This window comes from Ischnura elegans, chromosome 7, assembly GCF_921293095.1.
Source record: "Ischnura elegans chromosome 7, ioIscEleg1.1, whole genome shotgun sequence".
NCBI lineage: Eukaryota > Metazoa > Arthropoda > Insecta > Odonata > Coenagrionidae > Ischnura > Ischnura elegans.
In genome coordinates this window covers 2,283,370-2,571,727 of record NC_060252.1, presented here as the reverse complement: position 1 = coordinate 2,571,727, position 288,358 = coordinate 2,283,370, and the positions used below count along the sequence as shown (strand labels likewise).

Here is a 288,358-nt window from a genome sequence, read left to right as displayed (position 1 = left end):
CCTGAGGTAATTTAGATTTATTCCTGTCAGTGTAGCTCTTGGGGTCATAGGAGCGCGCAAGTAACGGAAAGGTTTTAGCCCATTGGAAAGGACGCTGTGTATACTGAAGGCTACATATGGAAATAGTATACGGACAGAGTAACCTTTAAAGGGCACATATTATTTACTAATGGCTACACAGTAGCGGATACAGAAAAAAAACTCTAGAGGGGGGCGCAAAAGATATCTTGACCAACCTTTACTTTTATCCTAAAAAAATAATCAAGTCAGATGCAAAGTTTAAGAAAGTGTTATTTGAACTGATTATACGCACATGAAATACAAAGCCATCTTATGACATAAAAAAGTTAAAATTGTAGTCCTGCAATGTTTGGTTATGCGGGCGGCCAGGAAAGGGTTGGGGGCGTGCCTCCCATATGCATCCGCCACTGAGATTACATATGGAAACAGTATATGAAAGGTATACATATACCTCTCAGATACTGTTTCCATATGTAGCACATACGTATACAGTATATGAAAGGTATACAGATACCTTTCGTATACTGTATACGTATACGCTTCAGGATACTGTTTATGTATACTTAGAATCTAAAACATGTATACAGTTTCTCAAGGAAACAGTATACACCTGGTATACTTACGGTATATGTATACCGTTACCAGTGTGCTGTCTGGGAAATAAGGATAATTGTACCCTATCAAACGAAGGAAACTTTCCGACCTTAGGCAGTTTGAACAGGTGATTATTAAGATATGTTTCCCTGAGCTCTATGCCTCATGCATGCATTGGTGATCTCAGACGATGTAAAACTCCTATCTTCTCGTATAGAAACTAAGTACCTGTGACGTCACGTGGAGTGGCATCGCATGGGCGCCAATCTGGTATTTTTCAAATGAGGTTGAAATTGACCACTAACATATGTTAGTAGTCAATTTTAACGAATATTCGTCTAAACTGGGATTTCTAAAACCAAATAATTTGTATATTATGAATACACTAACTGTGGGTAACGAATCACAATCAATGTCTTTCGATTTCTTTGATGAAGGAAACTACCCTATTACCATTGTGGTAAATATAATTTCCTTTTTAGGATGTACAAGTGCTTCATTTTTTTAAATTAAAAATTTCCTCTCAAGTGTTTATACCATGCAACATGATTTAATTTATATTGATTTAATAACACATGTTTAATAAGTTATATAAGTCACACCATTTTTAGATTGTTGAATCTTTCAGAGAACAAAAGGACTTGAATGTGATCTTCCCTATTTAGATTATTAATGTGAAACATACTTACATTAGTCACTGAAAGCCATTGAATTTAAAGTCCCCATTGTGATTCAGTGACAGAATTTAAAAATATTAATTTCGTTAACCTCTTTCCAGTCAGTCGGTTCCTCTTTTCAGCTATTACATTCCCTGCCTTTGAAAATAACCAATAAATCATGGATGCTATGTTTTTAATAGCCTGAGAGCATAGAAGTGGGTCCTTGAAATTAAGTGTTTTGAAGCGAGGGTCTAGTAAGGTGGCGGCAGCTAAGATGGCTACCCCCTGGATCTTGCTGAATCTCTTATGGACTTCTTCCTGCAGTTTTCTCTTTAGGTTAATACTGATCTCAAAGGTGGGGTTTGCTGCGTCAATGTGGGACTCCAAGCAGTGGATAAGTGGAATGATTTTGCTGCATGTAATATATTTGGAGCCAGAAGTTTCGATTGTGGATTGGTCTCAGCAGTGAAAATATAAATATATATATATATCACAATGTTTTGGAAAATATGAAATGCACGTAGCACGTAAAGCCGATGTCCCACGGTCAAATTTGCGTCAAAATATTTGCATCAAAATGTTTGTCCAAATATTTTGATGCAAATATTTTGATACAACTGGACTGGGGGTGTCCCACGATGCATCTCATTTTGATCAAAAACAAACGAAAGACGATATTTATGTAAACAATTAGGAAACTTGTGGAGGTGGAGGATTCTTTCTTTTTTAGCAGGCGAAATTGTCTGAACAGGCTTCTTGAACATTAAAGATGCGAAAAAAAGAAAACAGAAGGAATGCTGAACTTGGCCTTGGCTGGAAAGGGGGTATGAAAGCGTTGGAATAAGCATGCTAAACATGTTGGAGAAGGAGTTGGTCGCCGATGTTCCCGTATATTATCGATAATAATTGACGATAAGTGAGGATATTTTCATGTCCCTTATCAGCAAGGTTGAGGGCAGAATAAAACGCCAGGATACAAACGTGAGGCAGTTTATTCCCGCGAGGAAAATGTTATTAATAAATGATGGACATTGTGGTTGAGGAGATGTTATGAATAGTGCTGTAAGCGTGCATTTAAATCACATTTTTCTCTCCTAATCTAGCAGTTTCTAAAATAAGGTCCTTATCCGATAATCATAGTAATAGAAACGGGCAGCTGTAGTGTTCCACAGGTACAATCGTCAGTTCATATCAGTCATTTCTCCAGCTGCTCGCTCGCATTGTATATGCCTTCCACAAAGCGTAAAATTCGGCCTCGATACCTAAAGTAAATCTTTTATTATTTCCAAAACATCCCTCCTGGTATTGCGATTCTAAATATCGCTTCCTTTCTATTAAAAATCAACTAATTATTACGGATTTCCTAGTTGAGAGCTTCCATCGCCTATCACTAAGACAAATTTTTGCTCATATTTACCTTTAGGGCCACACCAGGCGATGAAATAGACAATCACGAACGTATATATATATTTGAAATAATGTTTTTTGAATTCACTTCGTGGTATGTTGATATTATAAATTTAAAACTAAGCCTTTTAGTATTCCATACAATACTAATGAAAAAACTCAACCGGTTTCGATCTTTTCAGGTCCTTATCTAGAGGTTTACGATTAAGATAACGACCTGAAAAGGTGGAAACCGGATGGGTTTTTAATGCATACTGTGTGGAATACAACAAATTTTATTTTTGTGTCCATAATATACATAATTATTAATTAAAATACTCATGCAGACGATAAATAAGTTTAACCTATTTGGCCTGTGTGTCAGCGCTTGGCGATGCTTTTTTGTCAAAGGCCCTGTGATTGGTCGGTTTCATCCAATTGGATGAAAATTTAGAACCTGTCCTATCCATTTGTACAAATCGGTGATTTGTACAAACGGTAGGACCAAAGGCCAGTTGGACAAAATTTTGACCGTGGGACAGGGTGCGCGTCAGTTGCATCAAATTTTGATGCAAATATTTTGACGCAAATTTGACCGTGGGACATCGGCTTAATATAAATAGTTCAAGTCAATATCAATAAACACAGAGACACAAAAAAGAAACACACTGGAAAATAAACGCGGAAGCTTTCGAAGAACTGTCTTCTTTCTCAACTTAGCTAAGAATGGGGAGGAAAGGAGAGCGTTGGAAAAGGGATAAGAGGGGAGAGGTGTATGGGGAGAGGGGGTTAGAAAAATAAGTTAGGAAGCGACGTTCAAACCCGGAAAGGTGTTGGCTTGTAAGTGCCAAATGCACGCCAATTCGAGGGTGTGAAGATTGAGGGCGGAGTCAGTGGGAGGGAGGGAGGCAATGACTTAAACTTTGAAACATTGATTAGAGACGGAGTTGTGCGATAAACAATGTGTAGGAGCTGATAGAGATGCGTGGGGGGATGGCGGACAGCAGGAGGCGCGGTGATCATTTATTCTGTGATTGAGGGGGGTGGTGCACTGGCCTACATAGAAAGCGGGGCAGAAATTACAGTGAAGGAGGTAAATGATGTTGGTAGACGTACAAGTAGTGGAGGGGAAAATCGGAAGGCATTTAAGTTTGGGGAGAAAAGAGGCAGGGGGTGGAGAGAAAATCTTGCTGGTTTTACACCTGGGTCGATTGCAAGGTGAGGGTGTGGAGATAGTGACTGACTGAAGAGGGCGGGTGGCTTTAAATATGGTATTTAAATTCGGTGGTCTCTTAAATGTGATCCGAGGAGTGGAGGGGAAAATCTGAGAGGTGGACTTGTGTTTAGACAGAATGGGATACAAGTCCTTCAAAATGTTCTGTAGAACGTGAGCACCAGGAAAGTAGGAGGTGAGCAGAGAAGGAGAGCAATGTTTGTCCGTTCGGGGTTTATTAGAAATACCCGATTTTTTCTTATTTTATTCATCAAGAGTTTTTCGGGGTAGCCGCGGCGAAGAAGAGAGGTGTGAAGTTCGGAGAGGAATTTTTGAAGGTCTTCAGGATTATTGCAAATTCTGTCCCCGGACAGAGAGGGAATAAGGGATGGAACGCTTGGTGTGTGGTGGATGGCAGCTGCTGTAGTGGAGGTATTGCTGTTTGTTTGTGGCTTTGATGTGAACCGATGTCTTAAATTTGTTGTTGTCCGAAAGGTGTATGTCCACGTCTAAGAAAGTGATGTTAGTTATGGACATGGAAGAGGTGAAAGAAACTGAGGCAGAAGAGTTGAGTGAAGAAACAAAGGTGTTAAGAGAGTCGAATAATTTAATAAAACCGGACCGGTCGTCTCACCAGTGTTTCCTTGTGGACACCGGGTCCGACCTATGTGTATTCCCCCGGAGACTAGTAAAGGGCCCCCGCATAAGAACGACTTATGAATTGTGCGCTGCCAACAATTCCACCATACATACGTATGGCTGGGTCTCTTTGACCCTGAAAATAGGACTCGGCCGCGACTTTACATGGCGATTCGTCGTCGCCGGCGTGTCTAAACAGATTTTTTTAAAAGCATTACGGGACGTTGGTGGACGTGCGGAACAGGTGTTTGGTGGATCCCCTCACGACGCTATCCGCCCGTGGTCGCGTGATGGCATCTTTTGGCGAAAATGTGGAAGCAATCAAAGGTGGCGGCCTGTATTACACTCTCCTACGGGAGTACCTACCCCGAGATCACATGACCCGCAGGATACCCCAAACCCAGTGCTCACCACGTGGTACACTTTATACACATCTCCCCTGGTCCACCGGTGACATGTAAGCCTCGATGGCTCGCCCTGGAAAAGTTGGCCGCCGCCAAGCGCGAGTTCGACGAAATGCTAAGACTGGGGATAGTGCGGCCATCCAAAAGTGCTTGGTCTTCTCCACTTCACCTCGTGACGAAGAAAACCGGTGAGTGGCGACCATGCGGGGATTATCGTGCCCTCAATGCACGTGCTACCAGTGACCGCTACCTCGTCCTGCATATCCAGGACTTCTCGCAGGCCTGCAGGGTAAGAAGATCTTCTCTACAATCGATCCAGTTTGTTATATCATCAAATCCCTATCAATCCCCCCGACGTCCCGAAAACAGCTGTGACAACACCCTTCGGGTTGTGTGAGTTCCCCAAATTGTCGTTTGGGCTCAAAAACGCCGCTCAGACTTTTCAGCGATTCGTGGACGAGGTAGTGAGAGGTCTGGATTTGTGTTATGTATACAGTAATGAGATCCCTCGTCGAGAGGAACCTATAATATGAGCAGGACGTGTATGCCTGCTTCGTGGATTTTGAAAAAGCTTTTGTTAGAGTGAACTGGGTAAAGTTATTGGATATTATCAAGAAAATAAGTGTAGATTGGAGGGATAGGCGACTGATTCGTAATCTGTATATGGCCCAGACTCAGCAAGTGAGGGTAGTGGACGGAGAATCTGGGTGGGCAAGAATGGGACGAGGAGTAAGGCAAAGCTGTTCTCTATCGCCGCTGCTCTTTAACATGTACTCTGAAGAGATGGTAAGGGAAGCGTGGGATGAGTTGGAAGCTGAAATAAAAGTGGGAGGAATGATGTTCAAATCAGTGAGATTCGCGGATGAGCAGGCGTTGATTAACCAACCAGCGAAGGTGCTGCAGGCTCTAGTGAATGCGTCATACGAGCCTTGCAAAGAGTATGGGATGAAGATTAATCACAAGAAAACTAAGGTTGTGCGATTTTGTAAAGCATCACGAGCGAGGAATGTAAGACTTAAGATAAAAGTGGGTGGTGAAAAACTTGAACAGGTTGAGCAGTTCAACTATTTAGGCAGTACGTTAGAGGAAAACGGATACAGTAGCAAGGACATAAGGAAGACAATTGCATTAGCAAAGGAGGCGTTAATGAACAGGAAGGAACATATGAGAGGATCGTTATGTGAGAGTTTAAAGAAAATGTCAGTGAAGAGTTTGATCTGGAGTGTAGCGGTCTACGGTGCGGAAACGTGGACATTGAGGAAAGAAGACGAGAGAAGATTGGAGGCATTCGAGATGTGGATATGGAAAAGAATGGAGAGGGTGAAATGGACGAAGAGGAAAAGGAACGACGAAGTGCTGGATATGGTTGGCGAGGAGAGGCATCTCTTAGATGAGATACGGAGGAGACAGAAGGTATGGATGGCGCTGGTGCTTTGCGGTGAGGGGACTTTGAAAATGGTGTTAGAGGGTAGAATGTTGGGGAAACGAGGGAGGGGACGGAAAAGAATGGGATTTTTAGATAGATTGAAAGGGATTAGGCCTTACAGTGAATTGAAGAAGGTAGCGCTAAAAGGAAAGGGAGGCTCCCAGATCACTTCTTTAGTACTCCATGGAAACCTCCCTTAATCGGTAGAATACTGTAATAATAATGTATTGACGATGTGCTAGTTGCATCTGCGACCGAGGAGGAACATGCCATATATCTCCGTGTGCTTTTCACTCGATGCGAGAAGTACGGCATACTAATCAACCCCTCGAAATGTGTCTTAGGTGTCCCTGAAGTGGAATTTTTAGGCCACTTAGACACGGCAAATGGAATCCGCCCGCTGGAAGATAAGGTTTCAGCTATCCATAGTTTCCCCGAACCATACTCAGTGAAGGAGCTTCGACGATTCTTAGGCATGGTAAACTTCTACCGCAGGTTTATTCCCAACACAGCCACCTTGCAAGCTCCCCTCCATAGCGCGCTCACGGAGAAAGTGAAAGGTAAACACCCCGTCGAGTGGAACCCCGAGAGGCGGAAGGCGTTCACCGACTGCAAGGAGAGCCTTTCACAAGCAGCTGTTTTACCTTTCCCGGATCCCACTGCACCCCTCGCCATTGTATCTGACGCCTCCGACATCGCCATCGGCGCCGTATCTCAACTACGCCTTGGTGGTTGGTGGCAGCAGTTGGGGTTCTTCTCATCCAAGCTTTCCTCCGCTGAAAGAAACTGCAGCGCATACGACCGTGAGTTGATGGCTATTTACAGAGCTATCCGCCACTTTCGGCATATGGTCAGGGGCAGTGGGAATGAAACCCTTAGGACGGGCTCGCGGAATACACTCCTGGAGCAGGGACTATAAGCGATCAGCTTTTTTCCTCTGCCACCAGAAGGGGAAGGACGGGAAGGAACAAGTAAAGGAGGCGCCGCCGCGATGAGAGCCCGACGACGCCTCCAGGGGAAGGACGGGGAAGGAAGGGAGGGGACGAGGAATCCTGCACCGTCACAAGGCGGGCAGGTCCTACCATCTGCGAAACCAAGCTTACGCAATTAATATGCTACGAATTTTAGTAGATTTTCCTATGAGGAAGAAAAATCTATCGATCAAATCGGTAGATATGGTCAGGGGCAGATCATTTATAGTGATGACGGACCATAACCGTTAGTTTATGCACTCCGTCAAAAAAGTGACAAGAGCACCCCCTAAAGCAGTTCCGCTACTTACATTAGACTTCATTTCCCAGTTCACGACGGACATTCGTCATGTGGCCGGGGCTGAAAACGTCGTCGCGGACGCCTTGTCGCGGGTGGAGGAAGTATCCGCCGCGGTGCCCCATTCTACCCTCGCTTCTGCTCAGGAGGATGATGCCGAGTTAAAAAACCTCTTAGACGACAACAACTCCTCCCTTGTGTTTCGGAAAATTTCTCTCCTCGATACTGGAATGGATCTATATTGTGACGTTTCGACCTCTACTGCACGCTCGTCCGTGCCGCGTGCTCTGCGGAGGCAAGTGTGTGAATCATTACACTCCCTCAGCCATCCCGGCATTAAGGCATCGACCAAGCTTGTTTCGGAACGCTTTGTGTGGCCATCCATAAAGAAAGGCTATCGCAATTGGGCGCGTGAGTGTGACGCTTGCCAACGTTAGAAGGTGACGCGTCACGCGACGTCACCAGACCGCTTTACGCGGTGGCCGGAGGCCATTCTACTGCCGGACATCACAGCCGAAACTGTGGCCAGGGCCTTCTTCCTGGGGTGGATCGCCCGCTATGGAACTCCGTCTCACATAACCACGGACCAGGGGCGGCAGTTTGAGAGCAGGTTGTTTAATCAGCTGTCGCGCATATGCGGCGCCACCCATTTCCGTACGGAAGCGTACAACCCGGCGGCCAACGGAATGGTGTAACGCTTCCACAGGCAATTAAAGGCAGCCATCCGTTGCCACAGCACCCTCAGCTGGGTCGACGTTCTACCCGGCATCCTCCTCGGAATCCGCGCCACTTGGAAGGACGACATCGCCTGCACTGCAGCCGAAATGGTCTCCGACGAGCCGCTGAGACTCCCTGGGGAGTTTCTGTGCCCGTCCCCACACACTACCATGGAGGATCAACGGATTTCCTGGTCTAGCTTCGAGCCCAAATCCGGAAGCTCAGCCCAACGCCAGTCACACAGCACAGGAGCAGGAAAATATTTATTTTTAAAGATCTCCCTTCCTCTCCTAGCGTCTTTGTGAGGAGCGACGGCGCGCACAAGTCGCTGCTTCTCCCCTATGACGGTCCTTTTCAGGTTTTGCAACGCCGGGTGAAAGACTACCTTGTTCCCACCAGGGGGCGCAACGTTTGGGTGGCCACCAATCGCCTCAAGCCGGCGTTCGTTGTCAACAAGAATGCCAACAGCGGAGGCGACGCACAGTGGGCTAGAATCGAAAAAAGCTGGCCAAAACCTCAAAATCGATTTTTTTGAGCTAGGAAGTTGAAACTTCGCATACACATTCGCAAATAAATTGTGCATAACTACCCAGATTATTTTGGCCATGTGTTTTCACTTGAACAATATATGTGAGGTCAAAGTTGAGCAAATTTAGCGAAAAACGACCACCCTCGATTTTTTCTGAAAATTGCCGACTTTATCCTCGTGCAGTGGTTTTAGAAATAGTTTTATCGACAAAACTGTTATACCATCTTAATTGACACTTCTTATTCTTTCATTTGAAAGGTTTTTAAAGATTTTGTTTCATCAATAACCATAGATACATAACAAAATGGCGGAGCCTGTTTTCAACCCATTTTTTTACATAAACGTAGAAAAAAAGTAGACATTGTCACCGGCTTACACTAAGTAACTTATATAATGTCGTTCTTTGAAGCTTCTACATTGTGAATCTAAAGTCACACCTTGCACCAATTTGCAACCCCGAATTTTAAATCGTTTTTTCGAACGCACGGACGACTCCGGTTCTGGCCGGCGGCGGCGGAGAGTACGGCGACGCGGCAAGCGGGTGGATGCAATATGGTCTCATTCACTTTTATGTGTGGATAACAGATATATTAGTGACAGAAAATAATCACCAGAAAGTAAAATTTATAAATATTGCTACGAATGACACTCATTATGCAATCGCTGGGCACTGCAAGAGGTGCACTGAAAGGTTTCTTTCTTTAAGTGCATTCCATGGAGAATGGACTTAAATCGCGTTCTTAAAGTGGGGAAACGGACTCTTTTATTAACTAACAAGCTCTATTTCTAGGCAAGAGCCCTCGATGATCCATGGCCTCCACTTCCTAACCTGTCATACATATTTAAAGGCCTTCGGACAACGGTCGTTTTATAGTATTGTTGTAGTGCCGAGTCCTTCGAACTTGTTTTTGGTTTGAACTCCTTTTAGCTTTTAAAGCTTCGGAAGGCATATTACTCTCATCGAATAATGTATTTTTTCTAAAAATAACAGTTCATTTTAATCTATGTCTTATGCTCAATATAAAGTATTGATTTAAATCTCTTACGTATATATCAACGTCATTATTCTTAATGAACTGCGCTGCTGACAAAATGGTTATTTTGCAGGAATATTTTACCATACAAACATAACATAAACAAAAGCAACACAATTTACGCTTTTCCCAACTAACATTCTGCAATTAGCACTGTCAGCAATAAAAAGTTTCTGTTTTTCATTCACTATCTGACGAGTTTTTATCACTTTCACTGTCTGAGCTAAAGCATTGTTTTCCTTTTTCAAAAACAGATCCATTACATTGTTCGGTAAGCTGTGTGTTTCCTCCAGTTTAATTGGCATAATTTTTGTCATTATCAGTTATGACCACGGTCTTAGAATATGAGAAGGTCTGGACACTCTCCGTTTAGGTATGGTCATTTAATGAAGCCGTTTCCCGTTGAGGCCGGTAGGGGCGCCACCTATCCTGAAGGGCAAGTTTCCTACGTATCTGTATACGATACTTCAGTAATTATGAACTAATTTGTGGCAAAAATGAATATAAACACATCGACAGTGGTTACTAGTTAACAAGTTAATATGCACTTAACATCTTATAGCGAAAAATACCTAGAAATCGTTCTCATACGTGAGTATTAATAAAATGGAAGGCGTTGGATTTCAGCTTCTTCTGCTTCCATACCTTTGTAAAATCAGTTACAGCCATAACGAAAGATTGTCAGCAGTTAAAACCTTATGTAGTGAGGAAAGGTATTTTTAAGGAAATAATTATTTATAGCTATCTTGTTGAAAACCTTAATATAAGTTGTCATAGAAGCTACCCAGACGGCACAGAACCCTCCGTATCTAATTCGTATGTACATAGTACCCATTGACTAAGGGGATACTGTGCCGCTCCGTCGCTTTTCGTCAATGGATAATTTCCATTCGCGGCCTGTCGACGAAGCGCGTACGCAGCATGTGAATGTCCGCTACTAAGCACGTACGATTGGATACGAAGCGCGCAGGAACACGGCACTCAGGCTAATCTCAATCGATTAGGTCGAAATTAGATATATCGTAACTCGCACGATCGAAAAATGTATCGAACGCAACACAATCGATAGCTACCGACCGTAACGAGAACCTTGATACGAATCATTATGAATTGTAAGTTCTCAATAGGTAAATAACACCATATCATGAATTCTAATTACCATGAAAGACTCACGACCGACAAAGTTTTTGTCGGTTGTGAGTTTTTCACGGTAATTAGAATTCATGACATAGTATTATTTACCCATTGAGAACTTACAAAACTTATTCGGCCCCTTAAATAACTGCGAAAAATGAGATTCTCAAGGCTAATTCACGTATCCCCAGCATCCAGCATTCTTAAGTGGCTCGTACTTACTTGGAAACCTTGAGATGTTAATTTGAGTAAATTCTTATTAATTTTGACACTAAATAAGACATCACATAGCCCACGAGCATTAAAAAGCTTACCCTAAAGCCTGACGAAATAATTTTTTTAAATAAAAATTGCCGATGAAACAGGATTGCTGACACATCTGCTATTAGTATGATCGAATTCATCAAAATGCAAGCAAAAATTTACGTATAGTTCAGTCTCAGCTACTAAAACTTACCCATATTAGGCGCTAAAGTATTTGAAAAAATATTTGGGATGAGTAAAAGTCTCTAGGTCACTGCAGTAAAGGTATCAACCTATTAAAAATTTGAAAGTCCTGCCAAATCACCTGCATAAACACTTGTAAAATAAAACATGGTATCTCTTAGATCACACCTCCGATTTTATACTTACTTTGCATGAAGTCACCACCACAAGAAATTTTAAAGAGGCAGGAAAGAAAAAACCCACGGAAATACAATACATATATTATGTATTTTCTATTGTCAACCACAATAATATTTCCAATTTTCTCTTCTATGCCACATCTAATTTAGCGAAACAATTACTCTTATTCTCTTTCGAATAGAAAATTATTTAAAAGAGGACTGGTCGATACATAAAAACTATCTTCAATACTTTCTCCGATGAACGTCCACTATCACAGCATCAACTTGCACAAATCAAATCCACATCCACAAATATGTCACTTCTGCCACAATGTCCGTATTATGTATTTTCTATTGTCAACCACAATAATATTTCCAATTTTCTCTTCTATCCCACATCTAATTTAGCGAAACAATTACTCTTATTCTATTTCGAATAAAAATTTATTTGAAAGAGGACTGGTCGATACATAAAAACTATCTTCAATACTTTCTCCGATGAACGTCCACTATCACAGCATCAACTTGCACAAATCAAATCCACATCCACAAATATGTCACTTCTGCCACAATGTCTGTCTTCTTGGCGACAGGTAACAGTGAAGCAATGGTACCTTCCTCCAATCTGGGCACCTTCAATTCAGCAAGAATTTTCTCCTCGTCTTCTCGTCCAAGGCCACAGATTACTTTCTGATATCACAATGGTGCGATGTGAAGCTCACACACCTAAAATTAATAAATAATAAAATACCATGTAACTTATTAGGTCAAATAATTTCCAATTTTTGGTATTTCTGCATGAGAAATCAAATTACTAGGCTCGTAAATATAGTAAATATTTGTATGCCTGATATTTTTATTGTTTTACACTATAGCATAAGATAATTTGAAATGATAAAAGCCGACGTGTAATACACCATAGGGCAAGCTAAGAAGCAATATTCGATCCTATAAACTTGGCAGCTTATTCCTAGTTTCTCCTTTTAACCACACGTTCACCGAATGAATTAATACAAAAAAGACAGCTAAAATGCAAGAATTTTCAAAAGAATTGCTGCTACAATATTTTCAATCACCATTTTTAGTACTGAATAGTACTATAGTACTGAATAGTTCGGGATGTTGATGCATCAACATCCCGAAGCCACTTCTAACTTAAAATTACATCCAAATAATTACAGCGAGAAAGAGTACATACCTCACAGCTTTTCGTAGGGGTGAAATGTTTTCTTCTTATCGCCCAAATGCACTTCTTCTTCAACTCAGGATCTTTTGGAAAGCTAAAACCTTGAACCATGTCCCGGAGTTTCCATTACGTCATCCCGACAATAAACACACGAAAGGCATTTTTAACAAAAATATCTCACAAACACGTTTCTGAAGCCCAGTGAATGAAATTAAAGAATAAGGGAAACTTCACTATTACCAGACACTCTATTTTTCACAAACTTAACCACAAAAATCCCTGAAATGTGGTAAGACGTTACGTAAACGACGCGATCTCCAACGGCTTGTGCTAGCTTGTGAAGACATGTGATCTTTCTAGGAGGATATGGCACGATGGCACCAGATGGCACCACCCGCGAAAGAAAATAGTCCCAGACCGAATACAGTTTTATCGATGAGATACAATTTTATCGATGCATATGAATTTGCCAGTCCTCTTGTATCTCTTTTCGTCATTATAGGAAATAAAGAAACAAAACCTTTTTAGTAACTTCCTAAGCGCGATTTTTGTATCTTGATGGTCCACCCTCGTATTCAGGTACGAAAACTTCCTGTGCCGTCTGGGTACGTACGCACCATTGCCTCTGAGCCCATCGGCATGTTTCCACGGCCTTATAAGAATATAGATGTTATTCCTTGCTTTCAAACACTATTAACAAATATAATATCAGAAACGCAAACGGCTTCTTATCAAGGCCGAAGTGAAACACTTCTTATGAAGTGACGTATGTTAATGTTTTTAATCTCCTGAGTCTCGATCATGTGATAAAAATGATGGCAGGGCACAGCAAACCTAAAAAAATGATTCTATCCTAGGGACATTTTGCGGGTATAGAATAGGGTAGTTTCCTTCATCAAAGAAAACAAAAGGCAATAATTGCGATTCGTTACCCACCATTAGTGTTTTCATAATATACAAATTAATTTCGTTTTAGAAATGCCGGTTTAGACGAATGGCAATGGTCCATTTTTATCCTCATTTGAAAAGGGCCAGATTGGCGCCCATGCGATGCCACTCCACGTGACGTCACAGGGACCTAGTTTCTACATGAGAGGATAGGAGTTTTACATCGTCTGAGATTACCGATGTATGCATGAGTCACAGAGCTCAGGGAAACATGTCTTCATAATCACTTATTAAAACTGGCTAAGGTCGGAAAGTTTTCTTCATTTGATAAGGTATTAATTATCCTTATTTAAGCCAAGCGCTACCACCCAGCAGGGTACTCAGCTACCCGCTAGCAGCCTGCGACGTATCAGCGCTAAGCCTCGCCTCAAGGTCACCTCACCGGGCGGGAGGGGGAACCAGAAATACGACGTACGGAGAGATTTCCCGGCACTCATACTTACGCGTCGCGTTTTCGCGCGCTTGAAAATTTTCACTTTTCATTTAATCGCGAAAAATAGATATTGTCATTAAAAAATCTAAAAGCGTGAAATACGTACTCCAGGAGTAATAATCTTTCGATTTAGGCAATAAAGAAATGATCGGAAACCACCCTATAGGCATATTTAATCGTTGAACAGGGTGAATAATTTCCGGAAGTACCATTATTACCGTTAAAGGCTATTTTATAACGATGCTTGCCTTCTCACCAAAGGAATAATTTGAGATTTAAGGAAGTAAAATACCATATGAAAGATAATAACGAAAGAGATTTTGCAAATAATTTCCGAATAAACTTCCACGAAAACAGTGCAATGGATATAATCCAAGGGATTTGCGGATGTCTGATCACTTTCAGGTGCTGGCAAATCTGAAATATTATCCCTCGCCCAAAAATAAGATGAGTAGTACGACAGAAACCACAGGCTAATACTGCTAATACGCGGTAAATGTACTTTTCATGAGAGTTGCACGCACCATCAGGGGCGGATCCAGGATTTTTTTCTGGGAGGGGCACAATCAAGGCCGTATCCAGGATTTTGTTCTGGGTGGGGCACAAGGATACCTCGTAATACAAAACGAACGCAATGATAATGGGACCGTATTAAAAATCTTGCATATTTTTGAGGGTCTGGCGGGGGCACGTGCCCCCATGCCCCCCCCCTGGATCCGCCTATGCGCACCATCGATAACAGCTGCATTAAAAGAAATCATCGAAAGAGGTATTAAGAATGAAAACGGTTCACATTTTTCCAACTTATATAATGTACACACACATCAAATCTACATTTCCAGAATGATTACACAATGCTATTGAAACTGAGATTATTTATACAATCAATGCAAGGTAATGTCATGAAAAATAAATTTTCAGTACTCACAATTTAACATTTCTATTAATTCTTTCTATTACTAATTTCTATTTCTAATTACTAATCATTCTAAGAGATTCAATTTAGTAGGAGAGAATGATGAATAGTTGATGAAAGCCGTCGCACATCTTGCATTTTCTCAGTGTTACTTCATTCCTCCACTGTGAATGACATTGAACATTGGAACAGCAGAACCTGTAATTTAAAATATGTATAAATTTTGCAGCTTTAGCACACCAAAAAAAGGAATCGTACAGCTATTTCATCGCTTCTCTGGGTCCTCGGGGACTCTAAAAAGCGAAATCCCCGAAGTCTTGTGGCCATAACCAGTGGTGCAACGCGGTACCACACATGTCCACGGCATTTTCCTTTTTTCAGTAAATCCGCGATATATATCCACGAAATATTAATGTAGAACAATAAAGAAATAATGCAGAAGACTAACATTCGAAAATAAATGAAAAATAAATCTTAATTAATTACAAAAATGACTATTTCCACTCACCTGTAGTATGCGCTCAACAATACGGAAATTAACTTACCCGCTAACTATTAACTTGCCCTCCAGAATACGTGGCGCCGCCCCGGCAAACGTGCGGCAGGTTGAGGAAACGACTTCAATAAAAGACCATGGGTTCCCAATGGAGTGGGATAGGAAGTGTCATGGGGCTGGTTATGACATTAGGAGTTATGACATTAGGTCTTCGAAATAAATCCCTATTTGTGGCCACTCGTGCCATTTTTCTAGTCAACCGTTCACGGAACTTTCTCACGTCCTTATATCGTGCCTATATTGCTTCCCCTGTCAGTTGTCGCAATTAAGAATGGACTATGTTGCAATGTCAGCTCCTTGAATGAAGACCTTATGCACGGTTGGTGGCATACCATAATTGTATTTAAAGCGTCAGTGAGAGAGAGAGAGAGAGAGAGAAAATTAAATTATTTGGAGAGGAAATCTAGAATAATTGTGATGACTTTTGAATACTCGTGCCTGTTTCATGCTTCGCCTAACGAACGGCACAAAGGTGCTCACGAGCAATAATTCATGAGACATAGGCCCTCGTTCCCACGTGCAATTATATTTCGCATGTCCTCACTGCTATCAAAGCCGTGTTTGCAAATTAAAGTGCACTTTATACGCGACGCGAAACTAGGATCTGTGGAAATGCACGTTAAGATTCGAGTCGCAGTAAGAGAATAGAACCATTTTTGGAAACTTCTTATATAACCTCTGCTACAATAATTTTATTCGGGTAAATGAAATCATATGCTCGCGTCACTCTCTCATCGCTGGGGTTAATATTATATCCCTGGCATTTCAGATTTTCGAAGATTCTTGTACCGAAATTTGGTGAGCTGCATGGACACAATTACTTATTGAGAGGGCCTCTTAATCTGACATAACATAATATTCGGGGTTGCATTTTATCCACTTGGCAAGAGTTCTTCTTGCCTCCGAGGATGGTCACTGTATCTTCCTTTTGCATTCGTTTTCCTCCTATTCGTTCTTTCGATACAACCCTGAAAACATGAATTGACGTCCATCTGCACTGGCTAAACTAGAGCAACATGTAAATTGTGCTGCATAAGGAATAGTTATTAATTGCTTTAAATCAAGAATATAAACTAAATAAGAATAATGAACTCTTCAAGCACCAAGACAGTACTTGATTTGTCAAAATTCGGCAAAATCAAGTACTGTATTGAGCCATTTACCATCACGTTTAAGGAATATATTAACTGTTATTTTTAAAAAGTTTATTAGTCAGTAAAAGAGTTCGATTCCCCTCTTTAAGAACGCGATTTAAGTCCATTCTCCATGGAATGCACTTAAAGAAAGAAACCTTTCAGTGCACCTCTTGCAGTGCCCAGCGATTGCATAATGAGTGTCATTCGTAGCAATATTTATAAATTTTACTTTCTGGTGATTATTTTCTGTCACTAATATATCTGTTATCCACACATAAAAGTGAATGAGACCATATTGCATCCACCCGCTTGCCGCGTCGCCGTACTCTCCGCCGCCGCCGGCCAGAACCGGAGTCGTCCGTGCGTTCGAAAAAACGATTTAAAATTCGGGGTTGCAAATTGGTGCAAGGTGTGACTTTAGATTCACAATGTAGAAGCTTCAAAGAACGACATTATATAAGTTACTTAGTGTAAGCCGGTGACAATGTCTACTTTTTTTCTACGTTTATGTAAAAAAATGGGTTGAAAACAGGCTCCGCCATTTTGTTATGTATCTATGGTTATTGATGAAACAAAATCTTTAAAAACCTTTCAAATGAAAGAATAAGAAGTGTCAATTAAGATGGTATAACAGTTTTGTCGATAAAACTATTTCTAAAACCACTGCACGAGGATAAAGTCGGCAATTTTCAGAAAAAATCGAGGGTGGTCGTTTTTCGCTAAATTTGCTCAACTTTGACCTCACATATATTGTTCAAGTGAAAACACATGGCCAAAATAATCTGGGTAGTTATGCACAATTTATTTGAGAATGTGTATGCGAAGTTTCAACTTCCTAGCTCAAAAAAATCGATTTTGAGGTTTTGGCCAGCTTTTTTCGATTCTAGCCCACTGTGCGACGCGACGATCGAGCACAGCGATCTCTTCGTTCTTCCAGAGCCTTCCCGCGGACGACCCGAGGCCGCCGGTCGGACACCCCGACCGACAACAGAGGACCTCGTTATTCTGCACCAGCCGGCACCTGTACGACGCGATGCCGCCGCTCAGCCACCACCGCTTCCCGCGCCGAGGACTACCAGGGCTGGAAGGCGCGTTCGTTTTCCAGCGCACGTGGCGGATTACATAACATAATTGTTTTTCGTAATTTTTTTCTCTCGTTTATTTCTCTACGCAGTACAGTGGTCTGAAATCGGAAAAAGCTTACAAAATGTTAGAACGTAGGTTTCCGCGGCGATGGTTTGATATCTGCATTTCTTCCGGGTTTCCTTCCGCGTCAGCTTGTTTGTAGACAACAGTTTCGCTGGCTATACTGCCAGCGTCTTCAGGTCGAAGGTGTGTGCTGTCGGTTTCTGCCTCGCTTATATACCGTAGGCTGGATGGGAGCTGCAATGTGATTGGCTGTTTGACTGGGCGCTTCTATCTGATTGGCTCTCTCTTTGATTACTCTTTTCCTATTTTCTCTATTGAAATTCGAAGGTGTTTTTTGAATTTCTTTTGCTTCCCTGATTTGTCTTGGGAAGTATCGGCACTCCTTAACTAAAAGTTTCTTTTCTTCAAATTTGATGTCGTGGCCAGGTTCCGACCATGTATGTTTGGCGATGGCAGAGAGCTGAAATTGTTTGTTCTTGGCCGCCCTTTGATGTTCTTTTATCCTAACATGCATGGAGCGGCAAGTTTCCCCTATGTAAGATTTCCCGCAGGAGCAAGGCACCTTGTATACCCCCTCATATAGTTCTTGTGGAATGATGTCCTTGGGCCCGGGGAGGAAGTCACTTATCTTGGTCACACAATAGGGTGGTTTCCTTCATCAAAGAAAACGAAAGGCATTGATTGCGATTCGTTACCCACCATTAGTGTATTCATAATATACAAATTATTTTGTTTTAGAAATACCGGGTTAGACGAATGGCAATGGTCCATTTTTATCCTCATTTGAAAAGGGCCAGATTGGCGCCCATGCGATGCCACTCCACGTGACGTCACAGGGACCTAGTTTCTATACGAGAAGATAGGAGTTATACGTAGTCTGAGGTTACCATTGCATGCATGAGGCGCAGAGCTCAGGGAAACATGTCTTAACAATCACTTATTAAAACTGACTAAGGTCGGAAAGTTTTCCTCGTTTGATAAGTTATTAATAATCCTTATTTAAGCCAAGCGCTACCAGTCAGCAGGGTACTAGGCTAGCCGCTAGCAGCCTGCGTCGTATCAGCGCTAAGCCTCGCCTCAAGGTCACCTCGCAGGGCGGGAGGGGGAGCCAGAAATACGTCACGCGGAGAGACTTCCCGACATTCATACTTAAGCGTCGCGTTTTCGCGCGCTTGCAAATTTTCACTTTTCATTTAATCGCGAAAAATAGATATCGTCATTTAAAAATCTAAAAGCGTGAAATACGTACTCCAGGAGTAATAATCTTTCGATTTAGGCAATAAAAAATAATAGGAAACCACCCTATTGTATCTAGTGACCACATCATGGTTTTTTAATATTCCAGCGATCCTTTCTGACGTTCCAGCGATGAATGGGGTGGTGACCTATAGCTTCCTTGACGATTCTGCCTCTCCATCATCATCGCTGTGGTTTTCTATGAGGGCCTTCTATCGCTTTTCCTCTTCCTTCGTGTTTCTTCTAAGGACCAATTCTCTCCGATATCCATTTTTCTGAAGTGCCGTAGTGAGGTGCTTTATCTCCGTGGAGAGGGAGTTATCATCGGAGATATTATACGCTCTGTTGACCAACGTAGCCACTAGTGAGGCCTTCTGACTGGGATGATGGTGAGATGCTGCATTTAGATATCGGTCGGTGTGCGTAAGCTTTCTGTAGACAGCATGGCCGAGTCCCCCGTTGTCTTTTTTGGTCACGAGGACATCCAGAAAATTTAATGACTGCTCCTTCTCCATGTCCATAGTAAATTGGATTCCATGAAGTTGTGAGTTCAGGTGTCGAAGGAACACTTGTAATTCCTGTACACCATGGGGCCAGATGACGAACGTGTCGTCCACATATCTCAGCCACAACTTCGGCTTCTTTTCGCAGGATTCGAGTGCCTCCTTTTCGAATTTCTCCACGAAGAGATTGGCCTCTACTGGCGATAGTGGTGAACCCATCGCCGCGCCCTCCGTCTGTTCGTAGTAGCAACCATTCCATAGAAAAAACGAGTTCCTTAGGCAGTGCTCGACGAGTTCCGGGAAGTCCTTTGGAATACCATCAGATGTGAGCGATCTTACAACTTCACTGCATCTGGAATCGGAATGTTGGTGAAAAGCGACACCACGTCGAAGCTCAGTAAAATGTCGCTTTTTTCGATGGAGACATTTTTTATGATGTCTATGAAGTGAGCAGAGTTCTTCACATAAGATGAAGTTTTTCCAACATGTGGGATTGAGCAGGGATTGAGCCATGTATTTCGCAAGATGGTATGTCGGCGCGTCGATTTGGCTGACTATAGGTCTGAGCGGGTTGTGTAACTTGGGGAGTCCGTATAACCTCGGTGGCTTGGAGGCACGCGGCAAAAGTCCTCGTTGTTCTTCAGTTGGAATTGAAGACTTCTTTATGATGGCCTTGTTGCTGCGTTCCGTTTTGGCCGTCGGATCGGTCTTCAGTTTTTTGTAGGTGGTATCCTTGACGATGTCACATATCTTCTGCTCGTACTCTTCCTTTGTAATCAGGACTGTAGCGTTGCCTTTGTCCGTCGGTAAAATGAGAATATACTTATTCTCACGTAGCCTCTTTAAGGCTTTCCTCTCCTCGGCAGTGGTGGTCGGCTTTGGTGGCTTGGCGGCGCGAAGGACGCGAGCAACGCCTTCTCTGATATCGTCTGCGTCCGTTTTAGGAAGCCTCCGGACGACCGACTAAATTTCACTGACGAATTTTTCTTGAGGTATCGCTCTATCACAGTGCAGCTCCCATCCAGCCTACGGTATATAAGCGAGGCAGAAACCGACAGCCGACACCTTCGACCTGAAGACGCTGGCAGGATAGCCAGCGAAACTGTTGTCTACAAACAAGGTGACGCGGAAAGAAACCCGGAAGAAATGCAGAGATCAAGCCGGACAAAAGTCCAAAATGTTTTTTTTTTGAGATAGAGGCTTTAGCTTTAATACTCAATAATGCTTAGCATTTAACTCATTATATAACTTAGCATTAATACTCATTAATGATGGCTGATTATGGGTATGTATGCCATTTTACATACATTTGATCCGTTGCTGAGATACAGCAGCTCAAACATGACCAATGTTTCAAAAACGCGCGCGATCTCGTTTTTCTACGAAAATCTTTGAACTTAAGCAGGTTGTGTTGTAGTTGTTTGATGTTTATGGAATAAAAAACACAATATTCCTTTGAACAGATTATTTGGCTATATTTTTCATGATTTTTGAAGATTTTGGTTGACATCTGTATGGTTTTACAGCACAAAATGGCGTACACATTTTTCGCGTGAAATTTTAACTAAAGTAGACATTATCTTTCGTTTACGAAATATGGTAATCGGGAAATTTACATCACAGTGTGAAGTAGACATTTCTTAAGAATACTGCGAAGAAATCTTGGAAAAAAGTTTGTGACCAAGGAAATGAGAGCGATTTTTCGATCGCGCGTCAAGTCTGAGCTACTCAACGCGGGACCCAGAGGCTCGGTAACTGAGGTCGATTTATCAAGTTATTTCGGAATTAATTCTCAAAAATCGTCATTTGAAGCATGACACATAGTCAGTATTGACTTGAAACACTATTATCAGGATAATGGATCGATCGCCTTGACCATTTATCGCATTACTCTAGTGAAGATGGTAAGGATTAGATTGTTATCGTAACCATTCTATATGCAAGAAGTATGTTTCGGCTATTGAAGTATTGTTAAGAGATTAAGTCGGCATGCGAAAGAGGGAGAGAAATAAACAGTTTCTGGGAAAGGTAACAACCTATACTCTTTGTCCCTACCCTCCCTTTTCAATCGCGCGGAAGGGGCGTTTAATGACCACGCAAGCTCTCTAACGGTATTTAACGGGTCCTTCCACCAGTGTTTTTCCTTTTGAATGTCACTATACACTGAGAGAATGTTGAAGGGAAAAGGAACCGATAATGTTTTATCCTTGAATTCATAATTTAAATAGCACGTTTAAACTGGTAAATATATATTTAACTTGATTTTGAAAAATTTCACCTTCCATTTTCCGTTTTATGCAGTTTGAAAACTGTTTTTTCCAAATCCTTAATGGAATATTTCATTTAAAAAACAAAATAGCATTAATTAAATACCAATCGTTAGCTGAAAATTACAAATTAAATCAATGAGCAGTCATAAAAACAATATAAAGGGAATCATATTTCGGGATTCAGCTTTTGCTTCGCTTTTTCTTGAGGTCTTTTTTCATTAACGTTATTTCAAGTATCAATCCTCGGATGAACTTATTTCGTCAGTGGTATCTAATTTCTTTTCTTCAATATCATCAAAAATCAGCAGATCCCTTTGCATCTAATCTTTTGGCATTTCCTTTGGTCTCCTCCGAGTTCATGGCAGGGTAGAGGGAAGAATTGAAGCAGACGTTAAAAGCAGTGTTTTGAATAAATTATTATTATTATCGTAATCAGTTACAATTTGGCAACTGACCAGGTGGTAACATTTACATCCAAAAAAGAAAATACAAAATATCCACAAAGTCACATATAAACTAGACAGTGTACTAATGTTAAAAATTCAATTAAAATTTCTAAAAAAACCAAGTCACTTTTTCAGCTTTTCTGAAATATTTTTACATTACTAGGAAAGGGCTCACATAACTCTGCAGGCAATCTGTTCCAATCTAAAATTGTTTTCTTAAGGTAGGAAACTTTTTTAACATTAGTCCTCTGCGACCGGCGAACTTTGAACTTATGATCGTTCCTACCAATGATATTAGGTTTTCCCACTTTATTGCTTTGTTCTCTCCATGCTTTATCCACTTGTATATTTTATCCATAGGTACCGCAGAGTCGATTTCTCTTTATCCTACTTTCCAAAGATTCCCAACCCAGTATTTTTAACATTTCTGATTCGCTCTCTGTCCTCCCATGCCTACCCAAAACGTATCGAGCCGCTTTTCTTTGAACTCTCGCCATTGCCCTTATATGTCCCACACAGTGGCGCCGACTCCATGGGGCTTGAAGGGGCCCGAGCCCCCCCAAAAATCTTTGCAGATGTGAGGAAAAAATGTGTAAGGCTTGCCAATTTTCCCCGGAGTGTCCATATATCGAGATTCGAGTGATCAGGGTTCTAATGTTGGTCATATAACTCTTCGAAAATGCTTAAAAACTTCAAATTCACTACTTATAAAATTTACCGGGGCCAGGTCCCCGGTTTGGGCCCCCCAATATTTTTTGTAAGTCGGCACCCTTGGTCCCACATCATAAGGATCCAAAACCATAGAGGCATACTCTAGGATAGGCCTAAATAGTGTTTTATATGCCATTTCCTTCGTACGAAACTAGCTTCCCTTTACATTCCTCATCACCCAATGCAGTTTCTTGAAGGCTTTCTTAGCAGTATATTGAACGTTCAGCCCCCAATTAAAATCTTTAGACAGGTGGGCGCCTAAGTATTTACAGTTGTTTACATAAGAACTCATGGTCTCTTTTGGTAGAATGTATCTTGTTGCTGAATGATATAGGCCTACATTTACTTACGTTTATGTCCATCCCGTTCTGAGTCACCCAATCTGCCATTTTATTAATGTCGCAGAGCTTCATGATCGCTCTCTCCTCCGATCTGTTTATATATAATGCAATCGTCGGCAAAAAGTCTAAAATGCGAGTTAATTTTGTTTGGGAGGTCATTTATACAAATTAAAAACAAGAGTGGCCCAAGAACACTACTTTGAGGCACTCCCGATGTGTAAATCGTCGTTTGTGACCTCTCTGGAGTGCTTCCTGCTGAATCTCAGGCGGCATGTACGGTAGGGCGGATCGCAAAAATCGATTTTTTTCAAATCCATCTGGCCCAATGAAAAAAAGTTGTGGGACCGATCAAAAATAAGGCCTGAAAAATTTGAGACCTGTACGTGAACCCCTGACCCTCGCTCAAATGCAATTTAGGGGGGGAGGGTCAAAATTCGAAAAATATAATATTTTATGGTCATTCCCTATGGATTTTGCCGAGTTACTGCCCTTTTAGGGCAAATATTTCGTGCATTTTGACGTATCTGCTACCGTTTAGCCACAAAATGCCTACTTTGAGTCCGCGTCCGCGAAGAAAATATTCCAACGCCCACACAGCGTCGCGGATACCAGAGCCGTAAGCCGATCCCTTCCCCTCCACGCTCGCTTCTTCCCCTCCCACGCCTCTAATACAGCAAAATTCATCCTGCGCATACTGCTAGGAGGTCGTTTATCTTTGATAATATAAATCAGAAGATGGTAGAAGGTAAAAAACGATGCGTAGTTAGACGACTTGTCCCTTATTTTTCGCCTCGTCTGCGTTAAACAAATCGATGTTACCAACTTTCAGAGAAGTGATGAAATATTTTTAGATCTGCGCACGCAGGAAAGGAGACTACGGCCTATGAAGACGCCTCTCGAGTGGCTATGAAAGTTTGGGAACTTAGGTTATGCACTTCTATTCCGGTATTGTCCGACAGCTGTGACTAAATGGATGAATAAGGGTGAAGGCCGGCGGCGTACCCTCCCCCCCCCCCCTCTCGGACGCCCCAGATGCACCAAAATTCACACCAAGTGCGTCTTTCTTCGTTAGTCTTACTAATATTTGATGTATCAGCATCGTCCAGTGAGGAACAATCACGAAAGAATTACTCAATTACCTGCTTTCCAGTCTGTATTTCTTATGTAAGTGTCATTCCTCGTCTATTGCTGCTGTCAACAAAGTTTTGGTAAATTTTTTCGCGAATCTCTCGTCCGTATGTATAATAAAAGGAATATTGAAATTCAAATTTGAACTTTCATCAATAGAGTTTTTAATTCCACAGCGCTAAGCTCAGATATAGCCGAAGGAACCGGAGTCTCTCTCTAGTATATCATCAGCAGGTAGTCCTTTACGACGATATTAAAATCCAGGAATTAAAAAAATCTCGGATTGGTCGCCAAACGCATCCTTGAAGAAACGCAAATTGGGTCCCTAGATTACCCTCCCAACGTTTATGTCGCAAATCCAAGTCAACATAGTGCAATTAGCAAATAGACCACTGTAAGGGATGAAATAAGACTTGATGCTTTCCCGGTGAATGATGTGGGTAAACTCTTTTCGGGTTCAACAAAATTTATCCCTTAGGATGAGCCCCCAGTCGGAGCTTGAAATGTTGGCCATTATGGAAAAATTAACCCGGTGGGAATCCCGAGAAGAGTCCACCCACACTGCAAGGGTGTTGGAATTATGCTTATAGCAAAGGTATGATGCCTCCTTTTTGGGCGGTATTCGCTTGGTACCATCATAATCAAATCCTTTTTAATTCTGTGTATCTAATTTTCACTCGGAAAGGAATCGATAATAGCATATTTTATAACTTTTGCTAATCCTCCGACGGGGGAGGCAAACCTCCAAAAGTGGGACCCTGTTTCTTCAACTAACACCACACATTCCCCTCTAAACTTGTATTGATAAGTCCTCTTCCCTTTTTTCATCAGACAAGAGTATTGTCTTTCATTCCAATAAAATAAGGCCCTTTGATGACACCTCTCTTTCTTATTCACAGTAATTAGAATCTTTTTCTGTCTACGTAAGTAATTCTGGTACACTAGCTTTGATATATCTTACGAAGTTATGACTTTTGCATCAGCTAAAGTTGCGGGAAAGGTCATTGCTGTTTCTTTGTTCTTGCATATACCTCTATCACAGTTGGCAGACGCATTTTCCTCGAAGAAGTTCCAATTTGAGTTTATATTCCTTAATGTTTATTTCAAGCGGAAAGTAGAGATACAAATCGGCTAATTTCTCGCCAGTTTAATTTTCTTCGGATGAATTGATGAAGAAAATTTTTGATACTATTTTCCCGTAAGAGTTTTGACGATGATGACTCAACGCTCTCCTACGATTCCCTTTTTTCCTCAGTTGTCGAGTTTCTTTAGGGTTCAATCCAACAGCCATCATCTTTCTTTTCGTCAGATTATTTCTCAAAATATTTCTTCATTGGGGGAACCTTATGCTCCTCCATGCACTTAAAAAAATGCACGCAAAAATATCGCATAATTTAAAATGATCCTTTAAAATTGTTTGAGTCTTATACTTCAATACGTAAAACCCTACTTTTGGCCTATTACGATTTACCGTAAGTTTTAGTACTTCCTGTGGTACCGCTAAATCCATTTAGTCACATTCATTAATGGAAGAGAAGCGCGTCACCATAGTTCGCTAACCTTCATAGCCACTTGAGAGGCGTCTTCATAGGCCGTAGTCTCCTTTCCTGCGTGCGCAGATCTAAAAATATTTCATCACTTCTCTGAAAGTTGGTAACATCGATTTGTTTAACGCAGACGAGGCGAAAAATAAGGGACAAGTCGTCTAACTACGCATCGTTTTTTACCTTCTACCATCTTCTGATTTATATTATCAAAGATAAACGACCTCCTAGCAGCATGCGCAGGATGAATTTTGCTGTATTAGAGGCGTGGGAGGGGAAGAAGCGAGCGTGGAGGGGAAGGGATCGGCTTACGGCTCTGGTATCCGCGACGCTGCGTGGGCGTTGGAATATTTTCTTCGCGGACGCGGACTCAAAGTAGGCATTTTGTGGCTAAGCGGTAGCAGATACGTCAAAATGCACGAAATATTTGCCCTTAAAGGACAGTAACTCGGCAAAATCTATAGGGAATGACCATAAAATATTATATTTTTCGAATTTTGACCCTCCCCCCCTAAATTGCATTTGAGCGAGGGTCAGGGGTTCACGTACAGGTCTCAAATTTTTCAGGCCTTATTTTTGATCGGTCCCACAACTGTTTTTCATTGGGCCAGATGGATTTGAAAAAAATCGATTTTTGCGATCCGCCCTAATGTACGGGTGACCTTATCCCGAGAATTCAGTGTCTCTTCTGAAAGTTGTCCCAAGGGAAGAATCGCCTCTTATGCAATAGAATGAATTGCATTTAGAATAAGTATGTATATTCAGAAATTAAATTTTCTTTAATAGTTTAAAACATACGTAAATATAACACATACCTGTTGCCTTTGAGGAGCCAAGAAAGTATTGACGAAAACTTCAAGGATAATTATTGGCTCTGCGAGCCATTCTTCACATCGCACTTAAAATCGTTTATTATTACGGAAACATTTGTTCCACAATTTTTCGTAATATAGCAAAAATTCCAACCGAAGAAATTAACGGAGACCATCAACAGCATCCTCATAGCTCTCGACATTTATTCTCCGCGACAATAAATCCAGTAAGAGCATTTTTTTCTCGTCTGATGTTTTCCCCTACATTTCTAATATTTTATTATGCAACTCAACTATTTATTTGGTTGAATCCTTAACTACCCTAGAAAACGTATCAAAATAATAATAATTTCTATGATTTATGGAAGGCGAAAAGAGCAATAATAATCTACAAGTAATTTAACACATCGTTCAAGTAGTAGCCAAACACACGTATATTTGGTATGGATATTGTAACAACTTAACTTGAAAATATTCAAACTGGAAAATAACTGCTCCGTCAAACTCCGGGAATGGTAATTATTAGTGGCAATTCAATAAAGGTTGAACCAAATCACTGGGAAAGACGAATTTGAGAATTACACTAGAGCAACAAGCCAGACTTTTCTTCACCGATGCCAAAATAAAACTGCAAGTAGACATTCATCTTCGCTAGGGAAAGGAAAACAGCCCTTGGGGAAGAACCCATCATAAAATGCCCCTTTCTGCGCGGCCCTACTCGGCGAGGATTGAAAAGGGAGGGTAGGGACAAAGAGTATTGGTTGTTACCTTTCCCAGAAACTGTTTATTTCTCACTGTCTCTTTCGCATGCCGACTTAATCTCTTAACAATACTTCAATATCCGAAGCATACTTCTTACACGTAGAATGGTTACGACAAAAATCTAATCCTTACCATCTTCACGAGATTAATGCGATAAATGGTCAAGGCGATCGATCCATTATCCTGATAATAGTGTTTTAGGTCAATGCTATGTGCCATGCTTCAAATGACGATTTTTAAGAATTAGTTCTGAAAAAATCTTGATAAATCAACCTCAGTTACCGTGTAATGAATGTGTGTCATATTGTGTGTGACGAGGGGTTGGATGTTTCCAGTGTGCATTGTATATCTTTGTCCCGGGGTTGCGAGACGATCCTTTGAGCACGGTGCTGTCGTCTCGTCACCAAGTTTGTCGAAGGCAAGGGTTCCCGCTCATAAATTTGGGTCATCGGTCGTCGAGGCCTTTGGGGCCAGCGTCTCCTCGACCAGTTATAAACGTCTGGATTTTCTGGACATAAGGTTATTGTCTGGCTGACGGGGATGGGTTGCTCATTTCCCGGGGTGGGTCGAGTGAAGCGACCCTTCCCTTGGTCTTGGAGGCGTTGACCTGTGCCCTGACGACACGAGCGCGGGAATTCGGGGGAGTCTGTGGGTAGACACGAGAGCGACGCGGTGTGCTGCCCGTCGCAGAAAATTGTTAACTCATAACCAACCTCAGTAATTAAACTCTCTGTGATTGATTCGCGTGAATTTCAATTCTTTGGGGCCCTAAACCCGATTCCGGGAGACGCAGCCACTCGAGTCTCCCTCCTTGATCGTGGCGATCACGACATAGGAAATTAATTGGTGTCAGGCGTGTGGGGTGCGGGCGCAGCGAAGTAGATCTAGTACCGGCAGACCGGACGGAGAAGCGAGTGACGAGGAAGGTGGTTGAGAGGCTGCGTGGAGGAGCCAAGCAGCGGGGTCGCGAGAGGAAGTCCCAGTGGAAGGAGCCGCTGCCTTGTAGACCGACCCAGGGAAGGACGAGAGGGACGAGACGGCAGGGCGCCGAGAGATAGAGAGAACGAAGAGAGCCGCTAAGTGGTAAGTCGCACTCAAATCCTCTTATCCCTCTCCCATTATTCATTATACTGTAAAAATGGCCCCTCCCGACGGGAGTCATGTGAGCGCTATTGCAGAATAGTATTGCACCAGAATGGAAGCGATGAAATTAATCGCGCAGCCTTATGATGGCGAGAAGACGAGATTGAGAGATTTTATAGAGAATGTAGATGTTGCTTTTGAATTAGTTAATCCCACAGATTATGCGAAACTTTTAAAATTTGTTAAAGCCAAGATTACGGGTGATGCTCGCTCCAAGCTTATGATAAGAGAGGAAACTGATGCGTGGGAGCAAGTTCGAGCCATATTAAAAGAAAATTACGCTACGCGGAGAACACTCGATTTTTATGCTTGTGCCATATTCGGAGCTAGGCAAAATTCTCAAGAGAGTATTACAAGTTGGGCCAGTAGAATAGACGACATGCACACTAATCTACGGAGTTTGAGCGCGAAAGTAGTTGGGGAGAAGCATTTAGCGGGAGCACTTTCGCTTGTGAGTCATTTGGCCAAAGCTTGTTTTGTTCAGGGACTTGAAAATGAACGAATACAAACGATTGTAATGAGTAAGGGGGAAAGTATTCATTTGTCTGAGGCTGTTGAAGTGGCCCTGGAGGAAGAAAGTGCTATACTTTCGAGTGCAGGAAGGAGGAAAAATATATACAAGGGAGCAATTGAATGTGAGAATTGCGGGAAGCAAGGGCACCCGACTAATAAATGCTACCTGAAGTCAAGAAGGGAAGAAGCGGCACATGTTAGAATTGTTAAAGAAATGAAATGTTTTAATTGCAATCGTATGGGGCATCTAGCAAAAGATTGTAAAATGGGAATGAAATGTTACAATTGCAGCTGTTTGGGGCATGCATCAAAAGATTGCAGGGCCCCCAGGAGACCTAAGGAAGATTTAGGTTCAGATAAAGGGAACAGATTGAAGGAACGAGGCACGGGGCCTCCGAAAAGCATTGCCGAAATACGGGGAGTGAATCTAGTGAGGTATAAGAAGGCAAATACCGTAACTTTCGAGGTATTAGAAAGCCGAAGGGGTAGGCTTACATTGTTGATTGACACTGGGGCAGACGTAAGTCTAGTAAAGGCATCCTCGCTGAAAAGAGGAACTAAGTATTTCGCGGATAATAGGATGACTCTTTAAGGAGTCACTGATAAAAGTTTTGAAACTTTGGGGCACATTAAGATAAAATTGATAACGCATGACAAAATGAAGGATCATTTGTTTCACTTGGTGGATGATCAATTGGCAGTAGATTGTGATGGCATATTGGGAAATGATTTCTTCAGAGCTACCGGGGCTCAAATCAACTACTCCCAAAGAATAGTTAAAATGAGGAACGCAGAAATAGCGTTTGATTTGGGTGAGAATAAAATTGAATCGGGAGCATGGCTTAAAAGCCTGCGATTGCCCCCACGAAGTGAGGTAATAGTAAAATGTGCAACGGAAAACGAGGGAGAAGGAGTAATTGAAAACCGAGAGGTATACCCTGGGATTTATTTGGCGGAATCGCTCACCATAAGTAAAAATGGAGAGTGCATCACCAGCATAGTGAACACCACAGAAGTTGAGACTGAAATTCCTACCCCAGTTGTCGCATTAGCTAGAGTAGATTCGAGGGGAGATGTAAATTCTTCTGTCCCCTGTGATGTCTTCTACCTCCCAGGAGATTCTCTCTCATGCACGAAGGCGGTGGAACATGCAGTTCCCACTCCACGCCTAGGGCCCACACTAGCCAATCGAAGTAGGCCCTACCGTAATCCTGAGGATCTAAGCGGCGAAATGGAGAATCATCAGCAGGATAAAGGAGACGAAAAGGGAGAAGAAAGAAGAGCAGTGCAGCAGAGGGGCAGCCTAAGCGAAGAAAAGAAAAAGGGAAATCTTCAAGAATTCCACGACTCGTCTTTAAGAGGTCATCAAGGAGTAGCGAGAACTTACGAGCGAATGAAGACCTATTTTGATTGGCCAGGGATGAAGCCAGACCTGAAGAACTACTTAAAGAAATGTGAAACTTGCCAGTTGAACAAAGGAAGTGATAGGAAAACGAGAATGCCAATGGAGATAACGAGCACGCCGGAGACCGTCATGAAAAAGTGCGACCTGGATGTAAGCGGTCCGTATCCTGTAACTCAGAGGGGCAACAGATATCTACTCACCTTCCAAGATCAGCTCTCCAAGTACACGTTGGCGTTTCCTATAGAAAAACAGGATGCCGAAACAATAGCTAAAGTATTCGTGGAGAATATTGTGTTGAAATTTGGAATACCGCAGGTGGTATTAACAGATCAAGGCACCAATTTTCTAAGTCAATTGTTCAAAGGAGTGTGTCGCCTATTGAGAATAAATAAGATTCAAACTACAGCCTTTCGGCCTCAGAGTAACGGTAGCTTGGAAAGGACCCATAAAACGCTTACCGAGTACTTGAGGCATTTCATCGCTGAAGATCAAAGTAACTGGGATGAATGGATTTCGTATGCCACCTTTGTGTTCAATACGACCCCGCACACGGCCACGAGGTTCACCCCCACCGAGTTGATGTTTGGACGGCAAGCCAACCTACCCAGCCAGCTGAGAATGAGATTGCCGACATCCCAATACACGTATGATGACTACGTAGCTGAGATGAAAAACAGACTACAATCATTTTATCAGAAAGCGAGAGAGAATCTTCTTGGAGCGAAGGAGAAAAATAAAGTTCAATACGATAAAAGGACCAACATAGAGTTATTCAAAGCGGGTGATCGAGTTCTCTTGTTCGATGAATCGGTGAGAAGAGGGAGATCAAGGAAATTATCTGCTCAATGGATAGGACCATATGTGATAGAAAAAGTAGAAGGGGTTAACGTAGTCATAAGCCGAAAAAGAAAACAAGTGAAAGTACAGGCTAATAGGTTAAAATTATTTTTTTTCGATGGGAATGACTGGACCTGCCTGTTTGTAACACTATGAATGTCTACTTTAGTATTAGGAAACGAATCACTTCAAGCGAACTGACTGCATTGTAATCAAGTTGTTCAGGGGCGAAGGGTGACTAGATAATTTAGAGAGATGACAATAAAATCCGGTGGGGAGGGCATTCCCTAAGAACCTTTCCCTACCCTTTCCCTACCCTTTCCCTACCCTTTCCCTACCCTTTCCCTACCCTTTCCCTACCCTTTCCCTTGAGTGCGACCTACTCGAGTGTGCCTCTTTGATTGTTGTGTTCTTCTTTGGTGTGTTCATTAAAGACAATGTGTTGGCATGATCAATTAGAATATCCTTGATAGTGCAGTGCATAAAAATTATATTGAAAGAGCATTAAGTGATCCCCTTTACAGTGGTGACAAATGTGAAGGGTATTTATGTGCAACATTTAAAAAAAGCCTTATTGTTTTTGTTTATTACTAAGAAACACTATAGCAGACTAATTAATTATGAATTTAATAATTGTGAAAGAGTGACCAATTTTTGGTGGTTGTGTGAGATGAATTTTGTGGTTCAGTCCTCCCATTTTAAGGAGGATTGTGAATAGCGAATGTCACAATGAGACAAAACTAATATTACTGACTGTGCTTTAGACTTGTGGAATTAAATGAGACGTTGCGGACTGAATTGGACGAAAATGAGTAATTGTTGTGGCCCTTAACGCCGATCTAATGACCATAATTTGCATGGAATGTTTGACTGTCGATGTAACTGTAGTAGCATCAAGGAAATGACATTCAAAAGTTATTTTTAAGGTAACAGTAACAAAGGTAAAGATTTCTAGTGACCAGTTATCCAACCTAGCGGAGGAGATTGAATTAACCTCCACGTTAGATCAATACTTACAGAGGACCTCGAGGCGAGCCGCTTCCTGAATGAGCAGGTTCCTGACGCTGAGTCGCAAGAGAAAGAACCAAAAGATAGGAGGTCCTTTCTCTTTCATATGGGAGGAGATGTAATGAATGTGTGTCATATTGTGTGTTTATTTTTTTGTAATGTGTGTGACGAGGGGTTGGATGTTTCCAGTGTCCATTGTATATCTTTGTCCCGGGGTTGCGAGACGATCCTTTGAGCACGGTGCTGTCGTCTCGTCGCCAAGTTTGTCGAAGGCAAGGGTTCCCGCTTATAAATTTGGGTCATCGGTCGTCGAGGCCTTTGGGGCCAGCGTCTCCTCGACCAGTTATAAACGTCTGGATTTTCTGGACATAAGGTTATTGTCTGGCTGACGGGGATGGGTTGCTCATTTCCCGGGGTGGGTCGAGTGAAGCGACCCTTCCCTTGGTCTTGAAGGCGTTGACCTGTGCCCTGACGACACGAGCGCGGGAATTCGGGGGAGTCTGTGGGTAGACACGAGAGCGACGCGGTGTGCTGCCCGTCGCAGAAAATTGTAAACTCATAACCAACCTCAGTAATTCAACTCTCTGTGATTGATTCGCGTGAATTTCAATTCTTTGGTGCCCTAAACCCGATTCCGGGAGACGCAGCCACTCGAGTCTCCCTCCTTGATCGTGGCGATCACGACAACCGAGCCTCTGGGTCCCGCGTCTCGTAGCTCAGACTTGACGCGCGATTGAAAAATCGCTCTCATTTCCTTGGTCACAAACTTTTTTCCAAGATTTCTTCGCAGTATTCTTAAGAAATGTCTACTTCACACTGTGATGTAAATTTCCCGATTACCATATTTCGTAAACGAAAGATAATGTCTACTTTAGTTAAAATTTCATGCGAAAAATGTGTACGCCATTTTGTGCTATAAAACCATGCAGATGTCAACCAAATCTTCAAAAATCATGAATTATATAGCCAAATAATATGTTCAAAGGAATATTGTGTTTTTTATTCCATAAAAATCAAACAACTACAACACAACCTGCTTAAGTACAGAGATTTTCGTAGAAAAACGAGATCGCGCGCGTTTTTTGAAACATTGGTCATGTTTGAGCTGCTGCATCTCAGCAACGAATCAAATGTTTGTAAAATGGCATATATACCCATAATCAGCCATCATCAATGAGTGTTTATGCTAAGTTATGAGCCTCTATCTAAAAAAGAAACATTTTGGACTTTTGTCCGGCTCTTGCCGATTTCAGACCACGGTGCGCAGGGTTTAATACTGGAAGGTAGGTGATGTGGCGGTCTTGCATTGCACGGCATAATAGTGGAGGTGTTCCGTCTAACAGCGGCGCACCGCGCGCCCTCTGCGGCCGTTCAAGAAACTCCCCGAAAAAAGTGGCGAACAGATACGCGCAAGTTCCCGGGGAGTTGCTCGAAAAGAAGTTGTGAGACCAGTCTTGCCCATTCATCGACACACCGCTTGTTACGCCCGTCAGTGTTACATCTGTGCGCTTATCTCTTTGTACCGTCTATACCGAGCAAATAAAATATACTAAATCGTTTCTACGTGTATTCCATCACCTCCGAGCGTGTACGAAAGTACATATTCTACACATGGTTATAGGTTAACCTGTAAATAGAGAAAAAACTGGTATAGGATAGAATATCCGATATCATTTGCTAAATAGAAAATTGTAAGACACAGAAACAGCATACTCAACTTCCGTTCCCATCCTTTCCACGCCCCCAACCCATCACCTACACTCTCCTTCATATTCCTTCGCGAGTCATGAGTTTCTGTCTCTGCAAAGAGTCGGGTCGCTTTACTCCCTCGATTCCTGTGGCGATTCTCCATCCTCCCGTGGGAAACTGCAGAGCTGGGTGGAAGGCGATGACTGAGTATGGGGAAGGGGGAGGAGGGGAGGGTTAGCAGAGGGGGCCGTTGGGAGACGGACGTCGGGGAGTCAGAGTGAGGAGTGTGACGGCGAATAATGTAAACGGGTGAATAAAGTCATCTCTGCGGAGTATATGGGTTTCCTTCCAAAAATCCCTGCCAATTGATCGGCGACACCCCTTCGATCATCGGGGGTCTTACAACATCAGAAAAAACTTTCCCCTTAAGTAAACTTTCCCCGGCGACATTCCTTCGAGCAATGGGGGTCTTATGGTGGTGTCAGAAATGGCACAATTGGCATATTTTTGGAATAACTCATAGATTACGATGGCGGCGAGAGTGAGCCTGGGAGGCCAAGAAATGGATTTGCAGCAGGCCATCACAGAGATGAGCGAGAAATTACTCGAGCTCTATGCGGACAACGAGAGACTTCGGCGGGGCGGCTGCTGGGGAGGAAGGCGGGTGGAAAAACTTCGGCCTGCTTTCGGCGACTGAAGCGTTCTCGGGAAGACCGGGAGAGTCCGTAACGGCCTTTTTAGACAAATCCGAACGCGCAGCCGATTTGTGGGGCCTCTCTGACGCCGACAGACTGAATCCAAGATCCTGACGTTGAACGGGGAGCGGCTCAATTTTATCATAGCAAGGAAGAGTGCCCAGGGGCCGCGAAATTCGAGGAACTAAAAGCGCAGCTTTTGCGGCGGTACCGAACGAAACGGAGTACCCGTTTTATTCGGGAGCTGTTGACCAACATAAGAAGGGGCGCAGGAGAAGACCTGGAAGCCTTCGCTGACAGGGTGAGAAAAATCAACAGCCAGACGTATGACGTGGCCGGGCCCGCGGAGCATGCCGCCGCGACGCGTTATGAGGCAGATCAGCGCGCCCTTGACGCCTTCCTTAATGGTCTCTCAGGGGAAGTTGGCAGACAATGCCGGCTGACGTCGCCTCAAAATTTTGACGAGGCGGTCGAGGCCGCCATTAGGATCGAGAAGGTGGAGAGGCGCCCCTTGAGAGAGGAGCCTGCGAGCCGCCATGTCTTCCGGGCTCCAAGGGAAGGTAAATGCTTCAACTGTGTCGAGTTGGGGCACATGGCGAGGGAGTGCCGAAATCGAAGGCGCTGCTTCAACTGCTGAGTTGAGGGCCACATCGCCCGGGAATGCAGACGGAGGCAGCAGACTACGGAGTTAAACGACGGCGGGGCCGGCAACGCCGCCAATTCCGGCCCCTGCTAGATGTCTTCCTTCCGAGGGTGGAGAAAAGAGGCGGACCTATGGATTTGGTGGCGGTGGTGAGCATCGGGGGAAGAAGGGCCAGGTTCCTGTGTGACACCGGCGCTCAGGTATCTCTCGTGTGCAGTTATGTGTGTGGGAATGAGGGTATTAAACGGTCCCCTTATCGCGTGAAGGGTATTACTGGTGACGTGGTGAAAAGTTTTGGGGAAAAGGTTGTTGAACTTTTTGTAAACGGGGTTCAATATAAGTGTTGCATGCAAGTTGTGAGTTAACTAGGGGATTACGAGGGGATTTTAGGTTTAGATGCCCTAGAAAATTAGGTTGCTGTATAAACATTAAACAGGGGAGACTCTCCGTAGGGACTGAGACCTGGGGTTTGAGGTACAACCAATGTAAGAACATTTAAAGAAATCCGAAAGAGGAGGGACGCGGGGTTTTTAATCCGGTCAATAGAAACATAAAAATTGTCAGGTAGATGTGAAAAACTAATAAGTGTCAAGGTACCTGATCCAAAAATCCCTATCGGCGCTGATATCCTTATTGAACCAAACTATGAGGATCTGGAGGGCTGTGCAGTGGCTAGAAGTATGTCAAGAGTGAATGGAAACCGTGAATGGGAACCGTGAAGTAATTGTTCAAATAGGTAACTTCAACGAAGGAGAGGTAACGCTAAGGAAAGTAACGATTTTAGCTTCCGCTACACAATGGGAAGATAGAGAGGCGGAAGAGGGTGCTGATTGGGGTCCGCGAGTGCATGCGGAGCGGCGTCGCGAGGGCAAAGTCTGTTTTGCGGATAAACTTGTGCATTTAAACTGCGGGGAACGGGGCGCTCTATTGCCAATTCTCGAGGAATATAAGGATATGTTTTCCGGTAAGGGTCTTCCACCGCCGACAAAAATGGTGGCACATCGTATTCCAACGGCTAGCGACAGGCCAATCTCTAGGAAGCCATTCCGCACTCCATTCCACCAGAAGGAAATATTCGATAGGTTAGTGAGGGAGCAGTTAGAGGCGGGTGTCATAGTGCCTAGTACCAGCCCCTGGGCCGCCCCAATTGTTGTTGTCCCTAAGAAATCGACTGATGGGAAAGATTCGTATAGGTTTTGCGTAGATTATAGGGCATTAAACGCCATTACGACTCCTGATGTTTATCCCCTGCCGAAAATAGTCAGGACCTTAGACTATTTAGGGAATTGCCGTTACTTTACTACGATGGACCACGACTGAGGGGCGTTTTGGAGAGACTGAGAATCGCAGGTTTGACTCTGAAATTTGATAAATGCCACTTTTCCCATGACAAGGTGAATTACTTGGGTCAAGTGATAACGAAGGACGGAGTTTTTCCCGATCCATCGTAGCTTTCGTCAGTCAATGAATATCCCACGCCCAGTTGCACGAAGGAACCACACTCCTTCCTAGGTTTAGCCAATTACTACCGGAGGTTCGTGAATGACTATGCCATTATAGCAAAGCCCATGACGAGACTGCTGAAAAAGGGGCTTTTTAGCTTTTAGCTGGTTAGACGATTACGAAGTGGTGATGGGAGAGCTTAAGTCAGCGCTTACTAAAAGCCCTATTCTAGTGTACCCAGATTTCAGAAAATCTCTCATCCTTTCTACGGATGCCTCAAATTATGCCTTAGGCGCGGTTCTATCGCAGGAGAAAAACGGAGAAGAGCATCCCGTCGCTTATGCCTCTGGACACAGCGGCGAATTAAATTATTCAGCCACGGAGAAGGAACTCCTTGGGGCCGTATGAGCTACGGGAAATTTCAAATGTTATTTATTTGGTCGAAAATTTAAAATCATTACAGACCACGCGGCCCTCAAATGGCTATTGAGTCTTAAGGATCCTAACAGCCGCTTGGTTAGGTGGACGTAAAAATTGAGCGAGTTCGACAATGAAATTATGCACAAACCAGGGAAGCTTCATTGAAACGCCGACGCACTCAGCCGGAAGGTACGAACGGTTGAACGAGGGCTATGTGACGAAATAATTTACTCTCAGAACTACGACGCCGAATGCAAACGGTTGCGAACGCAGATAGGATTCCTTGTGAAAGGAGGTGTTCTCTATAAGAAAACCAAAGATGGGGAGAAAATAGTGGCCCCCAAGATATTGAGGAAAGACGCAATTAAAAACTTCCATGATAATCCATTGTCCATCCATCTATGCCATCCATTGTCAATCCATCTATGGGTCCGGCCTAGAGTCGAGAGAATGCGGGCATCATATTGGTGGCGAAATTTAGCGAAAGACATTAAAGAAGCTCTTAGAGACTGCGTCGCATGCCACCGTCGAAGCCCTTACGGGAGAACAAGGGCAACCATTCAGGAATTACCCTCTTCCGATAGACCAATCGATTTCGTTTCTTTGGACACCGTCGGGCCCCTTCCATGTAGTGAGTATGGTAACAAATACATTCTATCTATTATTGATAATTTTTCCCGTTACCTAGAAATAATTCCTTTACCGAACCAAAACGCGGAGACGATCGCCTCGGCATTCGTAAGAAGGTGGATTCTAAGGTTTGTGGTACCGGTCAAGGTTCTCACGGATCAGGGCGCAAACTATATGTCCGATTTCTTTAGAAAAGTGTGCGAACTAATGAAATTTCCAGACTCCGCTCTTCTCCTAACCATCCAGAATCGAACGGGAAAGTGGAGAGGGTGCAAAGAACAATTGCTGGTATACTTAGCCACTACGTTAACGACAAAAACACGGACTGGGATACCTCCTGGCCGTGGATACGGCCTGGGTACCTTACCCTGGTGTCTGCTATAATGCAAGCATTCGTCGCAGTACAGGCTTCTCGCCTCATGAAATCGTTTTTGGGCACGTCATGCGATCTCCCTTTGAGTACTTTGAACCGACATTGGGACAGTTTGACAATAAGTATTTTCAGGGATGGTAAGAGAAATTGGAGACATTACGGAGTGGATGTGAGATCAATGACGCGCGAGCTCTCCGGGAGAGGGCGGCGGTTTTTAACATGGGGACGAAGGACGTGGCATATGAGTGTGGTCAATACGTCTACCTGAGTGACCCGTACACGAAGACAGGTGGAGCGAAAAAATTCCATTACCCATGGAAAGGGCCCTACCTAGTGACGGAAGTGATTTCTCCGTGAAACGTGCGAATTCAACTCCCCTACAGATCTCTTTTGGTGCACAAAAATCGCTTAAAGTTGCATTTAGGTAATTTGCCAACTCTAGGTTTTCCCCCGTGTGGAGAACGTCGTCGAGGAAGACCACGGAAACACCCCCCACCAACACCACCCCAAGCACAATCAGTGGAAATTGTGCTTGGCCCAGCAAGCCCAATAGGAGACACTCCCTGTCCCCATATTCCCCCTCGCCCTGATGTTGTGCCCCCCAGATCCCATATATTGGCCGGATCGGAGAACGAAGAACAGTGGGAGGAACTGAGTCAGGTGTCGTCATCGTCATCGGAGGACGGAGAGAGTCAGGAAGTGGCGACCCAAGAGCCCGGATCGCCAATAGCCGAGAGAGAACGGCCGGTCGACGGACAAGCAGAAGGGGCCTCCCCGCCGGAGAGCACGGAGGAGCCGAGGTACCCGTCGACGAGTGAGTCGCAAGCAGCTGCGCGGCAAAGGAGCCCTTATCTCCTGAGGCCCTGACCTCCAGAGCCGCGGGGTGTACGAGAGGGCACTCCCCGTAGAACCCCATCGATCTCCCCACCCAGCGAGAGCAGTACTCTGGGAGAGTACGCACATTCCAGTGAAAGCCGTGAATAAGACGCCATTGCCCTTGCTTCTCCCATTTCCCCATCCCGTACATTCCGTGGAAGGCCGCGGAGACAGCAGGAGTACCGACGCAGGTGACAGCATCCTTATCTCTCCAACCCATCCCGCCCGTTCCCCCTATCTTTTAAGGTCGCAAGCCGGACCGTCCTCAGAAGGGAAGACGTAAGTGTTAGTGCTTCGGCAGAGAGAATTGTAAGAGAAGAGAAAGCGTAGAGTTCGCGACGCTTAATAATTAAATAATCGACGACCCCAATAATCGAAAAAATATGGGGCATAATCCTGTGTGTTGTTATCGTGTGTTGGTTAAGTGGGGCCGCTGTGTAATTTTTGAACAGCTGGTTGAGAGAGACCTTTAAGATTTGTGAGTAAATTATGTCTTTTCATGGAACGAACAGTTTTTTAGTATGTTACGGAATTTTGAGTTTGTGATGGTATCCTCTTTGCCCAGTTGAGTACATGGAAAGTACGCTGTTTATGTTTATTCATGGGGAGTTATTGGGTTTACTACGAAGCACGCATATTGTTTAAATTTCTTTCTAAGTAACTTGTGCTGACTTTGAAGGGGTTAAAATAATCATGTGTTGTGGGATTGTGTATTTTCTTAATAAAGTTATATTGGGTGTCGGGTTCATTGTGGTGTTGCATTCTTGTCTTGTTGATTCAACATTTTATCCCGTTCTCCTATCGATTGAAACTAATGTTTTTTTTTAAATTGTCCATTGAAGTCCATTTTTTGTTGTTCGATTCAAAAGATGAATGCATTTTTTCAATGAGTGGGAAGTGTGTCATTTAAAGGACATTTTATTTTGAGTTTTCAGTATAATCTATTGTTTGTGATTTTTATGGAGTGGTGCAATGTTAAGTGGTACAAATCTCTGGTTATGAGATGAATATTCTAAGTAGTGGGAGAGAAGCACGATATTTTTATGCTTCTGATTATGTTCGGGTAGAATTTCAGTGAATGAACATTAACGAATGGATGCATTTGCAATGCAGTGTTTTGCAATCATACCTATAAAACCTTATTTCTCTTTCTTTCTCTTTATATTTGCTATTTTAATGTTTTTCTGGAGAATTTTGTTATGACTAATCAGTGCCTTGGGTACATATATTGTATTTTTTCTCTGTGTCAATATGTAGCATCACCGAGTCCACCCATTCCAAGGCTCCTTGTATTTTCCATATTCTTTTTGTTCTCCATTTCCATGTACGGCATCTCCACCGGATCCAATGCGTGAAGCAGGCTAGGCCTATAATCAATTAGATTGAAGGTAGTTTGAGGGGAAGGTGATGTAAGAGACAGAAGCAGCAGACTCAAATTCCGTTCCCATCATTTCCACGGCCCAACCCATCACCTACACTCTCCTTCATATTCCTTCCCGAGTCATTAGTTTCTGTCTCTGCGAAGAGTCGGGTCGCTGTACTCTCGCTTCCTGTGGCGATTATCCATCCTCCCGTGGGAAGCTGCAGAGCAGGCTGGAAGACGATAACTGAGGATGGGGAAGGGGGAGGAGGGGAGGGTGAGCAGAGGGGGCCGTTGGGAGACGGACGTCGGGAAGTCAGAGGTGTGACGGCGAATAATGTAAACGGGTGAATGAAGTCATCTCTGTGGAGTCCATGGGTTTCTTTCCAAAAATCCCTGCCAATTGATCGGCGACACCCCTTCGATCATCGGGGGTCTTACAACATCAGAAAAAACTTTCCCCTTAAGTCATTCCATTACCTGCTCAATAATGTCTTCAATCGTTGCCAAATATATTTGATATACTAGAGTTATTTATGAAATTTAATTATCGTATCAAGATTGCAACGGCGCGAAAGAACCGTATATCCATCGATCTTCATTTCTTGACTCTTTTTTCTTGGCGCACTAGCGCTAGCCATGGTAAGTTCTGCAGTGCTAGGTACTAAGGCCTACGATGGTAACTCTGCGCGTTTACACGACGTTTTGAGGTTACGCGCGTACGGATCAACGTCGATACGATTGTAGTGTAAACGGGGTACCTGTCGCCAGACACATGTAAACAAGTACGCAATTAATATCGTTTGTCAACTTTTTCTTCACTTTTTCGCAGCGTTCATCGGCAACACTCAAAATTTCAATGGTCGCGTTCAGCAGATACTCACCAGGATCAAGGGATCCCTCACCGGTGGGCGACCGGTCGCTGCGATCTGCTGAACGGTTGCTGAGCAGTGTTCAGTCACGTGACCAAATAGCAGAAACATTCAAAATGGGCGGTAATGCGATTCCTGTAGAAGCGCTGGCGATTTTAATTACAGGAGACGATGATATTGTGAGCAATTTATTCGCATCAATTCAACGCGAGACGGGATTCTTTAAAAGAAATCCCTTTGCCGTACGCCTCAGAAGAAATAGGCCGCGGAATGTAAACTAAGTATTATGAAGGGACAGTCCCTCGACAGGACGATAGCTTACATAGCCGATGACAAACCTGAAGCCAGTTTTACTTGTTTGTCATTAGTACCCTGAATTTCACACGTCATTCCTCCGTATGCATATCTTTTTGCGACTATAGCACCAGAAGACGTGCTGGTACTGGGCGCAGCCATATTGATTCTCAGTCAGTTCCAGTTCAGCTCTCGAGCTGAAAGGTTGTCTCCTCAGAGCTCCTGCTTTGCTTTCGCTATGCCTACCTGTTGTGTGTGTAATCAAGGCTCTCGACGTGGTCAAAAGGGCGTAAACTGTGGCGAGTGCAAGTCATTTTTCCATCCGTCTTGTGTTGCTATGTCCGACGGGGACATGCCAGTTATGGATGACCTGCAGAAAACCTGGGTGTGTGATTCCTGTACATCTCGGCAACGTGCTTCTCGCTCTGACTCCACGCCCTTAAAACCTGGCATAGGGAAATCTTCCGAAGAGCCTCTTGCTGACCTGGTTAAGGAGCTACTTGATAGAGTAAAGCAACTTCAAGAGGGTTACTCGGACATAAAATCGTCTCTCTCCGACATCCAAAAGTGCATCACTGATCATGCGGACGCCCTTAAAGGTATTTCGGCTTCTCTCACTAGCCTTAACCAACGCCTTGACAACCTATCTGAAGACAATATCCAAATTTCAAATCGTGTTTCGAGTCTTCAAGTTCAGTTCAATAGGGCTGAGCAAGAGTGGCTACGAAATGTTGTTGAATTTCGTGGTGTTCCCTTCGTCGATGGTGAAACCCTTGACTCTATCGTCTGTAACGTAGGGCAAGCGCTTGGTGTGGACATCAGTGTGTCTGACCTTGATTATTGCTATCGCCTTAAACTGCATGGCAAAGGGTCTGATTCACCTAACCCAGTAATAGTCCGTTTTCTTCGGCATTCACTCGCCTCTAAGGTTGTCGCCGCCCGTAGTGGTAAGAGAAATTTCACTACCAAAGATATAGGCTTCAACCTCTCTCCAGCGGCCCCAGTGTATGTAAATGAATCCCTTACGCCTTTCAATCGTAAACTGTACTCAGTGGCTCGCGACTTGAAGAAAAATGGCAAAATCAAGTATGTTTGGGTGCGCAATGGAAGGATTTACGCTCGCAAAGAAGACGGTTCCGAGCGCCTTACCATTTCTTCGACGGAGGATACTGATAAACTTTCTTCATTGGTGGATTAGCAACCAACTTGTCAACCTAATGGCCGCCATCTGGTTCAAAGAGTTCTTCAATCTAACTGCATTAAGATATGTTGTGTTAATTGCCAATCTTTGTACGCCCATATCGACGAATTCAGACTTCACTTTTCCCAAAGTTCTTTTGATATCATATGCCTCACTGAAACTTGGCTTAAACCCGACATCCCTGATGTCCTAGTGTCTTTGCCCAACTTCAATCTTTTGAGGCATGATCGTCTCGGTAAAGTGGGAGGTGGTGTTGGACTATTTATTCGCCAGGATCTTCAGGTCTCAGTCATTGCCTCTTCTCCCTCAACTTACTGTTCCCGACCGGAGTATCTTTTTGTCGACATCATCAGCCCAAATACTCTAAAGCTATTATTATGTGTTGTTTATCGTCCTCCCAAAATTGGGTTCATGAGTGTTTTCGAAAACGACCTTCTTCGTTTTCTTCCCACCTACAACAACGTTGTGATAACTGGAGATTTTAACTCTGATCTCCTCCAAGCCAAATCTGATAGTCAGTATATTAGGAATTTTACCTTGTGTAACAATCTTCATTTAGTTCCGTTTACTGCAACTCATCATACAGCAACCAGTCATACTTTACTCGATCTGTTTATTGTTGATGACCCTGACAAGGTGATCTCATACTCTCAAATGCCTGTCCCTTTTTTGTCAGCTCATGATCTCATTCACATTTCCTATCGATTTAAGCTCTATACTACACCCCCAAAGCCTTTTAAATTCCGTAAACTTAAAAACTTAGATGAATGTATTTTCCAGAATGAACTTGCGGCTTTGGATTGGAGCGATATCTTTAAGTCCGACTGTATTGACCTTAAGGTTGATTGCTTTAATTCTCATTTACTGAAATGTATCAATGCTCTGGCACCTCTAGTGACGTGCTATCCTAAGCGCGTTCACGCACCGTGGTTTAATGAAGAAATCCGTAATCTAATAAGCGAACGTAATCATATTCGTAGAATATATATTCGCACCAGAAAGCCTGCAGACTTCCAATCATTTAAGGATTATCGCAATATGGTCAAAGCCCGCATAACGGAAGTTAAACACCATTACTATACATCAAAACTCTCGAAACTCGGTGACCAAAAGTCCATATGGCGTGAATTGAGGAACCTCGGATTAGTACGTCAGCGTTCCAATGCCCTGCCAGGTCATATTGACATTGATCAAATAAATCAATTTTTTACCTCTCTGTCGAGTAGTACCAGCGACACTGCAACAGATGCACCGACCATTGACGACCTTCATGTTCCGTTTGATGCCAATTATTTCTTTTTTCAACACATCACTCCGGATGTTGCCCTGAAGTACTTTAAGAAGACGAAATCTAATTCCCCAGGTCACGATAATATTTCTATTATGTTTGTTCATAAAGCCACTCAGTTCCTACTTCCAATTATCCTTGAAATCTTTAATTATTCCTTATCCTACGCTCGATTTCCAGCTGCCTGGAAAAAAGGACTTATCACGCCCGTCAGAAAGGTTATCAAGCCCGAAAACCCATCTGATTTCAGGCCCATTTCTATTCTCTGTGCCCTCTCTAAAACACTGGAGAGGATTGTGCACTCTCAAGTCATGAAATTTCTAACATCATCTGGTAAACTAGACCCTTTCCAATCTGGCTTCCGCAAGGGTTTTAGCACACAGACTGCCCTGCTTAAAGTCACTAACGATATTCGTCTCGCCACCGACAAGAAATTGGTAACCATTATGGTTCTATTCGATTTTAGTAAGGCCTTTGATCGAGTTAATCACGTAGTTCTCTTACGCAAATTAAAGTCCCTCGATTTTTCCAGCTCTGCCCTAAACTGGTTTAACTCCTACTTGACGGGCAGAAGTCAAGCAGTCAAGGGCTCAGGTGACGAGATATCCCCATGGCTCCCGATTTCATGCGGCGTACCTCAAGGATCCGTCCTTGGACCTCTCCTCTTTACTTTGTACACCCTGGACCTGGCTAAGTCCATTAGTCACGCCAACTATATGCTCTATGCAGATGATCTGCAAATCTACATTCACTGCTCTCGTGACGAACTTCCGTTTTTTATCGAAACAATTAACAGTGATATTAGCTCCATCATCTCTTGGGCCAATATCAACTGCCTACAATTAAACCCCTTAAAAACTCAAGCAATCATTTTCGGAAATTCAAGACTTTTAAATAGCAACCATCATGACAGTCTTCCACCTATTCGTGTTCACACGAGCATTGTTAAATTCAAAAAAACTGTTCGATACATTGGCATCACTCTTTCCACTACTTTAAATTGGGATCAGCATGTATTGGAAATGTGCAATAAGGGAAATCAAATTCTCTATGTATTGAAACTTCAAAAGAAAAATTTACCTGTCCACACGAGAATAGCACTTGTAACCTCTTTGATTTTTCCTATTATGGATTATTGTATACTAGTGTATTGTGATTTAACAAATGTTCTTGAAATACGTGTCCAGCGACTAATTAACAGCTGCATTAGATTTATATTTGACCATCGCAGAGACGATCACGTTTCTGAGCACTTTGTTGCCTTGAAATGGCTGCCTATTGGCTCCCGAAGGAAGTACTTCCTGGGGTCTCTTCTGTTCTCCCTATTTCGTACTCAAACGCCTGAATACCTGTATAACTTATTCACTTACAGGACTAGTGTCTCCCTCCGAAGAACCCGGTCAGACCTTAACCTTCTCCATATACCCCAAGCCCGTACCAACCTATACCGAAATTCCTTCCAGATCACTGCCTCTAAGTTTTGGAATTCATTACCCCCCTTAATAAAACGCTCCTCCACCCCGGAATCTTTCAAGAGTAAACTGTATGAATATTTAAAACCATAAATGTATTGTTCTTAGTTGTACAAATCTTTGAGTTGATTAATTTTGTTTATGTTGTGCTATTTCATATTTATTGTATTCTTGAGCAGAATGTTTAATTGTATTTAGGTTTTTTGCTCTTATGGGTTTCCCAGAGCATCAATGAAGCATTCATTCATTCATTCATCCAACATGTTCCATCCGTTCCAACCAGTGATCGGTGATTTTCTCCGGTGGAAAAAATGGCGTCTGATCAGTAACACCGGTGAGCTACCAGAGGGCGTTCAGCAGAAATTATCTTACCGGTTCCGCAACTGTTGAGTGTGCTGAACGCGACTAATGCCTGATCGAGACTTTAGAAGCTAAAGTGCCACTTTACAAAGTGAGATCCTTGCAACGACTATGAAACGAACTTTAGCTAAGTCTCACTTTACCGTAAAGAGAGACTTTGTAAAGTGGACAATTTCAGTGTCGTTTATGAATCGCACCCTTGCACGTACTTGCGCCATCAGACGTATGTGCGAAGGCGCAGTCAAAATTGCATCGTGTAAAGCGGTGAATTGCTAGAACATATGCGAGAGTGCGTGGACGTGAGATGGCAAAATAGTTCTAATCTCTATTGGTGGTGGCTTTCGGGTATTGCTGTGTATAAAACATTTTCACTCATTTTCACAGAGTGAAAATGTTTTCTACACAGCAATACCCGAAAGCCACCACCAATATAGATAAAAGAAGCTGTGAAAATCTTCAGACGATAGTTCTAATCTCGTTCATCCATTCTCGCTATTCCACGCCATTTTAGAAATTAATGCAGTTCTAACCTACGCAATTCCGTGCCCCGTGTAAAACAGCCTTTTGAATATGTTCCTAGGTATGTGAAGTCCTTCTGTTCTCATCAGCTAGCAAGGTGTTTATGATACAATGAACTACGTGTGCATTGGAGAACGTTGGTGGATCTGATCTGTGTAAAGGGAAATACGTTTAAGTGCATATCATGGAATCAGGTTTCGTGAAGATTTATTCAAATAATATCCTGAAGTTGGATGATTGGCCATGCTGATTATGTTGGACTATGCCTACATGCCACGGCACGAAGTTTTAATGTTGCACTGAAGTTTTTTTTTCAGTTGCCTCATTCATGATAAAGAGAAACCGACGGGAAACCTTACCAGAAATGGGCTCAAAGTGAATTAAGCAAGAGTGTTTGTAACAATAGGTAATTGGCCAAAAGATTTGTAAGCACGATTCGAAGGTTTACGGAAGTATAAGTACCGGTGCGTAGATAGATAACTATCCATGTTTGTATCGTCATTTCATTCAAAATCTCCGAATGGTCAAAATCTGAGTGAATGATGACATTCATTTGGAGCATTTGGTCAAGATAATCACAAAGGTCCTTGTTACTGACTTCGTTTTTAAGGGAAACATAAGACTTATTGTTGTGACTGATGGTCGCTAGAGAAGAAGATATAACTCTCCCATCGATCACCATTTATTACTATTATATTTCTTAAATATAATCAACAAAACAACGACACTTATCACCAGGGGCACAGCTAGGAATTAAGGCTAGGGGGGATTTTAGACACAACTAATATTGAGGGAGAAGGATTTGGTGCTTTCCCGGCGAATGCTGTTGATATGAAACGTTGGCAGCAATGTCCATCCTTACCCGGCTGATTTCCCGTGAAGATTTTATCGACTAATACTGGGGAGTTAGGCGGTATTGCATACCCGACAGGGGAAGCGGAAGTTGCGGGGGCCCTCCCCGAGAACATTTTTAAGATAATTGATGAATTTTACGGTCTTATAGGGATATTTTTATACCCTTTACATTATTCTGCGAGTAATATAAATCCAATTAAGTAAAATGGATTAAACTTAAAAATTTCTCTGAGCTCTGGGGGGTTTTTATCCCCCAACCCCCCCCCTCGCTGCGCCACTGCTTATCAGCATCTAAAAATAGAAATGTAAACATCCATAACATAGTCATGTAATCAAGCTACTCTCCCCCACTTATTTAAAGAGAACATCAGTGGTGCAGCGAGGGGGTGTGAGGATTAATAAAAATATCCCTCAGAAGGCAGTAAAACTCAGCATTTTGAACCATTTATCTTAATCTTTTCCTGGCGGAGGGCGCCCGCACTTCCCGCTTACCCTGGCGGGTATGCCACATCTCCAGGCCCCCTAATATTAGTTGCGCCTGAAACCTCCCTGGCTGCGCCCCTGCTTGACATAGGGTGCAGGATGAGGCTACTGGCCGAAGGAGACATGTTTGCGACCGATTTGCATGAACGTTTCAGGGTATCACCTTGGCCTTATTTATTTTTCAATTGCCACATCAAGTATTTGGTCGAAATCGAATAACAGTCGATTTATAAGGACTTTTTTTACATTACGCACACAGTAATATCAAGCAATCATTCATTCAACCCGAAGGTTATTTTGGATAGGTGAGGATAGAGCTCGTCGCGGACTAAGCCAAAGGCGTGTTTACCTTACACATTGAGGACTTGGGTGCGAATTCCTGTCCATCGCACTCGAAGGATGTTTGGGGTGGCTGGCCCCTGGATCAGCCCCGAAGCGCTCTCTCTGGCCTCCATCAAGCAATAACACTCGGAATTCTTCATTGCGGCTTTCGCGGTTCAAGGTTGATAAAATAAGCTTTTCCGGGTCTTACCGCGTAGTTCAGGTTGTCTGCCGACGTTTCGCCACCTCTGCTGATCGCTCCTTCGAAGGTGATCGGGCTGCTTCCGGGTGTGTGGGTTTAAATATGTACCTACGTACTTTTCAAGTCGGTGGGTTGGTTGTAGTAGTGGTTGAGGGGGGAAGGGGGTTGAGGTGAGGGTGGAGGGTCTGTTCAAGACGGGTCCAAATCAAATCTAGGAATCTGTCATCATCTGCAGTTTGAGGGCGCCATCCCAGTTCACATCGTGTGTTTGTTTTCGAATTTCTAACGCTCTCGAAACATTTCCGAGCAAGGGCGGCGGCCAACGGGTGAAGTGGGCCCTCCCCAGTGGGTGGGTGGAAAAATTTTAGGAAATTGCCTGCCCCGAAATGGATTTTAACGCTATTTTGGTTCTTTAAAAGTGAATTGAATTTAATAATATTCGCATTTTCGATAAAAAATACTGTAAAACGTGAAAATGTCACATCTTTTAAAATTGAATAATACAAATCGAAAAAAGCATTTAAAATCAGCTTTTCGAATAATCCTTTTTAAAATAATCAGGTTCTCTCTCCTTTAAAGGAGTCAGAATAGGAAGGAGAACCTGAATAATTATTTTATTTATTTTTATGTGATCTTTCTACACTGAGTATGTATGTGTGTTTAATGAAAACAATTTTTTTAATGGCAAAAAACCTCGGTTAAAGTACTCTGAGTGTTTCTTACATATATCCCTATTATCCCTTTCGTATACACTTACAATTAGCTGTGGGCCCTGGGCGACCGACCGCGCCCCTGCAGCCCAGGTTTAAATCTGAGGACCCTGGATAAAATTATAGTAATCTCAAAACCAATAAGGGCCGCTCGTTCAGCTAGCAGGACAGCAAGGGAATTTAAATGATACCTTGGCCACTATCGTTGTGAGGTTGGTGAGCTGGAAAGATTTGAGAACCGCAGAATCCAAGCAAGGTGGAGAAAGTGGAAAAAAGTACCAGGGTGATCGCAGGATTTGGAGCAGGATCAAGGGAAGAGCCGTTGCGCGGCCAGCACTGATATCATTGGTCAACAATCCTAAGATTGGTGCATTGTCGCAGCCCTCCATTTCTCTCTCCCATCCGCTAGCCTTTTCCTAGAGACGTATTTCTTCTCTTTTAAATCCTTTATTACCCTTTGTCCTATTTTAATTCATTCGGGGCCGTCCCTTGCCCTTCTTCCCTTCTACCTGTCCTTCGACGATTGTTTTATCAGGCACTAAGCATGCACTAAGTTGTCCCGTCTTCTGCTTAAGGTTTTTAGAACACTTCTCTTTTCTCCCACTCTTCTTAGCACTTCCTGGTTACTCACACGGTCAATCCATTTTATTTTAATCATTCTTCGGTAGCACCACATTTCCAATGCTTCCTTTTCTTGACTTCTCTGCTGCTTTCAACGTCCAAGCCTCGCTTCCATAGAAAAACATGCTCCATGTATAGCATCTGATGCGTTGTTTCATTACTTCTATGCTTCTATTCTCGGCTGTAAGAAGATTCTTCTTTTTGTAGAAAGCCGTCTCCGTCTGCGATATTCTACTGACTATATTTCTTTCTTGCTTCGCCCATCGTTGGTAATTCGGCTTCCCAGGAAAGAAAACTCTTTCGCGTCTTCAATGTTATGCTTTCCTAGGTTAATCTTTGTCTTAGCCTCTTCTCTTTTGCTGCATAGTTATATCATAGTCTTTATCTCTCTATTTTTAGCTGATATATGGCCATTTACTCCGTGGGTATTGACACCCAATGCCTTCCCCTTGATTTCATTGATGGCTTTCTCTATGTAAGCAATAAGAATTAATGGGGAAAGTGCACACCCTTGTATCACCCCTTTTCTTATTCATGCTTCTTCGCCGTTGGGTCCACATTTGGTCAAAGCTAATTGGTTTTTATACAGACTATGAACAATTCTACGATCATCGTGGAGCACTCCGATTTTTTCAGAAATCTTAATATTAAATTCCATTCCACGTTATGAAATGCCTTCCCTAAATTAACAAATGCTACGGAAGTCGGTTTGTTATTGTCCATTCTCTTCTTTGTAAGCAGCATAAGAGCCAAAATTGCTTGTGCCCCTGCTTTTCCTGAATCCGAATAAGGCGGTTTCCTATTATTTTTGCATTGCTAAAATCGAAAGATTATTACTCTTGGAGTACGCATTTCACGCTTTTAGATTTTTATATAACGATATTTATTTTTTGGCAATTAAATGAAAAGTGAAAAATTTCAAGCGCGCGAAAACGCGACTGCTAAGTATGAATGCTTAGAAAAGCCCGTGTGACGCATGGCTGTTGCTGCGTGAGGCCACCTGGGTGCGAGGCTATGAACGCCGCTACCCTGCTTGCTTCCGAGCATGGCGGTAGCGACGAGTACCCTGCTAGCAGATAGCGCTTGCCTTAAATAAGGATTATAATACCCTATCAAACGAAGGAAACTTTCCGACCTTAGCCAGTTTTAATAGGTGATTATTAAGAGATGTTTCCCTGAGCTATGTGCCTCATGCATGCATTGGTAATCTCAGACGATGTAAAACTCCTGACTACTCGCATAGCATCTAGGTCCCTGTGACATCGCATGGGCGCCAATCCGGCCTTTTTCAAATGAGGTTAAAATTGACCACTGACATTCGTCTAAACTGGGATTTCTTAAGCCAAATAATTTGTATATTATGAATACACTAGTGGCGGGTAACGAATCGCAATCGATGCCTTTCGTTTTCTTTGATGAAGGAAACTACCATATTGGTCCTTATCCAGGAATTCTTCTGCTCCTCGTTCTGTAGATGATTCTTGTTAGCATCTTCAACGCAGGCCCGTCGCGAGGGCGGGGCAACCAGGGCATTTTGCCCCGGGCGCAGCAAGTTGGGAGCGCACCCTGTTCGCCGACTAAATTTTTTTCTAATTTTGACTAATAACGTTATCCGCTGTGTGGCGCTCTCAGCTCTCTTCAACACAATGAAAGAGGTACGGAGGTACGAGTCTCCTTCACATCGCAAAACCAGACACACGTACTACATAACCTCGGCTCGTGTCTTACGCGGTCGGCAAAAGGTTTTTAACCGATAATTTGCATCCTGCATAAATGGTAATATCCCCCAGAAGTGAGAAACGAGAAGTTGACGAATTTTAGGTGAAAGTGTCCGAGCTTTTACAAACTTTGTGATTTCGTTAAACAAAATTTCGCGAGAAATTGTCTCAAAAACTTTCGGGAGCTATGGGACGAAAACCAAGACTGGAACTTGAGAAATCTCGTGAAAAAGTGATGGTGAAAGTGCCGAAATTGTCGCAAATTTTCAACAAAATACAGGCTCCTTTTCAGACTCACGAGGCAGTAGTTATCGGAGGTGATCATGATACAAATAATCCTACAGACAACCAGGATCTAATCGACAACCAGCACAACCGCAATCCTAACAAAAACAGCGCAAGTTTGGTCACAGCAGAAAGAACGGCAGACGAGATAATAGGTTCCGACCATGACATTGTAAATTCTCTTTTCTCACATGATCCATCAACATGGCCTGAATTTTGAACAGTGCCCGATCGTGATCAATGAGTATTAGCAGGGCCCTATTATGGATTTTTTCAATCTGATAAAGATTACCCACGGAATTCTCAATCTCGGAATTTTTTTAATGAATACCAGTTCTGTCGCCCAGTAAGCGGCGTGAGGGTTCACCGTCGTTGGCTTATGTGTTCTCAAACTGGTGGCTCAATTTTCTGTTTCTGCTGTCGCTTGTATGACATCAACTTTAAGTCTCAGCTTGTTAAAAAATCGGGATTCGACGATTGGAAAAATGTCCAAGAACAATTGATTTCGCATGAAACTTCACCGGAGCATTTTAAATGCAAGGCCCAATGGACTGAGGCTCACTCTCAGCTCAACAGAAATTCAGCAATCGATCAAGAGCTGATTGATCATCTTATGAGAACATGGGAACGTTGGCAAGAAATATTAAAACGCATTGCTGAAATAATCTTCTACTTGGCGGAGCACAACATCGCTCACAGGTTCTTCGCGCAAGTTATTTACGCCAAACATTGGGAATATTCTCGGCCTAGTCCAGCTCTTGGGGAAATTGGATAGCGTAATGATGAAAGACCTTCGACCATTCATGCGTTTGGAGAGGAAACACTCCGGTCACATGTTAAGAATCCCTTCACTTGAGAATGAGTTTATATGTCTTATGGGAAGACATGTAAAACTCAACATTGCCAAGAAAATAAAACGAGCCAAGTATTTCTCCGTTATTATGGACTGCATACTCGATGCAAGTCATGAAGAACAAACCTCCTTGACCATTCGTTAAGTAGGTGAAGACCCAGCTCAAGATGGAACGATTAGGGGAGAAGAAAGTTTCAGCAATTATAGAATAATCAAACAGTCGACTGGTGAGTCTCTAAGTAACTTGCTAATTGATGAAATAACTGACTGTGGTCTAAATATGGAAGATTTCAGAGGTCAAGGTTATGATAACGGCGCAAATACGAAAGGAATTCATTAGGGAGTTCAAGCTCGCATACTAGAAGAATACCCATTAGCAACGTTTGTTCCTTGTGCTTGCCATTGCCTCAATTTAGTTATATCCGATGGAGCCAAGTCCTCAGTCAAGTCAGTTTCACTTTTTGGCATTCTCCAACGATTATTTGTCATGTTCTCCGCATCGACAAAGCTTTGGTTTATCATAAGTGATCATGTTAAGGGTCTCACTTTAAAGCAAGTTTGTGAAACACGATGGGAAGCTCGTATCAATTCAATAACCGCTGTACCGTATCAGTACAGTGAGATTCTGGAGGCGCTACTCGTGCTTTCAGAGACTGTTGACGATCCCAAGATCTCGTCCGAGGCCCAGTCCTTAATCACGCATTTCGAAGATTCTTCATTTCTGGTCTGCTTGAAAATTTGGCATACCTTATTACTCCAGGTCAATCTCGCCAGTAAAAATCTCCAAGGCAAAATCTCAGATGTTTCATTAGCAGTAACTGAAATTGAAAAATGTATCCAATTTGTTGATACTTATCGAGCGAACGGATTCAGTCAATCCATTATAGTTTTTAAAGATATAGCTGAAAATTCGGGAATCGTATGTGATTTCCCGAAAAAACGACGAGCTAAGAGAAAATGTTAATTTCTACCGTGGTATTCCCTTCCTTTGATTTATTTTAGTCTTTAGATATGTAATTAATTTAAGAAAGGATGATGTATCGCAGTACAGAATCAGCCTAGGTTGGCTAAATCTTTGTAACCGAAGAAAATATCTACTAGAAGCTCTTCTTTTTAAGATTATCAGAGAGAGAATCCCTAATTATTTCCGGGAATTTTTTTATGAGCAGATCAGTAACACTCAGATGACATCTCGCAAAAAGGACTATGTACGTTATCCTACTCCACGTACAACTACCTACCAGAAATCATTTCTAGTTACAGCATCTAAATTTTGGAATTCTCCCCCTGAGGATCTAAAACAGAAAGGCTCCAACCATGAATTTAAACGTAAATTATGCATGGCTTTACTCAATGGAGAGCGAAAATAAACTCCTGCATAAAATACAACCTACATATTACTTGTGTTGTTAAATTTAAGTCCTTGTTTACGTGTCATTTCTTTATTATTATGTACCATACTGATTAATTGTTATTACTTTTTTTTATGTACTTTGAGCTTTTTGGTGAGCCAATTACTGTAAATTGTGTTTTGCTCCAAGGGTATACCCAGAGCATGAATAAACACATATTCTGTTCTATTCCATACTCAGAGGCTGACCCGCGATCTTAAAGCTCAGCCGGGAGAACATTGATATATGGAAGGGAAGCCTGGCCTGCTAAAAAATCCCACGCGAGAAAATGGATGTGGCTGAGATGGATGACGGGAAAAGGGATAAGATAAGGAGGAAGACGATAGGGGCAATCGCAGGAGAGATCTCGAGGTGAGAAGGCGCAAGAGGGAAGGATGCAATCAATGGGTCGGACATATTGTCGAAAGGCCGCTTTACACGGTGAATTTTCAATCGAAAGATCCTTCGAATGAAAATTTAAGAAGGGAGGAGGAGTGTGCGGGGAAAAGTATTCGAAAATAGCCAGTCGAAGAAGGGAAGACCAAAGAGAAGATTGCGTTGGGGTTTCGAGTGGAAGCCAAGGGTCTTGGAGTGACTGGGAGGCGACTAGTTGGAAACAGCGACCCCTGACGTGGATCGATATAGAGAAAGAATATACTCGCAAGAATATATGTCCCAGACGGCACAGAACCCTCCGTATCTAATTCGTATGTACATAGTACCCATTGACTAAGGGGATACTGTGCCGCTCCGTCGCTTTTCGTCAATGGATACATACCATTCGCGGCCTGTCGACGAAGCGCGTACGCAGCATGTGAATGTCCGCTACTAAGCACGTACGATTGGATACATAGCGCGCAGGAACACGGCACTCAGGCTAATCTCAATCGATTAGGTCGAAATTAGTTATATCGTAACTCGCACGATCGAAAAATGTATCGAACGCAACACAATCGATAACTACCGACCGTAGCGAGAACCTTGATACGAATGAATTGTAAGTTCTCAATAGGTAAATAACACCATATCATGAATTCTAATTACCATGAAAGACTCACGACCGACAAAGTTTTTGTCGGTTGTGAGTTTTTCATGGTAATTAGAATTCATGATATAGTATTATTTACCCATTGAGAACTTACAAAACTTACTCGGCCACTTAAATAACTCTGCGAAAAATGAGATTCTCACGGCTAATTCACGCACCACCAGCATCCAGCATTGTTAAGTGGCTCGTACTTACTTGGAAACCTTGAGATGTTAATGAGAGTAAATTCTTATTAATTTTGACACAAAATAAGACATCACATAGCCCACGAGCATTAAAAAGCTTACCCTAAAGCCTGACGAAATAAGATTTTTAAATAAAAATTGCCGATGAAACAGGATTGCTGACACATCTGCTATTAGTATGATCGAACTCGCTGCGCTCCGCGCGCTCGTTAAGGGGCTCCGCCCCTTAAAAACCCCGGTTCCGGCTTCGCCGTCTACTTTTGTGGTCATTCGAATACTTTTGAAGTTCGAATAATTACACCTCAGCTAGGGGCCGGCTTCGCCAGCCAGGGGGTAGGGAGGCGCCCCACTCATTCCTCGGAACGGCTACGCCGTTCTACGCTAAGGGCGGCTTCGCCGCCGAGGGGTTGAGTGTGCCCTCCCGGGGCTACCCCGCTTAATACTCGGAACGGCTTCGCCGTTCCTCGTCTAAGGTCGCCATAGCCGCCCAGAGGGCGAAGGCATTTCGGAACTGTTTCACCGTTTTTCGTTTGAGGGGCGGCTTCGCCGCCCAGAGATGGGGGGAGTCCACAGCGGCTACGCCGCTAGAACATCGGGGCGGCTTCGCCACCCGAGGGTTACTGAAGCTCCTCCTCGCCTACGCCAGTTACTACTCGGAACGTCTTCGCCGTTCCTCGTTCTGGGGCGGCTTCGCCGCCTTGGGATTGAGGAGCCCCCCGCGGCTGCTCCGCTTAGTCCTCATTAATGCTCTTCTCCACCGAGAGGGGTGCCCTGGGGGATTCGGGGGTTTTAATTTGTTATGCATGCGGTCACCAATCGTCCACAGTGATCACGTAGCGATGATTGTAATGGGTAGTGCAATGCGGAGTAATAGTGGCGACAAGTACCCATAAAAGAAGACTTAATGGCAAGTTTTTCATTTTTTTGCCGGGGGCTCCAACGGAATACCTGGGGTTTTATACTTAAGTTATACCAGTGGGCAGAAATCGTTCTCATAAATTCCGTGCCGATATGTCCTAGGGGTGGTAAACAGTGGTCTGACGATTCTATTACCGGAGAGGCGATTTATTAGCAAATGGTTTTGGGAGGGTTCACGGGCTTATCAGGGGTTTTAATAAGTGGTGGGGGCACTGGTTAAATTGTGACGAAAACTACTCGGAAAGGCGACTTTAAATTTTTTAATTTTTTTTGGCGACGTTCCAGGAGGTGATCGGGGGTTTTCTGGTATTTTTCCCGTATGGTTTACGGTGGCTCGCCCTCACCAAATATTCCGGATCTAGAGCTCAGAGGGGACGGGAAGTGCGGCGTAATGTTTGAGAGAAGTTCCCAAATAGGAGACTTAATGGCACATTTTACATTTGGGGGGTATTTCAGGGGGATTCCGGGGGTTTATATGTGTGTAATCCAGGTGGTCACCATCCGTTCAAATAATTTCCGTGGGGATGAGTCGTTGGGGGCGGTGGTATAGTCACGAAAAGTACCCAAAAAGTAGATTAATATGCAAAATTTTATTTTTAGGGGGTGTATGTGGGTTTACCGGGGGTTTATAGGTTTGTCCTACCAGGGGTCATCAGTCGTCCACATCAATACCGTAGTGATGAGTGGCAAGGCTTGGGAAAGTGGCGGAATCGTGACGATAAATGCCCGAAAAGGCTACTTATGTGCAAATTTTAATTTTTTAGGGGGTTTCGGGGGGTTAAAAGATAACGATACCATATGGTCACATTCATTTACTGTCATATCTAACAGTAGTGTGCCCTATGACCTCCATATTTCAGGAGTAATACAAAAAAAAGGAAACCAGTCCCCGAAAAAAGTGAGTAGTGCCCGCCATTTTTATTTTTTCGCGGTTAAATCCATTAAATCATTTATTGGATGTTTATGTTTTCTAAAAGACAATGCATAGTCGTATGTAACTTAAAAGTTTGAAAGAAATCAGTCGGGTAAAAAATGACAAAACCTTGTGTTAATCTTTTGGAAATCGTAATTTTCGGTGATTTTCGGAATACTTTAATTTTTTTCTGAGTATCCAAGAACGAAGAAAGAAAATTGTTACCTACATTTCGTAGACGAAGTGATGAGCATATATGATAATCATTTTCGTTATCCAACACCTTAAATTAACCCTTTCACTGCTGTGGACGTACCTAGTACGTCCGCACGGCAGACTGCGGTGGACGTACTTTTTCTTCCTCCTCGCCATGCGGTCAGCACTTTCGCCGAAGCACTTCGAAGGGACCCACTAATCCGCGACCCTTTCCTCGACGAACTCACCCACGCAGGACCGTCTCATCGGCCCTACCAGCGGGGGCCCTACCTCCGGAAAAGTGACCGCTCTGACTGCAATTTGAAAATAAAGCAATCAATCCGATCATCACAATATGATTGTTTTCATCGCACTCCAGCCAATCAAGCAATCAAGTACGTCTTTGAAACGTGTTTCTGCGATGAAAAATAATGATTTTGTTAACTTTGATATAATGGCTCTTTTCCGGTGGTCCGCAGCCACGTTTTGTTCCAAGGTTAACAAAATCGTTATTTTTTATCGCAGAGACACGGTTCAAAGACGTACTTGATTGCTTGATTGGCAGGAGTGCGATGAAAACAATCATATTGTGATGATCGGATTGATTGATTGATTTTCAAATTGCAGTCAGAGCGGTCATTTTCCGGAGGTAGGGCCCCCGCTGGTAGGGCCGATGAGACGGTCCTGCGTGGGTGAGTTCGTCGAGGATAGGGTCAGGGATTAGCGACCCTTCGGAGGGTGTACCACACCCATCCTGGAAGTACCTGCTCCATGGGCCCAGGAAACGCTTTTTAACATTTTCGCCGCATGTGAGGAGAAGGTTTCCGGAGATTGAACAGCAGTGAAAGGGTTAAGTCGAGGGGAGGGGAAAGTTTGAAATTTTTTTCGAAAAATCAATTTTTGGACGCCATTTTGGCTGTAATTTTCTCAAATGGAAACTAATAAATTTACTTTATTACGTGCCTACGTCATCAGCTTTCAAAAAATGCATTAACGACTCGTGTGGCACGCACGATTCGCGAGCAATGAAATAAAAACCGAAAGACGGTCACCGGAAAAAGCCCGAATTCGGCCATTTTGTCGTCCTAGCGACGACACGTGGTGGAAACTTCCGGTTTTCGGATTTTTCCTCCGGATCATTTCGGGATCCCCGCACGCCTGCCAAATTTCAGCTCTCCAGCACTTCTAGAAGTGGTCGGGAATTTGTATCCATCAGTCAGTCAGTCACCACAAGGGCTGTATATAGATAGGACTCGCTGCGCTGCGCGCGCTCGTTAAGGGGCTCCGCCCCTTAAAACCCCGGTTCCGGCTTCGCCGTCTACATATGTGGTCGTTGGAAGACTTTTGAAGTTCGAATAATCTCAACTCGACTAGGGGCCGGCTTCGCCGGCCAAGGGGTAGGGAGGCGCCCCACTCATTCCTCGGAACGGCTTCGCCGTTCCTCGCTGAAGGGCGGCTTCGCCGCCCGAGGGTTTAGTGTGCCAGGGGGCGAGGGCATTTCGGAACTGTTTCACCGTTATTCGTTTAAGGGGCGGCTTCGCCGCCCAGAGGTGGGGGGAGTCCACAGCGGCTGCGCCGCTTGAAAATCGGGGCGGCTTCGCCGCCCGGGGGTTACTGAAGCTCCCCCTCGCCTACGCCAGTTCCTCGTTGTGGGGCGGCTTCGCCGCCTTGAGGCGGAGGAGCCCCCCGCGGCTGCTCCGCCTAGTCCTCATAAATGGTCTTCCCCACCGAGAGGGGTGCCCAGGGGGATTTTAATGTGTTATGCATGCGGTCACCAAAAGTCCACAGTGATCATGTAGCGATGATTGTATTAATAGTGGCGACAAGTACCCATAAAAGAAGACTTAATGGCAAGTTTTTCATTTTTTTTCGGGGGTTTCCTACGGAATACCGGGGGTTTTATACTTGTGTTAAACCAGTGGACACAAATCGTTCTCATAAATTCCGTGCCGATAAGTCCTAGGGGACCGGAAGAGTGGTCTGACGATTCTTTTACCTGGAGAGGCTATGTATTAGAAATCTTTTGGGAGGTTTCACGGGGTTATCGGGGGTTTTAATAAGTGGTAGGGGCACTGGTTAAATTGTGTCGAAAACTATTCGAAAAGGCGAGTTTAAATTTGTTTTATTTTTTTTCGGCGATGTTCCATGAGGTAATCGGGGGTTTTCTGGTATTTTTTCCCGTATGGTTTACGGTGGCTCGCCCTCACCAAATATTCCGGATCTTGAGCTCAGAGGGGACGGGTAGTGCGGTGTAATGTTTGCGAGAAGTACCCAAATAGGAGACTAAATGACACATTTTACATTTGGGGGGGATTTCACGGGGATACCGGGGGTTTAAATGTGTGTACTCCTGGCGGTCACCATCCATTCGCATAAATTTCGGGGGGATGAGTCGTTGGGGGCGGTGGAATAGTCACGAAAAGTACCGAAAAAGTAGACTTATTTGAAAATTTTATTTTGGGGGGGGGGTGTATGTGGGTTAACCGGGGGTTTATAGGTTTTTACTGCCAGCGGTCATTAATCGTCCACATCAATTCCGTAGCGATGAGTGGTAAGGATTGGATTGGGTTTCGGGGGGTTAAAAGATGACGGTACTATATGGTCACATTCATTTACTGTCATGTCTAAAAGAATTGTGCCCTATGACATCCATATTTCGAAAGTAATACAATAAAAAGCAAACCAGTCCCTGAAAAAAGTGAGCAGTGCCCGCCATTTTTATTTTTTTCGCTGTTAAACCCATTAAATAAATAATAAAATGTTTATGTTTTCTAAAAGACAATGCATAGATGTATGTAACTACAAAGTTTGAAAGAAATCGGTTGAGTTAAAATTGACAAAACCTTGTGTTAATCTTTTGAAAATCGTAATTTTCCGTGATTTTCGGAATACTTTAATTTTTTCTGAGTAACCAAGAATTATGAAAGAAAATTGTTACCTACATTTCGTAGACGATGTTATGAGCATATATAATAATCATTTTCGTTATCCAACACCTTAAATTAAGTCGAGGGGAGGGGAAGGTATGAAATTTATTTCGAAAAATCAATTTTTGGACGCCATTTTGGCTGCAATTTTCTCAAATGGAAACTAATAAATTTACTTAATTACGTGCCCACGTTCATCAGCTTTCAAAAAAAGCATTAACGACCCGTGTGGCACGCACAGTTTGCGCGCAGTAAAATTAAAACCGAAAGAGGGTCCCCGGAAAAAGCGCGATTTCGGCCATTTTGTCGTCCTAGCGACGACACGTGGCGGAAACTTCCTGTTTTCGAATTTTTCCTCCGGATCATTTCCGGTTCCCCGCAAGCGTGCCAAATTTCAGCTCTCCAGCACTTCTAGAAGTGGCCGGGAATTTGTATCCATGAGTCAGTCACCACAAGGGCTGTATATAATAGGGACTCGCACGCTCCGCGCGCTCGTTAAGGGGCTACGCCCCTTAAAAACCCCGGTTCCGGCTTCGCCGTCAACATTTGTGGTCGTTCGAGGACTTTGGCTGTTCCAATAATCTCACCTCAGCTAGGGGCCGGCTTCGCCGGCCAGGGGGTAGGGAGGCGCTCCGCTCATTCCTCGGAACGGCTTCGCCGTTCCTCGCTGAAGGGCGGCTTCGCCGCCCAGGGGTAGAGTGTGCCCCCCCGGGGCTACCCCGCTTAATACTCGGAATGGCTTCGCCGTTCCCCGTCTGGGGTCGCCACAGCCGCCCAGAGGGCGAGGGCATTTCGGAACTGTTTCACCGTTATCCGTTTAAGGGGCCGTTATCCGTTCACTGCCCAGAGATGGGGGAACCCACAGCGGCTGCGCCGCTTGAACGTCGGGGCGGCTTGGCCGCCCGGGGGTTACTGAAGCTCCCCCTCGCCTACGCCGGTTACTCCTCGGAACGGCTTCGCCGTTCCTGGTTGTGGGGTTGAGGAGCCCCCCTGCGGCTGCTCCGCTTAGTCATCATGAATGCTCTTCTTTACCGAGAGGGGTGCCCAAGGTGATTCGGGGGTTTTCATGTGTTATGCATTCGGTCACCAATCATCCACTGTGATCACGTAGCGATGATTGTAAAGGGTAGTGCAATGCGGAGTAGTAGTGGCCACAAGTACCCATAAAAGAAGACTTAATGGCAAGTTTTTCATTTTTTTTGCGGGGGGTTCCAACGGAATACCGGGGGTTTTATACTTGTGTTAAACCAGTGGTCACATTGTTCTCATAAATTCCGTGTAAATAAGTCCTAGGGGCCGGGACAGTGGTCTGATGATTCTTTTACCTGGAGAGGCGCTTTATTAGAAATTTTTTGGGAGGTTTCACTGGGTTATCTGGGGTTTTAATAAGTGGTAGGGGCACCGGTTAAATTGTGACGAAAACTATTCGGAAAGGCGACTTTAAAATTTTTTAATTTTTTTTTCGGCGATGTTCCAGGAGGTGATCGGGGGTTTTCTGGTATTTTTTTTCCGTATGGTTTACGGTGGCTCGCCCTCACCAAATATTCCGGATCTAGAGCTCAGAGGGGACGGGTAGTGCGGCGTAATGTTTGCGAGAAGTTGCCAAATAGGAGACAAAATGACACATTTTACATTTTAGGGGGATTTCAGGGGGATACCGGGGGTTAAAATGTGTGTACTCCTTGCGGTCACCATCCATTCAAATAAATTCCGTGGGGATGAGTCGTTGGGGGCGGTGGAATAGTCACGAAAAGTACCCAAAAAGTAGACTTATAAGCAAAAATTTTTTTGGGGGGGTGTATGTGGGTTTACCGGGGGTTTAAAGGTTTGTACTGCCAGGGGTCATCAATCGTCCACATCAATTCCGTAGCGATGAGTGGTAAGGATTGGAAAAGCGCCGGAATTGTGACGAAAAGTACCCGAAAAGGCTACTTATATGCTAATTTTAATTTTTAGGGGGTTTCGGGGGGTTTAATGATGACGATACAATATGGTTACATTCATTTACTATGATATCTGACAGTAGTGTGCCCTATGACATCCATATTTCAGGAGTAATACAATAAAAAGCAAACCAGTTCCTGAAAAAAGTGAGTAGTGCCCGCCATTTTTATTTTTTCGCGGTTAAATCCAATAAATCATTTACAAATTGTTTATGTTTTCTGAAAGACAATGCATAGTTGTATGCAACTACAAAGTTTGAAAGAAATCAGTCGGGATAAAATTGACAAAACCTTGTGTTAATCTTTTGGAAATCGTAATTTTCGGTGATTTTCGGAATACTTTAATTTTTTTCTGAGTAACCAAACACGACGAATGAAAATTGTTACCTACATTTCGTAAACGATGTTATGAGCATATATAATAATCATTTTCGTTATCCAACACCTTAAATTAAGACGAAGGGAGGGGAAGGAATGAAATATTTTTCGAGAAATAAATTTTTGGACGCCATTTTGGCTGCAATTTTCTCAAATGGAAACTAATACATTTACTTGGTTACGTGCCCACGTTAATCAGCTTTCAAAAAATGCATTAACGACCCGTGTGGCACGCACAGTTCGTGCGCAGTAAAATTAAAACCGAAAGAGTGTCCCCGGAAAAAGCGCGATTTCGGCCATTTTGTCGTCCTAGCGACGACACGTGGTGGAAACTTCCGGTTTTCGGATTTTTCCTCCGGATCATTTCCGGTTCCCCGCACGCGTGCCAAATTTCAGCTCTCCAGCACTTCTAAAAGTGGTCGGGAATTTGTATCCATGAGTCAGTCACCACAAGGGCTGTATATAGATGGGATTCATCAAAATGCAAGCAAAAATTAACGTATAGTTCAGTCTCAGCTACTAAAACTTACCCATATCAGGCGCTAAAGTATTTGAAAAATTATTTGGTATGAGTAAAAGTCCCTAGGTAACTGCAGTAAATGTATCAACCTATTAAAAATATGAAAGTCCTGCCAAATCACCAGCATAAACACTTGTAAAATAAAACATGTTATCTCTTAGATCACACCTCCGATTTTATACTTACTTTGCATGAAGTCACCACCGCAAGAAATTTTAAAGAGGCAGGAAAGAAAAAACCCACAGAAATACAATACATATATTATGTATTTTCTATTGTCAACCACAATAATATTTCCAATTTTCTCTTCTATCCCACATCTAATTTAGCGAAACAATTACTCTTATTCTCTTTCGAATAGAAAATTATTTAAAAGAGGACTGGTCGATACATACAAACTATCGTCAATACTTTCTCCGATGAACGTCCACTATCACTGCACCAACTTGCACAAATCAAATCCACATCCACAAATATGTCACTTCTGCCACAATGTCTGTCTTCTTGGCGACAGGTAACAGTGAAGCAATGGTACCTTCCTCCAATCTGGGCACCTTCCATTCAGCAAGAATTTTCTCCTCGTCTTCTCGTCCAAGGCCACAGATTACTTTCTGATATCACAATGGTGCAATGTGAAGCTCACACACCTAAAATTAATAAATAATAAAATACCATGTAACTTATTAGGTCAAATCATTTCCAATTTTTGGTATTTCTGCATGAGAAATCAAATTACTAGGCTCGTAAATATAGTAAATATTTGTATGCCTGATATTTTTATTGTTTTAAACTATAGCATAAGATAATTTGAAATGATGAAAGCCGACGTGTAATACACCATAGGGCAAGCTAAGAAGCAATACTCGATCCTATAAACTTGGCAGCTTATTCCTAGTTTCTCCTTTAACCACACGTTTACCGAATGAATTAATACAAAAAAGACAACTAAAATGCAAGAATTTTCAAAAGAATTGCTGCTACAATATTTTGAATCACCATTTTTAGTACTGAATAGCCACTTCTGACTTAAAATTACATCCAAATAATTACAGCGAGAAAGAGTACATACCTCACAGTTTTTCGTAGGGGTGAAATGTTTTCTTCTTATCGCCCAAATGCACTTCTTCTTCAACTCAGGATCTTTTGGAGAGCTAAAAACTTGAACCATATGTCCCGGAGTTTCCATTACATCCCGACAATACACACACGAAAGGCATTTCTAACAAAAATATCTCACAAACACGTTTCTGAAGCCCAGTGAATGAAATTAAAGAATAAGGGAAACTTCCACATTACCAGACACTCTATTCTTCACTAACTTAACCACAAAAATCCCTGAAATGTAGTGAGACGTGACGTAAACGACGCGATCTCCAACGGCTTGTGAAGGCATGTGATCTTTCTAGGAGGATAGGGCACGATGGCACCAGATGGCACCACCCGCGAAAGAAAATAGTCCCAGACCGAATACAGTTTTATCGATGAGATACAATTTTATCGATGCATATGAATTTGCCAGTCCTCTTGCATCTTTTTTCGTCATTAAAGGAAATAAAGAAACAAAACCTTCTAAGTAACTTCCTAAGCGCGATTTTTGTATCTTGATTGTCCACCCTCGTATTTAGGTACGAAAACTTCCTGTGCCGTCTGGGGTGAGGCATTCAGGGTCTTTCAATAATTACTGTTGGCAGGCACAGGATACTGTAGCATAACGTACTCTTCCGCAACATGTCCCGGACACGCGCATATCTTCCCTACGTTCACCAACGAAGCTGAGATCGGACAGGCTGACTCAGTCCGGGTTGGTAAACTCAAAGCGGTCTGATCGACTGAGCTGGAGATGGGTAAAAAAAACACCGAACTACCAAAACGAACTGTTCGCTCAAATGAACCGGTTATAAAATGAACAGTTCTGTAAAACTCTCAGTTCACTTTCATGACTGCACTGCTCACGTGCGGCGTATTCGGTCCAACAGGTATGCTCACCTAGAGGTATTTTGAACTGCAGCGTACTCACAGCGTAAGTGTGTGGTGGCTACAACAAATGGCGGGTGAGATGCAGACAATCTAAGGCCACCGAAGTGCGCCATAGGCTTTCCTCTGCTCCGAAGTGCGCCATAGACCCTCCCCTTCTTTCTCTACCATTCCCCTTCGTGCACAAAAACGAACAGGATAGCTGCTGAACGGTTCGAACGGGCGTTCAAAATATTAGGTTCGTCTTCCCAGGGTAATCATTTCTCGGCGGACATTCATTTCTCGGAGGGTACTCGGGGAAAAATTTTTGCTGTGTAAGCCATTTGGAACTGTCATCTATCTGCTTTGTACCACTGATTTGTATGTGCTTTCGAACTGCTGTGGAATTGAAACACGGTACACAGCAGTTCATGACGTCATAGCGTCCCTCCATGTCATCAACTCATTTGGAACACATTTTGAATTGCTTTGGATTTCTATTGGAAACTGCTATGGAAATAATTTTCAACCTTTGGATCTCATTTGGAATTAACTTGGGAACTGATTTGTACCACTCGTTCATCTGTTTTGGAACTGATTTGTACCAGCCGGACACCCATTTGGAATCCATGTACACCATGCAAACTGCTTTGTAGCAGTTCAAGATGGCTTCTAGAGTTCTCTTGAAACTCATGGCGATAGTCTGAAAATTTAGGCCAGGCAACGATGGACGATGACAGAGTGATGTGCGGCCTTAACTGCAGCCCTACTTAGTGAATAGCCACCGCTCCAAGATCAATCCCGATACAGTTCCATAATACACGAAAACCCGAAATCCGTGACTAAGTGAAAGTGTGTAGTATATTTTCGCTCATGAAAATGGAATTCTGAAAAGTCTTGGCTTCCGCCATTAATTCCCCAAGCCGTTATTTGCCATTCAACCGATTCGTGTGAGATTCCACTTCAAGTTGCTCTCTGCCATGCATTCATGTGTAAGTAAATACTATATATACTTACTCTATGGTACTACTTACGTACCGGTTATCGGATCTTCCAATCCCTTTTTCTGTCTTCGCTGTCCCTTGGTTATTGCTGCGATCGTCATCTGCTGAATACGATTGCAATGGTGTGCGATGGCGTCATCATGCAATATCTTTCCTTGGGACGGGGCTTTTCAAAGGAATTTTCCACTCTTTAACAAAAAATATGAATAATTTATTTTTTTCTCGTCAGTTAAAAATGTACTCCAATGTATTTTCCAGGTGAACGTTATACATTTTGATTGGATAGCCGAGGTTATGAAGGAACAGTCACAGAAAGTCTTGTTAAAGAAACCATTGAAGTATAAAAAAGTCGTTAATATTTTAATAAAGTATTTGACTAGTTTGTTAAGAAAATACGACACTGAAACCGAACACCACATTATTGGCACTTGGGCAATAGACTCGTGCCCGAAACGAATCAACAAACACAACGATAACAATGGGTCTGGCTAGGGATCCTGCGCACACAGCTCGCGTTCCAAAGAGCTCCAAACCGAGGCGGCCATCGTTTGTTTATCTTTGGCTATTCATCCTTTCACACATCCTGCTCCTCGTAAAAAGATAGTTTATTTAAAAACTAATTCGCACTCAGGAACAAGTGAATTCGTAGATGGGGGCTCACCAATAAGATCTAAAACAAAGCTACAGGCAATTGAATATAGGAATGCGCACTTTGTCTTTCCATGAAGCACTCACGAAAACGTTCGAAATATGCGCTCTTACATTCCATATTTAGGATATTTTATCCATAAATGCAGTTTTCTATACTCTTTCCATTCGTAGATGCACAATGAATACGACCTCATACGTGTCTTGTTGAGTACAAACACTGCACGCTGCTGAAAAAAACGCTAGCGTGCCCTAATTCCCTCGACACAAACGTAACAATTGAACACTGCCTCGTTACGAATTCACGAATTGGATCATAAAAAAGCCGATAGTGACAAAGCGCCGAAGAAGCCACACCGAAAAAATCTGAATGTTTATGCAACATCTACGTGGTAGTGAGGCCCCTAAAGGAAGAGCAGCGCCGCTAGCGACATCCACGGCGAACCGTGGAGACACGCCGCCTGCGGACCATTAAAGCTAATGTATCACAAGTTTCGTTCGGCCCCCTTCCTTTCCTCCACGCAGGCCCTCTTCCGGCCATCAGCTTCTGCGTCCCGTGGTCATCGACAGGAGAGATCCCAACGCACCCCAGTGCCACCACCAGCGACACTCTCTTCCATTTGGGATCGTCTCACGATGATCACCATCTTCCCGCACAGAGACCGCCGACTGCGAGTGCCGCCGACCGTAGCGCGGTTGGTGGTCGTGCGCGCAGTCGCCATCTTCATCCTGCTCACCTCCCCGAGGCTCTCACTGGTGCGGGGGCCTGGGTTCGGGCCCCGGCGGCGTCCCCGTCATCTCCTTGACGCTGCCGGGCAGGTAGTCCTTCCACGAGCGGAACAGGTATCGGGTGAACTTGCGCAGTTGCCGGAATTTGCAGTAGGTGGCTCCCTCGGCGGATTCGAGCTGCTGCGTCTGGATGAGGAATCCCTTCTCGCGGAACGTCTGTTCGAGCCTCTCGCGCGCCAGGGACTTGCGCGTCCGCCTCTTCCTCCGGCCCGCCCCTGCGCCCGTGGTCGTGGACGGGCCCTCGTCTGCAGCGTTGGAGGAGGGGCCCTCCTCCGGCGGGGGCGGCGGCTGGGGGCGCGGGGGGCTGGGGGCGGGGAGGGTGGTGGGGAAGAACCCGCCCCCCTTGTCGCCCCCGCTGTAGAAGCGCAGGTTGCCCCCCGCGTCCACCGACAGCATCTTCTTCTCCTCCAGCGAAGGCCTCGCCCCGCCCGTGAACTTGAACTTGCAGATGCTGACCTCGGTGGCGTTGTCGGCGGTGGTGGGCGGGATGAAGATGGCCGATCGCTTGCGCCTGCCCCCGGGGGCGGCGGGGGCGGGCCTCTTGGCTCGGGGGGGCGGCGGGGCGGGCGGCGGCTGCCCGTCGCACAGCAGCAGGTGCGGACCGGGGGGCGGGGCTTGAAGTGCAATGGGGTGGACGAAGAGCGGGGACCAGCAGACGGCCTCCGGGGGCAGGGGGACGGCCTCCGGGGCCACCACCGCCGCCTCGGGGGGCTCCTCCTTGACCCGCACGCGCCCCAGGTCACGTATGCACAGGTTCAGGGGCTCCTCCTGGCCCTGGGTGAGCCTGCGTGCGAGGAGGCTGCCACCGCCGCCGGCTCCGCCGCCGCTCACCACGTGGCAGATGTCTGCTTTCTTGGGCTTGCGGCCTCGCCTCGGGGGCTTGCTCTCTGCCGCCGGGACCTCGGCGGGCCCCGCTTCCCCTTGGGGCCCCTTGCGTGGCTTGGGCCTCTGCTGGGCGGGGCCCCCGCCTCCTCGGGCCGCCTCCAACGCCAGCGCCGCCTCGTAGTGGTCCAGGTACTCTGGTGGGAGGGCCTGGTGGTGAAACTTGAGCTTCCATTTCGCCTTGCGACGACCCCTGCAACGAAAACAAATGATTAGCGCACGCCGCGTCAGAGCCCACTTGAGAGGATGTGGTTCCCGTAAATCATGTGGACGTCGCGACGACCGACGCGTCGGTCGTTGAACACCACACCACCAAAGAGTACAGGGTCACCACATTGGCTTACCCAGAATTAAATCTAGGGGTGTGGGGGGGGGGGGGGAATAAATTAAAAATAGCTGTGGTCGTTCAAAGTGTAACTTTTCTGCACATAAAATGTTAATAAAACCAAAATTTTAAGGAAATTATGAAATCAATTTATTAGTTTTTATAATTATTTGCTTGAAAAAATGATTTTTATTTTAGTTCTATGTCTTATAATAATATTATCTTTTTTCAATCTGAAAATTTGTTCATAACTTTTGTTTTGAACTGAATTTATTTTCGCTTCAAGAGGGGGTGGAAGTTGCCCCCCTCTGCCTCCCTTGGGTACGCCCATGGGTCACCATCGTATTCTATTATGATTCTTAGTCCTATTTTTAACATATTTAGTCGATAAGGTTGGCTTGCATGCAGAATGACTGTGTGGACACTGGACACCCTTCCTCGTTGCAATTCACTTCGCAATATGTATTCGCTTTTCATTACATCTCCGCTAATCCTTGTCCTTCCTCTCCCCCGCTTTCTTTCATCGCCCCCCTCCCTCCAAGCCCTGTGTCTCCTCCCTATCTCATCTAGAACTTTCCTCTACTTGCCCACCAGGTTTTTGTCCTAGTTTGAAGGATAATTTTTTGATCAAAAAATTCTCCTTCAAACTAGCCCAATACACATTGTTTGTCGCACGACTCCGTCTTTAATAAATGCCTCAAAGTTTCAGTTAATGCCTCCCTCCCTCCCGCTGACTCCGCCCTCAATCTCCACACCCTTGAATTGGCGTGCATTTGGCACTTTCAAGCCAATAACTTTCCGGGTTTGAACGTCGCACCCTAACGTATCTTCCTATCCCTCTCTCCCCATGCACCTCTCCCCTCTTTTCCCTTGTCCAACACACTCCTTTCCTCCCCATTCTTACTCAGGTTGATGAAGAAGTCACTAGTTCAAAAGCTCCCAAGGTTATTTTCCCGTGTGAGTGTTTCTTTTTTTGTATTTCTATATTTATTGATATTGACTTGAACTATTTAAGTTACAAAATTGTTAGTAATAAAGGAAAAAACGAAAAATAAAAGGAGGGAACTTGCGGGGAATGGTTATTTCTTTTGAATTTTCGATGGGACGCTGCCCATCTTTCTCAAGTGAGAAGAGGAGGGAAAGTCATGGTAGAAGGAAGGGTGCTAAAGACAGGGTAACGATGGAGGGAGGAAAAACGGTTTACGAGGATTGGTTGTGCTCTAGTGGGCGCGGTTGATTCCTGGTCCAGAAAACGCACGGAAAGCCCAAATGCACGCCTGCTCCAGGTCCTCCAGCTCTGGGGGGTGGAAGATGGAGGGGGGGGGACCAATATTCACACTTTATAGCACTCGTCAAATAGAGCGTTGTGGGAGGAAGCATGTCCGGCGACTGGAAGGGAAGCAGAAATAGAAGAAAGGCAATAGGGTGGTTTCCTATTATTTTTTATTGCCTAAATCGAAAGATTATTACTCCTGGAGTACGTATTTCACGCTTTTAGATTTTTAAATGACGATATCTATTTTTCGCGATTAAATGAAAAGTGAAAAATTTCAAGCGCGCGAAAACGCGACGCGTAAGTATGAATGCCGGGAAATCTCTCCGTGTGACGTATTTCTCGTTCCCGCTGCCGCCCTGTGAGGTGACCTTGAGGCGAGTTGAGCGCTGATTTGACGCAGGCTGCTAGCGGGTAGCTGAGTACCCTGCTGGCTGGTAGCGCTTGGCTTAAATAAGGATAATTAATACCTTATCAAATGAAGAAAACTTTCCGACCTTAGCCAGTTTTAATAAGTGATTATTAAGACAAGTTTCCCTGAGCTCTGCGCCTCATGCATGTATTGGTAACCTCAGACGATGTATAACTCCTATCTTCTCGTATAGAAACTAGGTCCCTGTGACGTCACGTGGAGTGGCATCGCATGGGCGCCAATCTGGCCCTTTTCAAATGAGGATAAAAATGGACCATAGCCATTCTTCCAAACCGGTATTTCTAAAACGAAATAATTTGTATATAATGAATACACCGATGGTGGGTAACGAATCGCAATCAATGCCTTTCGTTTTCTTTGATGAAGGAAACTACCCTATTGCACGAGAGCGATGCCCGTTCATTCGGATGCACAGGGGAGTTGCGGATAGGCCGATGTAAAAAGCGGGGCATTTCTGGCACAGCAGTAAATATACAATGTTTTTTGTCGTGTAGGAAATGTCAGACACTGAGGGGAGAGAGAAGGCGAGGCATTGATCGGGAAGGGGTTTGATGATGAGGATGCGACAAGTTTTGCATCTCGCACGGTTGCAGGGTGAGGGCTGTGGTTAAATAGATACATTATGCTTTGACAATGGTTTAGTTGTTTTAAAAATGCTGGTCAGATTTGGTGGTCTTACGGCGACTTAAGCGCAAGCATACGAATAAATTCATAGAGAAGGAAAGAAAGGGATAGGAACATATTATATATATTATTAATAATATTTTTTTCTTTATGCATAGAGACAACCATTTATGAATGGGAACAATCAAATGCAGCATAAATTTTAATCTCATGGACACAACTACGAATCGAATGAAAAATGATTTTTTTAGCATCATTCCTCACCACGGTCCTAACTTCCAGAGGTATCTTTGATAAAAAAACAGCGCAGTTTTGAAGTCCCTTGAGGAACAGCCGCTGAGCCGCGGCGCCAAGTGAGGCGCCTTCTTTTAAGTTGTGCAGCCTTTTTTAAATATATATTAATACATTTATTTACCTCGTGATCATCCAATTGAATCTCTGTGGTTTGGGAATCGGTCCCCCGCTCCCTAAATATACCAGAGCCATTTAAGTTTTCATGAAGCAACTCAATCGAACGAATGAATTCTGCAAACGAAATTATTTTTAACGATCTAATGGCAGGCCCGGCCTGGCCCACCGAAACGTGTCTCCCATGGTTGGAAAATTTGTCAAAAAATAAAAGTGATGGATTGTATCGTGTGTATAACTCTAATTTGATTACAGAGACTATTGAAAGCCTTCGTCTTCGCCTTGGTTACATGGAATACTTCATGGCGACGTAGTACAGCAGTGACATCTGCCAGCTACGCTCATTTACACGTGATGCAATTAATATGGTGATTAGAAAAATTTGAGTTCGCGGGCAAAGCGATGCGCCCGTGACAAGACGAAGATTGGCGGACTTAACCGAGTATGGCCAATCTATGAATGATGTCCCGGCGGCAGTAAACGTTAGCTGTTACTAAGACTTTCGTGGCTTTGAATAAAAAAATATTAATTTTATCAGTCATTTCTATAAATTCGAAAAAGGCTATTCGGGCTTCCAGCCGGGTGGTATCCCTCCATTCTGCCGACGTTTCGGAGCACGGATCGGGTTGCACCCTCAGGGCTAATGGTGAGTGGATGAAGTTTGCCAGATTATATAGTCTTCAATTGGTTGTTAGGTCTTACGTGATATGCCGGGAGGTAGCCAATCTTATTTTCCTGAGTGCCGGTTTCCATACATTACTTACTTATTTATTTATTTCCATCGCCCCGAAAACAGCTCACAAGGCCTTTTACATCGGAGGGTATATCATGAAACAACAACTATCACACACAACCATGCCCTGGATAGGGGCAACCTACCCAGGCGGGACTCGAACCCGCGACCTTCGTTTTGGCAGGCAAAGACGCAGGCCACCGAGGCCGGCGAGAATACTGTTAGTGAATACCCGTCGTCTACCCGTCGAATACCCGTCTGTTTGGTTGTGAATTTCCCAGAAAAAGTCGAGCCTCGCCACCTGTTGGCGATACCACGAGTTGTCGGGTTTTCGTTTTGTTTTTGTTTTTGGTTTTGTCACTCCGAGAATGGGAGTGAATAGGCAGTCGTCCAGTGAACTTCGCAAGCGTATGAGCATTGAGCAACCCCAGGAGAAGGAGCCATGTCGCGCCCCCGACGGGAACAACAGCAGCGGTGAGTGGTATGCCATCGGCCCGGCTCGACTTTGATTTAAACAATTTACAGTCCACATTTAAATAATCACGTTCGGAAGTGATCATACGGTCCTTCGGGCCGGATTTGTCGTTGTAGAATCAGTGTTGGTGTTAGAATACTTTTGGTTTTCCCTTTTTTGGTTGGTTTTATTAGGGAACGTTGAAAATGCCAGCGATCGACGATGTAGAGTTTCGTATTGCATCTCTCTTAGCGAAGATGGGTCGTATTGATAATGTCGCTAAAGATTTCGAAAAGAATTCGAGTGATGTAAAAAAGAGGAATTTATTACGAGCTATGACTGACCACGTGGATAGTCTTTTGGAGGAATTCAATGAGGGTATTTTGAAATTAGCCTCGTTGTACGCGAAACAGTCCCCTCCCGTCGAAAAGGACACGGAATTGCGTAAGTCTACGGAGGAGTTCGAGGCTATGTTTTTTAATACTAAGGCAATTCTTCTGACATATTTCCCAGATATAGAGCCACACTTAAGGTCAACGGGCCTTCTTGCGACCGGGGAAAGTAATTCAACTCATACCGTAGCTCTCCCTAAGCTCGATTTAGTCGCGTTTAATGGCGATTTAATGCAATGGCAGTCATTTTATGATGTATACCTATCTGCGGTTCATGAAAACCCGTCCTTGAGTGACGTGCAGAAATTTTTGTATCTCAAATCTATTCTTAAGGGGGAAGCTCATTCGTATGTTTCGTCTTTACCTGTGTCCTCGGCGAATTACTCGGTCGCGTGGGAGAGTTTGAAAGCGCGCTATATGGACTCAAACAGGTTGACTAATATCTGGAGGCTTGGTTCGATATCAACCCGATCACCCGGGAAGGTCAAGCTATTCGCAAATTTTGTACATTAATTACTGAGTATGTGGGTGCGTTAAGCGCTGTGGGGCACAATGTCGAAAGTTGGTCGGTCCCAATGCTTTTTATGTTGCGCCGCAAACTCAATTCCGTGTTACGGGAGCGGTGGGAAAAGGTAGCGCTCAATGTTGGTGAGCCTTCCCTGCAAACATTTTTTGATTTTTTAAGTGAGGAAGCCAAGATTTTGGAAGCAGCCTCATCGTTTCATTCAGATACTGGTCTGAATAAAAGGCCCCATAAGCCAATGCAATCTTTAAGAAAGTCTACCAGTATGGTTGTTAATACTGATAGGCAAAGGGTCCAGAAATCATGCCCAAATTGTTCGTTGCCGCATTCTTTGGAAAAATGCAGGAAGTTTTTGAAATTGTCAGTGGGATCTCGGCTAAGATTAGTTAAGGCTAAAGGGTGTTGTTTAGTTTGTTTCAGCCAAGACCATTATTTAAAAGATTGTGAATTCAAAATGCCATGCCCTAAGTGTAAATTGCCTCACAATGAATTAATTTGTTTTGCCAATCGTGAGGGTTCATGTTCGAAATTAGATAAAGATAATACTGCGGTAGAGCAGAAGCAGCAAAACCCTCAATTAGTGAGCGCAGACCCAGATGAGACGAAAGAAAATCCAGTTCGAGAGGTGTCTTCTTTCCAAACGTGCACTCATCGGTTGGGGTCTGTCGTGATGCTTGCGACTGCCAGGGCGATCGTATGGGACATTGATGGCAATGGCCGCGTAATTAAACTCTTGCTTGACACTGCAAGTCAGGGAACCTTTATCACGGAATCTTGCGTTCGAAAGCTACGGTTGAATTCCAATAAAATTAGAACTCCTATTTTTGGGTTCGGAAATAATAATTCCGTGATATCGTCTGGAATTGTCAGTTTGAAAATGAAACCTTTGTCTGAAAGCACGTTGAAATTGGAAGTCAAAGCTATGGTGGTTCCTCATACTGCTCAATGCCCAAAATTATCGGTCTTTAATAGATCATGGCCTCATATAAAGGGGTTGAAACTTGCGGACCCGAGCTATTACGATGAGGAAGAAATAGACGTATTATTGGGGGCAGAATGGTTTGCGCGCGTGGTAGTTAACGCGCCGATAATTGGTCCTCCAGGGACACCAGATATTTTGCCAACTGTTTTTGGCCATTGCCTAATGGGGAAAATTGAAAATAAAGCAAATCAAATCCGAGTGTTCTGCTCAACACTTGGTGATAATATTGAAGGTTTACTGCGAAAGTTTTGGGAGTCTGAGGAACCTCCTAAGAGATATCAGTGTAGTCCAGAAGATGATGCTTGCGAGCAGCATTATAAGAACAATATTTCTCGTGAATTGAAACAGTATGTTGTTCGTTTACCTTTTATCTCATCTACCCCTGAATTGGGGCAAAGCCATGGTTCCGCGCTGCAAAGGTTCTATATGCTAGAATTCTATATGCTAGAACGCAGATTAACCAAAAACTCCGCTTTACGCTCGAAGTATAACGAATTTATGAAGGATTATTTTGAGCAAGGCCATATGATTGTGGCAACGAGTGCCCCATTGAGAACATCTTATTACATTCCGCACCATTGCATTTATCGTTCGAAGGCGGAATTATCGCGATTTAGAGTGGTTTTTGATTGTTCTATGAAAACCACTAATGGCATATCATTGAATGATGTGTTGCATAAGGGTCCCAAATTACAAGTGGATCTAATCGACATTTTGATGCGCTTTCGATTGCATGAGGTTGTGGTGATCGCTGATATACGCCAGATGTATAGAAATATTAAGCTACACCCGGCCGATTATGATATGCAACGAATATTTTGGAGATTTAGTCCCGAGGAAGAGCTCAAAGAATATTGCTTGACCACTGTGACTTATGGAATGAAATCAGCTCCATTTTTGGCAATTCGGACACTTCATCAGTTGGTATGCGATGAAGGCGCAGAATTTCCGCTTGCATCTCGAATAATTCGAGAAAATACTTACATGGACGACATAGTTTCTTCAGTTCGAACCATTGACGAAGCATTAGTATTGCAAAGCCAATTAAAGAAGCTTTTAGATCGTGGAGGATTTGAGTTGCGCAAATGGTTGAGTAACCAGTTGGAACTGCTAGAGAATGTACCCTCAGAATTTTGCATTCTGAAGCCAGAGTGTTTTACTTTTCAGCATGAAAACCAACCTGCCGCTGAAATTTTGGGTTTGGCATGGAATCCTAGGAAGGATAAATTTTCGTATAAGTTTGAGGCTGGATTTGGTGTCATCACGAAAAGAACCATATTGTCGGAGGTGGCTCGCTTATTTGATCCACTTGGATTTATTAGCCCTGTCACATTTTATGGAAAATGGCTCATCCAGCACCTTTGGCATTGCGGACTTGAGTGGGATGACACTCCTCCCGAAGAAGTGGTTGTCAAATGGAAACAATTCCGACATGAGTTACCACTCATTTCGAAATTTGAATTACGTCGTGGCTTGAAAGTAGACTCGGCAATCGACCTTCAGTTGCACGCCTTTGCGGATAGTTCGGAGAGGGGATATGCGGCGGTGGTTTATTTACGAATTGTGAATTCCGACCAGACGGTTGCCACGTCATTACTGATAGCTAAGTCTAAGGTGGCACCGATCAAGCGGATATCATTACCTCGATTAGAATTATTAGGTGTGGTTTTGGCTACTAACCTTATTGATTACGCAAGAGATATATTGCTCCCTCACTGCGTAATTTCTGATGTTGTCGTATGGAGTGATTCAATGGTTGCTCTTCAGTGGATCAAGTCATCTCCTCACCGCTGGAAATCATTTATCGCAAACAGAGTCACTATGGTGCAAGAGAAATTATCTCCGAACAAATTTCGGTATGTTCCATCAGACTCTAACCCTAGTGACATAGCATCGAGAGGAGCCCTTCCTCGTCAATTGATCGAGGACGCAGGTTGGGTGACGGGCCCGTTATGGCTAAGTGAACAATCGGAGGCATGGCCGAGGGCTCCCAGCCTATCTCGCCAAACGGATCGTGATGCCCTTGAAGTGGAAGCTCGAACAATTACTCTCCATACGGCACTAGAGGAAAACACGCTGACTTGGTTGTTGATGTTTTCCTCATTTTCACGACTGAAGAGGATAGCAGCATATTTGCTGCGATTCATTCATAATTGTAAGCACCCTAACGAGAAACATATTGGTTATCTCACTACTGGAGAGTTGGACCAGGCTGAGGTGCGGTTGGTAATCTTAGTGCAGCGAATTGAGTTTCAAAAGGAATTAGATTTATTACGGAAAGAAGAAGTGCCAAGTCGCTTATGAAAATTGAACCCATTCATCGATGAGGAAGGTGTCTTAAGGGTTGGAGGCAGATTGAAGCACGCCAAAATTGCATTCAGCCAGAAGCATCCAATGTTGCTTCCAAGTTCTCATCATTTAACGGCTTTGATTATCGATTATTATCATGAGACCTACCTACACCCTGGGTCACTTCATTTGCACTGCCTTATCCAGTCGAAATTTTGGATCATTAATGCTAGAGACGTTGTTCGTCGAAGAATATTGCACTGCATTAAATGTTTTCGTGCAAACCCCAAACCGAAAGAGCAGTTTATGGGCAATCTACCGCCCTCTAGATTGAAAAAAATGAATGCTTTCAGCATATCGGGTGTTGACTATGGCGGGCCATTTGCTCTAAAAATGGCTAAAATCCGAAATTCTAAGATATTAAATGGATATATTTGCTTGTTCGTTTGCTTTGCAACAAAGGCAATACATTTAGAGCTTGTTTCGGATTTAAGCACAGACTGCTTCTTAGCCGCGCTAAAGCGGTTTATCGCTCGTAGAGGCGCTGTGACAGAAATCCATAGTGATAATGGTACTAATTTTGTAGGGGCACAGAGAAGGATGGCGACTTGGAGGAAAGTAACGTCATCAACTGACTTCAATGACAGAGCCGAACGATATCTGGGTGGAAGAGGAATCACATGGAAATTCATACCACCGGGCAGTCCTCATATGGGAGGACTATGGGAAGCCGGGGTAAAATCGGTGAAAAGGCATTTGGGAGCATCACTCGGCGGTCAAGTGCTGACGTACGAAGAATTTTACACGGTGTTAGTGCAGGTAGAAGCTGTATTAAACTCAAGGCCTATTACTCCAGTTAGTTCGGATCCTAACGATTTTGAGGCTTTAACTCCTGGCCACTTTCTCCTACAAGAACCAATTTACGCACTTCCGGAAGAACTGGAGCATGGTAATAGTGGATTGGGGAGACGATGGAGTTTGCTGCAACAAGTAGTAGGGACATTCTGGAAGCGATGGCAAAATGAGTACTTAATGACTCTGCAGCGGAGAGGAAAATGGACCTCAAAAAGTGGTAATATCAAGGAGGGCGACTTAGTTATATTGAAGGAACCGAATCGTAGCCCATGTAGGTGGAGACTTGGCCGAATAAACCGTTGCTTCTTAGGGACATATGGCTTGGTTAGGGTTGCTGAGGTTAAAACCGAGCAGGGAGTGTTTAGACGGTCAGTAAAAGATTTGTGTCCATTACCTCTATCGGGTAATTAACGTTTGAGGTCAGGATTTCGTTTTGTTTTTTTTTGTAATGTTAGGTTTAGTTCTGTAGTTGATAATTTAGTGTTTCGTATTTGTGAACCTTTCCGAGGGCTACCCATTCCTATTAAGTCTCCTTGATGGCCCCCTTGGAGTGAAGAATAAGCAATCCTTTCCTTTTTGTTTTGTCTTTCCCTCTCCTTACCCAAAGTTGAGGTTGGTTTAGTTAAAGTTGGACTATATGATCACATTCGAAAGGTGAAGTAATATATGATTATCTATTCGATATTAATTTAATTGATAATTACTTTGTTTTTTTTTTGCTTTGGAACGTTGTTCCAAGGGCGGGGGAATGTTTGGTTGTGAATTTCCCAGAAAAAGTCGAGCCTCGCCACCTGTTGGCGATACCACGAGTTGTCGGGTTTTCGTTTTGTTTTTGTTTTTGGTTTTGTCACTCCGAGAATGGGAGTGAATAGGCAGTCGTCCAGTGAACTTCGCAAGCGTATGAGCATTGAGCAACCCCAGGAGAAGGAGCCATGTCGCGCCCCCGACGGGAACAACAGCAGCGGTGAGTGGTATGCCACTGGCCCGGCTCGACTTTGATTTAAACAATTTACAGTCCACATTTAAATAATCACGTTCGGAAGTGATCAACGGCTTAGTATATTACTTGTCAGCCGGATCTCGATGGATTCCTTAACCAGTCTTTCCCAGAATTTAGTCTCACGTCATAGAATTTTCGCGTGGTCCCACTTCACCCTATGGTCGGATTCAATGGCGTGTTCTACAACCGCGGATTTTTCCGGTTGGCAGAGCCTAAGGTGTCTCTTATGTTCTTTGATCCTGGTATTAATGGCTCTCCCCGTTTCCTCAACGTACACCTGCCCACACTCGAAAGGAATTTGGTAGACCCCTGGAGTTTCAAAACCACAAGGATCCTTGGCTTTAACAAGTAGGTCTCTTAGTTTGGAGCATGGCTGGAAAACTGTGTCATTACTGTGTTTTTGGAGGATCCTTGAAATTTTCCCGGACACCGTAGACACATAGGGAATTTTGGCTATAGCGATGGGTTTCGGTCTTTCTACCCCCTTTGAAGAGCCTTGGTTTTTAATGCTCCTTTTTAGGGCCCAGTGTATCTCCTCATTACTGTAGCCATTTTGTCTCAGGGTGGATCCGACTCGTGTTCCGAAACGTCGGCAGAATGAAGGGAGACCACCCGGCTGGAAGCCCGAATACCCTTTTTAGAATATATTCACCGGGAAAGCATAATATTTTATTTCTATCAATTGTTTTGCAAATTGATACGCTTTTAAGAGTGTAGATTTGTATAAAACTATGCTTGCACTTGCATTATTACTTCATGTAGTTAGGAAAAAAGTCGCAAAAATCACTATTTTGCACCGAATGGTTTACGAAAGAAAATCTCCGCCCCCTAAACCACTGATTTTTTCCGGATTCTGTTCCACCGAACCCGGATTACTGCTTGGATTTCCTTTGTTCTCCTTTGTCCCTAAAGCGCACGTTCTCGGGCTCACGGCGAAATAATGGCTGAAAACCATTTTGCTCTCCTGATTCAGCTTTGGAAAATCGAAGTTAAAGTTTGAGAGTTTAAAGAGCACCGTCTTAAATAACTGCCCATGATCCATGAGGTGCAGCTTCCATCTAGAAAATGAGCGGCGGTGCAGTAAAGCTGCAGTCCATGGAAAGCTGAGGAAAACCATCACCACCAAGCTCAGGGAGATATTCAATTCGAAAAACGAAAGACGTCAGGCATTCAGACAGTTTTGCATTCAGGAGCACCCTTTGCTTTTCTCTGTCACTCGTGGGCTTATTTTAGCGTTTTTTTTTCATAGTGATACTATGAAAGTTTTCTTATTTTACGTTATTTGTGCTGCTAGTGTTTCGTTTTTACCATGGCAGAGACTGCGCAAGTGAGGGTAGCGGACGGAGAATCTGGGTGGGCAAGCATTGCCCGAGATGTGAGGCAAGGTTGTCCTTTATCGCCACTGCTTTTTAACGTGTAACGCTGAGGAGATGGTAAGAGAAGCGTGGGACAAGTTGGAAGCTGGAGTGAAAGTGGGAGGAATGATGTTTAAATCGGTAAGGTTCGCGGATGATCAGGCGCTGATTAGCCAGTCAGCGAGGGGAATACAGGCTCTAGTAGATGCGTTAGACGAGCGGTGCGAGGAATATGGGATGAGGATTAATTACAAGAAGACCAAGGTAATGCGGTTTTGTAAAGCATCACGAGCGAGGAATGTGAGACTCAAGATAAAAGTAGGTGGGGAGAAGCTTGAGCAGGTTGAGCAATTCAACTATTTAGGTAGCACATTAGATGAAAAAGGGTACAGTTGTAAGGACATCAGGAAGAGAATTACACTGGCAAAGGAGGCGCTCATGAACAGGAAGGAACTTCTGAGATGATGTTATGTAAGAGTTTAAAGAAAAGTAAGTGAAGAGTTTGATCTGGAGTGTAGCTCTCTATGGTGCGGAATCGTGGACACTGAAGAAGGAGGAGGAGAGAAGTTTGGAGGCATTCGAGATGTGTGTATAGCGAAGATTGCAGAAGGTGAAGAGGACGTAGAGGAGGAGGAATGACAAAGTGCTGGACATATCGGGTGAGGAAAGGCAGCTTTTAGATGAGATACGGAGGAGACAGAATGTATGGATAGGGCGAGTACTTAGCGGGGAGGGGATGTTGAAAACAGCGTTAGAGGGAATAATGTTAGGTAAACGAGGGAGAGGAAGGAAAAGAATAGGATTTTTTGATGGAATGAAAGGTAGTAGGTCTTATTGCGCACTGAAGAGGGAAGTGCTTGATGGAAGGGGAGGCTCCTGGAATTCTTCTTAAGCACTCCATGGAAACCTACCTTAATCGGTAGATAACTTAATAATAATAATATGTATAATAATAAAATAATAGTACCATGTCACGCACTAACTTATCCCAAAAAGACTATCTGCACCGACACAATCATATATGCAACATCATCCACCATAAATTAGCTCTAAAGTATAAACTCATAGAAAATGCAGTTCCCTATTATAAAAACAAACCTAAAACCTTCCTTGAAAACGATCATTGTAAGATTAATTATGACCGATCAATTATCACCGATAAAACAATCCACAGCAATAGACCTGATCTAGTGGTGAAAGATAAAATTCTCAATGAAACGTACTTGATAGACATTGCCGTACCTACCTAATTCGCATAATATCACTACAGCCTGCACCAACAAAATGGAAAAGTATGAAGAACTTAAAAATGAAATTAAGAGATTGTGGAAACCAGATAGAGTACACATCAATATTATATACAACCCGATGTGTGACAGATATCTCACTCATTCACTCACTCACTCATTCACTCACTCACTGATTCACGTATACAAATTCCCGACCACTTCCGGACGTGCTGGGAATACGAAATTTTTACCAGTTGTGGAGAAAAAATATTCATCGGGGGGAAAAATCCGAAAACTCGAAAAAGTCGATCGGTTTTCGAGATATATCGATCCGAATTAACATTGGAGCCTTATGGGACTAAAACTTTTTCCATTTATTGCCTACTTGCAAATGTCACGGGAACATGAAATTTCACTGACGGAAACTAGAATTCTTGGCCGATTTTTTTAAGTGAAAAAGTTTGCCATATTTTGTTTATAATTATTTTTTATAATTTTTTAAAATTTCCAATGCTTTTCTTACGGGCCTATCTTTGGATTTTTTAAAGCCAACTCGCCTTAGATGTAGGAATAAGTCCTTGACGTATAGGATACTAGATTTTTGGTTAATTTTTTAGTGTGGTTTTCTTTGCAATATTTTGATTTTAAGTATTTTTTAAACTTTTTAAAATTTCCAATGCTTTTCTTATGGGCCGAACTTCGGAATTTTTTTGACCTATTTGCAATTATCGTAGGACAAATTCCTTTAAATCCAAGATACTAGTTTTTTCCTCAAATTTTTGGCTATATTTACATTTCCATAAGTCGAACGAATTACGAATAATTAACGACAATCGATTTTCCATTGAAATCGCGAATCCTACAACGTTTGGTAACTTACAACACATCCGCCGTGAAGTTTGCATTCCCTCAACACACAATTTTACATTAATCGGAATTTTTTTTGCCACTTCCCGACGATGTACGGACACCAAATTAACGTGAGTGACGTCTTTCTCGTGCCGCTACGTGCCGCTACCCGGAGAACGCAGAATATTTAATTTTAACGGGTGACACCGTCGAAAAACCATGCTTGCACTACAGCGAAAGAGACGAAATTTTCATCGAAGGTAAACGATGCCGCGTTTTACGGGACAATCACATAAAGTCCCCCGATAACCCCCTGTGACCCCCCCAAAAAATAAAAATTACGTAATAAGTCGTATATTTCGTGTACCATTCATCCGAATTGAATAGTTTTTATTGATTCAGAATGGGAATTGTGTCAGCTATATTTACGCGTCATTTTCAATTATCCAGACCTATTTACACACCCGCAATAAAACTTCAAATTTTTTAATGTAAATTTCTTAATAAAATAGTAGAAGTGTAAAGGGGGTTCCAGGACATGGACACCTAAACGCGATTTTTTAAAACCACTTCCCCATAAGGTACCGCCACGAAATTCGTGTGAGTAATGCCTTATTACAGCGCCTATGCACCGCTATGTGGAGAACACAGAATTTGTAATGTGTATGTGAGTAATAGGGGAAAATTCATTGTTACCCTAAAGCTTGAGAGCTGGAATTTTTATTGTAGGTAGGCAAACAAATGTTATGCAGGAAAACCCCTCGAAATTTCACGTGGCTCTCTAGAAGATTAGCGACAAAATTATTTTTTTCTGTAAATAGCATGTTTTCTTGTTGTTTTCGCATATTTTAGCAGTAATTCCGTTCTCCTATGACTCACCGCTAAGGAATTTATTTGGATGATTGTGACCGTAGTATGTACACTCATCGAAACCCCTGGAAACCCCCCGGACCGCCTTCAAAACATCGTCATAAGCTAAAATGCCACAATCCCGGCTAGCATGCATCTACATTCTGCCACATTATCCCCCAGCAGTCTTTGTAAACGATAGGGGATAGTTGGTAGTACGCATTGCTTGGTGAGGAGTGAAAACCCTGACGGCGAAGCTCCCCCCGCTCCAGGAACGTTTAGTATGTGGCTAAAAACTGTGGAGAGCACATAAAAAACTTCTCTTATCAGAGACACACGCGACTCATGCTAGTGTCAGGACTTAATAACGAAAGTCTAGACTTTATAGCACAAATTTTGATCCATATCATAGTCTTCAACTACTTTTTTTATTTAACCAGTCAGTATGACATTTACGTGGAATTGCTTTATACTATCATAAAGTAATATCAGACATTTGAGACCTCTTTATTCCTTTCATATCACAATTTCTTTTTCTCCTCTTCCTCCTTCCGGCTCCTATTTAAATGGCTTCCCCCTCAACAATAGGTCTCTGAACACCTATTTAGGTGTTCAGAGACCTATTTTGTTTCTGAAAAGTAGATTTGATTATTAAGCTAAAAGTTGTAACAATATGGCTGTAAAGTCATCTATTTTTTATTATGAGCATTTAAAATACCTCTTCCCAGCCATCAAAGAAAAACGTAATTCGCACCGCGGCCATCTTGAATGACGTCAGAAATAGTGTTGTTCTTAACCAACTTTATCGTGCACATTATTGAAGTTTACAGTGGAGATATTGTGGTTACTACGCCGCATTTTTCGTGTCGTAGTTATTCCTCGATATGTCGAAGTGTAGCTTCAAGTACTGTATTGTGCCTAAGTGCAGAAATACGACTAGAAATGCTCCAAATAAATATTTTCATACGGTCCCCCAATACGTAAAACGAAGATTGGTTTGGATGAGAAAGTGCCGACGAATGTTAATGATAGAAGAAAATGAATTCTAATATGTTACAATGTTTATCAGATTTGACAAAATCCTATACTCAACTTCACCAGGGGAAAGATTTTTCACTTGCTGGCTTTATCCATTTCGAGGGGATCTCTGACCGACACTTTATGAAAAACTTGTATTTCCAAGGAGAATAATGCAACTATATAGAGCACTATTTGAGATGTTTTACTTTAAAAAATCAAATATGTATAAAGCATACTTTTCTCACGTACTATTTGTAACTATCCTGACGAACAAAAACAAGTTAATTATTTTTTAAGATCTCTTACGATCTTTACTAGTAAGTTTCCATGGAAATGCAATTTTTATTTAAAAAAGTATTTCAAATACTGTTTTAGATTTCAAACACCCAAGTCACAGATATTGGGCATTTCAAAGACTCCTGGGCCCATATTTTTCCCAGCCCTGCTTACATAATACTTGAACTGCTCTCACGTTCAAACTTTTGCTTATCAGAACCAGCTATGCAATCATTGCAAGAAAGGCTCTTAACTTCCACCTCACCGTCCTCCTCAAAAACTCGTGCCTCCACATAATAGGCCTAATTCGTGCTCGGGGCACACACGAGCTCTAAAGATACATTCGTTTTGATTGTGCATAATTTGCACACAACCAATGGCGTCGTCAGCGTAATCTTCTCTTCCGACGTTCGACAATGAAATTCCATTCATTAGGGTCCTAATAAATGGAATTTCATTGTTAAATTTCATAAACACATTTAATATGTATTTTACAAGAGCCAGTAATATTATATTTCCATACCTATGCATCTTCACTCCCCGGCTTTCAGCATGTATGTAGCGCTGTCGCTTATGTAAGTAAACATTGCTGCCGTTGTAATTTTCGGCAAGTTTCTGGAGTCAGCCTTGGTGAAACCAGGTTCCGTGGCGTTTGCGTTTTTACGATAAAACCTCCGAAAGATATATAAGAAATAAAACCTTACTTAAAGTCGTTAAATAAGCCGAGAAATTTGGTGACAATGCGCAACGCCACTGATATTTCCCTCAAGATTGCATGAGCAGACGTCACTTTCCGGCAGGCCAATGGAATTACGATTTGAAGTGGGTGTGTTTGTGGAACTGTTACGGTCATTTATTTTGTAAATTATTAAGAAAATACGTGAAATAAGGGCGTTAAAGAGGCATTAATGATAATTTTACTATAGTGTACGATTTTAGTTAATATTTGAAGGGGTATTAAAATTTTGTCCGGAGACCTATTCCCTCTCTCCTTTCAACAACTCATTGGCAACAGTCCATCAGTATTCATTGAGCATCCACATCCAATTAAACATAAACATCAAATAAATAATATAAATCAAAACCTAAACATGGTATCAAACGTTACAATACGTATGACCTGCAATACAGAGCTGTGTATCACGAAATATAGAAATCAAATCGAGGATATAGACCCAAGTGGTCTCCATATTGCAAGCTGTGTAACATACCACAGAATTATTTTATAATTTTTCTCCTGCTAGCTATTCTTGATGTTTACATGTGCAAAAAGTTAAGGCTGATTTATGTACTGTATAAATGGCTGAAGGTGTGAGTAGGAACCCTACAAACACAAAAAGGATCAAATCTGTATTTTAGGGAGATTTCATAATACATCAAATCTAGATTTCCAAATCCTTTTTAAATACGGATTAAATCTGTTTCCGAAGTTTCTGCGCCACTAGCAGCGCTAGCGTCGGTGACGTAATTTTTCAAAATGGCCGAAACATTAGTGATGAAGGGGATGAAGGGATGAAGTGTGAAAGTGTGTTTTGTTATTGTTACTAAACGACTAGGTTTGACCGACACGAGCTGCATAAGGTTTATTTGCTCCATTATCTGTTATATTTTTCCTTTACATCCATCGATTGCATAAGTATCGTATTTGCACCTCACAGTAACCTGGATCTTCCGTATGTGTAGGCTGCTATTATGGATAAGCGTTGCAAAAAATAGCATATGCTATTCTGCGGGTCATTATAGCAACGACCCCGTATTATGAATGAAGCGTAGTAATAATTTTGTTCGGAATAGCAGCATGCTATTTCTTGCGCGAGCTATTTGGAAGCTCCGCCTCTTCCCGTATGAAAAACTTTCTGAACAGTTTGCGTAACCAATGAGGGAGAAGATATTTTATATATTTTTCTGTATTTTACGGAATATTGACTTGAAATTATAAATAATTGCTTTATTTACATTTAAAAATTATATTAAACCTTGGAAGTATATAATACGCTTTGAAAATCTCATTTAAGAAATCAGCTGTTTGTTGTGGTTGTGATAATTTCCCAATGGCTTCAGACAGGTGGGTTAGGTCATAATTTCGTTGTTATAATGATGATTTATCGGACATAAATATTCAATGATTTACCTATATCCGATCGGTCCTTTACCGTGAGATATATGCTATGCGAAATAATCATTGAAATCTAAATATGTTTGATTTTCTTCGTAAATGTGTTAAGCTTCGAAGTCTGTGTGTTGCATATCAGAATTAATATGTATCAACTTTTATTGTATTGCTCGTGACGATATCGTTTTACTGTATGAACTAGAAGCTTTCGTTTCCAATGTTATCTATATATTATATGACTCCCTAATTTCAGTGTTCATTCTCTGTTTAGGAAATGAAGTAGGTGGCAACGTCACAGCTGTGCTTTCATGTATTATGATGGAATAGTATCGATATTTCAGCTGCATATTTGGAAAAAGCAGAGGGAGGTGATGGTGAATTTGAGGATGGATGGAACAGCTGTGAAAAAGTGAATCTAGCAATAGTGAATCGTGTGGAAAGTGCTGTTGTGTCAGTTATCATTGTTTTCGTATCAGCTGATTTTATTATGTGCTCACTGAAATTTTTGATAGACCCTGAACTGTGCCGATAAACTGAAACTTAATTGTGTGAATAACTTACTTGTCTATAGAGGAAACAATTTGTATTCAATTCCACATGATATATATTGCATTAATGATGTAGTGCATGGATATTCCATTAAACGTTTGTGGTGAATCATATTTGTTCGGAAACTTTATTGGTGTTCGGAGAAATCCTTTGTTTTCAAGCAAGTAATTCAAGTCGACTGCCCGTGTTTATAATTTAGTAAATTTTTAGTTTTAATTGTAGAAGGCAGCGAATAGTGGGGAAAACAATTTCGACTCGTTGCATGTATTTGTATATACTGTCCAATTGAGGAAATGAACGGCTGATCAAAGTATATGGTATTACCCTAGTAGCACAAGAAATGTTGAGCATATGCTCAGATAATGTCAGGGAAATATGTTTTGCACACAACATTAGCATATGCTGAAAATATGTTCAGCAGATGTTTAAAACCACATGTTTTCAACATATGCTCGAAATATTTCCAGCATATGTTCAGACGATGTGTTGAGCATATTTTCATAGAAATATGCTCCACATGTATTCAACAAAATATGTTGAGCATATTTTCATAGAAATATGCTCCACATGTGTTCAACAAAATATGTTGAGCATATATGCATTGAAATATGCTCCACATGTGTTCAACGAAATATGTTGAGCATACATACGTAGAAATATGCTCCACATGTGTTCAACAAAATATGTTGAGCATATATACGTAGACATATGCTCCACATGTGTTCAACGAAATATGTTGAGCATATTTTCATGTAAAAGCACTCAACGTGTGTCCAAGGAAATATGTCGAGCATATTTCATAGAAAAATGGTCAACGTATGTGTTCGACGAAATGTGTTGATCATATTTTCAAGAAAATATCTATGCGTTCAGAGAAATATTTCGTCAATGAATCGAGGGGATATGTTCGCTATAAGGCTACGTACAAGCACTAATCGTTTCGTGTACGCACATTGCGTACGGATGGCGAGAATTCTCTTAATTTTTTCCCCGAACGTTCCGGACGGATGACGAAGATTCTCGTCATCAAGGCGCGTCTACCTAATCAATTTTAAAGCGTACAATATACGTATTCGTTAGTACGTTTTCAGTTGTTGTTCGTTATTCATAATTCGAATTGATGCATTATTACGTTTCCCACACAGCACAGGATATTCCTGGGATATCCCATTTTGATCCCCAATATTCCTATTTCGTCCCAGCTGGTTATTGCGAATCATTATGGGATATTCCTGGGATATCCCGTTTTGATCCCCCATATTCCTATTTCGTCCGAGGGACATTGCGAACCAATTGTGGGATAATCGCGGAATATTTTTTGACAGTGGGTTCGGGGTTCCCAGGGCGGGCACCGCAAAGGATACGCTCTCGAGGACCGGTAACCAAGTCGGTGAATTATACGACCGTGCCTCTCGAGAGGGGGAGGACAGAGGAAGGAAAAAGGATTGGAGGCATCGCCGCGATGAGAGCCCGACGACGCCTCCAGGGAAAGGACGGGAGAGGAAGGGCGGGGACGAGGAGTCCCGCACCGTCACAAGGCGGGCGGGTCCTACTACTAACGAAACCAAGCTTACGCTATTAATATTCTACCAATTCTAGTAGATTTTCCTATAAGGAAGAAAAATCTATCGATCGAATCGGTAGATAATATTTTTTGACAACGGGCTTTTGTGTACGTATAAAAACTGAGTCACATGTGTCAGGGGCGGATCCAGGATTTCTTTCTGGGAGGGGCACAAGCAAGGCCGTATCCAGGATTTTGTTCAGGGGGGGCACAAGGATACTTCGTCATACAAAACGAACGAAATGATAATGGTACCGTATTAAAAATCTAGCATATTTTTCAGGGTCTGGGGGGGGGCCCGTGCCCCCCCTGGATCCGCCTATGACAGTGGTTACTAAATGATATTACAAAATAATAAGAATAACTACTTAACCCATTCGAGATGGCGGAGTTTTCGTCTTAGCATGACTGCTGTACTGATCCCCCCCTAGTAGCACAAGAAATGTTGAGCATATGCTCAGATTATGTCAGGGAAATATGTTTTGCACACAACATTAGCATATGCTGAAAATATGTTCAGCAGATGTTTAAAACCACATGTTTTCAACATATGCTCGAAATATTTCCAGCATATGTTCAGACGATGTGTTGAGCATATTTTCATAGAAATATGCTCCACATGTGTTCAACGAAATATGTTGAGCATATGTACGTAGACATATGCTCCACATGTGTTCAACGAAATATGTTGAGCATATACTCGTAGACATATGCTCCACATGTGTTCAACGAAATATGTTGAGCATATTTTCAAGTAAATATCTATGCGTTCTGAGAAATATTTCGTCGACAAATCAGCGATCAGGATTCGAATACTGCATGCTAGTTTTATAATTAATGTAAAGGAATATATCTAGTTCTAGTTTATTCTAATTCAAGTATATCAATTCATAATTTTAACCAAGGCCCTGATTTTAACACTTTTAAAACAATTGAAGAGCGAGACGCATGCGTCGACGTTGTTGTGTGTGTTCATGTTGCTATGATTTCATTGCTCAAATCGCACGTTGTTTACGTTACTTTATACAAGAGGAGAGAGCCCAGTTACCTCGGAATCATCTAGAAGCATGAAATGTAAGTACATTGGTAGATAAATATATGAAATTACTATTTTACAATTAGTACTAACTGTTCTTGTGTGATATCGTAAAAGTTCTCAATCGCTGTTTATGAACGGATGAATGTATGATATTACTATTTTAGTTCTAACTGTTCTTGTGTGGTATGGTAAAAGTTCTCAATGGCTATTTATGAACTGAATTGTGGTCGTAAATGCCGTATTAAGTTATTCCTGCCCAATGTAAATACTTGGATCGAATATGATGCATGTAACCGAGTGAGTGCGAAAATGTTCGATCAAAATCAATCATAGCCACAATAAAATGTGAAGGAAGTAATAAATTCTTGGTCAAGGCTTAGAGCCTGTTCTAATTTCGTTTGTGAATCTATTCATAAACTCTTTTTTTGTTCATGCTAATATTGTAACAAGGCCATAAAATTATGATAACGGCAGCATATTTCATGAATGCTAAACTAATCGCTGGATGATGAATTAGCCCTCTCTTTCATGGTATCATTTTGAGGCATAATTAACTAATTTGTAACCAAGTATCATTAACGAACTTATTTTGTGAATAACTGTCGCAGCGAAGTGCTAACAGTAAATATGAGTAGTCTCGACTAGGAATCATGTTAACACAGTTGCACTCTGATATGAGGGAACGAAGCAAAGAATTGGCATAGGTAACCCATGGGGAAGGCTCAAAAGGTGTGCATGATACGTACTATCGTTAGTTTTTTCCATCAGATTACTAAAAATTTACTTTAGCACTTAGGCGATTCACTCAGAAGTAAGGGGACAAAAATAATCGAGTTGATTTGCAGTATCTACAGTATTCCTGTGGTTCGTGCCTCAAATACTAACCAAATCTGGCATATATATTGCTTGGGTTTCACGGATTTCAAGACATACACCATATGCCCATTGGTATTTATAATTTCATGGACAATTAGAGACCAAAGTCACATAATGTGTATCTTAAGCGATTTTTTATGGAAAATAAGGCTCCACATTATAGTGGAATTAAATTTAATGTTGTCAATTGAACCGTTTGTTCTGTTAAACATGATATTCTCAGGTTCATCATAATTTTCTTGCTTTCCATATTTCATTACATATTTTAAGCAATGCAAAATCTGTTAATGAGAAATGTCTGTTTAGTCATGCAAAAAAATGACATTTTTATTTTTTGAAGAACCTCATCACCCTCTTGCATGGAAATGAATCGGTGTCTTAAAATGTTCATGACCTCACTAATCTATTAGTATTATCTTCATCTAGCACTCAATAATTGTATTATGATGATGAACTTACATGGAAATGTATTGTAGGATTATTGATATTTAAGACCAATGTATATACACTAGCTGACATGAATAACTTTTACATTACATATTGTGTGAACTTATGATGCAATACTTCCCTTACTGCTGCTTCCTCTCCTTAGTCTGTCTCATGCAAATTTTAAATTTTGCAACTTAATGTTAATTTACCATTCATGAAAGATGTCAATATTCACCATTTTCAGGTTAAAGAAGTAATATTTTTTGCTGTTTAGTGCTTGTTTAGTGGATAAATATTGACTTCTGTTTATTTTAATCTACAGATGCTCTCCACTCTTGTCTTATGTTTAGCAGTGCTGATAAATGTGCCTTTCTTGAGTTAACTGGGGAGTGGCTACGATGGTCGTGCTGCCTGAAGAAGACTGAGAGAAATCAAGGAAAAGAATAGGCTTGAAATATTTGTTGATAATGTTAAATGCTTATGTTTTTTCATTAGAATAAATCTACTTCATTATCAAATTGCAGAACTATGTCATACTTGATTCTCCTATTATATCCTATGTAATCCATTATCTACCAATTGATTACATATTCCGTAGGAGCTCCATCAAAGGATAAAGTGGCAGTAGACTTTAATAATTACAAATAATTTGGGCTAAAGCATTAGTGGCTCATGATACCACCTATGTATCAATATTCTTATTAATGTTACTAAAACATGCCTTAGCCCTTTTCCTTGTTCGTTCAATCTTTCGTACGTTGTAATCTAGCAGTGTGGAGTGTAATGCTTTCAGAAGCACATGTGCAGTGGAGCTGGTGAGAGCTGTACGATGACAGGGCTAAAGAGGATGTTGAAGGGATAGACAACATGAATGTTTTGCAGGCAGTCGCTATTACCCAAATGTACCTTTCACCCTTGCCTACTCATACAATTTCGTCACAGGAAAAAGGTAATAATGACTTCATCCCTCTTGTTTGCCCTTCTCTCTCCATCCTCTTTTCTGGATTGTCTTCGTAAACCCTTTTTACACCTTCCGTGGGAGTTTCCCATCCTGACCAGGCAGCATTGCTGCCTACCACTGACTTGCCTCTTCTGCCTATCATCAGACAACTCTCGTTGGCTCAACTTTAGGAATGATCCGTGATAAAATTACGTACATTATATGGCTAATTAATTACATTATTTGGAATGCATAAAATTTTCATTGTTTTCAAACAATAGAAGTGGGGAAATCTCAGTTGAACAATTTGTGGGAGACTTTTTTTTCAGAGATTCACTTATTCCTTGCTGTTCCTTATGGTTGATTAACCATTTTATTTTGCAATATTTTCAGCTTTTCTGAAAGGCATCACATGTAACTAAAACTTTATTGCTTCTCATAGTAGAAGGTTAATCTATTTTTTATGTAATAAGTTTCAGGGTGTAGTACTCCCTCATGACTATCTCATGTGTAGGATTTGCTCTTAAATCACTATGGGATGTAGACTGTTTAGATGCAGCAGCAATTAAGTTGGTAATTAATTAATCTTTGGTCATTATAAGGATGTTGGATCAGAAGCAGGATCATGGTTATTTCCTTCTGATAATCAATACCATCGATGCTTTATTCTGTCGAATGCTTATCATTTATAAATTTTAAATTAACATTGGCGATTTCAAATCCTTGACCAAATTTAGTTGTATTAATGATTATACATTTTCAATTTAAAGTGCTAATCTGATAACTCGAGTGAATGCAATGTGTAGGTCTGACATCATGCCCTGAGTCCACAGTGAAAGGCAGGAGCGGTAAAAAGGAGAGAATTTGTGCATCTATAGGTATTGCAAGGTTGTAAGGGAATACTTTTCATAAGGGGGATAAATGGATGCAACCTCACCCTAGTGAAAATCTCCATAGGATTTCTTTGTCCTTTATAGTAATTTGACAATGGGAAATGATTGTTCCTTTAGGAAAATTTTAGGTTCCTTTGGGAAAATAAAATTTTCCTGTAGGAACATAAAAATTTCCTATAGAAACAAATGTTTCCCATTGTCAAATTACTATTGGAAAAAAAATCCTGTAGATATTTTCACTAGGGTATGCTGAGCATATTTTGGGAGAATGATGGGCATATGTTAAAAACATATGTTGGGCATAATTGGATACCATGCTGAGCATATGTTAAAAACATATGTTGGGCATGAGTGGGTAATATGCTGAGCATATGTTAAAAACATATGTTGAGCATGTGTGGAAAATATGCTGAGCATATGTTGAAAACTTGTGTTGAACATATGTTGAGCATATGCCTTGCCGGACATTTACATATGCTCAGCATGTGCTCAAATTATGTTGAACACATCTTACATATGTGTTGAAAATGCCCTGAGCATACTCTGAACACAAATTGTGCTACTAGGGCCGAGTGACTCTTCTTTCTAGTGGTACGGAGCAGGGGTGCAGCTATAGGAATTAAGGCTGGGGGGGGGGGAGGTTTAGGTGCAACTAATATGTACCGGGGTGTGTGGGGGTATGGAATACGCGCCAGGATAAGCGGTAGGTTCGAGATTAATAAATTGCAGAAATTTAAAATAAATGGTTCAAAATGGTGAGTTTTACGGCTTTAGGAGGGATATTTTATTAATCCTTACGCTACCTATTCTATTAGTAATATCAATCCAATTAATTAAAATGGACTAAACTTAAAAATTTCTCGGGGGGGGAGTTTATCCCCCAAAACCTCCCCTTCGCTGCGCCATTGGTACGGAGCATTTTTGGAGGACATTCGTTAAAAAGTGTCTCGCGGATAATCACACGGAGGTAGGGAGCACATGTGCTCCCTCCTCCCTGGAGAGGAGGGAGCACATGTGCTCCCTTCTCCCCGGAGAGGACGGAGCACATGTGCTCCCTCCTCTCCGGATTTACGACCCTACCAGTGTCATCGGTTCGAGGTCAACTCATGGGTGGGTTGCTTATATGTGTTTGGCACATGGATAATTGTTTCTTGCACGTAAATTGCAGACTTTGAATTGAATTCCTCATTTTTTTCTGAGCCTTGTCAAATTTTAAACGAAGTTCTAAGGTCAATATTAATGCATTTAATGCAGCATCAATTTCCATGTAGATGTTTATAAAGAACTCGAAATATAAGTTAATATTTATCGTAAAATTTCGTTTAAAAATTGTAAACGCTGCTCAAAAGACAAAGAATTCAATTCTTAGTTTATATTTATTGAGAAAAGAACAAACATTTATTTCGAAAACTGACTGGATAAACAATTGCATGACCGCGGTCCCTTTTACCCCTAAGAGGGATAATAAAGGCGAAGGGTCAGGGTAGTTGCTTCCGGACTCCGAGGGTCAAGCCTAAACCCCGCAGTATTGGGTCCCGAAACAAAGACGTCGTACACCCGCGACGGTCATGAAAGGGGGAAAGCTGGGAAACGTTTTTTCGCAGTTTTACTGGTTTTACTTTTGACTTGACATCCGAGTGACCACGTTTTTCGAAACTAGTGTCTTTGCGAGTGTCAGTTATTGAGGCTAGTGCGACAAAACTATATTTATCTGAGTAAGCCAGTGTGGTTATATTACAATACATTATCACCTGTTTCACATTCATTTTTCGCGAGTGAATTTTAAACTGCTGTCACAAGTTCATTCTGTGTGACGCATTTGCTGGACTCCTCCGCCAGATTTCGACGGAAGTTTTTAAAGGTAAGTGTGCGCGTACTATTAATAGCGCGCTATTATACTCTTATTGTGAATTATTTGTCGCCTCCTGCCAAACCTGTTGATCTAGCTTGCATGGTATCATGTATTTCTTGTCACACGTTAAGAATTTACATCGTTAATTTACGTCGGTTTCAGGTCATACCTGTTAACAACGTACTTTGTTTTACGTTTGGAAACATAATTCATACTCCAAAAAAGAGCCTATAGACACATAAGGGAATCAACAATATAACAGAAATGTAAGTAGATGAGTTCATTAATATTCGAAATTACGATTAGTACTCTTACTGTATGTTATCGTAAAAGTTCTCATGTTATTGCTGCTAATGAACTGATCGTGCATATCATATAAATTTTGAGTAAAAAAAGTAAATGCCTGGATGCATGGTGCATGAAACCACATTTGTGTTTATATGTTAAATAAAAAATCCGGAGCCTGTTCGAATGTCGGTTCTGGGGGTCTGGATACACGTCATATAAACACGTTCAAGGTAATATCTGTTTGTGGATTACTTTTTTGCGCCGGAAATAAAACTTACAAGAATATATGAAACTAAATAGAATAGGTTCTGCTTTCCGAATGCATTTCTTGTGCGAATGCATGAACGAATAATGGAGCCTGATCCAATTTGGTTCATGCGTTCGAATGTGTTCCGTTCAACAAAAAAGTATTCACGCAAACAGACATAAACTCGTACGAGTTAATGTGTTGTTTAAACAGGCCTTTACAACAGGTTCTATTCTCTCTTCACGCGTTCATGCATCTAAATTTTGGGGTGGCCATTATGTGAAAAAAGGCTATCGGGCTTCCAGCCGGGTGGTCTCTCTCCATTCTGCCATCACTCAACACGAATCTAGTCCCTAAACGTCGGCAAAATGGAGAGAGACCACCCGGCTGGAAGCCCGGATAGCCTTCTTTGACTATATTCGCCGGGAAAGCATAAGATCTTACTTCACGGTTGCACGGTGAATTTTCCCGTTAATTCTCGCGTTGATGCACATATATGTGTTTACTTGTACGTGTATATACAGCGTGGAGGTGGAACCCCCATCTATCGTTCCCGCATTGATCGTTTTCCCGCATTCATCGTTCGCCGCTCCTGATCCCAAATTAAGTTTGATAAAGACAATGTAATTTTTTCCCGCATCTATCGTTCCCCAAGGTATTCCCGCATTTATCGTTTGAAGATCGCGGTCCCGTCGTCGTTTTCCCGCAACCATCGTTTGACAAAAATGAGACGAAGTGTTTACAACGTGTTATTTATGGCTAATAAAGGCAGGCATAGTTTGAATCTTCCCCAGGAGATTGAAATACGATAGGGAGAAGCTGAGTGCCGTGGGATAGTTACATTTCCCAAGCGCGTTACGCGTTACATAGCGCATTTCCTATAAGATCCGGTATCCATTTCCATTCCGCACTCGCCTCCCACCCTTCTGAAGCTTTCCTCTTCTCCGAAATAAAAAAAACGCGCTGTGATCGTATTATGAAGACCTTAGCTCCAAAAGAAAATTTCAAGTTAATCGAGAACAAAAGAAAGACACAAGTGAGAATATCAAAAGATGGACTAAAAATAATTGAAGATAAGAATCCGGGCTAGAAATGCGTGAATATTGCAGAACGCCTCGGCATGTCCGCTAGCACATGACGGCAGCTGTGGGGGTAGAGCGAGATCCCTGGAGAAAACGAGAAATGGGATGAAGCCGAGGATCAGGTGGGCGTGCCGCTAACGATTAACGCCACATTGCCTCAATCATATTAAAAATTTAATTACTAGAAAGGAACATTTCAAATAATAAACTATTTTTGGTCTTTTTGATCCATCTCATAACTAATCACTGCGTCAGCGAAAGCATGGTTGTTTGAGACATAACACGCACATTTCTCTAGCAAAAGTCGAATCGACAATATGACCCAGGTGTTTCGATAAAGTAATAATATTCTATGCAATCAGCTAAAATCTTGTTTGAATCCATTAATGAATATCACAATAGGGTGGTTTCCTATTATTTTTTTATTGCCTAAATCGAAAGATTATTACTCCTGGAGTACGTATTTCGCGCTTTTAGATTTTTAAATGACGTTATCTATTTTTCGCGATTAAATGAAAAGTGAAAAATTTCAAGCGCGCAAAAACGCGACGCGTAAGTAGGAAAGTCCGTGCGACGCATTTCTGGTTCCCCCTCTCTCCTTGTGAAGTGACCTTGGGAAGGCAGCTTTGTTACTTCCCTGAAGAGGAGAGCAGTCGATTTAAAAAATTTTCGATAATGAATTGTATTTCCCCTAATGTCTCTTGGCCAAGGCACGAATGTAGAATATTGCCAGGCACGACTGCAGGTATGTTTTCATTTCATAACTTTCTTCCCTCAAAGTAAGGCAGGGAAAATGCTGCAAATAGTTTATTCTATAAAAAAAAACCATATGGGATCAAGTGTTGAGTATCTGAACCAAAAAGGTTAATTGCATAGACTAATTAATTATTATTTCTTCCAGATACATATGGTGAAGTCTGCCAGTTTGAAAATGCTGCCATTGAAACAAGTGACTCTGACATCCACAAACCCCGTGGTCGTGGCCTCCGGAAAAAGAGGCCTAGCAAGCGGGTAAGAGATCAAATGCCAGAGGAAATGTCAGATTCAGAAACGGAGGAGAGAGCGAATGGGAGAGGTATTTCACCTCCTCCAATATATGGTAAGACCTGAATGAGTCTTGTGATTAAATGATGACTTCAATTCAGGTTTTTCCAAAGTTCTAACATTGTTTTCTAGGCCTGTGAGTATTGAATACCTTAATTTTGTTTATTTGCAGTTAACATCACTGATTCACATGAGCCTGCTACGCAGCCTGAATCCAATGACGTGCAAGACTCGTATCCAATCGTGGTTTTGCCAGGAATCAGCAATAAAAATGATGACATTGAGATGGTGATTGACCACAGAGAGGACTTCACCATGGTGCAGCAGCCGTCAAGAAATGGAGCAGAACGCTGCACATGCAGCCATGGAAAAGTGGACGATAAATTAAATGCCATTCTCAGTAAGAGAAATTAATATGATATTTTACTTGAGAGGTTGTTATGAGTAATGATGAGTAGAGAAACATCTTGTAGTTTTTCAGTTGACTGTATGATTGTTTTTTCATGCTACTCAGCAATGTAATGACACTTCACTGAAATGTTAGGATTTTTAATATGTACTACCCAGAAAAATGCCTGAGACGTACCATGAAAAATAGCCTGTTACCTCTTTTAGGCAAACTGGTGAAAATGGAGCAGCAAATGAGTGAGCAGGCTAGCATGCTAGCAATGCTGACTAAGGGGGGTGGTAACCCAGTAACCCAGGCAAACCACTCAATGGAGAAGACTTTCCCATTGAAAACTCTGAAGGAGTTCGAAGAACTGGAATGTTCCCTGGAAAGTGATCCAGAGCTTTTTGAACAAGTGGTAGGTTTTGCTTTTTTTACTTTATGCTTGTTGAATGAACTAGTGTCCACCTTGAAAGTCAGCTTCTTGAAATCCAAAATTTCAGGTACAAACTCTTCAAATACAAGGGGGCAACAGTGTGGGAAAGGCAGTATACAACATGCTGTACTTCTGCATGACAGATGATGTGGGGTCCACCTTCACCTTCAAGGGACTGAAGAAAGAGAAAAAGGGGTTTTGTTCGACCCAATTATGCTCAGCAGTGTTCAGTAAGTATCCAAGTATGGAATATATATATATTTTATTGGCATTTGGAATCATAATATCTCTATCATGATGATTTACTATTACAAATAAATCAGAACTCTAGATATTTAATACCAATATATGGGCACATAATAAAATGATTTTTGGCTCAAAATGTTTTCACTTATTATGATGCAAAACATCCCCTGCTATTGCTCCTTATCTAATTTTGACACCTGCAAATTTTACATTTTGCAAGTAAATGGTCATAAACAATTCATGAAAGAGGAGAATCATCGCCATTTACCCATTAAATAAGTACTACAGTTTATTTTCCATTATGTGGATAATGTTGTTTTCTGTTAATTTTCACCTACAGAGGCTCTGCGGTGTCGTGCCATGTTTGCCAGTGTTGATAGGTGTGTCTTTCAAGACTTTGCTGGGGAGTGGCTGAGGCAGGCATCATGCCGCCTGAGGAAAGTCAAGGGAAATAAGGAGCAGGGAAAGGTTTAATCCACCATCCATCGTTGGAATGATGACAATTTTAAGCCCTTAAACCCATTTATGCCGAATGTGAATTTGAAGTAGGTACAGCACTTCCAGTGAATTTTGTCTACTGTGAAAAACCAGGAAAAAAACATAAATTTCACTATTGAGATAGTGAGAACCCTGTTAGTGAACCTCTATAAACATCGTAAACCTTCATACTTCGCAGTGATCATACCACCCCTACAGTCCCGTCAGATTTACATGTAAATTTAAATAAGGCAACCCTCTTTTTAGTGAACCTCTTTATCTTGAAAAACCTCTGCTTATACCGTGGACCATCATGACGTGGATCAAGTTTAAGATTGAGTTAATTCAGTCATGTCTCAAATAAATTGTATTAGGAACAATGTGATTCATATAAACCCTCAATGATAAGGTATTGTTTTGAGATATTACTGTATATATAATGCAATGTATGAGAAAATTATTTGAACTCAATATTGATTTAGATTTTTGTGTCAATAAATGACTGACTATTGCTTCATTTTATGGTTCTTTATTCCCATGCAATCCTTTATCGAGTGAATGGTCCATAGGATGTCAGCTAATGTACTGCAATCATTAATAAGTTAATGGGACCGAAGTGTTTTCAGTTCAGGATGCCAATATTTTATATATCACTTAAAGTGGTGTGCTGTCGTGCAACACTTTCAGATACATTTGTGCAGTGGAGCCGCTATGAGGTAGGTATGAAAGGGGTAGAAAACTTCCTGACGTTAATGTTTTACAGGTTTTAGCTGTCCCTAATGCTTACCTCACACCCTTGTGTAGAAAGTGATGAAACATCTGCTTTATATATCCTTCCCTTCCTTTTTTTTTCTTCACAAACCCTTTTCATACGACCCTTCTGTTTGTCATTGGACAACTTTCACTTGATCAGCTATTGGTGTGATCCAATTATGTATCATTCTATGGAATCCATAATTTATGTACAACAGATGTAGCAAAATCTCTATTGAGAAGTATATATCTAGCGTGAAGGTCTGTGATCACGCCCTAAGTCCATAGTGAAAGGTACAAAAAGGAGAGAATTTGTGCATCTAAAGTATAGGCATTGCAAAGTTATAAGGGAATACATTTGATAAGGGAGATAATTTGATGCAACCTCACCCTAGTGAATATCTCCATAGGATTTATTTTTCCTATTGTAATTTGACAATGAGAAACTATTATTCATGTAGGAAAATTTTATGTTTGTAATAAATCTTTCCCATTGTCAAACTACAATAGGAGAACGAAATTCCATAGAGATTTTCACTGGCCCCTATGAAAAAATTGTATAAACCTGTATAAAATTTGTATACATTCTAATTCAATTGTCATGAAAATGTATTAGAATGCATACAAATTTTATACAGGTTTATACAATTTTTTCATGGGGGAGGGTATGCTGAATATATTTTGGGAGAATGATGGGCATATGTTAAAAACATATGTTGAGCATAAGTGGATAATATGCTGAGCATATGTTGAAAACATATGTCGAGCATAAGTGGATAACATGCTGAGCATATGTTGAAAACATATGTTGAGCATAAGTGGATAACATGCTGAGCATATGTTGAAAACATATGTTGAGCATGAGTGGATAATATGCTGAGCATATGTTGAAAACATATGTTGAGCATAAGTGGATAATATACTGAGCATATGTTGAAAACATATGTTGAGCATAAGTGGATAACATGCTGAGCATATGTTGAAAACATATGTTGAGCATGAGTGGATAACATGCTGAGCATATGTTGAAAACATATGTTGAGCACATTTTGAGAATGTGCCTGACATATGTTTTCCACTTGTGTTGAACATATGTTGAGCGTATGCCTTGCCGGACATTTACATATGCTCAGCATGTGCTCAAATTATGTTGAACACATCTTACATATGTGTTGAAAATGCCTTGAACATACTCTGAACACAAATTGTGCTACTAGGGTATTATGGTAACCCAGTAAACACAAAATGCTTCAGATGCGCATCAGATGCGCTTCGCGGCAGCGCTGCAGCTGCGGCGAAGGCGCTGCTGCAGCGCGTCTAGCACTCCCAAACTTCCCTTTTTTGCATGTCATAAGCGCTGCACAAGCATGTCATACGCGCTGCACAAGCATGTCATAAGCGCTGCACAAGCATGTCATAAGCGCTGCACAAGCATGCCAGGAGCGCTGCGCTAATGTGCCACGATCGCTTCAAACGCATGTCCGAATCGCTGAAAATACATTCCTAATGTGCCACTACTATCGCCGCAAAAAAAGGTAGAACGCTGAACTTTAGGCATTTGTATGAAATTCTGCCGAAGCTCCACAGGGTCGTTTCAGATATCGTTGTACTCGTTGTACTAATGATCCATTGTTGTAGTCAAATAAACAATGAGTTGAACGATATCTGACACGACTGTCGAGCTTCGGCAGAATTTATACAAATGCTTAACGTTCAGCATTCTACCATTTTTGCGCCGATAATAGCAATCTTCAAGTACTACTTAAGTATGTGAGGGGCAGCAAGAATTAATTGAAAACACAGGTTTGCAATAAATGATTTTATTAATGATTACTCTGTTTTAAGTATACATTAGAGTACTGATTAATGATAGACATAATACACGAAGACACTCACCCATAATGACACTGCATATTTTCGTTCCCATAAACTTTTTCTTCTTCATCCCCTCAACTCCAGACTTTCCGGTGAGGCAGAAGTGCTTCGCTGCTTCGTCAGTGAATACAAAATATAAAATTTTGTATACTGAGGGTTGCTCCTCATCACCACAAATGCGAGCAATTTGAGTAACCTGTAAAGAAAAATATTATGTAATCAATGGAATTCTGGTTGAAATTATCATAAAAGAATTAAACACAAATGATTGAGGCCTTACCAAATTATTGTGGAGAGATACATCCTCTGACAGTTCCCTCTCAAGCTCCTCTACATCATCCAAAGTTTTAAGAGGGAATTTCCGGTTGACGGAAATGCTCTCTTCATTCACTACAGGCTTGGACTTTAGCTCTTTCTTTAATTCTGTGAGCATGCTTAAAGCCATGCTCACCTTCCCATCTAATCTCCTGTATCTCTTTTCCCATATCTTCTCCTGAGCTTGCATGAACCCTAAAATTTTAAATGTGGAAAGGTTAGTTTACAAAGTGACCTTTATGTCAGTACTTATATAAATAAATACATGATAAAAATATTACCATACAACTCTTCTGCTGTTGCCGGCCGCTTAGTCTCTCTTTCTTTCCCACCAGGTGCTTGCGGATCTAGTTGTTTTCCTGCTATGAGAAATGTCCATTAATTTTAACTCGTGTACTGCATAATACATCATCGCGTCAGCCCATCTCGTTAGACAATCTTTTTAATATTTTACTAAAAAGGTTGGCTAACTAAAAAATTTTGAGCTGCGAACTTTTCCTGTGACATGCGTTACACATTTCCTATTTCACTATTAATGGAAACCTATATAATCAATATTTAAAAGCTTATATCCAATGGTTCCGAACATAACTACGACCACGTATGTAAACAAAAACACAAAGTCTTAAAATGTGTTTATATTCACCATGCTAGAATGCCAATTCTACCTAATTTCAAGGAGAATTGAATTTAAATTAACTAAAATTATACATTTTAAAAGAAGACGATAAATTCTTACCTATTAAGAATCCCCAAGGACGATCAACAGTTCCACAACGTTGGCCGCCATAGACTCAGTAAACTTCCCAAGCACCCTGGTAAACAATCGCGTAGCGGAGGATTGTTGCATTGTTGCACAAACTCGCATTAGCAGCGTTCCAGCAGCGGGCTGCAGGCATGCTTTGCGCATGCGCTGTTGATGCGCTGCAATTGCATGTTTCGCCAGCGCGCTGCGAAAGAGCGCTGCACAAGCGCTGTTACCGCGCTTCATTGAAACGGAAACGAACTTGCAGCTGTGAAACCCCTGTGCAGCGCTGCTGCAGCTATTCGTGTTTACTGGGAATATATGGTTTTCATTGAAAGCTATAACTATTAATATATTTGGCGAGTTAGTGTGTTAACACAAGCTTGAAAATTTTCAAGAATCGACCTGATAGCCTACATTGAGGATATTTTTAGTAGCAAGTCAAGTGATGAAATAAAATTATGAATTGTAAATATGAATAAAACACGTAAAATTTGGGCTAATGGTAGTAATTCTTTGCATTAATTGTTATTGTTTTCGTACTGTCGATGAAGCAAGCTTGTGCTTCATATATTAAGCTCGAATGTTAATTCCTAACCAAATCACTTAACTAGTTAAATATTCATCACTTATGCTACTATTATTTAATTAAAATAAAGCTGATATCATTTTATTTTTGGCTATTATTCCATTTTTCAATGCTTGATTAGGTTACTTTAACCTCAGAAAAACAATTCGACATCGCAATGCGCACGTTTTCTGGGTTGCAATACCGAATTGCTCGGCATCGAAGACCGCGTATTATTATTGCAACCCTATCGGTTGCAATTCGCCGTTCATAATAGTAAATAGCAACGGGCCTATGCTATTCTGAGAATTACGTCTTCCGGTGTAGTAAAAACACGAATTGCAACCGTTCGTAATACCAAATAGCATAGGCGTTGCAATACGCTATATTATAGCAACATCGGTTGCAATATCGAAGAATAGCATAATGCTATTCCATCCATAATAGCAGCCGTAGTGAACTTTATCATTCAATATACATGCATAGTTTTTTTTAAAAACCATATTCCATTACGTTGGTGCACATTTATGTATTACGTTGGTTCATTATGAGCTTCATTTTATGACTGTATCGTAATGTTTCAATTTGTAAAGTGCCTCTGAAAATAGTAATGAGGGATGGTCTTGGCAACAAAAACGACGACGAGGAGAAATTTTTCGTTTCTCAATGTTATTCGGTGGGCTTATTGAACTCTGAACTCCGTTTCCATAATTCCCTTCAGATTCCTTCTTTTGTACCTGGTTTCTCCATTAACTTTTTTCTTACTAAGCCCATGGTTGAACTGTGCTTTTAGTGTCCTCAGGTATGTCAACTTCAATGGCTTTGTTATTATGAACCTGTTTTCTAACTGAACCTTGCAATATAAAAATTTTATCATTTCTCTCCCTAAAAATTCACTAGAGTGACCGTTATTGGGCCCATGGTTGAACTGTGACTTCAATGGGCTCACTTATATTGACTTAAATGGCTTTGTTTTTATGAATCTGCTTTCTATCTTAACCTTGTATTATAAACATTTAACTCTGCCGTGAGTGTCGTCATGTTTGTTGATTTCAATGCCTTTGTTTTTATTGATCTGCTTTCTCCCTGAACTAGTACTTTAAAAATTTATTTTATATTGACTGCAAAGCCTTTCACTTTATCCACCTGCCACTTTTCTATGTAGTATATTGTGTTTATCTTTCCTCCCTTTCTAGCTGCGGCAGGCCAGTGCAAGGGGCAGGAGGAGGCTAAATGATGCTCAACATCAATTAGATTCATAGTAATTTGGAATTCTATATAATGATAATAAAAAATACTTGTGATTTTTTAATAAAGCATCAATTACTCTATCTCATGTTTTTTATCCATATTATTAACCTTTTTCCTCAAGTCAGTGTATTATTGTGAAGTGGCTACTTAATGCATTTTTCCACCTAAAAATCTATGACATTGATAAGGGCACATTAAAAGCTAGTTGAATTAATAAATTATTAATTTCATTGTAATTTGAAATGCTTGGAATTTGTATGTGATATAAATAGATATTTGTACCTTTTTAATAAAATATCAATTATTATGAGTCATGTTTTCTCAATCCAAATAAACAATCTTTTTCCTTCAAGTCAGTTTATTATTGCATAGTGGTTAGTTAATTTTTAAAGATTTTGCTTATTGGGTGCTTGATAATATAATTCTTGTTGGAGCTAAGGGGTGAATAGGTAGAGATCTTATTGTGGTGGTCAGAGGGTTTTCCCTTCAGGGAAGCTTCCTCAATATATATCATTAATTGTAACGCAAAGGTTCCTTGATAAAAGTTCAAATGAAAAGCAGTACTACAATGTATCCCAGGAAAATTTAGATACTGAAATCTGTATTTAATCCCTGAAAAATCTGTATCGTGGGGCGAGATATTACATGTATTAAATCTAGATATAATATGAGAAAAAGAGGACATAGCAACACCTTTGCAACAGATTAAATCTAGATATTATTGAGATTTCGTGGATTTCAAAATACGTGTTTAATCCAGATTTAATCCTTTCTGCGTTTGTAGGGAAGTAGCTTCCTTTTCATGTAAAACGTTGGTGACTAATTGCAAAAGAGTAACCAATATTCATAAACGCAAGTTTAATGATGGAAATTTTTTATATATTTATTCCAGTTCCTTAGTGGAAGGTTGTGAGGTGTTGATCGACAACTGTGAATTTATAGGAAAATTCCCCGTGAAATTGTGTCAGCTTGCCTTGCGGTGCCTTGGGTGATGAGGAATTTCACTCGTTACCGAAGTGGAAAATGTGTTGCAGTTGGTTTCGACGATTTCAGCCTTCCTGAATTTGGAAAAGTGGACAGAATAATTTCCAACGAAAATGATTGAGTGTTTTATCTAAGAGGTGCCGTACACCTTGGATTTCGACGAATTTTTTCATGTTTACGAAGTTCTTGAAACCAGCATAGTAAACTCCATCGATGTTGTAAACTTAATATATTTTCAGCCGGTAATTTTTGTGAGAATGCCGGACTATTACATCAGAATTGTATGCAGCCTTCAGATATACTGTTTAAAAATTTTTCAACTGAAAGTTTGTTTCTTTTTAAAAAGTTGCTTCCTTTTTTAATAAATACGTATTATATAATGCCACCGCTGTCTTATATCATTTAACCTATTTACATTATTTATGGCATTCAATTAAACATGATAGTGACGTGAGGTAAGTAAGTCTTCAAGGTAATAAGTTGCTGCGTAAAATTTTGAACCCCAAAATTTACTGTAAATAAACAGTTTATTTAAATAAATGTATTTTCTAACTCTAATGTTCGTCGGAAGTGGCGGAAGTAGTATCACGAAAGGATATTACAATGTCACTTTCAAATGGTGGCATTATTAATAATAATAATATTAGCTAAAATATTACCCATACCGCTACGGCAATTTCGCAAAGCTGTGGCATCCAATATAGATGGGCGGAATACCCAACGACGCTGGCTGTGGTATCCAATGAGTTGGTTGTCACAGCCATCTCTTACCCAGCAGTTTAAAATGGCTGCCTCATCCAACTAAATGGATGGCGCCCCAGCAACCATCTCAATAGGGTAGTTTCCTTCATCCAAGAAAACGAAAGGCATTGATTGCGATTCGTTACCCACCATCAAAGTATTCATAGTACACAAATTATTTGGTCTTAGAAATCCCAGTTTAGACGAATGTTAAGGATCAATTTTAACCGCATTTGAAAAAGGCCAGATTGGAGCCCATGCGATGCCACTCCACGTGACGTCACAGGGACCTAGTTTCTATACGAGTAGAGAGGAGTTTTACATCGTCTGAGGTTACCAATGCATGCATGAGGCACAGAGTTCAGGGAAACAACTTTTAATAATCACCTATTCAAAATGGCTATGGTCGGAAAGTTTCCTTCCTTTGATAAGCAGGGACGCCGACTTACAAAAAATATTGGGGGGGCCCAAACCGGGGATCTTGCCCCGGAAAATTTTATAAGTAGGGAGTTTTAAGTTTTTTAAGCATTTTAGAAGAGTCATATGATCAACCTTAGAACCCTGATAACTCGAATCTTGATATATGGACTCTCCGGGGAAAATCGACAAGCCTGACACATTTTTTTCTCACACCCATTACGAATTTTTGAGGGGGCTCGGGTCCCCTCAGGCCCCATGGAGTCTACACTACTGTTCATAAGGTATTAACATAGAGTAAGAATATACTTACTCTATGGTATTAATAATCCATAATTAAGCCAAGCGCTACCTGCTAGCAGGATACTCTGCTTCCTACTAGCAACCTGCATAGCAGCGGCGCACACATCCTCGCCCCAAGGTCACCTCACTTTGCGGCAGCGGGAACCAGAACGACGTCACACGGGCTTTTCCCAGCATTTATACTTAGCCTTCGCGTTTTCGCGCGCTTGAAAATTTACACTTTTCATTTAATCCCAAAAATTAGATATCGCCATTTAAAAATCTAAAAGTGTGAAATTCCTACTCCGTGAGTAATAATCTTTCGATTTAGGCAATAAAAAATAATAGAAAACTACCCTATTGGCTGTGGGATCCAACTCTTGCATACCACAACCAATTTTTTCTTTCAGTGATATAAGTGCACTGCACACTGGCGACACTACGGAGTATTAGTATACTAATAAAATGGTGAAAGTTGCAATTTCGATACTCTATTGTTTTTATTTGGTATTATAGTACTGTTCACGACAGCGGCAGTCCTGGTTTGGGTTTGTTCCGATGTACTTATTTGAGTAGCAAGTGTCATTAAAACCTTATCTATGTCTAAACTTTAACTGGTCATGAGTCCAGTTGCCTAACGCGATTAGATTAAAAGTTTATTCGGATTTTGTGCAATCGGTAATGATTTGCATTAGCTCGCCGTAGTGTGTGCCGCATTTGACTCTTGCGTGGCCGAGTAGCGTTAATAGGGCACGATGGCGACGAGTCGGGGAATTAAGATTGATATATTTGTCGGTGCAAGCAATTCGGGCCAAATGGAAGTGGCAAATGAACATGCACTTTGAGCGTTATGATATGATACCTATTGTAGATGGAACGCGGAAATTTCCGGTAATCGTGGATCCAGACAAAGCAGACGCTTAGAAGTGAAATGGGTGTCAGGAAGAATGAATGAGCAAATGAATGAGTAAATGTCTACTTTTTTTAACAGTACAGCTCTGAGCATTAACTTAGGGAGAAATCTGCAGCTTTAACAAATATAAACTATAAAAAGGATATTAACAGAAACAAAAAAAGGGATTCAGAACATGGCTTTTCGCAGCTGCCTCTTGAATGATCTGATATCATTGGCATTGGAAGATCCAGGGAAGGGTGAGTAGTCGAAATGGTATTGAAAGAGGTAGGGAGTGTGTAAAAAAGTGATCTCTGAGAGTGAGAAAGACGGATTTAGGTTAGTGTAGTAGATGGTTATTACGGAAGGAGCGGGTGGAAATGTGGAGTGGAAAGAAAGGCAGCATATTTGAGGATCGGAACTTGCCATTAAAGGTATTGTAGATGAAGGAAAGATCGTGAAAGTTCCTACGGGAGGATAGTGGGACCAATGATAGGGCAGACATTACTTCAGAGCGAGAAGAATTACGGAGGGGAGGAACACGGTGTCGGACAACTGAAATAAAGAAATTAACTGGGCGTTCAAGAACTTTAAGGTTGGAGGGGCTGGCTGTGGAGTAAATAACGAAGCGGGAGGTTCTCAAGGATTGGGAGAACGCAACCGGTGAAAATAGCTCTCATGGCGATTGGATCGGTAACAGTTGTGAGTCGATAAAGAACTCCCACGACTGATGTGGCCTTGGATTTCATTTTGTTGAGGTGCGGAAGAAAAGTTAGTTTGGGGTCGTAAGTAACACCAAGGTCATTGATGGAGGAATCTATTGGAACAATTTCATTAAAAATGGTGTATTTATAAGGAGTGACGGTGCGTTTTATAGAAAAAGGTATGTTTTTAGATTTGCTTGTATTAATTTTGAGTTGCCACTGAAGGCACCAGGCCTCAGGGGAATGAAGACTGCAAAGACTGGGAGTCGGAAGTATTCTCAACTCTTTTGAATATCACCAGATCCTGCGTCTAACAGAAGCCATAACAACCGGATTCAACAAATCATTCATCTCACTTGCAGTCTTCCTCAACCTTGAAGCCGCATTTGACCGGGTCTGGACTCTGGGGCTGATTCATAAACTCCAATCCTTTCAAATTCCCATTTACCTTTTATAAATCCTCCAATCCTTCGTCACTTGATAGAACCTTCTACGTGCAAGTAAATTCCTCCTTATCCTTTTACCGACCTATTACCTCTGGCGTCCCCCAAGGCGCCATCCTTTCACCAACCTTATTTCATCTCTTTGTCAACGATACTCCTACCTCCCCCTTCCACTCAATTGTACCCGTATGCCGATGACACCACGATCCTATCCCAGAGTTCGAACTCGGAATATGCGGCCGACAAACTACAAGGCCATCTTGATGACTTCAAGGATTGGGCGAAACTATGGAAACTGTCCGTAAATGCAGCCAAATGTACACACGTCGTTTTCTCCAGACGTCCCAAAGCTGGCGAGCGCCCTTCACTGTTTTTCGGTAAAACAAAAATTCCAAAAGAGCAAATAGTTAATAAATATCTCGGCGTCTATGCGGACAAAAAGTTAACTTGGGCACATCACATCAAAACCCAAATAGACAAAGCAAAAGGAGTACGAATCAGCCTACTACCACTCATAAAAGCTTCTTCGCCGCTTTCGCTAAAAACAAAACTTCTGCTTTACTCCAGCACCATCAAGCCGTTACTCTCTTATGCATTTCCAGTTTGGCTCCACGCTGCTGCATCTCACTTATCACGACTACAAACCACCGAAAACGTCATCATTCGTAAAATAGTCGGCGCTCCGTGGTTCATCAGCAACCGGAACCTGCGAAAGGACCTGAAGATCACTCCATTGCTGCACTCTCTAAAGAGCTCTCTCCATAAATTTGCAAAATCACTGCCACTAACAAACAACGAACTGATCGCACATCAATGGGATTAAAACCTTCCTGAAAGATAGATTGTAGAACAGACAGATTCAGAATGTCACTTTTTCCACGATCAATAACAGATTATAATGGCAACGATAGAATTCATATATAGATTGCATGACTTGTGGTGTAGCCTACTAACCTGTGTAAAACTTAATGCATGTTTCTTAATTTTATTATTATTTCCAACAGCATATGGTAGTACCTATAATTTGTTAGTATGCGTGACGTTTTTGGACCGTGTGGTGTGCATGTGGGAGTTCAATTGCATGCTGGTGATTGATCACCCCCTGCCAAACACCCTAGAGGTGGCTCGCAGGGTATTATGTAGATGTAGATAAAACTAAACACAAGCTCCCAAAAAACCGCTCTCCTTCCATCCCACATCCCTTCCTCCTAATTCATTTATTAACGGAATTGCCATGACTCACATCTAGCCGGAAACTAAATATTGAAACGAGTATAAGATAACCATTGGCTGGGAACTACTGATAACACAAAGAAAGTGAAATACGTTACGTGCGTGCGTCTTTTGAATATTTTGAAGTCGTCTGCAAAGAGGAGAATTCCGCATGCGTTAGAAAGTGCACAGCTCGCAATATCATCGACGAAGAAGGAAAAGAGAAGAGGTCCGAGAACGCTGCCTTGGGGGACGCCTGAAAGGATGGGGATGCTCGGAGAAGACGCTCCGTCAAGAACAACTCGCTGAGTGCTGTCAGTTAGGAAATTCGATAGTATAGATAGGAAAGAGCATTGGATATTGTTGCGATGAGGCAGTTTGTGGATAAGAAGGGTGTGATTGACGGAGTCGAAGGCTTTAGCAAGGTCAATGTAGCAAACGTCTTATTGAGAAGAGGCTTCGAAAGCAGCAGTGATATGCTGATGTAGAATAAATAGGTTCGTAACACTGGAGCTATCTGGAAGGAAGCCATGCTGCTGGGGTGAGATGCAAGCAATAGTAAATGATATAGGTCGGTCATGAATAATACGTTCGAATAAAATAGAAAGAATATGGAGGAGAGATACAGGGCGATAGTTACTTACATAATCTTTTATGCCGGATTTTAAAATGGGAGTAACAAGTGCTGTTTTCCAGGTTGAAGGAAATGATCCCGCCGAAAAGAATTTTCTATGGAGGTTATCGACGCAGAAATCGCTGTGAACGAAAAAATCGGGGAAATATGCTGGTTGGCGGCCGAAAGTGCCCACTCCTACGAAGTCATCATCTGCACACGTCTGCCTCGCATCAATTAACTGATCGCAGACCCATTCATCAATCATTCGCGGTTTTGTTGAGGCGTTCCACTTTCAATGCCTGTTTTCCATTTCCGAAGCACCGGTATTTTTCGACTTCAACGTTTTTTATTCAAAATATCATTTCCACTAGGCTTTTGCCACATTAGATTTTCTCCACAGCCCACCCGCTGTCTTCCCAACAAATCTCGAACCTTACAACAGAATATCCTTGCATTCACCGTGCCCCCTTTTGACCTGCCTTCTAGCGTCCTTCAAAGAGTTTCGTACCAACAACTAACTCCACAACTGACCCTCGATAATCGCTGATAAAGGCGCCCAGGCCCAATTGGGTGAAAACGGGTGCGAAAGGTAAATAAAGAAGGCCTCGAAAACGGCTCGAGCAGGCTGTTAGAAAGCAGGGTCATTGTACTTCATCTACATCTACATAATACCCTGCGAGGCACCTCTAGGGTCTTTGGCAGGGGGTGATCAATCACCAGCATGCAATTGGACTCCCACATGTACACCACACGGTCCAAAAACGTCCCGTATAATAACAAACTATACTACTATATGCTGTTGGAAATAATAATTGAATTAAGAAACATGCATTAAGTTTTACATAGGTTAGTAGGCTACACTACAAGCCATGTAATCTATTTATGAGTTATATCGCTGCCGTTATAATCTCTTATTGATCGTGGAAAAAAAGGCATTCTGAACCTGTCTGTTCTACAATCAATCTCTCTTATTTTATTTATATGATCTGATCTTCCGTAGTATGTTGGCGTCCGTAAGATATGGCTAGCTTCGTTAGAAAATACTCTATTCTAGAATTTATCTAAAAGGTTTAGTCTATTTTTCAATCTACGGTCCGACAGAGATTCCCATCCGAGTTTATCGAAGAGGTCAGTTACGCTAAAAAGACTATCGTAACGACCTTTCACATGCCTGGCAGCTCTTCTTTGCACGCGTTCTAACTCTGTTATTAAGCCTTTTTCCTGAGGGTCCCAAACACTGGCAGCGTATTCCAAATGTGGCCTAACGAGGGAGAAGTAGCTAATTTCTCTCACTTTGTCGTCGCACTTTCCTAGTATTCTTTTAACAAAACCCATTTTACGATTAGCTTGACCGGTTATTTCTCGAATATGTTTATTCCACGATAGATCATTATTGAGTCTAACCCCTAGATATTTCACGGATTCAACTGCCTTTAATTGGGTGCTCCGAATGATATAGCTACGTTATGAGGAGTTATTCTTCTTCCAGAAATTCATTAATACGAATTTTTTTCAAATTTAATTCTAACTGCTATGCATCGCACCGCGATTGGATAGCAGCAAGTTCATTCGATGGTTCATCTATATCTTTGCTGGAACGGATTTCTGCGTAAACTACAGCGTCGTCTGCAAATAATCGTAACTTACTGTGTACTGCTTTGCCAATGTCGTTTATATAAGGAAGGAATAGGAGTGGGCCTATGACACTACCCTGAGGTACGCCAGAAGTGACTCTAACCTCGTTGGACACTGCACCGTCTAATACTACTCTTTGGACGCGGTCACTCAAAAGTTCTCTTATCCAGGAAATGACATCTTCATCCAAGCCATAAGATTTCAGTTTTATCATTAACTTTCCGTGGGGTACTTTATCAAATGCTTTTTTGAAATCAAGAAAAATCGCGTCTACTGGAATGTTGTCTTCTCCGGAGGCTAAAATATCGTGGGCGAAAAGCGCTAACTGGGTTTCGCATGATCGCCTATTCCTGAATCCATGTTGAGTTCTCATTAACAAGTTTTGCGTGTCTAGGTGTTTCATTACTGAGCTGACTACGATGTGTTCAAGAACTTTGCATGAGATGGACGTTAAAGATATCGGTCTGTATTTAGACGGCTGCTCCTCGTCTCCACTTTTAAATATTGGCGTTACATTACCGATTTTCCAGTCATTAGGTAATTCGTGTTGCTTGATGGATTTACTGAATATTAACTGCAAGTAATGGGCAATTTCTGAGGCTAGTTCTCTATATATGCGAGATGGGATTTTGTCTGGACCAGGTGATTCATTTGGACCGATCTATTTCAGTGCATTTTTTATTCCATGCGCACAAATGTCAATAGGCGGCATCTTTCTAATGCAGAGATTGTCAACTCTCTCGGATGAGTACTCGGAAGGCTCGGTGAACGCGCTCCAGAAGTAGGAATTAAATGAATGGGCTTTATCGGAACTGTTTGAACGGGATTTTCATTATCGTTTCTCAGAGAACATACGGTAGATTTTATTACTTTTTTTTCTTTTACTTCCCGAATATTAGACTAAAATGCTTTTGGGTATCCCGTTACTGCTCTACTACTGTTTTTCTTTTAAAATTCATGAATGCATTTCTGAACGCATCCTTCGTGGCAGCTTTAGAAAATCTTTATTTTTTTATTACTAACTCGCCTTTATTAGCGGATAAGTCCGTGATGACATTTTCCATTTTATCATGGCACGCTCTCTGTCACCTCAATGATTTTTTCATTTTCACGTCATGGTATCTCGGTTCTCTGCCTCCTTTTTTTACTATTTTTACTTATTTATTCTTGAAGTTACGAGCGAAAGAAAAGCTTTCCAAGTGCCCTCTATATTTAACCTTATTATTGATTCTTGAAACGCGGGGAAAGCACTTTTCAGATGACTCTTAAATCCATAAAAATCAGCTGTTTTAAAAATGAAAACTTTACGCTCTTATTTAAAGACTTCAGCGGCATTCAGAGAAAACTTTGCAGTTACTACCCTTCTTATTTCTTCGACGGTGATAACGTTTATTGCCTGATGAGGAATATTTGTCGCTAATAAATCAAGAATACTTTATCCTCTGTTTGTTGCGGATGCTATTTGAAACAATGAGTTTGATGTAAAAGTGTGTCATAAAGCCTCGCAAATCCCTCCCACCAGGAATGAAGCTATATTTCTCCCAATCTATAGAAGGTACGTTGAAATCTCCACCTACAATCAAGTTTCTTTCAGGATACTTGGATGCTATGCTGATTATTTGAGTTTGAAAATCCAACATTGACGTTATATCTGAGTTAGGTGGTCTGTAATACGAACATAATAAAATAGTTCTGAATTTTGAACACTTAATTAAACACCACACAGATCCAACGCTGTTACGGTTATCGCTTGGCTGACGATTGAATTCTTTACAGCTATAAAAACTCCGCCCCCAACTCGATTCATTCTATCTTTCCGATTAACAGTGAACTATTTTGGGAAGATCTCATTGTCTGAATCATCATCTGTTAGCCAACTTTCTGTTCCATAAATTACGTTACACTTCGTACTATGAATTAAATGGTGGAATTCGGGAATCTTAATCCTTAAACTACGGCAATTAACCACGGCCACGATTATAACTTTGGAGCTAGTATTATTGCGATTCGGGACTAATTCTGATTTACTCTTGTCGATTAGACTATTTTTAGGCTCTTTACCGCTAATAAATGGAAATGCATATGTTATTTTCTCTCCATTAAAATGGCTTGATCCTTGCCTGCCTTTGAAATTGACTCTTCTCAACTGACGCTTCTCATGCTTAAATGTAATACCCGTATTATTTTAAATCGGTAGTGCTGATTCTGAAACGCTGATTTTTCTATCTAATACTCTATTCTCATTTCTGGAAGAATGTTTCCCTGTGAAAACTTTTGAATTTACCCCTTTATTTATCAACCCACTATTATATCAACACTCTGCCTTACTCTCTACTCTAAAAAAGACCTGCAGGGTTAAAATGTGCCACTCGCTACACAGCTAGCCGACTCGGCCGTGTAATGGACTCCCGAACGGTTCAAAGGGGTCCGACACGATCGCATTGCGGGCCTAAGATCCACGAAGGAGGCTCCGATGTCCGTGCAGAAACGACGCAGTCTCTGGTTTATGCCTTATACTCGGTAGTGATAGGAAACTAAACCAATAAATCATTAATGTCACATATTTAACGCAAGTGCGATGATTGTCAACTAAAAGAGACCGTGAAACTCTCACTGAACGAGATACAGCTGCGCACTAAAATGCGCACTAATCGGCAATAGGTATAACGCTTATCCGCCATGTTCTTGGGTCTCCTATAGTGGAGATGAAGCATGTCTCATGAGCTAACCGTCTTTCACCGACACGGCCACATCAGGGCAACGGGACTCGTGGGTTTCTACGTATCATTGAAAACGATAGTACTTAAATTTTCCCCATTTTCCGGTAGTAACATAACGGTTTTCAACTTCAGTCGAACGTCATGACGAAAACAAGACTCAGAGAGGGTAGTACAGCTACAGGTAGTTCTACCGAGGGGAAGTCGTAATAAAAGAACATAGCGGACACGGGCATAAAGTATGACCACATAATTTATTTAAAAAATATTATTTGCTCAACCTAATCTACTTTTCAAGGTAAAGATTTTTAAGATTATGCACGTTGGTTTAAAAGTCTAGTGTGGGAAAGTTATCGCTTTGTTTTTTATTTGTATGATTACCTGGTGAGTGGGAGAGCTTCCAAAATATTCGACTAGTTATATGATTATTATTTCTAAGCCTGCTGCTTGAACAGCAGGGATACATACATGACTTGCCATGTGAAACAAATCCCCTGTACCGGGAATCGAACCAAGGGCCTTCGGTTTCACTACACCGTCCAGTGTAACACCATGAGATTTGGTAAAAAATTCAGGTACCCACATTCATCACGTCGTGTCATCCGCATTCCTTTTATTTAGTTACTTCTTAATTTTTTTTATTTTCATATTAACTAATGGATTTTAAATGGAACTCCGAATTTTTCCTTAACACGCGAAATAGAGGACGTGCATAATTACTTACACGTAAATTTCCGGGTAATTTGCTCATCTTCACACCAGCCATTGCTCCCACAGCCTCTTCTTATATTCGTAATCTTAAGTCTTTCTTCTCATCAAATAAACACCATTGTTTATCCTCACATTTAGTTACTAACCCTAGCCAGTTTCCCCTCCTACCCTTCAAGGCCCGTCAAGTAATCTGAGCGTGTTCACGGTGCTTTCCGAAAACTCACCCGAGACCGATGGCAATCCCTGTATACATAAGATGCCAGCTATTGACATTAGTACGCTCGGAATAGAAAATATATTGAAATCGCTTCGTCCAAATAAATCACCTGGTCCAGACGAAATCCCTTCTCGCGTATATAAAGAAAAAGCCTCAGAAATTGCCCCCTACTTGTAGTTAATATTCAGTAAATCCATCAAGCAACACGAAGTACCTAATGACTGGAAAATCGCTAATGTAACGCCTATATTTAAAAGTGGAGACGAGGAACAGCCGTCTAAATACAGACCGATATCTTTAACGTCCATCTCATGCAAAGTTCTTGAACACATCGTAGTCAGCTCAGTAATGAAACACCTAGACACGCAAAACTTGTTAATGAGAACTCAACATGGATTCAGGAATAGGCGATCATGCGAAACCCAGTTAGCGCTTTTCGCCCACGATATTTTAGCCTCCGGAGAAGACAACATTCCAGTAGACGCGATTTTTCTTGATTTCAAAAAAGCATTTGATAAAGTACCCCACGGAAAGTTAATGATAAAACTGAAATCTTATGGCTTGGATGAAGATGTCATTTCCTGGATAAGAGAACTTTTAAGTGACCGCGTCCAAAGAGTAGTATTAGACGGTGCATTGTCCAACGAGGTTAGAGTCACTTCTGGCGTACCTCAGGGTAGTGTCATAGGCCCACTCCTATTCCTTCCTTATATAAACGACATTGGCAAAGCAGTACACAGTAAGTTACGATTATTTGCAGACGACGCTGTAGTTTACGCAGAAATCCGTTCCAGCAAAGATATAGATGAACCATCGAATGAACTTGCTGCTATCCAATCGCGGTGCGATGCATAGCAGTTAGAATTAAATTTGAAAAAAATTCGTATTAATGAATTTCTGGAAGAAGAATAACTCCTCATAACGTAGCTATATCATTCGGAGCACCCAATTAAAGGCAGTTGAATCCGTGAAATATCTAGGGGTTAGACTCAATAATGATCTATCGTGGAATAAACATATTCGAGAAATAACCGGTCAAGCTAATCGTAAAATGGGTTTTGTTAAAAGAATACTAGGAAAGTGCGACGACAAAGTGAGAGAAATTAGCTACTTCTCCCTCGTTAGGCCACATTTGGAATACGCTGCCAGTGTTTGGGACCCTCAGGAAAAAGGCTTAATAACAGAGTTAGAACGCGTGCAAAGAAGAGCTGCCAGGCATGTGAAAGGTCGTTACGATAGTCTTTTTAGCGTAACTGACCTCTTCGATAAACTCGGATGGGAATCTCTGTCGGACCGTAGATTGAAAAATAGACTAAACCTTTTAGATAAATTCTAGAATAGAGTATTTTCTAACGAAGCTAGCCATATCTTACGGACGCCAACATACTACGGAAGATCAGATCATATAAATAAAATAAGAGAGATTGATTGTAGAACAGACAGGTTCAGAATGCCTTTTTTTCCACGATCAATAAGAGATTATAACGGCAGCGATATAACTCATAAATAGATTACATGGCTTGTAGTGTAGCCTACTAACCTATGTAAAACTTAATGCATGTTTCTTAATTCAATTATTATTTCCAACAGCATATAGTAGTATAGTTTGTTATTATACGGGACGTTTTTGGACCGTGTGGTGTACATGTGGGAGTCCAATTGCATGCTGGTGATTGATCACCCCCTGCCAAAGACCCTAGAGGTGCCTCGCAGGGTATTATGTAGATGTATTTCCTCGTGAAGAAATGGGTATAGATGACTGGTAGCGCCGCGAATGGCGATTTTGAAATCTGATATTAAAGCGCGCGCATTGACATTAACAATTCTAGCGATGGTTTTGAGAATCCTCTACTACTCTAGTAATGTAATCCTCTTTCTTCATCCTTCGCTATAACGCCATGAAGAGCCGACAGGGGCGGAGGGTGATTCCACCGAGCTGGTGGGACTGGAGTCCAAATCCAGGGTCCTATCGGATGGACGCAGCCGAATAGGTTTACTCCATGCGTGGTTTTTGCGGTGGGCGTTCGAATCCGAACAAGTCATTATTAATTTTTTTCATTTTGTAAAAATGCATTCTCAACATCAACACAATCGATACTGCCACGACCCAAGAATACGTTAATACTGGTCTTTTAAACGACTATGCATATTAAAATTACCACTATCCACGTTGGCACATTATTTATAATCAGATTTATTCACTGACAATGAGAGGAAAGAGCAGGGGGAATGGCAGTGGTTGTACCTTGGTGTCCTTGCAGCTAATTATTGTCATGAGGATCGCCACAACATGCGTACGGTCTCGTGCACCCATTGGCTGCTCTTGTATGTATTTTACGAAGGTAATCAGTGATGGAAAACGTGACGGCAACTAATGATGGAAATAAGGCTTGTGATACCTATAATTGCTGCCATCCAAAAACATGACGTCAGAGAGTCGTCATTTGAACTGTAATTGATGCTAACGCTGAACTTAGCCGTGAAAAATTATCCTGATTAATTGTTAAACTTTGAAGCTCATAAAAGAATTGGCGGACGATATGGTGGAAGTTATTAACGTTGATTAAATGAGATAATTATCATTAATATATTCTAAGAGATTAAGGTAGGTATACATGGAATATTTACAAAGTATTCTCTTCCTTAATGGATTCCCGTCCTCTTCAATTCACCATAAGGCCATCTCCCTCTCATCCTGTCTAAAATCCTATTCTCTTCCTTCCTCGCTTCACTCATATATCTGTGTCCTCTGAATCTTATCCAGAGGCAGCCTCTCATCACCCACCATGTCCAGCACTTCGTCGTTCCTCCTCCTCCCCGCCCTCTTCACTTTCTCCATTCTTTCCAAGACCCACATCCAGTTTGCTTGCCTCGTCATCACAAGTGTCATTGTTTCGCCACAACCTCACTCCAGAGCAAACTCTTCGCTAGCCTTTTCTTTAAACTCTTCTGTAACCATCCTCTCATAAACTCTTTCTTGTCCATGAATTGCACCTTTGCTATCGCAATTCTCTTTCTTAAGAGCTTAAGCTTAACTCTATAAAGTGAGGTTTACCGGATTTTAGTACCGGCATTTTAGCTATGTATCTAATACATATCTTTTGCATTACAATAACCTTTTTAAAACGCGAAGACGATACCCAGAAAATGATGCCATATATTAGATGTGACTGGAAAATACCAAAATATGTCATTTTTCGCACTTCTAAGTTAGCAATGTGAGATAGATTTCTCAAAACATAACCAAATTTGGCGAGTTTAAGATATAAGTGATTTATATGGATTACCCAAGTCAAGCACTCATCAATTAGTAATCCTAAGACCTTCACATTAGTAACTCTTTCAACTGATTTCCCATTTAGGTGCATATATAAATATATTATTTTTTAACGATTATTTAAAAAATATATGTTATACTATGTCATACTAAAAACATGTGTATCTTAAAAGTTTATTTTTATGCCCAGTATCAAAAATAATAAATAGTAGACCTGTGGTACACCAATTTAAGGCTGCGCAACAAGGTTAAAAGCAGTAATTCTCGTGAAAAGTTGAAAAGTGCAAAAATTATTTCTAACGTCCTATAGTTGTCGAATTTATTTATAATATTCCATAAATGATATACTGGAAATAGTATATGATAAATAAATGGAATAACATAAAATTAATGTATGAACTATCTGCATAGAAAAATATAGTAAAATTATACTTCAGCGATTCGCAAAGTCCTTAAATCTGCTGTAGTTCTGAACGTCTGCATCTACTGATTATTATGATAAATAACCAACTCTCTAAGAATGTGCAATCATTTAGTATGCCTGTATAGAACTACCCAGTTGACCTGTTCCCTTCCAACCGCACAACCTGCTAATCACGCCTCACAGTGGGCTGAAATCGAAAAAAGCTGGCCAAAAGTCGCTGTAGTCTTAAGTATTACTAAATGAATGAAACCTTTTGCGAATTGGGTATTGTATGGACACAATGAAACTTATTTAGGATGATTTAGTCCAGAACATTGTATAGGAGGGCAATAAAATTTAAAAATAGCGTAAAGTTATGCGGTAACCATAGTTACCAGGGGCAAGTAGAAATTTTGATATGGGAATATCAAGGGATAAACAGAATTTATTCCATTTTAAACTATGTTTAAGCTATCTAGTAGCTTCTCATAAGGTACCTATGTGATAATTGAAAATCGCTATTTAGTCTTTTAAACCTGAAATTTTGGTTATTGAAGCGTAATAATAAAAATTAATACCATTGACAAATATTTTTATTGCAAATTTCTCAAGACAAAGGTGTGCCGCATTAAATTCTATTCAGAGTCAGAGGATAAAGACTCGTCATGTTCTAAAATATTTTCGCTCTTCACCAGAAGATTTTTCTCCTCCTCTGGTAATTTTTTTACTTTACGGGTAACCACAGCAGAACAAGAAAGAAAGGATCTGACGTAAGCAGAAACCTATAGAAAAGGTCATAGCTTGTGGCAATTCTAGAAATTTTCCTGGAGGGTTTTTCGCGAATTCCATGGAAGTTACACTTGTGCTAGTGCTACACTTGATTCCTTCAGTGAAGTAGAACTTCTCAGTTTTATCACTTTTCTACGTTTAGACCTCTCACTTGCACAATCGAAATGCAGTGACGGTCTTCCACGAAGAGTGCTTTCAATTTAACCTAAAACAACGATAAATTACGAAATAATTACAATTCACAGACTAAGGCAACAAGGAATGAAATATTCGCGCAGTTGTAAATGCGTGTCGTGCATATTATCAATTATCCGTAAACATTAGCATTCCCCCTGAAGGAGACGTCCGTGGGAGATATTTTAACACAGCGTCAGGAAGTGTTATTGGCTGTTTTAACCAAATATGGTTAAACCTTTCTGCAGAAATCTATTATTCACTCTGGTGCCAGCATCCCACTTTGGAAAGTATTGATGAAAAAACACTTTTTGAATGAAGGCCGCAAGCAAAGTTTTCAATTTCTCATCTCCTCCCAAAAAAAGGTTTTAGTGTAAAAACTCCAGTACTAACGATTACTTCTGCTTGATGGTCACCCTTCTATTTGCCAATATCGCACTATGCAAATCTTGGCGAGTCACTAATGCTGTATCCATAACTGGGCAACTAAACTGTGAACGTCCTTCGGCACACACTTCAACAAGGAATACTGAAGGGAGACTGATGCTGAGCACTCGGCTAGAACTGAGCGTGCCAATCGCATAGACTGCATATTTTGGGAAAACCTAATTTGTAGAATGGAAACACTTGCACGTGTTCATAGGAAAAGAAAAAACCTGGGTGCACAAAGGGTTAGCCGCCGAGGATGAGAGTGTACAAACCATAAATAACAGCAAATAACAAGTAGTTGAGTATATAAGCACTCACAATTATAGGAAAATCCAGTCTCTCAAATTGACTACGACGCATCATTCTAAGTTCCCCGAGTGGCTACGCCATGTATTGCGGGTCAACGTCATTTTGCTTTACCACGAAAAAATCGGAAGGGAGCAAGATTTTTCTTTTCCGTCTAATAATATAGACTTCAGTCTAACTCCTGGTGTAAATATCTTAGGAGCGGCAAGCGGCGGTAACTACTTTTATCCTAGCATTAAGTAAAAAATTAACGAAAAACAGTGATATTTTTAACAATTCATAAAGTTAATAAAAAATAATGGACTAAATCAAAAGTTCGCTCTTAATTAACTAAAAAAATGGTGCTATAAATAAATATCCTCAAAACTTTGTAACTCAATCTGAGGAAAACTACAACGTCTACAGCATTCATCTTCTTCAATTAGTTGAAAACATTAATTTAGATCAATACCATGCCTTTTTCGTATTTTAGAACGCATATTTTTTGATAATTAACGAAAATGTTTAAACGCTATCCAGGCCAACAGTTTACACCGAAAGAAAAAATAAAACTGATTGAAACACCTTTCATTCATTTGTAATTTTTCTAAATGTGGAAACGTTCCCACGTTTCCCTCACCTATATGTGTTCTGTCTACTACAACAACTTTTCGCCAGTTTCAGAAGCCGATGAAGATTATTGGCCCCAAGCCCAAGTGCAAGTGGGAAAATTGGGAAGTGCAATAATCTATGAAAAAAAGCGATTTTTTCCGTAAGATAAAAGAACATACTTTTGTGCGCCAGTTGTGAAAATGAGAACTACATTTGTGAATTTTGCAAGTGATCATTTTATTGAAAACTGCTATTTTTTAAAGCCTTTGCGTTGATTTTTCAATGAATAATAAGTAGATGATCTGATATTTCACTTTGCTATAGTAGTATAGCGAGAATACAAACGTTTCCACATTACCAGCACATTTTGAAAATCTAACCAAAGTGTCAATTTTTATTTACCATTATTTTTACGAAGTTAACGATAAATTTAGCATAAAACCAACAGCGGTTATAAGGGGTAGTATCTTTGTGAGTTTTTTCATGGATTTAGAAAAATTCCATCAGAAAACAAGCTAGTTATAACATAATTTAAAACAGGGTTTCCACTTTTGCACCACTCCCTCTGCGTATTTCGGCCAATTCAAAGTAGCCCTCTTCTGCGGGTTGAAGTGACTTACAACGCAAGGATGAAAGTCACTTCAATGGCGTACCCAGGATCAAAACTAGGGGGGGGGACGAGGGGGAAGCCATGGTTGCTCAAGTTGATAGATGGCATGGAAAAGATGAATGAAAGCAACATTTTAAGGGAACTATAACAGACCTTTATTAGTTTTTAATATTATTCGCTGGAACAAAAGTATTTTAGTTCTATGTCTTATAGAAATATCATTTTCCGTGGGTTTAAAGAAAATTTGTTGAAAACTTTCGTTTCTATTCAGTCCTGGTTTTCCTTAGAGACTTTTGCCATTATTGGTTGTCTGGCCCCTCCTGCCCCTCGCTGGGTTCGCCCACTGAGAGAATGGCTGAATGAGGGAGATTTTTTTTTTCGCCGTCATTTCTCTTTCGCCTCCATTTGACGAATTCTTCGGGTGAATTGTGATTTGGAGCCTGAGAGTCCAGCCAAAGAATGTGTCCATCCGTAAGTAGTACAAGAGCTAAACCAATAACTGCGACGGACGCCAAATCTCTCCCCACGACACAACAGGAGATCGTCAAATTTGTAAGAAGGGCATTCCAACGATAATCTTTAAAAGTGACATAGAATTGTGGAAAATATACGATATATTCGTTAGCTGGCGATATGTTTGTAAATGGATCTGCAGAGTGACGCTGCGCAATCCCATATCTGTGCGAATCAATAGCAGAGATTTCGCTGTATTTGTGCATCGCTCCTCAGCAGCGATCTGAACTGCGTGTTTTGAATAGTGAAGCCAATGGACATTTATTTTATTTATATTTACCACCCCGTGAACATCGCGATTAAGGCCTTTACAGCGGGGAATCCAACGAACAACATTGAAGGACATTCACAAACACCCGAATCCGAGATAGAGGCAACCTCGCCAGGCGGGACTCGAACCCGCGATCTATCAAATGAAACTAATGATAGCACAGTACGGTGATTCCTGCGTGTAAATAAAGCAAGTGGAAGTGTGGTTTAATGAGTTCTAAATCGGCCATTGCGAAAACGTCTAGGGAGGAAGGCACATCACCTGAGCTAAAAAAATGGCCGTCGTCCATAGTCCCGGGCGGGAAAGTCATCAAAGCTCTATCTCCTTAATGGTGTAATTTTAGAGCATTAAATGGACAAAGGAGTGACAATAACCAGTCATCATCATTCAGATATTCCGAAAAATCACCTTCGCCCTGCAATCGCTATGCGTACTCCGAAGAATTGCTACAGCATGACCCTGCAGGGCAGTTGCATGATATCGTATTTGAATGCCTCATTGTTATTCGCCAGACTTCCATGTGTTTGGCGCACTCATTTCGAAAGCGAGGCGAAGGTGCACCAATGGCAACAGACAGCACCGTAAGATTTATTTCAACGTGCTCTTCCAAAGCGTTGGGTAAATGGCATCCAGAATAGGCACGAGAATGATAGGCAAAAGTCTTTCCTAAATGATAGAAAAAATCGTTGCATCGTTGAGGCTTTGCTTCATTTAAATCAGCATCGTCCGCCGCCCAACCCTAAAACGCCGCCTCAGGACAAATGAAGATCGGCGCGGGCCATCCGTGGATCTATGAAATATCTATGGTGCCATCCAAGAGTGGAAAAGACCCTCCTCCTCCGAAAGGGGAACCCAGTCTGCATCGGGGCATCCAAGGGAGGAAAAGACGAGAAAGAAACGGACACGGAAGTGACCACTCCTGCCGAGACGATTCACAGCTCTCAAACATATTCGCCCACCCTTCGCGTGGGCCAGGGCGAAGGTGCAGCATACACCGACTGATGGTCCAAGTATTTGGCGAAAGAACTTGATCAGCAGCGCCTCATAATACTAATGTGCCATTGGAGACTGAATGCCTTTATGTAGTTAGCGATTCGCATATAAGCATTGGAATCGCTTTGAGATGTTTCTCAGCCGCATCGATGTCTTTTCCGGAGTTTACTTTTCAATGGGGTGGTTTCCTATTATTTTTTTATTGCCTAAATCAAAAGATTAATACTCCTGAACTTCGCATTTCACACTTTTAGATTTTTAAGTGACGATATCTATTTTTCGCGATTTAATGAAAAGTGAAAAATTTCAAGCGCGCGAAAACGCGACGGTTAAGTATGAATGCTGGGAAAAGCCCGTGTGACGTCATTCTGGCTCCCGCTGCCGCCGTGTGAGGTAACCTTGGGGCGAGGATACCTTATCAAACTATGGAAACTTTTCCGACCATAGGTAATTTAAATGGGTATTATTAAGAGATGTTTCCCTGAGATCTGTGCCTCATGCATGAATTGGTAATCTCAGATGATGTAAAACTCCTATGTAGATTATGTAAAACTCCTAGTATGGAAACCAGGTCCCTGTGACGTCACGTGGAGTGGCATCGCATGGGCGCCAATCAGGCCTTTTTCAAATTAAAAATTAAAATTGGTTAAAATTGACCATTGCCATTCGTCTTCACTGGGATTTCTAAAACCAAATAATTTATATATTATGAATACGCTAATGGTGGGTAACGAATCGCAATAAATGCTTTTCATTTTCTTTGATGAAGGAAACTACCCTATTGCATCATTATGTCAACGTTCTTTTTCATTCCGAGGGCCGGCGATTCAACGATTCACGGTTCTCACAATACAGGGTTGCAAATCACGTGAAAGAAATGAACGTGGCACTGCGTATTCCTAATTTTTACGCTAATTTTCCCGACCATTGAAAATATACCAAATATACGCACCATAATCTCGCGATCATTTAATCAGTTTCCGGGTAAATGTTTTCTCGGAATGAGTCAATGGGTACTGAAAACTCACTGAAAGTACTCTACAGAATGATTTATGGGTAATACCTTCCATAAAACGACCTAAAGAAAGTACCAAAAGCAGAAGTGGTCGTGAGTTTGCGGACTGCTATCACTGTGAGCACTCGAGAATGCTAACAACGAAACGGCGCGGCGCCAAAAATACGTGAAAACTGCACGTCTTGTTCAATCAATTCTATTATTGCGAAGGCTTCATTTTTTTCTGGGACAGCACTCCCTTCCCCTATGTGGAGAGTAATTTTCGACCGACCCAGAACGTATTGGCAATGCATCCAATTAATCGATGTTGGCACATTTAGCCATTGAAATTATACCCTTATCGTCTCCAGATAAATTATTGCATATTCGCCAAAAAAGAGTTTAGCCGCACAGTGGTACAATAGCGAAAAAAAGCTGGCCAACATTAATAACGCTGTTGTTATTACGTACTAGCTGAACCGGCGAACTTCGTTCCACCTAATAACCAATGAACAGATTAATTACTCCATTTATAAATCAAGATCAACTGAACTGATTTAAATAATTTTTGACTTATTAAAATAAAATAAGGACAATCAACAAGGCTAAAAAAATTCGTGTTATTTTGGGTTGTTAGAGAGATATTTTCATTCAATCCACATAGGGTAGAATATGTCACGTATACGCAGAATATTTGTAATGAAATTTATAATTTTTAGGTATTAACTTCGGAAATTTCAGACACTGTGGTCTTATAAAGCAGTTAAAATCAAAATATTATGCATTAAACTGTGGGCCTATTTGTTTTTTTCGTAAATAATGTTTTTAAGTATGTTGCGTGAGTTTTTCCCCTACTTGGGGCAAGTTAACGTGACGGTAGACCGATGCTTGAATGATGCTCGAAAACTCACGAGGTTAACCTGTTGGGAGCAGCAGTAATATGCCATGACTTGTTGCAAGGTGGTTGTAACTCGGCTCTGCGAAAACGTGCCCCGGCCTACCATATACTTTCGGTTATTTTCTCTGGAGTCAAGTACCTTCGCATATACAACAGTATTTGTTTTGTTATCAGGCGCAAGAGCTAATCAAGCGAATGATTTGCGAACTCGTGAACATAGCACGTTTTTGACCGTGAGATAAACATTGGTTTTCTAGATTCAGACCACAAACACTCACCTTGTGATTTTTTAATCTTCATGTGAATACAATACTAATTGAAAATTGAATTCGTTTAAACTCAAAGGGCACATCGCACAGTGGGCGGAAATCGGAAAAAGCCGGACAAAATTACAACTTGACTTTTTTTGAGTTATAAACTTGAAAATTCGCAGATATACTAAAAAAATGATTGATATTTATTGATATGTACTTCATTTGACAAAGACTCCATCCGTTTCTGAGATACACATGCTCAAACGTTAGCAAATTTCCATAAAAACGCCCGTCTTCAATTTTCTCTGAAAATCTTCCAAAGTAAGTAGAAGGTGAAGTTATAGGTGGATTCTTGCAGAATGAAAAACCACATAATCTGTTGGCATACGGATTTGTCTTTAATTTTCCGTAATCTTAAAGTATACCACTGATAAATTCTTACCGTGCAGTTACAAAATGGCGGATACTGTTTTTCGACAAAGTTTTACATTGAGGTAGAGTTTCAAATGGGTTTTCGGCAAAGTCACGTGAAGTAACTTATATGAAGGCATTCTTTGAAGATTTATTAAGGTGTTTATGAAGTTATCTTTGAAATAAGTTTGCGACGCCGGAAATTACATTGATTTTTCGATCGCGCGGCAGGGTTCATCTCCGCGCGTCGGGAGTTGGATTAGCCGCGACGCGGTAAGTTTATTGATAAATATGGGTTTTAACGCTCAGCATTCACCAGCATTCACCGTTTTTATGTTTTACTTCAAGACACCGATTCTCAAATGGTGAAGACAGTGGAGGATTTTCAGCCGAGGCGAGTGCACGTTTCATTGAAGTTCATTTCGTTTTCTTTGGATACGATCGAAGACCATGCTTCTATTAAAAGCGTTCAAATCTCGAAAAAGTGAGCTGTTTTCCTGGGACTCATAGCAAAAGACCTACCAGAAAGACACCAGCTGAGACTCTTATACCTGCTTTACTCTCCGATCCCTGACCCCCACGATCCTACTGCGAAAACAGTCGTTTTATGACACCGCGGAGCGGAGCCTTTGACCGTTTTAACGGGGTATTTCCACGGGAACTTATAGATTTTTAAAAATGTGCGTCATACCCTCAGATCTATTTTGACTGCAGTGAAGGAAAGTTAAGTTCTATAGAGTGCGCAGAATTTGTGAAAGTGACTTTAATTGGTTTTTGGAACGTAAAAATGTCAAACTTCCACGTGCCTGTAAGTACGTTTATGAATAAATCCCTTAACAACTTTTTCAAAATAGTTATTTTAATTTATAGGAATTACTAATTTTAACTTGAAAATTTCTTATCATTGTTTTCTAAACTAAAATAAATTATAACTGAAACTATCAAATGCCACTGTTTAAAGTCCAATCGATACGATACATCCAATATGCATTCAAAAAATCGTATTGGCAGTGCAGCCTAGACAAACCAACAGAATATTTATCGATATCATGTGTACGATATTTTAAATCTCTTAAGTTATTCATACCCGACGCTCTTGCTCCGCAGATTTTGTACCTCATGGTTCAGCTGTCCGTCAGTGTGTTGCAAATTAAAAACAATCGTTTTTCTTAACCCTCGGCCTCCACCTGCTCAATACTTACGTAAACTCCACCTGGGGTCTTTTTTGACCCCATGCCGTAAATTTATAAACAAATTGGTATTTTTAAGAATATTTTGAATTATACAGTTTTAAATCATAATAAAGATATAAATAAGTGAATAAATTGCTTTTTCAAGTAATATTAACATTTTTAACTGCAATAACATTTAGCCTAGAAAACTCAACAAAATATTGTTCATCCAGAAAATTTATTCTATAATTTTTCCGTTACAGTCCAAGACAAAAACAAATATTTTTATAAAATTATGTATTGAAATAATAACTAATCTATCTTACAATCCTTCACATTTTCTGCAGGGCATAATGATATTTGCATGATCATTACAAAGACTCCACATTTTTCACACCTCCGATTCATTTTCCTACCGGATTATCTCGGACAAAATGAACAGCGTCCACGTTTTTTTCTACGCAGTTGCAAATCCCTTCTACGCTGCAGTGGAATAAATGTTCAAATCCTGCAGAGGTAACTGCTTCCCTAACTACTTTCATTTGTGTCCGATGATTTTTCCATCGTCTTCTAATCTCTGGTTCTACTAGCTCCTTGTCCAATTCAATAAGAAATTTTCTCCTTGCTCCCTTTCATGTTTCCCCGTTGAACCTCTTTGAATTTAAAACGAAAGCAATTATTGCTGAAATATCAATAAAATAAAAATAGAGCAAGAGGTCATCTTCTTGTCCTACGCTTTACTGAGTAATGTCTTGCTATTAGATCTAGTGTCGACGCCGGATTTTGTATGATAATAAAATGAAATTACTTTTTTATGTTTACCGCGACTAATATCAAATGACCGGCGTTGAGTTGAAAGTAGACTGTCTTTCTTGGCTTTGGGATATATGAAACCATTAGCGTATTCTTTGCATAAGAAAAAATACTTGAATGCTCCTCTCAATGCTTGGCGGGTAACATCACCCTCAGAATTCCTACGCGATTAGATCTTAGTGTACCTATAAGTGTTAATTTTCTTTTTAGGAGTTCCTGACCCAGAACATTGCTTGTGAAGAAATTATCCGTAGTTATATTACTTCTACTGCCTTGCAAGTGGCAAACCAAATCTCGCACTGCGCGTTTTCCTTGATTCACTTCCCGGGATCCTTCAATTTTTCCAGCGTATATTTGTGCATTTACAATGTACTGAGTTTCAAGTCAACGGCTGCCCATCCTTTTATTCCATATTCCCTGGCTTTGATGGCATGCACACTTTGAATATAAATCTACCTCTAAATTTGCACAAATGCTCATCAACTGTAATGTTTGAGGATGGTTTGTACGATAAAATGCAGGCCTCCGTAAACATTTCAAACACAGTTCTTATTGCCTCCACTTTATTTTTTGATATCTCTTGCCTAGCCGCACGAGTCTCATTATCAAATCGGAGACACCTAATAATCTCTTGAAACCGGTGTCGAGACGTTGTAGCTCTAAATATTGGTAAGCCATAGTCTGCAGACCAAAACTCCGGTAGCGGCTTTCCTCGTCCTTTCTGAACACCAGACACAATCAGAAGACCAAGGAAAGAATTTAGCTCTATGATATCCAAATCCATCCATTTAGATAGCTGAAAGTAACATTTATATTTTTATTTATGTTTTGGATATCACTTGAAAAATATCAATGAAATATAATGGCAAAATATCAATCAAAATGAAAATACATACATATTTACTACAACGTTTTGAAGGTACAATTTTCTGCTGATCCCACAAAATCACTTGCGATATGGACTATGCACCGATGGAGCTGAAACGAAAATAAGGCCTGTCCTCCTTGACATGAGAGTTGTGTGAAAGACAGCGGTGGCTAGTTTGAAAATGAGGAGGAAGAGGAAATCCTGCGACAAAGTAAAGGTGATGAATCACCGTCACTGTTAAGGAAAATCGTCCCATAGAGTGTTTTATTTTCCTTCTCTCAATGAACCCACTGATGACATAGGGTTACGATGCTCTAAGAGGCCAAAAAGTGCCTTAGCAATAGGCGTTAAATGCTTTAGACATAGGCGTTACATGCTGTTATTATTTCATGAGTGAAAATGCTATGTCTTTGACATGGAATAATATGAGGATAATAGATCAACATGATACCCTCCGAGAGAACTCAGGCAGGCGGTGGCTATTTTCACTCAATCTTCACAGGGCCCACGTTACAATATCTGTGATACTTTATATTCAAAATATAGCTCTAAACGGAGGAAAAGATATTGGATTCTGCAGACATCTTCAGCAAGAAAGACGGGAACCAGCTACCCAACTCATGGAAAATAGTACGCGTTGAGTAAAACATACTCACCCCCTGCCTAAAACCTTAGAGGTGGCTAGGAGTTTATCATGTAGATTTAGATGTTGAACAGAATGCTCCAGCAAAATACGGGAAAAAAATTATAGGGAAAAAAGGAAAACACGAGGAAGGATTGACCAATGAGATGAGTCCAGCCTTGAATGAATGATACAAAAGACGATTTCTACCTCCACTCTGCACTTCAGTGACCTAAAGATGCTAGCTACAATGCCGGCGAAACTGTTGTTTATGAAGAAAGACACACGCGGTGCATAACCCGGAAACTTTGCATCTGAATCTTCATCCCACCATGAAAACCTACATAAGGATTATCTACCTATCAACACGTTTTATCAATTATATTTCCATAGATATACGTTTCAAAATTTAATACCTACACAGTCTCCACCTGGGGTCAAATTTGACCCCACCCAGGAAAAAAATTCCCATCCATGAATAACTCAAAATTTTAATTTCAAATTATTATGAATTTAAAGACAAAACATGCGGGAAGGCATATCTGTAACATGGAAAGATTATCTGAATTGAGTCAAAAATTGGAGGCATTTTAAAAGCCCTGGGGTCAAAAAAGACCCCAGGTGGAGCCGGAGGGTTTCGAAATGGCTATACTTTTTTGGAGGATAATAAATTATATCCGCATTAAGATTAAGAAAAAAATAGGAAAATAAGGTAAGCTATATAAGCATTACATTTCTGTTGATCACTGTCAACAGCATTGGCGCCGACTCCATGGGGCCTGAGGGGGCCCGATCGAGCCCCCCCAAAAATTCGTTACAGGTGTGAGGAAAAAATGTGTCCGGCTTGTCTATTTTCCCCTGAGTGTCCAGATATTGAGATTCGGGTGATCAGGGTTCTAATGTTGATCATATGACTCTTCTAAAATGCTTAAAAAAACTTAAAGTTCACTGCTTATAAAATTTACCGGGGCAAGGTGCCCGGTTTGGGCCCCCCCAATATTTTTTGTAAGTCGGCGCCCCTGGTCAACAGTAAACAGAACTTGATCGCGTAAATTCCAGAGTTGAAATCATAAAGGTCATCCACCTGCCTTTGTGCACCGATGCATCGGTTGGGATTATGGGAATACTCAGAATGAGAACTACCTCATCTTTGAATTTTACTTTGGTAATAGTCGCGTGAATCACATTGATTATCAGTTTTTTTTGTCACCAAACGCGTGCCATGGCGTAGTTTAGGTTAGTTTGGGTTTCTAAGCATCATGACCACCGTGCCCACCTTCAGCAGAAAAATTGTGCGGTATATAGTTAGCCAGGAACATTCAAGAATTATAAAAATCCAGAGGGAAAGTGGTGACTGGATCGTCGTTTGTTGCACAGTAAATAGATTTGAGTGAATGCAGATTACCAACGATTTGATTCTGAATTACGAAGTTTAAGTCATCGCCATATCTTCGTTCTTAGCCGCCATTATCGCTCGCTCACTCAACCATTTGTGATTCTTGTAGCTAATATACATTGATGATTGATTCATCAATCATGTTCAGGAACACTTTGTTGATCAGCTCATTTTTTGATGAAACGCAAAAATTTCGAGGAAATGAAATCAAACCGCTCGATTCGTCGACAGGAACATGGTGATTACCGTTAGTCAAAAATTATAGTGAAAGCAGTTCTTCTCCAACATGCGTATTATTCGCAAAATTCCACTTCGAAAATCCTATAGTAATCTTGCGCTTCAAACGACCCATCGCCATGTTGGCTGAGCGTGACGTCAGAGTCCAGTAAACAAAACGTTGAAGTGGTGCCAGTAGACTGTTTACCCCAGTTTTAGAAAAATCTATGTATCTCTCATAGCATATAAATCTATGCATCTCAAAGCAATGAGTAAATGACAGCAGTTAAATGAGATACATAACGAGCTCTAGATTACTATCGAACGAGACAGTTCATTTAATTTATCTTACGTTTCAATTTCCCGGCTTCTCAACTCCGCGAAATCTTCACTGCCGGAGAAGAAATAAGCGACCATGAATTAATCTACCTTCAAAATGTTCCTAGAATGCGCCTTCATGAAGTTGGATTCAGCCATCGCGTAATACGTGCATCGTAAAGTCTTAAAAACCATTCGCAACTGTTTTTGACACACCCTTAATGTTATGTCTCAGTATCGTCGTAGCTGTTTGTTATGGTCGTTACTGTTTGTTATTACCATGAAGCGAATCTGCTTACTAGCACTCTGACGTCACAGGACGTTTTTGTAGCGCGAAAGAATTTAGTGATTTTCGCGAACTTTGAAGCTCCGTAATAACAAGAATATTGAGAATTATAAAGTCATATTTTGCAAACCTTAATAACTTCAACTTACTTATCGATACATGTAAAAAAATAGCTATTTTAATTAAATGAGTCCAAGTCCAAGTATATTTCTCGTTGTTGTTTTCCACAGTTCCCAGCTTTGCAGCTGTCTCCTGGGCGTTTCGTTTAGTAATGTTGCAGGCAGATTAGTTGATCACGTTTTACAGATTAAAAGAGTCATGGCATAATAATACTGGACAGGGAATTAGGGGATAGGGATATGGGAAGGGTTGAGGGCACATTTGGGGAGGCGGTGTTTTGGTTTCAGCGGAGGTTCGTAGTCCCAAAGATTTTTTAACAGTGCATTATTTGTTTTATCAAATGTAAGGGCAAATTTTTCTAGAGCAGATTTTAGTTTCGCTAGAATAGGAGTAATTTTGAGATCCTTTCTGATGTTTTGGTTACGGATAAACCAAGGCGCCCCAATGATTTTTCTGATGATTTTATTTTCTGTGGTTTGTATTTTCTTCAAGTGAGTTGCCGCTGCATGCAGCCAAACCGGTGATGCGTAGCTTAATAATGGTTTTATCATAGCATTATACAGGAGTAATTTTGTCTTCGTGGGCAGCGGCGATTTGGAGCGCATTAGCGGAAACAGGGATGCATTTACTCCGATGGCTTTCTTGATAATATTTTGGATGTGGATCGCCCAAGTTAGTCGTTTGTCCATTTCAACTCCCTAGTATCGGCATCGGGCAGACAGGCGTTTTGGGATTCTTTTATTTCCGTAGAAGAGTTGCGGGCCATCGCCGGCTTTTGGGCGTCTGGACACACATGTTCGCACTTGGTGGCATTGACGGAAAGTTTCCAATCGGTGGCCCAGTTTTCGTACTCGTCCAGGTGGTCTTGGATTAAATCTGCAGTCTTCTCCGGGTCTGAACCCTGGGCAAGGATTGTGGTATCGTCTTTTAATTTTATGAGAGCACCCCATTGCATGGATATTTAAATATTGTTAACAAACTCGGTAGTGACGGGTTTGTTGACGACTCAACTCGAGCTGGGCTAAGCTCGAATTAAATGATTGTAATATTACTATAATATTTTTAATATGTTTTAACGATTAAATATATTTGATATTGTTACGAAGCTTAGCCATTGCATCGGAAAAATCACAGCATATCATCTAGTTTTGACCGACTTGATAGCTTTTGCAAAGTACCAAACCAACTCCTAAAAATACCCCTAATATCAATATTAATTATTTCAGTGAACTTTTACTTTTTAATGTTTATTCTGTTATCCGAGGCTGAGATGACAAATCCAAAAAACCGATTAAAATCAGTTATAAATGGTATAACCAATACGATTTTCGACTTTGTTTCATACGTATTTACGAGAGTTTGATGTAAACGATGATTTTTGTTATTTTTGATCCGCTGATTCCGAATTTAAAGTTATTTATTACAATATTGTAATGTTTTCATTGGCATTTTAATTTTCTTTCATACAGTTATTTCGAAAATTATGAGGTCATTGTCACAATAGTAATCATTTTTGGACAATCTATGAACATATACTGAGAAGGAATTAAGAGAACATTTCCTTCCTTCGAATATGTTTGCTCGCATTTGATACCTAAGTAATCTTATTTGGACGTTAGTATCATAAGGCTTTCATTAAAACGACTAAGTATACAAGAAGTACTGTACCTGATTCTGTAGAACGGGCGAATGGATCTGGACGAATATTTTAAACTAAGTTACTGATTTTACATGTTTAAACGGAGGCATAATATTAAGTTTTGCAATTACTAAAATGTAGTGAAATTAATCTTCATCACTTATATTTCATTCTTAAGTTATCGTGAAATGTATTTTTTTCCGATTTCAATTAACTCACATCGGGTGGGGAAATTCGTAAATCAAATCGCCAGACACCAAATTCTTATGTGATCCTGATGTATTTTGCAATTTCAGTTAAATAAGTACTAATAAATGAGCATTCTCCATCCCTTCCAATTCCACTGCAGATCGAAGAAATGATCCCGAAGACACTCACATTGACACTCGTCGTCTGATAATCAATTGCACATCACTGTCACTCATCACCGCCATCTCATACCTTTGCATTGATAATAAGAAGAAGATAATCTTCCCTCGCCTCCCACACCAAGACACTTTCCTTCTATCTTACGTAGTCCAATGCGTATCGTTTCTTACGTGAAAGACATCCTTTTCCACTTCCGATAAATCTCTCATAGCATACACCATAGCCACTGAGCCCCAAGCAGGTCGTCTTGTAACAACGATTTCTAAATTAATTTACCCGATTGTAGCAAAAAATTCGCATTGAATTCCCCTGCCCCAAAACCACAATGGCCACAATGAAATTTGACTTAGAATTGCCATCTCGTTTTCGAGCGATATAAAACGACTTTCGGGCGATGGCACTGAAGCAGCAATAATTGTGCTTCTTCAAATCCTACGAAGTCAACAAACGGCGCAAATTAATTTGTTTCACAAGGAATTAAACATTTTTCTTCATGCTGAGAACAAGTGAGAGCAAAGAGAAACAATTTGGCAAAATGGATTGTTGTGCGGGAGCGGCTTGTCAGACTGATTGCTGGTTCGCTGTGCGCCTCCTTACTGCCCTCTATGTTGTCAAAGCAATGTTGATATCGGAGTGGCAAACAGAAGTGAACGTTTTCTTTGATGCTGCGTTGCATAAGCTATCCTCATTTTGTTCATCAAGACGACGTCAGGTGGCGCTCTAAACGATTTTGTACATTTTAATTAAATATTCAGGTAAAAACGGCAAAGGTAAAAAAAATCACGACTTTTTGATGTTTATGTTTGTACTTATAAATATTTTTTGGCTAAATTTATTGTCTTAAGTTCCTCCTCCATGAAGGTGAGCTTCCTGGAAATTGACCGATTTCACGCGACTGTCTTTTTACACTGTATACTCCGTGTTTGTCGGGTTTTTGTGACCGCTCCGATCGAAGTAAATGCCTTAGCGGTAGCTTATTTTGTGGACCATATTCAGTAGAATCTGAATAAACCATTCGCAACTTCCTCGTAAAAAGGTCAATAGAATGAATTTTGGCCAGCTTCTTTTTCGATGTAGGAACACTGCGTGCTCTGTTGGTGCGAATTGTGCCAGCCAACAGTGGAAGGAATTGTGCCCGTCTCATTGGACGTTGATATTAGAGTATTTGCGGAAAGTCTGACTACTCAAAAACGGAATTTTGAAAACGAGTCCACTTCTGTGTCTCAATGATTTGCGTTCCGTGGTGGATTAGCCGTCGCATTGGTCGGGTTCTCTTCAAATACGATGCAAGCAACGCTGGGCACTAATGATTTCGCTTGTAGGTACTTCCGTAGGCTCCAAAATGCGAGGTGCTGGATTATTCTAGGAAATATGTCTTTCCATGATAAACTACAAAATCTTTTAAGCATTTTACCCGTTTTACGGTGATTTGAGGATATTTTCGATTGACCAGTTTTCGTCGGGAACGTTAAAATTAGGACATATCTCTTAGTTCACATTCTAAACAAGACGAGATAAGGAATAATGCTTTGTGACAGATTTTTAGGTTGGATAAATACGATACTCACAGTTGTTAGAGGTAAATCAGCCTCGAGGGCCTCAGAGGCCATAATATACGACGGAAGGAGATCGAATCAACAAACTGCAAGTTCTGCGTCTGCAGTTGCTGAATGAATTCATATTGTGTCGAGGTCCCTTCCGCAACAGCCGGAGGTCGGGAACACACGCGAGGAAATGGAAAACTTTGGACTCCTACCCCAGACACCCTTCAACCCAGCACCGAGCCACCTATATAGACAGCTGCGTTGACCCTTTACCGACCAATAATTTGCCAATTGCTTTCACTCATATCAAATTTTAAAAGTTGCCCTCCAAATATTTTCAGATGGGAATTCCACGCTGACCTAACCAGCTTCCATTCAAAATCCATGCTAGAATGCATCACTGGGAATTCATCTGTACTGGGTGATAAAATGAGATTCTTTACCGTTACCTAAATATTAATCTTGAAACAAGTGAGGTAAATTGACAAAGTTTAGCAAATGTGGAGTATCTGAGTGATGTGTTGGGAATTAAACGTTGAAATAAGCTCATAGACACATTTCTCGAATGATTCTGGGAATTCTAACGTGTAAAAACATTTATTATTAATGAAATTTTACTCAATGTATTTATTTACTTTAATATATTAAACAACATAATCACGTTTGAAGAAATGGGGTGTGCGTTGGATTTCCAGTTTTTTTTTGCCTGTGATTTTTGGAAGCTGATTGTTGGCTATAAAAGAGCAATTGTTTCGCTCCGATTCCGTTGCACGTATTGAGAGAAAGAAATCGCCGAAGGAATGTTAAACGACGCCGTTACAGTGTGATGCTTATTTTTTCGGATTTGCTTTCCATATGACCGCATTAGTTTTTCCTGCTGGCCTGCCTGAAGCGTGTGGCAGGGGGTGCCACCTTTATCGCACTCACCCGCTGGTCCCCTCCGTCCTCGGCTCTCCCTCTGGTGGCGGTCCCTCTGGTGGCTGCTGCTGGCGCCCTTCCGCGCGGCCGGTCACGCCTCCGGAGGCCTCCGCGGCGCCTCCGTCCTCGGCTTGCATGATGGCTGCTGACCCCACCGACAAGGAGGACACATCCCCGTCAGCATTCTTGCGGCAGGGGGGGCGTGCACACGTGGGCGCGAGTCGTCGCGCGTGGGGGCTCGCGCGGCGGCTGCGATTAGTGCTGGGTTAGCGACAAACGCACGCGTGAGGACATTGGGGGCTGTTATTGTTTTACGCGGACGTCACGTCATGCACGCCGAGTCAAGGAGGGAGGATTGCTAAGCGTCACAACAACACACACACACCTCTCGGCGCGAGTACCTTGGGTGCTGTCTTCGGGTCTGCGGCGGCTGCCTCGCTCTGCGCTTGGAGCGCGGCACTCCACGGACGGGAGGCTATATTTAAAAGGCCCTCCCTTCTTCACTGCGGTAACTGAAAACCAGCCGTGGAAAGACCTTAGTCGGAGACGATTCGCACTCTCTCTCCCCCCCTAACGCCCTCCCCGCTTCTAATTTTGATCCTGTTACCCCTCCGCCGCGGCGAGCCCGAAATCCGAGAGACCATTTGCCGGCCCTGGATAAAAAAACGCGTCCATATTAGGCGGCGGACGGGCAGCTTATGTTCTTTTCTAAAATTACGCCGTAAGTGGCGCGTGCGGTCGGATCGCGAGGGCCCCTGAGAGGCCGAGTTCCCGCAGTGTTCCCGCTCTTCAAGCGTCGCCCTTCACTTCCCAATCCATTCTACTGTGACCCTCGGAAACTATCAAATGATGGAATGCTCCCACGCGCCCGCAGAACTGCTTTCGTGCTGAAACTACAAGGATTAATTAGTATTAACGCGGTATTCTCCCTTCTATTCACGCAGATAATTGTCTCTGAGTATTGCAGACTGGCTCTCAGTCACTTGCGTTGCGCCCGCCTGAGCAACGCCATCACTGTTTACTGTTTCTAGGCGCACCGGGCGGCGGTGGTGCTGGCGATGGCAGCCCAGTGAATGCGAGAGCGGAAGACTGCGAAGGCCTCGTCGGGTGAATGAGTGAGTGGGGGCTAAGGGTGGAGTCGCGCGGCGCGCAAGCGAGTGGGCGAACCAGGGCGGACGACCCTGCCATTCCATCGCCTCTGCATTTCGACTCGGCGGCCTGCCTCCATGCCCTTTCCTCCTCCATTGTGTCATCTCCTCGTGCGGTGCCTGTACCGATGGACGCACTAGTTTCCGAATAGATGAGGGCTCGATCGCGTGCCTCATAGTAGCGCCAATTTGCGCCGACCGTGATCAATTTCCAAGATTTCATTTGAGTGAGAGGAATGGGCAGGCGATGCGCGTGGTACGAGGCGTCGTGGAGGTGCGAGGGCGTAACCGGAGGGGAGGGAGTGTGAGGGGAAAAATAAAAGGATGTTTCCAAGGTTGAACCGGATCCAACGGGCCATCTGCCACGAAGCAATAATCTTTCCATTCCTTAAACCCCGCCAGCCGTCGGCCACCTTACGTTCATTCTTGTGTTTTCCTTCCCTTCCCACACCACCTCTGCTTCGACTGCTGCGCAATCGATATATATCCTATCGCTGAGTCGAAATGATTCGAGAGATGTTACAGGTGTCACGTGATGTTGTGTACGTTTTGAAAGCTATCTCCACGGGGAACACGGCTCTTTAGAGAGTCGTGTTATCATTGATGCTTATCACTGTTTTTTTTGGTCTCAACATAGTGCGATTTCAGATTGTGTTTCATAATTGGAAATTAGCGCAGTATTGACGTTTTAACTCGCGAATCAGCGGTTACACGCATGTGTAGCGAGTAGTGCAGTAAATATAATCGTCCGCACTTTGGAAGCATGGCAATTACTCCTTCAGCGGTAAAGATTTTTGATTCAATGGAGTATGGACCCATAATGGATGGAGATTCTCTGGCCAAGGCAAGTCTCGCATTTTCGATAGGATTTGCTATCGGTTTAAGCCGTGTTAAACCTGTGCCGGTTTTGAATCATTTTCTTGCTTATATGTTTATTTTACCCTGTTAATGGGGACACTTTGCGATTGATTTTTTGATAATTATTTTGAAAGCTAGTCTACATATTAGTAGGAACAATATTTTTTTAATTCATCTTTGTTTGTAGGAATGGTTGGATAGTAAATCAAAACGGCTTCATTCCATCGTGCCAGGTGGAAGTGACTTCGGTGTAGGTCAATGCAAGACGTACAAAGTGAATGACTTCCACTCGTCGCAGTTGCTCGCCGAAGTGGCCGACGCAACTCCGGACCAGATCGAGCTCGCCGTCCAATCCTCCGTGTCTGCTTTCGAGCGATGGAGTGGCTTAAAGCCTTACGTGAGAGCGCGGCATCTATACAAGTATGCACTCAGGACGAACAACTGAGCCCTTTAACTCTACTACCCAATTAGCATGCGATGTGTACAAGATATCCAAATTAGGTTATAAATATCCATCCATGGTTACACCCAACTTCAAACATTTTGTAGTTCATGTAAGGATATTGTTATGAGTAAATGAATGTTAGCAACCCATTACTGGAATCTCGGAAGAAACCACTCTATTTTACTCCAATGTTTTGATGATAGGCATGGATTATTCTGATAGCTTTTGGATTGTGTTGGACGAGATTTAAATAATGAATAAATGTAGATTTTCCTTCTCTTTTTGGCATGTGTTCAGTTTTGTCAATAAGTTCTTGTCAAATCATCATTTAAAGCAGTAATTATGTGAATAATTAATGCCCATGGAATTGTTTTAGAAGCCGAACTCACTGCTTAATTGGCCTCGTCCCTCCTTCTCAATGTTCACAAAGGAATGGATATTTGGTATGAAAAATTATTTGATGACCGGTATTGAAAACAGTGGTGCGCTAATGCGTTATGTGTTCATCATCTTTGAAAATGAATTTCGGAGGGGGTTGACTTGACAAGATGTTTCTGTTATTTGCTAATATTCATGAAAGATTTTAGAATTAGTAATGAAAATCTAAAGCATCTATACTTAAACCTTATTTGTTCATTAGATACACATGTAGATGTCAAACTTTTGTTATTTTATGGATGTCTAATGAACCTTATTGGAACCAAATACAGAATCATTCAGATATTTTACTATATATCTGTTGCATATTGTTAAGATATTGTTGAAATTATCAACGACCAGATAGTGATAACGTTTTAATGTTGAATTTAACAGGAAACACAAAAGAAATGCAATGCAAACTTCTTCTAAGGAAACAGAATTGACTGCTGAGCACATGGTGAGAATCACTCACCACACCAGAACCAAAAACGGTATATCGATAGCGTCTTGTTTCACTATCGATTGACACATCAATGTAGTTAGTTTGCTTTTCAATACTTCCTCTCAAACTAACTACACTCAGTTAAATTTATTGTATCAACTAGACCCAGCATTTCACACAAAGTCGTAAATCTTGGCCCTGCTAATGGCTTAGTGAGAATGTCAGGCTCTTGTTTGAAACCCTCAACATGTCCAATGTTCAATGTTCATTCATTGCACTTTTCCCGTACAAAATGGTATTTAATATCTATGTGTTTCGATCTCTTATGAAACTCTGGGTTATTTGCAAGTTTTACCGCACTCATATTATCAACTAGTAACTTAGGTGAGTCTTTTAATTTAATGAGTAAATAATCTTTTCAACCATATACTGGCATCCAAGGGTTGATCATTAGTGCCATCATCACCACCAGAGGCACCAGGTTCAGTGGGTGTCGAGACAGCATTTGCATCAGCAAACCGGAACCACTCCAGAGCCTTCTTCGCGTATGAACCTTGGCTCACAAAAATTGAGCCATTGCTTAGCTGCTGAATTCCCATCCCAAGGAAGGAACTAATAGGGCCCATAGTGATTTTAAACTCCATCTTTAGAGCTCTGAAAACTCACACATTTCCCCCTCATCTGTTCCAGCAATCAGCCCATCATCCACATACCGTATTCCTCCGAATATAGTCCCCCTCTGAATATAGTCCCCCCCCCTAATTTTGAGGCTTGAGTTTCGGTAAAAAATTAAAAAAATGGGTTTGAATATAGTCCCCCCCTTAACTTTTATCTTGGGCAGTTTTGGAAAAAAAGGGGGGACTATATTCAGACATATACGGTATATTACAATTAACAGTTTTTTGTCCATCCTATTCCTCACAAATAGGCAATGGTCAGCAGAGCTCCTCTTCATCCCCTGTTTTTCTAAAAATGCAACCAGTCTGTTATTCCAGCAGCGAGGTGCCTGTTTCAGTCCATATATGCTTCAATTTAAGCGACGATCTCGGTTTGTATCATCCTCATACCCCTGTGGTTGCTGCATGTACACTTCTTCTTTAAGTTTTCACATCAAATTGTTGAAGCTTCAATCTTTCCTCAGCAGCCACTCTAAGAACCGATCGTACAGTCTCGAATCTTACCGCTGGACTAAAAGTTTCTTCGTAGTCAATACCTAGGCGTTGAGTACAACCTTTCGCTACCAAACGTGCTTTGTAGCACTGGACTGCCCCATTAGCTGGATGGGTTTTCACACAAAGAACCCACCGATTGTTGATGACCTTTTTTCCATTTGGTAAATCAACTAGAGTCCACACTTCATTCTCTTTCAGGGAGTTCATCTCATCTTCCATGGCTCTCTTCCACAAGTCTCCATCTTCTGAATTTATCGCTTCACTAAAAGATGTTGGAGATGATAACTCTGGTGCCATGACAGAGTCCTATAGATATGCAGGCTGCTTTACTTGCCTTTTGGGACGCAGCTGGGGCATCTCTTCATCTTCAGATGGTGCTTCCTCTACTTCTGAGTCGTCCATGTATTCAAGATCTCTGTCCTCCTGAATATTGTGTGGTTCAGTATTATTCTCATCCACATTTCTCTTCTCCGGATGAGTGCTGATTCTAAACTCTGACTTATTGGGCAAAAATTCTAGTGGTTTAAACAAAACATCTCGGCTCATTATTACTCTATTTGAGTTTGGTAGCCAGCACCTATATCCATCCCTTTCATCGCAGTATCCTACAAGTCTGGCATATGTTGATTTCTTATCCCACTTCTTCGGCGTTGCTTGGGAACATATACGTAGCATTCTGCACCAAACACTTTCAAGTGCTCTACATTAACAGGACCTCTTTTCAGCCATACTTCCAGAGGGGATTTTCCATCTACATTTGAAGGACCAGTATGATTCAAGACAAAACACACTGTATTCACTGCTTCCGCCCATAGTCCTTCAGGAAGATTCTGTGCATGCAACATAGATCTTGCACTCTCCACTTAAGTTCTATTTTCACGTTCTGCCACTCCATTCTGTTCTGGAGTGTAGGGCATGGACATCTGTATCTTAATACCTTTCTTTTGAAGGATTTTTCTAACATGTGCATTGTTAAATTCAAGCCCACCATCACTCATAAAAGTTTTTATCCTGTTACCTTCATTTTCCACCAAATTCAAAATTATTTCAAGGTGATGAGGAACCATATCTTTTGTCTTCAAAAAGATTACTTTGTGGTAACTGAAAAAATCATCCTTCTTCAGTAGGAAGTACCTATTTCCTCCAAACAATGTGGTCTCCATCGGCCCACAGAGATCAGCGTGGATGATCTCACCAATGGTATTAGGTCTGCAGTCTCGAGTTTTGTAACTATCGCGGTGCTGCTTTCCCATCATACATTCAATGCAGAAATCTTCTTCTGCTTGAACTTCAATACCCCTACTTTTCAGTACCTTCTTTACGTGCTGTTTACTTTGATGACAGAGCCTTTCATGCCATAATTGAAGACTAGCATCGACTGCTGTGACGTTGACTTCAGTAGAGTCCTTTGGACGTTGGACAGTCATTTTTAATTCCTACAACCCAGTCTCCGTCTTTACTCCCACAAGTTTCACTTGCCCATTTCTTTTGAAGATGCACTTTCTTACGTCTGCACTAAACTGGAATCCCTTTTCTACAGTCCTTCCTACAGAGGGTAAATTCCTTCCCAATTCTGGAATATACCAAACATCTTTAATAACGCATGAAACAAGGTTTTTGTCTATTGACGCCTTCACACTTACAGTCCCACAGGCATGCGCCTTAATTACTTCACCATTTCCTATCGTGATATTCACAGGCTTAGTAAAAGGAGTGTAGTCCATGAAGTAATTCTTATTATTAGACATATGCTGAGAGGCACCCGTGTCTGTGAGCCATGCTTCTCTAGGCACATTATTACCCTCAACTAAGAAAGATAAAAACTTGCCTGAAAAATGTTTGTTCCTCTTTTTACCTTGTTCAGGGCACTTGTTTGCTAGATGACCATGCTGATGGCATTTAAAACACTTCCTAGTATCTTCTTTACCTTTCTTTGATTCCGCTTTCACAGCAAAAGCAGATGAGTCAATTTCCTTTTCCCGAAGCCTCATCTCAATTAATCGAAGTCTCTCAATCAGAAGATTAATAGAACAATCAGGAATGGGTTTACTCTCCCACACACTTTTAAAGACAAAGTATTCGCTGGGCAAAGTCGACATAATTCTGCTCATCAAGAGCAATTCAGGGAGCACAGCATCGGTCAGTCGCTTCAGCTCGTCATTCAGGTCCGTGAAGTCCTTCTGCAGACGAGCAACGTATGCTGCGATGTCTTCGGATTCCTTTTTCTCTGGCGAGAAAAATTTCTCCATCAACCGATCCACTCTTTGGCCGTAACTTTGCTCATATACTGACAGCAGCTTCCTCCAAATTTCTTCAGCAGTGGCACATGTCGCAGTCAATTCAACATCAGCATCACCCATGCTACTCACGAGTATAATCTGAGCCAGAGAGTCGGCTTTTTCATACTCTCGCACAGCAAGTCTATGCGCAGTAATTTCACCTTCAGAAGCAGTCGTGGCAAGCATACCGGGATGTCTTCCTCCGTGAACTACATCAGCCACTTCGTGATGCTTCAAGAATAATTCTATTTGCCGTTTCCATCTACTCCAATTTTCCGCACCCTTCAGCTTTTCAATATTGGCTCGGAAATCCATTTTCTAGTCCGTTTGGGACATAGAACCAAAGAACAAATCGCCAAAACTAAAGTTGCGATTAGAGTTCACAAAAATAACGTTCACTCACTAAAACTGACTGCACATGGTGAGAATCGCATACCACACTAGAACCAAAAACGATATGGGTCATTCCATTTCAAATCAACCAGGCCATGACACCCACCGTATCGGATTTTCATGGAACTTGCCATGGTCATACATTCTGGTATGATTAGATATTGTGTGCAATTTTAGCCTCCAATTGTCAATTGCTAATGAAACATGAGCAATTGAAATTTGGGTGTGGCCCCTAAAGTGCCGCAACGTGCAACACATGGTGATTTATTTTTTTCATCCATAACTCCATTCCTGTGAGATGAAAAGGCATAATTTTTTTTTTCTAAAGATAAGCGGTCCATAATGATCCCACGATTATCATTAAATATTCTCTGCATGAAGTAATTCAGCTGCAAAAGAATAAAGTTTACAAAAAAATCTCGCTTGTACAATTTTTCATTGTCAGCATCCACAGGGAAAGGCCATGCGAGTACAGACTCATTGCTCAGTTTAAAGTAATCATTAATGTATGAGCAAAGGTCCTGATGAAAAAATCGTGAGTCCGACGTTCCTTTTAGTAAAAAAAAAATACTCATTCATGTTCACGGGAAAAAATGGCTCTTTTTCAAGGCACCTAGAAATTACACAATTTAGAGGAGATATAAGCTTATATTCATGATTAAACAATATTGGATCAAGCATTATCTCGCTATAGCATATGCTACTGGCTCTTAGAGTAGGAAACACATAGCAACCATGTGAATGTACTCCCCCACGTACTGTTAATTTCATGCTATCTGAACTATTCGAGCAGAGGGAGTTTTAATTTTTAAAAAATTGCATGATCCATGGTACACTATTACATTCTACATTCCTTTTAATCTGTGTCCAACGACCAGATACATTTCATATCCAGATGTATTGACATCACAGGAATGTAAATTATCAAATTTCAAATGGAACCGTCATCAAATCATTTGAATTGAGAAGCTTCTCAGGTACTTCACCCTTTCAATGTTTCATTTAGTCATTCTATATCATTGATAATTTAGGTAAAAACAGTAAAATTAAATTAACAACCTTACCAATTGATTTGAAAGTGAGCCTTCTCTTTTTAACTGGCTGACCACATTCTAAGATGTCTAATTGTTTTTCACAAAGTCTAAATATTTTTTTTGAACGTTGTCCACTTCCTCCCTCAAGAAGTAGTATGGCCTCCCAGAGCTTGTGGTTGCACGAGAATTAAGCACACAATTACTGCTTCTACTAGTCCAATGTACCACACTGCTTGCTGTAAATACAAGCTGCATATGAACCAACAGCCAAATTATCTGGGAAATCCACTGTTTCAGAACTAAAGTCAAGTACAATTCTGTACTCATCATCCAAGCCAGTGAACTTTTCTATCCGATAACGGCTCAAAATGATGGAAGTTTCTTGCGCCTGGAATTGTTTTTGCCTTGGTGGATCTTTCAAGAAGTTTACTATATGAACAAGCCACATCACTAGACTTAATGTAATGGATGTTGATGTTTTTCATATTATCTCTACAAAATTCATACATCGCAGTGCTGTTTGTTATTTGCTGTGCCATTCGTTTAATGGTACCACCTATACCATCACAAGAGGACTTTCCATGGCTTGTGGAAAAAAAGATAGCATTGCATGCATTCTATAGTCATTATAATGATGGCACAAATATAAAAGACTTGCAGTCTTTATATTGCCCAGCACATTCATCTGTGAAGTACTGAACCTCTTGGATCATAAGCGAAATTCTCTTTATAACTTCTATCAGGTGACGTTGCACTTCCGTAACAAAGGCCACATCATGGTTAAGGTCATCATATATGAAACAATGAGATGAGGTAGTGAGAGTAAATCTTTTTTCTGGTAAATCAAGCAAGGGTCAGCTCAGTCAGCTTCTGGTAGTTCCTTGAAATAAAAAGTTTTGGCTCTTTTTGTGACATTCAGAACTGTGTTCTTAGCTAACACTGCACAATGCTATCTCTGGCATGCCAAGACAGTCCTCAATATGAAAAAGAGATGTTACAATGTAAGCCTAGCTATCAGTCACACTAACATGAGTTACTTAGTCTGAAATTCAACCAGTATATCACTAAGGTAGCACCATATGAATGAGAAATTAATTAACTTCACTTAGACTGAACTTGGAGAAAACTTTCTGATGGCTCTCTTCTGCCTTTGCAATTTATACCGTACTATTCAGTTACCCATTACCCATGGAAGAAATAGCTTAATAGGAATAGTGCTGGAATTAGTAGTACATTGGGGAGTACATTCACAAGATTGCCTTTTTGTTTCCTACTCTAAGAGCCAGTAGCATATGCTATAGCGAGATAATGCTTGATCCAATATTGTTTAATCATGAATATAAGCTTATATCTCCTCTAAATTGTGTAATTTCTAGGTGCCTTGAAAAAGAGCCATTTTTTCCCGTGAACATGAATGAGTATTTTTTTTTTACTAAAAGGAACGTCGGACTCACGATTTTTTCATCAGGACCTTTGCTCATACATTAATGATTACTTTAAACTGAGCAATGAGTCTGTACTCGCATGGCCTTTCCCTGTGGATGCTGACAATGAAAAATTGTACAAGCGAGATTTTTTTGTAAACTTTATTCTTTTGCAGCTGAATTACTTCATGCAGAGAATATTTAATGATAATCGTGGGATCATTATGGACCGCTTATCTTTAGAAAAAAAAAATTATGCCTTTTCATCTCACAGGAATGGAGTTATGGATGAAAAAAATAAATCACCATGTGTTGCACGTTGCGGCACTTTAGGGGCCACACCCAAATTTCAATTGCTCATGTTTCATTAGCAATTGACAATTGGAGGCTAAAATTGCACACAATATCTAATCATACCAGAATGTATGACCATGGCAAGTTCCATGAAAATCCGATACGGTGGGTGTCATTTGGTCAAAATATTGGTTGATTTGACATGGAATGACCCTATATCAATAGTGTCTTGTTTCACTATCGATTGACACATCAGTGTAGTTAGTTTTTTTATTATGTTAGTTTTTATATTGTTAGTTTATTTATTCACAATATTTTATACAAATATTGTAAACCCATATTGGCTATTGTTACAACTTAAAGCAAAATTTTTTTTATTGAGTGCATGTATATTCATGATTGGAATTGCAATTGACTACTGCATTTTTTTTAATTAATGATTTTAAAAAAATAGTTTTTTTTATCTTTTGACATTACAATAATATTTAATAATGTTAAAAAGTGTTTTTAATGAACTGATTTGACAATTTATAAGATAAAACTGAATATTGGATGAAAATGAGCCGTTTTATTTAAAAAAATCATTTTAGGGGTCACATGACCCCTAGCCGTTCATCTAGGTAGCGCGAAACTCCCACTTTGCCTATAAAAATCAATTACTTTGGGAAAATAGAAGAGGCACAGCAGAATGATTTAATTTGCAGAGCTTGGATGAAATATTGCATTGGAGGGTTGGCTTATAAGACTACGCTAACTTCAACCTATCCTTGTTGCATATCCATAATTTAAGCATGGATTTTCAACTGGGAAGAATTTGTTACTTAACCCTTTCATTTTATTAACATTTTCTCAGTTGTTTCACATTGGCGGAGAATTTTTTTTCACTGCATTCACTTTGTTTTTCGAAAATATGAAAACAATTTCAATAAATAAAAAGGATTTTTATATTCATTTGACTATTTATGAAACAATTTGTTAGTGGCATCACAGTGATGCCATCCGCACCCATGTGATAAATACTCCGGATATTTATGCAACCCGTTACACAAACATTAGGAACGACGGACAGCATATTTTTAGGTAGCAACTAAGAAGCTTGAAATAGTTTCTGAAATGATGGCGGAATTGAATTATAAAATAAGGTAAATAATTTTTCAGATGTCATCCACTCATTCAGATGCATCAAGTTTTGGTAAAATAAAAGTTTTCGAATTTTAATTTTCACATTTCTAAATTTTTAAATTAACTGGTAACTTAGATTTGCATGCAAACATATGAAAGTTATTTTATCTTTTTGACATTTTCTTTTGCGTTAATGCTGCAAAAATTAACTTTTAATGGTGAAATTCTTTGAAAAAAGGGTTAAAACACAGCCCTGGACATCATACACCATCAGAGGTATACTGATACTCGCCACTTTTTAGTCGTTCTTAGGACGTGAGGAGGATTATTTCTTCTGTTTGTCCTTAGAGTTTCAGCGGTGTGTCTTTTTTGAGTAACTCAATAGATATTTCAACAGATTATTATAATTTTCCATGTATAAATTCCATGGGAGGAGGGTTATGGGTTTCATCCCCCGATGAGGCGCCAAAAACGGGTAAAATGGCCCCTGCACTCTCCGGAAGGGCCCCAAAATCTCCTGCAAAAACCCCCCATTTCAAAATTGTGGCTACGCGACTGTGTAAACTGTGCCCACAGAAAAGAAATGTATCGATTAATTTTTGCACGGCTTTGTTTGCATGTCCCCTGCCTCCAACATCAGGATCCTTCGCCCCAGTGTAAATTATAGCATCTTGCACGAGGCCATTAGACTCAGAAAGCATACATAATGTTATGCCGTATTTGTGACGCCAAAGCAACATGGACTCATGAAGCAGAGTTCATTACCCGGATAGTAAATTTCTTTCATTCTTTGAGTGAATAAATTCAAATGGGGTCGAATTTTATGCAAGGGGTCTCTTGGTATCGGATCATGTACTCCAGGGTTCCTGCCAAAATGCATGCAACGGAAAATTAGTTGAAATCGGTCTCAGGAAAAAGTCCTGTGAAGGCAAGAAAAATCGAAGATATTTTCCTACCTTTTCCAATAATCTGGGATGGATGGCCATCTTACAATACTTCATACAATCATACAATAGGTATATCAGACCAAAAATGTCTCCCATTCCCCATGAGTAAGATTCCTATGCTTGGTTATCCTTGAAGAACTGCATGATGAGATGCATTGGCAATATGGACCAAAGCCTTTCAGATGAGAATATTCCCTCCAGCTCCCACATACTTGCATCCTCAACGTAAACCTCAGTTAAAACGTATAAAATATACTACAATAAAATACATTACACCTACAAAATACACAAGACTGATGAGGTTGCTCTTTCGCAGTCAGAAAGAGATGTAAGCGTTAAAATTTAGAACCGACGTACAAGAAATATCTAAACGTGCATGTTCCAGATAAAACGGCAACGTATAATAATCCAAAATAATTGTTTCTTTGAGAAATTTTGCTGACTTTCTTTTCTGATTATAATAGCTCTATTTGGTCGAAGTTAAATATGTAAATTGCTTCAAAGTTAAAAAAAAAACCTACACGGAGAAGACCCAATGCAGTGTTCCATGTATACACTTGAGTAAATTGTGCCAGAGGTAGTTTTATTGGGAGGACTTATTCTAAACCTAGTTCACCAAAGGCTGATACATAAACGGTCCTTGGGGTTTGAAAATAGGAATAAAATTAAAAATAAAGGTTTCTCCCATATTCCACGTAAGTGGCTAAATATATGTAAATTACTGAAATGTCCAATAGAAAAAGGCCATATGGTAATACATATTAGAAAAAATAAAATCTCTGTAGAGGAGTGAAAATGCACGCAATCGAAAGATGTCCTAAGGAGAGATTGTACTAATGGCGAGAGTCGCAAAAACTGAGAAGGAAGAGCTGACCTTCTCCATGACGTGCACACAACAGAATACATGCATGCATTTATCATAAGAATGGCAAAAATACTTCTAAAAATAGAGTTAACAGGCAACACAGAGCGACTTGTAGTCTATTCCGCGGTGACGTAAAACGACTCTTTTATTTGAGCCCCGAAATTCGATCATTTTTTCCTCAAGGATTTCCCCAATTCTAATTTCTCATTCAAAATGAAAAAAAATATAAAAGTTTTCCTAGAACCTTAATTATTTCCCGTGAATAACGAATTGGTGGTCATAATTATTCCCACCAAGTAACTTCAACAAACTCATACGAAATAAATATGAAAAAGTCGAATAAATCTATTACTTTTTCCATAACCAATGTAATCAAACCCCTTGAGAAATTGAAAAGATCGTTCAGAAAATGAGTTGCAAATATAATATGGAAGAATGTTATGAGTTTTAACGGTATTATTTAAATATTAAGTTTAAACAATAATAAAAACAGAAAAAGATTATTCAAATGTGTTTAGCGTGTGTATAATGACCTATTTTGAAATACAAAAATATTTTTCGTCGATGAGATGGAAGGAAGATTATGACTAAATATTGTTTAAAAAAATTTTTATAGGACTAAAATGACCTTCAAATGTGGTAACATTTAGTGCAAATATTCAGAAGAGTAAAGAAAATATCACATTTAAATATTTATTGGGGAAAAATCTTACAAATTAAAAAGTACTCCATAACTGTAAAAAAAAGTACTCAAAAAATATAAACTATTTTTCAAAAACGGAAGGCATATCCAGGTAGCCTAATCAAGTGCGGGTGCGGGAAACCATCACGAGAGTAGACAGAACAGAGCGGAGGAGCGTAGGGAGCGATTGAAGGACATAGGCCGGTGTGGCATCAATGTGATGCCACCCGCCCGTTGGCAGGACCTACGCTTGGCATCAATGCTATGCCATCCACACTCAAAGGGTTAAGGGCTCTCGGATAGTAATTCCATCCCAATTACAACGTGATGTCGTCGAATTTATTCATTCAGTACATCAAGGAACTATGAAATGTGGTGGACCAGCCCAAATGTCAGTTTCGTGGATGGGATTGAGTAAGCAAATAGAACAATTAGTGCAGAACTGTCCAAATCGTATTGAAGAACAAACTAATCCCAGGGAAACTTTTGTTAAACATATATTCCCAGAATATCCTTGGCAAAAAATTGGAGTTGACTTTTTTAAATGTAAAAACAAGTGGTATTAAGTTTTACTGATTATTATTCCAGATTTCTAAAAGTAATTTCTCTTTCTCAAATGAAGGAAGAGTTTGTAATCTCTTGGTTAAAACATATATTAATATATGTTTCAGATTCCATGACGAGCTAATTTGCTCGTCATGAAGTAATGTGGTGGGACAAAGGGCCCAAATTTGGATATAAATTTGAGAACTTTTCTAAAGAATATAATTTCAGTCTTTTAACATGTCCACCATACTACAGCCAATTCAATGGCACATTAGCAGCTGCAGTGAAGGTAAAGGCTAAATCCTTGATTTAAAAAAATGTGGATCTCAGAGCTGGGCCCTGCTGGCCTATTGCATCACTCCATTAGAAAATGGGTTTTCACGCAATGAATTATTATTTAATAGAAAAATAAAATCTAAGCTTCCATTGCTACCTAGTCTCCTATGTAAAAATTTCAAGCCTAGCATTCAAAAGATGGAAAGAGAAAAGAAATGGAAACAACCTGAGTATTACAACAAAAGGCATAGGTGTGTTAACCTCCCTGAGTTGCAGAAGGGAGATAGAGTTTTGTTAGTGGATAAGAGAGAGTATATGGTAAATTTATCAGAAAACACTGGGTGCATATCCAAGGTTGTATGTATCTGGTTAAATCTATAGTGGTGCTGTAAGAAGAAATACATAGTTGGCACATCCCTTCTTTATACAAACGAAGTGAAAGTGTCCTTGGGAATGGGGAAGATGGAGGTGATTGGCCCCTTGCCGATAAAACAAAGTAAAATCAGTGAAAGTATACCAAAGAATGGGAATTGAGAAGAATGAAGGTGAATGTGATAATGATGATGTGACTACTGAAAAAAAATAAGATAACAATAACTGCTAAAAGAGTCTGAAAGCCAATATTGAAAAGCTGAAGGGTACGGAAAATTGGAGTAGATGGAAACGGCAAATAGAATTATTCTTGAAGCATCACGAAGTGGCTGATGTAGTTCACGGAGGAAGACATCCCGGTATGCTTGCCACGACTGCTTCTGAAGGTGAAATTACTGCGCATAGACTTGCTGTGCGAGAGTATGAAAAAGCCGACTCTCTGGCTCAGATTAAACTCGTGAGTGGCATGGGTGATGCTGATGTTGAATTGACTGCGACATGCGATTGTGCCACTGCTGAAGAAATTTGGAAGAGGCTGCTGTCAGTATATGAGCAAAGTTCGGGCCAAAGAGTGGATCGGTTGATGCAATCAATGATCTGGGACATGATGGTGAGACATGTCCTGCATTTCACCAGAAATCCAGTGGATGGAACTTCTAAGGACCCCATTTTCAAGATTAGGCCTATTGTGTAACACTTTCACCATGTTATAGAAACAGAGCATTGCACTCAGCAAAATCTTTTGAATTCATGATGTCTAGGAGAGGAAGGCTTTCGTTCTGCCAGTGCATAAAATTGAAGCTCATACATATTTCATTTGTTTCCTTCGACTAATTCCAAATCCTCTGATTTAATTTTGTCAAATATTTTTGAGTACTTGTATATCAAGGTAGCAGCGGTGGAAATCAATTCATTCTTATGCATAGCGAAACTACATTTTATCGTTAGTCCAGCATAACTCATGCTTGCCAAAAAAACTTCGTTTCATTTGATCCGTGTCGCATCGTCGTATGTTGATTTCATAACTCAGAGCATACACAGCCCTATAGCACAGTCAATGTTTTTCTTTCACTTGTGATAATCCCCGACTCTGATGACAGAAACCCAGCACCAAAGCAAAACAAATAACTTTACTGCAAACTTCGTAAACATTTGTACATATCCTGAAATATAGTCAACACGCAATTTTTTGGCCTGACGATATTGAAATACGAAGCATGTCGATTGACGTGGTGCCAATTTGCAAAAATAATTAAAAATTTTACTCAAATCATATATAAATATGCATAAGGAACTGTACGAAGCACAAACTAAGCAAAAAAAATTTTTATCGGCCGATTCTAACGACTTACATGAAAATCAGGCCCACATTGAATGTGTTAAGTTCCCTGGGATGAGTAACTAATTTACTGTTTTAATGGTGAAGGTTGTTAAATAAAATGGATTCTGCAAGGCCCTACTCTTTTCTGGGCAATTTAAGGGATTTGATTAGTATGGAGGCAGGGAAGTATACAATGTGCCAAATACTACAATATTTAAAGATAAATACAAAAGGTAAAACACAAATGCCCACTTTCTAACCTTGTAGATTTGCATCAGGAAGCTAATTTTAGATCTCAGTTTGACATTTGATGAAGTGTTTTCCTTGGGGAAAAATCTGCTAATGCTGAGTGAATGAGTTTTTTATTTTGTATTCATATTTTCCTCTTAATGAGTTTTGAACATTGATTGACCTCTTTGCTTTTCCATTGCCTTCCAAGCCCTTACTTTTCCCACTAAAAGCACTTCCCTTGGCTATTGATTGTAATCAAGTAGTGCATGGCTTTAGGATGGACGTATACATTTACAGATTGCTGATCAATCTGCTCAGAATGCCATGATGTGGTAGAATCAGAGCTTTGTAGGAACTGAGTGACTGGAAACGATTACATTTCATTCATTTTACTTATAACCAAAGCATTTAAAAAATATGTAGCCATTACTTGAAATCTGCTTATTGCTTTCTGAAAGTAATAGTTACTTTTCGGCTCTCACCTATTGTGTGTTACACCAATAGTTTAAAAAGTAAGTACCCAGGCGAGTGTGTCCCCATGGTCATCATTCAAGTGCATAGGGTAATAAGCACTGTGGCCACAGCCCAAATGGTAAGAGGAAGCATACTGGATATCTTCGGAGCTGTCCAAATGTTATGTTTGGCAATTTGTACCACTTTCAAATCTGCCCACCCACTGTCACGCAATGCACCATGTCACCCTCTCCCCTGTAGTCTAATGTCAGATGGTGATATTTTTCTCCTCTCATCATTTTATAAGTAAAAGGTGTAAGTCGCTGTGGCTCTCCAAGTCCTCGTCGTCCACCAGAGGAGTACTGGGAAAGTTGCGCAGAAAAAGGAAGAATTCAAGACATTTCAGAACAATCACGCTTTATTCTCACTTCATGAGCCGCCGACTGTCCAATTTGCCTCTCGTCAGTGCTTCAGTTATTGGCTCGGGTGCATAGCAAGATAACATTTGCAGCATGTCTTACCTTCCGTGGTCATGCTAGCACTGACTGTGGCTGATGGGGTTGGGTGGTGGCGGACCTGGGAAACAATAGGAAAGGAAAAACACTGACTTTGGGTGAGAAAGGATATAGAGGGAGAAAGGCAACAGCTGCCTCTTATATGGGCATTATTTGCAATGCAAAGTAAAATTTTTTTATATTTTACCAAAACTTAAATTAATTTGTGATGTGTAGACCTTGTGAGACATTTAAAAAATGTTGATGAAAAGTACTGTACTTGCATCTGTTACTAGTTTACCTTTTGAAATTTCTAGTGGTAGTGGTGACTAACAAGGGGAGACCACGAAAGTTGCTCCGCCTTTTTCAATGCCGTATTTTTTATGGCCTTCGGAATGGTGAACACATCCCTGAACTAGTAGTGGTTCCGTTGAAAGGGCCTTAGTTTGGCTGTAATGAATTAATTTTCATGCGGTACTTTTCACAAGCAGCCTATAGTTCCATGATATTACCACCTCAAACAGGCATGGTGGGTGGGGTAGTGGTTAGCGTTTACGGCTACCACCCGGGGGACCAGGGTTCAAGGCTCCGTGATGGCTTTTTATTTTCTTGTCTCCATTGTGATCACACTGCGTCGACTTTTTCATTAATTTTAATTGCGACAAGCATAGACATGAGATTACTTTTTTATCACCATAATGACGTTTAGGTATTTAAGCAGTGTCATTTTCAACGCGGAGAAGTGAAGGCTCCACTTTCTACTCAAAAACATAACGAAAGGTTAATGGGGGGCTAAAGCAGTGGCTTTTTTTTGGAAGAAATGACATTTGTTGGTGCATATCTTGTTATTATATTGGAAGGGCTACGGAAGATTTTGGGAAGCGGCGAGCACAAGACACATTTGGTGTAATTGTTGCTTTTAACCCTCTAGCGGGCGCGACTGTTATTTCTTCACAACCGGGCGAATGGCGTACTTTTCCCATGTTATGTGCATATATGATAATACTCGATTTTTGTTAAAATTAATCTTTATTTGTAGAAATTAGTAAAATCTTGTACATTTATAGGTGATACAGATATAAAGGTACAAAGGTGGTATACGGCCGGTCGCCCGGCGTAATTTATACGCCACGTGTGACGGGTTCCTCTTGCTGATCTAAAAAAAATTAGCTACAATACCTCGAACTTTGAAAACTCGCAATATAGACAGTCAAAGTACATTGTAGGAATACACGTGACCATTCTAGCCCAGGGGGTCTATTCTCTAACTCGAAGCTCCCGTCGTGGTAGCTTCGAACTAGCTACCAGAATTGGCTACCAACCTTATTCTCTAACAGGGAGTAGCTTTCTCAGACCGAGAATTTCTGGTAGCTTTCTCAGACCGGATATGGGGTATGAGAAATATTTCGTGCGAACTCAGTTTTTACTCTAAGAATCAATGAAATCGCTCGTTTCATTTCGTAACCTGCGGGAAAATCATAATGTAGTCGTTCTCGGCTGACTTTTTCTTCTAGTTGAAATTAATGTGCTTTGTAAATTACGAAATGCTGAGTCCCTTCAGCTTTCATAGTAATAGAAATACGTAGAAATAATTATATTTGGCTAAGCGGCTTTTATATCAATTCAATAGTTTCGATCGATGCAGCAGTTTATGTCACGATTGATAATCATGTAGGCCATGTAAATATAATGAAGAGAAAATGTTAGTAAACTACCAACACATTAAACCAATGCTATCACATTGTCGTTCTAATTCCCGAGAACTTTACACTCAGCGCTCCTTATGCTTTTGCCTGTTTGATGCAAAAATTTTGATGACCAACTGTTTCTGTGCAGAGATTGTTCCTTCTTGCACTGCGAGAGAATATCGCAATAACATGTGCATACGATAAATGTATATTATTTCGGGAATATCTTCAACAAAGTTAATGGGAAGGTGGAGAAAATTATGTTTGAAAGTTACGTCATTTCACTCAGATTGGCCTAAGCATTCATTTTAGGCTCACAATATGCTTCAAACGATATTTACACAAAACTCTACTGTCGTGCCGTTCTCACGACGGCTAAATTAATATTTAAATGGTTTTATGAATAAGTATTATATGCCAACCGCCAAGCTTGCACTATTGCAAGCGAGGGCGATTCATTAGAACTTGACCATCATTATGAAAAAACAACCTATTAAACGTAGTTCCTTCTCCCAATATTAAAGTCATATTATATTATTGTTTTTGTGATGACTTCCTCCGTGGGCTTCTGGAATATCCATGGCTACACTTTCTCAAAATTCAAAACAAATACACCAACTTAACTACCGGCACTGAAATTAAATGCGTATATACGGCCAAAGACACACAAATGAAAGCAGAATGATATCATGAACACATTTATTCATTGGAAGAGCAAAAAATTTATTAATAACTATCATGAAACACCTTACATTGCATTATAACACAATAATATATCCACCTCTCTACGGTCTGCATCTATGTAACACTAAACTCTCTTCACACAATCACTTCACAACAAAGATCGTTGCTAATAATGCACGGTAAAGTTAATCATAAATGTATAAACACTTGCAAAAATAAGACATACATCTCTGTGCAGTGGATACATTGGCATTGGTAATGATTTCAACGCATCAATTTGTACCGTCACTACAACAGTCTCTCGCAACATCAATAATAATCACTGTTTTCGGGGTTTTTCTTCTCACTAGTAATGACTTCATGCAAAATAAGATTTCACGTGATATAAAATGATTGAAAGCAACATTTTTCTTCTCCAAATAATGAAATCAACTAGTTAACGCGATCGATAGTTCACTCCGAAACATATATGTTTAGTCACGAAATTTGTCACTCATGCCCAGTACTTTGTTAAGAATACAATAATTGAAGGCTTCAAATAATTTACGCAGCATTCCCGACCTCATTAAAGAAAATAATTACGCAAAACAACAAAAATAGTCAACACTTTTCTTGTTTAACACTCAATCGCTAGCCGTGTCAAGAAAGACTGATGGGATAGAACAAAAGATTAGCGACACGCGCCACTTGGTTCACGGCGGTTCACAGGAATTCCCATGGCCCTATGGGAATTCCCTATGTATTTTGATGGTAGCTAGCTGAAGCGTGGGGTTCGAGGGCGCGCTTCGCGAAGCTACCGTGGTAGCTAGTTTGAAGCTACGGAAGTAGCTTCAAATCCCATAGAGAATAAGGGTTGGAGCCTAATAAGCTACCGGTAGCTTCTGCAAGCTCCCTTCGCCGGAGCTTCAGCGTCAGAGAATACAAGTGGGAGCAAGTAGCTTAATTAAGCATCTTTCCTCCAGAAAGCTACCGCGCTTCGAGTTAGAGAATAGACCCCCTGGTCCCCCGGGTGGTAGCCGTAAACACTAACCACTACCCCACCTTACCCTCCTGGCGAAGGATGCGATGTCATGAAGCTATACGCGGCTTGTGAAAAGTACCGCATGAAAATTAATTAATTACAGCCAAACTAAGGCCCATTCAACGGTGTTAGTATACGACGCTAGAATCCTCTCTAGCATTACTTTTACGTTTTAAATTTCGGTTCACTTCAGAAATAAAACTCTAGCAGTTAGTCCAACGAGTTAACATTTTATATTCACTTATTCACAGTCTTTTTTACCCACAATTCAATGAAACAAACAAAAGACATACAAAAATCATTCTATAGGGCGGGATTAACTCAAACAAATTAGGAACAACACACCCCCTTTAATCCCGCACTTGAATAACACCAAGCAATTCAACAAACTTTCTAAATCTAGGATAGGGCAAAGATTTTGTGAATATGTCAGCAACCATATCCTCTGACGACATATGTTGCACCGAAATTTGCCCCGTGTCCACAAGATTCCGCACATGGTGGTACACAATATCAATGTGCTTCGTTCGCTTTTGAAATGCAGCATTATTTGACAGAAAAATAGCTGCCTTGTTGTCACAAAACAATGTCACAGGAGAAACTTCACCAATAAGTTCTTCTAAAAAGTTTCTCAAATAGATAGCTTCGTTCCCAGCCTTTGCCAGAGAAGCATACTCGGCCTCTGTAGAGGACTGAGCCACTAAACTCTGCTTCTTCGACATCCAGGATATGACCCCCCCACCAAAAGTGAAAACATACCCAGAGTACGACTTTCTGTCCACTGAGTCACTACCCCAGTCTGCATCTGAGTATCCGCACAGTCCCTCATCATTTTTACAATACACAAGACAGTGGTCAAGAGTCCCTTTGAGGTATCTCAGCACTCTCTTAGCACACGCCCAATGTTCATCACCAAAGCAACTATTGAACTGGCTGAGATAGTTTACTGCCTGTGTTATGTCAGGTCTGGACCACAGACTTAGGTACATCAAGGACCCAATCAAGTTCTGGTATGGCACATTTGGCATCTCACCCTCATTTCTCTGCAAATACAGTCCACTCTCAAAAGGAGTTTTTACCGGGTTGCTCTCCAGCATTCCGAACTTTGAGAGAACCTTTGTCAGATAGGCCTTTTGGGAGAGAAAATTTTTTTTATTCTTTCTATCACGAAAAACACTCACACCCAGAAAATATTTCAAAGAGCCTAGGTCTCTACAATCAAAATGGTCCTTCAAGCTCTTCTTCAGCAAACACTTATCATCATCACAATTAGATATGACAAAAATATCATCCACATGAATGCCCACTACAGTTAGGACATCAGTTCCCTTAGATTTAATATATACGCATGGATCACACTTTGACCTTACATACCCCAAAGAAATCAGAACACTGTCAAGCTTAATATTCCAGGCCCTCGAGGCCTGTTTCAATCCATAGATGGCCTTTTTCAGCATACATACCTTATCAACATCAACCTCATCTACAAAACCTTCAGGCTGTTCCATAAATACCTCCTCATTCAAGTCACCATTAAGGAAGGCAGTACAGACATCAAGGTGTTCTATGTCCAGGTCCAACTGGTTTGACAAGGATAACATCATTCTCAAGCTCTCTGCTCGAACCACTGGAGAGAATGTTTCAAAATAGTCCTGACCAAAACGCTGGGTATAACCTTTAGCCACCAGTCGAGCCTTATATCGGTCAATTTCCCCATCAGAGCCCCTTTTTAGTTTAAAAACCCACCTTGATCGCACCACATTTTTGCCAGGAGGTCTTGAGACTAGAGTCCAAACATCATTATCTTTCAATGACAAAATCTCGTCTCTCATCGCTCTTTCCCACAGCTTCCCATCGCCTCTAGAAAGTGCCTCCTCCCTGGTTTCTGGCTCATCATTTAAATACTCTAAGGATGCTTTATAGGTAACAAAATCAGGGAAATCACGAGGCTTTCTATCTCTGACAGGATACCTGCGCTCCACCTCATGTCCTTGAACATTTACTCTTTCCTCTTCAGGTCCTTCTAATGCCTCCTCTGGGTTGACCCTATCGCAAAGCACATCATTATTTAACAAACTATGGATAGGAACTTCTGAATCCCTGCTGATGATATCTTCATCTTGTACTTGAGGAGCCATTTCTTCCAGAAAGACAACATTTCTAGCAATTATCATATTCTTTGGATTTTGACGATCTAAAAGTCTGTAATTCTTCGTGGTTTCACAATAGCCTGTGAAGATGAATTCCTTGCTTTTTGCATCCCACTTAGTTCTCATCTCATCAGGGACATGAACAAAGCTTTTGCATCCAAAAATCCTTAAATGAGACAAGTCAGCCTTCTTTCCACTCCAGGCTTCTTCTGGGGTCATGTTTTTCACTGCTTTAGTAGGTGAGCGATTTTTCAAATATACAGCTGTATTCACTGCTTCAGCCCAGAACTTCTTGCCCAAGTGTGCATCCTGAAGCATGCATCGTGCTTTCTCAACTATAGTTCTATTCACTCTTTCAGCTGTGCCATTCTGCTGTGGAGTGTAGGGAACAGTCCTTTGATGAACTATGCCACAGTCCTTCAAAAAAGTCTCCATTTCTCTATTCACATATTCCCTACCATTATCGGTTCGTAATGCTTTCAGTTTTTCTCCACTCTGCTTTTCCGCTAGGGCTTTGAACTCTTTAAACTTGGTAGTAACCTCATTTTTATGCTTTAAAAAGTAAACAAATGTCTTTCTTGTGAAGTCATCAGTAAAAGTTAACATGTATTTTGCTCCACCCCAACTTTCTTCACTCATGGGCCCACAAACATCTGAATGGACCAGCTGTAGCTTTTGGGACGTCCTGGTCTTACTCTCGTGGAATGACGCTCGCGAATGCTTTCCTTTTATGCATGAAATACAAGGCTCGTCATCTCTTCCTATGAATTTCATTCCAATAGCAAGGCCTTTGGCTAAAAGCTCCATGGACTTTCGGCACATGTGTCCCAATCTTCTATGCCACAGTCTTCGGTTTCCAGATGAGGCAGAGGCGGTATTTACCTTTACTTCAGGAAGTATGTCCAACTTGTAAATGCCGCCCACATTACTTCCTGTGAATTGAACATCACCTTCAATAATACAATTGTCTTTGTCATACACTTTGCATCCATCAGAGTCAAAAGTAACGATTAGTCCCTTTTCTACCATCCTACTCACAGACAGCAGGTTTGTACTCAAGTCAGGAGCATAAAGAACATCTTTAATTTCAGCAGCTTCGGCACGATTCACCCTCACTGGAACAGTCCCTGTGCTCTCAGTGTAAATTTTGTTTTTGCTAGCTACAGTCACTTCCAGAATACTTGGCTGTTCTTTCTCCATCCAATCCTTCCTCATCGTCATGTGAGATGTGGAACCGGAATCAATAATCCAATCACTAGGACTTGTTGTGGAGATAGCTAACGCAGCATAAAGAACTGATGCCTTCTTTGCCTTGTGCTCTATTTTTCCTTGCTTTTCCCATGCTCTATTCACATTCCTACTAACTCTCGTATCTTTATTAGGGCACTGGAATGCCTTGTGTCCTTCCTTGTTGCAATTATAACATACTAAGCGTTTGGGAGGGAATCTTTTCACCTTGGGTCTTGACATAAACGCAGTTTCCTTCGCCGCATCCTCGGACCCTTTCAGTTTGGCGTCCTGCTGAATCAGTAGTGACCGTACATAATCACTGCTTATCTTTACTCCAGAGCTTTCCATGGCCATAATCATTGGGTCGCACTCATCATTTAGACCATTCAGCATTATTACTCCGATGAATTCGTCGTCTATTCCGGCACCAATGGCGTCTAACTTTTGCGTTAACGACAACACATCATTTAAGTATTCCTCCATAGCACTGTAATCACTTAACTTGATTCTAAAAAGTTTTCGCAACAAACTTAATCTTCTGGAGAGTCCTTTGTCCTCATAAGTATTCTGGAGCTTTTCCCATACTTCTTTTGCCGAACGACCACCTCTAACCATAGGGTATAAGGATTCATCTACCATCAGGCATATCTTGGATCTGGCTTTCGCGTCCTTGCGTGGGTCTGCTTCTTTACCTTGTACAATGGGCCATAGTTCCTCCGCTGTGAGAAACATCTCCATGCCAAATTTCCAGTTGCTGTAGTTGCTTCTGCCAATCAGCTTCTTAATTGAAGGCATCGTTCCCGCCCCCAGGCCTGCCTGTGCTGACTCCATTCTCGACGCAATTATATTTCCGCTAAGAAATACCTCTTCCCAAGATACGTCAAATTCTCCAGTTCACTCAAAGCACATAGAAAAAGGGAACTTAGTAGCAAAAGCTGGACTTAATCTGAACAATGAGTCCATCTAAAATCGGCATCCCCATGTGGTCGGTCTTTCAGGAATTATTTCTTGGATACTTCATTTGCAACTGCATCCAACTTCTGAACTAACTGAATCAAACTAGCGTGTCTGGGCCCATAACCTGTTAGTATACGACGCTAGAATCCTCTCTAGCATTACTTTTACGTTTTAAATTTCAGTTCACTTCAGAAATAAAACTCTAGCAGTTAGTCCAACGAGTTAACATTTTATATTCACTTATTCACAGTCTTTTTTACCCACAATTCAATGAAACAAACAAAAGACATACAAAAATCATTCTATAGGGCGGGATTAACTCAAACAAATTAGGAACAACAAACGGAACCACTACTAGTTCAGGGATGTGTTCACCATTCCGAAGGCCATAAAAAATACGGCATTAAAAAAGGCGGAGCAACTTTCGTGGTCTCCCCTTGTAAGAATGAGTAGGTTCTTAAATTTTTTTGACTCTCAGTTCCGGTCCGGTTCTCGGTTCTTGATTCTCGGTTCCAAGGGTGAACTTTTATTATCTGAATTAATGGCAATTTTAAATGAGCAACCACAAGAAGTGAATGAAAATAATTTCACTAAAGAAGTAAATTAGCGGAAAAGCCCTGTAAAAAAACTTAAGATTATCTCCATAGTTTTATTTGCCAAGTAACAAAGTATAAATAACATGTTGTTAAAGAATGCATGATCGACGAATATGTCACATTTCACTAGGCAGCCACTGGTTCTTCCTCCAGGTTTTGATTGAAAAAATTCAACATTTTTACCCGGTATCTATTCTTTTTTTGGGAGGAATATTGCCTGCAGTGCTGAACAGGCGTTTACTAAAAACAGTAGTGGTCGATGTGGATTTTGAAGGGCCACACGAAATATGCTTGGAGTACAGTTTACATATTGCATACATAGATGGTTAGCATAGCATCAGGATCAATAGAGACACTCTCCCAACTTCTGACAACGTCATACGTTAATTTGTTGTAACTTGTGGGTCAGTTCAAAATATATTCAGTATTCTGCGATCATTATATGACATGAGCATGATTATAAGCTAACAACCTTTTAGCAACTGCTCGATTAGGAGAAAAAAAATGTGATTTCAATGCACATTTACAGCACTTTTCATAACATCTTCTCAACTACAATGACCATCATTTATTAATAACATTATCCTGGCAGGAATAAACTACCTTATGCATATTTCTGGGTGTTTTATTCTACCCTCAATCTTGCTGACACTCTTCAGTCATTGTCAAGTAATGTTGATACTTAACGGAAACATCGACAACCAACTCCTCCTCCAACCTGGTTAGCACGCCTATTCCAATGCTTTCTTAGCCACTTTCTATCCAAGGCCAAGTCCAACACTCCCCTTGTTCTCTCTTTTTCTCGATTGTAATGTTCAAGAGGCCTACTCAGGAAATTGCGACTCCTAAAAAAGACAGAATCCTCCACTTTACAAGCTTCCACATTTGTTTAAATTAATATCATCTTTCGTTTGTTTTCCATCTTTTGGTTCAACGTGGGAGTTTGGTTTGGTGCATTGTGGGATACTCCATCTAGTTGCATACAAATTTTTGGACCAAATGCATTTGGATAAAAAATTTTGATGGAAATTTGACCGTGGTGCATTGGCTTTAGCTGGGAAACAAATATCTGGGAAGGAATGGTGTTGTACTGAGGAAAGAGCTATAACTGTTGGCTGAAATGCAATATGTGGATGAAGGAATAATGAAATTGATAATCAATTCAGGTTGTAAGCATGAATTCAATATTTACTATTATTATCTGTGATGCGTGTAATTAAATTACTGGTTATAATTACTTTATGTTAATGTTTTGTGTAACACCCTTTGTTCTCGATGAGGCAGCATTGCACGCCATGCTCAGCAGCATGCATCGCTCTTGGCCCAGATGGAGGCGTGTTCCCGTGCCATCCAGTTTCGTGACCCCAAGGAGTGTGACGTGCCGGCCCTCATTTGCACCTTGTACCACCACGCCGGCTGGGCACAGCTGCTCGAGTCGGAGTTTGAGGGGTGGAGGGCACGAGGTGAGAGCATTTCGGCCAAACCTCTCATCCTGGCACCTGTCAGGGAAAATTAAAAAAGCCAGTTTTTAATCTTTGCTAAAAAATGATTCCTCACTGTAACTATTATTACAAGTTAAAAATCTCAAGTTTTTGAGGGGTGTAGACTTATCTTTGAAAATTATGTGGGGATTAGTGTGTGTTAAATATGCTTTCCAATACCTAAAATTTTAGAAATTGCACACTAGGTGAGAATGAACAATGCAAGAGGAAAAAATCTCCCCTGTCACGATAATGCCATAAAAAGTATGAAAGTTGTTGCCCATTTTTCATGAGTTGAGGTCATTAGAGTTCCAGTTCACAAACTTTTGGTGGAAGTGCTCATTGAGAGAAGGAATTCCTGTCAGAATTTTTGTAGAGATCAGCAGATTTCAGTAAAGTTGGGTGATTGCAAATGTCATTCATTATTGGCTGCTTAGCTATGCCATTGTTTGTTAAGTGTTTTTTTTTGTTTTTGGTGGATTACAAAATAATTCCTTGGTGAGCAGAAATTTTCTGTGAGATTTTATGTAAAACTAGGAAAATCTGTGATTGAAACTTTTAATATGCTCAAGGCAGCTTACGACAATGTTGGTATTAAGCATATGACAAGTTTCAATTGATATGGATATTGTGAAGCTGGCCATCAATTCATTGAGTGTGGCGAACACTCTGAGGATACTTCCATGTTCCATGTACTTCCATACATTGGGATATCAGAAGCATCAGCATATAAGATTTTGACGGAAAAATTGAAAATGGATCTCGTTGCTGCAAAATTTGTTCCACACATGTTGTTGTTTGTTGTTTGTTGTTGATGATGGACAGCAAAAAAGCCCATGGCAATGAGGCGTGTCAGGAATTGCTTGAACATTTGGGTGAAGATGAAATCTTCTCATTGAGAATCATTATGGGTGATGAATCTTGGGTGTACTGACTATGATGTCAAAACAAAGATTCAATCGTTCCAAAGGGTGAGTGAAACTGGAACGAAAAAAGGCTCGTTGAGTTTTTTTCAGTCTCAAGATGATGTTAATGGATTTTTTTTAATGCTCGGGGCGTAATGTATCGTGAGTACTTCCTCCAAGGTTTTACAGTGAACTAGACTTAGTGACTAAAGTCCTCAAACACGTGCGAGACGCTTCCTAGTGGAAAAGGCCAGAAATATGGAAGAGTCATGACTGGATTTTTCATCAAGGCATCGCTCCAGCCCATTGAGCCCTCTGAGTTTGTGAATTTTTCACCAAAACCTTGATCACTGGTCTTCCCCACCCACCACCACTTAACCCTCGCTCCTTGTGGCTCCTCCTTGCTCTCCAAATTCAAGTATCCCTTGAAAGGAAGCACTGCACAAAACAAGTGACTTTAAGTCACGCCCATGATTGCAAATTTATAAACACCACGGATGAAGTTCGATGTGAAAAAATATTTGTCCTTTAAATAATCCTTTTTAACATCCTCAGTTCAATGTTTTGGGTCAATGAAGATGATATTCTGTGCTTTAAATGACGATTTTCAAGAATAAAGTTTTTTAAAACTTGAAAAATCTGCCTCATTTACCGAGCCTCAGGGTCCCATGATGTGTAGCTCAGCCTTGACACGCAATTGAAAAATTGCTCTCATTTCCTTCGTTGCTAACATTTTTACCAAGATTTCTACTTAGTATTCTTTATAAATCTTTACCTTACATTGTGGTTCAAATTTTTCGAGTTACATATCTATATATATAAAAGAAAGTCGAAAATCGTGTTAGTTAGAACACTTATAACTCGAGAACGGCTGCACCGATTTTAGTGACATTAGGCTCTTTGGATTCGTCTCAGCCCCGGATAACTATAGGACATTAAAAAATAGGAAAAGTTCACACAAAAAATTCAACTTTATCTTAGAGATATGTTTTTAGGAGTTGATTGTTAAGACGGTCAAAAAAATAAGATTTATAATTTTTTTCGTTTTTACTAATGTATTGACTAATCTTTTTAACAATATTATAAAAATTTAAATGTTCAAACATGTTAAAAATATTAAAGTAATATTAAAATAGTATTAAAATAATTGAATTAGAGGTAAGCTCAGCTCGAATTCAGTTGTCAACAAACACATAACTACCGTGTGTGTAAACAAATCTCCAAGCAATTGTTGATTATCAGTAATGTCCGCTTACTCTGCATAAATTCAAATCTTTTAACTTTGTAATAAACGAAGACGAAGTCACCAACTATCTATCTGAATATTTAAAGTCCTTGGACGCACCTGGCTTACCACGGCACGATTTCCAGCTAAAGGTAGGCTCTGTGTTCATGATGTTTCGAAACCTAAACCAACCAAAACTATCCAACAGAACATGTTTGATTATTAAAAAACTGATAATGAAAGTGATTCACGCCACTATACTCAAAGTAAAATACAAAGATGAGGAAGTTCTCAATCCGAAGATTCCATGATCCCAACTTATATGCCCTTTTGAGCTTAAACGTATTCAATTTCCAATTCGTGTTGCATTCGTGATAACGATTAACAAATCGCATGGTCAGTCTTTCAGTTTTTGTGATGTTTGTTCTCATTTCCTCATGGTAAATAATATGTGGTATGTTTACGAGTCGGTAAACCATCTGCTGTATTTCTTCCTTCGCTTCAAGGGCGCAGCTAGGAATTAAGGATAGGCGTAGCTAATACTGGCGGGTCTGTAGGGTATAGAAAACTCTCCAAGGTAAGCGAGAGGTGTGGGGGCCTTCCGCAGACATTTTTTAGGATAAAAGGTTCAAAATGGTAGGTTTTGCAGCTTCGTGAACAGTTAAATATTTTGTACTCATCCGTCATAATATTAATTACTAAATGCTTTATAAAAAGATTCTCTGAGCTTTTGGGGGGGTTTTAACCCCCAAAAACCCCCCTCGCTGCGTCCCTGCTTTGCTTCGCTATTTTTATTTAGCTTCATTCGCTTTATCTTGCGCCTGATAACAAAACAAAAACTGATCTTTATCAGAAGGCGATTGACGCAAGACATTAAACCCGAATGTGTAGGGTACACCGTGGTGCGTTTACGCATGCAGCACGTTTACGCAGTGCATTTTTTCCAAACATAGATACTATAACTGGTGCACCTAAAGTCATTTGATACGAATGCTGCTTCATAGGGGATTTTCTTACACGATTTTGAGCATCAATTAAGCGTCGGTCTAGCATTGCGTTAACCTGCCCCGTGAACGAGCCAAGTTTACGCTATGGACTTAGACTTAAAAACATTTTTTTACAGTTAATAACACAAATAGCCAACAACTGAATGCGTATAATTTTTATTTCATCAATATTTTCTCATTTAATTTATAATAAATCAAATATGATTAAAACGATACAGCCGCTCTTTATTTATAAATGGTGCAACTTAACTATAAGTTCATTGAATGTTAGGCGGTACGAAGTTCGCCGGGTCAGCTAGTATTTTTCATAAACGAAAGATAATGTCTACCTTGTCAAATTTGGCATTGTAATACCAGACAGATGCGAGCCAAAATCTTCAAAAGTCGTTGAAAGTAATCACCAGGTAAAAGAAATATTGCATTTTTTTATTCCATAAAAATCATACCAATGCAACACCACCTGATATATGCAAAGATTTTCGAGGAAAAACGAGATTGTACGTGGTTTTGAAAAGTTGGTCATGTTTGGGCCACTAAAGGGTCTTATTTATGTAAAATGGCATATAAATCTATATCTGGTAATAATTTATGAGTATTTACACTAAGCTTCTAGTCTCTATCCCCATGAAGGTCATTTTGGACTTTATTCCAGCTTTTTTCGATTCCGGACCAGTGTGCACCAGGTCGGAAGATGATAGGCCACCACGCCTAAAGTAAACGTATTTAGTGCACACGTCGACAGCTATAATGTATACAGCAAATTGAAACTACCAGGCCAAGACATTAGAATGACTAATTGGCTTTAAAAACTGTATTATTACATGAGTTTCATGATAGCCCTTTCTGTCGGCAGATTCCTTGACCTTCTAGCCTCAAAAGCTCTATAACCGTAACAACTCAACTCGAATTTTCCAGTACTCGCACATCACTATTAATATCCTTTCCTGAATCCTAATTATTGAATTCAGTAGAATATAAGAAGCCATACCCCAAACTGTTATTCCATATCTCAAACTACTTTGTACTATTGTGATTTACTTCATAATATTTATGGATGGAGGCACTATAGATATTTTTGAACGTAGGAACTGGCTGACTTCTGATAAAAGGTTTAGACTGGTGATTTTTCATCACGAATGTCTCAAAAAGTGGGTTGAAAGAAGGACTTAAAGGGGCGTCTTTCAAACTACTTACCACACGCAGAAATAGTGAATCACGAAGGAGGAGGCTATGAGAGGAGGAGGATGGATGTTGGTGTAGTGGCAGATGAGGCTGCCTGCCTGCTGATGTTTTGAGGGGTTTTGTGTCTTTTGAGCAGGTGTCGTGGTTGGCATTACATCGCGGGAGACGCCGCTTCAGGCCCTTGGTTGGCTCATAGCCCCTGCTTTGGCCGTTGGGTGCACGGTGGTGCTGAAGCCGTCCCGTCAGGCTGCTCCTGTTGCCCTCCTGCTGGCTGAGATGTGCATGGAAGCGGGGTGAGCTTTGTACTGCCCTGCCACTCATTACACGAGTACTGTTTGAACTTTCATGGCTGGCTTATTTCTTATGTCTGATTCAGTTCAGAAATAAGCCCGGCAGCCAACGTCTATGCTTTGGCTCATGTCGGATTGAACTCCGAGGAGTTCCTAGTTTTGAATTCAGATGAAAAGTTAAGGCAAACATGCTACATGAAAGAAAAAAATGCTACCTCGAATGGGGAAGAGGCGAAATAATTTGTGAGCAGGCAAATTGCCTTTACATAAGTCTTTGCTAAATGAATTAATAATTAATAATCATTATCATCCTTAGTCAACAATCCTAAGATTGGTCTGACGCAGCTCTCCATTCCTCTCTCCTGTCCGCTAGCCTTTTCATGGTGACGTATTCCTTTTCTTTAACATCCTTCATTGCCCATCCTGTATTATTCATGGGGGCGTCCCTTGTCCTTCTTACCATCTACCTGTCCTTCTATGATTGTTAATAATAATAATAACAATTTATTCTCAGTGACCGTGCTTAGACACGAGTAGGTATAGGGTTCATCAGTACATATAATATACATAAAATCAGAAAAATAAAAAGAAAAGTCACAATATGTAGACATAAGGATGATATATTACCACTGCCATGTGTATATATTTTTCATTTACTTGTGTATACAAAAAGAAATCTATCCCATTATGTTGAGAACCGTGATGTTCACCATCATTCTACCAGACAAGTTGATCAGCTGCATGTTTCATATGTGCGCACCAAGAATACTGGTGCTGGTCCAAACTGTATGGGCTTTCAATTCTATAATAAATTGCCAGTTGAACTTAAGGCACCATTAAGTGCAGCTGCTTTTAAGACCAACCTCCTAAAATATCTGAAAATAAAAATGTATCATTCTATAGATGAATTTTTAAACAAAGTTTGACATATCTTGAATCATTGTATATTTGTATTTATTGTATATATATTCTTTAACTTGAGGTGAGCTATATCAGTGTAACCCCAGATAGCACAAAGTAAGAGAGTTAACCGTTTCTTATGGTTTTCTTACGGAAAAAATTGATAAGCAGCTTATCATAAGCTAAGGGACTTATATAAGGCAAGGGTAAGACGTTAGGGACGATTAGGTAAGGAATGCCATCAAATATCCTCAGGCAATGTAAGTCACTTCTGTTGGAGCGCCAAAGGCGGCTGAACAGCGTACTACACATGCTACGCGGCTCATCTCGACATGAATTTAAAGGCTATTGGTGAAATTAAGCGAGTTTTTATAAGGGCTTAACAATTGATAACAGATTTTCCCGTAAATAGAAAAAAATTAATAACTGCAAGCGACCGGCTAGTGAAGATATAAAGCATAATACAAGTACTCTATCCATGCGGCGGAAAGAAAAAAAATTACAGCAGGGTGGATCCGAACGTGCGACCGCCGTAACCGAAGTACTGCACGCTGACCACTACACCACGGCAGTTGTTAAGGCTGTGGGGCGTAGTTACCAACTAAATATCCAATTATGTAAAAAAAACTTGTTTGGCATGTGCATGAAAAACTGAAATTATTCAAGGTCCATACATTTTAACATTTATGAATTTTAAATTATGGCTTGATAACCCGATGACTACAATACGTATATTAGATATTCCTTCCGGCATTTTTATATTATTCTACGTCGGTATTCTTCTGAAATTGTGTTTTTCTTACGACCTTCGTTTCGCTATCAGTTCATAAATGTGAATGATTTTCAAATTATGGCGGTATGATGTTATTTCTCCTCATAATATAGAAGCACCAATAATAAAAACATTGTTTTAATGCATAAAGGCCTTAATTAACACTCTGAAACGATGGGATAATAACAGCATCTACGGAAGTGCTGAAAGTTTGGCATCCATTTTGCCATTACTCTGGATGTTTGTCGCCCTGGCCGTAAGAAACCCATAACAAGCTTACTTGAGAAGCGACTTCCTTATTTCTTCCTTTCACCTTATCTCAATGACTTATAATGTGGTAGCTGGGACCCTTGTACTACTAGATCTCTGGACAAATTACAGTAAAACTTCGATTTTACACACTTTGATTTTACATCAAGTCTCGTTTTTACACAGCAACCCTCAAGTCCGGCCGGAAAGCATAGGGAATTGCAATGGTGGTACTTCGATTTTACATCTTTTCTTGAATTTACGCAGTTTTTCGATTTTGCGCAGCATAACCCCAGCCCCAAAGAGGCCGCTAATCTTGATTTTACGCAGTTGTCATTCGACTCGTTTTGAAAATCCTGACTGAAGCAATATGAAGTTAGGTTATTGATTCGTCTCAATGAGTTACAAAAATGAATACAGGAACGGTTGAAATGACATCGCGCTGTTGAGCGTTAAACTAAAAACATCGCGAATCTAATTACTGCTTCCCCCTTCGCCCTCTCAGTTATATTTCAGGCTACTTTACGAACGAGAATATCGCTCTTAGTTCAAATTTGCCGTGGAAGGATATCAAAACTTAAAAGATACGCCAATCGCCGTGTATACGTAATTACTTTCCATTAAGACAGATGATCACCGGAGATGTTAACATTATCACCTTTCGTGATACCACTTGTTGCTCTTTCTTTGTTTTACTCTCCTTAGAGTGGAGATCTACCAAGACCTACCGATAGACGACTACTCTAGATCGAAGACGCAGCCGCGACGCGACTTATTGAAGGACGCTGTTAATAACATATTCATTGTAATTACAGTAGATGGTCTCTAATCCGGAATTATGAACTACGGAATATCTATTCCTAACTGAAGGTTTTCTAGAATTTTGCCAACACTATGTTTTCCGTCGCCACAGCGAAATATAACGGCGAAATGAGCCGTTAAAAATCCTTCCGTGCCAAAGTATTGGCTTCCAAGGTGATTCAATAAAGATACTCGTACTTCTAGTATGGAAGTAAGTCAATGATGATTCAAAACGATGGTAAAAGCAGCATGCGTTGTCTCATTCCGTGGGCTAACCCCACACCTGCGGGACGAATGGAGGCGAGGGAAAGTTGCTTGCGCGGCGCGCTTATCAGAACTGACTCAACTTGTACATATCTCATTGTCAGTGGGTTTGAATGAAGCATGGTTGGACCTTGAATAGCTATTAGCTTAACTCCACTAGGTGGGAAGTGTTTCTTTTTAACGGAACGGGAGTTAATGCCCTCGGAGAATAACTCGCGTCGTCAATCGTCATATAATCATTGAAGTCAAATTCTAGACATGAATGATAAGGCAGTCCCTTTTAACTCAGTAATGGCTTAACACCATTAAAGCGAAATACAAAAATTGTCCGGTGTTGTTGTCAGATATGGGGAAGCAAAATATTACGTGAAGATGAGTCACATGGCTTGTGAGTCGAAGGTCCTGGCGCTGAATTCGCGGAAGAATGCCGACAGAGAAGCTATTCCCGGTAAATTCAATCTACTAATGCTAAAATTTCATGGGAAAATGCTTTTTTAATGCGTAAAAATTATAAAGAGAGAAAATTATTCCGGACTATTAATCATTTGTTTTATTCATCACTGGCGGCATGACGGCAGTTACGCGGTTATATAAATAGCTCACTTAAAAAAGTGATCTTAACACCGGAAAAATCTGACTTTCCGAATATCCCGGGTCCTATGTGCTCTGTATTATCTATGGTATGATATTTGGAAGGAGGTAACCGACAGCTGGGGTCATTAGCACCATTAAGTAAAGGTTGGGGGGACAGGAACCCTATGTTGGCATTAGCCAGGTTGTAATGTTAGGCTCCAAAGGGACCAGGACGTAATGTCCCATCTGCTGGACAGAGTGGTGTACTGGAAGTGGCCTCCGCATTACATTCAAGTAGGGATAGGGCCATCTCTGATAAGTTTCTGCAATTGCCAGGACTTGAACCCAGGCCCACAGGGTGTAAAGCCTTTGTGATGTATTAGCGAAATTTTACTCTCTGTTAATGGGGTTAATTTGGATGACTATACTAAAACCTCACATATCAGACTTTTTCTGGTTCCGGTTCTGTCTTAAATAAGAACTTTACAAAAGTATATGACTATGCATTCTAAAAATTATGAGCAAGTGTTATCCTGAAAACTATACTCCTCCTCAATACCAACTCTTGATTTTACACACTTTGATTTTACACAGTGCCCATATTTCGGTCCCTCCAACTGCGTAAAATCAAAGTTTTACTCTAAACATTATTATTATTGCTGAGGTACACTGTTCACTTCCAGTTGTATCGATGTTCTCAAAATATTCATGTAATGAGTAGCAGCACTGATCTAATAAATAAAACCTTTTTTTCAATTCCTTGCAAAGAAAGAGATTTTAAGGATCAAATGTACTTTGGTAACATATTATGTATATACAGATGTGCGAATAGTATCCGCGAATACTCGAATACCTCGAATACTAGAAAGTATTTGCTTTTTGAGGTCTGGAATAATTATGCTAAAGGTACGCTCTCGAATACTTTGAATTTCACACTGTACACCGTCGCACACTGTCATTTGAAGTTGACTCTGAAAATTGTAAAGAACTCTAGTCGTTTAGTGCATGCAGTGCCGTTATAGGCAAGTTGACGAACTACATCAAATTCGTGGATTAGAGTGGTGAAAAGTCGATCCGAAATCAAACAAAAGGTGAAAAGGTCCCAGCTCGCGCAGGGTTCCTATTACAAGCACCATTAATGAAAAGCTTCAAAAGACAATATCAAGTTACAGGAGAATAATAGGATCGTGTTTCACCCTTCCCTCTTTCTCCCCCACTGACCTTTTTCTGCCTACCTGCTTCGAAGTTCCCCATTTCTGGAGGTCAACTGCTGCATGAGTACCGTGGGATAGTTACATTAGCGCATTTTCCAAGATCCGCTATCCCCCTCCATTCAGCACTAGGACCCCCTCTGAGGCTTTCCTCTTCTCTGAAATAAGAAAAATGTCCCAGCTCGCGCAGGGATCATATTACGAAGACCTTAGCTTCGAAAAAAATATCAATTTACACGAGAACAATAGAAATGTGTTTCACACCCCCCCCTTCTCTCACCCACTGACTTTTTTCAGCCTACCTGCTTCAAAGTTCCCAGTTTCTGGAGGTCAACTGCTGCATGAATCACCTATTAGCCCAAAAGGTGTCTAGCAATGACTTTCGGCAATTGGTATTACACCTTTATTGGAGTGAAATATTAGTAATGTGCGCGTAATTTAAAAAAGAATAAGACCAAACGCGATGCATTTCTGACTTTATTTATGCATTTTACGCGAGGAAATAAATGTCAAAATACGACAGAGACTTCTTTTGTTTTGAATGGGAATGGAAGTAATATTTCACGCTGTGTCACACTCTAGCCGCAGTGCATTTGAAAAATTCTCTTTTATCGGTGTAACGGTCAAGACATGTCAATGCTGAAGATGTATGGCGTGCATTCTGGCTGTCGATCCACAGTGCACACTTGGCAGGAGAATCAATTGAGGCAGTGTAGTTAATGAGGTTGCCACTAACCTTAAACTAACAACTTATGGTCTGAAATGACTCATTGTCAATGACTTCTTTGGGTGAGGAAGAATCTCTTTTCTACCAGTGGATATGTTCAAGCAGTTGATTCAGTGTCACTGCTAAAATTCTCATGTTGATGTGTCGAGGACTGGCTCTCTGACTGACAAAGGCTCTGATTAGAAGATGCTGTACAAGTCCTTGGTACGCCCAATATTGGAGTATGGGTCTATCATCTGGTCTCCCGACCATGTTAACCACACTCGTCAGCTTCAACACCTCCAAAAGAAATTTGTAAGAATGCTTGGTGTCTGACTTGGTTACACCTGCTGTACTACAGCAGTCAGCGATTTGGAGAGTCGTTTTTATCTCCTCCCCCTTCAACTGCGGCGCCAACAAGCTGACGTTCTTGTTCTACTGTTCAAATTGGTGAATGGCCTCATCGACAGTCCCGTACTCCCGGGTGGTATTGACTTGTCAGTGCCATGGGGTCTTCGTTCAATGACCATCTTTCGCCAAAGGTTCTCTTCTACGTACTACGCCTATCACAGTGGGCTCTCCCGACTTCTTAGAAGAGGTAGTGCTGCTGCTACGTACTTGGATTTCTTCTATGAATCTCCAGCTTCATTCAGAAGAAAATTTGGGATTTTTTCAGTTTGCCCCACATTTGCTTGGATTTATTTGATTTTGTATTCATTTTTTTAAAATAATTACTTGTTATACATTTGATTTTTGTTTTTTTTTGTTCTAGTTGTAGTTACTTTCAAAATAGTTCAATTTTTGTGAAATGGTGTTATCTGTGGAAATAAATAAATAATTAAATAAGAGGTAGAATTCAGTAGAGTTGGACTTAGTCACAAGAAAAAATTTCTTCCTTGAAACTAAAGTGAAACTGGGCTGAATAATCCTTGAAACTCACTGCCTTGCTTCTATGATGAAACTGAATTTAAATTCAAACAAAACTATTGGAGTTTGGAAGAGGGATGGCAGTACAGTAGCAGTGCAATTAAGAACTCCAACTACTCCAATGGAACTGCCTTGGCTAGCTAGACTGAAACTCCCTTGTCTGCCAGGCTGAAACTCATGAATACAATTGTTTGGCTGAATACAATTCCCCTGCTCAGTCCATTGAAATTCCTTTGTCAAATCATGCGAAAAACCATAAATTAACAACTTGTACAACATAGCTAACAGTGGCTGATCACATAATAGGTTTCTTGCACAATTTTGCATGCATGGTAAAAGACAAAGGGTAGACAGGCGATTGTGAGCAACATTAGTTATAGCTCCAATGACCACAACAGCTTTTAGGATACAATTTATGAGAACATGAAAACATACATAAATGCATCAATAAATTAACGACTGTTAAATCCATGTGCAAAAACAGTCTAAATCAAAGAATTTTAAGTATACCGGAACTAGCCACGGTGATAACTTTTACGGGAGTCACCCGCAATGCACAATTGTGCGAAAAATCCACAGAGAAAAAATCATTCGCCTTGACCGGGATTCGAACCCGGATCCCTCGATTTCCGGCCGAGTGCTTTAGCCAGTTAAGCTACCGACTGCTTACAGTCGACTGCTTACAGTCGACAGTTTAGCTGTTAAGCTACCTACTTACTCTCCGGCTGTGGCGCCGTGCGCACGATTTGGACTGCTCGTCGCATAATATGCTCAGCAGTCCATACCACCTTGTCCGGTATAGTCCACAAATTTCCACAGGGATGAATGACGCCTCGGTAGCTTAACTGGCTAAAGCACTCGGCCGGAAATCGAGGGATCCGGGTTCGAATCCCGGTCAAGGCGAATGATTTTTTCTCTGTGGATTTTTCGCATAAATCAAAGAAGTTATGGAAGTGGGGTGCTCCTGCAATGAGAGTCACAAATGACATAACTCTAAATCAAATTTAAAGAAGAGCATTAAAATAAAATGGGGAATTAAGCTAAAGTAACTTGTGGAAACATAATCAACTCACAATTGCTTTCAAGAAAATCAAATTAAGTTATAAAATAAAACCGCTGTATCCCCCATGAATTACACTGAATTTATACCACCATGAACCATAGGTATCAATTCCATCCAATAAGAAAGACACTGCACATCTAAAAAAAAACTCCACTTTACCTGGCTTGTTATTAGGAGTTGGAAGAGTGGTAACTTCAAACACCTACTACAGGCAAATTGAATTATTTGTAGTACTCCGTTGAGCTCACTTTTTCATAGCAACCTGTGACAGTTTAGTAAAGTGCACTACATATATACAAAACAAAAGAAATTTACAGAACCTAAAAAGCATACTGCAACTGAATATACGATTGGTGATTTACCTATTCATCCCAACCTGTTGGTTTCAGGTGTACGAACAGGCGATATGTGGCGTTGGCCATGGCGTTTTGTTTTCCTGAAATTGTAAAATACCGCACTTAAGTCAAACGTTCCTGATGCTATGCAACGTAGAAGAACTTATCCTGATTACATATGGCTTTGCGAAAATAAGCAAAGTTGAGGAAGGAAGTTATTCAAGTCGATAGTTGCATGTAAGGTGCATAAATTTAAATATACATTGCACTAGTGAGATACATCCGCATTCCTTATTTCCTCGAAAGCCCACTATAGCTCACTCTTCATATCCTCTGCAGAATGACTAACGGATGGTGCTGCATTAAAGACCAGTTTATTCTCCTGCTCGACGGGCTATCCATATGGCAGGAAAAGTGGATGGCAGTCGTCACAGTGTTCAAAGAAGAATTCAGTGGTGGCTGCATGGCCCCTGAAAAAGATCCTTGAAATCCTTAACCCTGCCTGAATTAAAACACGAATTCAAGGTCAACATTCACATGGCAAACATGGAAGGAATAAACATGCTATCAGAGAAGTTAAAACGTTTACCTCCGATTTTGACTGCAGTCACCTCCACCGACCTCGTTCTCCCCTTCACCTGAATTTTGATATATACTTACAGTTAATGACCTTCGAAGTATCGGTCAATCAATCAATCAATCATGTTATCAATCTTTCTTATGTTATCAATTATGTTATCAATCTTTTCATGCCTTCACACACGCTAACCGCTCGTCTTCAGTTCCTAGCAACTTGAGGGAAATAATGGCAACCAACAGCTTGATGCACAGGAAAAGATAGTCGTGTTGCCAATAGCCAAATTAAAAAAAATACATTACCGCTGGCAACATGGGTCCCATACATGTCTGGTAGATGGATTCTGCATGTTGACAAAACTTTCCCTGGATAACACGCATGCAGCAAGGGAGAAGCAGTTCCGATTCATGTGGGAGAGGGATACCCAAATGCTGCAGCAGCTCTGTGGCAGGGCAGTAAATACATTCGGCAAGAGAGATACAGTGGAGTCATGAAGTTGGCCTGGTCTGAGGCAACTGTCCAGTTCAGTGTCAGTAGAGATCAGGTGCACCAAGGGAGAAGCAGTTGAAATGCAATGGACTTGCAAGGGGGAATGGCATCAGAGTTTCAGTTGAGTGCCCTTTTTCATGTTAAGGACAAGGCAGTGCAGTTACAAGGCTGTTTCAAGGCAGTTTTCACACATTCAGTAGAGTTTCAGCCCAGAATCAGTTCTGTTTCAAGGGAAAATTTTTATTTGATCTTCTGTATGAGATTAGGCAATTTCCCTGCAGTACCTGTGGCCTCAACTTTGAGACCACCACCCGTTTACATTTTTCGCTCCCATTCAGGGACCTTTGATCAATCGAAGGGAATCTCTTGCACAAGGGACACTTGCAAGCAGAGCGGCCACTAGATAGCTGTGTGTGTGTGTGTTTGTGGCCAGGCCAGCTGTCCCTTTTACGTATCTGTTCAGTTGGAGGTTGAGTGTGTTGGTTTTCATCCTGCACTTCTTGTGTGTGTTGTGCACATGAGTGGTTTGTATTCCATTGCAATGCACGTGTGAGAGTCATTTGTCTCCCATTGTTGTCCGCAGTCTTCCCCCTGGAGTGCTCAATGTGGTCACTGGAGACTCGACGGTTGGCTCTGCACTGGCGACACACTCGCTCGTGGACAAGGTGACCTTCTTTGGCAGCACGACTGTCGGCAGGTGCATAAGGCAGCAGACTGCGCAGCTGGGTCGAAGCATCACCCTTGGTGCGTTGCCCCTCATCTTCCTCACTCGCGGTCTGCCGTTGGCAATGGTTTTGGGTGGGGATGGTTGGGTCGGATGCTACGGATCCAAATATCCATGGATATTGCTCTTCACTGGATACCTTGGATCCATATGTGCTGAAGACATTGGATCTGGATCCGACTTTTTAAATCAGTACTTCAGAGAAAGCAGCATTCCATAAGAGGGAGTGGAAAGTCGAGTTCGTGTCCTCTCTTTGCATGCACCATCAAACTGCAATGCTTGTCCTAATCATGAACCATTTTGTTTTAAAGCTCTCATATGGGTTAAGTAACAGAATTTCAGCTGTGGAAAATTTTAAGGGAAAATATGGTTGGCACATGAAGTGACTCCTCTCAAGTGATTGAACAACCATCGGTGGAATCTCAGCACCGTAGGATAATAGCCAAGTCATAAGTAACTGCATCGCATATGTCAAAAAACCACCTTGGCCCTCCATCATCCCGTGCCTCTAATGTTAATTTGTTTCCTTTCCGAGACTACATAGACCAGAAATCATTATCTTTGAAGGAAAATATCAAGTTAAATGGGAACAATGTAAACATGTTTCATCCCGACCCCATCTCACTCACTGACCTTTTTCTTCCCACCTACTTCAGTTCTCCTTTTCTGTAGGACAAATATTTGGTTAGTGACTTACTCAGATTTGATAGCTTCTATTGATAGCTTAGATGATAGCTTTCAGAAATTGTATGACGTGCGTGAGATTAAAAAAAAAATGAGACCACTACAGTGTGCGATATAACGCGAATTCATTATGCGCGAGACAAAACAAGCCAATTGACCTTGGAATCGTAATGAGATAGATCAAATGAACGTCAGCAGCATTAAATAATGAATGCTTAGGCTAGGCTTTAATAGATTATGAATCAATAGATGTGATTTTTTCGCTTATTCACCTAAAATCGCAAAGACGCTAAATTTTGTTTTTATTTACTGATTTCGCGTTATTTTGTGTTATTTTGCGTCATTTCGCGATATCATGTCTCGTGAATTTCACGAATCTCAATTGATGAATAATGAAGCAGTGCATTGGTAGTAAGGTGATCAGAAAACCCCTGTAGAAGTGAATGTGTGAGATGCTTATGCAGTGGACTTCAGCAGTACGTTGCCTTTTGAGGGTGGGTTGAATAAATCCTGTTTAGATGAGCAGCAAATCTTTGGAGAATCGTGAATTACTAGACCATTGTAATCATTTTGGGGCTCACATTGGGATAGATAATGCCATACTTTAATGTATTATAGCTGTATCCCCCTTCTTCATCTCCTTTTTGTCTTCACCCAATCCAATATGAAATGAGTGCCTCTTTTTTGTGTTAATAGGTGTTTTATAGACTCCAAAACACCAAAGTCATGAGTTTGTGGTGAGGGACGTCTGTAGCGGAAGTTCATTTTATATTGTTGGGAAATAATTGGCCAAAGGGAATAACCGTGCATTGCCACGGATGCTGTTTGGGCTGAATGTTGCAAACTGAGCAAGAGCCAATCAAAATACCAGATGCTTCTCTGTGCACTTGGAAAAATGTACCTTTCACTCTCTGCCTATGTTGTACTCTCTGTATATGCACTACATATGTGCCCTTGTCTGTCTCCTGCTGTACCTTATGAATCTTTTTTTCCCTCTCCACCCACGTTCAATATTTTAGTTGTGTTTTTTTTTGTCCATAAAATGCTTTGACTCAGATTTTTAAAGTGTCCTTTATTCCTGTCAGCAGTCTTGAGTAGCCGCACTCCGATGATAGTCCTGGAATCGGCTGATTTGGATGCGGCATGCGAAGCAGCCATTGAGTCTGCATGGTACAACCAAGGACAGGTTAGTGTAGAGTGTTCCACTGTTCATCCTGTTACATATTTTGTCCAATGTACTTAATCTTGGGACAAATGCCTCTCAGACAATGCTCTTAACTGTCATCAGGTGGCTTTCCCTTATGCTAGGAACTGGTCTTGCCAATGTTGGCTCTTATCACATCGAGATTCCTCTGTCCTTCCTTCATGTCCTATTGTGCGCTTCATAACCTTTCCTTCTTTCCCCCCTTGACGTGAACTATGAAAAAAGTCTCAGATTTGTTGACGCAACCTCAAGAGCATAGCCTCGCAAGCTTGGAAAACTTCTATTTTGTCCTGTACATGTGATCTCAAGGAACAATAAACATTAATATGTTTTATTATTGACTATTGAAAACAATTTTGTAATGGTTCTTTCCTGAAAAAAATGGTGATAAGATTTGTTGGAAATTTTATGATTTTTGTTACCTTGATTACTTTTAAAATGAGAACATAATCGTAGAAAGCAAAAAACTAATTGCCAAATTTTGTTAACAAACCTCACATTTGGATTCATCATCACATTGTAAAGTGGGAAAAAATAAGAATTGGAAAGGTTGGTTTTTCAACCAAAAAATTTTCAGTTAAAACTGCATTTTAAATGCCTGGTAATATTTCAGGTTGAAATGGCTAACCATAACAATAATTTTGTCAGTTTTTTATAAATTGCCAATGACTTAGAATGAAGCCACTGTTGACCATGGCAGTGAAGGTGGTTTCTGAGCGAGAGTGTTGTTTGATCAGGTGCCGTGGGCAGTTACGGATCTCCTCGTGCAGCAGTCTGTCATCCATGTGTTTGTGGAGAAGCTGTCAGTTCGCATGTCGCGCCTGAGGGTGGGCTCCCATTTGGACAAGATGGCCGACGTGGGCCACACGTGCAGGAAGCAGGCGTCGGAGGCCGTCAGGATGTGCGTGGACAAGAGCAGGAGCGATGGTGCGCGGGTGAGCTGCTTTGACCAAATGGCTTCCTTCCATCTTCCCTTGCCTCTCTCTCTTCACCACATCACTACATAGTGATGTTTTGTTTTCTCTTGGCTGGCAAATCTCTCTCAATGCAAGTGATTTGTCCTCTAATAAGCATTTATTTCCTTTGTATTTGAATGAGGCTGGGTATATCCATTAGGTAGAGATCCGTGAAATTCGCAAGACGCGATATTGCAAACTAACACAAAATAATGCAATATCGGTAAATGAAAATGAAATTTCGTGTTTTTTTGCGATTTTAGGTGAATTAACAAAAAAATCAGATCTAACGAGTCATAATCTATTGTAGCCTGAGACTTCATTGTTTAACGCTACCGATGTTCATTTGCTCTATCTCATTACGATTCCAAGGTCAATTCGCTTGCTTAGTCTCGCGCATGACGCATCCACATAATATCGCGCACTGTAGTGATTAGCCACCAGAATTTGCCATGAAATTTATCACAGCCTCTCTCTTCCATCCTATCATCCTCTCTATTCATGGGGAGCAGAGCTTTTGGATTCGATTGTACGTGGCATTAAAGTGTTCAAAGACCTCTTTCATTTGAACTGCTCACGACATGCTTCTCCACACGCGGGCTGATCTGGTTACGCCTGCAAATTCTGAGTGAATCTATTCCTCCGTCTCTTTGTGTGATTTGAAGGTGCTGTCCATCCCGGATTCCAGACGACCGCCATCACCTTGCCCTTACCTGATCCCCGCTGTGGTGGTTGGTGCTAGTGCGGAGTCCAGTGCTTTGTTGGATGATGATTGGCCTCTGCCCTGTGTCATGCTCAATGCTTTCAGGACGGCAAAGGAAGCCGTGGCTCTTGCCAACAACTCCAAGTACAGCCTGGCCTCATCCATTTGGGCCCAAGACTCTTCCCTAGCCGAGCAAGTTGCGCAAGGCCTGCAGGTAAGCCTCTGCCAGTGGTAGCGTACTAATGGCAACTCTGGCGCGTGGCGTCACAAAATCGCCTCTCACTTGCCAAGAATTTCTCACACATGCTGATGTAGCCTCCGCATAGCAACAGTGGTGAAAGGCGCTTCATTTTACAAATCCCCTCCCCCTCCGCTAAATTGCGCACACGTGCCGAGATCGCCTCAGCCCTTCAAGCGGCATCGCGTCATTCAAAAACGTGATCTGCGATAGCCATCCGACATTGCATCACCCTGCAGGTGCTCTGTAAAAAGCCACACGTGTGGAGGTCGCTTCCGCCCTTCGCTTGGCATTGCGCCATTGAAAACGTGATTTCCTAGAGACGCAATATCCCCCGACATTGCATCATCTCTTACGTGGGGTTGTAACGTGACTCCTCCCACTCCCGTGTATAAATGACTCCTGATTGCTTATTTGCTCATTCTTCGTCATCATGAGCGTGAAAATTGACGTTTTCAGTGCACGCTTAGGTGATACTATTCTGCATGTGAGAGTACAAGAAGACGAAGATACCTTTTCAATCTCCATACCAAAGGAGGCTTTGAATCATTCAAATACAGATTTTATAGTGATGGTTAGCTTCCAAACCACCTAATACTGTGTAGTTCATCACCAGCAGCGGGCGTTTTGAAGTGGTTGGTCAAAAAGTGACTTTCTCCGGCTTCCCGAATGAAGAAGGGGTAGTGGAGGGATTCAATATTACTCATCAGACCAATCTGGAAAAGCAGTGAGCACCAGAGCGTGGACAAGCAGCACCCGATCATCTGGTTGGATGCATACGTTGAGTGCCTCCCATCTACGCAAGAGGGGGAAGAAGGACTCAAAGTGATTGTGTTGATGGTGGAAAAAGTGTGTTACACGGACCACTTTGAATCACGAGTGAGATAGGGTACCACAGATGCTATTATTGGTACACGTCTGTGTGTTATGAAGTTTGTACTTAAACTTGAAGATGAAATGGGTATATACTAAAAATTGTTAGACAGAAAGACTTGAGTGAAATATGGTACCAAAAATCAGGGTATCCTTCTGCATGTTATAAAGTTTGTACTAAACAATTAATATGCATGGAATAAAAAACTTAGCATTTAAATTGTTTTGGTGATTTCTCCATGAAAATGAAAAACAGGGTAAAGTTTCACAAAAAAAATTAATTTTTAAAAATAGATATACATGGATGAGTTGGTTATATTGTTCACCATATACATAGTTTTAATGTTCATTTCTCCATTTCCACTTATGTTATATTGTTCTTGAAACAGTAGAACAGCATGTCTGAGTGCTGACAACCCTCTGACACTCTGGTTTAAATAACCACACTCGAGTAAATATCCTTTGATACAATCATACCTCCTCATTTGTACAGTGTTTTAAATAATTCAAGAAAACATGATGATGTAAAGGAACGGAATAATACAATTTGCTAGGTAATCTAACATACAGTGCAACCTCGATATAACGACACCCCACGGTGCACTAATAAACACTCGCTATAGCGAATTGTCGCTTTACCGGAGGTGGAGCAAATAATAGCCAATATACCTGTTGCGAACAGATATACAGGAACAGGAGTGGTGCGGTGACAGATTAACATCTATCCAATAAACGTAAGCATAAATCCAGACGAAAGGCGATGTTTTTTTGCATCACTAACTTTCCTTACTCAAATAACGACTAACTATTCAAACAATTTATAAGCGCCGCACTAAATAAAAATCATGCAAAGCATTGTTTCGTCAATCATTATATTTATCGAATGACAGTTTACCACATAAATTTGAGACTGACCACTCCATTAACTTCATTTCTAACAGATCGCAAGCAGTTACAGAGGTTAAGGAGTCTTGATGAAAGTCTTCCGGCGGTGAAACCCTCGCTATGGTGAGAGCCAACGCCGAAAGGGTCTCGTAAAAACGAATTTTTTAACACGCTTATTATAGGGTCAATTGACGGTGCATCGGCTATCTCTCGTAATAGCGGGGGTGTCGCTATAGCCCGTACTCGCTTTAACGACGTTCCACTGTACTTTATTTTTTGCACACCAATCAGCAAGTTTAAAACAATTTTTTCTGGCACACTGGAGATAAACCTCCATATGCATTTCAATTAAACATCCTTCAATTGTGATTAATTTTTTTAGCAAGGGACAATTCTAGATTAGCCACGCAAATTCCCTTAGGACGAAGACTGGTTTAGAGAGACACCTTTTGTGCACCCTTGGTGAATAGTAATTTGTACTGCTTTGTGTAGCTGTGCAGAATGCTCGACAAATCATGATAAAATTAGTCTCCAGAATATTCTGTCAGGCCATGATAGTTACTTCTCAGCCAAGATGATTCTTTTGTAAAGAGCAGTCTCTGTGGTAATTTAAATAACCACATATTGCAGCATTTGTTCTGCACAGCAATGATTGCCTATTCCTTGTCAATAAAATTCCCATCGCTGTTTGTAAATCCTTGAAATTCGGTATTGGCACTCATCGTGATGTATCTCCAACTTGCAAGGTTTTTACGCCCAATGCCAGGGGTTGAACTTGCATCAAGATCTTTTAACTTACAGAACTCTCATTCGTGCCAGAGGTTAAGAAGCCTAAAAGGTTAAAAATTTGGGGGGGGGGGACTATATTCAGAGGTGAGTGGGTAGATGGTATTACATTGAAAGTAAGCTTATCACTCATCCTGTAATTGTCAGATTAAGGCTGCTATTATGGATAAGCGTTGCAAAAAATAGCATACGCTATTCTGCGGGTCATTATAGCAACGACCCCGTATTATGAATGAAGCGTAGTAATAATTTTGTTCGGAATAGCAGCATGCTATTTCTTGCGCGAGCTATTTGGAAGCTCCGCCTCTTCCCGTATGAAAAACTTTCTGAACAGTTTGCGTAACCAATGAGGGAGAAGATATTTTATATATTTTTCTGTATTTTACGGAATATTGACTTGAAATTATAAATAATTGCTTTATTTACATTTAAAAATTATATTAAACCTTGGAAATATATAATACGCTTTGAAAATCTCATTTAAGAAATCAGCTGTTTGTTGTGGTTGTGATAATTTCCCAATGGCTTCAGACAGGTGGGTTAGGTCATAATTTCGTTGTTATAATGATGATTTATCGGACATAAATATTCAATGATTTACCTATATCCGATCGGTCCTTTACCGTGAGATATATGCTATGCGAAATAATCATTGAAAGCTAAATATGTTTGATTTTCTTCGTAAATGTGTTAGGCTTCGAAGTCTGTTTGTTGCATATCAGAATTAATATGTATCAACTTTTATTGTATTGCTCGTGACGATATCGTTTTACTTTATGAACTAGAAGCTTTCGTTTCTAATGTTATCTATATATTATATGACTCCCTAATTTCAGTGTTCATTCTCTGTTTAGGAAATGAAGTAGGTGGCAACGTCACAGCTGTGCTTTCATGTATTATGATGGAATAGTATCGATATTTCAGCTGCATATTTGGAAAAAGCAGAGGGAGGTGATGGTGAATTTGAGGATGGATGGAACAGCTGTGAAAAAGTGAATCTAGCAATAGTGAATCGTGTGGAAAGTGCTGTTGTGTCAGTTATCATTGTTTTCGTATCAGCTGATTTTATTATGTGCTCACTGAAATTTTTGATAGACCCTGAACTGTGCCGATAAACTGAAACTTAATTGTGTGAATAACTTACTTGTCTATAGAGGAAACAATTTGTATTCAATTCCACATGATATATATTGCATTAATGATGTAGTGCATGGATATTCCATTAAACGTTTGTGGTGAATCATATTTGTTCGGAAACTTTATTGGTGTTCGGAGAAATCCTTTGTTTTCAAGCAAGTAATTCAAGTCGACTGCCCGTGTTTATAATTTAGTAAATTTTTAGTTTTAATTGTAGAAGGCAGCGAATAGTGGGGAAAACAATTTCGACTCGTTGCATGTATTTGTATATACTGTCCAATTGAGGAAATGAACGGCTGATCAAAGTATATGGTATTATTATGGTAATATATGGTTTTCATTGAAAGCTATAACTATTAATATATTTGGCGAGTTAGTGTGTTAACACAAGCTTGAAAATTTTCAAGAATGGACCTGATAGCCTACATTGAGGATATTTTTAGTAGCAAGTCAAGTGATGAAATAAAATTATGAATTGTAAATATGAATAAAACACGTAAAATTTGGGCTAATGGTAGTAATTCTTTGCATTAATTGTTATTGTTTTCGTACTGTCGATGAAGCAAGCTTGTGCTTCATATATTAAGCTCGAATGTTAATTCCTAACCAAATCACTTAACTAGTTAAATATTCATCACTTATGCTACTATTATTTAATTAAAATAAAGCTGATATCATTTTATTTTTGGCTATTATTCCATTTTTCAATGCTTGATTAGGTTACTTTAACCTCAGAAAAACAATTCGACATCGCAATGCGCACGTTTTCTGGTTGCAATACCGAATTGCTCGGCATCGAAGACCGCGTAATATTATAGCAAGCCTACCGGTTGCAATTCGCCGTTCATAATAGTAAATAGCAACGGGCCTATGCTATTCTGAGAATTACGTCTTCCGGTGTAGTAAAAACACGAATTGCAACCGTTCGTAATACCAAATAGCATAGGCGTTGCAATACGCTATATTATAGCAACATCGGTTGCAATAATGAAGAATAGCATGATGCTATTCCATCCATAATAGCAGCCTAAGTCAAGTAAGAATTTCACTTCCTCAAGCAGAATGGTCACAAACACCAAAAATTTAACCTGAGTCAAGTGGGGATAAAACTGGCTAGTTTTGAGTTGAGTTAGGTTACCGGGGCCGTACTTTGTTTTTTTTTTGTGAACATTACATTCATAATTGAAGTGCTTATTGTTGAATCAAGCTGGCATGTGTAATTATTTTTACAACTTTGTTAGAATAGCTTTATACACGGTAGTAGGTAATTGCCTTTATGAACTGAAAAACAATATTAGTTGAAGGTATACTCACTTTCATTAAATACCATAATAATATTTGCATTTTTGTGCAGTCCTTCCCTGATTTTCCTTCCCCTCCAAATTTGAAACTTTTTGAATAATTTGCACAAGTGGACTGGTATCTGTGATGCTTTTTTTGCTCATGTTATTTGAAACAGCAGTCACAAGTTTTGCATGTAAAGCCTTGCAATTGTTCATGTCCTTCTGTTCTTGTCGTAATGGCTGTGTCGCATCTCTTCAGTAAGTGGGTGATTTTTTCCTGTCATGTGGTTGATATGATTGGTCTGCAGAGTCTTCTGCTGATATGCTGAATTTTGCTCCTCGGTGTCATTGCAGGTGGGGACCGTGTGGATCAATTGCGTGAACAAGTTTGATGCCGGAGTGCCTTGGGGCCCGAGTCGCCAGAGTGGCATTGGCAGGATTGGAGGCAGGGAAGGTGGGATGAATATCAGGGGCAGTGACCTCACCTCTATGAAACATCCCCCTCAATGCTAGTGCTACTGCTCTGTGTGTGTTGTGCGCTTTCCTTTTCTTGGAGGCAGTCTTTTCGGCTCTCGTCACTGGTTGGCAGGATCTGAATACATATTACCTCTAGGTTGTTATTATGGTGTGTGTTGCCCTGCACGTAGTGCCCACTCAACTTTTTCCATTTGAGGAGGCCGCAGTCCTCTCTCATGGTGAGCAAGAGCTCTGAGCACCCACTCGCTCACTCCCCCTGATTGAGCCCATTGTCTCTCATTCAGGCAAGGAGTTACCCTATAATAATAATAATAGTTTTATTGGACATTGAACACATTTGAATTTGCAATATATATCCATGGTTAAAGCACCAATGGTAATATCCACACTATTTTATTTATCACTTAACCGACCATGGTTTCGACACTTGGTGTCATTTTCAAGTTAATCCAACAAAAAACTCTCTCGATATACCTCCTACCTTAGCCTGGGTGTATATATCTCTTACACGCGCATGTACGTTAACTGATTTTTCTGATCTATGCCTAATGTTTGCTCAGCTGCCTCTCAAAGTGAGCGTAGTCTGAGGCTCCCCCAAATTCTAAATGCATGCACCTTGGGTGCAGCTCTCTTTCATGATATGAAAGGACTTGTTGGATCCGACTGCTTCTGTAAGTGAAGTCTCCAGGCATTCCCACTTCTAATGGTGTGCACATGGGTGTGGCTTATTTTTTAACTTTTCTCTGAACCTTGATTTAAACCTTTTGAAATTTGCGATGGGGATTTGAATGATTAAGTGGAATATAATCAGGTTGATTGTTTGATGTCTAGAGGTCAATCAAAAGCACTAAAAGCAATAGCAATTAATTTTCTCAAGTAGACCAAGTGATATTAATTCTAAGGCTGGAATGAAACGATTTCAAGACAAGAAGAGGCTCATGCTGTTTTTCCAAGGAATAAATTATTTTAGCATGCATCACCCTCGCACTCAATGCCCCCCCTCAGCCTGGTGCTCGTGAGTCACATCAACTGATAGGTCGCCCTCCAAATTGCCCCCCCATCACGACCTTCCTGACGCTGTCCAAGGAAGCGATTTCCTTTTGGCAACAATGGCAAAATTTTAATTATTCACCAACATCCTAATAGTTCTAATTTACTCAAGTGTGTATTAAAGTCATGCGCATTTACAAATTTGCCATTCTGATCAATGCTTAAAATTAGGCAAGTACTTTTGATTGAGAAATTACAAGGAAGCATTACCTACTCATTGAAAACTTTCATTGTTTGATTGTCCCTCTGCTTGAATTCGTTTGGACGTGAATGCGTCCCCTTGCTTGTGAGTGTGCGTGATGATGATGATGTGGGTCATTGAAACAGTTATTAAACCTCGCTTTTCAATTGCATGGTCTAAGGCCTCCTGGAGTATTTGACAATATCGCCGCAGCAGGGGACGCGAGGCAGTGAGGCATCATCAGCCCAGTGGGCATCAGGGGGTGTGGTGACGTCGTGGAGTGGGGAAGAGGAGGGCAGAGTGGACCGCACATTCAAGCTGTACTATGGGGGAGGAAGCGTGAGGCCCGAGGGGGGCTCGAGTGTCATCATGAGGGACCACAAGGGGGAGCCTTACGCCCTCGTACCCGACGGCAGTCGGTGAGTCTCCTCCGTGATTCTCAACTACCTTCCTCATACTCTTAGACTGTCTCTTGATATTACAAGTATGTACTATCATTTGCAAAAGTCTTGCAACAAATCGAGCGGCGCCACTTTCGCTCCACAAAGATTGTGCCCGGAAATTGTATGGTTTTCGGGTGTATGCAACAATCCAATACTAGTCTTCATGGTTCAATGCATGGAGAACGGGTCATTGGGTGGGTGAGGTATTTTGTCATCCTTTTCAGTTTCGGGATTTGACCGCTTCCATTTAAGTGAAATTAATGTTCATGATATTTCCCCAAACACATTGTAGCAATTAATGCAGTAGGAAAGATCGAAGGTAATTCCTCGGAGAGATTTTAAAAAGTTGGTAGCTAGGTTCTTTTTGAGTGATCTCAGCTCTTTTCAGAGAGCTGGAAATCACGAGTCGTTCACTGTGAACATGGTAGACTTTTGTTTACATCTATCGACTCGGGTTGATGTTTTAATACAATATATACGACTTATGATACGAGGCAGCTTTGAAATTCCCAGTGTTTCATCATATAAATATCTGAGCAAACACGTAAAATATGAATTAGTTAAGCTGATCGGCATTAATCGTTGCGTAAGTAATAACAGAGTTCTCCGACGTCCGTCAATCGGTAAAGATGTATTCCTTTCCACTTATTCAAAGTATGACGAGGAAAACTTTATTCCAGCTAAAAGTCCCGTTTTAAATGATTGTCGGATTTCAACAGGTATTGTTTGATAATATGTTCTACTGCTGAATTTGTGTGAATGCGAATAATAACTCTACGCTGCTATGTCGTTGATGATTATGTTATCTTATTTAGATGCAATCATTTACATATACACTGATGAATTCGGAATAATGTAGGATACTTACTTAGCATTATTAATTGAATTATCTACTTGCATTTTACTTAGCATTATTAATTGAATTATCTACTTGCATTGAGTAGGTTACATAGTATTAGGAAACGTGTTTGTTGGCAATACGTTTTATGTTTAAGGCATCAGTGGAACTGCAGCTCATTTCATAAAACCTTTCAAGTCGAGTAAGAAGGACGTAAGGAAATCCTAACAGAATTTCTGTTTGTAATGAATGTATACGCTTGCTTCATTAGAAATACAAATACCGAGTTTGAAACATAATAACAAATAATAATAACTTAAAAAGACGATACCATACCGAAGTCGCAGGCGACAACATCATTATATTCCTATTGCATATACTAAGCAGCCGAAACATAGAGTATGCGAAAGCCTCCGTGCTCAAGTTATTATCATATAAACGAATAAAAGACTAATATACCGAGAAAGTGATTATTTTGATCTAATTCGTTCAAGTGAGAAGCCGTAGGAGAAGCACATGGAGGAGCTCAGTGTTACAATAACAACAAATAATCAAAATTACGACTTCGTGACCTTGAGCTAGAAATAGCTCAGTGGATATATAGTCGGGCTGGTGATAGGAGGGCCCGCGTTCAAGTCCTTCCCGTGGCCGAAAATTTTTATCCTCCGCACAGCCGTATTTTATTTTAAAGTTTTTTTTATTTTTGAAATTTATGTTAAGAGGGTACCAGCTGTTGAATTTGAGCATTTATTGCAACAATTTCTTATTTAAATGACCGCGCGACGGGAATCATGCGTATTTAGCGCGGTAGGACGAATCAATTGCGTTTTCTTGAAGGAACTCCAATCAGAATCACTGGTGAATGTAATTCCTAGTACTATATGGTTTCCTTTACAGGTCCGTAACTGCTCAACATTATTAACCTTTTGGAATGAGAACTATCGTAATAATCTAAGGTTCCATACACGTAATTTCTTAAATAGATCAATTTTATCTGATTAAAAAGAAAATTATGAATGATATTTTGCAGCGATTATGCTGCCCGCCTATGTTGTATTCTGCCTATTTGTCATCAACTTGTCGCCATTTCCTACCAAGTTAATTTCTCCAGTAAAGTTTTTCAGAACAAATTTACCCTTTTTCGTTTCGTAAATGAGCAGTGACGAAAACTTTTCTTAGAGATAGAAAAAGGTATAAATTAAGTGAAGAATTTTACTTTTAAACTTTAGGCTTCAGTATTCTACAATCAGTGTTTTTTTAATACAGTAATTTTGTTGGCAAGGGACAGAATGTGAGACTAGCTGATCTACTAAGTACAATCCTAGGAATAACCTATGTAATGGTAATCCTTAATCGTGCACGCACCACGGCGCTTATTTTTAAATATAGGAAAGGCTTATCTTGAGGTGTTTATCAACTATTTTTCTAGTGCGTATTTTCTTCAAGCAAATTGTGGCATCAACATGTATATATGATAGGGCTACAAATTGGCCCTATTTTCACTATTTTGGAAGTACGTGATAATCACTTACGGCCTGCAAGTTTTACTCCAGGTAACCTACTTCCTCATCCCTGGCTGGTAAAGTTTGGATAAAGATGTAGGGCAAGACGAGGTGCAGGACCTATTAGCTGACGTAAAGAGCTATTTAATGCCAATCAATTAAATATGGTGGAGACGACAGAGTCGTGTTTTTTTTCGGAAAATTGCCAGTTAATTTTTTTCATTTATTAATTCTTCTATATCGAACAAATATTTCAAAAACTTAATATAAAGTCTCCTGAACGACGTTGAATCCCTAAAAAAAGGGTTATGAGCGAGTTGATTTCCGTGTTCCTAATGGCGAAACCGTGCCCCCAGCCGGCCATTTGGGGTTTACCATTGGAAGCCAGGCGTCATAGGTAACTCTTACCTTTCTTTTAACGGGTAAATATTTTCAATTATCTACTCCAGTCAACTACGGGTACAAAAATAATCTCAAACGCCGCAACGACTTAACAACATCTACGCTCGTTTACTCAACGGAACATCGTAATGATTTCCTACGTCTCACTCCCGTGTCACGATGACCCGTTCGTGAGTCGTTCCCGAACTACCATGAAGATTCATACCTAGATAGTGATCATTCAATCTTAATGGAGGCCAGAAATCGACAATCGAGCGAAAGTGGCGCTGCTCGATTTGTTGCAAGACTTTTGCAAATGATAGATTGGTCAAGTATTTGAATGGTTTAGGTAGGTTTACGTTGAGCAGCATTTTGCCAGTTATCCCTCCCTGTCCCAAATTGCACCTCCCCCTTCCATTCGTGTATCATAGCCTTTATTCCCTTGCATTCTGTGAGCATGAACCTGTATTCTTTTCCTTTCCATCTTCCAAGCACTCTTCCCTCTACCTGGTTTATAACATCACCTTCCATGTGTACATTTATTTTGTATTGTGCTCATACATGATATGTACCATGAAAATGTGGGATGCTCGGACGATGGGTGGGTAACTGCTGTTGGATGCTTCTCTGTAAGCACACATGAAAATATGGGATGCCACAGCACCGTTGTCCACATCCTTTTTCATCCATTTGTTCCTCTCCCTTTCTTTCCTTACCTCTGAATTTATTTGTATGTTTGCGCTTAAGGCGCCATGTGAATGAATGAAATAGTGTATCGCCCATATTGGCTTATATCACTTGGGCTCAGCGTGCCCCGAAACACATGTTCCTGTCTCTTTCCTGTTATCGAGTGAGTGTGTATCTTTCCTTTTATCCTTGTATCCTCCTCCATTTCTTCCGTTGGTGAGTGGTGAGCTACCCCAGTGCCATCTATTGGTTACTCTTGTGGGCCAAAGCAGAGGGAGATATCTGTTATAAACTCCCTTCCGAAATCAAACATAATTTTTGACTTTATCGTGTATGTATGTATGTTTGTATACGTATGCATATTTTCTGTACATAAACTCCCACCTAAATCAAGGTAAATCTAATGGTCCTGGCCAGCAACCAGGAGGTTCTGGGTTTGAGTCCCAGTCAGGCCGCATTTTTACCCTCTGATTTCTGGCTTTTTCCATCTACCACATTGGTTGTCCTTGTCCTTTTTCCATTATATGTTCCTATCCCTTTCTACTCTTCCCTATGAGTTTATTTATGTGTTGAAAATAAGAAGTTGGATGAAGCCGAGTATCAGATGGGCATGCTGCTGAAATGGCATTTGGTAGAAAAGAATGTATACATCAGATGGAAATCCATCATAGCAGTGTAAATGCCGAGACAGCATGCAATCATTTTTTCGCGAGGTGTGTCCCCTTAGGATATTTGAAAGAATATTAGAATATTACTCACCAAAATATTGTGTTTCCTGCTGCATAGGCAACCTAGTCAAACATTTCCGTATTCATTGTTTTTTCGTCCATCCCCTTGAAAAACGATAGATGGAAGTTCCACTGTATACCTTTTTATTTATACATCCATCAAGTGAAATAGAAGAAGAAACATACGTTTAATACGCTTTGCGCATTTCTAGTACATATTTGAGGTATTCGTATATTCGAGCAATGATTTAATATTCGAATTCGATATTTGAGTTTTTAGAAATCTGCTGTTCGACCCATCTCTAGTTTTATCCCATTCCTTGGATATACATGAAGTATGCTACATATATTATGTTACGAGTATATCGGCGCTTGAATTCTTCAAGCGGGTGTGTAAAGGGTAGAAGGTATGGTGGTGTCAATTGCAGTCTAGGCCTGGGTCCATAAGTTGGTAAAAAGTTCGAAAATTCCACCACGTCAAGGAAAAGTAATTCGATATATTTTATGAAAACGCATATTCGATGTAAATCAAAAGTTAGTGAATTATCTTCATTAATTCCTAAGTTAAAGTAAGTGGAATACTAATATGTACACACACTCCAAATTTCATTGATCTACCAGAAATAGTAATGAAGATACGTCAATTTGAATATTTGCTACAATAATCGAATCGAACTTATGAATAAAGTGATATATATATTGAAAAATACGGAAATCTATTCATACTTTCATAATGTTATACATTTCCATTCATTCTATTCATCCACTATGTATGACCTTCTCAAATATGCTCGTGGATGCTAAATTCTAAGTGCTAAAGCAATTCGATATATCCTAATGAAACGAAGATTCAATATATATCAAATGTAACACTAAATACAACACGTATTTGCACTTTGCATCAATGTAATGCAAATATGTACACATTTAAAAAATTTCATTCATCTACGTCAAATATTTCTCAAGTTATTTCAATATTCGTATTTGTTATAATAATCGAATCAAAAATTCGATTATACTAACATCTGTACGGTAAAAATCTCATAGCTATTGATTCGAATTTCATTATATCGTCATCCACTATGTATTACCATCACAACTATGCCCCTTTACTGCTAAATCGCATCTGTTATAGCAATTCGATATATTTTAAGGAAAGGCGGATTCGATATATATCGAATGTGAGGCTTCACGCAAAACATGTTTCCCCTCTGCATTATGAGGAATACCAATATGTACCCATTTACCAAATTTAATTCATCTACCTCAAATATTTATCATGTTATGTCAATATTCGTATTTGCTATAATAATTAAATTGAACTTTCGATTATACTGACGCAATTACATTAAAATGCGCAACGCTACTGTTTCAAATTTCATTCTGTGGTCGTACACTTTAATATTCCCGCTCAACTTTGCCCGTGGATGTTAAATCCCAAGTATTATAGCAATTCGATATATTTTAAGAAAACGCACATTCGATATATATCGAATAAGAGACTACATAGTGAGCATTTTTACACAACACATTCTGTGTAATACCAAGATGTATCAATTCAAAAAATTTCATTGGTCTAACAGAAATACTTGTTAAGTTATACTAATATTCGTATTTGCTGTAATAATCGAATCGAACTTACGATACTACTGACACCGGTATGGTGAAATACTCATCGCTATTGATTGAAGTTTCGTTCTATGGTCATCAAATATCTATTACCATCACAACTATGCCCGTGGATGCTAAATTCTATGTGTTACAGTAATTCGATATATTTTAATGAAAAGCGGATTCGATATATATCGAATGTGAGACTACATACAAAACGTATCTCCCCTTGGCATAATGAGAAATACCAATATGTACCCATTCACCAAATTTCTTTGATCTAACTGAAATACTTATCAAGTTATATCAATATTCGCATTTGCGATATTAATCGAATCGAACTTACGATTATACAGACATCGGTACAGTGAAATTCTCATTGCTATTGATTAAAGTTGCGTTCTATGGTCATCAAATATCTATTACCATCACAACTATGCCCGTGGATGCTAAATACTATGTGATATAGCAATTCGATATATTTTAATGAAAAGCGGATTCTATATATATCGAATGTGAGACGACATACGAAACGTATTTCCCCTGTGCGTTATGAGGAATACCAATATGTACCCATTCACCAAATTTCATTCATGTATCTCAAATAATTCTCAAGTTATGTCAATATTCGTATTTCATATAATAATCGAATCGAACTTCGATTATAATGACATCTGTATGGTAAAATTCTCATAATTATTTCTTCGAATTTCATTCTATGGTGATCCACTATCTATTTCAATCACAACTATGCCCGTGGATGCTTACTTTTTACGTAGTATAGCAATTCGATACATTTGAAGAAAACGCAGGTTCCATATATATCGAATGTGAGACGACATACAAAACGTATATCCCCTGTTCATTATGCCAAATACCAATATGCACCCATTTACCAAATTTCATTCATCTACCTTAAACACTTCTCAAGTTATGTCAATATTCCTATTTCTTATTATAATCGAATCGAACGTTCGATTACACTGACATATGTGCGGCAAAATGCTCAAAGCTATTGATTCGAAATTCAATCTATGGTCATCCATTATCTATTACCATCGCGCATATGCCCGTGGATGCCAAATCGTATGTTTTATAGCAATTCGATACATTTTAAGAAAACGCAGATTCGATATATATCGAATGTGAGACAAAATACAAAACGTATATCCCCTGTGCATGATGCCAAATACCAATATCTACCCATTTACCAAATTTCATTCATCTACCTCAAATACTTCCCAAGTTATGTCAATATTCCTATTTCTTATTATAATCGAATCGAACATTCGATAACACTGAAATCTGTACGGCAAAATGCTCATAGCTATTGATTCGAAAATCATTCTATGGTCATCCACTATCTATTACCATCGCACATATGCCCGTGGATGCCGAATCGTATGTGTTATAGCAATTCGATATATTTTAAGAAAACGCAGATTCGATATATATCGAATAAGGGGCTACATACAAAACAAATTTCCCCATTGAATTATGAGCAATACCAATATGTACCAATTTACCAAATTTCATTCATCTACCGCAAATACTTCCCAAGTTATGTCAATATTCCTATTTCTTATTATAATCAAATCGAACATTCGATAACACTGAAATCTGTACGGCAAAATGCTCATAGCTATTGATTCGAAAATCATTCTATGGTCATCCACTATCTATTACCATCGCACATATGCCCGTGGATGCCGAATCGTATGTGTTATAGCAATTCGATATATTTTAAGAAAACGCAGATTCGATATATATCGAATAAGGGGCTACATACAAAACAAATTTCCCCATTGAATTATGAGCAATACCAATATGTACCAATTTACCAAATTTCATTCATCTACCGCAAATACTTATAAAGTTATCTCAATATTCATTTTAGTTATAATAATCGAATCGAAAATTCGATTATACTGACACCGGTTCTCTGAAATATCCATGTCATCTGTTTTTTTTCAATTGGTTGGTCGTTTTTACATGTAATTCCGGCACAACTTTCCCCCGGAGATGAGTATTCCAATAAGTTATTAACATTCGATAGAATTAAAGAAAACGTGGGTTCGATATACAGTAGAACCCCGTATTTGCGTTATCGGAATTTACGTTTTCCCGCAAATTGCAAGTTTTTTTCTGGGTCCCGTCATATTTCCTATCTCTCCAATGTAAATAGAACCCTGTATTTACGCCGTGTTTTTTTTCGTTTTCCCGCCATGTGCATCACGACGTGCCGGCTAAAAAAAATTATTTGCCTGCTAAAACAATAAATCGTGCATATCAGCCCTTAAAAACTATCTTTTGGCTTCCTTTCGCGCATTTGTATTTAAAATTCCAAGAGAAAGAGACCCAATGAGAACTATTTTCGGGAAGAATTTGAATGTGGCGGGACAGGGCGCCACTAAAGTCGGAAAGTTGAACTACGTCATCTTGTTTTCTGTCAGCGGCGGAAAGATTCACGATATGAAAGTCGGTGTTTTGAGCAATTGAGCTATGTAATAATTATAATGCAAGAACTCCTGAAGCAATGTTGACAATAATCATGTAGCCTATAATTTGATACGAGAGTTTGAAAGGAAACCAGACGTGCTGAAACGTGATAAATGCCGGAAATATAAAACTTGACCGACAACTGGGATCATTCGCGCTGACTTCATTCAACAGTTGCGTAGCGTAGATGGGTTAATTGAATACTTTAAAAAAACTTATTTAAACTTGAATTATCCCATTCACATAGCAGCGTATCGCAAACAACTGTAACTTTCAAAAATTATGAAGTCGCACGACAGTTTGTACTACGCACTTGATCGCCGAGGAGTAGTTCAGATACTCGTGTGTTTGCAAGTTATCCTCAATTAGTACGGGGAATAGAAATTATCCTGCTTGAAAATGGAAATTCGCGGTGAAAAATGGACATTTTTAACTGACGAGAAAATGAAAATTTTAGAGCTAGTTGATTCCCACACCGGAACCCGCATCGATTCAAACGCTGGCGAAGCAACTCGAATATTGGGACTGGAAATCCGATCGGATTCCCAGTCTCAACATTCAATACCGTGGTGAAAAATCGCGATGCCATTGTAAAATATGCAAACCAGTGCGGAAATTTATCAAAAATGAGAATATATGTGAAGAATTCCAGGTAAGAAGAAATAGAACGAATTCTAAAAGAGTAGTTTTTAGGTGCAAGATCATCAAATGTTCCTGCAAATGGTGTCATCTAAAGGCCTGCTTGCATAGTACGTTAACCCGTACAAGTTAATGTCTAAATTATGAACATGAAAATGCACCGTGTATTCACCCACCTTGTGCGTATGCATGAACAGAAAATAGAGCCTGTTCAAATTTGGTTCATGCATTCATAGTCGGATTTAGGGGCGGGGGATGTGCCCCACCCAGATGCTTAAAAAATGGACAAAATTTGAATACGGTTATCACAGGAGGATCTATGGGGGGGGGGGGGGGGGGGCATGTGCCCCCCCAGACACTTAAAATATATGCAAGATTTTTAATACGGTCCAGTTATCATTGCGTTCGTTTTGTATAACGTGGTATCATTGTGCCCCCATTCAGAACAAAATCCTGGATATGGCCTCGCTTGTGCCCCCTAGAAAGAAATCCTGGATCCGTCCCTGATGGTCATCATTACGTTCGCTTTATTTTGTGTATTACTCAAGGAGGCTCAATCATTTAATTCAATAAGAATAACTTTGATATAAAAATAAAGAGAATTTAGTAAAGTCATTGTTATATCTTGTTTTTAATCTCAATTAAGACAAGATCTTTTGCCTGTCAGGCCCTCTGTGCCCCTCCCAGAAAGAAAAATCCTGGATCTGCCCCTGCCTACATTCGTACATTTCCTGTCCCGTTCCGGTCCACAAAAATCATTCATGCAAGCAGACATTAATGTATCGTTTAAACAGGCCCAAAGGCCCTTGAGAAAAAGTATTTCCCCAGAAGATTGGGTATCGAAGATTCCACGGCATCTATAATGATTGGTTGGATAGATTCAAAAATAGGTACAGTCTTGTATGTATACAAGATGGTGAGTGGTGAAAGCAAAGATGTTAACATAGAGACAGCAACTCAGTGGAAAGAATCTGAATATATTAGACTTCTGGAAGGTTACAGCCCAAGAGATGTTTTTAATGCAGACAAAACAGGATTATTTTTTAATTTTTGTTGCCAGCTGTGCTTCAGAGGAAAGCAATGTTATGGAATAATGCTTAGTGAACAATTAAAAAATTAACATTTAATGCCAGTATGTGAATAAAAGTGAAAATTCTCTATTTCCCACAATTTGCATTTTCCCGCAATTTACACTTTTTTTCTTGGGTCCCTAGAAAAGTGTAAATAAGGGGTTTTACTGTATATCGAAAGTGATGGCCATTATTGGACTTAATTTTATATGGTCATAATAACAATACAATGATGTACCTATCTGCCAAATGTCATAGGCCTAGGTGAAATACTTTGGAAGTTATGCTCTTTTCCATTACACCATTGCAGTAAATTCACCTTCTAAGCCTATGGCCAATGTCAATGGGAAATCCGTATATATAACAAATGACTGTTGCATATGCGATACCGAATACGTAATGAAAAAATCAATACTTTAAAAAGTTATGCCGTGAGGCTTTACTGGGTATAGACCTATGTTAGCCCTCCGCAAATTTCACCCGCCTAAATACATTAATGGGATAGGGAAATGCGTGTATTTCTTCCGGAGACCGACCACCGCCCGTTTGGCGGCGAGGAATGGCGGCGATTGCCGCGGGCTCAAGAAAATAATTTGGGAAAATTTCGGAACGAAATAATTCATTAAATATTACGAAACCTAATTAAAAATGAAAACCTGGGCGTACCGAAGGTACGCTTGTAGGCATGCTTTTTTGAGCTGAATAGCCTAATTTTGAAGCGCCAGCTCTCAAATCGATATTTATCGATCGTCCTATCTCGACAATGTTAATTCGATAATGCTAATAACTCGGAATCTATTCGACATACGAAAATTCCGAGATGGCCAAAAAATCAGACAAAAAATTAGTAACAACGTATTAGGCGGCGAATGTCCAACTACTTTTGAAAGTGGGTAAAAAAAAATTCCAAAGTTGGTCCATAAGAAAAGCATTGTCGATATTTAAAAATTATTTCGACAGTGATCGAAAGATATCGACGAACAACTAAGATATCAAAAAATCAACCAAAAAATCTAGTTTACGTCAATGGGAGATAATGTCTCTAGGAGTTTTTTTTGCGACGTTATTAGGGAAAGAGTTTTAGTCCCATAAGGCTGCCATGTTAATTCAAGTCGATATATATCGAAAAGTATCGCACTTTTTGGAATTTTGAGATTTTTCCCCTCGATGAATTTTTTTTTAATTTCACCACCGAAAATTTCATCTCGATCGGCCCGGTAGTTTGGGCTGTGAATTTGTATCAATCAATAAGTGATCAACCAATCTGCAGCTTTATTATATGCAATTTATATTATGCAACAAGGAGATCGATAGGAGGAGGTTATATTATGTTTCGAGATTGATGTTCGGGATCTGAATGCATATGTTATTTTCTTAAACTATACTAGGTAACTTAGAAAAAGTGTCATGGATTTCTTCCCCATAGGCCTGGGTTCGAGACATATTCGTAAGAAAAGATTTGGCCCACCACGACTTCCGTTGAGTAAGCATAGATCTTTAGCATGTACCGTGGCCGAGTGTCGAGAGGCACACACACTGTTTGCAAATTTTTTTCTTTCTTATAATTTTAGAAATAACTGTTACAACCCATTCTCGTTCATTTAAGTCTGTTACACTATTGTTTATCTATTTTTTCATGATACCTACAATATGGATTTTCAATGGAACTCCAAATGGTGCCTATTACCACATGGTTTTGGGGACACATATAACTTTCATATTTGAATACGTACGAATTTCACAGTAATTCACTTATCTACGCCCTCTCCCTCCTCATATACTATAGTATTTATAATCTTAACTCTTCCTTGCCACCAAATAAACACGACTGGTTATCCTCACATTGCCCTTGCCCCTGTTCCCCTTCATCATGTGGAGTGACGTTGCATTCCAGCAGTCTCTTCAAGCCGATCTTGAAGTCTTCTTTGTTTATCTTTCGCACTCGTCTTCACACGGTCACAGGAAGGGATCTCATAAAGGAGGCAAGAATGGTGGAATGGTGGATGGATGGAAGGACATTCCATAGTGCGAGAGATAAGATTTGTTGGGAAGACATTGTGGAGAAAATCTTATGGTGGTGAAACCTAGTGGAAATGATGCCATGAATGAAAGAACGTAGGAGTGGAAAGTTCTTGGTTTGAGCTCCTTCACCAATTAGTTGAGATTGTTGAGATGGTTTGCGAGAGGTGTATAGGTTTCCAATGAGTTGCATAGACCTCGAGTGCTGCAGGTGTACAATTGATTTATTGAAGCTGTGCAGAGGTGTGAATCAGTGACGAGGACTGGAGATATTTCAAGGGATAGAGATTTCATCATTAACACTGATCAAACTAGGTGTTCTCATAGAGTATAGGTGATGAGAACACTAGCTAGCCTTTGAAGAGCAATAATCTGTGCCTGTGGCAGTCTCCACATACTCACCCACTCCTACACAGCGCAGTATAGAATAATTGCATCCAGAAAATACTGCCAATAGTGTTTTTGTGTGTGCAATAATCAAGCAATTCATTGCACAGCTGCAAAATAGTAGTTACAGTGGAAGCCCCTTATAACAACAGCTGTTGGGAACAGAGAAATCTGTCGCTATAGTGAGTTGTCGTTGTTACCGAATGCAATTACATCGTCACAAAAAAATCATCCTAGGCGTCACCACGGCTGTTTCTGCCGAGAGGCGAAAATTGCAGCATGATAGCCGTTTTAAATCATTATTTTGAACATTTAATTCACTAATGATCATATTCACTTGCAATCTATGATCAAATCATATGTAATTATGCAGGATGCTATATGCCGAGGCATTAAGGAGTCGATTTTAAAAGTCCCAGCTTCAGACTCACTCGTACTGAACTGTGCATTATGAGCTGTTATTATCCTTATTTCTTGGATGCTCCAAATACACATGTCATAACTACCAGTTATGGCTATGCATCAGACTATTAAATGCTAAAACTTCGGAATCTTTCCGAGTAGTAATGAAAATGATGGGTGGCTGCTGCAATTGGGTGACGAAAGAAGCGTGATAAAATTTTAGGGTTCCACATGAGCATTGCAATTCTATCTTTTTCAGGTTAATGGCGGAATGAAGGTGGAAGTAATCTTCTTATGCTTCAAGTCTGCCTGTATGAATGGTTTACTATCGTGTTTCAAAACAGCCGACTCAAATGCTATCGGAATCATGAAACCGAACAGCATTACGGCATCTAAAAGCATATTAGTCATATCAATTATCTTCGGTGGAAAGGGTGAAAAACTGTTTCAAATAAATAGAAGGACAAATGATAAATGAAGTCCACTCTTTGTCTGTCTGTTAGCAATATTTATGTTTCGTAGAGATTCACGCAATCAGACGCAATATCAGCGGACGTAGAGACCTCTAGCGGCAGTGGCGCACACTTTTTGATAGGAATGCTGACTGGAACTGAAGAACGCTCATAGTGTTAGGCGGCAATAACACAATTTTAACGTTTCTTAGTTCTATTGGTGGGTGGGCTGGGCAATTGTCAATGAATAATAGTACTTTTTTATTCCTTCCACCAATCCTGGCATCAAACGCTCGTAACCACTGCGTGAAGATAGCAGCCGTCATCCAAGCATTTTTATTTGCTTCGTAAGTGCAAGGGAGAGTTTTAACTCCCTTAAAACATTGGGGATGGGCGGATTTCCCCACCACAAATGGTTTTAACTTATCAGAACCATCCATATTGGCGCATAAAAGAACAGTTACGCGGTCTTTACTTTTCTTCACTCCTTTGCAGGGGTCCGTTCGAGTGGCGAGAGTTTTGTCCGGGAGAAGGTTAAAATATATGCCCGTCTCATCCGCGTTGTAAATATCGCAGGGGCTGTAATTGTCCAAATAGTCTTTAAGGACCGGAGCCCAGCCTTCCACAGGATTAATGTCAACACTTAATGATTCACAGGATAGTTTGTGAAGGGATATCCCCTTCCTATTTTTAAATCGTGCAAACCATCCATCCGAGCACTTAAAATTGTCTTCACCAAGCCTCTCACACAAATACTCAGCTTTAGCCTTCATCATTGGGCCGGTGATAGGAATCCCTGCGGCTCTTTGCTGGCAAAACCACGAGAAAAGAGCAGTTTCTAGCTGCGGATGCTCTCCGTGCCGCAGGTGTTTTTGAGTGCTTGGACGCCCTTCTTTAAGCACTGCCGAACGAATTTGTTCTTTTTTCTTTAAAATAGTGAACAATGTCGATGTATTAATTCCAAATCGCCTCGCTATTTCATTCTTTGAACACTCTCCACTTTCACAATCTGCAATAATTCTCATTTTGGTTTTGAAATCCAAGGACTTGCGTTTACCAGCCATGGTGCTAGCAGACGAGCGGAATAATTTTTAACCTCACTGCGGAGGCGCGGGAGGGAGATGATAAAAGAGCAATGAAATGTGTACTCGAGAAATTTATTAAGGAAAGAAGAATAGGAGAATACGGAACATGTAGACGTCGACGTTGGCGGAAAAAATGCCGTTTTAAAAGCATTGAATTCCAGAGATGTGGCACGTGGTCAAAAAGTCAACCTGTCGTAATTACGAATGGCGCAAGAGAAGAATCGAGCCATTATCGCTAATACGAATTTATTTTACATTTAAATCATAGGGTTTAAAATGGTTCCTTGGGTAGCTCTTGCTAATTCGAGCTTGTCGCTATATCCCGTACTCGTTGTAAGGGGCTTCCACTGTATTTGATTGAAGAAGAAAGAGCAATCGCATCGCACGAGGGAGGAATGGATGATCGCACGATAGATGAGTGCACTTCCATGAAATTCACATGTACGTAGTTAGTTATATGCGTCCCCAAAACCATGTGGTAAGGCACCATTTGGAGTTCCATTGAAAATCCATAAAGTGTATGACAAAATAGGAAAGCACTAATGTAACCGCCTGAAATGAATGAGGATGGGTTGTAAATATGACTTCTAAAATTATAAGAAAGAAAAAAATTTGACTCCATTGAGTCTCAAACCCAAAATCACACTGTGTGTGTGTGCACCTATGGCTACTCAGCCATGATGCTTGCTGAAGGACTGCTTACTCGAGTGAGCCTATTACGGTGCACCAAATATTTACTTGAAAATATCTCTCAAACCCAGGCCTAAGGGGAAGAAAGCCGTGCCACTTTTTCTACATTGCCTGCGTAGTTTCAGAGAGCAACATTGGCATTTAGATCCCGAACATCAATCTGTCCTTGTCATTTCACAATCAGTCTCTATCAGCAGTGTGTCCACAACATAGGCAGCTACAGTAAAACCTCTATGTAGTGAACCTCTTTACATCGTAAACCTCTATACATCGTACCAACCCTCTGGTCCCGTTAGATTTACATGTAAATTTATAGGCAAACCTCTCTATAGTCAACCTCTTTATATCGTAAAACCTCTATATATCATAGCAACGAGAGACCCCCGAGACGGCCTAACTACCTCCGCATTTCGTACCGAGACATCTAGAGACCATTAATGCAGCCGCGATAACGAACATGGAATGACATTTTCATCTATAAATGTTTCACACTTATTCTTCTCTTTTACACCTTTACTTTACTGCAATTTTCATGTTAACCATTACCTAGGGCCATTTTGTCCCATACGAGAGCATACCTAACAGTAAATAAGAAAAAGGCAACGAACTATCCTAATCATTTTAAGTGACAGTAAATGAAGACAGAACGCATCGTTTTCTCTCGAATCATGGTAAAAAATACGCGATAGCACTCGCTTTCTGTTACTTATGGCTTTATTTTCTTGTAAGTGCTTACATACTATGTTCAGTTAATAAAAGAGGTTACCAGCGCAGCCTATAATCCCTTGCCAGCGGAAATATTTCAACTAACTTCACTCCCATTTATGGAGACAGAATTACTCAACCGCATTGCTAATTCCGTTTCTAAAATGAAAATATTTCATGAATTTACTGCGACTCGAAATAAATCAAATACAATTTTGCAATTATTTTATTCCCATATTTCCCGGTGTAGCACTTTCTCACTGCCGCCTTGGTAATTTTTTCGATGCTTTCGTGAACGATTGTAGTTTACAATTTATTGCGCTTAGCGACAGTCATATGTCTTGCGTGCGTATTTATGCCGCGAAATCTGACTCTTCCATCGGGAGTCCGGGACGTCTATTTCTAGCAATACTGACGAACATCACTCCATGCACGACAATGTTAGGTGAAGGAGACAGCTAATTAGTTGATACGCGGTAGAGTAATGACATTTTTTACCGTCGCCGCCGCATTCTGAAGTAGTTCGCCCAGCATTCTCACTAGGAAATCACGTAGTTTTGCAGTCCTAGTGTTTCTTTGTGCCCTCAACAGAGTTTTTCTACGGAGCTCTACGAGCACTGTATTTTAGAGATAGGGAATTCAACGAAATTTTCAAAATTACGCTCAATTTCTTGTTTATTTTTTGCAACAGCCACGTGTTTATTTATTTTTTATAATCTTTAACAAGTCATACGTTATACGAATGATAAATCAATTTTCTAAAATATATTATAAGGAGTATTTTCAATTATTTGCCATAAAATATGAAAACATACGAAAATTACTTAATTAATTATAAGTTGATGATGGATTCGACAAATAAAACAAGGCGGCTGCTTGACATTACCACATTCCGGGGAATTTTCCAAGCCATCGACGAGGGCAGGCAGAAGAAAGATGTAGCAGTGACCTTTGGAATACCATCTATTTTAAACAACCGAGGAATAACAGAAGAAACTGTATATCTAGGCTGCACAAATAAAAAACATGGGCAGTGAAATAAGAGGATGAAGGAATTATGTTAAGAAATATAAAAGTTGTGTACTTCCCTCCAAACACTACTAGTAAATTACGACCCTTAGACCAGGGAATTATTTCTTTGGTCAAAAGGCATTATCGAAAACAGCTAGTGATTTATTTTTTATGGAGAGTGAATAGTGAAAACGACATTAAAAGTGCTCATGGAACATCCTTCAGACCATGCACAGGCTGTGCCTTTCCTCAATTTTTGAGAAATGCTTCGTCAAGGCTGGATTACGGGTGGTAGCAAACAGGAGGAAAGTGAGATATTTGAGAATGAACCTACAGAGTACGATAAAATCAACAAAATAGTTGACACAAATTCAACATTTGAAGACTTTGTAAATGTTGATAATGATTAATTCATTTGTTCCCCACATGAGTTGGAAGATAGTGGTGAAGGAGATGTATATATCCTGCAGGATACAGGAAGAGATGGATTTAGAGGAAGATGTTGGTAGTAGTAGTAGTAGTAGTAGTAGTAGTTTTATTAGCCAAAAGAACCAATACAAGTAAGTAAGTGGTATAGGCTTCGTCAAGTATAATACATAATTGGTATTTTAGATAATGTTCACTCAAAAAAACAAAGACATCTTCCTAAAATAAAAAAGTTACATTACAAATTTCAAGCACACAATAGTGAAAGCTGAACAACAGCCATGTATACTTCAACACTTACTTCACAGCACAAAACCTTAAGCACAGGTATACAATTCTCATTTAATAGGTTAACACATCAAACTACATACTTTCTTTACAATAGTTAATAAATTCATCAACACTATACAATGCCTTTCCAGTCAGGTATCTTTTCAGATTTACTTTAAAATTATTTACAGAAGACAAACTTCTCAATTTTTCTGGTAAAAGGTTATATAGTTTTGTACCCTTATGTAGAGGACCATTACTACTCCTTTTTGTTTTCCTGGGTAGCACATGTAAACAGTCTTTGGTTCTGGTCATATGTGAATGGAAGTCAGAATTTTTTGGGAGAGAATTTATACGTTTTTTTATGAATAGCATTAAGTTCAGAATATAAATGGATGTTAGAGTTAAAATTTTGTGTGCCTCAAAGTGAGGTCGACAGGATTCTCTATATTTTAGGTTTAGCATAATTCTTACAGCTTTCTTTTGCATAGTGAATACCTCAGTGCTATTGCAACTGTCACCCCATAAAATAATGCCATAAGAGATTAAGGATTGAAAATTAGCATAGTACACATATTTTAAAACACTCAAAGAAACACTTGATCGTAAATAGCGCAGTTGATACATAATATGTGACAGTTTGGTGGTTAAGATTTCGACATGTCTAGACCACTTCAAGGATTTGTCTAGTGTGATTCCAAGGAAAGAAATATTATTTACATAAGTTATTTCAGAGTTGAATAGTTCCACTGTTGGTGGCGATTTACAATTTAAGTTCATACATACAGTTTTTTCTAGGTTAACTGCCAACATACTATTTTTTAGCCACATTTGAATACTTTGAACTGTAGAGTTTACCTTAATCTGTAATTCTTGCGAATTTGGGGCTTGCAACAATATACTAGTGTCATCAGCGAATAAGATTGTTTCTGCTTCCTGGAGATATTCAGGAAGGTCGTTAATATACAAAGTGAACAATAACGGCCCTAGGATTGACCCTTGGGGTACACCATATTTGACTTCTTTCATAGTAGAGGAGCAATTATTTATATATTTTGTGTTTGAGTCCAAGTAAGAAATTTGGACAATTTGGTGTCTGTTAGTTAGGTAAGAATTTAACCAAGAATAAGCTACTCCTGTAATACCATAATTTAAGAGGCATTTCAACAATATGTCGTGGTTTACAGTATCAAATGCTTTTCTGAGATCAATGAACAACCCCACAGTTTGGTTATTTTTGTCGAGAGCATCAGTTGCATCATTTAGAAATTCAAACAAAGCACCAGTTGTTGACTTATTTTGTCGGAAGCCAAATTGGTATTTGGATAAACTTGCATTTTTATCTAAAAAACTTAAAAGTCGATTGTACATGACTTTTTCGAAAATCTTTGAAAAACCTGAAAGTAAACTTATGGGTCTGTAGTTATTACAATCCTTTTTGTCTCCTTTTTTAAAGAGGGGGTAGACTTTGCAAATCTTTAGCTGCTGAGGGAAAATACCTTCTGATATTGATAAGTTACACAAATAGGTGAGTGGGTTTACGATGAACGGGATAGAGTATTTAATAATCTTATCCGGGATGCCATCAAAGCCCGATGACATTTTGTTATGGAGGGAGAGGCCAATTTGTAAAATTTCCCTTGGAGTGGCTGGGTAAATAAAAGGTGCATTCTTATTTTTAGATGCTGGTTGCTTGTAATAGGGATCTTTTGTAGCATGATTGCTGCTTAATGTTTTGAGTATTTTCTCAGGGGTTTCAATAAAGTGATCATTAAAAACATTTGCCACGGTTAATGGGTTTGTTATCAAAGTGCCAGAGTGTAAAACACTCAAGTCCTCAGGTAAAGAGGCAGTATTTTTGTTACTCTCTTTCTTAATGGTAATGAGGAATCAGTTACAGTTCCCACCAAAACAGAGGTTGAGGATTTATTGAACATAATTAAATGGTTTTTTATTAAGCATGGAGGAATGCGATCATAATATGATTGTATTCAATAGAATTAAAAACATTATATCGAAAGAGTTTTAAAAAGGTTAAAGCAAACCCAATAACTAATTTCTTTCCTAAAAAGCCCTCTTGAACAAGTTACTTTTACCTTTGTGTAATCATTAAATTGTAAAAATATGTTCACTAATGCATGCATGTATGTTTAAATATATTAATATTATGGTTTATCAATAAAATGGTGCCTATCACTAAAACCTCTCTATAGTGAACCTCCATACATCAAAATGCTCAAATTTTGGTCCCCTCCATTACGATGTAAAGAGGTTTTACTGTATTTGTGTTGGATATTTTGTGTAGTGTAGAGTGGGGGAGAGTGCATTACTGATTGATTGGAAGTTTGTTTGACTTGTTTTTTGCAGGAAAGACATTCGCAATGCTGTGGAAGCGGCACGCAAGGCTCAGCCAGGTTGGTGGAAGTCGGGTGCTCATTTGCGGGCGCAGATATTGTTCTACTTTGCAGAAAACCTTGAGCTGAGGAAAACAGAATTTGCCAAAGAGCTGACGAGGTTTGTGTTCTGATGACATTTGACTCAGATTTACCATCATTTCCACTCATATCCTATCAAGTAGCATTTTATCATTTGCAGAGTATCTTTCATGATGATATACATATATTTAATGCAGTGTCCTCTGTGGGGTGTTTGATGAAAGATTTTGCTCATTGTGGTATTTGCAGCGTGAAAAGAATGGACAGCCGAAGGGTAGGAGCCAGTGGTCAAAGGCGACTTTGTTGTGTATGTTTATGTTTTGTTGCTGATTTTATTGCCACCCTCGAGGAATGTGGATTCATGCTGTCTGCATGCGCACATGTATTTGATGTGACACACCCCTTTCTTTTCCTCATGGAAACTCGATTCCCTCCTCACTGAGTGTGGAGTAATTGGGATTGCACCTAGTGCACACTCCACTGTGATGAAGAACTGGGTTGGGGCAAAACCTATCTAAAGTTTCTCCCAAAGTGTGTTTTAACGTATGTGTGAGCACTGTATACCCCCATGCAATCAATGCAAGTTGCAAGCCTCCAAATAGTGAAATTCTACAATAGCCTCCTTATACAACGAAACAAACTTCTCGAAACTTTACGAAACAAACTTCTCGAACTTGAAGCCTTATTAGATACCTTTCATCCTGATGTGCTGTGTCTTTGTGAACATTGGCTGACCTTACAAGAACTTCCTACTATCTCACTTCATGGGTATATCGTTGCAGATGCGTATGCCCATACTCATCATAAAAACGGCGGCGTCATCATATTCGTCAAAACTAATCTAACAATTGTGTCAAACCAATTTTCTAGTCTGCAACTAAATGAAGAGCGAACTTTTGAGTGCTGTGTTACTTGTTTAGCTTTAAATAATCATAAGAAGCTTTATATATTAAGTGTGTACAGATCTCCACTTGGTAACTTCACAGTGTTTCTAGATAAACTTGGCTATTTATTAGACGAACTTTATAATGTTGGTAACAACGTCCACATCATTCTAACCGGTGATTTTAATTGCAATTTACTAGTTGATGATAATTCATCTAAAGATTTTTTGAGATTGCTTAAATCCTATAATTTAATGCCTACGATTACAGCTACACCCACCAGAATTACACCAAATTCACAATCACTGTTGGATAATATTGTTTCTAATATACACTTAAATAATGTAAATACTAAAGTTCTCAACTCCACCATATCTGATCACTTTCCCGTATTATCTTATTTAAACGTAGACCCACGTACACATTGTCAACATTCACATCTCACCAGAGTTTATTCGCAAGAAAACATTGACACATTTATATCCCTATTGGAATCCTCTGACTGGTCTGTTATATATAATAGCCATTCATTTGAAGCAAGTTTTCAATACTTTCATGACTGTCTTCAACACTCATTCGATGTTGCCTTCCCCCTCCGTCCTATGAGAAGAGCTGCTTTATCGCATAAAAAACCTTGGGTTACTGACCAAATTCGCCACTTTTCTGTCATGCTCAAAAATCTTTCTGCCAGAGTTAAATGCTCAAATTGTCCTCTCCTTCATGATGAATACAGGGCCAAAAAAAAGAATTATCGGAGATTATTGGAACTTTCCAAAAAATCCTATAACAATGAGAGGGTAATTTCATCTAGTAATAAGTCCAAAACATCTTGGGATATTATTCGAGAGTCAACGGGAAAGTTGCATCAGCACATTCTCCCTAGAATAGCTCAATCCAGTGATAATGCACACATTGATATCACAAATTTAGCAAATGAATTCAGTAACCTTTTTACAATAACACCACCGTTACCCACCTCTCTTACCTCTTCTGCAAACTTGCTCCATAGTCCAGAGTCTAGTGCTTTTTCAATTTTTATTCATCCTTGTACGGAATTGGATTTACAAGCTATAATTTCAACCCTAGCTAACAAAAACTTTTCGGGCCCTGATCACATCCCAGGGAGAATATTATATCTCTCTTATAGATGCATAAAGGAACCTCTTCTATTTCTGATTAATGAATCCCTTACTCAAGGGATTTTCCCATCTTCTCTCAAGCATTCCATTATTAACCCTTTATATAAAAATAAAGGCTGCCCCAATAATTTGGATAACTATAGGCCAATTGCTAAACAAAATGTCTTATCTAAAGTATTTGAAAAAGTATTCTACAACCAAATAATGTCTTTTCCGGATAAATATGCCTTAATCTCCTCAAATCAACACGGCTTCCGTAAAAATCGCTCTACTACATCTGCTCTATTCCATGCCACCGACTTTATTTTGTCATCACTTGACAACAATCAAAAAACTGTAGGAATCTTTTATGATTTCTCCAAGGCATTCGATTTTGTGGATCACTCTCGGCTACTTCGTAAACTTAATTATTTTGGAGTGAGAGGCATTGCCAATAAATGGCTTCAGTCATACCTCAGCAATCGGACACAGGCTGTCTCACTGTCTGTAAATGGCAGTATATACTCCTCCAAAAGTACTTCTACCACCGTAGGAGTTCCTCAGGGTTCAATCTTAGGCCCAATCTTATTTTTAATATACATAAATGATTTAGCTCATTCCCTCAGTAATATTCCAGCTTCTAAAGTCATATTATATGCTGATGATACGAATATTTTACTTTCTTCCCCAACTCAAAATGACATTATTATGAGCTCTAAAAATGCAAATGATAGTATTTTAAGCTGGTGTACAGCTAACAAATTGATTTTAAACACACAAAAGACACACACTGTTCAATTTTGTGGTAATAGCTATGTTCTCGAGAGCATCCTAATTAGATTGGATAAAAAGTCTATTGAGAATGTGTCCCACACAAAATTCCTTGGTGCATACTTATGTAGTAATATGTCCTATGAGATGAACATTGACTTCTTAGCCAACAAACTAAGTTCAATCTGCTATCTATTAAGACACCTTAGGAACTCTGTTGATTTAAATATTCTTCTTACATTGTATTACGGTATCTTTTATTCTCGAATGTCATACAATATAATTTTTTGGGGCTCATCCCCTCATGCCTCCAAGGTGTTCACATTACAAAAACGTGCAATTAGAATCATTGCAAAAAAACCTTTTGATGCTCCCTCCAAGCCTATTTTTAAAGCACTTAACATTCTTCCACTCCCGTGTGTATATTTATTATCAATTTTAATTTTTGTACGTTATAATCTTGATTTGTTTATGCTCAATTGTGATGTTCACAAATATGAAACTAGGAATTGTAATAACATTCATTATCATTCCATTAGGACTAACAGATCAAAGCTGGGCCTCAGAATTTAAAATAAACTTCCTGCGCATTTGAAATCAATTCAGTCGATGGAGTCATTCAAAAGGAAGTTAAAATCTTTTCTTCACGAGAAGAATTATTATTCTGTTAACGAATACCTATTTCATTCCTCCTATTAAGCATTAATATCCTGTGAACATACAATTATTTATAATCTATTATATATATATATATATATATTATATATATATATATATTATATATATACATTTTTTTCCTTTTATGACGTGTCTTATATCTTTTGCTGTAAGGTCTCTAGACAAAATAAATTATTATTATTATTCTTTATTCCACAAGATTTACTTGGAGGTCTGCCAGCGTCGGGCCTTGCCAAGACGCTGCCTCAAGTTACAATTCATTTAAAAATAATCTAACTGTTCTACATGTATCCAGTACTACAGATTTTTGAATGTTATATATTGTGTTTCTTTTAATTTTTAATTGTTCAATTCCAAAATTGAGTGATGAATGTATTATTCCTGTTGATGATATTACTATGGGGATGATGGTGACCACGTCCTGTTTCCAGATAGTTTTCATTTGCCTTGCGAGGTCTTGATATTTTTGTTTCTTTTCCTCGTATTTCTTCTTAAGGTTGTGGTCAGCCGGAACTGCTATTTCAATTATAAAGGTCTGCTTTTCTTTTTTTTTAATCCAGATTATGTCCGGTCTGTTATGCTGGACAGGTTTGTCTGTGTAAATTGTGTTGTCCCAGTATAATTTATAATTTTCATTTTCCAGCACTGTAGCAGGGGTGAAAAGGTAATATGGTTCATGATCCACTTTTAATCCGGTAACATACGCTATTTCTAAATAAATAATTTTGCATACATTATTGTGTCTTTTGGTGTATTCATTACCTACTAGATTCGTACATTCGCTAATTATGTGTTCTATCGTCTCACTCTTTGCATTACATTTGCGACATAAGTCATTTAATACGCTTCCGTCTTTGATTATATATTTCCTATAATTCTTCGTACCAATTACTCTGTCCTGAATGGCTACCATTGTCCCCTCCGTTTCCTTATATAGCTCACCTCTTTGTAACCAGGCATTTGATAGTGAGGTGTTTACACATTCCTGATGAAGAAATTTGTGATGTATGCCATGTACTTGCTTGCTTCTCCATGTGTCTTCTAGCTCCTCTATTTTTTCTTCATCTATTGATTTGTCTCTGACATTAAGCTGGAGTGGTGTTGCTTTATCATCATTTTTTATGACTGACTTATAGAGGTTAGTCGTCTCGCCTTTTTGGAAAAAGTAATTTCGAAATTTATCTATAATTCTGTAATGTAGGTTCTTAATGCGTATTAAACCTCTACCACCATTTTTTCTTTTAATGTATAACCTTTCGACAGCAGCATTTGGATGATGTGATTTGTAATCTGTTAATGCTTTCCTTGTCAATCTATCTAGGTCTTCTAAATCCGTATTAGTCCAATGAATTACACCAAATGTATACGTTAAAGTTGGAACAGCAAATGTATTTATGGCTTTTGTTGTATTCCTGCTATTTAACTGCGTTTTAAGTATAAGTTGAAGCCTGTTTTTATATTCTCTTGTGACTTTTTCCTTAATTTCTTTCTGTGGGATTTGAGTGTTCTGCAGTATGCCAAGATATTTATATTTTTCATGTTCTTCCATGTTTTCGATTTTTCCGCTATCTAAAAGAATATCTTGCCCTTTAACGTATCTCCCTTTATTAATTTCTAATTTTCTGCATTTATCTATCCCAAACTTCATACATATGTCATTACTAAAGCTCTCCGTTAATTTCAACATATAATTTAACTCCTTCTGATTGTGGGCATATAGCTTTAGATCATCCATGTAGAAAAGATGATTAATCATATGTGTCTGATTTCTATCAATTTTTAATTTGAATCCATATTTCGTTGAATTTAATATATTTGATAATGGGTTGACAGCTAGGCAGAACCATAATGGGCTCAGTGAATCCCCTTGAAATATTCCTTTTTTTATTCGGATAATACTACTTTGAATTTGACCTTGAGAGGTATTCAATACCAACTGAGTTTGCCACTTATTCATTACTGTGTTTAGAAACTCCACAATTGAAATATCTATTTTGTAAATTTTTAAGATTTCTTTTAGCCAATAATGTGGAACCGAATCGTATGCCTTTTGGTAGTCTATGTATGCTATCAATAGATTTCTCTTGGCCTTTTTCGCAGTGTTCATAATTACACTGTCGATTATCAATTGCTCTTTACAGCCTTGTGATTTCTTTCTACATCCCTTTTGTTCCTCCGACAAGATGTCATGTGTCTCGATATGCTTGTAAATCTTTTTTGCCAAAATTGATGATAGTATTTTATAGTTTGTGGGTAGTCATGTAATTGGTCTATATTTATTTGGGTCCTTTGTATTATCGGATTTTGGTTTTAGGTATGTTATTCCTTGTGTGAGGAAGTTTGGTGAGGATTCTGGGTTTTTAAGGATCTCGTTTAGACCAAACGCTAGACTTTTGTGGACGGATGTAAATTTTTTATACCAATAATTCTGGATTTTATCTGCCCCTGGTGCTTTCCAATTTTGTGTGTTTCTTACACTCTCCGACACATCATTTTCTGTAATTTGTATTGCACCCATTTCTTCAACTTCTTTCATCCTATTCCTCTCTTCTTTAATCCAACTTGCCCCTTCTATCCTTAGATCAGCATCGTCAGCCCATATACTCGCCCAATGGGATTCTAGGTCAGCAATGTTTGGGTGCTCCAAAATTTTTTCATTTGCTTTAATTAATTTCTGATAAAAAATTTTCTCATTGTTATGAAATGAGCTATTATCTGATCTTCTTTTGTAGCTCTGTAAGTATCTCTTTAGTCTAGAGCTGGTGACCATGAGCTGCTGTTTTTGTTTATCTAAGTACTTGGCGATTTTTTCCTGATGATCTTTTTCTTTATCCTTTGTGTCCAATTTTTGGAATACGCCATTCAATCTATTAAGGAGTTTTCTTGTTCTTACTCCTTGATGATATTTTGTTAACCTTCCTATTTCTTCTCTTAACACTTTCAATGCTGACCATGTAAAACTCAAAATCGACCCCCGGTGCGGCTGTCGTTTTTTAATGCAAAACGCATGCATGGGTGCAAAAAGAGCTGGAAAAAATAATGAAAAAATTTTCTTGGCCCTAATTTGTTAGCTATGAATTTTTTTATTCATGACGTGATATCACGTCACCCGCACAGCGGGATATTAACGTAATGTGGGTTGCATGCTGTCGGATTTTTCCCCGCACCACCGTTTTCTTTCAATTTTTTTCTGCGCTATGTATCCAAAAAAATATGAGGAAAATGAATTTGTTATGCTCTACTGGTATCGCCATTGGTATTATGCCACTGCCATAGGGAAATATTTGGCTTAGATGGATGTAATGCAAGTTATAAGTACAAGGAATCGCCGTGAACAGCTGTTTGATTGTGATGGTAATTCTGCACAAGATATTTCGGCGTATTCCTTGTACTAGTAATCCTAAGTATCGGGGTAGGGTTCGATAATATTGAATAATTTCTACATTTTCTTCTGAAGCCACTATTCTCGTCACAAATTCCTTCACTCGTTTCATGTTTTCAGCTCCAATTCCTTTCTTCCCATACGACCACCCGTAAGCATCAGATATTTAACAAAAATGGTTTTCACATACCATTATGTATTCCCTTCACTGCAGGTGCTTGAGATGGGTGGCACTCTGCTTTCGAGATTATTTTCCGACGGTGTATTAGGGTGTTTCTTGACGTGCACCACTCCTGCTGGCTGTTCTAAGGTTGGAGGGGGTACGGAGATGAAGCGAGGGGTGATAGTAAGATTTAATCGGTCCACTTGTGAGAACTAGGAATAACCTTTTTGGAAGTGCTATCGGAACATCAAAAAGATGGGGAAGGTATGGGGAAATATTTTGCTGATACGTGTCCTTTTAGGGTTATTGGGGTATAGGCTCCGTTGCCGAAATAAAAATGGATGTGGAAACAGAAATAATCAACCTATAACTTCCTCATTACTATCTTCTGAACTCAAGCCAATAACATATTTTTCAATATGATGTTACCGAGTTAGAAATTAATGCATAAAAACTGGCACTAATAGTATTTGTAAGCAAACATCTTACAAGTAATCTTCATATAGGCCACGTATCGCGGTTCTTACTACGAATATTCTGCGAAAATCTGAAAATGATGTAAATTTTTACCGCAATAATATTTTTTCATTTGGTGCATAATAATATCAATTCGAGTAAACCATTAAATGATACGTATTGCTAGGAATAGATTTGCAGCATCTATGCCCCTTATTACTTACCCGATTACCGAAAGCAACGATACGTTTTCTTTCTAATTACACGAGGGAAAGAGTAATTCCATCGCGCTAGGAAATCTCTAGTTACTTCTTATTTATGTAAGATCCCTAGACTATTGAAAAAAGGAGCACATAACATGAAAAAAAATATTTTATTTACCCAAAACAAATTCAATACAATCGAAATGATGACCATTTTTAAATTATATATTATATGCCACTACGTACAGTCATGTATGTTTTACCTGTGTAGGAAATACCTCTCTCACAAATTTTATAACAATATAACAACCTACAATACTATTGCAATATAACAAAGCAACTAAACAAGGCAACCTATAATACTATTGCAATATATGATACAAAAATATATAATACTATTTATGCCTTCTTATGAAAGAAAGAAAAAAGCTCGGGACAGAGTAGAGGAGACCTAGCAGCCAATGTAGATATCTGCGGTCTCTTTCCTACGCCCAAGAGTGCTTGCACCGCAATAGTGCAATACTTGCACCATCGATTTTTCTTTCTGCCACCTTCCTCTTGGATGAGTTCAGGGAAGTGAGATTGATATATTGATGGTAAAAGTGGCTTGGGATAAGGAATGTGGGATGGAAGAATAAAGGATCTAATGACAGAAAGACGGAATTTATAAGGGAAATCTTTCCGGCGGGTTCACAATCAATGAAAAAGCGTGCATAGCTTTCGGGAAGGAATTATTAGGGAATCAATGGAGGAGTGAAATGAATCTAAAAGGGACGGATTTTTTTAGAGGAAATACTCAGGCTCTGAATCGTTTGGGCCGGTATTCGCTGAAAAATGTAGGGCTTGAAGAATGCTAAAGAATCCATCACGACTCATGTATATCCGAAAGCAAAGCAGGTCAAACAAGATAGCAATGCTCCATAAGTCGGATATATTGGTTATAGGAATACTTACCTTGTGAAATATTAGGCCTAAGAAGGTAAAACTCTTCATAGGTCAATTGTTTCCAATTCCTAACCTATTCTTTCGAAGATTATGAGAAAGCATGTCTGTATACGAAAGAGGGATACATGTCTGGGAAAAGGAGACGCAAAAAACACTTGGGTGGAATGGTGAGAGCTGGGTTTTCTATGAAAGTGATATTTTGAGGGGTCACTGAACTAAGGGTTCACCGCAAAGAACGGACGGTATTGTTAGAGGGTTCAGGAAAGAATAGGACAAAGGGGATGGGCCAGTGATTCACATAAAGGGATCTGGCGTAGAAGGAGGCAACGCAGTACCTGACTGTGAGGGTTCAACCTCCTCCCCACCCTCCTCCTCTCTAATTTCTAGCTCGGAGTCTTCAGAGAATGCCTGATCCCGCTCTCTTCCAGGAGCTCCCCCTTCTTCGTGTACATTCTTCTAGAGAAGGCAGAGAGCTAAGAAGGAAATGTTTGTGCCCTTACGGAGGTTTCCTCCCTCGACGTCGATGGCTGCAGGTCCTGATGGAAAGTCGAAGACTACTGATCATCTACAAAAGCTGATGAATAGAGAATTTCACCTCTTTCAGGCGGCATTGACTACCGGCCAGCTGAAACATTTTCCGTTTTACTTCTTGCTTCCGTACCATCTGCAATAAATACATTGTATTTTTTTTAATTCCGATAAATGACAGGATCAAAGTAAACACTCTTGGTGAAATAGGCCAAAGCTGAAATGCTACAAACAGCTTTACTAATGTAAAACTATGTTTAGGAACTAAATATTCACAATGGCGAGACAAAGAATTGAAGCACCCATAAGCTATTGATTTCACGGTTATCGAGAAAATAAAAGCATTTTTATAAAGTAACTCCTAAGCACTTTTTCACCAATCCATGGGATAATGTGCAAACAGTTATTTGCAATTGTAATAAGAATGTTTCATAAGTGCATAATATACATATATCAACAATAAATATTATAAATAACTTACACTTTTTCCGTAAATAACTTCCTTCACTCTCGTAATATTGCCGCTTGTCGATCCCCTCACTGCTTAGGAGTTGCACTGACAAACAAAGGAAGGGTGCAAAAGTTAGAGATATGTTACGTTGCATAAAAAAATGTAATGGCATTTTCAAATTTACATTTAAGTTTAACTAATCACAGTACTGCATGTATTAATTGAATAAAACTTATTAACGTCAGACAATAAAGGTTCGAAAAATGAAAGGCTCGCAAGAAGAAAAAAGGAAGGATGGAAAAAATCTATATTCTCGCTAAACATTATTAAAACAATAAAAAATTAATAAACACACATAAGTAAGTTCCAGTTAGTAAATACTTTTGATTTGTAAAATAAAACTCAAATAAAATTTGTCATACTCACGCATTAATAGAAATAAATAAAAATAATAGCATAAAATACAGGGGAGAAAATGAATGGAAATTGGCTTACCTTAAGATAAAAGAAAAAATTTCTCCCGATCCTCCCAGGAAAGGTTGATTGAAACGGCGTCCACAAATGCGCTCCTAGATCCCTGCTGAACAACTTAGGGGGGTAAAATGTCATAAAAGAACTGAACCGAGCTCTTACGGAGGGCCGGAACCCTCGGGGTACACATGACGTGATATCACGTCATCAGCACCAGGGGATAGCGCACCATGACGTGATATCACGTCATGCCGCACTCAAGGTGTTAAGCATGCAATCTTATATTGTAAGCGTTTCTGCCACGGGGGTATTCGTTCCTCGCAATGTTTTTTATTCCTTCCCGGTATGTCAATTTTTTGGCAATGCAGACGCAGCACTGCAATAGCTGCACAGTAAATCATTGAATGTATTTCTTCTAGGCTTGCATTATGCCTAACTTTCTTAGATATAAGGGAATTTACGGATTTTAGTATTTCTCCTGTTTTTTTGCTAGTCTTTAGCTTTGGTAACCGGGGCCTTGCTGTTGGATGAAGACCAAAGAATTCTATAATCGCCTTTTCAACTTCATTTTCAGCTTTCAGGTTCCTGTTTTCGTTTTCCCCCTCAAAAGCATTACAGACATATGGTTCATTAACACTGATGTCCGTGTCATTTGCAGGAGCATTACTTACAGATTGGTCTATAGCATTGATGTCCAAGGTCATGGCTTCGGCTGACATTCCCATTCCATTATCATTCTCATTACCACTATCGGCCTCCCTCTGGATATCCTCTTTTATTTGGTTTAATACTGTTTCTGGGATAAGGTTTCGTCTGATTATAGCTCTAACCTGATCAGAAAGTCTTTGTTCCGAGACGTCTGCCCAATGCGGGAATTGATTAACAAAGTTATTCCTGAGGCTACTGCGATAACCAGTTAGATCTGTTTCCAATGACGTTACCTGATAATATGTACGCATGATAAACGTGTTAATTTCTACAGTCCATTTTCTGCGTACTCTGGGTCGTCCTGCTTGCGTGGTCCCAAGACTGTTACCTTGGGAAGCACAGTAGGCAGTTGTGGTTACGAGGTCTTGGTTGCCACTTCTGTTTTCGGCTATCGGTTGTTCGGGTGACCCGATAGGGGCCTGCCTGTTCAGCCCACTATCACCACTGGCTCGTGTGCTGTCACTTCCAGCAGCGGCTCCAGAAGTGCCCTTATTATTATTATTATTATTATAAAAAAGCTACAGCATAAAACAAATTCAGGTAAAGAAAGCTTTGCAACGATGAAGTTTTGCAATAATGAATTTGCTCCTAGTTGGTTCCCTTGGATTTCCTCATTTGGCCCCTCTGCTGTATACTTCAAATTTTGTAATTTTAAGAGTAGTTGTGTTCTCATTAGGGCCGTGCAAGACTCTTGACTGCCCGAGAATCTCAGCAATCAAGGCGAGAATTTCATTTCTTGGCATTGTCGGGACGAGACTCTCGGTGTGGCGAGATGAGGCTCTCACACAGCACTAGTTCTAATAGATTACTTGAAAATTATAAACTCTTTCACCCCTAGCATTGGCAATAGTTGTGCCAGATTTTCCTACCCTAACGAACGAAAGATGGAAACGAGTATGTAAACATATTTGACTGAGGTGATGGGAACTGACTGTATCCCAAACAATAACTCAAGCATTCAGCGACCCATCATGAGCCAGCAGTCTAGCAAGACGTTAGGCCCACTCTTTGGGGCCTCGGCACAACCCTTAGACTCATTTTCCCCTGCTCAGCCTTGACTTTGCTGCAAACTAATGGTATTTGCAAAAAACCTCTCATGTAAATGAGAATACATATAAAACATGGAGTTATTTTGGTATAAGCTGAGTCTCTTCAATTTCATGTAAATATTCAAGCATTTAAAACTAATAGAGTTCTACATTGAGGAATATTATCCCTTAAAACAGAACATAAACCTTGATGAAGTTACCTAATATTCATGCTTGAAGTTTTTTAAATATTTCCATTGCTCAGGAAAACACATTGATATCATATTGAAACAAATTCAAGGATAAGTATAAAAAATTTTTGTGTGAATAAAAAATTTGTGGTGTCAATTTTGCAGCTCTTCATGCTCCCAATGCTAATCCTTTGAAGGGTCGTGGGGAATGTCTTGGATGGGCAGTGGGGGGGGGGGCAGGTTCCATTGTGCCGTTCATTCTACTCCTCCTGAGTGAAAGTGTTCCCAATGTGCATGTAACTGGGGAAGAATTTTCCCAGGCAGTGCTAAACGATTACATTATGACATCACTCTCCTTTTTCCATGCATTTTCTTAACTTGCTTTGTCCGTGTGTCTGTTTCATTGATGGAATCTTGTCAGTGATTTTAACTTGCTTACAATTGATGCACAAAGGTTAAGAAAAGACTTAGCTGTTTCACAAAATAAAATATATTTGCGACCGGTTTCGATACAGCGTATCATCATCTGGCAATTACAAGCATCAGTACATAGAATTTATACCCTTGAAGGCGTTAGAGGGGTGGTAGAGTGGAGGTGGAGAAAGGGGGGAACTTCGGAGTACCCATTATTGGATGCAATTAGGGTGGTCCCCCCACAGCCCAACCAAGACATTTTCTGTGTGTGGACTGGCTCACTTAGACAGTTAGACACCTTCATGTCATTTTTAAATTCTTTGGACAAAAACATCAAAATCACTAGTGAAGTTGAATGTGAAGGAAGGTTGAAATACTTAGATTTAACCATTCAAAATGTAAACCAAAAATGTTAATTCTCGATTTTCAGAAAAAATTGTTACACTGACCAAATAATACACCGCAATTCACGACACCACTTCTCTCACAAACTATCAGCAATACATTGTATGCTTCACAGACTATGTATGATTCTAGGGATGAGTCGATTCCAAATGTTGATTCTCGATTCCACCGATTCTCGGGAACGGAATCGGAATCGAGAATCGATCGCCTAAAGTCGATTCCGATTCCATCAATTCCAGGAAGATAAATGTTTTGAGCATAGACTGTAAGTTTGGGGCATAAAGGCTGCCACACACCTAAGCGGCCGCGGTGTCAGCCTTGCCCGTGCGGAGGATATGCCCGGCACGCGGGAGCTGCGACGAACATACCTAAGAGGCGTCGGAAACATGAAAATGTCGGCAAGAGTGGCATTATGAATCACATTCGGAGAATTCATCTGGACCACCAATTTTAAAGTATAATAGATCGAAATATATTTTTAAAATTTCGAATGGTATTGGAAGTCTGATGATAATAAAAATGTGCAGAGAGCGAGTTTTCCTGTGAAAAAAGTTTCTTATAAATACGCGCTGAGAGCAGGTTTTTTATACATGTAACTTTTTTTAGACTAACACGCGTCTGCGTCAATAATATAGAAAATAGACAAATTCGCATTTGTATAGCCCAGTTTCATCAATGCAACCCTTGAGAAAGTTGATACTTGCTTGGCATAAGCTGCCGCGGCCTCCGGGCGGACTCGACAGGTTGCCTTCGGCTGCCACCGCGCACCCGCCAGGCTGCTCTGGTATGTATGGACGCAATGAACGCTACATTATTGTTTAGCCACCGCGGCGGCTACTGTTATTTTTAGGGATGGTCGGATCGGATACCTCGGACCCAAATATCCGCGGATATTGCCCTTCATCGGATACATCGGATCCAAAGTCGCGGAAGACATCGGATCTGGATCGGAAATTTTAAATAATAGCTTCAGTGAATGCAATCAGGGTGGAAAGAGTTCCGATTCCCTCTTCGAATGCGCCATCGCATGCGATTCTTGTCCTACTCATGAACCGTTTTGTTTGAAAGCTCTTGCAGAGGTTACGAGTAGAATTTCAGCCTTGGCCAAGATTTTCAGCCAGAAAATAAAAAAGGCAAAATACGACTGGCACATAGTGTGACTCTTCCCAAGAGATTGAACAATCATCGGGGGAATCTCAGCGCCGTAGGATAATAAACACGTCAAAAGTAACTACGTCGCGGATTTCAGAAAACCACCTTCGACCGTCCATCAGCCCGTGCCTCTATTGTTGTTTTTTCGTATCCGAAATCAAACGGATCATAAATCATTGTCTTCTAAGGAAAATATCAAATCACATGAAAACAATTGAAGCGTGTTTCATCCCTACCTCGTCTCACCAACTGACCTTTTTTGGCCTACCTGCTTCAATTCTCAGTTTCTAGACGAAAAATGCTAGGAGAGTGACTTCTGGGCCCGAAGATATCTTGATAGCTTGGACAATAACATGACATGCACGAGATTTAAAAAAGAATTAGACCGAAGGAGACGCATTCCTGATGATATTACAGTTTATTTTTCAGCTCTAATTGATTGCCACTCAGTTTTCTATCTACAATTCTACAATTAGACTTTACTGATATGCAAAATTGTCCAAACAGCACAATTTTCAAAGAAACAAGCGCAGCATTAACCCCTCAAACAATTAGAGACGGATTGGAAACGCCAACTACATACATCACATAGTGCGCCCGACTTCGCTTTGAAGGCAACGACGTCACTGAAGCAAGATCTGACTTGTTCGTCCTTGACTCCCTCATTTGTAGCCTCGTTGTTTGAAATACGGAGGGAGCGCGCTCCTTCCTCTCCACCTCTCCTTTACGCGCTCCTTCCCAGTGGTGTATCTTGGGGGAGGGTCCGGACCCCTCCCCCTCCTTGAAATATAAAAACACAATTATTGTCCTTCACAAAAGAAAACAAAATGTTGAAAACTCAGGAATTTGAAAAATTTTTCTTTAACAAAATAAGTTTTTTTCGATTATAAAAAGTTTTTGTATGTACCCAGAATAAACTTGAATAATGACTTTGTTTAATGGCAGGAATTTGAAAATGCATTGGGAATCGAAAATATCCGATTCGAAAGATCAGGCTCCAAAAATCCTGGATCCGTCCATCCCTAGTTATTTTATTCTATTCAATTCTTAAATTTTAATGACAGTAATTGTACAGATAAATCAAAATCCCACCTGTTAGAAGGTAAAAGAATCGATGGAATCGGAATCGAGAATCGGGAATCGATTTGAAGGAATCGGAATTGGAATCGGAATCGAAAAAAAGTGGAATCGACTCATCCCTACTATATTCACTTCATTTTCTGATTGACGAAAAGATTAGTTTTTACTTTTTAGTGCATTTTATACTGTTGTTGGAGAAAGTGTTATTAAAATAATTTTTAATTCTATTTTTATTTCAATACCACTTATTCTTATTAACGGAATGCTTTGTGATCCCACCTCATCCCATTGTCATGCGTTGCGTTGGCTGGCAGCGGCACGGGCTGCACCGACCAAACGCCTCCCCCTCTCCTCTTGCCAAAGCAATCCTCATGCCCTCCACTTGTTCTCCCTTTCACATGAATACCTTTAGTGTCAAACCACGCTTCTGCTACAACCTTGTTCCTAAGTGCCTGCAGGCAGGCAGGTGTTCAAGCCAACGAGTGGTTGTCGGATGCCACCTACTCTGACAGAATCCCTAAACTGTCCGCATAAAATCAAATTATTCCTTCCCTCAACCTTGCCCCTGCCCACTCTCTCCTCCGAGGGTGCGTGGAAGCATCTAGTTTACCTTCACTGGCACCCGGCATATTGCCGACAGCCATTGAACACACCCGGGAAAGACGTTACAGTTTTCTTACCTGAGTGCTTCTTTCCCCACTCTAAGAAGATCCTTCTTTTTGGTGGATGACGTCTGGCTTTTCTACATGTGGTGACCATTTCTCTCTTCCTTGATAATTCAACCTTCCACATTGGAACACAATGTATTCCTTCTCCTCTTCTTTTTGTTTCCCAAACGTGTCATTAGTCTCGACCTCTTCTTCCTTGCCATGTTGTAGTTTCTTGGTTTTCTTCCCATTGATTTCCAGCTAATGACCGTTCTTTTCCTATTTTCGAGCGTGCATCATCACCTTTCCATTTGTCTGCTCTCTCTCTCTCTCTCTCTCTCTCTGACACTCCTCATTCGCAGCAAGTGTTGCGTGAATTGCCTCTGATCATTTGCAGGTTGTTGGGCGTGGCGGAGGCGGAGGCGCTTGATGAGGTGGCGCACTCTGTTGAGTGCCTCTCCTTTTGGGCGTCGGCCTGCGACAAGGGGTGGAGTGGTGCGCGTTGGGCCCCCGACGCCAGCTGGAGCGTGGGTGTGGCGCACGAGGCAAGGGGTGTCATTGGGGTGCTCTGCCCCCCCTCGGCCCCCCTCCTCAACCCCCTCACCCTAATGGCACCCGCCATTGCCCTCGGCAACGCTGTTGTCGTTGTGCCCCACCCCTCGTGCCCACTGCCGCTCCTCTCGCTGTGCCAAGTGGCCAGCACTTCTGACCTTCCCGCGGGCGTGCTCAACGTTATCTCAGGTATGCAGCATCACGTAGCAATGGCATGGCCTTTCCCACATTCGTTCTCATTTTCCTGGCTGTTGCAAAATTGTATCTCACATTTGCAATTTGAAAGCAATCTGTACCTGAAAGAGCACTTATTCAACTTTAAAACAAAGCACTTCTTGATGAGGCTTGTTTAATTTTGTTTAATGGTTTCATGCAGCCTTTGTTAATTTTAATGATTATTCATTGTGCCCTCAGAAATGGAATCTCCGTGCTTTCTTCTGTGCTACACAGATGAAACATATTTTCAGCTTTTTACATTGAAGTCTCAACAAAACGATTCCCTAAGGTGCGCAAATTAACCCTCACTGTGGCAGATTATCATCTTAGTGGGGTTATAGCAGTCCGGTGGTGTTTCATTACGAGCTTTCCTTAGTGTCTTCTAGTGTCACTAAATGAAACTGAATTTTAACACGCATCTGTAAGGTTCAAGATATCGATAGCATCAGGGAAAGGCAGGATTAGTTAAAAGGAAAAACTCTATTACTGAAAGCAGGTTTATTGGGCACATCCGCACTCTACAGCCGCCAAAAACACACTCTCGTCCTCTTCGTGGACGCAACTCCAACGGCCGTTCTCATAGCACGCCTCTCCGCGTGATATCTGTATTTCCCATTCGCGGCCACCCAAGAGGCTGCCTTCTGCTGACGCTGCACGGTTCTCACGCCTAAGGAGATGTGGAGTGGGGTGCGTGACAGGAAGAGTGATAAGACGAGAAGCAAACCGCCAATGCAGCGGCACGTGGGTGGTGAGTGGCGAGAGGTGGAAAAAGGAGGTCACGTCCCATCTTCGTGATACTTACATCACCCTCCCTCCAAACAAAATTTAATCCCCCGATTAAATGGGGATGGCCGGGAACTGAAAAATGGTTAATAAGTGACACTATATACCAAAGAACCAAAAACATCCAAGCAATTGGGATTATCCACACGATACAAAAGAAAAAAAATTAACACTCACAAGGAGAAGTCGCCAAAGTGATGTTCAGGATCTGGATGCGGATGTTATTTTCTAAAACTATATAGGTAAGGTAGAAAAAGTGTCACGGCTTTCTTCCACATAGGCCCGGGTTCGAGAGATAATCGCATGTAAAGATTTCGCGCCGCATCAGCTCCCTTGAGTAAGCACTCCCTCTCAACTACGGCCGTGGCGGTGCGGTCTAGGGCATTAGTCCTGTTAGCTGTAGTTGGTGTCCCGGGTTCGAGACTCAGCTCCGGCAATATTTTTTCTCTCTTCCAATTTTTGAAACCACTGTTACATTTTACCCCAATTCGTTTTAACTAGTTACTTCGCGATTTTTTAAATTTAATATCAATTTATGGATTTTTAACGAAACTCCGAATTGTGCCTTACCATGCGAATTATAGGACGTATATAATTACTTACACGCAAATTTCCGGGGAATTTAATCATCCTCGCCCTAGCCATTGATCCCACAGCCTCTTCGTATATTCGTAATCTCAAGTCTTTCTTATCAACAAATAAACACCATTGCCTATCCTCACATTCAGTTACTGACCCTAGCTAGTTTTCTCTTCCATCCATCCAGCACAATGATCCTTCTTTCCAGCAGCCTACCCAAGCCGTTTTCGAGGCCTTCTTTGTTTACCTTTCGCACCCGCTTTCACACAATTGGGCCTCGGCGCCTCATTCAGGGATTATCGAGGGTCAGTTGTGGGCGCAGGGTTGTTGGACGGAAGTCGTTGAAGGACGCTAGAAGGCATGTCATAAGGGACGTATGGTGAGTGGAAGGACATTTTGTTGTAAACATCGAGATTCGTTGGAAAGACAGTGCGTGGGCGGTTAGAAATCTAATGGAGGGAATGCCTGGTGGAAATGAAATTTTGAATAAAAAACGTTTAAGCTGGAAAATACTGGTGCTTCAGGAACGTAAAAAAGGCATTGAAAGTGGAGGTACACGCGTCAAAAACCGGGGTACGATTCATGAATGGATGTATGTACAATCGGTTAATTGATGCGAGGCAGAGGTGTGCATCGGTGCACGTGATGAGCACATTACACGGAAATTCACGCGTAAGTATTTATATACGTCATCTTAATCGCGTGGTAAGGCACAATTCGGAGTTTCGTTAAAAATCCATAAATTGATATTAAATTTAAAAAATCGCGAAGTAACTAGTTAAAACGAATTGGGGTAAAATGTAACAGTGGTTTCAAAAATTGGAAGAGAGAAAAAATATTGCCGGAGCTGGGTCTCGAACCCGGGACACCAACTACAGCTAACAGGACTAATGCCCTAGACCGCACCGCCACGGCCGTAGTTGAGAGGGAGTGCTTACTCAAGGGAGCTGATGCTGCGCGAAATCTTTACATGCGATTATCTCTCGAACCCGGGCCTATGTGGAAGAAAGCCGTGACACTTTTTCTACCTTACCTATATAGTTTTAGAAAATAACATCCGCATCCAGATCCTGAACATCACTTTGGCGACTTCTCCTTGTCAGTAATGGTAAATCATGTCCCCAAAATAAAAGAAATGACATAGCATTCAAGGAATAATGTTCACACAAAAATTAATTCTGAGAGATAATAAAAAATAAACATTATCAAAACCATCGTGGAATAATAATTACACTTCTACCATTACACAAATCAACAAACTCATTACATCAACAATAAAAGCACAAACCAAACTATGAAAGTACAATTCAAACGCCCCCGTGAAAGAAAGAATAGGAAAGAAAACAAATTATTCAAAGCTTTCACGCGTCTTTCTCCTTCTCACTTCACTTCTCCTCACTTTCATTTACTCTACGCGATACACAATAAAAATTTCGTCACTTTTCTCAGGATCTCTGACAGCCACGAAAAAGCTCTTCGGGGCAAGGGGGTTGGGAAGGGCAAACGGTTTTATTTTAAATCATTCACACACTGAACATTTCACGCTACGGGACAAACACTGGCCCTTGAATTACTTTTCTCGTCTCGGCCGTAAGTCGTAGACACGGGTACCACTCACACCCACTGGGACCTCGTCGGGGGGGGGCATGGGAGGGTAAGGGCGTCTTCTCGTCAATGACGTCTTCTCCAGCTGGCGGCGAGACGTCCTGCCGTCGCGGTCGAGGGCGGAGATGATATGGGGGTCTCCGCGGAAGTGCCGGCGTGTCGACCTTCGCAGGAATGCAGCCTATCTCACGCTCACCGCCCAGATGATGCCGCACTGTTTGTTGACACTCTTCTTCGCCGGCCGCCGAGTTAACACTCGATTCTTCGTTACACTCCGTATTCAAGCCTGGGCTTGATGCTTCCTCTCGAGAGACAGTGGACTCAGGGGGGGAAACTTGAGGGATTTCACCAACACTAGGGGTGGGGGAGGGCTCACTTTGGGAAGGGGGGGCTTCAATTCGCGTATTCGGCGATTCTTGAGGAGGACATGTGGAATTAGTCATATAAGGTAAATTTTTCCTTGGTCTTCCCCTCCCCCTTCTAAACACCTCAGGGCGGAAAATACAGTCAGCTTCTCGCTTTTGTTTTTTGCACGCTCGATCAGCACACGCAAACGGAATTTCGCCAATGCATTCCTCCCATTCACTATCGGATACGGCCTTTCTCGGTCTGCCACGCCGTCTTTCTCCGTGGGGTGGGGGAGGAATCGAAAGATGACTAGGGTGGGGTTTCACTCGATCCTTATGTACGATCACAGTCCTATGCTGAAGCTGCAATTTTAAATTGGAGGGGGAAAGTACTTCTATCACCCTATACGGTCCTTTCCAGGGGCAATGAAACTTTCGCACTTTGCCCGGTTTAAGAACTGGGTCCGTCAAGTACACATACTCACCCGCGACATAATTTCTCTCCCTTTTAGTGTTTTTTAATCCTTTAGCTTGTTCCTCATGGGCTCTGCGATTATTCCGTTTACAATCTTTCCAAATCACTTGCAGTCTATTTTGTAGCTGGGACACAAAATCGTCCACGGAAACAGGGGCGTTTTTCACGCACTCAAAGGGGGTCTTTAGTCTTTCCCCGAATATCACTTCATGAGGGGAACGACGTACGCTTCTATGCCAGCTTGAATTGTATGCACAGACTGCATAACCTACCCACAAATCCCAGTCATTGTTTTTGCAATTAACATAGTGGGAGATGATCTGAGCTATTGTACGGTGTACTCTCTCGACCCTGCCGTTACATTGGGGGTGGAATGGGGAGGTTTGTAACTTCTCTATGCCCAACAACCGACACACATTCTGGAAGAGTTCCGAGGTAAAATTACTACCCTGATCGGAAAGTATTTTTTCCGGGACACCGAACTTAAGTATCCAATCGCGCACCAGAGTAACGGACACAGATTCCGCGGTTTGATCCCCCAAGGGCGTCATCACCAAATACCGTGACCCTACCAATATAGAACTAGGATGAAAACTTTTGCGCTTAATTTAGTCGACCCCATTTTGGACTTGGGCCCCAGTGTCTAACAGAAACGAGCACATTTTCCCTTCAACCACCGCTCGCACGACTAAGTCCTTCACTCCCGCACTCACCTGGACGGCTGGAATCAGCACTTCCTTTACCAGGGGTCGGCGCCGGCGGGACGGTCGACCCCTTTGCCGTTTAAATTGGCCGCCCGGCTCGATGACCCCTTCCTGCACTCACGAGCAAAATGGCCCTCCACGCCGCAGCTGTAGCACTTCCCACGGCGTTGGCTGCGACACTCACGGGCGAGATGGCCAGTGCGCCCGCAATTGTAGCACTCACGAGCCGTCACCTGGAACGCTCGACGACTGGGCGATGGATTACGCGGCGTCCTCTCAGCCTCCCGGATTCTCACTGCCGTCGCGACGGCGGCGTCGAAACTTTCGGGCATAGCGAGTCGGCATAGCCTGCCCAATTCGCCCGAAAGGCCTCTCAAGAAGGCATCCAAGGCTCGCTGATCAGCCTCGTATCTCATCGCCTCCATTCGCTCCGGAGTTCCGCCGATTTCCGCCGTCCGCGCGTTGATCCGCCTGACTCGATCCGCGAACTCTTCGATGTCCTCCTTCGGCTCCATGTGAATGACTGCTAGGAGCTCTCGGTAGAAACGAGCGGTCTTCTTCGAGCGATAGCGGTCGAGAATGATGTTCTTCCATGCCGAGTAAGTGGCCGCCGTCTTACATTCTGATCTCGTGCGCTCGTACACCGCGGCTTCCCCACCCAGACGTAGCCGCGCGGCGGCGAGCGTTTCCCCATCGCTCCATCCGCTCAGGGACGCCACCTGCTGGACTCGCTCGAGGTAGGCATCGACGTCATCGCCGGGGCGACCATGGAAGGGTTCTATGGAATTTAGGAGGGTGAATTTTGCCCTCGCGGGTGAAGCGACCTCCTGCCCTTCTCCCCTGGCGACGACGGCTCTCAAACGCTCGTTCTCAGCACCCAGCTGCTCAAGTTTGTCTGCGAAGTCGTCGATCACCCGTTGGAGGTCCACCTCTTGCCCGCCGAAACTAACCCGACTCGCCATCTCGCCTTAGGTCGTCTCGTGTACTGCCCCCTGATACATATCGATCCCCACTTCGGACACCAGCTGTAAGGTTCAAGATGGACGCAACTCCAACGGCCGTTCTCATAGCACGCCTCTCCGCGTGATATCTGTATTTCCCATTCGCGGCCACCCAAGAGGCTGCCTTCTGCTGACGCTGCACGGTTCTCACGCCTAAGGAGATGTGGAGTGGGGTGCGTGACAGGAAGAGTGATAAGACGAGAAGCAAACCGCCAATGCAGCGGCACGTGGGTGGTGGGTGGCGAGAGGTGGAAAAAGGAGGTCACGTCCCATCTTCGTGATACTTACACATCAGCATTATTTGCTGTGATATTGTTGCGGATATTTAATATTCATGTTATGTTTTCCATCGCTCATTGAAAAACTCAGCGTAAATTGTAGAAAAATATACTTCGACCGATTGGATAATAGGGTAGTTTCCTTCATCAAAGAAAACAAAAGGCATTGAATGTGATTCGTTACCCACCATTAGTGTAAATAATAACATACAAAATTATTTGGTTTTAGAAATGATAGCAGTTTTACATCGTTTCAGATTACCAATGCATGAATGAGGCACAGAGCTCAGGGTAACATCTCTTAATAATCACCTATTAAAAGTGCCTATGGTTGGAAAGTTTCCTTCGTTTGATGAGGTATTAATAATCCTTTTAATCGCGAAAAATAGATATCGTCATTTAAAAATCTAAAAGTGTGAAATTCCTACTCCAGGAGTAGTAATCTTTCGATTTAGCCAATAAAAAATAATAGGAAACCACCCTATTTACCATAGAGGGTAAATTGAAGTTCAGGAAGTTGATTTATTACATAGCGTGAGCTACACAGTTTATGTGGTATTAAATAATGCACACATCTCGCATACATTTCCCTTTAATGATGTTGTAATAAAAATATTGCTAGAGGTGGGAATGTTGTTCAAATTTCCTTCCTACATGTACAATAAAAAATACTGAAAACCAGTTTCCAAACTGCGGCGAAAGTGGTGCTGCTATCATTCTTTGCTATACTTTTGAATTCTACTGTACAATAAGTACATATTGTAAAAACTAAGTGTGAAAAAAGGTGCAAGTATGCAGGAAATGCACGCAAAATAATCATCGCATCCTATATTAATTGAAGCGGAGTGATAAATTTGCGTTTATAAAATAGTTTATTCCCTTCAGTGCATGTATATTCACTCACAAGCGGAAAGTTTGCCAAACGCAGCAAAAAAACTACAAAAGGATTAAATGGAATTAAATTTCCTAGTGAAGCAGAAGTGGCGCCACAAACTTTGTCCTAAAACTTTTGAAAGTGACTGCACATGTAACTCTGACGTAAATATTTGTGAACTTACGGATATTTTCATGTAAATATCCCCATATCTGATTTACTCTTTCATTTTGATGACCCTTGTTTATTTTTTATGGAACGAAACTGACTTAAAGAATTACCAGGAGTATTGGTTGGCCAAAGTGAGGCCTCTGCTTAAAAAATGCTGTTCCAACGAAATTTTAATGCCAATCCTGAAAGAAAAGTAGGGAACCCCGAATTCCCTCCCTTCAGGGGGCAAGAAAACAGCTAGTAGGGGAAAGATATTGATTGTGATGATTTCGTCTTTTATTATATAATTTACATCCAAAAGCTAAAAAGCAGTATTAAGTAAAACATTTTACAATGGTATGTTCACAAATTAAATCGTCTATGCCAATTGCCGTGATTACTGTCTCACCCAAGACTGTACACATTTCATCTTAAAAAAGTTTCATTTTAATGAAACGATTCATTTTGAGACAAAAAAAAGGCTCAGAGTATCTGTTGATAATGTCAGTACATTCCGGGAATCAGCCAGAACAAAATTAACGTTTTGCTTGGCTATGATGATAAGTTTTTGACCACTTTTTCCACGAACCCAATGTGTTTACGGCTTCTTCAAGCGTTACTCATGCGACATTCATGAGGTTCACATATGACGCAGCGTCAGCCAATAGAAATACGTTTCATATGGTGGGAACGGCTGATGCTCATAGCGGACTTCTAAAGCTACTTATCTTGGTTAAAAAATCGAATTTGAGCTCTGACTATTGGCTTGTGAGTTTTTCATTCATATCTTTTTGGTTTTTAATAACAAAAACCAAATTTAAATTTTCAGCATTCCCTTTGTATTGAGTGTTCCTATTTTATGATGCGCACAAGGTTTAAAAAATAATAAGACCTAACGCAATGGAAATCTGACAGCATTTATGATTCTTAAGCTCCAATTGATTGGCACAAAGCTTTAACCCTTTTGTGCTGGATGTCGGGAATAGCCGACGGACATTTTCATACACAGAACACCTGACATCGGGTATAGCCGTCGCAGACTTTTCTACGCAGACGACCAGATGTCAGGCATAGCCGTCGCGGGGGATGGGAAGCGACCGCTGAGGTAGCTATGGTTGGTGGTATTCAGGCCCAAGACCCAGCTTACTTAGCGAGACCCTTGTGCCTCCCCTTAAACAATGAAGCCCAACCCTCCCACTCATTTATGATCCATCCGACAGCAGGAATTTGGGGTGAAGTGGTTGAAACGGCAATGGTTTTTTGCAAAGAATAATTTCTTGCTGACTCAAATTTTTTATTCATTGCATTGAATTCACGAGAGCGTCTCTTACATGCATTTATATGGAAATGCCAATGGAACCTATAGTCAGCACCTTTTTAGGAACTTGGTTGGTTTATTGGTGGCAGATTGAGATGCCGAGATTCCTTTTCTCTATCTTGTAGCCAAAGGATTTCACGTGATTGCGTAATCATTGTAAATTTCATGTTATTATGCTCATCAGTATTTTTGTTATTGATACAAATGCAAAAATACTCAATAATATCTCAATGCTCAATTAATAAGTCATGTCATGGCTATGCCTTTGATCTAGAATGGTCGTCTATCAGTAGATCTCTGCTCTAAGGAGAGTAAAACAAATAAATAACAATAAGTGCTGTCACTGTTTATATGGGCCTTTCATGATCATGTTTACCTCTCCGGCAACCGTCTTAATCAAAAGTAGGTACTCATGGACGAAAATTGCTGTATTTTTGTGGTTTTGATATCCTGCTATGGCTAATTTAAGTGAAGAGCGCGATCTTGATGTATGCGAACAAGGCTGAAAAATACTGAGTGGCTGCTGGAGGAATTAATAATTAGATTTTTGATGTTTCATTTTCGTGTGACATCATATCTGCCATCCCTGTATTTATTTTTGCAACTCAGTCAGATGATAAAAGGACATAACTTCATATTACTCCAGTTGGTCTTGTCAGCAATCAATGCCACTCTGGCCATGGGGCCACGATATAGGGCTGCATCATTCACTAGGTGCTCCAGGCAAAGGACAAAAGCAGGGTTTGGATTTCCTCGAAAACTTCTTACGTCATTATGCACCATCTAGCGGAGACGATATGAACCATTGCCCGGCTCTGATGACTCTGGCGCCCTGACTACGCCAGACTAAAGGCCGTTTTACACGGTACATAGAATTGCGCAATCTGACGGACGTGTGAAGGCGCAGTCAAAATTGCGTCGTGCAAAGAGGTGAATTGCTAGAACAAATGCGAGAATGCGTGGATGTGAGACGGCAAAATAGCCCGTTCTAATTTCGTTCATGCATTCGCGAAATTCCACGCCATTTTAGAAATTGATGCAGCTCTAGCCTGCGCAATTCCGTGTACCGTGTAAAACGGCCTTAACAATCGTATCCGATTATTGCATGGAACATGTGAAGTATTTTCTAGGGGACATAACTGGAGGTTTGTAAATGGAAAGCATCATCACTGTTATCAATCTAGCTTAGTTCGATACCACTCATTGTAATGCGTTGCCTGTATTTTGATTCAATCGATTAAACCCAACTATAAGCATGCGTAATTCCTTGTGAAACTGTACAAAATATAGATGAATTTGAGATCAGAATTATCTTCAATACTTTGCTTATTCTGTGCTAAATCAAAAAACTGTGTAAAATCAGGAACAGATGTAAAATAAAAGTTTCACCATTGCAATATGCTATGCTTTCCACCGCACTTGAGTGTTGGGTCGTAAAAACAAAACTTAGTATAGAATTAAACTACATAAAATGGAAGTTTTACTGTATTGAGTAATTGTAGAAGTAAATGAAGAAGTTAGTTGATAATGAGGAGTAATTCTGTTCTGGGTATTTTTATTTTGCAGGCAACGTGGAGACTCTGGGTGCCACGTTGGCCAGCCACCATGATGTCAGTGCCATCTGGTGTCCTGGCTCGGCTCTGCCTCTCTGTGAGTCGTTGGCATGTCCTAGCATGAAGCCAGTGTGGGGCTGTGACAGTGCACAATGGACCAGTGGCACCAGTGGCAGTGAGCGTCGGCGCTACTACACCGAGATCTTTCTGAACGCGACATTGAGCAAGGCTGTTTGGATTCCAGTGGGAGGCATGTTCGGCAACTGAAGTGAATGTCTGTGTGTGTGAATGCCTTGGGTTGTGTGCCAAATGTAGTTTGGGTGTTTTGGGTTCTGGGAGTGCCATGCTTACAAAGCAATGTCATACATTCCTGCGTCTGAAGTTTTTTCAGGTTCTTGCCATTACAGCAGTCTTTAATTGAGGTGATTAATCTTTACAAAAATTATCATTTACGTGAAGTTATCTTTTATATTTCTCCGGTGTAATTTTGTGTATGGTATGAATAAAATTGGATAGTTTGCTATTATTGTGTATTGCATGTTCATTCCTACAGTTTGAAACTCTCATATATATGTGTATGAGAAATGTATTTTGAAATTCGTGATTCCTTTCTCTCCCTGCACAGAATTTTGCTTCCTCCTTTTGCAAATATATTGATTAAAAACATATCTCTTGCGATATAGTTTTTTAAATAAAAAATTCAGTGTCGGGGCATCTCAGAAACTGCCATAATTCTGAAGTCTTAGCTAGGGAATTTCTGTTTGACTAAAACCAAATTGATATCCATTCATTCACCTAATCATTCTTCAGCCCATGGCCATCGTGGTGGTCATCCCAGCCTTTCCACTTCACATACCTCAATACATATTTGCTGAAATACCCTAAGGTTCTTTTATATGTTACTGATGAGGAGTTTCATAAGTAGATGAAAATCTTGAAAATATCCCAGAAAATATTTGGAAACTCATGCAAGATCTAAATACATTAACGTGAAAATTATACCCTGTAGCTACGTTTCCCGAGAACACTGGGAATCCGTGGACAACAACGGCATTTCCAAAGATGACAATTGTATTGCTGTGAAATTTACTCCCAGTGGGGATTTCAGCAGGACGAAACTGCTTCCAATGAATGGATGTTGGTCGAGACCTTAACTTGAGCAACACCGCCCCTCTTCAATGTGCTCCTGCTCCACTTGATTCCTTCTCCAGAAACAATAAACTTTACGCCTGTTACTGTAGTCATTGACCTCATAAAAATCTGGTCTCGCCACACCAGAAGTGGATTCCTCCTTGAACCCCCCCCCACTCTCGATGTTGTAAAAGGTGAAAGGAAAAACTCACGGAGGGACGCTGCACAAGGGTGGCATAATCACCAATTGCATATCAATACCAGGAAAAAGTTTTCTAGTGTAATCTATGTTTAACACAGTCACGTGCAATAAGAGCATATTCTATAGAAAACAAGTGCAAAGTGGCAAAATAACAAAAATATATGAGCAGCTAAATACGTCCAAGAACACCTCAACGAAGTCAAGCAATGGATGGAAAACTGGAAACTCAACATTAACGCCAGCAAGTGCAACGCCATAACTTTCGCCAGGAAAACGAAATATAAAAATACCACAAAAACCTACTATGGAACTGAAATAATTCCTGATTCCAACGAGGTAAAATTCTTAGGTGTAATGTTGGATCCTAAGCTTTCATGGAACAATCATGTAGCGTATACTACTAAAAAGACTCAAGCAGCAACAAATGCTCTCAACCCAATGCTCAACAGGAGAAGCCGAATGAAGCTCGACACCAGAAGGACAGTCTACCTAGCCATGATACGCCCCCTTCTCACGTACGGCTACCCAGCATGGGCACTGGGCACCCAGTGGACAGGTTGATTTTTGATTCTTGGAATAGAAAGACATGCCCAGGTTCCGATTATGCAAGATCCGCAAACGCAGAAAGGCGACATTTTGTTTCTTTTCGGTTGCATTGCGATGTTCATCTATTCTGCGTTTGAGGGATCTAGATGTTTTCCCGATGTATGATTGACCACAGGAACACATTACTTCATACACTCTGTCATAGATATCAGATGGGTGACGATATTTTTCACTCCGGAGGAGGTCAGAGATCTTCTCTGAGCTTTTGAATCTTGTCAAAACGTCGTGTTTGGCGAGAACTGTTGCGATTCTCTCCTGCGACGCATGGCAAGAGAGCATGTGCCTTTGCCTTTTCTTGCAGTCTCCAATGGGCCACATCTCCTTTCTCTTCTTCCTTTCTCCCGCGATTTCCCGAATCAGTTCCCGGTCGAAGCCATTCCCTTGGAACGTGATAAGGAGGTGTTGTTTTCTCTAGCGAGCGAATCAGCATCCGAGATGGCATATGCCCTATGGTTTAGGGTTTTGATGACTGTAGCGTGGGGATGAATACGGACGTGGTAAATAATGAATGCCATCACCAATTATGCATTATAGGGTTTATTTCGCTTCAATTGTATGGCTCCAACGCTCCCTTGTGGCCGTTGACTGAAAAACAATTGCCACACCTTCTGCTTGTCCGCCACAATGACCAATGCTTTTTTCCAAGGATAATGGTGTGATTTGACATACAAATTGCGATCAGTATGCGTTTTCTTAAAATGAACTGAATGTCCTGAAGTGCCGTAAGATTTCTTCTTGACGAGAACGTCCAAAAAGGGAAGTAGTCTATTTTCTTCCATTTTCATTGTGAACTGAACGGAACTATTTTGGCGATTAAGGTTTTCTAGGAATCTTTAAGCCTGTGAAGATGCCTTGACTTGGCGATTGGGGACCGCTAACAATAGGGTAGTTTGCTTCATCAAAGAAAACGAAATAGCCCGGTCAAAATAGGCATTGACCCCTGGATAAATTCCCAATAAGCTGAAAATTTGCATGAACCTTAGGGATACCACTCTGATGAAATACTGAAAAGTCCCCATCGATCACGTGTGTGCAAAAATTTTTATTCAAGGTCAAAGGTCACAAAATGGGTTTTTTGTATTTTTTGGTCAAACCCTTCCCTTGCAGTGTAACCCATTTGAGAAGCCCGCGCTTTAAAATTCGTTATATTTATCATTGAATATCTCGCGAAGGAAAACTCAAATTTACATGCGGTTTTCTTCGCTGTATTCAGAAAATAATTTTCTGTCCGCCTGTGAAATAAAAAAAAAATTCATGCAAGTTCCTTATTCACGTTCGCGGCTATCGTGAAATTTGCCGTTTCTTCCCCGTTTCATAAAAATTAAATCGATCCAATCATGTTAAAATTAATGCACGTTTCTTTGGTATAGTTGAGAATGATGAATTGCAATAAATTTGGGAAAATCTGTGCACCGGTATTTAGTAATGAATTAATCCCCCTTTGCATATGCAACCACCCATTGCACGTTTTATTTTCTTCTTTATTTATTTACTGTCACCTAATATACCTTCAAAATGTACAAAATGGAAACAATGAAATCATTTATATACTTACTCTTATTATAAGCCCAGAATCAAATATTTAGTTATTTATGAATCCCCTTTTGCATATGCAACAACCACAGACGGCACAGGAAGTTTTCGTACCTGAATACGAGGGTGGACCATCAAGATACAAAAATCGCGCTTAGGAAGTTACTAAAAAGGTTTTGTTTCTTTATTTCCTTTAATGACGAAAAAAGATGCAAGAGGACTGGCAAATTCATATGCATCGATAAAATTGTATCTCATCGATAAAACTGTATTCGGTCTGGGACTATTTTCTTTCGCGGGTGGTGCCATCTGGTGCCATCGTGCCATATCCTCCTAGAAAGATCACTTGTCTTCACAAGCCGATGGAGCCCGCATCGTTTACGTAACGTCTCACCACGTTTCAGGGATTTTTGTGGTTAAGTTTGTGAAAAATAGAGTGTCTGGTAATGGTGAAGTTTCCCTTATTCTTTAATTTCATTCACTGGGCTTCAGAAATGTGTTTGTGAGATATTTTTGTTAAAAATGCCTTTCGTTTGTGTATTGTCGGGATGTAATGGAAACTCCGGGACATGGTTCAAGATTTTAGCTTCCCCAGTGAAAATTTTGTATACAATTTCTAAACAGGATGTATACAATGTACACATTTTGTATACAGTTGTATACAGCTGTATAGAATGTATATAATGTGTAAATTGTACACAATGTATACAATTTTATACAGAATGTGTACAATGCGCACATTTTGTATACAATTGTACACAGCTGTATAGAATGCATAAAACGTGTAAATTGTATACTATGTATACAATTTTATACAGAATGTGTACAATGTGCAAATTTTGTATGAATTTGTATAAAGCTGTATAAAATGTTTACATTGTATAAATTTTATTCATTTTATGAAAATTTATACAGTTGTGTAGGCTGTATAAAATTTGTACATTTTATACAATGTAAAGGTATGCTTACATCAATGAGTATATATCAGGCTTTGGGAGTTAAAGCACCACAACTATGGTCTTTTTCTATTCTTTACACCGTAACGCATTTTTACTTTAAAAATGGTGTTAAAATTGTCGATAATTATTTTTAAACTTAAGAAATTATTATAAACACTATAGAGTTCCAATAAACCATTCCTTTATTGTTGGTTAAGATTTTGAAAATGTTTCTAAAATTGTTGCTAACTTGGTTTAAACATTAGTAATCGTTATAAACATAATAGAATAAGAGTATCATTCATTCCACGTTTCTCAACCGTATAAAATGTGGGAATTCTTAATTTTTGTAAAAGTTGCTAAATTTGTTTACATTTTAGTAATTGTTATAATCAAAAAAGAGTAAAGGTATAAGGCTCAGCCAACTCTTCTCAACCGTACAACATGCGGAAATTGTTAAATTTTTAAAAGTTGCTAACTTTATTTAAACTTTACATTTTCTTATGAACAATGTAGATTAATAAGTCATTAATTTGTTGCTGTTTAACCCGTAAGGTATGTAGAAATCGTTAATGCTGGTAAATGTTTTTAGCATTGTTGCTAACTTTGTTTAAACTTAGTTAATTGCTATAAACAATAGTAAACTTCAAAATAGCATTCATTTGTTGTTCTGAAACTATAGAAGGGGTGAAAATGTAAAAAAAAAATTCTCGCAAGTGAGCACGCTTCTTATTCCCGCCGATTATATTCAAATAATCGATTATGCAAAATAATCGGATGTCCATAATCGATTCAATAGTCGCAATAATCGAAAGCAAATAATCGATTATTACGTACAATCGATTTTTTTGCCCATCTTTTGTTACCGTTATTTTGTGATGGCGAATTTAGCTGTGATGAAAAATATTGATTAGTAGCAAATATACGTTGAAGTATGCTATGGAAGAAGAAAATAATCCGTCTTCGTAGTGAATACGGACAAAAAGGGATTGAAAGAATACTGTTTCATGCACAATTGAATCAACGCCTGAATAAGTTTTTGAATTCCCGGAAACAGTGGCTTTTAGCGTCATGAATAGATTTAAGAAGTTGCCATTGTCAGCATCAATCCATCTCTGCTGTGCTGTCCATGTTAATGTAAGTAAATGGAACATTTTTTCCATTCGATACTTATGTATGATTAATGGACCGCCAATTACCATCCAATAATTATTTAAGATTACTCATTATTTTCTTCTCAGGGTAATTACAATTTAGCATGGTCTTTACTTTCGCTGGCATAGTGAAAAGAATCCATTGAGACGGTTAAAGTTGAAATATCAGGGTTCTCGCAGTAGAATCCACTTTGTTAACAGTTCTTTATGACATTAAAACATTAGTCTCAACCTCAATTAACTCGTTTATGAATGATTTTTCTTGAAAATGAGTAACTATTGGGAATATGTCGAAGAATAATAGCAATTAATAAGTTGTTCTAAACATAGCCATCAGTTGAACTCTCTCCGATCATAATAATTTAGGCATTGATTTGTGCTTTAGTACATTTTAACAGACATATTGCACTCAAGGGCATAAGTAACACGTTTCTAAGTTGTTTCTGTACAATAAGATTGCAATCCTTAAAATTTTTGTTATGTAATCAATTACTCGTGTTTGTTGATAGAAAAATTAGTGGTATATTAAAATCTATGGTTTTCACCTGTTTGATAAGCATGTAGGCAGGATTTATGATGATTAAGTATCAAGTCTGCTAAGGAAGTGTAATGTAAGCAAATCAATTGGTATTAGTGTATTTATAACATTTTTATATTTACAGGGTGCAGTAAATTAAAACTACAGAATAGCCAGCTCCTCATGTGGATGGGAGGAATGGCACCTGGGTTTTCTCACTTGGAGAGGAAAGTAGATGCTTTATTGGCTTGTGACCCAAAGCGAAAGGATGATGATGTGGAGGAGATGAATTTCAGCCAATTGCCATTGACAGCAGATGAGGATTTCATCAAACTCTGCCGTAGGATAAGTGAAGATCCCTCATTTGAGCCAAAGATGGTAAGTGAATAATGATAATTTGTGTGCTGCCATCCTGATTCAAACAATGTATGATTTTTTAAATGAAAGAACAATTAAGTTTTTGTAAGAAAGTTTCATAAGAGTTTCATTTGTAAAAAAGTTTCAGAAGTATATCTTGAGCTCGCCAGACATTCGTAGGTGCTTGGAATTCAAAGTGCTATAAAAATACTCAAGTACAACATAATTTTGAAGTGCGTATGGATTAATGTCCAATGGAATATTAAAAAATTATGGTATGATTGGATTTTTGTTATTTCATATGCACTTGTGCACTCATACTACATGTGCATACTAAACATGACAATTGTGTTAATTTCTTTGGTGAATTTTTCTTCTGGCTGTCAACATGATTTTTGTTATTCTTGTATTAGCTGTTAACTCTTCATTGATCTGGTATTTTTTTATCTCTAGATGCAATGTTTGGTAGCAGTTGGTAGAAGAAATGAATGAGAATGAATTTCTTCAAAATATGTTGTGTCATCTTAGGATGACAATGTACCAGAGCTGTAAGCCCTTACAGGCAAACTTAAGAAGAATTCGGTTAAGAAATCATTTTATAGCACTCCAGTGTGTCCTGTTATTTTTCGTGAGTGCATCCAATAAGATATTCTAAGATTATTATAATAATTGATCATTGAAATGAACTTCTAATATATTACATTAAGTGACATTAACTATGTTTTGTATAATTTCATAGGTGTATGCAGAAGGGTCTACCGTGATGCATCAGATGTGGAGCTGAAAGGGTGTCTGAGTAATTGGGTCAACCAGGCTGAGGTCGGGAAAATAAGAAAGTAAGTAGTTGCTTCTCATTTCTCTGCCACACTAATTTGATCATCCCAGACATTTTCTTCATATTTTCCATTCCCTCTTACAATAGGTATACACTATAATGTTCCATGATACATGATATATCATTTCACAAGGAGTAATTACTATTTTCTCTTCAGGGATTGGCAGAATAAACAGACCGAGGATCAGGCTGATGAGGACAATAATTTTGCTTAATAAGTTCATCAGTAACGATCTATAAGTATGTAACCATATAAGTTCCATGCACCACCTTGTATTCCCATAACTAAACAAGAATTCAAAAGAATGAAGTTTTAATTTTACATTCTCAAAGCCAATCAGCATACTTGTGAATGTTTTGATAAAATTCGAGCAATATGTTTTTACCTTTTGAAGATTTCTGTATTTTAGTTATTACCATGTGTGGCCTAGGGGGTCATAAATTTTTAAAAGTGTTTCTGTCTTTGATGTTTCCTATTCAGTTTGTAAGTATTTCACTCACTTCATTGATAATGATTAACTATCGATGACTCCACCGCTGCCTCAGCATGTACATAATTAATGAGAAAAATAAATTTTTCAGCATTTATTTGTTGCCCATTTTATTAAATAAATTTAGCTTCCAAATTCTGTGCATGTGAAATGACTAACAATTGATAGAGTGGAAAATTTTAAATTTTGTTGTTGTAAATTGATCATTATTTAGGAGAGCATTTTATTTAGCAGAAATTTTAAGCCAGTTTTTCCTCAGCAAGTGTCACTACAGAAATGGTAGGTGTGGAACTAGTTTTCCTAGTATGTAGCAGGTGTGACACTACACATTTTCAGCAGGTGTGATGTGACAAGTTTGCTGCACGTTTGAAAAAGCGTAACTAGGAGGTTTGATTCAAGCTTGCAGGCTTGTCATGACAAGCTTGGTGCAAACTAGCAACTTTGTCATGACAAGCTTGCAGCAAGTTTAGCATGCTATCTGGGATCAATGTTAACACACATAAAGAACTCAGAACAATATTTCAATTGCCAGCTCACTGATGAGTCGATGAACTAATATTGTCCACCAACAAGAAGGTAAAGTTAGCACCAATTATTAATGGGAACACAAATTAAGAACTCAAAAGAGCCATCTAATTGCCAGCTCACTGAAGAGTCCATCAGTTAACATTGTTCACACACAGGAAGGTAAAGTTCACAACAATAACTTGTATTATAATTCTAATTCACAACTTGCGGCAGCGGGAAGCAGAATGACGTCACACGAAGTTTTTCCTGGCATTCACACTTACCCCTCGCACTTTCGAGCGCTTGAAAATTTTCACTTTTCATTTAATCGCGGAAAATTGTTATCAACAAAAAGCGTGAACTACGTACTCCAGAAGTAGTAATGTTTTGATTCAGGTGATAAAAATATTAGGAAATCACCTTATTATATCCATTTTATACAAGTGTATACATGTTATACAATTGTATACATTTCATACAATTGTGTACATTTCAAAAAACCTTCTGGTGAGGAATATTTTGTATACAATTGTATACAATTTTATACAGGATTTCCTGTATAAACCTGTACACAATTGTATACAAAATGTGTACATTGTATACAAATTTGGCTTCATACAATTGTATACAAAATGTGTACATTGTATACAAATTTGGCTTCATACAATTGTATACAGTGTATACAATTTACACATTTTCATACACTGTATACAATTGTATGAAATGTATACAATTGCATGAAATGTATACAGTTGTATACATCTCATGCAATTGTATACATTTCATGCAATTGTGTACATTTCATACAATTGTATACATTTCATACAATTGTATACATTTCATACAATTGTATACAGTGTATGAAAATGTGTAAATTGTATACACTGTATACAATTGCATGAAGCCAAATTTGTATACAATGTACACATTTTGTATACAATTGTATACAAAATTTTCACTGGGGATTTCCAAAAGATCCAGAGTTGAAGAAGAAGTGTATTTGGGCGATAAGAAGAAAACATTTCACCCCTACGAAAAACTGTGAGGTATGTACTCTCTTTCTCGTTGTAATTATTTGGATGTAATTTTAAGTCAGAAGTGGCTTCGGGATGTTGATGCATCCACATCCCGAACTATTCAGTACTAAAAATGGTGATTCAAAATATTGTAGCTGCAATTCTTTTGAAAATTCTTGCATTTTAGTTGTCTTTTTTGTAATAATTCATTCAGTAAACGTGTGGTTAAAGGAGAAACTAGGAATAAGCTGCCAAGTTTATAGGATCGAATATTGCTTCTTAGCTTGCCCTATGGTGTATTACACGTCGGCTTTCATCATTTCAAATTATCTTATGCTATAGTTTATAACAATATAAATATCAGGCATACAAATATTTACTGTATTTACGAGCCTAGTAATTTGATTTCTCATGCAGAAATACCAAAAATTGGAAATGATTTGACCTAATAAGTTACATGGTATTTTATTATTTATTAATTTTAGGTGTGTGAGCTTCACATCGCACCTTGTGATATCAGAAAATAATCTTTGGCCTTGGACGAGAAGACGAGGAGAAAATTCTTGCTGAATTGAAGGTGCCCAGATTGGAGGAAGGTACCATTGCTTCACTGTTACCTGTCGCCAAGAAGACAGACATTGTGGCAGAAGTGACATATTTGTGGATGTGAATTTGATTTGTGCAAGTTGATACTGTGATAGTGGACGTTCATCGGAGAAAGTATTGAAGATAGTTTTTATGTATCGACCTGTCCTCTTTTAAATAATTTTCTATTCGAAAGAGAATAAGAGTAATTGTTTTGCTAAATTAGATGTGGGATAGAAGAGGAAATTGGAAATATTATTGTGGTTGACAATAGAAAATACATAACATATTGTATTGTATTGTATTTCTGTGGGTTTTTTCTTTCCTGCCTCGTTAAAATTTCTTGTGGTGGTGACTTCATGCAAAGTAAGTAAAAAATCGGAGGTGTGATCTAAGAGATACCATGTTTTATTTTACAAGTGTTTATGCTGGTGATTTGGCAGGACTTTCATATTTTTAATAGGTTGATACATTTACTGCAGTGACCTAGAGACTTTTACTCATCCCAAATAATTTTTCAAATACTTTAGCGCCTGATATGGGTAAGTTTTAGTAGCTGAGACTGAACTATACGTTAATTTTTGCTTGCATTTTGATGAATTCGATAGTACTAATAGCAGATGTGTCAGCAATCCTGTTTCATTGGCAATTTTTATTTAAAATTTTTATTTCGTCAGGCTTTAGGGTAAGCTTTTTAATGCTCGTGGGCTATGTGATGTCTTATTTAGTGTCAAAATTAATAAGAATTTACTCTTATTAACATCTCAAGGTTTCCATGTAAGTACGAGCCACTGAAGAATGCTGGGGATGCGTGAATTAGCCTTGAGAATCTCATTTCTCGCAGTTATTTAAGTGGCCTAGTAAGTTTTGTAAGTTCTCAATAGGTAAATAGTACTGTATCATGGTAATTAGAATTCATGATATAGTATTATTTACCTATTGAGAACTTACAATTCATAATGATTCATTACATTCTCATCGATTGAGATTAGCCTGAGTGCTGTGTTCCTCCGCGCTTTGTATCCTATCGTACGTGCTTAGTAGCGGACATTCACATGCTACGTACGCGCTTCGTCGACAGGCCGCGAATGGAAAGTATCCATTGACGAAAAGCGACGAAGCGGCATAGTATCCCCGTAGTCAATGGGTACTATGTACATACGAATTAGATACGGAGGGTTCTTTGCCGTCTGGGACGTATTACACGTTTTATTTTATTCGATATTTATTTACTGTCACCTAAAATACCTTCAAAATGAACACATTAGCCGTGCTTTTAGGTATGGAAACGATGAAATAATTCATATACTCTTCTGATAAGCCCAGAATGAAAGCGTTCATGAATAAAAGTATCGGAAAAGTTTCGGTATTTCATAGTTTTCTTTGCATATGTTTCGAATTTATCTTCTGAGCCTTCATTACACTCTTTCTATTTCGCTGTGATGCCTTGCTTCGGTTTTATTGCTTTGGGAACTAAATGCAGCGGGAGGAAAACGTACATCTCGTTCCTACTATACTGCCATTGTTAGAGGTTCTAGAAAGTCGCTTGAAAATGATTATCTCCAAAAGAACCGGGAAAACCTCTTTCCTTTGGGACCGATCGCTAAGCCACCTAGAGATAAGGCCCGTTCACATGCGTGTGACGTCACTATTTGTAGTGCTACCGCCAGAGCATAGCAGTAGCATACTGAAGTAGTAGTGGTGCTGTCTGCGACGCTGATTTAGCCGCCGTAGTGCAACCGCAGTGAACAGATAATTGCCACCTAGTTTACTCAGTCAATAAGGACCTAGTCAGCGGGTTCAGAGAAAATAACGACACGCATATATAAGAATATATTTCAATCTAAAATAATATGTTAATATTGCGTCTAATCCATGTGCCATATAGCCTGTACCCGTGTACAGGCATGGGTGAATATTCCTCTAGCCCTCATTTTTTCGAGAAACCGTTTGAGAAATAAGTTTACAAATGTAGAACCTCCAGGAACTCTATTTATAACGAGTGATTTGGGATTCATCAATTCAAACATTTATATTGACTGGCCTGAATGTTTAGGAAAATGCAAAACCCTCTGCTGATGATCTAGTCTAGCTCATTTTAGACAACCATAACTCCCATGTTTCCCATCTTAACATATAATTTTGCGAGACTGTCTTCATCCGTATAGTGTTCTTACCTATTTACCTCCTACAACGCTCAGCTAGGAGATGAAACATTATTTGACCCTCTGAAATGGTTGAGAAAGAAGCAACTGTCGGGAATGCAGCAAAGGGATAATAGACGCGGTATTTACTCACTAGGTCCATACGCGTTTAGTGAGTCTGTTTTCCTGCCTTCATTGGCTACAGATAAGTTGGATCCAAATCAAGGAGAATATGAAATGGATAAAAAGAGGGAACAAGGAGAGAAAATGAACGTAGAAGGCGGAGAAGCCTTTTTACCCTCAAGCATTTCTCCCTTAACTCCTTTATTCCCGTCCATTTAATCCTTTTAAACCCTCCGCCTCTAAGAATACTTTGTCTTGCAGATATCGGAAGGCACACGTCTTACTCGAGAGCATCAGTCCATACCCAAAACCATTGCAAGTGCAAAATCGGCGTAAAAACTCAAAGCGGTCTGAATTCTTACCAGTTTATCCGACACCCCGAGACTAAATATTAAGACATCTAAAAACAGGGATAAAGATCGCAGTACTAATCGTCGGTTTGCGGATGGCAAACGGCAAAATTCACTTCACCGTTTATACTGATTATGCTTTTGGAGGTTGTGAAAATGTACTTAGTGCCACCCATTGTCGATTGGATAATGTGTTATGAATGTAAAGCATGGATAAAAGAACCTTGCACCACATATTCATAGGAAAGCGAAAGTTCACATTTGAAAAATGTGATTAGGACTCTTGCCCCACGTGAGGGGCAAGTTTGCTTTTCTCTTATATTTTGAGAAATAACGGCAGTTCTTTATGTTTTCTGATGCAATGGAGGATAGAACCATATGGAGATAATTCAGACCGTATTGTAGTAGATGTGACAAAGAATAAATTGTGTAAAAATGAAATTTATTACTTGAACCGAAATGTATAGTTTTTTGATTGTTTGTTAGATGCGTTCCCTTGCCCCTCTTTCCCTATAGTCCAGCCTCGGCTAATAAAACTTACCCGTCCCAGGCGCTTAAGTATTTGAAATAATATTTGGGACGAGCAAAAGTTTCAATTTCACTTCAGTAGATGTATCAATCTAATAAAAATCTGAAAGCCCTGCCAAATCAACAGCATAAATATTTGCATAAATAAACATGATATCTCGTAAATTACGCCTCAGATCTGACTTACCATGCATGAGGTCACCACCAAAAGGAATTATAGTAGCAGGAAAGAAAAAACACTGATGTAAAATACAGATATTTTATATTTTCTTTAGTCAATCATAATAATACCGGCAAGTTTCTCTTATTACCATGAACTGCTTTGGTGAAACAAAGACTGTCATTGTTTTTTGAACAAAAATTATTTAAAAGTGCATTGTCAGGAGCCATAATAACTATCTTCAATAGTTTCTCCAACGAATGTCCATTGTCACATCATCCATTTATAAAAAAACAAACCCACCATAGTCCTATCCCATATGAAAAATTGTATAAACCTGTATGATCTTAGGTTTTCCCGGCGTATTAGTTGCAGAAAAGTTTCTCGGGTTTTCCACCGGTTGATGTCGTCCATGTCTCCCGACGTTTCGATCCGCGACTTGCTGATCATCCTCAGGGGATCTTCCGAATGCCGTTCTTCAAAAATTCTCCGGTATATATACGCTCCATCCGAGTTCAGGTGTAACCTGATTGGTTCACGCTTGTTGAGGTTTTCCCGCCTTTTTTGTTGTATATAATGGACTTCATTATTAGTCTCCAAGCATTGCTGATTTGGAAACCAGTGTCCCTGTTGAAGTTGTTGCGGTTGATGCGGATCTGAATGGCTTCTTTGACAAGGCGGTCCCAGTAGCAGTGGCGGCTCGTGAGTCAAATGCTGGGGGGGCGCACTCCACCGAGGGGTCATAATTTTTTAACATTTCGTGTATTTTATTAAGTTTTTACGGCAATCTAGGAATTAAATTTTGTGATGCCATATGTTCCGTTTTTTTCAACAAAAATACTTAGTTTTCCTAATAAAGCTTGATTAACAATTACTAAATGCAGTAGGCTCGCGGTCATACGGATCGGCTTAGTCCGGACTCTCGATTGTACTGATCAATGATCTTGAAGAATAAAAATATATTTGCTGCGATATTTTGCAAATACGTAACTTTAGGTTTTAGCGCCTACATTCTTCGTGCGGATATGCCCGCAATACACTTATGTTTTTCGTTTTGCAATCATAATGCGTTATTTGTCAAATCTATTCAACATTTGCAATGATTTAGGTAGCAATGACATTTGTAACACCTGAGGGGGGAGGGGAGTGTCACTGACTTCCACTAGGCAACAAACACTACTAGAATGCGCGCGCTTTGCTATTGCAGATGTAAACTTTGATTGCGGTGTTCGCGTTGCTTCTTGAGTACAGTATGATTTAAAATCAATAATTAAATGTTTCTCACACATTTTAACAAAATCTGAAATGCTCACATGCCTTTAGTTATATTGCAGAAGTCCATCCTTCTTTCATTTTGTTCAGCAAAGTGATCAATTACACGTTCGTTGAAATCAGCGCCGGACAACAATTTCTTTCCGATTGAACACATGGCAAGGGCACTAGTCCATAAATATACAAGGTACTTAATAAACAAGGAACGACACAAAATGGGCCGACGAAAAATGCGACCAAAAAGAACAAGGTGTCTGGACACAGAATCGGGGACAATTTTTCCCTATATTTCCCTAAAACAAAAACGAGCACTATTGATTAATTCAAAATTGTCTTCTTGAATGTACACACAGCACTAAGAAACTTCTGCATCGGCAATTACGCACAGTTAACTCCTCGAAAATGATGTCTGAACTCATTTCACTCCCTTCTTTCCGAGAGTCTTGCCGTTACCATAAGGAAGACTCAAGGGAGATAGAAGTCGTGGTCCACTAATGCTGATTCAGCTGAGGGACGAATTTAAGGTCAGCAAAGGCATTCAAACAAACAAAAGACGTCACGGACCATCTCCTTGAGTCTAAGATTCATATGTGGTAAACACACGAAACGCCAACGGGTCGCACTTGGAATAACCATGTCTTCGAAATCATTGCCATGATATAATAGAATATAAATTCTAGGTAGTAAAAGAAGACGACTCTGAACCACAGATAGGAGCTGTAAGGATCTCAGCACTGATATGAACTCTTCGAAGCCACTTAAATCAGACCCTGGTGGACATTTTCCGTCAGACAGCTACCGCTCTGCCGCTGAAGAATTAGGTGATCATGAACTAATACAACAAAGACGGCTAGAAAAATGATGAACCTACACACAAAAGGTGCATTGCACACGGCACTTCTTGACATTCATTGAATGACTCCATTTAAAGTCACGTTTTACGGGTTAAATCATGTTTAATCCTTCACCCTATCACGCACGCACCTATTTCTTAAATTATAAATCAGTGGGGAATGATAACTGATTTTTCCTAATACTGTAGGTCTTTTGATAAATTTATCTGAAAAATAGGTACCGCATTTCTAATCATCGGGAAGATATGAATACATTGTTCAGGCCTAAAAATTATAATATTAGTTTCCCCAATGTTCTTGAAATTCGTGATCATAATAGAACTGTGGCAAATACTCGAGAATAGTTTTCCTACATCAATACGGCCTTTAACTGGTTGGATTTTGTGTGTTCCGGAATTAAAACACCCAAAAACGCAAGCATAATGGGATAATTTATTTTCTGTAGCAATACCTACCAGTAATTAAAAATTAAAATCGTATAACTACACCCAGTACAGTGACCATTCTGATCCCGTACGTCCCTTATCTGTGGCAGCACCAAGTAGACGCCAGATTATACGCCCGCCGGCCTGCGCAGCGATGTCAACTCACACGTCGCTCTGCGCATCTTCGGACGACGTCCCAAGACTTCCATAAGACACAACGTTAGACGCGTCATAGCACCAGCGGCCCCCACCACTACCACTCTCGATATAACTGCATGGGGATGGATTGGGACGTTCTGGTCAGCGCCCCACGGCTACAAATACGAACTTCTCGCGCTATTTCTTTTCGTGTTTTTCCTACACTTTCGATGTATGTGACTGAAAAAACACTTTGATTAATTAGATGTATAATTATAAATTAATGAATATTTTTTTTTTACTTTTTCAAATATTGGGAGGGGCGGCGTCCGAGAGTCCTTATGGGCAAGCCGCCACTGCCCAGTAGCCATGTGCTCGGCATAGCAGTTTCGTCTCCTTCCATTGTATGGCATGGTCTTCATTGATGCTATGCTCCGCCACTGCAGACTTTTCCGGTTGGGCCAGCCGTAAGTACCTATGATGTTCCTTCGTTTAGTTTCAATAGTCCGACTGGTCTCTCCAATGTATTTCTTTCCGCACTCGCATGGAATTTTGTAGACTCCTGATATCTTCAGTCCGAGGGGGTCCTTTACTCTCACCAGTAGATCCCTGAGCTTTGGAGGTGGTAAATGAATTGTCTTAATATTATATCTGCCTAGAATGCGTTGTATCTTTCCGGATATTGTGGAGACATAGGGAAGAAAGGCTTTCGCGGTCGGCTCTTCTTGCGGCTCCCTTATGCCGCCAATGAGCTTGTTAAAGGTCCTTTTTAGGGCCTCAGAAATCTGATGTTTGCTATAGCCATTTTTCCGAAACGTCATCTTCAGGTGCTTTATCTCATTCTGGATGCCCTCGTTATCGGGAATCTTCTTCGCTCTGTGCAATAGAGTAGACAACACAGCTTGCTTCTGTGACGGGTGGTGATGACTCTGATTGTTGAAATATAGGTCCGTGTGAGTCGCTTTCCTGTATATGCTGTGTCCCAGGCTTCCATCTTTCTTTTTCTTGATTAGAATGTCGAGGAACGGGAGTTGGCCATTTGTCTCTTTTTCCATGGTAAATTTGATGCTCGGATGCTGACTATTCATGTGGGCGAAGAACAGGTCCAGGGCGTCTTTTCCGTGTGGCCAGATCAGGAATGTGTCGTCCACATATCTAAAAAAGCATTTGGGTTGCAGTGGAGCTGAGTTGAGAGCCTGTTTTTCAAAGTTTTCCATGTAAAAATTCGCAATTTCTGGGGATAGCGGCGAACCCATGGCTACACCCTCTGTCTGCTCGTAGAATTGTCCATGTCCAAGATCCCCTGAGGATGGTCAGCAAGTCGCGGATCGAAACGTCGGGAGACATGGACGACATCAACCGGTGGAAAACCCGAGAAACTTTTCTTGTATAAACCTGTTTCAAAATTTTATACAATTTATACAATTGCCATGGCAATATATGTATAAAATTTTGAAAATATATGATAGTATAAAATTTTGAAACAGGTTTATACAATTTTTTCATAGGGGATATGTCACTTCTACCACTATGTCTTTCTGTCTTTTAGATTATAGTTCGGTAACTGAGAAGAAATGGCACCTTCCTCCAATCTGGGCACCTTGAATTCAACACGAATTATCTTCCCCATTTTCTCGTGCAATGCCACAGATTCTTTTCTGATATCACTCGCTGTGAAGTGAAGCTCACACACCTAAAATTAATAAATAAGAAAATACCATGTGAATTACTTAGTCATTTCATTTCCAATTTTAGTCATTTCTGCATGAGAAATATATACCTAATGACTTGGCTAGTAAATGTAGGAGATAATTATATACCTCAATGGTTTTTCATTTAAAACTATAGTAGAGCATAACATAATGTGAAATGATGAAAGCCGGACACCGTTAAAGTGCGGTTCATTGCATCACCCACAATTGTAAGAGAAAAACGCATACTTCCATTAATGGCGGTTCATTCACGCAAATAACATATACAACATATATTCTTAATATTCTTATCTTATCTATTAGTCTATCTATTCTATTAGTTATCTATTCTATTAGTCTTAATATTGTATCTGCATATAACATATATGCAGATACAATATTAAGACAATTCATTTACCACCTCCAAAGCTCAGGGATCAACTGGTGAGAGTAAAGGATCCCCTCGGACTGAAGACACCAGGAGTCTACGAAATTCCATGCGAGTGCGGAAAGAAATACATTGGAGAGACCAGTCGGACTATTGAAACCAGAACGAAGGAACATCAGAGGTACTTACGGCTGGCCCAACCGGAAAAGTCTGCAGTGGCGGAGCATAGCATCAATGAAGATCATGCCATACAATGGAAGGAGACGAAACTGCTATGCCGAGCACATGGCTACTGGGACCGCCTTGTCAAGGAAGCCATTCAGATCCGCGTCAACCGCAACAACTTCAACAGGGACACTGGTTTCCAAATCAGCAATGCTTGGAGACCAATAATGAAGTCTATTATATACGACAAAAATGGCGGGAAAACCTCAACAAGCGTGAACCAATCAGGTTACACCTGAACTCGGATGGAGTGTATATATACTGAAAATTTTTGAAGAACGGCATTCGGAAGATCCCCTGAGGATGATCAGCAAGTCGCAGATCGAAACGTCGGGAGACATGGACGACATCAACCGGTGGAAAACCCGAGAAACCTTTCTGCAACTGATACGCCGGGAAAATCTAAGATCATACATAACATATACAAGTCTCTGATAAGGCACGATGAATTTCTCATGATTAAATGTTTTCCATGCTACTTATCAAGTAAGTGTCGTTGGTATTATGAAATGATACATAAGCTGAAATTAATCTAAAAGCAATAATACCTAAATTAAACCAAAAATTCCAACAGCTGAACATATATTGTTCATCCGGCCGCGAAGGTATATTAGCAGGTATACGCTTATTACGAGTTTGAATTTTAGGGGGTAGCGGTCCAACTGCAGCACTGACTTTTCTCCGAAATATCAGTTACTACGCCAAAATTAAAATAACTCTGGTAGTTTCATCGAAAATACCCGAGTTTATAACTTATGACGTAAATAATTCAAATAGCTTTTCAACTCTAAGTTATGAATGTATATTGTTGAAATGACACATTGCAATATTTCCACTTATAGATTTATTTTACACTACGCGTTTCGTCGTTACAGCGACATTTTCAAGTGTGAAAAAAGTCTTAAAGATTTTCCTTATATATCATGGTGCTTGAGGGGAGGGTGGGAGTAAGATGGAGAATGGGGTTTGGGTGACGAGAAGCGAGCATATTGAAGGCTGTGGGGGGGGGGGGGGTTGGAGGGTCGTTTTAGGGTCTCGAACTGAGGCAGGGTGAGGGGGAAGAAAAGAAAGGTTCTAGGATGGGTGAGGGTACCCCGCACTCATTCACTGTCTTCTTTCGGGTTGTGGTTGTCCGGATAGCGTCCTCGCCCAGATGATCTTCTCCTCCTGGGTAGTTGACCTCGTGTCCTTCTTCTACTGTTCTTCTGCGGTGTGAAAGTGGGGGTGTAGTGTGGAAAGGGTTTGTACAAAAAATTTTTAAAAAACCTTTGGATATAGTAACGTATTTTTTCTGGGTCAACTGTGACGGTTGGGAATCTAGGGTCCAAACATGTGTCAAGAAAAAAGGGGGGGGCGGCTGGGAATGACTTTTGGCATTTCATGGGAGATCTGTATTTTGTATGTGTCTGTGTTTTTGATATAGTATTGCCAGTAACGGCGAGGGGTAATGAAAAAGATTTTCGTTCATCAATGGAATCTTCATCTGTTTTAACTTTTGGATTTCTAAGATTTCCAGGGAGTCTAATTTTTTCCCTTTTATTTCGGTGTGGAGTATTTCTAAGTCAAAGTTGCAATAATGATCTGTTTCCAAGAGATGTTTTGCCACCATAGATCGGTCGTCCCCTTACGAATGTATACTTAAATAAGCACTTTTTTTTACTGAGTTTCAGACGCATAGAACACCTAAGGGCAAGCTAAGAAAGAATATTTGATACTATAAACTTGGCTGCTAATTTATAATTCCCAGTAACTCCTTCAACAACACGTTTGCTGAACGAAATAATACAAAAAAGGCAACTTAAATACAAGAATTTTCAATTGAAATGCCGCTACAATATTTTAAATCGCCACTTTTGGTAATAAAGACATTCATCGACATCACCACGCCACATCTGGTTAGAAATTATGTACAAATAATTACAGCGAGATAGCGTACATACATTCCTTACTGAAAGCGTACATACATTCCTTTACTGGAGCAACCTTAGCGAGGTCCCCCAAAGCCCTCACGAAGGTTTCTTCACTGTTGAACGTGTGTTTGTGAAGGGTTTCCGGTTGAGAGGCTGGGGTTGGTCACTGCTACGTATCTTCCCTTTCCAGTATACCACACAGTGTTTTGTTTATACCTGTGACGAGGTCCCGTCCCTGTTACGGCCATTGGAGTGTTTCATTCCCCAGCGTACTTACCTTACTGTTTTTCAAAGAGGTGAAATAAACTCTTCTGATCGCCCGAATCCACTTGGTCTCCAGCTCAAGATCTTTTGGAAAGCTAAAAACTTGAACTTTGGGTCCACTCCTGGAGTTTTCTTCGCATCCCAGAACTGCATACGTCAAAGGCATTTTTAACAAAAATGCGTCACAAACACACGTTTCTTAAGCCCAGCGATTGAAATTCAAGAATAAAGGAAGCTTCACTACCCTCAGAAACTTCAATTTTCACATACTAACACCACAAAATTACTTAAAATGTTGTAAAACGTAACGTATATTCACTCGTAAACAACGCGGTCTCCAACGGCAGCCGGCATAACACAGCACTTCTCGTGCTGACGTCACAGCCAAAGCCGTCACTTATGATCGGGCCTTCTCTCTAGGTCGCTATGGCTCAGCCCAATACGAAACGATGGCTTTCCCCTTCTCTCGCCTTTCGGGGTTCCAAGGGATTTCGTTGAGATTTAAGAGAGGCCTACTTGTCCGGCGCTTAGAAAAGGCTGAGGACATTGCGCACCCACCCTCACGCCTCCTAGGTGGTTGGGGCGGAACCTTTGAATCTATTATTTACATAGTATGCGGATAAGACACCAAATTATTATTGGCATAGGTGATGCTTTGCTTACAGTTTTATTGCAGGCAGACCCACTCATGGGTGCAGTTATTATCGTAAGCAGGCCGGTTACCTACAATAGGGAACTTGCATATATTTCAGATATAATCAATAGCCCCAAAATTATATATAAATATATGTGTTTGCATACCTCGGTGAAAGTTTTTTTATTATTTTATGACGTGGTTTACGATATTTAATGCATCAAAGTTCACGAGAATTTTCAAATGCAAGTGAGAAGCGAAAACGCCCGATGATTGGCTGGTAGAAAAGTGACGTCATAGTTCAGTACGAGGAGGCACGGCGGCACGGCCATATAGCAGAGGTTGCATACTTGAACACAAGCGACGGCGTGGTTATGATTCATTTATTGAAGTGCAGACGTATCGGAGTTGTTCATTATGACTTCAGGGCTATTATTTGATCTATTTCTCCTCCTCCATATTATTTATCCTCCAGAGATATATCGCGTAAAGATGAAGGAATATGGTTATTCCTAGGCTGATCCTCGCAAGCTTCCTGTTACTGATTCCATTATGATAACAGGGTATTTTAGTGAAACTGTAGACTTCGTCGGCGCGGAAAGTCGATGCCGAGAAATGGAAAGGTAGCTGATGTGCATCTGAAATGTTTTATGGTTCATAACAAAGTGAGACTAGCGTATAATATTGGCGAAAGCGTATACTCATGTGAAATGTGTATTCTTTTGGCAGTCCGGTAGAGAGTCCTATGGTGAATTTATTTCCACCTCGAAGCTGTCGGTGATACTTTCAACTTAAAAATACCTTGCCTGGAGGGCGACAGGAAGCTCTGAAGAAGCCAGACTATTAATGTTTCAATTTAGTAGCGATAATATAGACGAACTTCCAACACAATCTACCATCTTGTGACTCAAAACCCCGAAGCCACTTCCTATTCTGCAGAAAGAATCGGTCAATCGCTCTTCGATCTATATAATAAACACAACGTCTTCAGGTGTTAATAAGTTACTTTTGTAAAATGTAAATCCTTCCTAATTTAGTATTAAAATGTGAATGTTTTCCAAACAGAGTCTAATACATTTTGGGAGCTTTTCTCACGATATATCTGAAACTCTAAAGGCGAGCTCATCGTCATTGCGATCGGTTGTCACTTAAAAATTCCGAATCGGAAATCCTAGGGGGATGATCTTCGACGATGACCATGATCACCTGCACTCTCACTATCACTGGAACTCGTGGTGAAAATATCATCCCAATCCAATTTTTATTTGATTTTAACTGGGGAAAGAGCAACATAGAACTGCGCATTCTTTGGGCAACTTTGGGTTTGACTTTCCCTCAAACACCCCATTTCCCCTGTGGTGCATCAGTCCTATCTTTTTACGATGGCCTGACAACCTTTAAATGGATCCTTGGTTTATCATGACAACCAACTAAATGGAAATTGCTGATCCACTCGTCTTCCTCTATCTCCACAGTTTCTAAATCAAGGGCCGCGGAACATTCCTCTCGTGACTCAACTTTTTCTGAAAAGCAAGCCGGCGTAAAATAAAATCAAAGAATGCTGCGATTCATTTTTTGTGACCACCTCTGGATTCCATTCTTTTTCCACCTACAACTTCCTTTATCTTTCGGGGTAAACTATGGGACAAGAGTTTAAATAATATAATTAATTTATAACAAAATATAAGTTCTAAATATACCCAAAAGCCATTTTATTAATCCGCACTAATGAGTGTAAATTAATGTGGAAGATGAATGCTGTAGACGTAGTAGTTTTCCTTAGGTTGAGTTGCAAAGTTCATGAAGTTGACAAAACGGCTAATTTTTCGGCGCGCGGAGTCATTTATTGCACTAGCCGTGTCTACAGTTTTCAATTTTTTGTAATAAAATAAAGCAGAATTTAGGATAAAATTTCCTTTAAAATGACTTATAGTTCATTATTATAGCATGCAGTGAAGCCAGGATATAAATTTGCAAAGTACAGCGGCACATCATTTTGACGCCGACAGTAGAAGAAAACGCTGTCTTCTTGGCTGGCACTCGAATGCATGAGGATCAACGTACGTACAAAATATTAAAATATAGAGCAACATTGCTCTATATTTTCATATTTCCTCCCTTGATTTTAAACATCATGGAATTTTCTATGTCCTTCCGTAACTGAAATTGAACAAGTGCCATAATAATTTGAGTCCATTGTAACGATCGTAACCATCGAGAAACACCTATCTCGATTTTTGTTCGGAAGTTGAGTTTTTATTCTTCGGCGGCCGAATTATCGAAAAATCTCAGTTTCAAGTTATTCAGTCAATGAAATATGGAAATATTATTTATATTAAAGTTATCTTCGCTCACATAGCACACGGGTTTATCATTTCGTTTATTATACTCTTAATTTAACGCTCATCCCGACAGACGGCATGCATCGAGGCTTTTCTTCCAATTTCCTCCGTGGGAATGCAGACGAAAATTTTTTCTGGGGTGTTATTGCACAGAGGAACAATGCACCACTCGTAATTTTTCCTTATTTCACCCATGTTCTCCTTTAAACGCAACGTGGCTCTTCCAAACCTGCAGTTACTGGGCTTGGATCTTGGACTCCTACTGAACTATGACGTCACGACCAAAGATTAGTGGGGGCGGTATTTTTTAGCCCGCGAAACTCGGAAGACTTTTGGGAGTCATTTTCTAGTGTATAAACTGAATTTTAAGCGGAAAAAAGCATATTGCGGTACTAAGTGTTTACTGTAGTATATCAGCATACCGTTTATAAAAAGTATGCAATTTCCCTATTGGGTGTTGCAAGTAACCCTTAGGAGGCTAATCCCCCGACAGTTTTGTTTTTGACTAATCTTGTGCGGCATCGCTTCTCACTTATTGGCCTTGTCGCAACAATCTAATCCACACGTCGAGTTTCAAATTATTGGAGCCGAGCGGACGGCCTCACATGTACAATGATGACAACATTTTCCTTGCAGTGAGAGAAGAACCTTTAGTCTTGGCTAATAAACGAGTGAAACTAGATATACGAGTCTAATTTGCTTGTTTTTTTGTGGAGAAGTGATATTTGTGTTATTAGTGGCAAAGGAAAATTAGAAGAGATGGCTGACTCAGATGCATCTCAATTTAGTTCTGACTCCGATGATTCTTACATTCCATCCGATTTCGAAGAAGACAGTGAATCTTCATATTCAGAGGACGGAATTGGAGAAGATTCACCTGAAGATGAAGAGCATGTCGCGTTATCAAGCTCCGATGAATGGGGAGACTGCACCAATACAATGAGAAGATTCAACTTTTCTGGTGGACGTGCAATTGGACCTTTCAGATCCTGTGAGTATCTACCACCATTTCCTGAACGACGAAGTGAAATCACTGTTAGTGGAAGATACTTATAGATTTGCAAGGCAGTTCATAGATTCTGAAGTGATAAACCCTCGATCGAGAATGCGGAAGTGGAAAGACACAGGTAAGGGTGAAATTCGAAAATTCATTGCCATTCTTATTGCGATGGGTATAAATCATTTACCCAAAATGCTGTTATATTGGTCTCAGAAACCATTGTGTGGAAATGAATTGATCAGGAATATCAAGAATCGAGATGGATTCGAGCTAATATTGAAATGTTTTCTCGTCAGTAACAATGCTGATGTAAAGACCAAAACTGATAGATTAGCCAAAGTGATGCCACTTCTCGACATACTCGGCGGGACATTCAACTCCACGATAACTCCCGGGGAAAGCGCTGTAAACGATGAATCGATGGTACCTTGGAGAGGTCGATTACATTTTAGGCAGTACCTGCCTGGAAAGTCTCATAAATATGGAATAAAATGCTACAAACTGAGTAGCCCTGACTCATTCACGCACAACCCGCTAGTGTACTCTGGGAAAAGTGAAGTGCCAAACACGAGGGAGAAGGGTGGACACAAAGTGCAACTGTTAGAGGGACTTTTTGACGCTGGGCGGACATTGTACATTGATAATTTTTATGCAAGTGTGGGCCTAGATGAATACCTTTTGGGTAGGGAAACCTATGTTTGTGGCACACTGCGTGCGAATGGGAAAGGTAATCCACCAGAGGTTCGTCAAAAAAAAGTTGAAAAGGGAGGAAATTATCGCAAGGCAAAATGAAAAAGGTGTTAGAATAATGAAATGGCAGGACTAAAGACCAGTTATGATGATATCTTCTAATCCCGACCTTGGTGGGATTTTGCTACCAGCCACGTCGAAATCTAAGCGAGGGGAAATAATTAAACCAAAAGCCATCATAGCTTACAATAGCGCGAAAAAGGGGGTAGACATTTCCGATCAAATGCCTGCTTATTATAGTTGCATCAGACGATCTCTCAAGTGGTACAAGAAGCTGGCATTAGAACTGCTTCTTGGGTCATGCATGGTAAATTCATGAGTTTTATATTATAATTATGGCCAAAATAAAAAAATGGAAATGCTGAATTTGGAGAGAAAGTTATCGATGGATTATTGAAAGAAGATGTCGTCTTTAGCGATGTGGCTGGGGAAGTGTTCCAGCTTCGAAGAAGAGGAAGTCCTTGCACAACCTAAGTAAATATGAAGTTACTGCTACGATAAGTTGGAAGAGATGCCTCAATTGTTACGAGAGAATACGTAAAGAAAAGGGAACGAAAGAGGCAAGCAAGAGGGCAAAAAAAGTGAACACATTTTGTGAGGAATGTGATGGACACCCTACAATGTGCTTGGATGGTTTCAACAAAATTCACCATTGACACTGTCAAAGAAAATATCTACCGATTCGATCGATAGATTTTTCTTCCTTATAGGAAAATCTACTAGAATTGGTAGAATATTAATAGCGTATCGCTTGGTTTCGCTGATAGTAGGGCCCGCCCGCCTTTGTGACGGTGCGGGACTCCTCGTCCCCGCCCTTTCTTCCCCGTCCTTTCCCTGGAGGCGTCGTCGGGCTCTCATCGCGGCGGCGCCTCCTTTCCTTGATCCTTCCCGTCTTTCCCCTTCTGGTGGCAGGGAGAAAAGCTAGCGCTTACAGTCCCTGCCCCAGGAGTGTATCCCCGCGAGCCCGCCCTAGGGTTTTGTTCCCACTGTCAAAGAAAATAAGTGAATATATTGAACATAATGTATATAAGTGATTATATTGAAAATAGTTTGAAATTATATTTTAGATTCGGCAAGTTTTCCTTGTGCTCATTTGTATTCCCATTTATAAAATTGTTTCCATCGACCCAATTAGGATATCCAAACGGAAAATGACATTTATGATTGCTTTGAAAATGTTTTCTCCATTTTTGTTTTCGACCTAAATAATTTTTCCGGTGTGTGCTACCCTCTAAATATCAACGAAGGTGGAAAATCTTCCATATGAGAAAGCCATGTAATTCAAACGGTGAGTGTAGTCTTACAGTCTTATTGAAAGCGAAAAAAGCATTTATAGCGATGTATAATGCCACGTAAATAGTAGGAATATTTTAGTTAACCTATCTTCGTCGTGAAATGTACATTAAGCCAAACCAACTTGATTTATATTTCGATATACTTTTGATAGACGATGCAAAACATAAAATTTACGTCTAGAGATTGCCGTGTCATAGGAAATAATGGCTCAATAACAAATCTATGTAGCTCTCGTCTACCTTCAATATGACTGCAATATTCTTTATTTCCTTTTATTATTGAATAAACTTCAAAGAACTGCCTGCGGAATTGATACGATTGAGAACTTCTTACGCAACGCAACTAGAATTTTTTAAACAACCTGTAATCGACGGATAGGCAACCCAAAATGCAAGAATTACGTATTTCATACAATTATGGAAGTTGATTACCGATGATCCAGTTCATTTGAATATCTTTCCGATTAGTTAAACTAAAATTGAAAATATTTCACGCACAAATGCAAATACAACATCAAATACTGAATCTTTACATCATTGCCCGTCATTTTCTCTAGGCAAAAAGTTCGGTCTGGTATCAGTAAAAAGTTTACTAAAACACCTTCATGGGCGATGAAGTCCGTCCTTAGGGCGTACGTGGGCAGATGTTACTTTGATTCGCATGGGAAACGTGACCACCGGTGGGTCATGCCGCCCATAGAGCTTAGAAACGCGTGACCCACCGATGCCGCCCATGGGGATAAGCCAGTCATGACCCACCGCCCGGGCCGCCGGGTCATGCCGCCCGGAACGTGTAAAAAAAAAGTTTGCAAAAATTTATATCTTGATAATAGAAGTGTTAAACTGCGATTGATATTATATATAGTAATAAGGTTATTATCACTGAGAAAACTGGAAAATTAACATTTACATGCTTAATTGATAATCATAATGATCGATTAAATCAAGAAAAAAGAGTGACTTAAGATCCTGGAAGCTGCGGCAGCAATCATTTGAGATGATTTTCAATCCGTAACCATCGACAATTCTCATTATCCTCCACCAGGTCGCATGCTTGTAGATATAAAAAATCTTATTCCGTAATAATTGACACATGTTTTTGAGCAAATTATTTTAAAAGATAAACGGTTAAATTTAGATCATATGAAATGAGTATGTACAAACATTTGTCCTAGTATCATGGCTCCTGTTAGGGCCTCGGTCTTTCAAGTCCCAGCTATATTTGGGTATTGCAGTTTTTTTCATCGGCAAAACGACCCATAAAAATGTTTTAATACTCCAATCGCTCACAAAATTCGCTTTCTTCTCTAAGTTTATGGACCTCCAGCAAAAATCACCTGCACTTATCCTTCGCTAAACAATCACGTAATAAAAATGTGTGCAATTTGCTTGTCTTCCTTAACTATAGTTCTTCTCAGCAACATTTTTATCGATTGTATTAACAGGTTCAAGTATGACTTGGCAATCAACTGGATCAAGAAGAATGGGGTTGGAAGTTAATTCACAATGTACTGGAGCCAATACATATTCTACGCCTGTCTCCTTAACTTCTTTATTAATTTTTTTGCAACTGCAAGGAAGGGTGTAGTTCAAAATTTAGTTGCAAAAAGTGGGCTCATTTTGTTCCACGGCAAGCATCAATCGTGTTCAAACGTTGAACTTTCAACAGAAGAAGTACCGACATCAACGACGAAACAGATAATGTATCGCTGTTACAACAAGTTACATCGGCTCACGGGAATGTAGAGGAAGAAGAAGAAGGTAAGGCTGAAAGACGAAATAAATAAGAAGAAGCTCAATAAGACCTGATTTACGAGTAAAACAGACCGTGGAGTAGACCTACTGGGGAAACTACGCTTAAAAAAAACGCCCCTCGTACACTACCACATAAGTGGCGAGGAAACGTGTGCATATTATGGAGAATACTAAACCCTATGTCCCGATTGTTGGCGGATGGACAGGTGAGAGCTAGTAACCAATGTGCGAGTTACGCGTCCAATAATGTTCGGAGAGCGCAATAATAGAGTCATTCACATTACGGAGAATACACTTCCAACTAACTTTCGAATGGCTTTTTCTCAGAAACGGTAAATCTTAGAGAAAAAAGTATAGTGAAAAGTTCGTAGATAATTTTCTGATCTACAATTTTGGCCTGAGCAATTTTTTCATAAAACAAACCGTTCGGCCAAAAAATACAAAATAACCCATTTTTGTGACCTTTGACCTTGAATAAAAGTTTTTGCACACACAGGATCGATGGGGAATTTTCAGGATTTCATTAGTGTGTGGTATCCTTAACGTTCATGAAATAATTTTCAGCTTGTTGAGAATATATACAACGGTTCCCCTATTTTTTGGGCTAATTTCACCGGCCTCAAAGGCATTGATTGTGATTCGTTAACCACCATTAGTGCATTCATAATATACAAATTATTTGATTTTAGAGATCCCAGTGTAGACAAATTTTAATGGTCAATTTAAACCTCATTTGAAAAAGGCCAGATTAGTGCCCATGCGATGCCACTCCAGGTGACGTCACAGGGACCTAGATTCTATACGAGTAGATAGGAGTTTTACATCGTCTGAGATTACCAATGCTTGCATGAGGCACGGAGTTCAGGGAAACATCTCTTAATAATCACCTATTAAAATTGCCTGTGGTCGGGAAGTTTCCTTCGTTTGATAGGGGAATAATAATCCTTATTTAAGCTAAGGTCTATATACTAGCAGGGTACTCTGCTACCTGCTAGCAGCCTGCATCGTAGCGGCCATGGTCCATATATAAGGACAATGGCGACGACGCTCACAGCCTCGCACCAAGATTGCCTCTCACGGCGGCAGGTGGAACCAGAATGACGTCACACGGGCTTTTCCCAGCATTCATACGTATCCGACGCGTTTTCGCGCGCTTGAAAATTTTCATTTTTCATTAAATCACGAAAAATAGATATGGTCTTTAAAATTCTAAAAGCGTGAAATAGGTACTCCAGGAGTAACAATCTTCTTTTTATTTAGGCAATAAAAACGTAGTAGGAAACCACCCTATTAAGCCTCTAATCACTTGGGGGAGAGGGCAGCAGCTCTTCTTCATATGAGTAAAGGTAGAGACCACGGTGGTCAATACAGTGACACTCATTTCACTCCGGGCGTGGTGATATTTACTTTAACGGCTGTAGAACTGCTATGTGGAAGGCAAGGGGAAACCACCACATTATTATCCCGAGGAGTCGCAGCTATTCCAACTTAAAATACTCAGACATGATGTAATTCTCTCGCGTAAAATATTCCGAAGGTAAAGTAGAGTCCCTTAGGGACAAAAACGGAAAACTAATGACTGAAAACGAAGACAAAGGGAAGAGATGGAAGGAATATCTGGAAGATTTGTACAGAGGAAGCATAACGAATGCTATCGAAAACGAGAGGGAAGTGGATGCCGATGACATGGGAGCCCCAATTTTAAGATCAGAACTTGATGCGGCTGTAAGAGATCTTAGGATAAATAAAGCGTCTGGCATTGATGATATTCCCGCAGAGCTAATTAAAAATTCAGGAGAGAAGACTATGAATGAGCTATTAAAAATCATTAGTGAAATGTATTCGACTGGTGAGATACCAAAGGACTTCGAGAGAACATTATAATCCCAATTCCTATGAAGAAAAGAGCGGTGAACTGCGAAGATTTTAGGACCATAAGTCTAACTACACATGCTTCGAAGATACTGACAAGGATCATCTATATAAGAATAGAACGAGGAGCAGAATTGTATTTGGATGAGGACCAATATAGATTAAGGAAAAAACAAAGGAACAAGGGAAACAACATTGGCCCTTAGACTGCTCATAGAGAAGAGAATGGAAAAGAACAAGCCAACGTTCGTCGTGTTCATGGACTTAGAGAAGGCATTTGACAACGTGGATTGGAGCACAATGCTTGGAGTCCTAAATGAAATTGGAGATATTTACAATGACAGAAGAATCATACACAGTTTATACAAAAACCAAGTAGCGGTGATAAAATCAAGGCCCAGCAGTAAAGAAGCAAGAATTAGGAAAGGAGTGAGACAAGGCTGTGTATTGTCACCCTTAATTTTCAATGTTAACATTGAGAAAGCCATTAATGGAATCAAAGAAAAGTCCCTGGGACTGAATATTCATGGAGGAAAAGTTAGCATGCTAAGATTTGACGATGACTTAGTCGTTAAAACAGAAACAGAGAAGGATTTGAAAAATATACTGGTTAATATGGATAGGGTAATGGGTAAATATCAACTGAAAATGAGCGCGAAGAAAACCAAGATATTGGTATGCAGTAGAAGAGAAGAAATAAAGACTAACATTAAAATAGGGAAGCAAAAACTGATAGAGGTGGATGAATTCTGTTATTTGGGAAGCAAGATAACTAGTGACGGGAGAAGCAAGAAAGAAATTATCAGCAGAATAGCCCAGGCGAAGAGAGCATTCCACCAAAAGAGAGACCTGCTTACAGCGGGAAACTTAAATATGGAAGTAAAGAAACAATTTATAAGAACCTACATCTGGAGTATGCTCCTATACGGAATTGAGGCATGGACAACGACCGCAGCGGAGAAAGCAATGATAGAGGCCTTTGAAATGTGGTGCTACAGAAGAATGATGCAAATCAAATGGATCGACCGAGTTAGTAACGAGGAAGTCCTAAGAAGAGTAGGAGAGAAGAGAAGCCTCATGAAAACATTAATAAAAAGACATAACAACCTTATAGGCCATATCTTGAGACATGATGGTCTGATGAAGACAATCGCCGAGGGACAAGTGGAAGGCAAGTAGTGAAAAGGAAGACTTCAGACAACATATATGGATCAGATAAAGAAGGATGTTAAAGGGGACAAAGACGCAGATGTGTAAAGAGTAGCCGATAGGAGAACTGAGTGGAGAGTTGCTGAGTCAAACCGATCTTGGGATTGCTTACTAGTGATGATGAAGATGACGATTTTAGCTATCCCACATTTTGTTTTCTTCGATATAATGCATTAAATACTGCTTTTATAGCAAAAAATCATATAATTTTGTAATCTCAAGTAACATTTTAAATTTTTATTGATTTTTGAACTAAAAAAAATCAATGTAACGAGAGGTAGACAACCTGTACGAGGTAATTGCAACATTTATCAGAAACAAGAAAAATTATCAACTGGCACGAGGATAGGATACTCTGGGTTAGGGGTAAATTCATAGTGCTGCAAGCCACTCCCTAAGGTCGGAATCTCGTGAAGCCACTTTGAGGACGTTCGTTTAAAATCAATGGTCATTTTATCGAAACTAATTCATCTCAACGAAGCCAAGAGCGTTCAAAAACATTCATTTCAATTCTCCGCTTATATCATTCAGCTTCCCCGCTAAAGTACCTGAAGCCTTGGTGTGGAAATGAACAGTACGAGATGGTCAAATCATGTTTTAAACTCACTCGAAGAGCCAGATAACTTTCCGAAGCGCTGTCACCATTTTCCAGCAGTCAGCAGCCAAACTTTTAGCAGAGGTAACAAAGTCGATATTTTTATCACAGAATCACGGTTCTAAGACGCACTTAACCGCTCGATTAGCGGGAATACAATGCAAGCAATAATATTTGGTTGCATTTCGTAGTTGCGAAAGGTAAAGTTGCAGTCCGAGCGGTTAGTTTTGAGTAGGGTGCCCTCCGCTCTGAGGGTCGAAGAGAAATAGAGAGGGACGGAGGGAGGGTGAGCGCGTCGAGGAAAGGGTTGCGGAATAGCGACGCTTCGGAGGGTGAACCTCGCCAAACCCTGGAATATCTGCCACATGTCCCCAGATAACGTACCCTAACCAATTATTGTCTTATATTGTTACTTACTGGAATTGTTTTTGCAGCGTTTAATCACGACCATGAAAAAACAACCGCCCTTATGGGGTGCTCTAATAAAATTAAAAAGGTAATTTTTTAACATATCTAGATAAGTAAGTTAAACTTATTAACGCATGCGAAGTGGTACTTCACAATTCTCAATACTCTTGTTGCTAGAGAGCTTCAAAGTTAGAAAAAATTACTAAATTCTTTCGCGCTTCAAGAACGCCCTGTGACGTCAGAATGCAAGTAAGCAGACTCGCTCCATGGCTATAACAAAATAGTAACGACGATAACAAACATCTACGATGATACTGATACATTGCTTAAAGGGTGCGTGGAAACAGTTGTGAATAGTTCAATAGTTTTACGGTGCGTGTGTTGCGCAATGGTTGACTCCGACTTCGTGAAGACGCATTCTGGGAACATTCTGGAGTTAGATCAATTTAGTAATTTTCTAATAATGTGGAAATGGCTGTAGATAAGGATGATGAAAAAATAATAAGCGCTATTTGTCAAGACTGCGCTGCATCTTCCAGTATGCATACATTCTTTAAACCTGTCAATTATTCAGGATAAATATTTCACATGACTGATGATATTAACAAAAAAAATAAATTATACCTACAGAGAGAATTATACATAGGTTTTTCTAAAACTGCGACAAATAGTCTACTCCCTTCTGGCATCACGTAAACGTATTGTTTACTGGACTCTGACGTCACGCTTAGCCAACATGGCGATGGGTCGTTTGGAGCGCAGGATTCAAAGACAATTTTCAAATTGGAACTTTACGAATAATACGCAGGTTATAGAAGAACTGTTTTCATTTTAATTTTCAGCACGAAGGATATTTTTCTATCTCATGATAATCCATTTTCAGTGGAATTCCCCATTAACGATTCAATAGCGAGCTTCATTGCCAGATTTGATAATCTCGAGGACGATAGCAAAAGTCATCTCCTGCGAATTGTTGAAGCTTACTTTAAATTCGCGGAGCACGAATGTCCTGGAAATACACGTGTGCCACTGAAAACTGGGGAAGCGCTCTCTCTCTCTCTCTATCTCTCTGGCAGTGGAGATTCTGAGCGTGCATGGAAGGAAGCAAGGAATTTATGCGTTAAGTGCGTCGTCGGCATAGTTCTCTACATAGCGCAAACTATTACCGTCAACCAAATCAATCTTTACCTCTCCAGTGTCTCCCAAGTAGTACTCCTTTTCTTCCTACTACAGCCACCGCATCAAACACTGTGCTTCCCTTCAGCGACTCAAACTTCTATTTCGACAATATTAATACCTATACCCTCAATGAATTTATTTCCCTTTCCAAATCTAACTTCACCGTGTAAGTAATTGAACGAACTACGGCCGTAAAACAGTTGAAAGAAATTTAATGGTTAATGTCGCTCTCATGGGGACTACCGACGGTCAGTCGCCCTAATGAGGGTTCACCCTCGACTCCGAGCCTAATGCGACCCTTTCACGAGGACCCGAGATGGCGACGGAGGGACCCAAAACACCGGGAGGGCCCCCACCCATGTGGGCCACGTGTAGTACAATTTTGATTTTATATTTCCTCTCGTGCTATCAACAATTTATTGCCTTTATCGTCTTCTTGATGACACCAGAAATACGGTCCTTTTTTGATCGTCTCTCTACGATGATTTTCAAGAATTTTTGTCCAATCTGCGCTAGAAGTCCCCTTTTGACTTAGCAACGCTGCAGCCATCAACTTTGGGGTGTGATAGGAAAGCCCTCTCGCTCGACGCTCAACAATGGCAAACCCTGTTCTGACCTGGGAATTGGAAAGTTGCAAAGAATTGAAAATTGCATGCTAACAAATACGTCCACATTCATGCAAAGGAAAAACTTGCCAACTGCCATGCAGGCAAGATGAGAAGGCATAAAGGCCGCTTTACACGGTGAATTTTCATTCGAAAGATCATTCGAATGATCATTCGAAATTAACCGAATAAACAGAGATTTTGTCATTAATTAAGGCTCTCTACCCAAACTTTAGCGCTCAAATCATGTAATATATTTTAATAATTGTAAATTAAACAAAATATAGAAGCAATCGAGGAGAAAAATCACGTTTTTATTTATATTAATATTTATTAATACATATTAATTATTGGAGCTTTGCATATGGTTACTTTGTTTTTATATATGATCTTAAAATTCCCAGGTTTATGCCAATGGCAAGATGGACGGCGTGCGCTTATATCATACACGCAAATTATTATAGTATTCTACCGATTAAGGTAGGTTTCCATGGAGTATTCGAGAAGTGATCTGGGAGCCTCCTCTCTTTCAATCTATCTAAAAATCCTATTCTTTTTCTTCCCCTCCCTCGTTTCCCCAACATTCTACCCTCCAACACCATTTTCAACATCCCCTCACCGCTAAGTACTAACTCCATCCATACCTTCTGTCTCCTGCGTATCTCATCTAAAAGCTGCCTCTCCTCGCCAACCATACCCAGCACTTCATCGTTCTTTTCCTCTCCGTCCATTTCACCCTCTCCATTCTTCTCCATACCCACATCTCGAATGCCTCCAATCTTCTCTCGTCTTCTTTCCTCAGTGTCCACGTTCCCGCACCGTAGAGAGCTACACTCCAGATCAAACTCTTCGTTAACCTTTTCTTTAAACTCTTACACAACGATCCTGTCAGAAGCTCCTTCCTGTTCATGAACGCCTCCTACGCTAATGCTATTCTCTTCCTGATGTCCTTACTACTGTATCCGTTTTCCTCTAACGTACTGCCTAAATAGTTGAATTGCTCTACGTGCTCAAGCTTATCCCCACCTACTTTGATCTTGAGTCTCACATTACTCGCTCGCGATACTTAACAAAACCGCATAACCTTAGTTTTCTTGTGATTACTCCTCATCCCATACTCCTTGCAACGTTCGTATAACTCATCCACTAGAGCCTGTAGTCCCCTCGCTGACTGGCTGATCAACGCCTGGTCAACCGCGAATCTCACTGATTTGAACATCATTCCTCGCACTTTTATCCCAGCTTCTAACTGATCCCACGCTTCCCTTACCATCTCTTCAGCGTACACGTTAAAGAGCAGCGGCGATAGAGGACAGCCTTGCCTCACACCTCGGCCAATGCTTGCCCACCCAGATTCTCCGTCCGCTATCCTCACTAGCGCAGTCTGGGCCATATACAGATTACGAATCAGTCGTCTATGCCTCCAATCTATACCCATTTTCTTCAGAATATCCATTAGCTTTACCCAGTTCACCCTATCAAACGCTATCTCAAAATCCACGAAACACGCATATACGTCCTGGTCGTATTCTAGGTTCCTCTCCACGAGGATTATTGCTATTGCATCACGAGTTGACTTCCCTCTTCTGAAACCAAACTGATCCTCGCCCAAATATTTGTTTGCCCTCGCCTCCATTCGTCTGTTCAATATCCTCAGTACCACTTTCGCCGCATGCGATATTAGGCAGTTAGTCCTATAATATCCGCATTCCACAGCTTTCTTCTTTTTCGGAAGCGGAACCGTCTTCACGAAATCTTCCGGCCAACATCCCTCCTCATAAATCCTGCGAAATAGTTCGAAAAACCTTTTCTTACCTTCCTTCCCTAGATTCTTTAGAAATGTAACATATGTAAGATTTACGACCGCTACTGGTCCGTCAGAGGAAGTACAGGGAACAGAATTGAAAGATTTTGTGAGATAAAGACCATTCTTTTATTGATCCCCAACTTGATGTTGCTCTCTCTACATCTCGCACTTGACTCCCTGCTGCCAAGCTGCTTACTCTCCCAAGTCCACCTTAGGCGTCCCCACGTGATCGGTATTCACCTCTCCGATTCGTTGCCATCGCCGTGGCATGTGAGGCTAGTAGGTCGCTGATGTTGCACTACCTATTGGTGGGAAAGGAGCGACCGGAAACCAGAGGGATGTGCAGGTAAGGTGCAAGCAGAGGAAAAGAACGGAGAGAGCGTGGGATGCTTAGGTAGGTTCTTTCAATATGAAGAGCCAGCATCCGGTCTCCTACATCGCCCTCCCGCAAAATAAAATTGGACACACAGTGGACAATTTTTTTTTAAAGAAGACATTCAAGATGAAATACTACAATAAACCCAAAACTCAATAAAACGTCTGTAAAAATCATACAATCCCGTAATACATAATCATTCCGACCATTGATCAACAATACAAAGATTAAATACTAATAAACCTAGCATATACAAAATTTCATTAAACAATGTTCAATCTCACAAGACACAATTTATTTCTTATTATTACGTGGTCGTAGGTTATATGCACCTTCGGCTCTCTCCTCGTTCACCACACTTTCTGCTGGCACATTTACACTAACGTCTTCGTTCTCTGAGCGTGGTCCGGCTTGGCCAGCCGCTCGCGACCTCAAAGGGTAGGGAGAGCGCGCGGGGAGGGTTGGTAAGATAAGGGAATTGTCGTCTGCGTCGGTGCTCCCGCAGTCTCCGCGGCCTTCCGCGGAATGTGCTTGCGCACGGAATGGGGAAGCAAGGACGTTGGTATCCTCTTCGCGGTCTTCTCTGGGATGTGCGTACTCTTCCAGATTATCACTCTCGCTGGTCAGGGGACTCGCTGGGGGCACTGATGAGGTGGAGGGATAAACAACACTGGGAAGGGGAAAACAGGGGGGGTCTTCCACACTTGGACAGGGCGCACAGCTGGCTCCTTCGTCCTCCGTCGTCTGGGTTTTCCGTGGGCGCCCTCGACGTCGCTCCTGGAATCTGCTAGTTGAAGTGGGAGGGGAAGTACCATGATATGGTTTAAGCCTATTTTTGTGTACAACAACATTTCGAAAGGGAAGCTTCAGCCGCACATTTGTGTCCGAGAGAACTTCAATCACTTTGTATGGCCCCCTCCATGGGCAATGAAACTTCTTAACTCGGCCTGACTTAATTTGGGCATCACTCAAATATACATACTGCCCACACATGTACTTCACATCCCTGCATTTTTTATTGTACTGAATCTCTCGCGTTCTCTGCGCACTCCTACAACTATTGCGGCACTTCGACCTCAGATCCATCAGGATTTTCCGAAGACCCGTAACATAATCGCCGATAATCTTTTTACTCTCTCTGTCCAAACACTCGAAAGGGGTTTTCATTGGAAACCCGAATACAACTTCATGTGGCGAACATGTTGTACTACTATGCGTGCTACTATTATATGCTGTAGTTGCATATTGGAGTAATACATCCCAGCTATTGTTTTTAGAGTTTACGTAATGGCTAATCATAACCGCAATTGTTCGATGAACCCTCTCAAATCTCCCATTGCATTCCGGATGGAAGGGTGTTGTGCGTAACTTCGTAATCTTCAGTAATTTACACATATTTGTAAACAGTTCAGACTTAAAATTAGACCCCTGATCGCTCAAAAGCTTACTTGGCACACCAAATTTCAAAACCCACCTATTCACGAAAGCCTCAGCTACAGTCACTGCCGACTGATCCGCCAAGGGGACCATGACCAAATACCGCGAAAAATGATCTAATATGGAGAGAATGTATCTGTTTCCACTCTCCGTCACGGGTAGGGGTCCTACCACATCGACCGCTACGAAATCAAAAGGGGCTTCGGCTTCAGGTAGCTTCTGCAAAGGCGTTCTCGTTCTACCATACGGGCTACGGCGATTGCATGACACACACTCTTTCACCAACCTTTCAACATGCGCTCGCATTTTAGGCCACCAATGGAGAGATTCTATTCTATTGAATGTTGACTGCGCACCTGCGTGGCCAAACAAAGGGTGCTCATGATACTGTCTGAAAACATCTAATCTCATTATCTCCGGAACCACTAGTTTCAATCCATTACGCGTATCTTTGTATAAAAACCCTCCCTTTTCTTCAAAACCTTGTGATGAACGCCACTGTTTACACTGCATATCCCTTAATTGCATTTTTGCTACGTCATCATCAAATATGGTGTCGACAAGCCTCACTTTACGACTCAAACAATCCGCGTTCAAATGTTTCTTCCCCGGTTTGTGAACAACGGAATAGTTATATTCGCCGAGCTTTAACGTCCATCGCATCAACCTACTAGAGGGGTCCTTCATACTGAAAAGCCATTTCAATGCTGCGTGATCTGTCACAATTTTAAAATTTTTCCCAAATAAATAAGGCCTCCAACGCTGAACACTCCAAATGATCGCCAGCAATTCTTTTTCAGTCGTGGAATAATTGATTTCCGCGGTATTTAGTTGCCGAGATGCATAGGCTATTGGATGCTCCTCTCCCACGACCTCTTGTGATAAGACGGCCCCAAGCGCAAAATTACTTGCATCCGTGGAGAGAATAAAGGGTTTGTTAAAATCAGGGTATACAAGCACAGGGCTACAAGTCAGTGCATCCTTCAAAACACCCATTGCGTGTTGATAATCCGGTCCCCAGATAAACGCTGTTCCCTTCTTCAAAAGCCTTGTAAGGGGCCTGGCCAGCTCGGCGTATCGATCGACAAAGCGTCGGTAATAGTTGGCTAGACCGAGAAAAGATTGCAACTCTTTCACATTCGTTGGGGTTGGGAAGTTTTTCACCGCATCAATCTTTCCCGGGTCGGGCCGCACACCCTTTTTCGAAATAATATGGCCGAGATAATTTACCTGTTCTAAGGCAAAGCGGCATTTTTCAAATTTTAATGAAAGTTTTGATTCCCTCAATTTTTCGAAAACTCGTCTCAATCTCTCGGAGTGTTCTTTAATTCCGCTACTGAATACAATAACATCATCTAAATATACTAAACACTGTAAGGGTTTTAATCCGCGGAGCACTCCGTCCATCATTCGCTGAAAGGTAGCAGGGGCATTTCGCAAACCAAATGGCATTCTAGTGTATTCGTAGTGCCCACTCTCGACAACGAAACCAGTTTTAGGCTGCGATTCAGGGTGCATGGGTATTTGATGATACCCGCTGGTCATGTCTAAGGTCGTGAAATATTTACACCCCCCCAAATAATCAAGAGTATCGAAGATATTTGGAATCGGATAGACATCGGGTGTTGTGATGGAGTTCAATTGCCGAAAATCTACACAAAATCTAAAATTTGGCTTCCCATCTGTGGATTTCTTGGGCACGATAACGACTGGTGATGCCCATGGGCTCTCACTAGGTGTAATTATCCCAGCCTCAAGTTGCTCTTGCACAAATTTCTCTACCAATGGCTTCTGATGGTACGGAGTGCGGTATGGGCGACGATATATGGGCATTACCTCATTAGTAGGTATGTGGTGGTACGCGATATCTGTCGCAGGTAGATTTTCCTTATGACTAAAAAGGTCACAAAACTCCTCCAGAACAGGCCTCAACACATTCACCTCATCAGGCGATAGTTACTTAGCTTGTCAGCAAAATTTAAGTATCGGTGACATTTTCTATCGTCCCTAATTGGCCAACTCTTACCACATCACTTTCGCCCGCCAACCCTGTTCGTCTACCGTAGCCAATAACGTCCCCTTTGGGAAATTTAATTCCTCTGTCCCAAAATTCGCCACTTGAAAGATAACAGAGTTATCTTCGCCTACGCTGCTCAAACTACGAGCCACGGCACACCCCTCAACATCCGGAATTATGGGTTCCACAATAACTTCGCGACCCTGAAAGGAGGTTTCACTTACAATTGTTGTTCTAATTATTTTTTCGCTACGCGGCGGCACAGATATAGGATTTGCTAACCTCAAATCTACATTTTTAATAGTTTTTTCGTGTCTTTTAGAACTACTGTCCTTCTTATTAGGGCTAATCTCGTCCTTCAGGTCCTGTTTCTTCTCTACTAGTTCCCCTGTTAATGGCCAACTATTTTTGCCAACAAAAAGTTGACCCCTACTCACATCAATTGATGCCCCATATTTCTTAAGAAAATCCAAGCCTAAAATCCCGTCAAATTCTGCAACTCGGTCAACCACTTGCATATTTACATCATACTTCACTGCCCCCACAAAAAAGGTCACTTCTTTCTCCCCGTAATTCCACATTTTTCCCCCAGCAATACCCAAAATTCTGACCGCAGGTGCTCTGATTTTGTCTGTTCCACATACAGCGCGCCTGATTAGGGAAATCTGAGCCCCCGTGTCTATAAGCATTTTACATTTTCTTCCTAAAATATTAACTACTGCCACCAAATCGCATGAATCCCCCCTACTGCCCACACGAGGTAGGATTACACTTACCAGGGGCCGGATTCGGCGGCTCTTCCGGCCCCAGCGCCGTTTAAATCTCCCGCCTGTTGGACCCCGCTGCGGCTCCTACAATCACGGGCCAGATGATCTCCCCCTCCGCAGATAAAACAGCGCCTTCCTCGGCTGCACTGCTTGGAAAGGTGACCGGGCTGCCCGCAGTTGAAACAGACGCGCTGGCTAGGGGCATGGAATACTCGGCGGGCGGGTGGTCCATCCCTTGGTCCCTCCGCCGGCCTCCTCTCAGTCTCCTGGATCCGGATGGCGTTAGCGATGGCAGCATCGAAGGTCTCAGGGGCAGTCAGTCGACACTCATGGCCAACCTCCCCAGTTAGCCCACGTAGGAACGTGTCGAGCGCCCGCTGATCCGCCTCGACACGTCGCTCCGCCACTCGTTCTGCTGGGCCCTCAGTGGAGTAGGTTCGCGCATTTTTCGCCCGCACTCGGTCAGCAAATGCCTCAATGCCTTCGCCCGGTGACATGCGGAGGTTCGACAACACCTCCCGGAAAAACCGCGCGCTCTTTTTGGAGCGGTACCGCGCCGTAACGAGAGCCTTAAAAACTTCGTACGAGTCTGCCTCGCGGCATTCGTCTTTACTACGAATGAAAATATTAGCATCTCCGAGCATACGCAGCTTAGCGACTCGCAATCTATCGGCATCGGACCATCCACCGAGATCTGCGATTCCCTCCAACTTTGAAAAGAAGGCGTCGACATCCTCCTCGACTTTTCCCGAAAACTCGCCAACCGCCGTGAAATATGCGAGCTGTGGTCGAGTTTCTGTCGCGGTTTTCCGCGCTGCTATTCTCCAGCCTCTTATTTTCCGTTTCGACCACGCAGAGTCGTTCGCACAGTTCGTTCATGGCCTGCTGGAGCTCCACCTCTCGTCCACCTAAACTGATTCGAGAAGACATGGTCTTATCTTCTGATATGTATCCTCCTCTGACTAAAATCCGACACATCTGACACCAATGTAAGATTTACGACCGCTACTGATCCGTCAGAGGAAGTACAGGGAACAGAATTGAAAGATTTTGTGAGATAAAGACCATTCTTTTATTGATCCCCAAGTTGATGTTGCTCTCTCTACATCTCGCGCTTGACTCCCTGCTGCCAAGCTGCTTACTCTCCCAAGTCCACCTTAGGCGTCCCCACGTGATCGGTATTCACCTCTCCGATTTGTTGCCATCGCCGTGGCGTGTGAGGCTCGCTGATGTTGCAGTAGCTATTGGTGGGGAAGGAGCGACCGGAAACCAGAGGGATGTGCAGGTAAGGTGCAAGCAGAGGAAAAGAACGGAGAGAGCGTGGGATGCTTAGGTAGGTTCTTTCAATATGAAGAGCCAGCATCCGGTCTCCTACATATATAAATTTAAGCTGTTTGTTGTGGATTTTGGTGTGACGTGAACCTGGGAAGGTAATAATAAGCAGCAGAGGTGGAGGGAGGTGATTGTTGTGGTTGTGGACGGCGCGGGAGGAGGTGTATGGAAAGAGGAGTTGCATTGTAAGAGTGATGGCCGACGGGTGTCTCTTCCGAGTTTGATTTATTAAAAGTGTATTTGAAAGTGAAGTAAACCAGAGAAAATAAAAAAACGTTACAGAAGCTTATACGGGATATGTCTACGCCTACTGCTTTCCTAGCTTTCATGTCACGAAGTGCTCTCTCTATTTCCGAATTTAATATCTCCGGCCCAAGATTATCCTCCTCCACTGCACTTTCCTCCCCTAAACTCAATCTCTTTGGTCTGTTCATTCCGTCATACAGGTCCTCCACGTATTCCTTCCACCTACCTCCTATTTTATTATTCCTCCTATTTTAGACATGGCTCTTCTGCCGCCTCTTTTGCCGCCCGATAGCGACTTAACTTTGGCGTACAACGCGCCTACTTCTCCATCCTTCTGGAACTTTTCCATTTCCTCACATTGTCTTTTCCACCAAGCCTCCCTTTCCCTCTTAGTTTCACGTCGTAATCGGTTATTCAATTCCCTATACATTCTTTTGCCCTGTTCTATGTCCACGTTCTTCCACTTCCTCCTCTCCTCCATTTCTTTTACCATTGCCTCCGTTATCCACGGCTTCTTTATCCTTCTACTTTCTACGTAACCAATTGACTTCTCCGCCGCTTTGACTATTCCCGTTTTAATATTATTCCATCTTTCCTCTACCGTCTTAGTACTTTCAATCTTCCGTACACTAATGTCCACTAGTTCCTGATATTCTCTCCTCATACACCCCCTTCAGGGCTTCTACGTTCCATTTCTTCGCTTTCCTAACTTTCACAAGTCTTTTGAATCTTACGTTGCATTTCATGAGCACTAGATTGTGGTCCGAATCCGCATCCGCTGCAGGGAAGCTGCGCGAGTTTTTCACACTATTCCTAAACCTCTGTCTTACCATAATGTAGTCTATTTGATATCTCCCCACATTCCCTGGACTTTTCCATGTGTACCTTCACCCTTTATGATGATTGAACCTCGTGTTTGTGATGAATAATTTGTTTTTCCTACAAAATTCTGCTGCTTTCTCTCCCCTGTCGTTCCGTATTCCTAGACCAAAATCTCCTATTTCGTTTCCATCCCTCCCTTCCCCGACTGACGCGTTCCAGTCCCCCATCACTAGCAGATTTTTCTTACCCGGTGTGTCTCTAATTATTTCATCGAGCTGTTCATACACCTAATATACTTCTTCCTCCCTATGATTGCTAGTGGGCATGTAAACTTGGACCACCACAAGGTTGGTGGGCCGCGCATCAATTTCTACCACCAGAATCCTATCGCTTACCTGGTCTATAGCTACCACACGCTTACCCATCTTCCCGTTTAATACTAAAGCTACCCCTCGCTGGCTTTCTTCCCCTCCACTATGTATTACCCTATACCCATCACTCCATTAGTCCCCCCCCCTATCCCTCCACCTCACCTCGCATAATCCTAAGATATCTATCCTCCCTTTATCCAATTCCCTTTTGATATTTTCTAATTTCCCCGCCCTCATCATAGTCCTCACATTCCACGTCCCTACATTTACAGCTGGCTTCTTCTTCTCCATCTTCATCTACATCTACATAATACCCTGCGAGCCACCTCTAGGGTGTTTGGCAGGGGGCGATGAATCACCAGCATGCAGCATGCATTTGGACTCCCACATGCCCACTAAATCTTCTTGGACTTCTTTTCTTCCTTCTTCATTGCTGCTGCTGATGATGATGATAAGTCTCTGCAAGGATTTCGCATGTTGACGACCCCGAGGACCTTGCCGACCTCGCTGCCGTGACCGACACCCGCCCTTTGCGGACGGGTCCCGGGCGATGAGATTCCGAGGCTCATTTGGTTGTACTCCATGTTTTCAGGGAAGAGATAGTTGGTAGGGTTTCCCACTTCCATTCCAACGGTGTTTTTCACGTGACACCATCACGTGGACTACCTTTCGTCTGGCTCCTACCCTTCGACCTTTCATGGGTGGCCCTACCGGGAATAATTTAGAAATAATCCCGCCAGTGCAGCTCTGGGGGTCATAGGAACGCGCAAGTCTTTCCACCGCGACAAGGTTGTAGTCCATGGGAAAGGAAATCATGCAATATATTTTAATAATTGTAAAGTAAACAAAATATAGAAGCAATCGAGGAGAAAAATCACGTTTTTATTCATTGAATATCCCGAATGTCATATTCGAATTATCCATTGTAGACAATTGATGCTTGTGAATTTATGTTCTCTCAAAATACATATTAATTATTGGAGCTTTGCATATGGTTACTTTGTTTTTATATATGATCTTAAAATTCCCAGGTTTATGCCAATGGCAGCAAGATGGACGGCGTGCGCTTATATCATACACGGAAATTATTCAAGCAAATTAGATCAGGCCTATAATTTTATTCAAATGATCATTCGAACGCAGGAAATTTCCGTTATACACGGTTAATGATGGTCATTCGAATGATCATTAGAATGATCCTGCGAATGAAAATTCACCGTGTTAAGCTGCCTTAAAAAAAGGGAAAATTTCTGAAACATGAATTAAGGAATACATAAGTCAGTAGGATACACAACAAGTCAACAAACCTATTAGTAAATTCTACGTCTAAACCTAACACCAAGGTGTTTGGCAGGGGGCGACCAATCTTCAACATGCAGCATTGAAGATGACACTCCATGCAAGTGTAGAATTAAAAAGAAAAACAAAACATGCAGAGAGTCGTCCGAGGGAGTGACGCGAATAATTCTATCAATTGAGACACCGTTGCTATTGTTATTAATAGAATGAGGGAAGAATAACGATATAAATATCTATGATTTTCAGTCTATTTCTTATAGTTTCTTTTCGTGATCACGTCATAGTAGGTACGTCGGTAAGCGTAGGATATTGTTGAAGTTTATTCGGGATTGCCACCGGATAAGGTTCTCCATCTCTGCCGACGTTTCGATGGCCGAGTCGTCCATCGTCATCAGGGCTTGATGACGATGGACGACTCGGCCATCGAAACGTCGGCAGAGATGGAGAACCTTATCCGGTGGCAATCCCGAATAAACTTCAACAACATCATACGCCGGGAAAACCTCAGATCTTTCTTCACAAGCGTAGGATATGTTTCACGTCGTCTGAGAAAATATATTCTCCAAATTTACTAAGCACAATTTGCATATTCGAAGAAACCCAAGATATTGGTGTGCAGCAGAAGAGAAGAAGTCAAGACTAACAATAAAATAGGGAAGCAAAAACTGATAGAGGTGGATGAATTCGGCTATTTGGGAAGCAAAATAACTAGTGACGGGAGAAGTAAGAAAGAAATTATCAGCAGAATAGCCCAGGCGAAGAGAGCATTCCACCAAAAGAGAGACCTGCCTACAGCGGGAAACTTAAATATGGAAGTAAAGAAACAATGTGTAAGAACCTATATTTGGAGTATGCTCCTATACGGAAGTGAGGCATGGACAATTACCGCAGCGGAGAAAGCAAGGATAGAGGCCTTCGAAATGTGGTTCTACAGAAGAATGATGAAAATCAAATGGATCGACCGAGTTGGTAACGAGGAAGTCCTAAGAAGAGTAGGTAGGAGAGAAGAGAAGCCTCGTGAAAACCTTAACAAGAAGACGGAACAACCTTATAGTCCACATCTTGAGACATGATGGCCTGATGAAGACAATCGTCGAGGGGCAAGTGGAAGGCAAGGCAACGGAAAAGGAAGACCTCTAACAAAATACATGGAAAAAGTAAAGAAGGATGTGAAAGAGAAGAAATACGTAGGTGTTAAAAGATTAGCTGATAGGAGAACTGAGTGGAGAGCTCTGAGTCAAAAACCAAAGTTAGGATTGTTGACCAGTGATGATGACTTAGATCGACTCTCCTGTAACGAATGAGTTTATCTTTACAAGACCTCCCTTTTCTAAATGCATGCTGCTCTTTTGCTAACACACATTGGCTGTCTTGGTGACCCATTATCGAACGGCAAGTAATATGTACCAATATTTTGCAAGAAGTTGAAGTACAGTAAGTCGAGATAGATTCTTTGATATATTCGTCGTAAAATTAGTGAAGACACTATGACAATGATATGAGTGATCAGTTTTATCTCGATTGTTCGTCACTCTATCGCCCACTACAATTATAAGTGAAGAGACTTTAGAGCTATTTTCCTGCATCCCCCTTACGTATGACCAGAGAGCCTTAGATAGGTATGTCGTCTAAATACTCGCCAAATAATTTTGGTTTGAATTCACTCCATTCCTCCTGCAAGATATGGCTAACTTCATTAGAAAAGACACTGCTCTTGAATTTAGCTAAAAGGTTTAATCTATTTTTCAATCTACGGTCTGACAGAGATTCCTATCCGAGTTTATCTAAGAGGTCAGTTACACTAACAAGACTATCGTAACCTCATTGGAGACTATACCATCTAATACTACTCTTTGGACGCGGTCGTTCAAAAGCTCTCTTATCCTGGAAATGACATCATCATCTAGGCCATAAGATTTCAGTTTTATTATTAACTTCCCGTGGGGTACTTTATCAAATGCTATTTTTAAATCAAGAAAAATCGCGTCTACTATTTCGAATGTGAATTACCACTGTAATAGGGGATATAGCTGAAACTTGCAGAGAACTACCACTGTGAAGAACACGAACTCTCAATCACAGATATATATTTTACATCTTTCACCAGTTTTGTGTAGTCCGATTCGACGAAACAGTATTTTACCGGGAAAATGTATGGATTTTACATACGGACGACATGTGCTAAAGATCACCAGTGAAGGAACGTAAAGCAGGACAGAGGACCGTGCGATAATTGTAATATTACTCTAAGAACATTCACACAGTGTGAGACGACTGACAGTAGGATAAGTAAACACAACCCCATCCTAACAATTTTCTTGATTACATATGTTACTCATGTAAATAGCCAAAAACCCAATCTTGATGACAGTACACAAAAAATAATACGTAATAGTATCAATTGTTTATAATTAAATTAGTTATGTAAAAGAATTAATACATATTAATAATTAATTAATAAAGATTCAGTTATACATGCAAACATTATCAAAACATTCAGACACTCAGTCTGAAACTTTGGTTACCAAATGGGGTCCATCTGGGACCCCAGCGGAGTAACTAGAGATATACTTTGGAGGAGGATGAGGGAGATTAGTGGGGGCAGCCGGGGGAGTTCAGGAAAATATTTGAAAAATTACATGCCTGAAAAAGCATTTTCATCATTTTGGCGCTTATAATTTAACATTGAACAGAGGCAGTTATTATATATCCAATCAAAACAAAATTTTTAATAAATTTTAGATTTCTTTGAAGCTTTGGGGGCGGGATACATCCGGTCATCCCCCCATAGTTACGCCTCTGTGGGACCCCATTCGTATTTTAATTGATACAGCTTCCAAATAAACGTAATTTTGATCCTACTTTGGCCAGTAATACGCATTTTAAAAGTTGTTCACAAACCTGGAGATACGTGAACGTGAAAATTTATTGTAGTATAAACGATCACAAGGATAAGGTTTGAGAAATTAACTGCAAAACCGAACTATTTTAGATGTTTTGCGTGCAATAAAAAATCAAATATTACTTAACTTAGGCAATTTTTCAGTCATTAGGTACTTCGTGTTCCTTGTTGGATTTACTGAATATTGACTGCAAGTAGAGGGAAATTTCTGTGGCTAAATCTTTATACAAGCGAGAAGGGATTTCGTCTGGACCCGAAGATTTACGAGGGACCGTATCTTTTCAACCTGCGATGGTTAATGAACAGAAGACGAAGTGATTGATTAAAAATTATTTCATAGCTAAATGTTGAGTAAAATTGTGGTATCCTGTCGACAGAATCGTCTCGGCTTTTTTTCGGATTTCAGGATATGTCGAGCCTGTGAACAAGCTTCACTATACTTTTTCATAGGTTGTTGCCGCCAATGACTTGCTGCGAATTTTGCATTTGCCTTGAAGCTCATCGCCCGTTTGAAAACGCTTCCCCTATTTGCCATTTCTTCATTTCAGCGTAAATATGAAGTCATGCGGCACTATGTTGACATTGAACGGGTGCTCGAAAACGTCCCATTGAAATTGCTAAAGGAGCTATTGGGCTGTATCAGCACTGAGGTGACGGGCATTGTCAACGATCAGAACAAATAGATTACGTGACTTTGTAGTGTTAGGGTTCCCACTCTACCTGAAGGATGAAATTCACGTTTTTTCCAGGTTTTCACGTTTTTTTCGGGTTTTCAAGGTTTTTTAGGTTTTCACGTTCTCAATTTCGTCAAATTCACGCTCCGTTAATTAGCGAACAATAAGAAAATCACAGGCCGTGTATCAAGAGAAAATTAACGTACGCGACAAACGGCCGTGAATGTTAACGCCTAAATGAAAAGTGATATCTGTTATGACGTGATCTATCGTTTGCAAAATTCAGGGCCGACTAAAGGACCAGCCCAACCGCGCTCTTGCCCGGACGCCGAATACCTGCCCTTCGGACCTTCTTCTGTTCGGGCACCGGAAGTCTTTTTTTAATTTCTCGCCGAGAGATTGTTTTTTTCACACGTTGTTATTACTGCACAGTAACCGAATTTACCTCATCAAATCTTTCTTATTTAACGGAAAATATTTTATTAAACATTTTTCCGTTAAAGTTTATAGAACATAATAAATAGAAAAACAATTACATACACCATATTAGAACGAATCTAAGACAAACACGATTCTAAGACTACCCTCCTTTTTTGAAACTCCACCAGGGGGGAAAAATCCTAATAACGATACGATTATAAAATGAATGCGGTAAAACGATCAATACTTCATTTTTTCTAGGTTGCCTATGTCCCAGGAAACACAGGATTTTGGCGAGTAATTACGGTATTCATTAAAGGTTTCAAACAATATTTTAGATAATAACAGGAATAATAGTTCTTTATCAAGACACTTAGGTCATATTGTTGATTCGACTCAAATCTCTTTCAAAACCCTGAAGGAAAACGCCACCTGGCTAAAAAAATGTTTGCTCTCCACTCGACATTTACACTGCTATTATGGATTTCTGTCTGATATAATGAATATGACTGCGCCATGAAATTTTTTATCCTAGAGATACCCATTCTTTTCTAATTAGCGTAGCGCCAGATGAGCAGATGAATTCGGATTGTTAGTAGGGAGAAACAAAAATCCTGAGAAGATATCCCTTCGTCAGTAACTCTGACTAGTGAGACTTATAGTATAACTCGTAAATTGATAACTGATAACAACCTGATATCTTGTTTTCGGAAAAATACCACATTAACTGCCGAGAAGCTCAGCTACGAGGATATCGAGTTTTGCCAGAAGTCATCATTGTATTTTTCCAACAATTTTCTTGTTTTAAATGCTTAAATGACCTTAGAAATACGTCATGTTTGGTCTCATTTTTTTTAATCCCGTGCACTTAACAAATATTTCAATCTAATTAAAGTATAGTGCCAATTGCCGAAATTCATTGTTAGACAACTTTTGGGCTAATAGCTGATTCATGTAGCAGTTGACCTCCAGAAACTGGGAACTTTGAAGTAGTTAGGCTGAAAAAGGTCAGTGGGTGAGAAAATGGGGGGGGGGGGGGCGCGAAACACGTTTCTATTGTTCTCGTGTAACTTGATTTTTTTTTTCGAAGCTAAGGACGCTTAGTTTCAGACAGGAAGCAAGAATGACACTCATCGTCAACACTCGATTTAACGCGAGATTTCGCGCAAATGATACAGCTTTTAACGAGAAAAATAAAACCTTCCGCGTTATACCTATATTGCGGTTCATTAAGCCCAAATTATTTTCTTACTATTTACCATTTACAAAACCTTCTTACTTCTCGGATCCTCTAGCTCTATTTTCAACATCCTCTCCCCACTAGTTTTATTAAAATATTCTACCGATTAAGGTAGATTTCCATGGAATACTTAAGAAGCATTCCAATACCCTACTCCCTATCATCTTAAACAAAAATGAAATCATATTCTCTGCCTTCCTCTCCCTCGTTTACCTAACAATCTACCCTCTATAACACTGTTCTCAACATCTCCTCTCCGCTAAGTACTCGCTCCATCCATAACTTCTGTCTCCTCCGTATCTCATCTAAAAGCTGCCTCTCCTCACCCACCATGTCCAGCACTTCGTCGTTCCTCCTCCTCTCCGTCCATTTCACCTTCTACATTCTTCTCCACACCCACATCTCCAATATCTCCAGTCTTCTCTCGTCCTCCTTCCTCGGTTTCCACGTTTCCACATCGTAAAGCACTATATACACTAAAGATCAGACTCTTAATTAAACTTTTCTTTAATCTCTAACATTACTATCCTTTACGAAATGTAAAAATCATTAATTTGTTTGTGATGAAACAATGACGCCGCAAAATGATCTCTGTACTAAATAACTCATGGAGAACCGGCTGCTCTATCATGTCGCCTAGGCTTTAAGTGTTCGGTCTAAACAATCTATCCAGTCTAGGGGATATCTTTTCACTTCTCATCTCCACCTACAAACAATCCCGCAAGCCGCCTCCACATACGCGTGTTTTTTATGAGAGTAAGCGTTAACGAATGAAAAGGAAGCGATCTAACGAAATTACGCGTAGCATTTATTAAATACCTTTGTAATTCGGGGGAAAAACAAATTCCCATGCCTACCCGTTCGGCAAAATATCTATCTTAATTTATCATTTCTGACGGACCTGGAAATATAATGGGGTTCTAATATAATAATTATCTCTGTGTCACTCCGAAGCATATCAATTCTCAATTGTTCAAACAAACTAAGCCAAGCGCGCAACCTCCGAGTCTCCAGCGGCTCTCAGCCTAATTCGTCCAACATGCTTAATATGTGTAATGCTTTCTGTGCGTCCGTACAAATTTTATTACGAATCGCGCAGCTTTCCTTTGCATTTTATTCAGTTCACGGGTTAACTATGTGCGATTGGAGTAAGAGTTCCTTCACCAACATTACGTCTAGCCTAGACCTGCCCGTGTGATCTCTTTTCCTTCTACTGTACTTTCCAGTGTGGTTTCCACAAATCTTCCATGGCCAATCCCGGTGTCCCTCCTCCCATCAAGCATTCACTTGGCTTTTCCTCTATCCATTTAAACACCACCTCGTTTTGAACCAGACGATGGCCCTGTGAGCTTAAACGCGTCGTGCGAATCAAAATAATAGTGGAGAAGAGCCATTGCACTTTATTTTAAAACAGAAAAAGGAACTCTCACAATTTTTTCAGACGTTTCTGTGCCATTACCCACTATTCTCAGCGATAATCGACTCTATTGTGAGAGTCCCTTTTTCTGTGTCTCAACATTTCTCACAACTAGTTACTTATTCATTTGTCATTCAGTTGCTTTGGCTTTAGTTTACCACTGTGTTGAGAAGTTAACGGAGCATCCTGTGAAAAAGCCCTTCTCCACGTCGACAAAGATAATATCTATTTACGGAATGAGAGTCATGCGTAGTTCTGAAAGTAAAACAATAACTATAATGTTGCCATACAGTACATTGAGAATTTTGAAAATGGAATTCGTACAAAAGAGACATTTAATATTTTAATCAGTCGGTTTCATTCGTTCGTTCTGAACTCATCGCTCGCCTTCGCTTCATTAATTTGTCGAATGCCCTGAACATCTCAGTCCGAGATTTCCTAATTCTTTCAAAGGAAGACCGGGCGTTTCTTCGTCTTCTTCGCATTGCCTTCGTTCTGTAGTCGCTTACTGCCGCACGGAATGCAGAAGAGCCTCAAAAACTTCCCGAAAGTCGACCTTTTCTTTTCCTCTTGGTTGGGAATCGACTCCTGGATACTTGGTTCTGTTGATGCATGGTTCTGCGTCTATTTGGTACATTTATGAAAAGTTATGCGTTAGTTAGCCTTGAATCAAATGCAGAAAGTTATATTCTCATCGTTTATATGTTGCAATGTTACATATATATAAAAAAATCTCACACGCCTGGAATTTCAGGCCTTAAGAAATCTCTCCGCCAACAAAGACATCATCATAACCTCAGCGGATAAAGGCTCAACGGTAGTCGTTCTCGACAAAGAGAAATATGTGGCAGAGGTTTAAGGCAACTGAACGACCCGACTTCCTATTCTCCCCTCCTCAATGATCCCAATCCGCAATTTCAAAAAGAAATCTTCTCCTTTCTAAACAATTTTGGCCCCGCAGAAGGACTAAGCCCCTCCGACATTAATCTTCTATCACCTGCCGATTTCAACACTCCACAATTCTATCTTCTCCCCAAAATACACAAACCCAATAACCCTGGCCGTCCCATTGTGTCTAGCCGCAATTCCCCAACCGAAAGAATATCAGCCCTTCTAGATCACTACTTGCAACCTCTTGTCACCACCCTCCCATCTTTCATAAAAGACTCCTATCATTTCCTAAGCATACTTAACTCAACCCCTATCCCTACCGGCACCAATCTCCTAAATTGGGGAATTTTCACACTTTTTGAAAACTCTGTCAAAATGTCGTAAACCTCTAGAAAATAATATCTACCGGGGGAAATTTCATTACTAGCGGTAGTTTTCGAGATATTTAAGGTCAAAATGGAGGAGTGGGGGGTGCGAGCGAAAGTAGTGTGTCCAAGAGGAGTGACGTCATTTCTCCCCAAACAGAGTTGCTAGCGTCCGAGGCGTGGAGTTCGGAGATTGTTGCGGTATGTCTATGCCAGGAAGAAGTTGTTTTTACCTACGTGAAGTGCTTTTATGTCGAATTATAAATATTACGTGGTGCCTATTTGTTCAAATACATCACGAAATTCTTTATTAGATATATTCGTCGTTATATTAGATTATATTCGTCGTTTTGTCGAATAATGAAGCGAGTAGAATGTAGTGGGTAAAGGCGATGAAGAGGAAGAACGGTCTGTCGACGAAAACGACGGAATTAGTTTGTTAAGATCACTTTAAGTAATTACAACAAAATTATGTTGAAAAATGACTTGAGCGTGTGGTGCGGAGGACGTGCAGTTGCCCTGTTTGCGCAGTACCCGCCGGTCGCTTGAATGGTGTTTTTTCTGAGCTATCAAAGGTTGAAAAAAACGGCCGTCGTAGTATCCGATGCCTTATAATTATTGTATTTTTTGAATTTATCAATGATTAATCATGATAAGAATACTTCAAGGGTACATACAGTAGGCCAAGGGCCCAGTTAGGAATTAAGGCCAGGGGGGTATTCAGGCCCAATTAATACTGGGAAGCCTGGGGGTATGGCTTACCCGCCAGGGTGGGAGCGGGATGTGCGGGGGGCCTCCGCCAGAAAATGCTTCAGATA

General features: G+C 40.6%; 4 protein-coding genes and 3 long non-coding RNA genes across 10 annotated transcripts; 3 read left to right on the top strand and 4 right to left on the bottom strand.

Moving 5' to 3' along the window:
* Positions 1–19,405: 19,405 nt before the first annotated feature.
* Positions 19,406–19,915, bottom strand: LOC124162486. The gene has a single exon (XM_046539039.1). The coding sequence runs from the start codon at positions 19,913–19,915 to the stop codon at positions 19,406–19,408; it is 510 nt and encodes a 169-aa protein (XP_046394995.1).
* Positions 19,916–67,470: 47,555 nt separating this feature from the next.
* Positions 67,471–137,583, bottom strand: LOC124162139 (basic proline-rich protein). 3 transcript variants are annotated; one of them, XM_046538562.1, is made up of 3 exons: positions 137,499–137,583; positions 137,107–137,242; positions 67,471–68,686 (listed from the first exon to the last, which is right to left on the bottom strand). In XM_046538562.1, exons 2-3 carry the CDS (start codon positions 137,232–137,234, stop codon positions 67,573–67,575), a joined length of 1,242 nt encoding a protein of 413 aa, XP_046394518.1. In that variant the 5' UTR covers positions 137,235–137,242; positions 137,499–137,583; the 3' UTR covers positions 67,471–67,572. The 3 variants fall into 3 exon arrangements, with proteins under 3 accessions (XP_046394518.1, XP_046394517.1, XP_046394519.1); XM_046538561.1 differs by having other exon boundaries at positions 137,107–137,239; XM_046538563.1 differs by having other exon boundaries at positions 137,107–137,239; positions 137,483–137,559.
* On the bottom strand, positions 101,383–102,412 carry LOC124162141. Its single transcript, XR_006865491.1, has 3 exons — positions 102,050–102,412; positions 101,734–101,963; positions 101,383–101,649 (listed from the first exon to the last, which is right to left on the bottom strand). It is a non-coding gene; the product is annotated as an uncharacterized LOC124162141 (long non-coding RNA).
* A 556-nt stretch (positions 137,584–138,139) lies between the features above and the next one.
* On the top strand, positions 138,140–235,692 carry LOC124162138 (aldehyde dehydrogenase family 16 member A1-like). 2 transcript variants are annotated; one of them, XM_046538559.1, is made up of 13 exons: positions 138,777–139,089; positions 139,291–139,523; positions 163,926–164,104; positions 168,578–168,734; positions 178,182–178,342; positions 180,095–180,192; positions 180,948–181,145; positions 181,832–182,083; positions 187,426–187,525; positions 188,961–189,198; positions 208,992–209,138; positions 225,132–225,475; positions 235,183–235,692. In XM_046538559.1, exons 1-13 carry the CDS (start codon positions 139,009–139,011, stop codon positions 235,434–235,436), a joined length of 2,442 nt encoding a protein of 813 aa, XP_046394515.1. In that variant the 5' UTR covers positions 138,777–139,008; the 3' UTR covers positions 235,437–235,692. The 2 variants fall into 2 exon arrangements, with proteins under 2 accessions (XP_046394516.1, XP_046394515.1); XM_046538560.1 differs by lacking the exons at positions 138,777–139,089; positions 139,291–139,523 and adding an exon at positions 138,140–138,212.
* On the top strand, positions 226,016–231,238 carry LOC124162142. Its single transcript, XR_006865492.1, has 2 exons — positions 226,016–226,054; positions 231,035–231,238. It is a non-coding gene; the product is annotated as an uncharacterized LOC124162142 (long non-coding RNA).
* Positions 226,094–231,027, bottom strand: LOC124162140. The gene is made up of 2 exons (XM_046538564.1): positions 230,005–231,027; positions 226,094–226,360 (listed from the first exon to the last, which is right to left on the bottom strand). Exon 1 carries the CDS (start codon positions 230,955–230,957, stop codon positions 230,031–230,033), a length of 927 nt encoding a protein of 308 aa, XP_046394520.1. The 5' UTR covers positions 230,958–231,027; the 3' UTR covers positions 226,094–226,360; positions 230,005–230,030.
* Positions 235,693–242,065: 6,373 nt separating the features above from the next.
* Positions 242,066–242,927, top strand: LOC124162650. The gene is made up of 3 exons (XR_006865637.1): positions 242,066–242,235; positions 242,347–242,443; positions 242,600–242,927. It is a non-coding gene; the product is annotated as an uncharacterized LOC124162650 (long non-coding RNA).
* The last annotated feature ends 45,431 nt before the right edge of the window (positions 242,928–288,358 follow it).

Excerpts from the sequence above, each read along its gene's own strand:
- LOC124162486 (XM_046539039.1), bottom strand. The coding sequence starts at position 19,915 with ATGGGTTCACCACTATCGCCAGTAGAGGCCAATCTCTTCGTGGAGAAA.
- LOC124162138 (XM_046538559.1), top strand. The coding sequence starts at position 139,009 with ATGGCAATTACTCCTTCAGCGGTAAAGATTTTTGATTCAATGGAGTAT. Across the intron at positions 178,343-180,094 it reads GGGTCGAAGCATCACCCTTG|TCTTGAGTAGCCGCACTCCG; the intron begins GTGCGTTGCCCC and ends TCCTGTCAGCAG. Across the intron at positions 182,084-187,425 it reads AAGTTGCGCAAGGCCTGCAG|GTGGGGACCGTGTGGATCAA; the intron begins GTAAGCCTCTGC and ends GTGTCATTGCAG.
- LOC124162139 (XM_046538562.1), bottom strand. The coding sequence starts at position 137,234 with ATGCAAGCCGAGGACGGAGGCGCCGCGGAGGCCTCCGGAGGCGTGACC. Across the intron at positions 68,687-137,106 it reads AGGACGGAGGGGACCAGCGG|GGGTCGTCGCAAGGCGAAAT; the intron begins GTGAGTGCGATA and ends TTTTCGTTGCAG.
- LOC124162140 (XM_046538564.1), bottom strand. The coding sequence starts at position 230,957 with ATGGCGAGTCGGGTTAGTTTCGGCGGGCAAGAGGTGGACCTCCAACGG.